This window comes from Polyodon spathula, chromosome 5, assembly GCF_017654505.1.
Source record: "Polyodon spathula isolate WHYD16114869_AA chromosome 5, ASM1765450v1, whole genome shotgun sequence".
Taxonomy (NCBI): Eukaryota; Metazoa; Chordata; class Actinopteri; order Acipenseriformes; family Polyodontidae; genus Polyodon; species Polyodon spathula.
The window spans coordinates 633,253-861,999 of record NC_054538.1 but is presented as its reverse complement, the minus strand read 5'-3'; the positions used below and the strand labels follow the sequence as shown (position 1 = coordinate 861,999).

The following is a 228,747-nucleotide window of genomic DNA, read 5'->3' as shown; positions in this document are numbered from 1 at the left end:
GGGGTATTTTGGTATATAAAGTGGACTGCAGCCATAGTTATATAGTTAGAAATGTTCTTTTAAAAAATATAATAATACTAAAATACAAAGAAGTGCTAACCCTAAACCCAACATTTTTATTGGCTTTATTAACATTATTACCAGTCCTCTCTTATTGTGATGATAATTTTGTGGGTCTTTACTTTTTCTCTGTTGCATTTTAAAAGTGATTTGGGGATATTCAGATGTGTAGTGTACAGTGCTACCTGTGTGGGCACGCGCTGCAGGATCCCGTGTGGGCACGCGCTGCAGGATCCCCTGTGGGCACGCGCTGCAGGATCCTGTGTGGGCACGCGCTGCAGGATCCTGTGTGGGCACGCGCTGCAGGATCCCGTGTGGGCACGCGCTGCAGGGTTCTGGCACTGCACTTGTGCTGTAGGCAGCTATTGGTTATTGCAGACGATTTACAATTGAAGTGAATTTATATTATAAAACATGAAGTCGTTAGGATTCTGAGAGCAGCTGTAACTTCTGTGAAGTTTTTGTTAGTGAAGTCTAAAGGCCTTGACTATACAGTCCTATGAATATCTGAATATTCAAACAAAAAAAAAAAAAAAAATATTATATATATATATATATATTTTAATTTAATAGTCTGCAATTGATTTTACCCCGTTTTTCTCCGAATTTGAAATGGCCAATTGTATTTAGGCTCTGCTCACTGCTACCACCCCCACACTGAATCAGGAGTGGCGAAGGTGAACACATGCTGTCCTGTGCCGGCCATGCAGCCAACATAGAACTACAGCATTGGAGCACAATGTAGCTCTGGGCAGCTTACAGGCAAGCCTGCAGGTGCTTATTGGCCACAGGAGTCGCTGGTGCCCGGTGAACCCAGGATTACCCTGACGACCTGAGCCCTCCCAACCAGGGTGACGCTTGGACAATGCGTGTCGCCCCCTGGGAACTCCCGGCCACGATCGGCAATGGCATAACTCGGATTCGATCCAGCGCTCTCCAGGCTATAGGGCACATCCTGCACTCCACGCAGAGTGCCTTTACTGGATGCGCCACTCGGGAGCCCCTATATTTTTCTATTTTAACGTGTTATATATAGTAAGGTCTTGCTGTAAAGTAAAGGCGCTCATACACAGGGGTCACGGCCACGCCTCCTGCCGCTGCTGCTATGCTGTCTCTGCCTGTATTCAGAGCAGTATAATGGCTTTTATTACTTTTTGAAAGAACGAATATCCAAATGAATATTTAAATTCCGAGTGAATATCTGAACATGAAAATCCTAAATGAAGAACAGTGACATCACAAAAATGAATGCTTTGAAAAGAAACATTGTATCTGCCTGTTGTGCTACGAAACGAACGAAAAATAACTCATTTATTTTATGGTACAGCCGGTATGCAGTTACAGACAGATAGATACTTTAGAATTACCTGGTAAAGTTGTTTTTTTCTTAAAATAAAGATTGAACAACACAGTAGTCAGCATTCAGCTGTTTTGCACCCAGAAGTCTTCTTTAAATACGGTCATGTTTTGTTCTCCTGCAAAGCCCTTCAAATAAGATGAATGGTCGACAAGCGTGGAAATCGAACTCTCGAGCAGCCACTCCAGTTCATCTCTCTGTTCTAGACACATAAAAACGGACTCCATGACATTTTCGCAGCCCCCTTCCAAGAGCCTTTGATGTTTGTCATCACTCCCAGGCAGCTCTGATGCTGTAATAATGATCTTTTTTTAATTGTTTTTTTCTGTTCCTGAAACTGGCCATCATCTTGCTTGCATATTGTGCCTTTTGTTCCTTGATTCTTCTTTAAGAGTCATGTGATATCATGCCCTTTAAACTCCACCCTGCTTGTGTTATGCTGTGCCACAGAGCAGCTAGAGCTGTGAATCTTTGCAAACTTCATAACAAAAGGGTGGGGTAAATAAAGTTTAAATGGCATTGTAGGTTTAAAGTGTTTTTATCATTTAGAATAATGTATTGCATCCTATAATTGGCAGTTGGGTTATCCCTGGATGACCTGTGGATTCATTAAATTGCCAAGTTAATTAGGTCTGCTTTAAAATGCACTAGTCAGTATTTGTTATGTACATATAATGGTAATTAGTCAAATGTTGGAGGTTTGTTGTTGAACTATGAGATGTTTATATAAAGAAGATAGTAAAGTGTGCTATATGAAAAAAAAGTTAATTCACAATACACTGTTACTATTGGAGCTGTATATCGTAAACTGTGTTTTTAAATCCTGTAGTTTTTTGAAGGAATTAGAGTGTGTGGGAGGGGATGTGTGTGATGGGGATGTGTAGGACGGGGATGTGTGGGGAGAGGTTGAGTGGGTGGGGTTGTGTGCGGAGGAGTTGTGTGGAACGGGGTTGTGTATGGAGAGGTGTGAGCAGAGGGGTTGTGTGGGTGGGGTTGTGCAGAGGGGTTGTGTGGAACGGGGTTGTGTGTGGAGAGTTGTGAGCGGAGGGGATGTGTGGGACAGGGATGTGTGCGGAGGGGTTGTGTGGGCGGGGTTGTGTGGGGAGTGTGTGTGTGGGCGGGGTTGTGTGCGGAGGAGTTGTGTGTAGAGAGATGTGAGCGGGGTTGTGTGCGGAGGAGTTGTGTGGAACGGGGTTGTGTATGGAGAGGTGTGAGCGGAGGGGTTGTGTGGGTGGGGTTGTGTGCGGAGGAGTTGTGTGGAACGGGGTTGTGTATGGAGGGGTTGTGTGGGCGGGGTTGTGCGGAGGGGATGTGTGCAGAGGGGTTGTGTGGAACGGGGTTGTGTGTGGAGAGTTGTGAGCGGAGGGGATGTGTGGGACAGGGATGTGTGCGGACGGGGTTGTGTATGGGGGTTGTGTGGGCGGGGTTGTGTGCGGAGGAGTTGTGTGGAACGGGGTTGTGTATGGAGGGGTTGTGTGGGCGGGGTTGTGCGGAGGGGTTGTGTGGGCGGAGTTGTGTGCGGAGGAGTTGTGTGTAGAGAGATGTGAGCGGGGTTGTGTGCGGAGGAGTTGTGTGGAACGGGGTTGTGTATGGAGGGGTTGTGTGGGCGGGGTTGTGCGGAGGGGATGTGTGCAGAGGGGTTGTGTGGAACGGGGTTGTGTGTGGAGAGTTGTGAGCGGAGGGGATGTGTGGGACAGGGATGTGTGCGGAGGGGTTGTGTGGGCGGAGTTGTGTGCGGAGGAGTTGTGTGGAACGGGGTTGTGTATGGAGGGGTTGTGTGGGCGGGGTTGTGTGCGGAGGAGTTGTGTGTAGAGAGATGTGAGCGGGGTTGTGTGCGGAGGAGTTGTGTGGAACGGGGTTGTGTATGGAGAGGTGTGAGCGGAGGGGTTGTGTGGGTGGGGTTGTGTGCGGAGGAGTTGTGTGGAACGGGGTTGTGTATGGAGGGGTTGTGTGGGCGGGGTTGTGCGGAGGGGATGTGTGCAGAGGGGTTGTGTGGAACGGGGTTGTGTGTGGAGAGTTGTGAGCGGAGGGGATGTGTGGGACAGGGATGTGTGCGGAGGGGTTGTGTGGGCGGGGTTGTGTGCGGAGGAGTTGTGTGGAACGGGGTTGTGTATGGAGGGGTTGTGTGGAACGGGGTTGTGTGCGGAGGGGATGTGTGCGGAGTTGGGGTTGTGTGGGCGGAGTTGTGTGCGGAGGAGTTGTGTGTAGAGAGATGTGAGCGGGGTTGTGTGCGGAGGAGTTGTGTGGAACGGGGTTGTGTATGGAGAGATGTGGGTGGGGTTGTGTGCGGAGGAGTTGTGTGGAACGGGGTTGTGTATGGAGGGGATGTGTGGGATGGAGTTGTGCGGAGGGGATGTGTGCAGAGGGGTTGTGTGGAACGGGGTTGTGTGTGGAGAGTTGTGAGCGGAGGGGATGTGTGGGACAGGGATGTGTGCGGAGGGGTTGTGTGGGCGGAGTTGTGTGCGGAGGAGTTGTGTGGAACGGGGTTGTGTATGGAGGGGTTGTGTGGGCGGGGTTGTGCGGAGGGGATGTGTGGGCGGGGTTGTGTGTAGAGAGATGTGAGCAGGGTTGTGTGCGGAGGAGTTGTGTGGAACGGGGTTGTGTATGGAGAGGTGTGAGCGGAGGGGTTGTGTGGGATGGAGTTGTGCGGAGGGGATGTGTGCGGAGGGGTTTTGTGGAACGGGGTTGTGTGTGGAGTGTTGTGGGCGGAGGGGATGTGTGGGACAGGGATGTGTGGGCGGGGTTGTGTGTAGAGAGATGCGAGCGGGGTTGTGTGCGGAGGAGTTGTGTGGAACGGGGTTGTGTGTGGAGAGTTGTGAGCGGAGGGGATGTGTGGGACAGGGATGTGTGCGGAGGGGTTGTGTGGGCGGGGTTGTGTGCAGAGGACTTGTGTGTAGAGAGATGTGAGCGGGGTTGTGTGCGGAGGAGTTGTGTGGAACGGGGTTGTGTGTAGAGAGATGTGTGAGCAGGGTTGTGTGCGGAGGATTTGTGTGCAACGGGGTTGTCTGGAATGGAGTTATGTGGGGAGGGGTTGTGTGCAACGGGGTTGTGTGTGGAGAGTTGTGAGCGGAGGGGATGTGTGGGACAGGGATGTGTGCGGAGGGGTTGTGTGCGGAGGAGTTGTGTCACACGGGGTTGTTGGAGGGTGTGATCGGAGGGGTTGTGAGGGATGGAGTTGTCCTAGGGGTGTGTGAGAGGGGTTGTGTGGAACGGGGTTGTGTGTGGAGAGTTGTGAGCGGAGGGGATGTGTGGGACAGGAAAGTGTGCGGACGGGTTGTGTGTGCGGGGTTGTGTGCGGAGGAGTTGTGTGGAACGGGGTTGTATGCGGAGGAGCTGTGTGGAATGGAGTTGTGTGCGACGGGGTTGTCTGGAATGGAGTTATGTGGGGAGGGGTTGTGTGCGACGGGGTTGTGTGTGGAGAGGTTGTGTGCAGCGTGGATTTGGGATGGGGTTGTATGGGGCGGGGTTATTATGCCCTTTGAATTTTTGTCCGTTATTCTGACCCATATTGATTCGGCATTGTTTTCTTTGTCCAGGTTTAACACCTGGGCTTCAAGACTGTTTCTTATGTATAGCTCTACCTCTCCTCCTCTTCTGTCCTGCCTGTTTTTCCTATACAGTGTATACCCACAAATATAATATTCATCCCCATCACTCTCAGATAACCAAGTTCCTGTAACACCTATCACAACATAGTTACTTGTTAGTGCAGTAGCTTCAAGTTCTAAAATTTTGTTTCTGATACTTCTAGCATTTAGATAAATACATTTAATGGTTATCTTACCTGAGTTGCTGTCCTTGTTTTGATGCGGTCTCCCTTCTGTTTTTTTGTGTTGTGTGGGGTGGGGTTGTGTGCCGCCTCTTCCGTACATCTCGCTGCTGACTTTTGGCTTGTCTTTCCAGTGACTTGCATTTAACACTGCATGGCTGTACAGTATGACTACTGTGCGTGGCTGCTTTCCTTTTCTTTTATCGTAGTGGAGTAGTCAGACTTTTTAAAAATCACACAACCACTTTTTATATCTCTGTTGCCAGAAGCGCTCGTTTCTTTATAGCAGTCACACTTTTAGGCAGTGATCCAGAGGTGAGCCCTCCTAGTCTTGAGTGAAGTGCCATGACCTTCACATATGCAGATTAGCCATGTGCTCTGTGAAGAGGTGAGGAGCCCTCCCAGTCCTGAGTGAAGTGCCATGACCTTCACATATGCAGATTAGCCATGTGCTCTGTGAAGAGGTGAGGAGCCCTCCCAGTCTCAACTATGTGCTCTGTGAAGAGGTGAGGAGCCCTCCCAGTCCTGAGTGAAGTGCCATGACCTTCACATATGCAGATTAGCCATGTGCTCTGTGAAGAGGTGAGGAGCCCTCCCAGTCTCAACTATGTGCTCTGTGAAGAGGTGAGGAGCCCTCCCAGTCCTGAGTGAAGTGCCATGACCTTCACATATGCAGATTAGCCATGTGCTCTGTGAATTGCAACTTGCTGCCTTAGGAACAAAATTCATCCCTGACCTAGGCAGAGCTAATGCAAGGATACTGGAGTAGAGTGAGAACTGTACAGGCTTGCACTGCGGCACAGGTAGATGTCCCAAAGGCAATGTGTTAACCAACAGCAGGCCTAATTCTTCAGTTTGCTAAGGGAAGTGCATTTCAACACACCGTTCTCTTGCATGGTCTTTCCAATGTATTCCTGCATGTTAAAGGGAAGTGCATTTCAACACGCCGTTCTCTTGCATGGTCTTTCCAATGTATTCCTGCATGTTAAAGGGAAGTGCATTTCAACACGCCGTTCTCTTGCATGGTCTTTCCAATGTATTCCTGCATGTTAAAGGGAAGTGCATTTCAACACGCCGTTCTCTTGCATGGTCTTTCCAATGTATTCCTGCATGTTAAAGGGAAGTGCATTTCAACACGCCGTTCTCTTGCATGGTCTTTCCAATGTATTCCTGCATGTTAAAGGGAAGTGCATTTCAACACGCCGTTCTTTTGCATGGTCTTTCCAATGTATTCCTGCATGTTAAAGGGAAGTGCATTTCAACACGCCGTTCTCTTGCATGGTCTTTCCAATGTATTCCTGCATGTTAAAGGGAAGTGCATTTCAACACGCCGTTCTCTTGCATGGTCTTTCCAATGTATTCCTGCATGTTAAAGGGAAGTGCATTTCAACACACCGTTCTCTTGCATGGTCTTTCCAATGTATTCCTGGATGTTAAAGGGAAGTGCATTTCAACACACCGTTCTCTTGCATGGCCTTTCCAATGTATTCCTGGATGTTAAAGGGAAGTGCATTTCAACACGCCGTTCTCTTGCATGGTCTTTCCAATGTATTCCTGCATGTTAAAGGGAAGTGCATTTCAACACACCGTTCTCTTGCATGGCCTTTCCAATTCCTGGATGTTAAAGGGAAGTGCATTTCAACACGCCGTTCTCTTGCATGGTCTTTCCAATGTATTCCTGCATGTTAAAGGGAAGTGCATTTCAACACGCCGTTCTCTTGCATGGTCTTTCCAATGTATTCCTGGATGTTAAAGGGAAGTGCATTTCAACACGCCGTTCTCTTGCATGGCCTTTCCAATTCCTGGATGTTAAAGGGAAGTGCATTTTAACTCTCATGCTATCAGGACGTGTGCAGCACGCACTACAACTAATTAGCAGTTTAGTTTGTCAGCAGTGAGGTCCACAGGGTCTAAATGAGTGGCATACCTCACAGTGTCTGCAAGCAGTACAAGATAATCTCAGAACTGCCCCCAGTGCTGTTCTAATAGAACAGCTACTCAGACATTCCCAAAGAGTACGAACAAGAGCACAGAGCTGCGCTTAAACCAGCTGCAGTGCAAGCTTTGAGAGTCATTGATCTGAAGATGACAGAAAATGGAATCCCAAATTAGGCCTCAAAAGTGGGCATGTGATTTCTGGTATTAAAGCTTGCTCTCACATGGAGGGGTGTGCTGTAGGTCAAAATCCACTTTTTTGTTTTTTTATTCTGCTGACAGCACTGAATTTATATTTATCCCAGAGTCATGTATGTTACCAACAGACTTCTTTTATCAAACTGTATACAAAAAAAAAAAAAAAAACCTTACCATTCCAACAACAATCTGTGGTTTTCAGCCATGATAGTTCCCCTTTCTAAGAAGCTGTGGTTCTGGCCTGGGAAGAGAATACCTGAGAGGCCCCAGTTGAGCTGTGAAGTGGTGCTGGTGGAGGCTTCAAAAAGGATTGATACCAATTATTGTACAGTGAGTGGACCCCTGAAAACATATTCATCAGATCTCATAAACGACATCTCTTGACTACTCTCCAGCTTCACAACAACCAGCTTTAGAAAAGTTGCCACCAGAACTGCAGAACACTCTCACTATAACGAACCTGCTGGGGTCCAAGCCTTTTTGTTCGTTATATCGAGGGGTTCATTATAGCAAAAGGACAATCAAAATGAATGATAAACTGTTGGAGTAAGTTAATGAGATTGTGAATACAAGTAGAATTACATGTACCTGTTCATCTCATGTATGCAGTGTTCTGCCTTTGCTTTGTCCAATTCGTTAAAGAATTAAAAAGCAAAAATCCCAAATTGAAGCAGGACTTTTCTTCAAAATCAATCTGAAGTGAATCGTTTCAAAGTGCACAAATCTTAATCCAGCATGCCAAACTGAGTTTTTATTCCAAATCAACCCGACATGACAATTTAATCGGATCTTTTTTTATTTCTTTAATCAATTTTACTTTGCTGTCTGGTTGCTGAACAAGCCAAAAACAGGGTGGTTTTTGACAACCTGTATTCACGAGAGAGCTGTGCCTGCATTACTCCTTTTCTCAAATGATCAATATATTTTCCAGCTTTGTTGCAACGAAATGATTTTTGTTTCAGAGGCAGTTACACAGTGTGCGTTTCTTACTAAGACAAAAGATAATTCACTGTGGAGGTGGTGTCCCGTGTGTACAGACCGGGGTGTTGACAGTGTGTTGACTTCACTGTGGAGATGGTGTCCCGTGCGTACAGACCGGGGTGTTGACAGTGTGTTGACTTCACTGTGGAGGTGGTGTCCCGTGCGTACAGACCGGGGTGTTGACAGTGTGTTGACTTCACTGTGGAGGTGGTGTCCCGTGCGTACAGACCGGGGTGTTGACAGTGTGTTGACTTCACTGTGGAGGTGGTGTCCCGTGCGTACAGACCGGGGTGTTGACAGTGTGTTGACTTCACTGTGGAGGTGGTGTCCCGTGCGTACAGACCGGGGTGTTGACAGTGTGTTGACTTCACTGTGGAGGTGGTGTCCCGTGCGTACAGACCGGGGTGTTGACAGTGTGTTGACTTCACTGTGGAGGTGGTGTCCCGTGCGTACAGACCGGGGTGTTGACAGTGTGTTGACTTCACTGTGGAGGTGGTGTCCCGTGCGTACAGACCGGGGTGTTGACAGTGTGTTGACTTCACTGTGGAGGTGGTGTCCCGTGCTTACAGACCGGGATGTTGACAGTGTGTGTGTTTTGTAATAAAAATCCTTAACGCTACAAGAATGAGCCTTCAGTTGATTCAGGGCTAAGCTCAATCTTATTACACTAATAAATGATCAAAGGCATTCTGCCAATTGTTGGCTAACAATTAACAGGTCGCTGTGGGCCATGACCTGCCCCTTTAAAACGAATTAATTTTTAAAAGGAATCTCACTGTGGAACTATTCTCTCTGTTCACTTCTCTCTGTGCTTCACAACAACAAACACTCCCCCTGTCGCTTGTCTTTAGCCCCAGTTAGTCCTTCCTCGTCCAACTCCACGGCCAATCAGCAGCAGCTCTTATAGTCTGTGCCTGTCGCCCGTAGGTTGTTCAACCGATGTGAAACACAGCCCCTCCTACTCCAAGCATTCCTGCTCTTCTTCACAGCCCTCACATACGTTACAATATTATCTCTTTTGTTTCGTTATAATGAAGGGCGTTATAGCAAGGGTGTACTGTAACAGAGACATTCTGTTTTCTCAGAGCATGGTGCAGTAGTGAACAGCATTGATCATGTGGGATTCTCTTTTCTCAGAGCGTGGTGCAGTGAACAGCATTGGTTTTGTGGGATTCTCTTTTCTCAGAGCATGGTGCAGTAGTGAACAGCATTGATCATGTGGGATTCTCTTTTCTCAGAGCGTGGTGCAGTAGTGAACAGCATTGATCATGTGGGATTCTCTTTTCTCAGAGCGTGGTGCAGTAGTGAACAGCATTAATCATGTGGGATTCTCTTTTCTCAGAGCGTGGTGCAGTAGTGAACAGCATTGATCATGTGGGATTCTCTTTTCTCAGAGCGTGGTGCAGTGGTGAACAGCATTGATCATGTGGGATTCTCTTTTCTGAGAGCGTGGTGCAGTGGTGAACAGCATTGATCATGTGGGATTCTTTTTTCTCAGAGCGTGGTGCAGTAGTGAACAGCATTGATCATGTGGGATTCTCTTTTCTCAGAGCGTGGTGCAGTAGTGAACAGCATTGATCATGTGGGATTCTCTTTTCTCAGAGCGTGGTGCAGTAGTGAACAGCATTGATCATGTGGGATTCTCTTTTCTCAGAGCGTGGTGCAGTGGTGAACAGCATTGATCATGTGGGATTCTCTTTTCTGAGAGCATGGTGCAGTGGTGAACAGCATTGATCATGTGGGATTCTCTTTTCTCAGAGCGTGGTGCAGTAGTGAACAGCATTGATCATGTGGGATTCTCTTTTCTCAGAGCGTGGTGCAGTAGTGAACAGCATTGATCATGTGGGATTCTCTTTTCTCAGAGCGTGGTGCAGTAGTGACAGCATTAATTATATGGGATTCTGCAGCCTCGCAGGGATCCTTCTGTTATTCTTCCTTCATCCTGTCTTGTTGAAACGGTTTTAGTTATTTCACACCTTGTTTTCTTTTCTTGGAGCTCCACAGAGCCCTCTGGCTTCTGGCACCTCTCCCTGCAGCCAGAAACCTGGTGCCAGGCTTCTGTACTTGTTTAACTGTGACCAGCGGGCAGGGGAGGTGTGGCCAGCGGGCAGCAGGCTCTGTTGTTGTTCTTGTTGTTTGAGAGTGCAAGGGCTTCTCACACTCCTTCACATTGTTAATAATTGCAAACAAATAAAATGTGTGATGCATTTCCCCTCTTGCTGCTCATCGGCTCCCTTGTTTTATGATTCAGTATTTCATTGATTGGGTTTATGTTGTGATAGCACGTTGCATGTGTTCTTTACTGTTTGGAGATCCTTTACTAATTCACTGCCCTCCAATGTTTGTATGTTTTTCAGTCAAATGATAAAATAACAGGGAAGCACTGACTGAATACACTTTATCCAACAGTGATGATTGATACATCTCAAGAGTTTTTCTTGATAAGCATCAAATCTTAAAATAATAATCTTGCAAAGTGAATTCCTTTTGGGATGAGATTGGGGACTGTAGTTTGTAGTACTGTATGATCACTGGTACTTTAGGACTGTGTTTTCTCATACAGGAGACATGCAGTATATTCCCATGTTCAATCATTCCACCCCAAGTACTGTATGGCTTGACTTTATTTTGTTAAAATGCTAGTATTGTAGGCAGACATGAAATTTACACATCTGCCCTCCTAGAAGGTCCGTTGCTGATGTTTTTAGCTGATCTGAAGTTGCAAAGGCAAGAGGGCCACATACTTCACTGCTGTGCACAATTATTTGCGGGTCTGAGGGGTGGTTACATGTTAACCAGTCTCATTGTGTTTCATTGGGAACAGGTTGCATATTGGCTGTGGATTATTCCTTTTTTTTTAATGTGAATTTGGAATCGGCAATTATATTTTCTCGTTTTCTCCCCAGTTTTTTTTTTTTATTTTTTATTTCAACCTGGCTCAGCACTGCCACCCCCGCGCTAGCTGGGAGAGACGTAGACGGACACACGCGTGCTCCGAAAAGTGTGCTGTCAGCCATCTGCGTCTTCTCACTCTGCAGGCCTGCCGTTCAGCCACCTCAGAGCTACAGCGTTGGCGGTTGACGCAGCTCTGCGCAGCTTACAGGCAAGCCCGCAGGCTCCCGGCCAGCCTACAGGCGTCGCTGGTGCGCGGTGAGCTGAGGTCACCCTGGCCGACCCAAGCCTTCCACCTGGGCGACGCTCTGCCAATTGTGCGCCGCCCCCTGGGAACTCTCTTTCACTGTGGAACAGCCGGGGTTCAAACCGGCGACCTCCAGGCTATAGGGCTCATCCTGCACTCCATGCAGAGTGACTTTACTGGCTACGCCACTCAGGAGCCCAGGCTGTGGATTATTCTACCAGGCCCTAATGCTTCAACTATTCTTAAAACAATCTAAAGAAATGAGTGCTTTATTAGTCAAAGTGTTAGTTTGTTTTGTTATAATTCAAAAGAAATCATTGTAGATTTGATAATTGGTTGAAACAGGAAGGGATGTACAATACACCATGGAAGGTATGCATCACTTCACACATTGACTTTATCGTGTAACAGCCACAAGTTATAAAATATTAAAGAAAAAAAAAACTTTTTAATTTTTAAGCCTTTTTAATTGTTAGTAGTTTTAATGCCGACGAAGCAAATCTCCACACATGTCCAATTCTGTAATTAAAATCTGTTTACCGAAAGCTTTCTTTTTTTTTTAGGTACTGTAGCTCTTAATTGCTTTGTGTGTGTTTAGGTACTCTAGCTCTTAATTGCTTTGTGTGTGTTTAGGTACTGTAGCTCTTGTTTATTTTTTTAGGTACTGTAGCTCTTAATTGCTTTGTGTTTTTAGGTACTGTAGCGCTTAATTGTTTATTTTTTATTAGGTAATGTAGCTCTTAATAGTTTATTTTTTTAGGTACTGTAGCTCTTAATAGTTTATTTTTTTAGGTACTGTAGCTCTTAATTGTTTTGTGTGTTTAGGTACTGTAGCTCTTAATAGTTTATTTTTTTAGGTACTGTAGCTCTTAATTGTTATTTAGTAATCCTTTTTGAAGGCTGGAAGGTCAGGGTAGATGTTTATTGATCTTCAGTATCAAGTTTAAAGACACTAACCCAAGACGAGCTGTTTACTGATGCCCTTCTTGATGGGCTGCTTGTTGATTTTGCACTCCAGCAGGTGTGTTGAGTGACGTGAAGTCTCTCTGTATTCTCCTGGGACGTATGATTAGGGTGATGTCAGTACTGGACTGACAGCAAGGTAAACGGGCCCTGTCACAGTACCTTCAACTTCTTGTTTAAACATTTTTATCAGTTAAATGTGTATTGTAACTGTTTACTTAGGAAATAACCCCAGCACCTCCTCTGCCAATCAACAGAATAAGCCAAATTCAAGGATATGGTGTTCCAATTTGTCTCTGTGCTTTTATTTTATATATATATATATATATATATATGTGTGTGTGTGTGTGTGTGTGTGTGTGTGTGTGTGTGTGTGTGTGTATATATATATATATATATATATATATATATATATATATAGATATATATATATATATATATATATATATATACACAAAATGTATAATGCATATTACTTAAATACAAGTTGTCCTTTATTAAATCGTTATAAGTAACAACTCTGTATGGCAGCGCTGCCGTGTATGAAGCAGGGTATCATATTAAGCCAAAGCACTGGGGGTACCTATAGTGGTTGTAGTGCTTCAGTAGAATGTGTACTGAATACCTAGCGTACAAGACATTGTAAGAGAAGAGTATAAAATATGTTTGAAACATACAAAATATACGCTAACACTAATAATTTTAATTTTGAAAATACTGAGCACCGTTCGTCCCTGCCAACTCCAGCTCGTGTTAACCACAGGCACGTTTCTTTGTTCGCCGTCTCGACAGCAAAGCGCTGTACAGCGTACACTCTACTGAAAGAAATGTCTCTCAACCCCTCTGCTGGATTGGGATTTTTTTTTTGTTTAATGCCTGATGACCAAAAAATTGAATGCAAACTGTGCTAGAGACTCTTGTATCATGGAGGCACATCCAATCTCTGAGGTCACTTTCCAATTGGAAGGTCATATTATTATTATTAGTAGTAGTAAAATGTGACAGTGACTGATAACCTGCTTGGAGTGGTGACTTACTTTACCCCAGTGATTTAACTACAAGGAGGCCAAATAGCAGCAAAAGATAAACGTTGTTTTGTGTATTCCTGAAATAAATAGTGCATGAAGCTGACACTGCATTTTACTTATTTATTTTCATTCCTTGCCATTGCTGTTTCTTCACAGTGAACAGTGACCGTCGACACGTTTTCATGAAGTAATAACACAACGTTTACTTGTGCCTTTTTGTAGCTGAACAAACAGAAACTGAAATTTAAACTTTAAACACTTCAAATAAAACAAACATGGAAATGGCGTTGTAAAATGAAGGTTGAAAAACCCACCATTTTGCATCTCATGTATTACATTCCACGTAACAAAGTCACAACAAAAAAGATATAATGTCAGGGCTAGAAGTTCACTTTTTAAGGCAGTCGTGAGGATTTGCTGCCTGCCTGGAGGGTTCTCCCCGGGAATCCTGTACAGCCGGGCTGCAGGACATTAGAGCCGGGAGCACTTTTAACGGAAAAATAAACTTGCCTTAGCTTTAAATAAATAATACGACAAAGAATTTGAACTATCACATAGTAGGCCTATATGTAAATCAGAAAGTATTTATTGAAACCAACTAAGTAATGGAACTAAATCAATTCCTTGTCGAAAGGTATTTTGTTTTATCCTTCAGTTCTACAAGAATGCAACCGTACCTGTCATCGAAGCATTTGATTTGCCATCAGTACTGTTAACCAGGTTATGTCTCATCGGTGCACATTAAGTTGTACGAAATGATCCTCTTATGACTTCAGTTGTTGACTGAGATTCTGGTAACTAACAAATCGCCACAGTATTGTAGAATCCTGCATTGTATGACCTTAGATTGTTAGAACCACAACCGAGCTGTTTTGAAAATGAAAGCAAATTCCACCACAGTAGTGCTGCATTTAAAAGATTTGTGCAACATGTTGTACTGACTGCTATGTTCATAAATCTGTCAGCTCACACCCTGCCTTTTCACAGCATTTTTAAATGCTGTACAGTTGTTCTATATATCAAGATATCAACCAAGGTTTAAAAATAAAAAATATACACTGAACAAAAAAATAAACGCAACATGTAAAGTGCTGGACCCATGTTTCATGAGCTGAAATAAAAGATCCCAGAAATTTTCCATACGCACAAAAAGCTTATTTCTCTCAAATTTTGTGCACAAATTTGTTTACATCCCTGTTAGTGAGCATTTCTCCTTTGCCAAGATAATCCATCCACGTGACAGGTGTGGCATATCAAGAAGCTGATTAAACAGCATGATCATTACACAGGTGCACCTTGTGCTGGGGACAATAAAAGGCCACTCTAAAATGTGCAGTTTTGTCACACAACACAATGCCACAGATGTCTCAAGTTTTGAGGGAGCGTGCAATTGGCATGCTGACTGCAAGAATGTCCACCAGAGCTGTTGCCAGAGAATTGAATGTTAATTTCTCTACCATAAGCCGCCTCCAACGTTGTTTTAGAGAATTTGGCAGTACGTCCAACCGGCCTCACAACCGCAGACCACGTGTAACCACGTCAGCCCAGGACCTCCACATCCGGCTTCTTCACCTGCGGGATCATCTGAGACCAGCCACTCGGACAGCTGATGAAACTGTGGGTTTGCACAACCGAAGAATTTCTGCACAAACTGTCAGAAACAGGGAAGCTCATCTGCATGCTCGTCGTCCTCATCAGGGTCGTAACTGACTTCCGTGGGCAAATGCTCAGCTTCGATGGCCACTGGCACGCTGGAGAAGTGTGTTCTTCACAGGTGAATCCCGGTTTCAACTGTACCGGGCAGATGGCAGACAGCGTGTATGGCGTCGTGTGGGCGAGCGGTTTGTGAACAGAGTGCCCCATGGTGGCGGTGGGGTTGTGGTATGGGCAGGCATACGCTACGGACAACGAACACAATTGCATTTTATCAATGGCAATTTGAATGCACAGAGATACCATGATGAGATCCTGAGGCCCATTGTCGTGCCATTCATCTGCTGCCATCACCTCATGTTTCAGCATGATAATGCACGGCCCCATGTCGCAAGGATCTGTACACAATTCCTGGAAGCTGAAAATGTCCCAGTTCTTTCATGGCCTGCATACTCACCAGACATACCACCCATTGAGCATGTTTGGGAATGCTCTGGATCGACGTGTACGACAGTGTGTTCCAGTTCCCGCCAATATCCAGCAACTTCGCACAGCCATTGAAGAGGAGTGGGACAACATTCCACAGGCCACAATCAACAGCCTGATCAACTCTATGCGAAGGAGATGTGTCGCGCTGTATGAGGCAAATGGTGGTCACACCAGATACTGACTGGTTTTCTGATCCATGCCCCTACCTTTTTTTTTTTTTTTTTAAAGGTATCTGTGACCAACAGATGCATATCGGTATTCCCAGTCATGTGAAATCCATAGATTAGGGCCTAATGAATTAATTTCAGTTGACTTATTTCCTGATTTGAACTGTAACTCAGTAAAATCTTTGAAATCGTTGCATGTTGCGTTTATTTTTGTTCAGTGTATATACACAAACACACACGCTGGGTTTGTTTAATTAAACGGTGACATTAGTTAGCTGTGTGTACACTTGAGCCCTTCCACACGCTGGAAATGAACCTGGGCCGAGTACACTGTACACCTGAGCCCTTCCACACACTGGAAATGAACCTGGGCCGAGTACACTGTACACCTGAGCCCTTCCACACACTGGAAATAAACCTGCGCCAAGTACACTGTACATCTGAGCCCTTCCACACACTGGAAATAAACCTGCGCCAAGTACACTGTACATCTGAGCCCTTCCACACACTGGAAATAAACCTGCGCCAAGTACACTGTACATCTGAGCCCTTCCACACACTGGAAATGAACCTGCGCCAAGTACACTGTACATCTGAGCCCTTCCACACACTGGAAATGAACCTGGGCCGAGTACACTGTACACCTGAGCCCTTCCACACACTGGAAATGAACCTGGGCCGAGTACACTGTACACCTGAGCCCTTCCACACACTGGAAATGAACCTGGGCCGAGTACACTGTACACCTGAGCCCTTCTACAATAAATAACGTTAATTGCAACGCTACCAAGGACTGTACTAAATATTAACATCATGTCCATGTGTGTTTGTTTTTCTGTCGTGCAGACCGATCCAATGGCGATGAAGCGAACGCAACTGTATGGGATGAGCAGCAACCCCTATTCACAGCAGCAGCAGGGCGGGTCCTATCCAGGCCAGCCATACGCATCCCCTCCTCCCCACAGATACCCAATGGGAATGCAGAGCAGGAACCAGGAAGGAATGGGCGGAATGCAATACCCACAACAACAGGTAGCTCACTTCCTTTCTTTCCCTAAATTACTCCTAGGTGTGTGTGTGTTTTGTTTGTGTTGGTCTGGTTAGCTGTAACATTAGTAAAATGACAACGCTGTCCAATCTCAGGTTTTATACATCGGGGTATCTATATGGTATAAACTGTATGTAGTCTTTCAAGCCAACTTTGGAATTCACACAAGAAGCCGTACAAAATATGAATTCTATACCAGTATAGTGTCTTTTTAATAATAAAACAGTCTAGATTTCAAAATACTAAACGGTGGTAGTTCAGTTCAAAGCAACAGACCAAGTGCGAGGAGGAGAGCGGGTCGGGCGAGGAGAAGGGCTCACACCAGGTTCGGCTGCCGGAGCGGGGCTGAAGTGAAGTGGAAGTGTCTCGTCTCCTGGAGAAAGCTGCAGCTCCACTCGCAGCAAAAAGTAAATAAATTAGGAAAGATAACCACGAAATAGCCCTAATATTTATTTAGTTATAAAGCGAATGCTGAATAAGATGTCTGTGTTATGAAGTGCCAGCGCAGCTTTTCATCAGTTCAGATACTGTATCAGAAGGGAGACACAGAAACAGAAGTTAGACTGAGGAGTTGTTTACAGTTTGAACAACACTGGTACTGTATTTACTGTAGAAATATTGCATGAATCACTAGTATTGGGGGGAAATGCTGTAGGAGCGTTATATCCGAGGCATGTTATAACTGAGAGCTTATAGCGAGGGAGCAGTGTGTGTGTGTGTGTGTGTGTGTGTGTGTGTGTGTGTGTGTGTGTGTGTGTGTGTGTGTGTGTGTGTGTGTGTGCGAGTAATCTACTTCAGAATGGTTAAAGAATAAAATCAAGTTTCTGGAACGGCCTGGTCAAAGTCCCGATCTACATCTGATGAGGTATGAGTTGAAGAAGGCTGTGCACAGAGAAGTCCTTGGAATTTGAATGAACTGGAACAATTTTGCGTTGATGAATGGTCAAAAATCACTAAAGAATCATGCCAAAAGCTCATTGACAAATATCCTAATTGTTTAGAAGATGTTATTATTGCCAAAAATGCTGAAATAAATAATCAATCTTTTAACTTTTTTTCCCCCTCATCCACATAAGCAAAACTTTTGCTACATAAGATTTCTCCTATAAATATTTTTTTGTTCGACAAATTTCTAGAAATGATCAATTCCCATTGGGGTATGTAAACTTTTGACTAAGTGTGCGTGGGTGTGTATATTGCTGTGGTCTTATGGGCCAGTTTTATTTGTATTACTGTCATTTGAAATAGTCACAAATGAGTAAAAATACAACGTCAAAGCACAAGTTGCAGCTGCAAGGTCCCTGAGTGTTAATGGGAATCAGATGATCTTGTCAGCTGTGCATTAATTACTCTAGCCACCAGAGTTAACACCAAGGAAGGGGTAGACTTTAAACAGTATATGCAGAACCCAAACGCTCTCATCCGTTTCATTTTTTTCTATATAGATTTGGGCTTTATTTAGATTTAGCACTGAAGTATTTAAGGGTGTAATTTAAGAGTGTTCTAGAACTTTGACTTGCAGGAAGCCAGGTGTTTACAGTAACCACACTATGATGTCACTTCCTGTGTTACAGTAATAGTGCCTCACCTGAACATTACCCTCTAATCCGCGCTGCATACAAGGGTGGTGGCTCCTGTTCCTGTAGCACAGAGAGTCACAAGGGGGTCTGTAGTGCTTTGGCAGGATAAACTGACTTTACATGAATGAATGAAAATAAAGTCTGAACAAAAAAACAAAACAAAAAACAGCAACAACAAATGTTATGCTATAGAAGTGTGCGGTTTGCAATGCCTTGTTTTTTACTCCTCTATCTTCAGGAAATGACAGCAGCTTTTGCCTTGAACCTGCGAAAGCGCAGCGAGTTCGGCTGCTTAGAATATGAGTCTAACTTGTCCTAAGCAGTGGCAGCAGAAGTCTCAAGTCTTTCATGTAACTGATTAAGCCAATCCACACAGTCAAATCAAACACATTGCTCTAATAAAAGAAACTGCAGAAATCACTTGGTATTTTTCTTTATGGATATACAAATTATAAATAGTGCCACTTAAATCACAAATCCTATTTAGACATTGTGCTAGAAAATTACATTGCCGAGTAATTCTGTAGTGTTGTGCCTCCTGAGTTGCAGCCTTTTTCTTATATTTGAGTGATTCTTCCACAACTTTCCCAAAATAAAACTGCTTTACTTAGTAATTCAGAATAGCATGCCTGTAGCATGTTGACACACAACCTTTAGTCTAATGCAGTGGTTCTCAATCTTTGTAGTTCTCGGACCACCTGAATTTTTGTTGATCTCAGCAGACCACATAATAAACTGTATAGCTGACTGAAAAATAAGCACAGAAAAAAATCACTATAATTCTAAGATTAACCGGAGACTTACCTTTCCTTGTTTCAATGCGATGGGTGGGCCTGCTTCTGTGAGCAAAGTTATTTTAAAATTGGAGTTTTAAAGAACGGTTCTAGTATACTTTCCATTGACATGAATTTACAGAGAGGGAGGAAAAAAACTGGACTGCTTTATTTTTATATTGATAATTACAGCAGAAGTTGATTTATGTGAATTAATAATATGTGAAGCTACAATACACCCAAGAGCTACGAATCTCTATCTATAATCTTTATTTATAAAACCGAATGTTTGGATGCTGCACGCCGATTAGCTGTAGAGGATTCTTTACCATGCAGTTAATAGTCCAATGCATGGCAGAACTTATTTTTCTGAAGCACAGTTCACATAACACATTATTATCAGTACAGAAGGTATTAAACTTGCAATGGGTGTGCACATTGTGGTGAGAGGTCTTTTACAGGTTCATTCCTTTCATCACATTTGATCTTTTCAGAGGCTAGAATTACAAGAACCAAACCAAAAAAAAAGCAAGAGGCACAAAGATTTAACTGAATGAAATCAAAGAAAATAAAAATGCTTGTGCAGCTGGTGTTTTTATTGATTTGATGAAACATAAGAAATGATAATCGACTTAAAAACAGTTTGCCTTGAAATTGTAACTGATCTGTTCGTGTCCAAGCATTAAAAATGCCAATCATGTACTTTTGTACTGGCTTCTCCAGGTCAGCGGCAGTAATGCGTGGACAGTGAATTTTGTCTTTTCCTCCTTTTCTGTGTCTTTTCATTATTAACAAAAATACATGATTGGCATTTTTAAATGGTTGGGCACTAACAAGGCTAACATTGCGGGTCATGTCAGTTTATGGAGTGATTAAATATATGGAAATTTTGAAAATCTCCAGTTTAGTGTTTATAACAAATATAGTCTTCTCCAAAGTGGAAGGATATATAATAAAAAGTTTGTTTTTTGAAAAAACTTTTTTTGTTTTTTTTTATTATATCTGTTTTATAAGTGGGCTAACAATCCAGGGCTTGTGCAACACAACGCACGCAGAAGAAGTGCTGTGGAAACGGGAGATTCATCCAGACCTCGTGCTTCAATTTGCACTTTGGCTGGAATAGATCTTTTTATTTGTTGTGTCCTGCTCGATATCAAGCAGGCTACTGTTGTCTTACAAAACATTTTAATGAAATTCAGTCTCCTTCAATGTGAGTCAGAAGTGTCCGTAGAACGTTTAAATGTGTGGTGCTACAGTAACGTGTGACTGGCGGTTCTTGTTTAAATGTGTGGTGCTACAGTAACGTGTGACTGGCGGTTCTTGTTTAAATGTGTGGTGCTACAGTAACGTGTGACTGGCGGTTCTTGTTTAAATGTGTGGTGCTACAGTAACGTGTGACTGGCGGTTCTTGTTTAAATGTGTGGTGCTACAGTAACGTGTGACTGGCGGTTCTTGTTTAAATGTGTGGTGCTACAGTAACGTGTGACTGGCGGTTCTTGTTTAAATGTGTGGTGCTACAGTAACGTGTGACTGGCGGTTCTTGTTTAAATGTGTGGTGCTACAGTAACGTGTGACTGGCGGTTCTTGTTTAAATGTGTGGTGCTACAGTAACGTGTGACTGGCGGTTCTTGTTTAAATGTGTGGTGCTACAGTAACGTGTGACTGGCGGTTCTTGTTTAAATGTGTGGTGCTACAGTAACGTGTGACTGGCGGTTCTTGTTTAAATGTGTGGTGCTACAGTAACGTGTGACTGGCGGTTCTTGTTTAAATGTGTGGTGCTACAGTAACGTGTGACTGGCGGTTCTTGTTTAAATGTGTGGTGCTACAGTAACGTGTGACTGGCGGTTCTTGTTTAAATGTGTGGTGCTACAGTAACGTGTGACTGGCGGTTCTTGTTTAAATGTGTGGTGCTACAGTAACGTGACTGGCGGTTCTTGTTTAAATGTGTGGTGCTACAGTAACGTGTGACTGGCGGTTCTTGTTTAAATGTGTGGTGCTACAGTAACGTGTGACTGGCGGTTCTTGTTTAAATGTGTGGTGCTACAGTAACGTGTGACTGGCGGTTCTTGTTTAAATGTGTGGTGCTACAGTAACGTGTGACTGGCGGTTCTTGTTTAAATGTGTGGTGCTACAGTAACGTGTGACTGGCGGTTCTTGTTTAAATGTGTGGTGCTACAGTAACGTGTGACTGGCGGTTCTTGTTTAAATGTGTGGTGCTACAGTAACGTGTGACTGGCGGTTCTTGTTTAAATGTGTGGTGCTACAGTAACGTGTGACTGGCGGTTCTTGTTTAAATGTGTGGTGCTACAGTAACGTGTGACTGGCGGTTCTTGTTTAAATGTGTGGTGCTACAGTAACGTGTGACTGGCGGTTCTTGTTTAAATGTGTGGTGCTACAGTAACGTGTGACTGGCGGTTCTTGTTTAAATGTGTGGTGCTACAGTAACGTGTGACTGGCGGTTCTTGTTTAAATGTGTGGTGCTACAGTAACGTGTGACTGGCGGTTCTTGTTTAAATGTGTGGTGCTACAGTAACGTGTGACTGGCGGTTCTTGTTTAAATGTGTGGTGCTACAGTAACGTGTGACTGGCGGTTCTTGTTTAAATGTGTGGTGCTACAGTAACGTGTGACTGGCGGTTCTTGTTTAAATGTGTGGTGCTACAGTAACGTGTGCCTGACCTCTTATTGCTCATCTACATGCTGTGAGAATATGTTCAGATGTCAGTGGAAGTACTTGTAACTAGTGTTTAAACTTTCTCCAGGAACACTTCATTCATTCAGTGTCAGCAGTTTTTAATCACATCCCAGTAAAGGTTTTTACTGTTTGCACAATGCAGTTGCAGGGTCTATTGGACCAGACCCCCCAGCTCTGCTCTCACTGTGAACCCCTGAAGGGCCACGCACTGAAGGTTCACCTGCTGATGCTGGCCTGCAGACGACTACACAGCTCAGATTGACTCGGAAGGGTAGCAGCAGGTGAAGTGTCTGCTACAGAGTGTGTTAACAGTTGTGCAACATTTTCTGTCATGCCACTAAACTTATCAGAGCTTCCAGTTACTTCAAGAACTGTGTTTACTTTTGTTTATTTAAATTTCGCTAAATTGTTTGCTTGTGCCATTGTGGTAGAAGTCTGTCCACTAGGACAGCGTGTACTTCGTGGCTCAGCGCACAGACTGCCACTACATGCATGGCAGACAAATGGGAAATAGTCTGTTCAGTGCACATCAGCACAGCAATGCTATGAGGCAGCTACTTGTGTAAAGGAAAGTCTTGATCATGCTGTAAGTAAGGGTTCTGTGGATCTGAATTTCTCACAGTTTCTAGATGACTTGCCATAGCATGCACATGATTTTTGCACAAGGGGATATCATTTGCAATTCTCTCTTCACCAATCCCTTTAGAAGGATTCAGCTGTGCTTGATTGGATTCATATCCAGAGATAGACTCGGACCTTCATGATTCTACAGTGTTAAACACTTGGGCTGAATCAAAATGAACAGTCATTACTGAACAGCATTCAGATTAAAAGAGGCTGTCAATGTTCATCTATAAAGTATATGGAGAACTGCTTAGCTAATTGTGATGCAACTTGGTTTGGTCGTTCTTTAGCATATTTCTACCTCACAGTGTGGAAATGAACAGGATAGAAGAATAGAAGAACAGATGCAGGTTGTGGAGGCACAGTGTCTAATTCACAGCACTGGATGCTTTGTGTATCCCTGTCATGTTCGTTTGTGGTATTCAATGTTCTAGCATCTCTCTGGTTGGCTGAATCCATATGCCTCTCAAATGGGAACCTGTGCTTTGGCAGCGAGCCGTGCAGTGCAGTGATAACATTAGAAACACTCCGTCTCTGCTCATTGGAGCAGCTGAATTACTCACAGTGTTCTCTTCATCTGCCTAAACACACTCTGCTCCTACTTTGTGGCACACGCAAGATTCTCCTGGTGTGGAGCCGAGATGGAATCCAGGGGACACCTTTTTGAAAGGACCGGCAGGGTTTTTTGACATGCTCACTTTGTTCGGTCACTGCATTGCAATACCACGTTAAAACACTACAGTGCTCGGGTTTAACAAAAACAAAAAAGCCTGATCACATTACACCCGCGTTAGCAACCCTACACTGGCTTCATGTACTGTTCAGGATTGATTTCAAGGTCCTGCTCATAACTCGTAAAGCCTTAAATGGTTTGGCTCTGTCTAATTTCAATGATCTTTTGATCCCATGTGTTCCGAGACGGCCACTCTGATCCCAGGATGCAGGGCTGCTTACCATTCCTAGTATTGTAAAAGAACACAGATGGCAGAGCCTTCAGCTGCAGGGCCCCTAAACGATAGAATGATCTGCCTAGCTCTGGAAGGGAAGAACCAGCTGCTGCAGCTTTTAAAACCAGACTAAAAACACATTTTTACAATGATCTTATTTATCCTAAAATGATTGTTTATCTTTCTCTCGGTTTTGTTTCTTTTATTGTCTTGTGTTTTGACTATATTATTGTGTTTACTGCTTGTATTGTATTCTCTGCTTTGTATTGCTTATTGTTGAGCTGAGGTCAGGTCACAGGGAACCTTTTGGGAATTTAGTGAACCAGTCGAGTTACAAGGCTAGACCTGCCCCTGTTAATCACTAATTGATTGATTGTGTTCAGTATTAAATTGAACCAAAATCCTACACGTTATATTCTACTTGTTGTCTGTGTGTTTTGTGCCATGGGGAGGTGACAGGTATTTTTAAGGACGACAAGTAGATTTTTCTAGCATTTTGTCCCGTGGACAAGAAGTATTTTTTAGAAATTGGCCACCCCTGCGGGCACATTTTAATATGCTGGGCTTCATATTTTAATAAATATTCAGCCTTGAAGCATCTGAAAACACCTGTGTTATTTGAATCCGAAGTGAGTGCTGTACTGTATGTGTATTGTGAAACACATCCTCATCATCATTGACATGCGTTGGTTTTGCTGCTCATTAGAATGTGTTGTGTAAGCCTGTTACAGCAGCACACGCACGCACACTCTTCCCCCTCTCTCTCTCCCCTCTCTCTCTCCTCTCCCCTCTCTCTTCTCTCTCTTCCTCTCCCCCCTCTCTCACTCCCCCCCCCCTCTTTCTCTCCCACTCGTCTCTCTCTCCCCCTCCCTCTTTCACACTCACCCTCCCCCCACTCTCTCTCTCCCACTGTCTCTCTCTCTCCCTCTCCTCTCTCGCTCTCTCTCTCTCACACACACAGCGGGGGGAATTCAGTGCTTGGTCTACAGCAGAAGAAAGCGCTCTGTGTTTGGATGCCGGTGGAAGTGTTTTTGGCGGACAATATGAGAATTTGGGGTATAGTATATTTGAATGGAATACTTAAAGGCCACGTAGTAGAAAGCAAACACAACTCTGTCAGAAGACACATGAACAGTGAAATGTGTTTAAGACTTGCCTTTTCATATTAATACACTGGATGTCTGTGGAATTGTTTTGCTATATTTATTTACACACACAGCGGGGGGAATTCAGTGCTTGGTCTACAGCAGAAGAAAGCGCTCTGTGTTTGGATGCCGGTGGAAGTGTTTTTGGCGGACAATATGAGAATTTGGGGTATAGTATATTTGAATGGAATACTTAAAGGCCACGTAGTAGAAAGCAAACACAACTCTGTCAGAAGACACATGAACAGTGAAATGTGTTTAAGACTTGCCTTTTCATATTAATACACTGGATGTCTGTGGAATTGTTTTGCTATATTTATTTAGGTGTTTATGAAGGAGCTTTGCACTCTCTTTTATTATTGTCAAAGCACGTTTTAAACACACCTTTCAAATTTCTATGGGGGTGCCGGATTTCATGTGATAAGTAATCAAGGGCCTCGCCTTGATCAGTACTTTTTACAAAGTCAGTGCAGGCGAATGAAATCCAGCTGACAGATTGAACTGCTGCTCATTCACAGAGCAGGCAGTCAGTAAATAGCTTGCAGATTGAACTGCTGCTCATTCACAGAGCAGGTAGGGTCAGTAAATAGCTTGCAGATTGAACTGCTGCTCATTCACAGAGCACAGGGTCAGTAAATAGCTTGCAGATTGAACTGCTGCTCATTCACAGAGCAGGTAGGGTCAGTAAATAGCTTGCAGATTGAACTGCTGCTCATTCACAGAGCAAAGAAGCTCAGTAAATAGCTTGCAGATTGAACTGCTGCTCATTCACAGAGCAGGTAGGGTCAGTAAATAGCTTGCAGATTGAACTGCTGCTCATTCACAGAGCAGGTAGGGTCAGTAAATAGCTTGCAGATTGAACTGCTGCTCATTCACAGAGCAAGTAGGATCAGTAAATAGCTTGCAGATTGAACTGCTGCTCATTCACAGAGCAGGTGGGGTCAGTAAATAGCTTACAGATTGAACTGCTGCTCATTCACAGAGCAGGCAAGGATCAGTAAATAGCTTGCAGATTGAACTGCTGCTCATTCACAGAGCAGGTAGGGTCAGTAAATAGCTTGCAGATTGAACTGCTGCTCATTCACAGAGCAGGTAGGGTCAGTAAATAGCTTGCAGATTGAACTGCTGCTCATTCACAGAGCAGGTAGGGTCAGTAAATAGCTTGCAGATTGAACTGCTGCTCATTCACAGAGCAGGTAGGGTCAGTAAATAGCTTGCAGATTGAACTGCTGCTCATTCACAGAGCAGGTAGGGTCAGTAAATAGCTTGCAGATGGTTGAAATGCTGCTCAAGCCCAGGTCCTGCCTGTGAAGAACGTAGTTTGAGTCTGTAGGCTGAACCAGCCCTTGACCCGTCTATGCATATTGTACCAGTTCAGAAGCAGGGCACAAATCAAAATAAGTTGGACCACAGCAAACTAAACTTTAATGGAACAAGAGAACCAATTAGTTACATGAGGGTTCATCTGTTACTGCTTGAGAAACAGAAAGCACTTTTCAGTTCAATCAATTTCTGCTTAGTTTGCAAATGAAAAATACAGTATTATATACAGTACAGAGTTTAAAATTGTACAGAGAGAGTCTTGCCCTGGGCTATTTCATTCAGTCCTGACTAATGTGATGTGTGTGGATAGATGCTGATTGTGTGTGTGTTTGTCTGCTTGTGTATGAGAGAGAGAGTGAGGGTGAGAGTGTACTGGTCTGTGCCTTACACAACGCATTCTAATGAGCCTTGCCCTGGACTATTTCATTCAGTCCTGACTGATGTCTGGTTGGCTCTTTCAGCAGATGCCTCCTCAGTATAGTCAGCAAGGCCTGCAATCGTACTACGACCCCCCGCAGCAGCCAGCGGCACGGGCACAGCCTGCACACACACAGCAGAAGCTCCCGCCCCAGCAGGTAAGCACCACCGCCCTGCCCTCCTGCACCCACGGGGTGATCTAAACAGGCTGAGGCACTTCAGCTCAGAGCTTGCTGTCACTCTTCCAAGTCGGCGTGAAGGGGTGTTAGTTGCTGCAAACAACTGGAACATGAATGTTAATATTGTTTTCAAACTGTGGTAAAATATTCTTTTGCTGCTCTTCCTCCCAAGGAGGACTTCAGAGTTGACTCTTATTCCATTAATGCCTTAATACTAGAATAATACTTTGAATTAGAGCTATTTACTGTAATAAAAATGGTTTTTGTAGATGACTGGTCCCACAGTTTCACAAACATTCACGTCTGCTGAAAAGACGTAATGTCAGCTTTGCGACGTGCTTGGCTACAGTAAGTCACCAGATGTCTTCCTTTTCCAGATACAAATCAGCCTCCACTGTGCCTCGGCTCATCTTTGCTGTAATTAATTACCACTGCCTGTACTGCTGTGCCTTGTCTCATCTTTGCTGTAATTAATTACCGCTGCCTGTACTGCTGTGCCTTGTCTCATCTTTGCTGTAATTAATTACCGCTGCCTGTACTGCTGTGCCTGTCTCATCTTTGCTGTAATTAATTACCACTGCCTGTACTGCGTCTCATCTTTGCTGTAATTAATTACCGCTGCCTGTACTGCTGTGCCTTGTCTCATCTTTGCTGTAATTAATTACCGCTGCCTGTACTGCTGTGCCTCGTCTCATCTTTGCTGTAATTAATTACCGCTGCCTGTACTGCTGTGCCTTGTCTCATCTTTGCTGTAATTAATTACCGCTGCCTGTACTGCTGTGCCTCGTCTCATCTTTGCTGTAATTAATTACCGCTGCCTGTACTGCTGTGCCTCGTCTCATCTTTGCTGTAATTAATTACCGCTGCCTGTACTGCTGTGCCTCGTCTCATCTTTGCTGTAATTAATTACCGCTGCCTGTACTGCTGTGCCTCGTCTCATCTTTGCTGTAATTAATTACCGCTGCCTGTACTGCTGTGCCTCGTCTCTTCTTTGCTGTAATTAATTACCGCTGCCTGTACTGCTGTGCCTTGTCTCATCTTTGCTGTAATTAATTACCACTGGCTGTACTGCTGTGCCTCGTCTCTTCTTTGCTGTAATTAATTACTGCTGGCTGTACTGCTGTGCCTCGTCTCTTTGCTGTAATTAATTCTGACGTGAAACTGGAGAAAGCGCTGTGTAACTACACAATGAAGACAGACTGATTTGGCATGTGAGATAAAAAGGGGGGGATTTTAAGTCATTTAGTTAAACCGTTTGATTTAACCATGAATAATACGCAATGATATTAAATGGCATTTAAGTTTATATTTATTTTGAAGTATGTATTACCATGTTGGTTGAGACCAACATAAATGGTAGGTGAAAAGTCATGTAAAGTGAATCTGAAAGCATGACAAAACCATCATTCAGTGCGGCCTGTAGAGAGGCTCAGGCCTGGGGTTTGAAATAAAATTAAAAGAATCCCCCCCACCCCTCGCTGTACTGCGGATTCGGATGTATCGCCGTCCTGGAGTTGGCTCCCCATTTTTACTGTCTAACTTCGCAAGCGTTACCTGCAATATACATAGACACTTGGAATTACTGTTAGTTTTATTCTGTACTGCACATCACAAACTAAAATATACAGAACAATTAAAAGCAACGCATTAATATCGTACTGTTGACACATTGCACAGTAAGACAAAACAAGTTAAATATCTACTTGCTGAAGCGTTTTTTTTTAAACAATATACTAGCAAAAGCCACAGGGCAGTGACGTCAGCTCCCTAGCAACAAGCTTATGTTGTTGGGAATGGATTCTTTCAATGCAGCGGGTTTGTTGTGCATTTGAGAAAGGAGAGTAAGACTCATGAAATTAATTGGAGACTGAAGTTGATGAGAAGCAATTACCCTCCACAGGACGAATTAAAACGGTGTGCTGCTTTTTATACGAAAACTGAGAAAAAGCATGTTGCTTAGAGGTTTCACACTGGACCCTGCGCCCCCGTGAAACGAGGGAGTGGTTGTACAGTATTTATTTGTTAGCCTGTTTGTTTGTCTATGGGTCTCTCGCTATGTCGCGGCTCTCAATATATACTGGATTTGTATTGGACCCCGACACCCATGATGTATCGAGTGAGTGGTGTATACAGAAAAAGAACACACACCATTGTTAACTATCTCAGTGAGTGTTCTGTTTCATCTCTGTCTTGTAGTATTTAAATTCCACAAGGTTAATTAAAACCTTGGCACGTTCTGCAGCTGTTGGAGATGTGAACCTCACCAAGCCTGCATGAAATCTCTGAGCCCGTAGCGCAGTGTTACTGGAAGAGCTTGTTGCCGGAGCACAGGCAGGGGCCATTTCAAGCGCAATGTCATTCATTTCTCAGCATTTGAATATTAGTTAAGAAGTCCATTAATTAAATGGATAATAAAAATATAGAGACTGGAGAGAGGCAGATATAAGCAGAGGCATTGCGCGATGAGAGAGAGCATTTCGTGTGAAAGGGTTCAGCTTGGTAATTTGTTGGAGCTGGTTTTAATTGTTATAACCTTTTTCAATAGCAGAGCTTATCCTAGTCCTTGAAACTAGCCTGCAGATTATGTACTTGCCTAAAATAAGTACCAGTGCTCAGCTTTGCTTTAATAGATTAAGGACAGGAAGCACTCCTCAGAACTTTCACTTGACAAGACACTAGATTTGGTTTAGTTCCTCAGCAGTATTTCTTTTTATATTGTGTGGAATTTCAACAATATTTAGCAGCTTGACTCATAACAGCAACTCCTTATCTACTGAAGTCACTCCAGGTGGTGGTTCTAGTCTTTCTATACAGAGGAGTTAACATGGGGGAATGTACAATGGGGGTTCAGCAGAGTGGGCACTGTAGACAAGGAGTCCTTCAACACAGGGGGCCTTTAAAACAGTCCATTGCAAACCCTTTCTCAACATGTGCATTCGGATATACCTTCTTCGTTAAGTGAGAGATGCTGTATGTTTATTGAGGAAGTCCTGTCAAGGTGTGAAGAGGAAGTTTGCCCTGCTGTGATCACTGTACGCTGTTCATTCCTTGTCAGCATAGTAATGCTGTACAATGTACATAAAATATTGTACATAATGGACGTTACTGTATCAGATCCATATTGTACATAATGGACGTCTCTTACTGTATTAGATCCATATTGTATGTGACGGACGTCTCTTACTGTATTAGATCCATATTGTATGTGATGTCTGTCCTCCATGTATCTGAAACCACTGACAGGTGTAGTGTACTGTGAGAGAAGGCATGTTTTGGTCAGTATTTATGGAATTGTTCTTGTATGCACCTAGAAGTGTTGAGGTGACTTGTTTGGTTTTCACCTACAGTAATGCTTTCAGAAGGACGTGCTGTGCTGTGCTTTTAATACCTCTGTGCCATGAATCCAGACTGCACTGACACATTAAACGGTATGTGTAAACTGGCACTGGGGATGCAGTGTTAATAATACATTGTTTGTACATTTGTGTAAGTTATCTTACATTTACCAGCCCACACACACACACACACACACAATGGAGGGATACAGTATACTTTATATTTATCATGGATTAGAACGGTAGCTCTTTCTGTTTCACCCTCATATTCTACGGAAAACTCTGAAGATTCTTGTGACCTTGATATGACCCATTTACACGGCATTCCTCTTGAGTAAATATATTTGTTTAAGTAAATGTGTAGGGTTAATATATTTGTTTAAGTAAATGTGTAGGGTTAATATTTGCTTAAGTAAATGTGTAGGGTTAATATATTTGTTTAAGTAAATGTGTAGGGTTAATATATTTGTTTAAGTAAATGTGTAGGGTTAATATATTTGCTTAAGTAAATGTGTAGGGTTAATATATTTGCTTAAGTAAATGTGTAGGGTTAATATATTTGCTTAAGTAAATGTGTATGGTTAATATTAGACTGTGATATTGTCATTACCTTTTGGCTGATTAGGGGGCACAGAAAACATCACCTCTCAGAACATGGCAAAAAAAAAAAAAAAAAAAAAGAAGCTTCACAGTTGTCTTTTTTGGAATGCTGTGTATAGTTATTAAAAATGTTAAACAGTTAATTGCTTATCAAGACAAGGAATTCATGACATTTCTTGTGAGATTCTGGGCCAGGAGCCAGTCCATTTAGTTACACTGATAAACACACTCCCAGGCACCAGTCTCATTTAAATGGAGCATGTTTGTCAAGCTCTTAGCAGTACCCGCATTTGGATAAATCAGTCTGAATTAAATTCTGTAAATCAGGGTGAACCCTGGTGGAAGTGTGGCGTGTACAGCGAGCACCCCTACACACATTAAAACGTGCAACAGCAGCTTCTGTACAGGGGCAATATTCAAGACATGCACAAAATTATTTAACAGAATGGTGAGGCAACTTGCCAGAACAGAAAACACCAAATTGCTCAGCAACTTCTGATTCAGGGTAATTTTTTCAGGAGCTCGAACAATTTCCAACTTGGAATTGGAATTGGAAATTAAATTTTAAAAAAAGCAATTGACATGAACCCTGGTTTTTGATAATTAGGGGGTCAGTTGTGATTCAGGCGTTTTTGCAGTTCTGTGCAAGCCCCCTGCTTATGAGCAGACGTGCGTCTCTGATAAGTCTGGTTAAAAAGTGCTTCTCGTGGTCGGGTTCAAGCCTCTAGATCAGTGGTTCCCAACCTTTTTGGGTGTGCGGACCCCCTCTGACCCTCCAAAACTTTCACGGACCACCATGTACTACTATCATAGTGACACTGTTCTACAAGGAAAGTGTATTAATTTTGCTTTTCACTATAGTGCGGCAATTGATAACGAAGTCATACTGGAAATTGATTAACTTCCCTAAGGAGGTGGCTGGTGTTGTTTCAGCGATGTTGCAGCATGAGTGTCCTGTTGGAGTGATGACAGTTTTATCCTTAAATCTGGTTCCACATCCAGCTTTATGGCATTGCGCTTTCACTACTGGTGAAAGCGAGTTAAATAATGCTGCTTCCACTTCTTTAATATTGCATGCTTAACTGCGTAAACGTGTTTCTCAATTAAATAAAAAGAATATGCAAAATGTTTTTTTTAATGTATTTAATGATTAATTCTTGGTGAGGCCATGCCTCACTTGCCTTAGCTGACGAGCTGCCTCTGTACTCCACTGCCACCTTCACTCGTTTTCCTCTTCAAGACCCTGTTTCTGTCCAGCGGTCCGCTAGCGGGGTGAACCACGTGGGGGTGTTTCTAACGTGCTGCGAGCTGCAGCGTGTGGTGGGATTTATTCACCAGGCTAAACCACTTGACTCTGAAACTCGCTCCACATTCAACCACGCTTACACAGTGTGTGCGAAGTGTAATACAGCGGCATGTGCTACGTACTGCTGAAGTTCATTTGCGTTGTGAAATGAGCGACTTGCCAGTGCGAGGAGGCTGTTTTTATGTTGATGGGTTAGGGTTGCGCGGCCCACAGGTTGGGAGCCACGGCTCTAGGTATTCCATACTCTGTATCAGCAGGTCTCAACCACATTTTATATCTTTAAACTGAAACTGTGACCCACCCAATAAAAACAAAGCTGTAAAGAAATTTAAAAAAAGGAAAATATTTCATTTAATGTAGATATTATAAATAAATAAATAAAACGAACAGTACATTTTACGAATACTATAAAGTAATTAAATGATGAAGAAGCAACCCTAATGTGCGATCTGTGCTGCTTGCCCACTGTAAAGTTTCTTTCCTGAGGTGTGAGATGCTAACTCTGAGATCACCCCTCTTATGAAGCTTGTTCCTGCATTGGTGCCGTGATGGAAAACCCTCATTTTCAAAAAAATACGTTGCTGTAAACGGCAGCAAATGCTTGATGGCTTTCAGCACAATATTGGGATATTCACATTTAACCGGGATCAAAATTGCGACAGAGGAACCTCCACAAATGTCCTCTTCAAAGATCTGTCACAGGAGAGTTCTATGAGCTTGTCTTCACAGTCACCAGCAGGTCAATGTTTGACGTAGGATCGCCAGGGAAAGACTCCTCAGATTGTCCTGCGACAGTAGAGAGATGGGTTACAACCCCTTTCTTACTTGACTGAAATACTGGGCTTCATGATCATCAAACTTTTCAGTCATGAGAGGAAATGTGTCAGTACTCCCATCAGCAGCTTGCTTCACCCATAATTCCAGCTTTAATTCTGTTGTTGTGCTCAAAAATGTTACCTCCATGGCCTTGCAGTGATGCATTTAGCTGGTTGAGGTGACTGAAGATATCAGCCAGGTAAGCAAGTTATGCAGCCACTCTGTGTCAACAAAATGCTCTGCTAAATCAGACTTCTTATCCAACAAAAATGAACACACCTTCTAAAGGGAGCTCATAAAGACGATGCAGCACTTTACCCCTTGACAGCCAACGAACTTCGGTGTGCCATAAAAGGTGGACGTGTTCGCTTCGTATATCCCTGCACAGCACTTCGAAACAGCGAGCATGGAGGGGGTGTGCTTTTATAAAGTGAACACATTCTGGAACCATCTGTAAAACAGCGTGCAGTTCTGGGCTTAGTTTTTTTTTTTATGCTAAGGCCTCTTTGGGAACAAAACAATTGTGCCAGCAAAACCCGCTGAGCAACCCCTGACTTTCTGCTCATAGCGGCAGGACTATCAGTAGCCACACAGTTCTTCCATTCCAATGTGTTTTCTACCATAAGGGTTAAAAACCTTGAAAATCTCCTCAGCTGTTTTTTGTGGGGAGTTCTGCACTAAACAGCAAATCTTCCTGTAAGTGAGTATTGCAGCAGTAACATGCACACAAGCAAACCACGCAGTCAGCTACATCTGTCGACTCGGCTGTTTGAATGGCAAACCACTCGCTCGCTTTCACAACATCCACAAGTTGCTCTTTAGTGTCTGTTATCCTCCTGTGTTCAGTATCATTCGATAGCGGGATACACTTAAATTTCCTGGCAGCAGATTCTCAGAACACTTTGGTACACATATCCAAAGCAGCTGGTAATACCAACTCTTCGGCTATCGTGTGGCTTTTTTACATTTAGCTATACGCTGTGAAACTAGAAAGGAAGTTCAAAGCACTCTGAGATACAGTAGAAGCGCAGCTAACTGTATTTTTTGTGTTTGTGTCGGCTTCAATTTCCTCTAAGTAAGCCAAAGGTTTCCCTTCATCACCAGGAGCAGCGTTTGCTGATTCCTCTTGAGTTTTGACAGTTTCGTGCTTTCATTGGCAAGCACTTCACAGCAATGACACACTGTGGTTTGGTTTCAGTTTCAGAACCCATATCAGTGAATCCCAACTAAAGATACGATTTGTCGTATTTACGTTTAGGCCCACCGTTTTTATTAGATTTGTTGTTGTGCGGTTTCTGCTGGCACAGTCACTGAATTTGATGGTGATGTAGCTTCTTGGTCAGGACCAGCACGTTTCAGAAAACAATCCTTTTTTTTAATTCACTTATCTAATTCATTTGAATTTATTTCTTAACTGTTCCTTACACCTTTTTCGTTTCCCTGCTTTATCCTTTCCAGATCCCAGTGTGTGTCAAGTCTTAACAGTTGCAAATGCACTCACTTTCTTGCACTCAACGTAATTTCCTTGTGCCTCGTTCTTAGTGTAAATTAAAATTAAATTTGATTGGCGGTACTCATTATTTTACAACACACTATTTTGGTTTACCCGAGTCAAATTACATAAGGTAAAAAAAAAGTAAAATAAGCATTAATGTTGATGTTTGCGACAGGGAAAAATGGTAGAACAGTAATATTCATTATTTTGGGAAACTGGGCTTTGTGACCCACTTAGAAACAGTGTGTGTGACCCACTGGTTGAGAAACGCTTCTGTATGTGAAGCTTTGCTAAACATCATGCATGAGTTCATTTCTGTCTGTTGTTCAGGCTAACGATTACAATCCCTGGTTGTTACTGTTATTGATAGCTGTCCTTTTTAAACAAGTGATTCTCGCCAGAACATGGAGCACAGCAATGGGCTAGTTTGCTTCCGTTCTTGGATCGCTGGTTATAGCATGTGTGTACCAGAGTAGCTATGGATGTTCAGTATTGCTGTATTTACACTGCATATTTATTTCCCTGTTATTAACTGCTCAAGTGTTAAACACGAAAAGGATTTCAAACTCTGCGGATGCCTTCAATCAGGCTTGTCTGAATATCAGTCAGTCAGGATTGTGTACAAGCTCTAGCTGACAGCAGAGCTGATAGATAAATTGATAGCGTTATCATCCATAACTACCAAACACTCAGGTGCTGCATTTACAAATGCTACAAGAAACATTGAACAAGACTACGAGTCGAAACGTCTCGGCATTTAATTATAGTTTCTTTTAGTTATTTCAAAATAAAGACTTTGATAGAAGCCTGATAATTGGCCATCAATTTTGAATGTACTTCTGTTTCCAAGACTTCCCAAATTATTCACAGGTTTCTTCAAAGTAATAGCTCTGCTCTGGAGAACAGCTGCAAATTTCCACCCTAGCCTCCCTGAAGGAATTAATTTAAGAATGGAACACTTCACAACTCCTTGCTGGCTCCTCACGTCATATCCGTGAAATCCTTTCTTCCTATACACCTCGACAGAGTAACGACAGGCGTTTATAACTTTTGTATCTTATATTAAAAAACCTTGAGAGTTGCCCCCCCTCCCCCATTCAAAATACATCAGGTTTACAAGCGTGAACGTGCAATTCTAAACACAGAAAGGTGCTCAGATCTGAGAGACGTGAGTTTAAGGAACAGAAGGAACAGAAGCCAGCCCTCCATAACTCCAGGAAAACCCAACCATGTGGACAGGAGTCTAGTACATCAGGAGAGAGCGTCCAGTAGTCTACCACAGCATCAGAGACCGTCCAGGAGTCTAGCACAGCAGGAGAGACCGTCCAGGAGTCTAGCACAGCAAGAGAGACCGTCCAAGAGTCTAGCACAGCAGGAGAGACCGTCCAGGAGTCTAGCACAGCAAGAGAGACCGTCCAGGAGTCTAGCACAGCAAGAGAGACTGTCCAGGAGTCTAGCACAGCAAGAGAGACCGTCCAGCAGGAGAGACCGTCCAGGAGTCTAGCACAGCAGGAGAGGCCGTCCAGGAGTCTAGCACAGCAGGAGAGACCGTCCAGGAGTCTAGCACAGCAGGAGAGACCGTCCAGGAGTCTAGCACAGCAGGAGAGACTGTCCAGGAGTCTAGCACAGCAGGAGAGACCGTCCAGGAGTCTAGGACAGCAGGAGAGATCATCCAGCTTGTCTTTAAGTACAAAACAAAAAGGCTTGGGCCGCACTGCATGGGAGCAGATACTATACCTGTTCCAGTCTCCAGCAGTTTTAACAGTATTAGTAAGTAATGATGTATAATTCTGTGTGGTCTCTTCATGCACAGCGTATGACACACAAGGACGTGGAAGTCTAGAACTGAAGGCCCTTTATATTAAAAGCATAACTCGGTGCTCAGCTGAGACCCATGTGACACGGGAAGAAAATAGCTGGGAGTTGCAAGAAAATGCAAATTGCAGTATGTTTGCGCTTCAACTGGCCCATTCCTATACACCTACCCCTTAGTGTTCATCCTGCATTCACTATTGACAGAATAAAGCGTTTGAGAAGATTGTCCCAGAGAGAGAGGGGAATTGTACACAAAAGGAGATGGTCTCATAAAGTGAAATGGGGCAGGAAAAAAATGCAGTAATAAAGAAACACAATGTGATACGATGATGTGGTGGTTAGAAAGGAGCCGGGGGAACCAGGGCAAGCACAGTGGATCTGTATTAGTGTTTGTACACTGTAATATATTGATATCCTGCTATGTGTGTGGGTTTTCAGAGCCACTCTGCTTTGGTAAGTCAGTGTAGTATAGTCACAGCTATTTTACCAGCACATCATCTTTAATTACGTGTATGTCTTTCCCATCTCAGTGCTATAGTACCCATCATGACTATGCAAATAGGGTGTAGAGTCCCAGAGGTATCTGACTATTCAATAATGATAACCTCATCCATTCGTAAAACATTTGGAAGTTTGTTTTCCAAAATGGAAACAGCAGTAGTTTGTATAGTCTTGGATACAGAAACAGTCTGTGCCAACTTGGGTCCTGCTAGCTGCCCTCTATCAAAGTGTTATCGCGCACACACACGCTCCCACAACCATGCACGCACACACGCACAAGCACACACGCCCTCACACATGCACAAGCACACCCACGCCCACGCACGTAAACCCTCACACACGCACACACACACACCAATAATTTAAGTTAACTGGGTGGTGATCTTGTCACCAAAGTAGCTGAAGAGAGCAAAGTGTACAGCCAGACCGAGCAACACTGAATGTTCGTTCGGCACAATGGAAAAAGAGTTGTGATGAAGCAGTGTGAGAGATTGGGCATATCACTTACTGCACTGCCATTGCCTCTGCCCCCTGCTATTCATGCCAGCTGCTTTTCAGCTGTCCTTGGCTTCCTGCACTGGCATGAAAGACGAGGAGGAGGCCAGCATAATAAGCTGACTGGCAGTCCATTGGACCGTCAATTTCCACTGCGGCCTACATTGGCAACTTGTGATGCAAGACTTTGTATACTCCCCTTGGCTTCAAGTCTTCATCAGCCTTGTCGACCGTGCAAAAATGAACTGAACCTGGTATTTAAAATAAGTCTACTTTTATTCAAATCAAATAAGTTGACTTTGTGTTCAAGTGCCTTCTGTTTCAGAGGATAGGCCTTGCATATTTCCTGGATTGGTTCACTAATGAACATATTAAATGAATCAGCGCTGTTTGACTGCACTGCCTACATGAGGTTAGATTTTGCTACACTAAGCATCAAGCAGAATGGATTTTTATTTTTTGCTCACTGTAGAAGATGAAAATCAATGAGAATGTTGTCTTGAAGTGTAATTGAAGATATGTATGGGCATAGCAGACACGGTGTACACAGGGAATTTCAGAGCTGGATTTGGTTAATGAAATAATGTAGTTTAATTAGAATATGACATTGGCGCAGAGCCTTTGAGATAAAGACTGGCAAGGCCTCCCTCCAGCCCTGAGCTGTATTGTGCTTCAGTCCTGGCCACGAACGGAGTTTCATGAACTATAATTATATTGCACTGGTGCTCGTCCCTCTTCTAAAATGCACCTGAATTTACTTTTATTTGAATTCAACTAGTTTTTAATCATAGCCATTCCCTTGGGACTATATTTTTGGCAGATTTCCAGCTGGTAAAGTGCTTCTGTTGGTTTTAATTGGTCTGTTGTTTTTTTACATTGGCTTGTGACATCTAATTGAAACCAGTGGCTGCACTGCATGTGGAAACTGATTGGCTGACATGGGGAAGCCACCTTGGTAACCCCATGGCATCAGTTCTATGTGATAATGTTAACAATCATTTTAGAAGGGTTATTGCACATTTTCAGCTGACTTTTAGGAAGAAAACAAGCTCTCCAAATGCCATGCCTACTCCACACATGCAAGACAGTAGGACATAGTCTATAAAGAAATCGGATACGTTTTAGTCTAGTTTAAATGGATGCGACAATCCAAGGAAATGTTTTCTGTGCCATTGAGTTTCTGGGTATTCTAGGCTGTCAAAGGGGAATAAGTTTCTGCTGTGTCATTTATAATAGGTTTCCTTCTGTAACATGACTGAAAAAGAAACAAAAAAAACCTGTACCAAACTGAAGGTGAACAATCCTAAATATCTTTTCTGTGGGTCCGTGTTCACAAAGCTTAAACTTGCGAAAGAATGTTCATTTCAGAGTCGGTATTTTATTTAATTAAATTTCAGTTGTATTCTAAATTAGTGGCTTTTCAGCATTCTCTAATAATATTTCAATGTTTTCCACAAAAGCACAGCCTTTGCAAAAATGAAGTAGATCATCTTTAGCAGCCTATCAACTATCCTGCAGTGTAAAGATAGAAGAACATGGTGCTGTTATCTGTTCAGCCACTGAAGTCTAAGCCAGCCGACACCTTAGTGAGGCAGTGCTGTATGTCAATTATTCTTGTGGTTCTTTGTACTTTGATTCCATGGGCCTCAACAGTCCACCCCCACCCCCCCTTTCTCCATCCGACTTCTCTGATTGTGAAATACTTGAACAGTCCTGTTTTCCCTCTTGGGTCACGACATTTGAGATGAGACTTGTTAGTGTCGAGTGATTGTCGCGTCCCCAAGCCCTCAATCTTCACTGAATAACACTCCTCCCCTCTAGCTTTGGCAGCATGTCATGCGTGCTTTCTCTTTTAAAACCGCTACTGTCATTTAAGAGCTGGATGTCTCAATGCCCCACTGAACTCTGCTTAATCCTGAGAACAGAGGAGACAGAAATGCTTACAGCCATCAAGGTGTGACTAAGCTTTCTGCATGGTGTTGCAACTCGTATCGCTGGTCAATCATTTTAAAAGTCCAAGGTAATTCCAAAACAAAATTTTACTCAGCTTTACAGTGCCAAGCAGCCCCCTAACATGAATTTTATGTTGTTGTTATTTGTCTTTTTTTGGTTGTTTTTTTCTGGTAAATCAGAAACGCACAATGTCATTTTGTTTTATGTGGAAACAAACTACACTGTGAATCTGTGTACAGAGTGAACTTTATGGCAACTCATGGATATGACCACATCTGTTAAAAATGTTTTAATGGCATTATTGGTGTTTCTGAAAAGATATTGCATAACTACAAGGATGACAAGGTTGACTACCATAATACTGCACTGCAATTAGAAGACCGGTGGGCAAAGGCTTCATTTTTATTACATCTATGTGATGTGGTGTGCATTGTCAGATTCCAATATATGTGGCTGGACTCTGAAGAATGCAGACCTGTATATTCTGAGAGAGAGAACTAGAACTAGAATGCTGTTGCTGTAAAGAACAAGATTGCTCCATTCCAGACTGCAGAACGGCAAACCGAGCCTAGCTGTTACCTCTGTACTGACAGCACAATGTCTATGAATACAGCCAGAGGTGTTCAAGAATATTACATTTCTTAGGCAACTTGGGTTGGACGAGAGAAGCTGCTTACAGACAGGCCACTTGCAGCTGATTGAATCTGCTGTTACAGTGAACACAGTTGTGTGAAAAGAGGAACGATGTGAGGTGTGTGAATAGAGGAACACTGTGAGGTGTGAATAGAGGAACACTGTGAGGTGTGTGAATAGAGGAACAATGTGAGGTGTGTGAATAGAGGAACAATGTGAGGTGTGAATAGAGGAACAATGTGAGGTGTGTGAATAGAGGAACAATGTGAGGTGTGAATAGAGGAACACTGTGAGGTGTGCGAATAGAGGAACAATGTGAGGTGTGAATAGAGGAACGATGCGAGGTGTGTGAATAGAGGAACAATGTGAGGTGTGAATAGAGGAACAATGTGAGGTGTGTGAATAGAGGAACAATGTGAGGTGTGTGAATAGAGGAACAATGTGAGGTGTGAATAGAGGAACAATGTGAGGTGTGCGAATAGAGGAACAATGTGAGGTGTGTGAATAGAGGAACAATGTGAGGTGTGTGAATAGAGGAACACTGTGAGGTATGTGAATAGAGGAACAATGTGAGGTGTGAATAGAGGAACAATGTGAGGTGTGCGAATAGAGGGAACAATGTGAGGTGTGTGAATAGAGGAACAATGTGAGGTGTGAATAGAGGAACAATGTGAGGTGTGTGAATAGAGGAACAATGTGAGGTGTGAATAGAGGAACAATGTGAGGTGTGTGAATAGAGGAACAATGTGAGGTGTGAATAGAGGAACAATGTGAGGTGTGTGAATAGAGGAACAATGTGAGGTGTGTGAATAGAGGAACAATGTGAGGTGTGTGAATAGAGGAACAATGTGAGGTGTGAATAGAGGAACAATGTGAGGTGTGTGAATAGAGGAACAATGTGAGGTGTGAATAGAGGAACAATGTGAGGTGTGCGAATAGAGGAACAATGTGAGGTATGCGAATAGAGGAACAATGTGAGGTGTGTGAATAGAGGAACAATGTGAGGTGTGTGAATAGAGGAACAATGTGAGGTGTGTGAATAGAGGAACACTGTGAGGTATGTGGAATAGAGGAACGATGCGAGGTGTGTGAATAGAGGAACAATGTGAGGTGTGCGAATAGAGGAACAATGTGAGGTGTGTGAATAGAGGAACATGTGAGGTGTGTAGAGGAACAATGTGAGGTGTGAATAGAGGAACAATGTGAGGTGTGTGAATAGAGGAACAATGTGAGGTGTGAATAGAGGAACAATGTGAGGTGTGTGAATAGAGGAACAATGTGAGGTGTGAATAGAGGAACAATGTGAGGTGTGTGAATAGAGGAACAATGTGAGGTGTGAATAGAGGAACAATGTGAGGTGTGTGAATAGAGGAACAATGTGAGGTGTGAATAGAGGAATGTGAGGTGTGTGAATAGAGGAACAATGTGAGGGTGTGAATAGAGGAACAATGTGAGGTGTGTGAATAGAGGAACAATGTGAGGTGTGAATAGAGGAACAATGTGAGGTGTGTGAATAGAGGAACAATGTGAGGTGTGTGAATAGAGGAACAATGTGAGGGTGTGAATAGAGGAACAATGTGAGGTGTGTGAATAGAGGAACAATGTGAGGTGTGAATAGAGGAACAATGTGAGGTGTGAATAGAGGAACAATGTGAGGTGTGCGAATAGAGGAACAATGTGAGGTGTGCGAATAGAGGAACAATGTGAGGTGTGAATAGAGGAACAATGTGAGGTGTGAATAGAGGAACAATGTGAGGTGTGAATAGAGGAACAATGTGAGGTGTGTGAATAGAGGAACAATGTGAGGTGTGTGAATAGAGGAACAATGTGAGGTGTGTGAATAGAGGAACACTGTGAGGTAGAGGAACGATGCGAGGTGTGTGAATAGAGGAACAATGTGAGGTGTGAATAGAGGAACAATGTGAGGTGTGTGAATAGAGGAACAATGTGAGGTGTGAATAGAGGAACAATGTGAGGTGTGTGAATAGAGGAACAATGTGAGGTGTGAATAGAGGAACAATGTGAGGTGTGTGAATAGAGGAACAATGTGAGGTGTGTGAATAGAGGAACAATGTGAGGTGTGTGAATAGAGGAACAATGTGAGGTGTGAATAGAGGAACAATGTGAGGTGTGTGAATAGAGGAACAGTGTGAGGTGTGAATAGAGGAACGATGTGAGGTGTGTGAATAGAGGAACAGTGTGAGGTGTGAATAGAGGAACAATGTGAGGTGTGTGAATAGAGGAACAATGTGAGGTGTGAATAGAGGAACGATGCGAGGTGTGTGAATAGAGGAACAATGTGAGGTGTGAATAGAGGAACAATGTGAGGTGTGTGAATAGAGGAACAATGTGAGGTGTGAATAGAGGAACAATGTGAGGTGTGTGAATAGAGGAACAATGTGAGGTGTGAATAGAGGAACAATGTGAGGTGTGTGAATAGAGGAACAATGTGAGGTGTGAATAGAGGAACAATGTGAGGTGTGTGAATAGAGGAACAATGTGAGGTGTGAATAGAGGAACAATGTGAGGTGTGTGAATAGAGGAACAATGTGAGGTGTGTGAATAGAGGAACAATGTGAGGTGTGTGAATAGAGGAACAATGTGAGGTGTGTGAATAGAGGAACAATGTGAGGTGTGTGAATAGAGGAACAATGTGAGGTGTGTGAATAGAGGAACAATGTGAGGTGTGTGAATAGAGGAACAATGTGAGGTGTGTGAATAGAGGAACAATGTGAGCTGTGTGAATAGAGGAACAATGTGAGGTGTGAATAGAGGAACAATGTGAGGTGTGCGAATAGAGGAACAATGTGAGGTGTGCGAATAGAGGAACAATGTGAGGTGTGTGAATAGAGGAACAATGTGAGGTGTGAATAGAGGAACAATGTGAGGTGTGTGAATAGAGGAACAATGTGAGGTGTGAATAGAGGAACAATGTGAGGTGTGTGAATAGAGGAACAATGTGAGGTGTGTGAATAGAGGAACAATGTGAGGTGTGTGAATAGAGGAACACTGTGAGGTGTGAATAGAGGAACACTGAGATTTCAGAGGTCGTGTGTGGGGTACTGATTCTGCAATGATGTATTGTTTTCCACTCTAACAATAAAAAGGGCAAGTGTACAGAATTGCTTAATTGAGCATTGATGGAAAGTCATCTGTCATCTTCCATTGTGTGTGTGTTTGTCGCTGCGTGTGTTTATGTCTGTCTGTCTGTGTGTGTGTGTGTGTGTGTGTGCGTGTTTTAATGTCAGTTTGTGGGTCTGACTCGTGAAAAGCGGGTTGCTTGGATGGTCTGTAATGAACTGTAAATATACAACAAACACAGCATAATGAAGCCACTTGTGTTGGGTTAAGCAGACACCTTGGGGAGGCAGGAAAGTGGGAGCAGCAGCACGGAGTCAGCAGTGTAGCAGCTGTCTGTGGCCAGGCTGGAGAGGAACCTGAGCTTTGGGACGTCAGTTGGTTTTCATTTGAACCTGGTTTCCATATAGACAGCCTTGTCAGGGGAAGCTTGAATACGATTCCTGTTCAAATTGAAGTGGAATAACTATTTTCCGGTGCTTTACTTTTTCTGATTAAAAAAATGGAACAACAAAATGAGAGTGAATGGCGTGATAGAGAACCAAACCGAGAGCATGGGGCATGTAAAGGTGCAACCTGCACTTCAGTGTTTTTACTGCTTGTAAAAAAAAAAAAAAAAAAAAAAAAAAAAAAAAAAAAAGTACTACACTGTAATGTGTATAATGCATTAGTCAGGTGTAAAATCTGTGAGTCTGTGTTAATGCTGCTGCTCTTCAGTGCATTGCATGCTTAAATAAGCCAGGCCGGTGCACCATGTGAATGCGCTTTATTTGTATGTTAATGAGACCCATTACTGCTACTTTCCATGGAAGAAAAAAAAGCTCAACCCTGCAGCTCTCTGCCTGTCAGGCAGAGTGAAAATACATGGGGCCTCATTTACGAAGCGTTTACTGTATGGAAAACGTGATTATCTGCGCAGTTCACACTGTGAAAATACATGGGGCCTCATTTACGAAGCGTTTACCGTATGGAAAACGTGATTATCTGCGCAGTTCACACTGTGAAAATACATGGGGCCTCATTTACGAAGCGTTTACTGTATGGAAAACGTGATTATCTGCGCAGTTCACACTGTGAAAATACATGGGGCCTCATTTACGAAGCGTTTACCATATGGAAAACGTGATTATCTGCGCAGTTCATACTGTGAAAATACATGGGGCCTCATTTACGAAGCGTTTACCGTATGGAAAACATGATTATCTGCGCAGTTCACACTGTGAAAATACATGGGGCCTCATTTACGAAGCGTTTACTGTATGGAAAACGTGATTATCTGCGCAGTTCACACTGTGAAAATACATGGGGCCTCATTTACGTAGCGTTTACCGCACGCAAAACGTGATTATCATACGCAGTTCTGCCCCCGTTCTATTTACGATACCCACTTCTGTGTGGGATTTAGGATTTAGCGGACGCAAAATGAAAAGGGGGCGGAATCTTTTTCCATATATATATATATATATGAATAACAAACTAACTAAACTAACAAATAAATTAATTAATAAATAAAACTTCCTAAGATAAACAAACACCTCCCCAAAACCTGAAGAAAGAATATGTAAATATATTTTTAACCTCAGATAGAACAAACAAAAAACAAGTCCGACCTACAATTGAGCTCGGATCTGGAGCTGTAGTCCTGAGAGCTACACCTCCTACATGTACACAGCGTGGAGATTGAGCTCGGATCTGGAGCTGTAGTCCTGAGAGCTACATGTACACAGAGTGGAGATTGAGCTCGGGTCTGGAGCTGTAGTCCTGAGAGCTACACCTCCTACATGTACACAGCGTGGAGATTGAGCTCGGATCTGGAGCTGTAGTCCTGAGAGCTACATGTACACAGAGTGGAGATTGAGCTCGGGTCTGGAGCTGTAGTCCTGAGAGCTACATGTACACAGCGTGGAGATTGAGCTCGGGTCTGGAGCTGTAGTCCTGAGAGCTACATGTACACAGCGTGGAGATTGAGCTCGGGTCTGGAGCTGTAGTCCTGAGAGCTACATGTACACAGCGTGGAGATTGCGCTCGGGTCTGGAGCTGTAGTCCTGAGAGCTACATGTACACAGCGTGGAGATTGAGCTCGGGTCTGGAGCTGTAGCCCTGACAGCTACATGTACACAGCGTGGAGATTGAGCTCGGGTCTGGAGCTGTAGCCCTGAGAGCTACATGTACACAGCGTGGAGATTGAGCTCGGGTCTGGAGCTGTAGTCCTGAGAGCTACATGTACACAGCGTGGAGATTGAGCTCGGGTCTGGAGCTGTAGTCCTGAGAGCTACATGTACACAGCGTGGAGATTGCACTCGGGTCTGGAGCTGTAGTCCTGAGAGCTACATGTACACAGCGTGGAGATTGAGCTCGGATCTGGAGCTGTAGTCCTGAGAGCTACATGTACACAGCGTGGAGAAGGGTTTGTGGAAAAGGGTTTATTGTGTGTCTTTCTGAAGTTGATTTGTGTGATTAAATTATTGTTTACAGACGGGTGCTCGACTGAGACTTGCTGCCTGCTAGGCTTGGTTGAGGAGAAGGGCAGCAAGTGATTGGCTGTGCTGGTCCTCAATCAGCAGGTGGGCGGGTCTTGACCGAGTGTCCATCAGTTTAAAAACATCCAGTGGAGCTGGCTGTGGAGGACTGCAATACCGTGCTACAGAAGGGAGCTGCATGTACTCAGGAGGAGAGCGTCCGCTCTGCAGGAATGACAGCCAAGGCTGTGTGAAGCAGCAGGAGTCATCGTATGAACACCGGCTCATCAGTAGGTTAGTTTAGGGGATAGTGATCCCATGTGATGTATAGCGAGGGTTACACAGTATAGCCGGTTCCTGGAGCGGAACTCCTCATTTATAAGGCTAGCGCTCGCTCTGTGTGCCACCTTTTATTTGTTGTTTTTGTACTGTGTTTTTTATTTTGTCTTTTGTACAGCTTGCTGTATATGTCCTCTGTGCGTTACCATTACTGGTAATGTCACAAGACCCCTTTGTTTACTTTATTTTGTGTTCATAAGCCTGCACGTCTGTGCTGACATTTCAGCTCCCAACTTCATTTCTCTCTGTCATGTATATCAGCGGTTACCCACACACGTGACACAGGCACCCTGTCACAGAGGTTCAAATCAATGGCAAGTCACTTAACCTCCTTGTGCTCAGTCTTTCGGGTGAGACGTTGTAAATGACTCTGCTGCTGATGCATAGTTCACACACCCTAGTCTCTGTAAGTCACCTTGGATAAAGGCATCTGCTAAATAAACAAATAATATTAATGTCCTGTTAGTTTTTCTAACTTGCAAGATTCTCATTGCCATTCATTAACCTTATTACGGCTTTGGTAAGGTGGGTCTAAACACTTCTGTTTTATTTTCATGTCATGGCTGCATGTCTTTAATGAGGCTGTGAGGCGAGAGTGTATTAAATGGAATGTCCAGACATTAATTTATGTGTACAGAAATAAAATAATTTATTTTTATTATCTATACACAACAAAATAATTAAATAACAAAAGAAAACAAAATGGTGTGAGGGAAGGAGTGCAGGGGTGAAATCCAAAACAGACCTTGAGAACTCGTCTTTAATCGTCTTCGTGGCGAACCATACATAAACAAAAAAAGACAAAAGAAATGTTAGTGTTTTCAAAAGAATCCAGCTGCACCAAACTAGTCTCTCCCTCCACCCGTTACTCCGCCTATTTTACTTTCGGACCAACCCCGAACACAGTAGTACGTTCCCTTTAGTATGTAATGTCCTGCCTCTGTAGTCAGTGGAACACCAATCCCCAACTGACAAGTGTCCTTATCCTTCACTTGGCTCCAGTGGCTGGAATTTACATACTCGTACTTCCGCCCCTCACCAAGGTGCCGCCCCTCAAAAAGATGACTTTTGCCATGGTCACGAGATCTTGGTAAGGGAGGTCCCGAGTTGGTTTGATGCCATCTACTGTCAGGAGGCTGAATCACAGACCGAAAACCCTTTGACTCATCACATATCCCACCCCTCAGAGTGGAGCCGAAGGAACACTCGGAAACCTCTAACTCTTCCCTTTTCCCTCCCTCCCAGGAAAAAAAATCAGCATTTTGATGTAACTTACCCGCACGATACCTTATTTGAAAGGCGAAGGGTTGGAGCGCCAGGTACCACCGCGTAATCCTAGCGTTTGAATCCTTCATCGTGTCTAACCACTTTAAAGAAGCGTGATCTGTGATGAGTACAAAGGGTCGTCCCAGAAGATAGTATTTTAAAGATTCCACTGCCCATTTCACTGCCAGGCATTCTTTCTCCACTACCGAATACCTCTGTTCTCTGGGCAGTAACTTCCGACTGATGTATAGTATCGGGTGTTCTATACCATCTCTCTCCTGGGACAGAACCGCCCCCAGACCAGTCTGCGATGCATCTGTCTGCAGGACGAACTCTCGGCTGAAATCCGGGCTTATTAATGCTGGGGCCTGACTCAAATTAGTTTTAATAGATTCAAAGGCTGTCTGACACTCTGCACTCCACTTAATTTTATTTGGAGCGTTCTTTTTAGTGAGATCAGTGAGAGGGGCGGCTATAGTGGAAAAGTGTGGAATAAAGCGGCGGTAATAACCAGCCAACCCTAACAGTGATCTCACCTGGGTTTTCGTGGTAGGTACCGGTGAATCCAACAAAGCCTGGACTTTTGAAACCAACGGTTTCACTCTACCCTTACCCATTATGAAACCTAAATATTTAGTTTCTTCTTTTCCAATAGCGCACTTTGCCATGTTCGCTGTGAGCCCCGCCCTCCTCAGAGACTGTAAGACGGCTTCTAATCTAGTCAAATGTTCTCTCCAGGAAGAACTATAAATGACTACATCATCGATATACGCAGCTGCATACTCTCGATGAGGTTGTAAAACCCTGTCCATTAGTCTCTGAAAAGTAGCAGGCGCTCCATGAAGTCCGAACGGCATAGTACAAAATTGAAAAAGACCCTCTGGGGTTGAAAATGCCGTTTTCTCACGAGAGGCTTTCGTTAATGGAATTTGCCAATATCCTTTCGTCAGATCCAGAGTTGAAATAAACCGAGCTTGCCCCAGCTTGTCTAAGAGTTCATCTACTCGAGGCATGGGATATGCATCAAACTTGGAGATAGCATTCACCCTCCTAAAATCGATACATAATCGTAGTGACCCATCTGGCTTGTCTATTGGTACTATTGGGCTACACCACTCACTTCGGGAAGGTTCAATTACCCCAAGTTTCAACATACACTCCACCTCCCTTCGAACAGAATCTCTCCGACTCTCTGGAATGCGATACGGTCTCTGTCTAACTCTTAGACCTGGCGGAGTGATAATAGCATGTTCGATCAAATGCGTTCTTCCAGGCACGTTAGAAAACACATCACTGAACATTTTAATTAGATTGCTTACCTCTTCACGCTGATCAGGAGTTAATTGTTCCCCCATCGGGACCTCAATTGCTGACTCTGGCTCAATTGAGGGTCCAAAATCCTCTCCCTCCTGTACAGGAGATATAAAATGGACTTCCCGTTCTTTCCACGGTTTCAGGAGATTAACATGATAAATTTGACTTTCTTTCCGACGCCCAGGCTGTCGGATCTCATAATTGACTTTACCAATTGCTCGAATAACCTGAAAGGGACCCTGCCATTTAGCAAACAACTTAGATTCCGATGAGGGCAACAATAACAACACTTTATCTCCAGGTCGAAAGTTCCGAATTCTTGCATTTTTATTGTAGCTTTGTTGCTGCTTCTGCTGTGCCGCTTTGAGATTGTCATGTGCCAATCGACCGACTAATTCTAAGCGATCGCGTAACTGCAACACATATTTTACTACATTTTTAGACTCCTTTGACTGTTCTTCCCAGCCTTCTCTTATGAGATCCAAGATACCCCGCGGCTGCTGACCGTACAAGAGCTCAAACGGGGGAAAACCCCGTTGAGGATTGTGGTACCTCGCGAACTGCAAAGAGCAAGTAGGGAAGCAGTTTAGCCCAATTGCGTTTTTCTTGATCTACAAAGCGGCGCAACATATTTTTCAAAGTCTGATTAAATCGTTCAACAAGCCCATCCGTTTGAGGATGAAAAACTGAGGTTCTAATTGAACGGATTTTCAATAATTTATATAGTTGCTGAATACAGTCTGACATAAAATTAGTGCCTTGATCAGTGAGAATTTCTTTCGGGATTCCCACCCTAGAGAATATTTTTACCAATTCATTCGCTACAGCTACTGCATTCATAGAGCGTAAGGGAACAGCTTCTGAATATCTCGTTGCATAGTCCACTACTACTAAAATATACCGATATCCTGACTCTGTTCCCTCCAGAGGGCCTACTAAATCTACACCAATCCTTTCAAACGGTACCCCAATAATTGGAAGTGGAACCAGAGGTGCGGGGCGAACTGACTTAGGGGCAGCTAATTGACATTCCGGACACTCGGATACATACTTCCGCACAAGACCATAAACCCCAGGCCAAAAAAACCGGGCCAGAATTCGTTCCTGAGTCTTTTCAGTTCCCAAATGACCAGAAAGTGGAATGTCATGCGTCAATCTCATGACTTCTGACTGAAAAGGCCTAGGAACCAATAACTGTTTTACGAGCTGTCCCGTCCCGGGAGCCCGGGTTATTCTATATAATAAGTGCCCAGATACAGAAAAATGCGGAAATACCACCGGTTGTCCTTTCTGCATATCCTTCCCCTCGATATATCTAACCTGTTTCCAAGCATACCGTAACGTGGGATCATTTTGTTGTTCATATCCCAAGTCAATATCTCGGTCCCAATGGTTAGGTACACAGAGAGGAGTGTCGCTGCACCAAACTAGTCTCTCCCTCCACCCGTTACTCCGCCTATTTTACTTTCGGACCAACCCCGAACACAGTAGTACGTTCCCTTTAGTATGTAATGTCCCGCCTCTGTAGTCAGTGGAACACCAATCCCCAACTGACAAGTGTCCTTATCCTTCACTTGACTCCAGTGGCTGGAATTTACATACTCGTACTTCCGCCCCTCACCAAGGTGCCGCCCCTCAAAAAGATGACTTTTGCCATGGTCACGAGATCTTGGTAAGGGAGGTCCCGAGTTGGTTTGATGCCATCTACTGTCGGGAGGCTGAATCACTGACCGAAATCTCTTTGACTCATCACAGAGGCATCTTCTTTTCCAGCTTGTTTCATGGACAGGGCCCCTTGTCTTGATGAAAAGATCTTTCGAAATGGGGTTTTGTATCCTGCTCTGCAGAGTAATTAACAAATCAGTACGCTGCAGTTGTAAATTCGTGTCTTCTTATTATTACATTCCGCACATCATGTATTTGCTTGTTGCTCATTTTATTGTGCGTTTTCAATGCCCATTAAAACACACAACAGTTCGGTTCTGTCCACAGAGCCATTCGCTTCAGGATCACATTGCCTTATCATCTATATTCATTGTTTTTAGGGGCACAGCAGCAGTGTTCAGGGAGAGGGTAAAATAGTAAAGTTGGTCCCGGTTCCGTTCAGAATCCTAGAAAATATTCCACTAATGCAAGGCCTGTTTGGGAAAGCGCTGACGCAGGCTGCATTTCTCTTAAGTACCCTCAGTATACATTTTTCATGAATTCTTTGGGTTGCTATTGCACTCACAAGTGGTCTTCTTCAGAGAGGAGCTGCTGTTGGCGATCATTGGCAAACATCTCTTTCCCACATACCTGTAGGGCCACTGGCTCCCTGGTGATCTTCAATTGCAACATAAATCTGACATCTCTGCTATGCATAAAGAATGGTGTGAAGGCTTGAAGCCAGTAAAATAAATAGGGTACAGGCTTGCCAGTGTGTAAACTGTAGAGCCTTATAGCAGTGCTTGAATGTTGTTTTCTCAGAGTGACATGGAACGTGATATTACCAGGTTTCAACTTTTGAATACCTCAAAGAGTACAGTGCTGTAAAATACAGTAAGTAGTGTTTTGTAGTAACAATGAAATCTTTAACAATCTACAGGTTGTTTGAGAAACAGTAACCCAATCGAAGACACGTAGTGATTGGTGGTTGCTTGCAAAGGCTGCTATCACCGTCACATTAAATTGTAACAGAGAGGCGTTTCCAAACAACTCATCTTTACACTAAAAATATTTGCAGTCTTTATCCATTTAAATGAAGAGAATACTGTACATTGTTTGGGAGATGGCTGTTTGGAATACAGTACATAAGTTGCAGTATCATGTAGAATAATTGAGTTCCTCCCATATTGCACCTTGGTTCCCCATTGTTCTTCCACTGTCATATCTCTCTGTCCATTTGTAACCCATAATAAACATTATTGATATGTATCTTTGATGAACCTGGCATGGAAAATCTGCTTCCCATCATCCAGGAAATAAATAACGACAGAATAACTAAAACAGAGGTCAGAGAATCACTGGCAAACTCAGACCACAACATGGTCTCATTTAAAGTGCTTTTTAAAACCCCAAAAGTAAAGACTAAAGCTAAGGTTTACAATTTTAGAAAAGCAAACTATGAAGATATGAAACAGAGACTAACAGAAGTAGATTGGAGTAAAATAAAGAAAACATCCACAGAAAAAGGATGGCTGTTCTTCAAAAATGTAGTACTAGAGGCACAAAACAACTACATCCCTAAAGTAGACAAATCTAAATGTAAAACTAAATTACCAAAATGGTTTAATAGATCAGTTAAAAAAAATATTCAGTGAAAAAAGGCACTTTACAGAGCGTTAAAAAGGGACCAAAAAGAAAGTACACAGAAAGAGTACACAGAACTGCAAACACAAGTCAAAAAGGAAGTTAGAAAGGCCAAGAGAGAAATAGAAATGAACATTGCTAAGGGGCTAAAACCAATTCCAAAATGTTTTTCCAATATTACAACAGCAAGCGAACATTCAAAGAGGAGATTAAATGTTTAAGAGATACAAATGGCAAAATCGTAGATGAAGAAAAAAAAAATAGCAAATATGTTAAATGATTACTTTTCACAAGTTTTTACAAAGGAAGATACTGACAACATGCCCCACATGTCATCCAGTTCCTATCTAGTTTAAAATAACTTTAGCATAATAGAGGCAGAAGTGTTAAAGGGACTAGGAGCTCTTAAAATAAACAAATCCCCTGGGCCGGATGAGATCCCCCCAGTAGTACTCAAAGAAATGAAAGAAGTAATTTACAAACCGGTAACCAAGATCATGCAGCAGTCTCTTGACACAGGGGTGGTACCGACAGACTGGAAAATTGCAAACGTAATACTGATCCACAAAAAGGGAAACAAAACTGAACCAGGTAACTACAGACCAGTAAGTCTGACTTCTGTTATATGCAAACTTATGGAAACTATAATAAGATCCAAAATGGAAACAGACAGTCAACATGGTTTTAGGAAAGGGAGATCGTGTCTAACTAACTTGATTGATTTTTTTGAGGATGCAACTTCGGTAATGGATAATTGTAAAGCATATGACATTGTTTATTTAGATTTCCAGAAAGCTTTTGACAAAGTCCTGCACAAAAGAGTAATTCTCAAAGTGAACACAGTAGGGATTCAAGGAACCACATGTACATGGATTAGGGAGTGGTTAACATGTAGAAAACAGAAAGTACTGATTAGAGGAGAAACCTCAGAATGGAGTGTGGTAACCAGTGGAGTACCACAGGGATCAGTATTAGGTACTGTGCTATTCCTAATCTACATTAATGATTTAGCTTCTGGTATAGTAAAAACTTGTTAAATTTGCAGACGACACAAAAATAGGAGGAGTGACAAACACTGTTGCAGCAGCAAAGGTCATTCAAAATGATCTAGACAAGATTCAGAGCTGGGCAGACACATGACAAATGACATTTAATAGAGAAAAGTGTAAGGTACTGCACGCAGGAAATAAGAATTTGCATTATAAATATCATATGGGAGATACTGAAATTGGAGAAGGTATTTATGAAAAAGACCAAGGAGTTTTTGTTGACTCAGAAATGTCTTCATCTAGACAATGTGGGGAAGCTATAAAAAAGGCAAACAAGATGCTCGGCTACATTGTGAAAAGTGTTGAATTTAAATCAAGGGAAGTAATGTTAAAACTGTACAATGCATTAGTAAGACCTCATCTTGAATATTGTGTGCAGTTCTGGTCACCTCGCTATAAAAACGATATTGCTGCTCTAGAAAGAGTGCAAAGAAGAGCGACCAGAATTATTCTGGGCTTAAAAGGCATGTCATGTGCAGACAGGCTACGTGGCGACCTGATTCAAGCATTCAAAATTCTAAAAGGTATTGACAATGTCGACCCAAGGGACTTTTTTGACCTGAAAAAAGAAACAAGGACCAGGGGTCACAAATGGAGATTAGACAAAGGGGCATTCAGGACAGAAAATAGGAGGCACTTTTTTACACAGAGAATCATGAGGGTCTGGAATCAACTCTCCAGTAGTGTTGTTGAAGCTGACACCCTGGGATCCTTCAAGAAACTGCTTGATAAGTTTCTGCGATCAATAAGCTGCTAACAACCAAACGAGCAAGCTGGGCCGAATGGCCTCCTCTCGTTTGTAAACTTTCTTATGTTCTTATGTTCTTATCACTGCCAGGGTACTCGATTCTGCTCCTGATGATGAACACTGCAGTTATCTGATTCCAGAAGATAGAACAATGCTTTCACATATTAACTTGTTACTAGGCACATTGCTTTATAATAATAATGTAATATCTTTATTTTTGTATAGTGCCTTTCATAGTGGAAAAGCATTGATTTAACATCTCATCCGCAGGATGGAGCACCAGGAGGATAAGTGAGTCAGTGGCAGTGGTGGGATTACTCTCTAGGTAAAGTTAGTGATGTACAAGAAAAAAAAACTCTTTTGGCAGCAGTTTTACAAAGATGTCTAGTTTGAGTGTTTATGGAATTTGAGGCTGGATTGAGCCCCTCCCTGTGAAAGACGGACAGATGCACACATTATTCCAGGAATGCTCAGCAGTATTAAACTGCATTTGAGTGCATTCATTCCTCGAGTCAGGGTACTACACTGAAGCTCTAACTGTTTATTTTCCCTGAACTTAAGGTGTCTTGTTAAATAAATAGATTCTGAAGGCTTTTTGGCCAGCAAGCCTGTTTAGAGAGGAATGGGAGAGAGGAATACTTTGTATTTGTAATGGGTCTTTGTTGGTCTAAGTGGAGAGCACTTAGAGAGACGTGTCGATTATAGAGCACTTAGGTGTGTTCTGTTCAAGATTGAGAATAATACTTTCTCAATTGGCAGTGCACTGTCAAGATGACATTGCATCGTGTTTCTACCTCTCGAATGAAAGGAGAAGTAGAAACTGAACCGAAGGGCAAAGAGAATTTGAAAAAAAGTAAGAGCTTCAAAATGAAACAAACATTTTTTTTCCCCACATGCACAGCAGCATGATGAGATTTTAAGAGCCAGTTAGCTAAAGCACATTGGAACGCTTTAAAATCACGGACACAGACACGTCCTGTCCTCGACCGTGCCTGGCATAAGCAAAGAGGTGTTTCTTCTGGTAGAAGTGACATGGTTTTCATTTTTTTTTAAATAATAAACTAACTTTGTTACTTCCTTGTGTGGTGTTTGTTTTATTTCTTTTTTGCCTGTTTTTTTTGTAGCTGCTTAGGGAACGTCCAGTGAAAGTTTTCTAGCCATATAATAAGCATTTATTCAGCTATTGCATGATTTTGCATTGAGGTCATTCTGTCCTTTAGGAAGCTGAAGAAATATTTAAGACTGAAGTCACCTTGTCGAGACAACATTTGTCTTCTAGAGTAATTTCCGTTTGTTAATTTATTCTAATTATAAAACATTTAGCAAATTGTTACTGTGCAAAAGATTAACATTGTTCTTTACTTAACTTCCTCCAATAAGTTGGTTCAACCAATAGTGTAGTATTGCCATATATATAATATATATATATATATATATATATATATATATATATATATATATATATATATAATATATATTCATTTTTTCAATATATATATATATATAATTTTTGAAAAGTTCATATATATATGTATATATTTAAAAATTTTCAAGTTCATATATATATATATATAAAATATATATATAAAAATTGAAAAGTTCATATATATACATTTTTGTCTCGTCTGAGTTCAATTTTTGTCTTTTTCCACATGTCTGCCTTTTTCCACATGTCTGCAGTATCATCTACATACGTGCTTTAGATGAAGTTTTTTGTATAATGGCTTCTTTCTTGCCACCCGTCTATACAGGCCACCTTTGTGTTGGGACCGGCTTATTGTTGATGTGTGAACACTGACTCCCATCTCAAACACAGAACTTTGTAGATCTCTCAAGGTCATTATTGGCTTCAGAATGACATCCCGAATTTCCTGCTTGCCCGGCTGCTTAGTTTGGGAGAGCGACTTGATCTGGGTAGTGCAGGGCTTCTCAAACTCGGTCCTGGGGACCCTCTGTGGCTGCTGGTTTTCATTCCAACCGAGCTCTCAATTACTTAACTAGACCCTTAATTGAACGGATAGTTTGCTTAATTAGACCTTTTTACTTTTTTTCAGCTCTTGAACAGTTTGCATATTTCAAGTTAGCTATAACAGTTGATAAGTAACTTGAACTGCAACTGTTAAGAGCTGAAAACAAGTAAAAATGTCTAAGCAAATGATCAGTTTAATTATTAGTTCAATTAAGGGTCTAGTTAAGTAATTGAGAGCTCGGTTGGAATGAAAACCAGCAGCCACAGGGGGTCCCTAGGACCGAGTTTGAGAAGCCTTGGGGTAGTGTCTGGGTGGTATGATGCATCTTCCACTTCTTAACGATGGACTTCACTGTGCCGAGTGGGATAATCAGCACCTTTGAAATTTTCTTGTACCCTTCTCGTGCTCTGTGCCTCTCTTTATCCCTGACATGTTTGAAAAGTTCCTTGGTCTTCATGGTTGCTTTGTTGGATCAGTATGTGAGTTGCAGCTTGAAAGTCTTTATATACCTGAGGGAAATTATCTACACGTTAAACCACTTTGAGTAAGCACAGGCTGAAACCATTTCACTAATTTTGTGACCTTTCAAACAAATCATTTGCACCTCAGCTGATTTAGGGCTGCAGTAGCAAAGGGGTTGAATACTTATGCAACTGAGATTAATCTGTTTTTCTCTGTAAATCTTACTTATTTATATTCTATATGCATTTTTTAACTTTATCAATGTGGAGTAGTTTGTGTAGATTCTACATGCAAAGTCTAATTTGAAAGCGTCATGGAATACTCTCAGGTGCCAACAAAATGTGAAAACTTTGCAGGGGAGTGAATACCTTTGAAAACCACTGTGTGTGTATGTATGTATGTGTATATATATATGGAAAAAAGGGAGTGCCTTTGGAAGATTAAGAATGGTTCTGAAAGGGAAACTACCCTTATGTCTCAAGAGGAAAGTCTTCAACCAATGTGTGCTGCCAGTGCTAACTTACGGATGCGTAACACGGACCCTGAATGCAAAAATGACTCAAATTATAAACGACTCAACGAAGTACGGAAAGGTGCATGCTGGGAATAACAGGAAAAGGAAGGAATGGATGAGCACAAACAAAAGTATTCAATGTTATTATAAGAGCGAAAAAACTGAAATGGCAGCGTGAGCCGGACATGCAGCAAGAAGAGCAGACCATCACTGAGCCAGGAAGATACTGGACGGATGAAATTAGGAAACACACGGGGAGCTGTGTGGATGAGGGACGCAGCAGGCTTTTCTGAAGAATCTTGGGGAGGCCTTCATCCAGCACTGGATTGAAAAAGGCTGAAGGTGATGGTGATATATGAAAAACTATTTTAGAAGTGTGTAAGAGTCTTAAATATCATCCTGCAAGGCAAAGATTGCGGGTTGCTAATGTCCACCTTATAGATACTTAAACTGTAACACATTCTTTTTGGTAAGAAAGTATTTGACTGGAATGCACCCTGGGTGGATACTGAGCTGCTATATTCATTGTAACTGTGAGTTGGTTAATTGATTACTATGTGTTGTTGTAATTATTAAACTGATGAAGCCCTCCAGGGATTAAGATAAGAAGTATTTTCAGTGGATGGGCAGACAGCTCAGAAATCAGGAATCTGAAGGGAGGATTACCACGTACAATGTATGCCACTCTGCTGCAGGCTGTTGTCTGTCCTGTTAACTGAGTTAAGGCAAAGGGTACCGATATTTATGAATTAACTCCATGGATTTTCATAGAGTTGGAATCATAAATATTGGTACCCTTTGCCTGAGCTCAGTTAATTCAGCAGATTTTTAATTAGCACTTGGTGAGAGGAATGAGTGTTCAGTACACTCACAAGAGGATCATTACCGTGTAAGCATAGTGTATCAAACAACATTGGGAAATGTCATTGTTGCAAATAGACAGTACTGTAAACTTTTGACGACAACTGTATTGTAACTCAATTTTGCATCCAATGACAAACAATATATTGGTATTCTGCTGTCATTAGCTTGCATCGACTCATTTAATTTTCTAGAGCTTCTAGCACCTAATACGATACCTTCACCCATCACAAATACACAGCACTGTATATTACTATGAACCCAGTGTAACTCCCATAACAATAGGAACCCTTTGCATGCAGCTTGGTGAATTGCTTTATGAAACCCCCCCCCCATGCTTTCCCTCTGGAATAGACTCCTGTACCACACCTCCTGTCATTCAAAGAGATGGGGCAGATCTGTTAGGAGTATTCTAGTGTGGATAATGGTCACTGCTATCTAGCCCTGACAAGGATTTGCATATTTCAGAACCTCATTTCCAGCCCATTTGGACACATGACAGACAGCATTGGCTTTCTGCAGTGCAAAACCAATGTAGCAATTCCGAGGCCTGGTGTTGAAGACTGACCAAGGAGCCATGTTACTAACTTGAGTTTATACCCCTTTAGTCATTGCTGACAAAAGAAAGAAAGAAAAACTAACCTTGGGTAGAATGCAAACAGCACATGTATTTAAAAAATATTTGTATAATCATCATCATCATCATCATCATCATCATCTTTTTAGTAAATCTGAAATAGTGAGAGTGTGAAAAGTCATTTGAATTCTTATATAAAATGAAAAGCAAGCACAGTTAATGGGGTCCTTGTTGTTTTCATTAGCAGTCCATTACTCATGTTTTTATTGCCAGTTAGTGGCTTATTTATTATAAGTAATTTCTGATGAAAGAAAGCATTCTCTCATGGAAGCTCTGATCATTCTGAATTGCACTAATAATACATTCAGGCTTTTTGCATTTGTAAGTGATTGTCAGAATTAATTTATTGTTTCATCTAAATTTATTAGAAAACAACTTCTGTTTAGATTGCTTTTTCTCTTTGAAAGGGGTCTTCGGATGCATTGAATTGCTATAGAGTTGTTTTAAATGAGTTGTAATCATCACTGTCCGTACTCAAGTCTTTTAAAGCTGGATAGTGATCACACAGTGCCACTAAGTGTAGTCCACTTTTATCAGACTCAAGTACGGTGATAGCAAAGAACCAAATTATTTCAGTGTTACAAAAATATTTTGGGATTAGAATCTTCTTAAACATGAAACTTTACAAAAAATTTGAAGTAATTTGGTAAACAACATCAATCGACTTCATGGAAAACTAGTGAGCAGAATGATTTCACTAATCAGTTGAATAGCTCGTCATTGATTGAATAAAGGACACAGACTGTACATTTGAGTGATCCCAGTGAGAAGCTTACCCAGAATCACGTCCACTCAGTTTGTTGCTGCTGGAGTTTATTCTTCCACGCACACAACAACCTTTTTGGTTTTATAGACCAAAAAAACCCAGCGCAAAGGAAGCCAGTATATCTTGTTGGTTGTAGCGTATAGCATGTGCTTTCTTGCAGAGTAAATGCTGTGGAAATGTAATTCACCTTGAAGTGTCCTCCTCTTTTCATGTTGCCTTCCTCCTTCCTTTGAAAGCAGTGCAGAGCAGTTCAAAGGGATGAGGTTCCTCTGAGCATGAGGAGGGAATAAGGAATGCTGGCTGGCTTATGCTGAAGTGGCATGCTGTTAGAACTTTAATGCACCGTTTCTTCATCAAAGGGACTGAAGCTCTGTACTATTCCTTCCCTTTCCCTGCACGCCCCAATTAAAACAGTGTGGGTTCAAAGATGAGGTTGGGGGGAAGCACTTTCATTTATGGGAGGCTTTGCAAACTTGAATACGACTTTGCTTTGTGTGAAATTCAAGGAAACGGTACATACCTAGATCAGGAGTGCGAGCACCCACCTTGTTTATAGGACGGACTGAGCACAGTTCTTGTAGGCTCACAATGATAAAGCAGTTGTAACGCTTGAATGCACTGTAGCTAAGGTTCTTCTTTGCTGGCAGCACAGCATTTAAGGGCCTTGGTCATCAAAACTTGCCAAACAAATAGTGTTTTAACACGTTCTGTAACATTGTGCGTTAAAGTCTGCATTGATTTGAAACCCTCTTAAAATGCGATCTAGAAAGCTTAAGCAAATACCTAACAAAGTTTCCAAAATACAGTAAAATATTGAAATACAACTACAGTACAGGAATTTGAATTGTGAAATTCTTCCTGCTACCTGCTTCAATGTGCGGCGCTTATCCCACAGAAATCCCATTGGAAGACCTGCTGTAGCATTACAAGATACCCGTAAGCACCTCCTCCTCCTCCTCCTCCTTCTTCAAGGAGTTGGAGAGCTGCAAAAAGTATATAGTTAAAACATAACATTTTTTTAATGAGTACATCTTTTCAGTAATTTTTATATAGTTAAAGAGAACATTTCAATAACAAGTAGATAGATGCCAGTTAAAAAAAAATTACAAAGCCGTCTGTCTTCAAATGAGGACAGTGGTACTTAATGGACTTCCCACTGCACTGTACTGAATTGATTCTCTTGAAAGGATGTGCAATAATGACATCCTTTCTAGTGATATGAAGGTCTTGTTGAACCTGTGTTCTATTCCTCTGCTGTTCCAGTGATATGAAGGTCTTGTTGAACCTGTGTTCCATTCCTCTGCTGTTCCAGTGATATGAAGGTCTTGTTGAACCTGTGTTCTATTCCTCTGCTGTTCCAGTGATATGAAGGTCTTGTTGAACCTGTGTTCTATTCCTCTGCTGTTCCAGTGATATGAAGGTCTTGTTGAACCTGTGTTCTATTCCTCTGCTGTTCCAGTGATATGAAGGTCTTGTTGAACCTGTGTTCTATTCCTCTGCTGTTCCAGTGATATGAAGGTCTTGTTGAACCTGTGTTCTATTCCTCTGCTGTTCCAGTGATATGAAGGTCTTGTTGAACCTGTGTTCTATTCCTCTGCTGTTCCAGTGATATGAAGGTCTTGTTGAACCTGTGTTCTATTCCTCTGCTGTTCCAGTGATATGAAGGTCTTGTTGAACCTGTGTTCTATTCCTCTGCTGTTCCAGTGATATGAAGGTCTTGTTGAACCTGTGTTCTATTCCTCTGCTGTTCCAGTGATATGAAGGTCTTGTTGAACCTGTGTTCTATTCCTCTGCTGTTCCAGTGATATGAAGGTCTTGTTGAACCTGTGTTCTATTCCTCTGCTGTTCCAGTGATATGAAGGTCTTGTTGAACCTGTGTTCTATTCCTCTGCTGTTCCAGTGATATGAAGGTCTTGTTGAACCTGTGTTCTATTCCTCTGCTGTTCCAGTGATATGAAGGTCTTGTTGAACCTGTGTTCTATTCCTCTGCTGTTCCAGTGATATGAAGGTCTTGTTGAACCTGTGTTCTATTCCTCTGCTGTTCCAGTGATATGAAGGTCTTGTTGAACCTGTGTTCTATTCCTCTGCTGTTCCAGTGATATGAAGGTCTTGTTGAACCTGTGTTCTATTCCTCTGCTGTTCCAGTGATATGAAGGTCTTGTTGAACCTGTGTTCTATTCCTCTGCTGTTCCAGTGATATGAAGGTCTTGTTGAACCTGTGTTCTATTCCTCTGCTGTTCCAGTGATATGAAGGTCTTGTTGAACCTGTGTTCTATTCCTCTGCTGTTCCAGTGATATGAAGGTCTTGTTGAACCTGTGTTCTATTCCTCTGCTGTTCCAGTGATATGAAGGTCTTGTTGAACCTGTGTTCTATTCCTCTGCTGTTCCAGTGATATGTGTTCTATTCCTCTGCTGTTCCAGTGATATAAAGGTCTTGTTGAACCTGTGTTCTATTCCTCTGCTGTTCCAGTTAATGGGCAGCTCCTCGACCATACTGACCATAGTCTGTCTTTGAAGTCACTTTTTAATTTTTTTTATTAGAATATCAGCCCCACGGTTTTCTCGTGAGTCTATTGATTGGGGTGCCCTTCCCCATCTGGTCAGCATTGCAGATTCAAATCGCTTCAGAAAGGCTTTTTCTCAACTACCAAAGCTACTGGTACCTTGTGTACAAGGACCTGGAAATGGTCCAGCCTGACACGATAAAGAATGTGCTTTAGTTAGGGACAGGAATGGGACTTTCTTAGGATCCCGGAACTTGGTGTGTGGTGTTAAATGTTTTGAAATGGGGTTCATTCCAGGGAAGCTAATTGCACAGATAGTGTATGATAATTATGCAAACGAAGTGGGCTGCAGTCCTGATTTGTCACATGCCTTCAGCAAGAGAAACCTGGTTCCTGGTGCCAGTGTTGTGCTTCAGCAACATTAAATACCCCCCACAGCCTGTGAGAGCACATCCACTGTTCTGAAGGGCACCCACAGAAACACGGACAGGCACACAAGCGCTGGCAGGCAGTCTTTTTAACAGTTCAGGGAGAATAGGTGATATAGATTACAAATGACAGTAATGTTATCTGTATATACCAACCCCGAGCCAATAACATTACTTCAGGATGATCACTGGGTTGTAAAGATGACGTCCGATACCTATAACTGTCAGTTCAGTCAGAATAGCTCTGATGGTGGGGACAGGGAGGCAGTCTGTTTTGTGACACAGGATGGGATTTATTGATGCTGTCCTTGCTGGCTTGTTTGTAGTAGACAGCAATGCTGAGATTTGTATGATTATGATGATGGAGACACCACTCGCTGTGCAGCAGTTCTAGCCTCTTCTGAGCCTGTCTAATGATAACCCAGTATAAGAGACCCAGGAAAACAAATCAGAATGAAGGATTGTCAGTTATCTCATGAGAAGCAAAGAAAAAGCATTTCAGCAATTTCTGTATAAAATTCTCTTAACTTGTGACCTTTTAAAAAACAAATACTATTTACCCTTAACAGAACCAAGTTTTTTATAACAAGGGTTGCCCCTATCAGATACAAGTATCAGGTGTACAGCATAGTGAAGTGGACCACCACTCTATGAACACCAAGTAATGCTTTATTATAGGTTATTATTGCTTGTAAATGGTTCTTATTTTTAGACTTTGCAGTATTGTAACAAACACAGAGTTCCGTCATCATCTCATCCAGATGGGCTTGAGAAGTGCAGACTACAGCAACATTGCACAATCCACAGGAGAGGCTTGTGAAATAGAAGCAGCAGTGTGCATGAGAGAGGATTGTGAAGTAGAAGCAGCAGTGTGCACAAGAGAGGCTTGTGAAGTAGAAACAGCAGTGTGCACGAGAGAGGCTTGTGAAATAGAAGCAGCAGTGTTCACGAGAGAGGCTTGTGAAGCAGCAGTGTGCATGAGAGAGGATTGTGAAGTAGAAACAGCAGTGTGCATGAGAGAGGCTTGTGAAATAGAAGCAGCAGTGTTCACGAGAGAGGCTTGTGAAGCAGCAGTGTGCACGAGAGAGGCTTGTGAAGTAGAAACAGCAGTGTGCAATGTCTTTCCATGCTCGCCCAGTAACAGTGCCCGAATCCTTAACCGTTACCCCTTTGAGTAGAGAGCGCCTAGCTGTTTACATGCACTCGGCTCTTGTCTGTTCAAAGGAAACCAATCCCCCGGGAGAGACTATGGAAAAGCCAGTTCCTTGATCAGGACCAAGTAAGGACCAATAAAAACAAGACTTTGTGAGCATTAAGAGTATAAGCCCCAAGCCATTTCAAGTGCCAGATTTTGTTGTCAGTAAGGGCCTGTGTTGTGCCTTGATTGAACTGAAATTCCTATCCCTGAGTCCCAGTACTCACAGGTGCTGGGATGTTTCATAAGGTTTGTTTGTTATCATTGCGGTCTATTAGGAACTTTATTTTAGGGCGCAGTTCCCCCATGCCTACAGCAAAGTGCAGCCAACAGAAATGGCATTTAAAAAAACAACAGCTAAGCGCGCCCACAAACACAAACTGATTTGGAGGTGAACTTTTTAACGGTACAGTTTATTATATTGAATATTAAACTGGACAGGTTGTTTTACAGTACATGACAGCTAGCATGCAAAATGTTAAACTGTATTGCCAAACACAACTTTTTCTTTTATCTGCAACTGAATCCATGCTGTCCTGCTAAGAGCTGAATTTACTGTTTTCATCAGTACCGTTCAGTTGGTCGCAGCCTGTGTAAGTGTCTATCGGTTAATAGAGGATATCGCATCTTACAGGATCGTCAATGACAGGTTCTGCTGTACTGATGCAGTGCAAGAGATTAATAAGGAAAAGAAGAGATATATTGGACACAATTAATCCATACTAGAGGAAAAGACTTGTACTAGATGTAAAGATGTTTTTCTCTTGTTTTTCCCTCCACATGCTTTGCACTAGAAGGGTTTAACACAATATAAAGGAAGCATGTTTAACTAAGAGGGTAAAAGCCCAGCCTCATTAGCAATTCTGACATTCTGTCACTGTCTGCATCCTGTGCTGTGCTGTGATGAGCCCCAGAATGAAGGCCATGGAAATGCATGCACTGTTCTGAATGGAAACTGGACTGATAGTGCAGGCTGTCCCTTAGTACACCCTCTGTGCATACTGTATTGTATCTCATGTGGGTGCACCGTAAGATATGTTAAACTAATAATGTATATAAAACAGCTTTGAAAAATAACAACTTCAGATTGGTCAAACAGCATAACATGACCGTGCTTAGCATATACACATGGCTTGCATACTGATGAGTCGCTTCACACTGTATGAATCACTACACACAACATTATACAAATTCCATGACAAAAATCCATGACAAACTGCCATTTTATTTAGTCGCTATAAAGCTACTGCCACAAAACGAGTGACATTCCACCCATTTTATTTAATATATTTGGGGATGAAACTCCAGAGAACGGCTGCAGTACCATCAGTAATCCACCTGAATAAAGCGCAACAGAAACTGTCAACAGTAGACACATACAATTAGATGAGGCACAGCTAAATGAAACAGAAGAAAACGAAGATGAAAAAGACAACATGGACTGTTGATGTACTTAAAGACTTGAAGAAAAAAAATATGGACATTCATTTTAAAGGAATAGGTCCAGAAAACCCAGGTAACATTCTGAGGGAATTTTATTCTTTATAAGAATCAACTGAGAACCAGCGTTCAAGTCTCCATTGTTTTAACACTGAGACCCCAGATGTCCTGTGCAGAGCTTTAAAACATATTTGTCCGAATGTCCTCCTGATGTAACAGCCTGTTACCTGCACCCACTCGGAGCGCCTCATCAAATCCTGAAGACTGGAGCCAATGAAATGATGCCTAAACTAAGCAACACAGCCAGTCTCTCGTAACACTGCTTGAGAAGTGCAGCGAGGCACCTCCTTCACAAGCAGGGCTAGCATCGAGGGAACTGGTGTCTGTAACTGGACATCGATCTGAAAGAATCTGCTGAGCTACTGGACTGCAACACTGCAAAACAGAAAACAGCGAAGTTTCATTTTAATCCTCAAATTCACCTCTAATCCAACTCCAGCCTCCATTGCAGCTGCGCCATTTCCTTCCTTAGTTTCAAGAAACTCCGCCCAGAAGAACATGTGACCAGCTTGTACGCTGCCATCTACTTAAGTAATAACTAGGTATTGAGTAATCACCACCCAGACGTGAGTATATTCCATGGGAACCGCACGGCCTGTTTTATACCTTACATATTCCAGTGGGTGAAGAATGATGGGGGGGGGGTCTTTTTCAAGCCTTTTTCAGGCCCGACAATACACTACGTCTGGGGTGCATATGGACCCCAAACCTAAAACAATTTGGGAAATTCAACCAAGCTGGACTAGAATTATCCATCATATAGTGTAATAGGATGGGTGCCTGACAACTACCTAAAAGGAAACAAAAACCAAGTCATTATATCCACGTAACACATACTAAAGCACTGTGGGGTCCGAATGGACCTCAGGTTACCTTATAAGGGTTAATATCCATTCTTTTTCAACTGGGCTTCCATTAACTTTGGCTTCCATTAACTTTGTAGGAATTGTTAACGTGTCGTCTGCAAGCAGTAAACTCAGTTGATCAATTTTTTTTTCGTACCTTTTTTGGAAAAATATCTCAATGTGAGTTACATTTGTAAACAAAAGGTAAGGTATAAAAAAGCACTGTGTGTGTGTGTGTGTGTGTCTCTCTCTCTCTCTATATATATATATATATAGAGAGAGAGAGATACACACACACACTGCTCTGCAAAAGTCTTCTGTGATGCAAAAGGAAACTAAAACATTGTGTTCGATGCAAATACACCTTTAAGAAAAAGAAAATGTTATTCAAATAGCCAAATTTCTACCTAATATACCTTGATATAAACGAGTATATCCACCCTTTACCTTCCAAACCACTGCAGCTCTTCTAGGGACACTTTCAAATCATTGTGTTATAAACCCTAATGGAATGGTATTCCACGCTTCTTCCAAAACCTTCCAAAGATCATCTAAGTTGCTGGGTTCTTTTTTTTTTTTTTACTTGTTCTTTGTCTAACTAGTCCCATACAGCTTCAATGATATTGACATCTGGGCTTTGAGGGGGCCATTCCATGTGTTGAAGGACTCCAATTTCTACTTTCTTATGCAAGTAAGTTTAATTATTATTGAGTGTTTTGGACCATTATCTTGCTATAAGATGAAGTTTGGACCAATAAGTCTTGCACCACTGGTGATAGCATGGTGGATTCAAATGTGTCTGTACCTTGTTGCAGTCAATATATCAGCAATGTTCAGCCCTTTTACAACACCACTGGAGGATATGGACCCCCAAACTGGACTGCTTCAAGCAAGCCTCTTTATACGTTTCAGTTGTTCTTCGTCTCACATATTGTCTTCAATTAGACTGCACCTTTGACTTGTCTGTTCAAAGCACCTTTGACCCTTGTTCCACAGTCCAATCTCTGTGTTCTTGTGCATATTTTAGTCTTTTAGTCTTGTTCCCCTTTCTTAGCAGAGGTATTCTTACTGCAACACATCCTTTAAGTCCTGATTTCAAAAGTGAGCTTTGTACTGTTGTACTGAGCCTGTTCTGTTGTCAATTCAACGCCTGTCTTCTTTCTATTAAGTATTGCTCATCCTTGTTAGACAGATTTTGGGTCTTCCAGTCCTAGGTTTGTCAATTACAGCTGGTGTTTATCTGTACTTGTTGATTATGCTTGGGATACCACAAAAAAGTTATGCAGAAACACAATTCTGTGGCGATCTTCTACTAACATTGTAGCCATTTTGTTTTAAGTGAACAGTTAATTTTGATAGATCTGTATTCTGCAGTACGAAAAGTGGGCTTTTAGCTTTCTGGATGTGTAGAGAGGAACACCTGACAACGGTCATCAGTTAGATTTGATTGGTAAATGTGATGGATTAGCTACTACAGCACTTCATATTAGCTGCTCATGTATAGTTTACTTTGTTTTATTTGAAGTGTTTAAAGTTAAATTTCAGTTTTGATTTGCATGTTCAGCTACAAAAAGACACAAGTAAACCTCGTGTTATTACTTTATGAAAATGTGTTTATGGCCACTGTTTACTATGAAGAAACGGCAAAGGCAAGGAATGAAAACAAAAGAAAACTATATGTACTGTTTAGTTCGGAATAAACAAACAGCGTTGAACTTGAACTGCTATTTGGCATCATTTGTTTTGTAGGTAATTCACCGCAGTATTCTTATTACTACACGCCGCATTCTTTACTCCTGGGGTATTTCGCTATTTTAACGCATATGGAAGTATATCAGCAGTCTATACAAGTTCAACAAATGTATCTGTGCTGTCCACCCGGACTTTCTGGAACTTTCTTACACAGCAAGCTGATGTTAAAACCGTTGTTTTTCCTTTTTCACGTTTTTGTTCTTTCTGAAACGTTGAATAAATGGTGTCACGTAAAACAAAGATAATAAAAAAGAACACTGAATTAAGAGTTCTCTAAACCTCTAATTCTGTATGTTTATTGTTTTCTTCCTATTTGATCAGAAAAACTTGCCAGTAAAGCCTAGGGTTGCTTGGCATGGCTTTCAGTTATAGTAGAAAGTTGCTCGAGGTGACGTCACAGACAGGATTTCACTGCTGAAGTCATAAGAACATAAGAAAGTTTACAAACGAGAGGAGGCCATTCGGCCCATCTTGCTTGTTTGGTTGTTAGTAGCTTATTGATCCCAAAATCTCATCAAGCAGCTTCTTGAAGGATCCCAGGGTGTCAACTTCAACAACATTACTGGGGAGTTGATTCCAGACCCTCACGATTCTCTGTGTAAAAAAGTGTCTCCTATTTTCTGTTCTGAATGCCCCTTTTTCTAAACTCCATTTGTGACCCCTGGTCCTTGTTTCTTTTTTCAGGCTGAAAAAGTCCCTTGGGTCGAGATTGTCAACACCTTTAAGAATTTTGAATGATTGAATTAGGTCGCCACGTAGTCTTCTTTGTTCAAGACTGAATAGATTCAATTCTTTTAGCCTGTCTGCATATGACATGCCTTTTAAGCCCGGAATAATTCTGGTCGCTCTTCTTTGCACTCTTTCTAGAGCAGCAGTATCTTTTTTATAGCAAGATGACCAGAACTGAACACAATATTCAAGATGAGGTCTTACTAGTGCATTACTTCCCTTGATTTAAATTCAACACTTTTCACAGTGTATCCGAGCATCTTGTTAGCCTTTTTTATAGCTTCCCCACATTGTCTAGATGAAGACATTTCTGAGTCAACAAAAACTCCTTGGTCTTTTTCATAGATTCCTTCTCCAATTTCAGTATCTCCCATGTGATATTTATAATGTACATTTTTATTTCCTGCGTGCAGTACCTTACACTTTTCTCTATTAAATATAATTTGCCATGTGTCTGCCCAGTTCTGAATCTTGTCTAGATCATTTTGAATGACCTTTGCTGCTGCAGCAGTGTTTGCCACGCCTCCTATTTTTGTGTCGTCTGCAAATTTAACAAGTTTGCTTACTATACCAGAATCTAAATCATTAATGTAGATTAGGAATAGCAGAGGTCCTAATACTGATCCCTGTGGTACACCACTGGTTACCACACTCCATTCTGAGGTTTTTCCTCTAATCAGTACTTTCTGTTTTCTACATGTTAACCACTCCCTAATCCATGTACATGTGTTTCCTTGAATCCCTACTGCGTTCAGTTTGAGAATTAATCTTTTGTGCGGGACTTTGTCAAAAGCTTTCTGGAAATCTAAATAAACCATGTCATATGCTTTGCAATTATCCATTATCGATGTTGCATCCTCAAAAAAATCAAGCAAGTTAGTTAGACACGATCTCCCTTTCCTAAAACCATGTTGACTGTCTCCCAGGACCCTGTTACCATATAGGTAATTTTCCATTTTGGATCTTATTATAGTTTCCATAAGTTTGCATATAATAGAAGTCAGACTTACTGGTCTGTAGTTACCTGGTTCAGTTTTGTTTCCCTTTTTGTGGATCGGTATTACGTTTGCAAATCCCCCATTAGTATGGCTTGTCCTTTGCTACACGCATTTCTAATGTCATTGTATAACAGATTATTTTGCTCACCGTCTGAATCTGGCGGTCTATAGCATGCTCCTATTATTATGCCCTTTGAATTTTTGTCCGTTATTCTGACCCATATTGATTCAGCTTTGTTTTCTTTGTCCAGGTTTAACACCTGGTCTTCAAGACTGTTTCTTATGTATAGCGCTAACCCTCCTCCTCTTCTGTCCTGCCTGTCTTTCCTATACAGTGTATACCCACAAATATTAAATTCGTCCCCATCACTCTCAGACAACCACGTTTCTGTAACACCTATCACATCATAGTTACTTGTTCGTGCAGTAGCTTCAAGTTCTAGAATTTTGTTTCTGATACTTCTAGCATTTAGGTAAATACATTTAATGGTTGTCTTACCTGAGCTGTTGTCCTTGTTTTGATGCGGTCTCCCTTCTGTTTTTTTGTTGATTTCTCCCCCCTTCCTTTCTAGTTTAAATGCTTCTGAACCTGCTCGAGGATCTTTTCTCCAAGTAGACTGGTTCCCTTGTTATTTAAATGCAGTCCGTCCCGGCTATACAGATAGTCCTCGTTGTAGAATGTGGTCCAATGATCAAGATAAGTGAAGCCTTCCCGTGTGAACCACGTCTTCAGCCATGCATTTTGATTAATTATTTCCAGCTGTCCACATGGTTCTTTGCAAGGTGCCGGTAGTATACCAGAAAATACCACAGTTTTGGTTTTCTCTTTTAATTTCCTTCCTAGCTCTCTGAATTTGTTTTGCAGGGATTTTGGTCTGTCTCTTCCAATGTTGTTTGTACCGATGTGGACGACTACTACCGGGTCGTCTCCTGTTCGTTCTAGGAGCCTGTCCACGTTTTCAGTGATGTGCTTGACCGAGGCTCCCGGAAGGCAGCACACTGTTGTAGTAAGGGGGTCCAAACTGCGAATTGAACTTGCTGTGTTTCTCAATATGGAGTCCCCAACAATCATGACCTCCCTTCTTTTTGCTGTCTGGCCACCACTGTCGATGGGGTCCTGGATGTTGTTCCTTTCATTCTCTTGTTGTTGGTTCTGCTCATCAAAATTCTGAAGTGACTCAAATCTGTTGGTTGTTTTGATTTCTGGTGGTTGTGTTTGAGGAAGTTTCTTTTTTTCCCTGCTTCTGCCTACCTGAACCCAGCTGTTCTGACCTTCTATCTCCCTGGTGGCTTTCAGTCTGTTAGGGGTGATGCAGACTTCCATGAATTGTGGGTGTGCCAGTTCCTCAAGATCCTGTTGCTGTCTCACTTCTTCCAGCTCCATTTCTAGCATACTTACTAGTAAGCATAAAGTATAACTTCCATGCAAAAAAAAAAAAACAACAATTCGATGGCTTTTTAGCTATTTACCCACCATTTAAAGTTGTGCAATGTTTTAGACATGCGCTTCCAATAGAGCGAGGAATGTGCATGGTGTGCGTGTGCTACGTTACATAAACAGTGACTAGAGAGAGAGGGATGACTTTCTTAGCTGCGTATAAACCTGGGCAATGTCTAATTACAAAAACAAAAATGATTCATTTCTTTTCATTGTCTGTTGTTTTATATTGGGGAGCAGCGGATCTTCTGAAGAAAATAACAATACTCCGCACAACATGAAGAGGAAAAGAGTCCCATTCTTTTTAAGGGTTTAAAGAGATGGCTTCAGTTTTGATGTTTAAACACATAGCTTGTAAAGAGAGCACATGGTATGCAGAATGAAATCCTCTTTTCTTTAGAATTTCAAACCCAACCTTCCTCCCTTGATGGGCTTCCTCTCCCCTTTCACTTTCCTCCCCCCCTCTCTTTCCTCTCCCCTTCTCTTTCTTGCCCTCTCTCTTTCCTCGCCTCTCGTTCTCCCCTCTCTCTTGCCCTCCCCTTCTCTCTCTCTTGCCCTCTCTTTGTTTCTTTCCTCCCCTCTCTCTTTCCTCCCCCTCTCTCTTGCCCTCTCTCTTTCATCCCCCTATCTCTTGCCCTCTCTCTCTTTCCTCCCCCTGTCCCCTCTTTCCTCTCCCCCTCTCCCCTCTTTCCTCTCCCCCTCTCTCTCCCCTCTTTCCTCCCCCCTCCTTCTCTTGCCCTGTCTTTCTCTCTCATTCCTCTCCCCTCTCTCTCCCCCTCTGTCCTCTCTTTGCTCTCCTTTCTCTGTCCTCTCTCTGTCACCCCTCCTCCTCATTCGATTGTGGCCTGCATGTGGGCTCCAGAGTTACTCGTTTATCAGCATCAGCAGCTCTGTTTGTGTTGGGGCTAGGGGTTTTGTTTTTCTTTCTAGAGAGAAGGGGAGTGAGAAACGGGCAAAGAGACTTGTTTTTTTTCTACTTTTTGTGCTTAGGTTAGGAAACAGTAATATTTAAATTACAAACGGATGAATCAGCTGGAGGGGAAAAAAGGAAAAAAAAATGCAGAGAGGGTTGAACAGAACAAAAAAAGACCAACTGAGAATTCTAAGCATGAGATGATTAGAAGGTCTTGTGGGGGATGTGAGCCCGGAACTAGTTTCAAGCTAAATCTTCACTGTAATAAATAAAGCATTACTGCAAAGGGGTGTGCTTTAGAGCGAGAGAGTGAGAGAGAGGGTTTTCAACACCACATGAAATGTTTGGTGATATAAAACACACAAGAAAAGATCGCAGCAGTCTTTTCATCTTTATTTTTCTGAGTGTTCTGAGCTCTGGAAGTTTTCATTACAGCTCCCCCCCACACTCTTTCTTGCTCTTCAGTCTCTCTTCCCTCCCCCGCACACGGGCTTTGGGGAAAAAAAGAATTAAAAAAAATCTTCCAGCCTGCCTAGAAAATGAGCCTGGCTTCCTCAGAAACCACAGCTGCTGCAAGCAGAACACGCCAGGCAGGCCTTGAACACACACAAGCGCCTTTGTGAACCCAGCACAGTGCTGAGAAGGGTTGCGTGCTGAGGGCACATATTCTCCTCAAAGAGGAAAGGGGCCAGTGCAATGGCAGGTCCAGTTTTAAAAATGTCCTTCTAGACCCCTCTTGTCTTGTTTAAAAAAAAAAAGACATAAATTTAAATCAATCAACATATTTAAAACAATCATAAAAGCACTTTTTGTAGATTTTTTTTTTTTTTGAAGACCAGCAAATATTTGCAGATTTTCCAAATGTATTTATTTTTTGACATTTCAGTGGCAATAAGTTTTAACATCATTGGCTGACACAGACAGCACTCCATTCTAATGTACTTTAAGGCTAGGAGTGTTGTTTATCATCCTCGCCACAGCCAGATCTCCACCCCTTTCAGCTGCTTGCATTCGTGCTGTTTCTCTTCTAGCCCCCCTTCATTGTCTTGTTTTAATTTGACTCCCAGGCTAGATGAGTCTCAACTCGTTCTGTGTAATTAAAATGAGTGCAAGTGGATGGAAAATAAGAGGAGGGGAAAAACCAGAGAGCTACGAGGGTTGGAGAGCTACTGCTGAAGCAGACAAAAACAGAGCGAGTTAAGCGAGTGCGGAGGAGGGGTGGCACTGCTGTCATTGGCTGGGCTGCGGGCTTCAGAGCAGCTGTGGGAGCAGTGCACAGAGAAGCAGTTATTGCCCAGGCATTTTGAGTTTCATTTGTTTAATAGCTGCTAGTCAGAGCCAAATGCCTGCTCATCAGCCTTGACTGGCGGAAGAACTGACCCTAGGCATTATTTCTGTTCCCTATTTAAGGCAGAGAAAAGGGCACATTTATTTGTGTTACTTGTACTTTAATCCCAACAAGGTTTTTATTTTTAAAGCTGTACCATAGAGGTCTGCATTTTCCCATACAGTTTCTCGCCTTAACAGTTTAAAGGCACAGTGCACGCAGTCTCTTCTTTTCATAGCTACTCTGCTTCACTCTAATATGCATTTCTTGTTCTCTGGATCAGTCCTTAGTTTTCATTCAGTGGCTGCTTGGAACCATGGAAATAGGGTCACCTGCGTTTTTATTTTGAGAGTCTTGGTGCACAAGATTATGAGATTACTTCCACACCTCCTCACAAAATGAACACAAAAAAAGAGCTGTTTAAAATGTGTTCACTTGGTTCTCTGAAGGTGAAGCGTTGGTAAAGAACAGTCTTTTTGGATCGACGGGGGTGAAGTAGTTTGGAGCTTCCCCACACCCAAGCCTTCTTTCTCTCAGCTGTACAATCAGTGGTTTCTATCCCTACTTGAAAGTGGGTCATCTGGCCATTTCCCCCATTGATGGTTTGTGTCCCAAATGAATGAAACAGAAATGCAATTCATTTCTGTCATTAACCATCCCCACCCCCCCCCCCCCCCCCCCCCTCCAAAGAAAAAGGTATTTTTAAATTTTTTCTCTGAAAAGTTTCTTTACAAGTTTGATAATACTTGACATTTCCTGGTAGCTGTGCCCAACCTTGCCTTTATCGATGTCCCACCTGGTGAAAGCTTTATGCTTGTTTCATTTCAATTTGTCCAAAAACAAGGAAATATCAAAAGTAGAAATAGGATTGTTTCCTTCTTGATTTTCGTGTTTTATTAATTCTTTACATTGTGTGTGTGTATGCCTGTGTGCCAGTATATATGTTTTTTTTTTACTTCGATTACACTGGTCTGATGAATCCTTTGCAATTGACTCGTGTAACATTCTTAATACGTGGCTCATCAGTTGTTTGGTGGTTTGTGTAAATTGTGTAGCTGTGCGTCGCTGCATGAGTAGAAGAATGTTCCTGTATCTTATTCTGTACCAACAGCTCTTTTTTTTTTTTTTTTTTTTTTTAATTTTATTTAGTCGTTGCCAAATATTTTTATTTTCTCCCAATTTGAAATGGCCAATTATTATTTAGGCTCAGCTCCCCGCTACCACCCCTGCGCTGACTCGGGAGCAGCCAAGACGAACACACGCTGTCCTCGAAAGCGTGGGCTGTCAGCCGACCACTTCTTTACACTCTGCGGATTCACCAAGCAGCCACCCAGGAACTACAGCACCGGAGGACAACGCAGCTCCCGGGCAGCTAACAGGCAAGCCCGCAGGCACCCGGCCAGACTACAGGAGTCGCTGGTGCACGGTGAGCCGAGGACACCCTGGCTATAGGGCGCGTCCTTTACTGGATGCGCCACTCGGGTGCCCCCCCTGACAGCTCTTTTTAACCCTTTCACGGGCATGTAGTCTCCCTGGCTTCTGTTCTGACCTTGCTAATTTGATCTTGTTGGTAAATGTTGCAAGGTGTCTGAAGTATTGTAGTTTGGTGGTGGTTTTAAAGATCTTCCCTGTGTATATTTAAGCACATTTATTACACTATAATTGGGACTGTATTTCTTTTCACAGTCTAAAAATAGTTATTTCCAGATATTTCACAATTAAACATAATATTTATTAAAGCAGAAAAACATAATGTTGTCACATTCAAAATTATAGAACAAATGTTCCTATATATTTAAATGCTTACTTGAAAAACAGTAAATGCTAAATTGTAGAATACTGGGGGTTTTTTTATGCCCACCTTTGAAAGACATTATTTTCACCATCAGTAAATGATCAAACAAATTAAAAACATAAACACGTGTATAAATAGCAACAGACACGTGGAATGCCCCCTTCTTGGATGGGACAGAGTGATCTTTAGCAGAAGTATTTCAGTTCTTTGATGTGGCTGGTGTCTTTATTAACACATTTTAAAGAAACGGTGGAGCTATGCAATGTGTGCTGAGTCATTTACTGGAAGCAAACAAAACTGGCTGCCAGGTTCCTAAATGCAGTGTAACAGGTGGTGTGCCAATAAAACAAATGCTAGCTGTATATGTGTTTAAGTGATACAAAATATATATTCTTTCAGAAGTGTGAATTTTCATGGGAAAAATGGGTAACTTTTTTATGGCAATAGTGATAACCATGAAAAACATACAGCCTTCACTATGATTATACTAACCTCACATCAGCCTTACCAAACGCTCTACTTGAAGCAGTAAACAGAGGTTCTGGATACTGTAAAAGACACAGTGATGTGACTGTGGACAATCATACAGCTCTCCAGGATTACGTTTTGTCTTCTCATTATGTCTCATGGTTAAGGCCCTGTGTAAATTGCGATTTCGGAAATTAGCTCAGTACCGCAATTTTTACAATATTACAAAAAAAACCAAACATATTAACAAAACTGTACAGCTCTGCTGTGTGCCTGCGTGTGCTATCTCCGTGCACACAGTGCTGTGCAGTGATTGTCATGTGACTATAGGCAACCTAGGTGGGAAATTCAAATACCACACACTGTAAACAAGAAAATGGATGTCTCTAAGAGGCTAAAAATGTGTCTGCAGCAGATCACTTAAAGCAGTATCCAGCAGGAGTTTACACAGCGATGGAGGTAAGCTCTTCTGAACATCCTGGAACGTTACTGTAGATCACTACTGAAACTCGTCTGTTGACAGGCATTTAGATTCAAGTATTCACCAAAAGGGAAAGGTGGAAATCAAGAGCAGTACTGTGACTGCTTGTGGCAAAGTGGCTGCTGACAATGAACAGGTGCAGAGGTGATGCAGTGCAGGAATAACCACAGGCAGACAATTTCTAATCCGGTTTGGAAAAGACAACTTTATTTTGTAACCAAATAATAAGCTCCGGTAATACACAGCAATATGTAAAACATGGAGAACAGAAACAGGGATTGCAGCCCTAATTAATAAACACCAGTTGTCTGCCCCACAATAATACTTGCCACGGTCACCCGTCCCGGTGCGTGCAGTAGTGCTCGGGGCAGATGATAACAATTTATTATATTTCGTGACAGTTTTAGTGCAATGGTGATCCGGTTTTGTGCTGGCCCAAGGCGACAGTTCCAGATTCGTGTTAACAGTCTGGTGGGTCAAAAACACATAATTTATAAAATAGTTTGTGCACATTCTGCAAAATACGATACTTTACCTGTGACACAGCTGTGAATTTTAAAGAAAATATACACGATTTGCACAGGGCCTTGCTCACAGTAAAGGTGCAGGCCTCTGCATTTTTATTGATCCGCGTCACTAAGTTTCAGAGGTTTTTTGTGCAGAGGTTTTGAAATCCATTCTGTATTTGGTTATACTTGTTACTGGAAGCAATCAGAATTGGACAGTGTTGTTTCTAAAATATGTAAACACACTTGGGAAGAAAACCGAGTTCCAGAAGCTGTTGTCTGTGATACGCCTTCAGAAATCTGTATTTATTCCACTGCATACCACAGTGCACAGGATACTGGTGTTCTAACCTCGTTTAGTTGTAAAATGTGGAATGAAAGATTTGAAATAACATTTTTACATGACACACAAGGTCAGGTGGCGTGGCCTTCCACTTACCGGTTGAATAAACTTTCTTGACAGCAAACAAAATGCATGAGAGCTTGATAAATCCCAAAGCTGTACACAGTGGTGGAGCATGTGGGGTTTGTAAACATGAGTGGCGGCAATAGTCTGCATGCAATTCCGGCAGAAACCAGGCGTGGACCTAGGATACCTGCCACTCAGATGGAAACCCAGCCAATAAAGGCAACTGTGGCACCTCCTTCCCAAGGGAGAGAGAGAGTGAAAATGTATAGGGTCTGAATTATGATTTTTGGCGATTATCTGTATCAAAGAGAATGGCGTTGTGGAGAGTTTTTATAGACGTGCGGTGTTGTCTTTTCTGTGATGCTGTCTTCACGTGTTTAACCTGTCTCCTAATGTTAGTGTTGAAAGCAGTATACTATTAATGCAGAGCAGCCCTGTTGAACTGTGTAACAGTCACAAAAGGAAAGATGACAGCTGTCGTTGAAAGAATCCCTTGCTTGACTGAAAAGGCTGTCTGTATTTGTTCTCTAGTTAAGTTTTCAATCGACTTGGCAAGCCGGTCTAGTTATGGATGTTTTCTAGTTCTGGTGTGTCTTCAGTGTTCTTGTAACAGAACCCAAGGATGCTGGCCAAAACAACACAAGGGATGTAACATGAATTTAATGAAAAATAGTCTGTTAAGTGTGAAACATTACCTGCATACAGCGCTCCAGAGAAGCTGCAGGATTCCATCTGCAGCATTGGAATTACAAAAATGAGAATTCTGGTTCTGTGGTCATTTATCAGTCATTCTGTTGGTGGTCAATAAAGCAAATAAGAAGAATTGTTGTTTTTGTTTTTATTGTAAGACCACGTTTTTGTACAGTAGTTCAAAGCAACATTACAGTTCAAATGGAAGACTGTACTTGGAGCATATCCCAAAAGTTAGCATTAAAGTATGTACAATAGGCCTATTTATTAAAGTACTCATGACTTCAAGTTAATGTTACATTTAAATCACCCAAAACACATTTTACTCACAGTGTCTAAATTGGAGAGTAAATTATTCAGTGACCCAAAATCTTATCTGGAGCGTTGTCTGCAGTGTGTGTGTGTGTGTGTGTGTATGTCTATATATATATATATATATATATATTATATATATATATATATATATATATATATATATATATATATATATAATATCTATATACTCTATATATCTATATATATATATATATATATATATATATATATATATATATATATATATATAATTATTTAGCAGTTGAGGGAGTTTGCTAAGTAGGCACTAACCCTTCAGGTCTTAGTCAGCTTTGAATTCTCATGCTTTTAAGAGCTCCACTCCTTAACTCTTTACACTCTATTCATTCTGTGCATTTTTGTCAGGCACTGTAATAGCCAGCCTTCTGGTTGTTGTTTGAAAGAGCAGGCTTGGGGCTTTCCAAAGACATGTCATCCGTCATGGAGACGGATCAGACGTTCCTAGACAAAACTGAAATTCACAAAGTCAGGGGTTCAGCCACAGGACAGGACTCAACTCAGACACTTCAGTTTCATGACTTTAACTCGATCGCTGCCTTCCAGGTTTGATCTCTTAAAAGCGCAGGCGTAGGTGCTTCTAATGATGTCACGCTTGCTCATATAACGAGTTTCTACAGAAAACTACAATGCCCAGAATGCAATGGTTCAGTCCTGGGAGAGGCGTCAAGTCTGTAGGTGTGTTTACGTGCATATAACTCGGGCACTGAGGCAGTACAATACCCAGTATACAGTTTTTCTGAAAGGGCAGGCTTGGGGCTGTCCAATGAAGTCTCACTTGCCAGGAGCAAATGTCTCAAATAACCAAACCACCAAAGACAACATTTACCCACTAGATGCTTTCAAAACAAGCCAAATTTAGGTAGAAAACAGCCAATCTGGCAGCACTGGGGGAGTAGCCTAAAAGTTGAGATGCATGCATTACCAATTAACTGTTACTTCAAGTTCAGCCAAAAATCGATATTTTAATTGGTGTCCCAGTACTCTAGGGGGTTAGGAGAACTATGACTGTAACCTTGCAAAGCTCTCTGGGTTAGGAGCGCTATGGCTGTAACCTTGCAAAGCTCTCTGGGTTAGGAGCGCTATGGCTGTAACCTTGCAAAGCTCTCTGGGTTAGGAGAGCTATGGCTGTAACCTAGCAAAGCTCTCTGGGTTAGGAGCGCTATGGCTGTAACCTAGCAAAGCTCTCTGGGTTAGGAGCGCTATGGCTGTAACCTAGCAAAGCTCTCTGGGTTAGGAGAGCTATGGCTGTAACCTAGCAAAGCTCTCTGGGTTAGGAGAACTGTGGCTGTAACCTTGCAAAGCTCTCTGGGTTAGGAGAACTGTGGCTGTAACCTTGCAAAGCTCTCTGGGTTAGGAGAACTGTGGCTGTAACCTTGCAAAGCTCTCTGGGTTAGGAGAACTATGGCTGTAACCTTGCAAAACTCTCTGGGTTAGGAGAACTATGGCTGTAACCTAGCAAAGCTCTCTGGGTTAGGAGCGCTATGGCTGTAACCTAGCAAAGCTCTCTGGGTTAGGAGAGCTATGGCTGTAACCTAGCAAAGCTCTCTGGGTTAGGAGAGCTATGGCTGTAACCTAGCAAAGCTCTCTGGGTTAGGAGAGCTATGGCTGTAACCTAGCAAAGCTCTCTGGGTTAGGAGAGCTATGGCTGTAACCTAGCAAAGCTCTCTGGGTTAGGAGAGCTATGGCTGTAACCTAGCAAAGCTCTCTGGTTTAGGAGCGCTATGGCTGTAACCTAGCAAAGCTCTCTGGGTTAGGAGAACTATGGCTGTAACCTAGCAAAGCTCTGTGGGCCTTATGCAGTCCCTCAAGCTGCAGTGTGATCTGTGCCACAGCTTTCGATTCGGCTGAGCTGGTCCAGTATACACACAGTAATGAAGCTGGGACAGGGGCTTGTAATGTCTATCCATCTTGTCTCTTTGTGTAATAATCTGATACATCATTACTGTTTCTCACTACAAGGGGAATCTAACTTCAGTGTGAATGTTTTTTTAAAGGCATTGTCCTTGAGCGGTTCTGGTGCGTGCGTGCATAATGAAACTTCAACTGTGCCATGAGAAGCATTAATAAATGAGCATGAAAAAGCAACCGGGCGGAGGGGAGGGGGGTTAGCATTAGCTTTCTAAAGTTGAACTGTCACTCCCTTTTCTGTCGAGTACTGCTTTAGATCACAGGCAAAACCCGGACATGCAGTCACGTCATACAACAGAGACCAGCTCTCTTAATCCAAGTAGCTGAGTGCAGGACAGACTGGAGACACAGGCCCCATAAAGACTCATTACAGCTTATTTGGATTTCATTAAGGCAGAACTCTAAAGCATTAGTACCCTATAAAGAATGACTCTGCCTCGACTGAGGGCTGCTTTAAGTGCAGTGCCAGTTGTTTGTCATGCAAGTTAATGTTATTTCAGCATGCCTGGTGCCAACACGGCATCATGAATGTCAAATGGGAATGGAAAGCTATGCTATCATTAGCGCAGTGATGCCAGGACACTGGAACACTTCTAGACTCTTAAGCCCCTTTCACACTGGCATGCTCTACCCAGGTCAGGACCCGGTGCCATGCGGGTCGGCTACGTGATTTCACACTGCTGTTAATAAAGCAGGATTGACCTGGGTGACAGACGCAGGCACACAATTCGCGGATCAATGCCCCGGAAGCAGCTTGCTACTGACGCTTCCATCTAACCTTCTCTGGATTGAACTGCTGGCCCAAATGTTAATTAGAGCAAATGTTTCTTCACCCCTGCTGCATTCTGGCTCATGCTGTGTCTCAATCAATAAAAATATGGCTAAACAGAATAAACAGAAATGTTTGCTGTTTGTTGTTACATCCTGAGGTGGGTCGCTGCGACCCGGGGTAACCCAGGTACGACCCAGGTACGTGGTTCACGCTACGCAGGATTGTGACCCGGGTAGCAGTGCCAGTGTGAAAGGGGCTTTAGTCATACGTTTCAAAATAAGCACATGAGAGTTTATGGAAAGGCATTCCTGTGCTGAAATGATAAATACTTCAGTGAGAAGGTGTTACAGATGTGAGAACAAGAAAGACTGCTTGTGAAGTGTATTTATGCTTTATACTCTGAGTTTGCATAATATTACTGCATTTTTTAAAATCTGTTTTCTGAACCCATTTTCTGAGTTCTTATTCATTAATACTATTTCTGCATTAATGAATATTTAGCATGTTTATTAAAATCACTCTCAGAAAGCCAAGACAAGAGGGACGTTATGTAGTGACCAGTAGGCGTGTGCACCAGTAAATCCTTCCCCAAAACAGTTACGAATCTGTGGCAAACACACTGTTTGAAGCTGGAAGAAACGAGTGATTGTGGCAATGTTGCCCCACCCCTGTGTATTTCTGTGCTGTATGTTACGTGCTGTGTGTTGATGTTGGGGCATAGACATTGGAACACGGGATATAAATGGGTCTGTGAAACAGCTAGTGTTCCACAGACCCATTTATATCCCACTACCAGTGACACCAACATTAACACATAACATGTAACATACAACACAGAAATGCAGAGGGGCGGGGCAACATTGCCCCAGTGTTGCAAACTGCAGTGGTCATGTTTATACATTTTTCAAATGAAAATTGAAATTGAAACCACACAGCCCTGTACTGTGCATGCCCTTTCATTTTTTTTGTTGTTTATGCACACTATAATAATTGATAAAAAGTGTGGCGCCAGATGGGACGCAAGGTCAAATGTTTCTTCCAGAGTTTTTAATTGTTTCCCTGTACAGTTACTAATATGAAAGTCATTTAAAAAAATTAAATAAACACATGTTCTGTTTCCAAACTTCAATGCATATTTCTGGATTTGTTTAGTCTGAATGTTATCTTCATCTCAGTCCCTTTGTGGTCATAAAGACTGTCTGGAAACATAAGTTAGGATGAGAACCGTTTTTCAGGGCGGATGACTCAACAGGAGAGAGCCAGTGCTGAGCAGTCTCCTCATAACAGCTCCATAGAGCATCCATTTCTCATATTACCTGCACATCTCCCATAGCAAGAAAAGACATTGCAATCACATCTACTATAGCAAGACACAGCAATACAATCAAATCTACCATAGCAAGACAAGGCATTACAATCAAATCTACCATAGCAATACAAGGCATTGCAATCACACCCACCATAGCAAGACAAGACGTTGCAATCACACCCACCATAGCAATACAAGGCGTTGCAATCACACCCCTCATAGCAAGACAAGACGTTGCAATCACACCCACCATAGCAATACAAGGCATTGCAATCACACCCCTCATAGCAAGACAAGACATTGCAATCACACCCACCATAGCAATACAAGGCATTGCAATCACACCCACCATAGCAAAAGAAGGCATTGCAATCACACCCCCATAGCAAGACAAGGCATTGCAATCACACCCACCATAGCAAAAGAAGGCATTGCAATCACACCCCCATAGCAAGAGAAGGCATTGCAATCACATCTACCATAGCAAGACAAGGCATTGCAGTCACACCACCATAGCAAGAGAAGACATTGCAATCACACCCCTCATAGCAAGACAAGGCATTGCAATCACATCTACCATAGCAAGACAAGGCATTGCAATCACACCCCCACAGCAAGACAAGGTATTGCAGTCAAACCTCCCATAGCAAGACAAGACATTGCAATCACACCCACCATAGCAAGACAAGGCAATGCAATCACACCCCCATAGCAAGAGAAGGCATTGCAATCACATCTACCATAGCAAGACAAGGCATTGCAGTCACACCCCCATAGCAAGACAAGGCATTGCAGTCACACCCCCATAGCAAGACAAGGCATTGCAGTCACATCTACCATAGCAAGAGAAGACATTGCAATCACACCCCTCATAGCAAGACAAGACATTGCAATCACATCTACCATAGCAAGACAAGACATTTCAATTACACCCCCATAGCAAGACAAGGCATTGTAATCACATCTACCATAGCAAGAAAAAGCATTGCAATCACACCCCTCATAGCAAGACAAGGCATTGCAATCACATCTACCATAGCAATACAAGACATTTCAATCACACCCCCATAGCAAGAGAAGACATTGCAATCACACCTCTCATAGCAAGACAAGGCATTGCAATCACACCTACCATAGCAAGACAAGACATTTCAATCACACCCCCATAGCAAGAGAAGACATTGCAATCACACCCCTCTTAGCAAGACAAGGCATTGCAATCACATCTACCATAGCAAGTCAAGGCATTGTAATCACATCCACCATAGCAAGACAAGGCATTGCAATCACACCCCTCATAGCAAGACAAGGCATTGCAATCACATCTACCATAGCAAGTCAAGGCATTGTAATCACATCTACCATAGCAAGACAAGGCATTGCAATCACACCCCTCATAGCAAGACAAGGCATTGAATCACATCTACCATAGCAAGACAAAGCATTGCAATCACACCCCTCATAGCAAGACAAGGCATTGCAATCACATCTACCATAGCAAGACAAGGCATTGCAATCACACCCCCGATAGCAAGACAAGACATTGCAATCACATCTATTATAGCAAGACAAGACATTGCAATCACATCTACTATAGCAAGACAAGACATTGCAATCACACCCACCATAGCAAGACAAGGCATTGCTATCACACCCCCGATAGCAAGACAAGCACTGCAATCACATCTACCATAGCAAGACAAGGCATTCCAATCTGTTGCATGTAATGATAACAAAGGCTGTCAGAATCCCTGCTGATGTTCTCAACTGCAGGAGAAACAAGGGCATTATTTAGAGAGATGCGTATTGGCATGTTATAGAAATATATGCTCTGCTTTCATGCAGTGAAGCTTTGTGTTTGTTAGATCTGACAGGGCAATGACAGATTGTGACAGCCAGATAAAGCTGGAAGAATAGGCCTGGTAAATAACACGCTGTGCGCTGCTTTCACCCATAGTGCTCATCTGAAATGAGCTCAAATTAAAACCAAAACTACCAACTGACTTTAAAAGTGGATCAGTAGCCTACAAGGTAAAAAAAAAAGAAACTACAGAATGTGTGCTCTTTGAAGTAAGTGTACAATAAAAGCCATGCTTGTCCTATAGTAGTTCAAATATCTGGCAACCAGATGGGAAAAATACATGAAATCCAAAACTAACTTGGGACAGTCGAGACCTCTTGACACTCTGTCCCAACAGTGTTGAATTCCTGCTTCTGTAACCTGGTGACCAGTGGCTTTACTGTCTGCGCTCACGTGCGGGTCACAGTGTCTGCTGCTAACGTGAGACAACTTCAGTACCTGTCCAGCACGCTCTCATGAAAGCTAGCTTGCAGCCCTGATTCAGTGGGGGTATTTGTAGTGAGTCCTATAGAAGTGACATCTGAAACCTCAAGAGCCAGCAAGCAGTCACTCTAATGTCACTTCTAACAGCAAAGCTCATCCTTCCAGTCCTGGTTTTTGTTCCAACTCTGTTCTAAATTGTTTAACTGAACCAATGAAACCTCTTCCCAGACCCTGAAGTAGTTCATTGTATCATTGTTCCTGTTAAACCTAGAGTGGAGTGGCCCTCTAGAACTGTGATTAGACACCCCTGTTTGACATCCTTACCCTCTGCCCTGGTTTCAAAGCTCACATTTAAACTGGACTGTTTATAGACTAGGCTGGAGATTGTTTGGAAGGCCAGAAAATAAAGAGTCAGAGTGAATGATTTTTGAATTACAAAGGAATTAATTTGCTTAGTTGAGCTGATGAAGGCTACTTCTGGGGTACCTGTTTTCTCAGGGTGCTGGCAGCTGTTGATTGTATTTATATTCTCGGCAGACAAGATGTAGAATATGAAAGTTGCTGAAACAAAATAAACATACAGATTATTTATTATAATGTGCTTTTACTTTTTAATATTGCTTTTGTATCTGTTTTACCTAACATGAACTTCTGTGTGGCTAATAGACTATTGAGAATATAAAACTCTGCAATAAAAGGCTTTTAGTAGCTTTAAAAAAAGCTAAAAAAATTCAGATTGTTAAATCCACAGAGCTCTTCAATACAGAAAGAAAAAAAATGGAGCAATTGGAGTATCTTTATTCATCCAGCTATACGTATAAAGAGGTATATAGTCCTAATGTATTCTTAATCCAAGCATGTATTTGGTCAGTAATGCTTAGATGTTGGATTGTGATGGAAATGTGAATTTGATGACTGTGTAACTCCGAATACTGTCTCTTGGGACTGTAGGTGAACTTTAACTTGTTAAATGGTGGATTTTACGATGGAGTAGTCTTTGAATAAATAAATAGTGCAGCTACTTTGTGTCAGCAGTAGCGAGAAAGAGAGAATATATAACGTGCTTGCGTGGGACATCGAGAGGGTTTGAAAGGCTGGGGTCACGAGGGAGCAGTGCGGGACTCTAGCACAGAGTGAGGTCCAGTCCAGATATACAGAGCACCCGTCCAGTGTGCCACAGACTCCCCACTCTCGCCAGTTTGCCACTGGCTTGCAGGTCTTGCCCTTGTCGTTCGGTGTGTCCTTGTCAAGCACTTATTATTCGTTCCATTTACCATTGCTGGCATGCTGGCAGGGTTGGAATGTCTCCGATCTAGGCGTGTAGCACAGTTCCTGTCTGAATCAGTGTTCTGCAGGAATGTGCCTGGCTGTAATACACACGCCAGCACGAGTGCATCTGTGTGAACACTGAGGAGATCACACCCGTCACCAAAACCATAACCCACTACTCCTCTTCCAAGCTGTTTTGTATATCCATACATTGGACCACTGCTGATAGACGAAAGCAACACCCTGTCATTCGCCTCAATGCATTTCTGAAGCTACTGCTTTGCATGGTGCTGCTCAGTGCATCCTAGTCCGTCTCTGCAGTAGTGGGAGTCAGGCAGCACAGCGCTGCTTTGCATGGTGCTGCTCAATGCATCCTAGTCCGTCTCTGCAGTAGTGGGAGTCAGGCAGCACAGCGCTGCTTTGCATGGTGCTGCTCAATGCATCCTAGTCCGTCTCTGCAGTAGTGGGAGTCAGGCAGCACAGCGCTGCTTTGAATGGTGCTGCTCAATGCATCCTAGTCCGTCTCTGCAGTAGTGGGAGTCAGGCAGCACAGCGCTGCTTTGCATGGTGCTGCTCAATGCATCCTAGTCCGTCTCTGCAGTAGTGGGAGTCAGGCAGCACAGCTCTGCTTTGAATGGTGCTGCTCAATGCATCCTAGTCCGTCTCTGCAGTAGTGGGAGTCAGGCAGCACAGCGCTGCTTTGCATGGTGCTGCTCAATGCATCCTAGTCCGTCTCTGCAGTAGTGGCAGTCAGGCAGCACAGCGCTGCTTTGCATGGTGCTGCTCAATGCATCCTAGTCCGTCTCTGCAGTAGTGGGAGTCAGGCAGCACAGCGCTGCTTTGCATGGTGCTGCTCAATGCATCCTAGTCCGTCTCTGCAGTAGTGGGAGTCATGCAGCACAGCGCTGCTTTGCATGGTGCTGCTCAATGCATCCTAGTCCGTCTCTGCAGTAGTGGGAGTCAGGCAGCACAGCTCTGCTTTGAATGGTGCTGCTCAATGCATCCTAGTCCGTCTCTGCAGTAGTGGGAGTCAGGCAGCACAGCGCTGCTTTGCATGGTGCTGCTCAATGCATCCTAGTCCGTCTCTGCAGTAGTGGGAGTCAGGCAGCACAGCGCTGCTTTGCATGGTGCTGCTCAATGCATCCTAGTCCGTCTCTGCAGTAGTGGGAGTCAGGCAGCACAGCGCTGCTTTGCATGGTGCTGCTCAATGCATCCTAGTCCGGCTCTGCAGTAGTGGGAGTCAGGCAGCACAGCGCTGCTTTGCATGGTGCTGCTCAATGCATCCTGGCGTTATGGTTCTGCTCTTCAGTTATTAACATCCAACCTGCGTAGAAGGTACTCTTTGCATATGCAGTGAAAGCTGAGGGTCATTGCTGTTGAACTCATTTTCATAATCTTGCATACTGTGAAGGCAAGTACAAGGTGCCTGAAGACGCCCTTCTCCTTCCTGTCTGCCTGTCATCCCTCCTGCTCAGTAAATAAGAAGAGCTTGCCCTTGCCCATCTATACATGCAGTCTCATTTCATTGGGGTCGTACTTGGCGCATTGATTTCCTTTGTAGAGTCACTGGTGCTCATTGAGGTTCAGTAGTAATTATCACAGAGGCTTGTTCTCATACCTGTGTTCTGTGCTTCTACTTCTGTACTCGCTCATCAAGGCAAATGTAATTCTCTCAGGAGATTGAACAGTGTAGCATGTATCCAGTTCTGATGAAGCCATTGTTCTGATGTCATATACTGGTAACAACAGCCCTCTGAAAGCCACTGTTCTGATGTCATAACCTGTAGCTTTACTCTGATGCTGACAACCTTCCTGCTGTGAGTGACATGATTGTATTAGAAACCTGGGAATTGTAGTCATCTCGCACTGAGGTTACTTCATCTTTTCCCAGTTACTTCACCTCCTATAGCCCCAATCTAAACTCTTTGTGATGTAAGAGGCATTATAGGCTTCACTCCTTGTGGTGTGACTTGCTTTTCTTCACTCACATAACAGGCTTAGAAAGTGCAGGTGTGTCTCTGAAAGGTTTTAGTGCTCTGAGCAGTTGAATTGAACTAGGAGTGGCACTGGTGAAGTCTGTTTAAACCAAGAGCAATGCATGCTTTCATTTACCATGCCTTGCTAAAAACAACTTATATATCTATATCATACCTATATCAATCAAAATGTAACATCCAAATGAACATTGGAGAGAACAGTGCTAATGTATTTTTTGTAATCATTTTGAAAGTACTGAAACACTCTAGTCCTTGATAAGAGATTTCTAACTCAAGATAGAATAACACAGACATCCCTTACTAGCTGTTAATATGCAGTGGCATGCTGCACATGCTGTCATGCTATGGGTTCTACAGTACATACTCCCCTTAGTTCTGTTTTTATACATAAATACTGTATATTTCAGTGGTATTCCTTGTTTTGATCTCAAACACCACTATCTAGTTATTTTTTATAGTTTAATCTATAGTTCAAGGTTATTGGGCAATACTGTAAATTCCAGTAAGCAGTGGCTAGTAAAAGGCCATTGTGTTTCTCCAGACAGATGTAACCTTTGATAACAGAATGGATTCCCACACTGGGAAGGTAAGATAGCTGGAACACAAGGCTTTGTTGGGGCTGGTTTTGTATAGCCCACTCTCTCTACAAGTCTGATTATGAAATGCTTGGTTTGCAGCCACTGAGTCTGCCATCTGCTGGACTCTCGGAGCACTAGCATGTGGCCTGGAAAGATTGGCTTGAAGTTGCTTGTGCTCTAATTAAATGTAAAGTGTATTGTATAAAAGCTGTTCTGTATGAAACAAATGTACTTGATTTTAGCTTCCCTTGTTTATACCCATCTACACCTATTTGCACATGCTTTTTTCACTATGTGGACAGCCCCCCTATTATTCCCTTCCATACTGTACACATCCACAATGTGGTGGCACAGCGGATCACTGCAAGAGCTGAGTTAAGAGCACCTGTCCAGTGTGCCACAGACTCCCCACTCTCGTCAGTTTGCCACTGGCTTGCAGGTCTTGCCCTTGTTGTTCAGTGTGTCTGTGAGGCGAGAGTGTATTAAATGGAATGTCCAGACAGTAATTTATGTGTACAGAAATAAAATAATTTATTTTTATTTTCTATACACAACAAAAGGATTAAATAACAAACGAAAAACAAAATGGTGTGAGGGAAGGAGTGCAGGGGTGGAATCCAAAACAAACTGTGATGACTCGTCTTTAATTTGTCTTCGTGGTGACCATACATAAACAAAAAAAAGACAAAAGAAATGTTAGTGTTTCAAAAATCCCGCTGCACAAAACCAGACTCTCCCTCCACCCGTTACTCCTCCTACTTTACTTTCGGACCAACCCCGAACACAGTAGTACGTTCCCTTTAGTATGTAATGTCCCGCCTCTGTAGTCAGTGGAACACCAATCCCCAACCGACACGTGTCCTTCTCCTTCACTTGACTCCAGTGGCTGGAATTTACATACTCGTACTTCCGCCCCTCACCAAGGTGCCACCCCTCAAAAGATGACTTTCGCCATGGTCACGAGATCTTGGTAAGGGAAGTCCCGAGTTGGTTTGATGCCATCTACTGTCAGGAGGCTGAATCACAGACCGAAAACCCTTTGACTCATCACAGTGTCCTTGTCAAGCACTTATTATTCATTCCATTTACCATTGCTGGCATGCTGGCAGGGTTGGAATGTCTCCGATCTAGGCGTGTAGCACAGTTCCTGTCTGAATCAGTGTTCTGCAGGAATGTGCCTGGCTGTAATACACACGCCAGCACGAGTGCATCTGTGTGAACACTGAGGAGATCACACCCGTCACCAAAACCATAACCCACTACTCCTCTTCCAAGCTGTTTTGTATATCCATACATTGGACCACTGCTGATAGACGAGAGCAACACCCTGTCATTCGCCTCAATGCATTTCTGAATCTGCTGCTTTGCTTTGCTTTGCCTGTGTTCTGCACCTACAAGTGCTGCCCATCATTTCCCAGGGCTGCTTTTCTTCTGGACAGTCGTGAGGTTTTAGCTGAATTTCGATCTTAAATCAAAACGAACACAATGTGCAGTGGCTGTGTTTCTCATCCATTTTTACCCATTGTTTATTTGTCTTTTTTTTGTGAGTGTGTCTCATTTGTATCTCTTAGTGCAGCGATTGAAGCTGGAGAGCTGGATGTATCTCTTGTGTTTTTGTAAGTGTTGTATTAAACAGAATCGCAGGAACAGCGGTAACATGCCAGCCTCTTTGTTGTAATGTCCTTGAGAAGAGGCCTGCTGCACCAGCACCACCTATCTACTCTGTTCTTTTTTCATTTCAGTGGATTTTCAATGGATAATTAGGCAGGCTAGTGGAAGTATAACCCCAGTGTCCCAGTCTCCCCACTAGTCACTTGCAAGCACTTGTTTATTGCCTCCGCACACCATCATACTTGTTTTTCGAAGCAGATTCTTCCTAGACTGTTGTTAAACATGTGCCCTTGGAGTATTTATTTGTAGCTTCCTCAGCTGCAGCCCTGATATTAATGTATTCAGATAGAGGCACTCATGCCTTTTAGTGCTTCACAGTGGGTCCTCATGGTGTACTCAAAAATAATGTAGAATTGGTTACATTGTTGTGAAGAGTTGGTTTTAATTACCCTTAGACTGCATTTGATGTGTTGTGAACGCTGCTGGAAGGAGTCAGGGGTTCTTTCCGCCCCAGTGCTGTGAGTTGACTATCGCTTTGTGTCAGTGGTTTGTGTTCTGCATAGTTAATGAAGGGCTCTGCATAATCTTCGGCTTTCGTTAACAGAATCTCCATCAAAGAGATTCTCCTCCGTAGAAGCACTGGGAAGCGCTGTCTTTAAAGCCCATTGAGGTGCAGGCTTGAGGGAGCCTAGGTGAATTCATATAATAAAGGAGAGAGAGAGGGAGTGGGAAAGTGGACAGCCATTGAGCAAAATAAAAAAGAGGCATGCTTTAAATGAGAACAAGAAAGTTACAATTCTACCATCACCATTTTTCAGATGGAAGGGAAATCAATGTAAAGCTTAAAGTGGTTGCACGTGTCTGTTAAGCAGAATTCAGAGCAAAGCTGGTGAATAAGGAGGTACATGGGAATAATGTTAAACTGAACCCTGTACCTAACCAGTGCAATACAATATCAGCACTTTGAGCTGACCTACACTGACATTAGAAGATGATCCTCGAGTCTACAGTGAGTAGTTCAGCGCCTCTTCAATACAGTACACTGTGGAACTCCTATCAAAGGTGTTTATACTGCTAATGCTGGTTGTGAGGGACACTCTAGCCTAGTTCAGTTTTCCAGAGCTCACTGCACACTGTTCAGTTTTCCAGAGCTTCATTGCACACTGTTCCGACTGGCTTCCAGAGTTTCATTGCACACTGTTCAGACTGGTTTCCAGAGCTTCATTGCCCACTGTTCAGACTGACTTCCAGAGCTTCATTGCACACTGTTCAGACTGACTTCCAGAGCTTCATTGCACACTGTTCAGACTGACTTCCAGAGCTTCATTGCACACTGTTCAGACTGACTTCCAGAGCTTCATTGCACACTGTTCAGACTGACTTCCAGAGCTTCATTGCACACTGTTCAGACTGGCTTCCAGAGCTCATTGCACACTGTTCAGACTGGCTTCCAGAGCTTCATTGCACACTGTTCAGACTGACTTCCAGAGCTTCATTGCACACTGTTCAGACTGGCTTCCAGAGCTTCATTGCACACTGTTCAGACTGACTTCCAGAGCTCATTGCACACTGTTCAGACTGGCTTCCAGAGCTCATTGCACACTGTTCAGACTGACTTCCAAAGCTCATTGCACACTGTTCAGACTGGCTTCCAGAGCTCATTGCACACTGTTCAGACTGACTTCCAGAGCTTCATTGCACACTGTTCAGACTGGCTTCCAGAGCTCATTGCACACTGTTCAGACTGGCTTCCAGAGCTCATTGCACACTGTTCAGACTGGCTTCCAGAGTTTCATTGCACACTGTTCAGACTGGTTTCCAGAGCTTCATTGCACACTGTTCAGACTGACTTCCAGAGCTTCATTGCACACTGTTCAGACTGACTTCCAGAGCTTCATTGCACACTGTTCAGACTGACTTCCAGAGCTTCATTGCACACTGTTCAGACTGGCTTCCAGAGCTCATTGCACACTGTTCAGACTGACTTCCAGAGCTTCATTACACACTGTTCAGACTGACTTCCAGAGCTCATTGCACACTGTTCAGACTGACTTCCAGAGCTTCATTGCACACTGTTCAGACTGACTTCCAGAGCTTCATTACACACTGTTCAGACTGATTCCAGAGCTTCATTACACACTGTTCAGACTGACTTCCAGAGCTTCATTACACACTGTTCAGACTGGCTTCCAGAGCTCATTGCACACTGTTCAGACTGACTTCCAAAGCTCATTGCACACTGTTCAGACTGGCTTCCAGAGCTTCATTGCACACTGTTCAGACTGACTTCCAGAGCTTCATTGCACACTGTTCAGACTGGCTTCCAGAGCTCATTTCACACTGTTCAGGCTGGCTTCCAGAGCTTCATTGCACACTGTTCAGACTGGCTTCCAGAGCTTCATTGCACACTGTTCAGACTGATTTCCAGAGTCTCATTGCACACTGTTCAGACTGATTTCCAGAGCTTCATTGCACACTGTTCAGACTTCCAGAGCTCATTGTCACTGTTCAGACAGTGAGATATTGGAGGGCTTAAAGGCAAAGTCACATTCCAGCATCCAACCATAAACTGTTTTTATGGTGGGGAGCACGACGGACAAAATTGAAATGGTGGAAATGACAAATGACTCCTTCCTAACACAATTTGTCAAGGCACTGACTAGAGGGGAGGCATGCCTTGATCTAGTCTTTTCAAATACCGAAGACAGAATAACTAAAACAGAGGTCAGAGAACCACTAGCAAACTCAGACCACAACATGGTCTCATTTGAAGTGCTTTTTAACAGTAATGACTAAAGCTAAGGTTTACAATTTTAGAAAAGCAAACTATGAAGGTATGAAACAGAGACTGACGGAAGTAGATTGGAGTAAAATAGAGAAAACACCCACAGAAAAAGGATAGCTGTTCTTCAAAAATGTAGTACTAAAGGCGCAAAACAATTACATTCCTAGATTTAGACAAATCTAAATGTAAAGCTAAATTGCCAAAACGGTTTATTAGATCAATTAAAAAAAAATTCAGTGAAAAAAGGCACTTTACAGAGCGTTAAAAAGGGACCAAAAAGAAAGTACATAGAAAGAGTACACAGAACTGCAAATGCAAGTCAAACAGGAAGTTAGAAAAGCCAAGAGAGAAATAGAAATGAACATTGCTAAGGGGGCTAAAACCAATTCCAAAATGTTTTTCCAATATTACAACAGCAAGCGAACATTCAAAGAGGAGATTAAATGTCTAAATCATAGATGAAGAAAAAAATAGCAAATATATTAAGTGATTACTTTTCACAAGTTTTTACAAAGGAGGATATAGACAACATGTTCCTATCCAGTTTTAAATAACTTTAGCATAAACAAGGCAGAAGTGTTAAAGGGACTAGGAGCTCTTAAAATAAACAAATCCCCTGGGCCGGATGAGATCCTCCCAATATTACTCAAAGAAATGAAAGGAGTTATTTACAAACCGCTAACCAAGATCATGCAACAGTCTCTTGACACAGGGCTTGTACCGACAGACTGGAAAATTGCAAACGTAATACCGATCCACAAAAAGGGAAACAAAACTGAACCAGGTAACTACAGACCAGTAAGCCTGACTTCTATTATATGCAAACTAATGGAAAATGACCTATATGGTAACAGTATCCTGGGAGACAGTCAACATGGTTTTAGGAAAGGGAGATTGTGTCTAACTAACTTGCTTGATTTTTTTGAGGATGCAACTTCAGTAATGGATCATTGCAATTTATAATGGATAATTGGTTTATTTAGATTTAGATAAAAGTGTAAGGTACTGCATGCAGGAAGTAAAAATGTACATTACAAATATCATATGGGAGATACTGAAATTAAAGAAGGACTCTATGAAAAAGACCTAGGAGTTTTTGTTGACTCTGAAATGTCTTCATCTAGACAATGTGGGGAAGCTTTAAAAAAGGCGAACAAGATGCTTGGATACATTGTGAAAAGTGTTGAATTTAAATTAAGGGAAGTAATGTTAAAACTGTACAATGCATTAGTAAGACCTCATCTTGAATATTGTGTTCAGTTCTGGTCTCCTCACTACAAAAAGGATATTGCTGCTCTAGAAGGAGTGCAAAGAAGAGCAACCAGAATTATTGCGGGTTTAAAAGGCATGTCATATGCAAACAGGCTAAAAGAATTGAATCTATTTAGTCTTGAACAAAGAAGACTACGTGGCAACCTAATTCAAGCATTCAAAATTCTAAAAGGTATTGACAGTGTCGACCCAAGGGACTTTTTCGACATGAAAAAAAAACAAGGACCAGGGGTCACAAATGGAGGTTAGACAAAGGGGCATTCAGAACAGAAAATAGGAGGCACTTTTTTACAAAGAGAATTGTGAAGGTTTGGAATCAACTCCCCAGTAATGTTGTTGAAGCTGACACCCTGGGATCCTTCAAGAAGCTGCTTGATGAGATTCTGGGATCAATAAGCTACTAACAACCAAACGAGCAAGAATGGCCGAATGGCCTCCTCTCGTTTGTAAACTTTCTTATGTATTTTATTTTAAAAAAAAAGTGAGCTGGACATACATACAGTACTCTGAAGAAAGGACCCTTTTTAACAGAGATTCTAACATGAGTCACAGACAGGATCACAGCCTGTCTGAACTGTCACTCCAGTTTCATTCTGCAGGATCACAGCCTGTCTGAACTGTCACTCTGGTTTCATTCTGCAGGATCACGGCCTGTCTGAACTGTCACTCCAGTTTCATTCTGCAGGATCACGGCCTGTCTGAACTGTCACTCTGGTTTCATTCTGCAGGATCACGGTCTGTCTGAACTGTCACTCTGGTTTCATTCCGCAGGATCACAGCCTGTCTGAACTGTCACTCTGGTTTCATTCTGCAGGATCACGGTCTGTCTGAACTGTCACTCCAGTTTCATTCTGCAGGATCACGGCCTGTCTGAGCTGTCACTCCAGTTTCATTCTGCATGGGCACGGCCTGTCGGAACTGTCACTCCAGTTTCATTGTGTGAGTTTGCAGGGTTGGTGATTAGAGTCTCTTTTGTCCCATTCTGCTGTGATTATCCCGGCGTGCTGTACTGAGGAGATATGCTAATGCCTGTCATTGGGATGATAAAAGATGAGCGGAGGACTCAATGCATTATTTAGCTGGCTGTGTGATAGATGAAGGATGCACACTTTGCTTTAATTGCTGAGAAGAGGGGTTAAGCTGAACCAGCAGCTGAATTAGAAATGAGGATTTAAAAAAAAAACAGAAAAATGTGTAGTTGGGAATAAAGAAAAAAAAGCATTAGAGCTGAGATGAGTAAATAAGAAAATAAATAAATATATTTTAAAAAAGAACCAAACAACTGCACCTGGTTAGAGATTTTAAGTGCTCTGTGGATTCTGTTTTAAAAGCCTGTTTAGCTTTGTGGGTTAATCAGAAATGTAAAACTGCTCATTCAGAGATGGCTGAAAGCAGTCGCAGTGGAATACTCAAGTAGTTTCATGTATTTATTTATTTCTCACCAGTACAGAAAAAAAGATTTCTAATAGGAAAGTGACACCGTGGTTAGCATTATGTAAAGACTTTCATTCAACTAGGCCTACTAAACAAATTCTTAAATGAACTACTCCTTACAATAACTCAGTATCATACGGTCCCAGCACTTGGGACTATTGTGTGACGCACGCACGCACGCACCACTAATTCACGCACGCACGCACGCACGCACTAATTCACGCACGCACCACTAATTCACGCACGCACCACTAATTCACGCACGCACGCACCACTAATTCATGCAGTCCAAGGGAAGCAGGTCAACATCCAACCCCAAAGCAAGGGCTCCTAAAGAGGCTCCAGCTGGGCTAATGCAAATACTGCGCTGCTTGCATTTCCAACTGCAATAGGTACCAAGAATGTGCAATATTAGTACGTATAGCAGAAGGTGGTGATTGTAAACATACTGTGCTTGTTTTAGAAATGATTCTTTTCCTGCTTGCTGCTGACAATGTGTAGGTTCTGTGTTTCCTCAGTTAAGAATGAAAAAGGGAATGTTACAGCTGTTTCAAGTGCAGTAAATGCCAGGGTGTTATCCACAGAGCGTCTATGTAAAGATGTTTGGCTGGTTTAAAATGTATGAGAGGGCATTGCTGTGACTGGCATGCTGTTAAAGGGCACTTCAAGAAGCTGGTAAGCTTGCATCCCTACTCTCAGCTTGCCTGTTTCAAATTATTTTTGGCACAGTACTGTGCAGTTACTGAAATCGTAAGACTTGAGAACACAGTGTCTCAGAACCTGCCGTCCTTCGGGATTCACAAAAGAAATGTCTTCTGTTTTATCAGCCAATTTTGCCAATTGAAAAGGTATTCATTGTTCAATATAACATTTTCTCATAGCCCCATTTAACTGAGCTAAAAAGACATAATTCGTCCGTCGCCATCGCATCGGCACATGCATTTTAAATACGTGTTATTATTTTGTTGATTTGATGTTCCCAAATCCCATGGGCATGCCTGCTCATAAACAGGGTTAAGAATAATCTGATAGCATTATATCTAGTGCTTCTTTTCTTGCAGGATGAAGCAGCTTGACAGAGTTCACGGCTCTCCTGCTGTAACCCTTTGGATTCACTGAGATCCCACAAGGTCTGATATGGGAGGCAAGAGCAGCTCCAGCACTGTACAGTAGATAGAAAGCAGCTCATTGATTTTGCTTCATCTGCTTCCAATTGAAGATAATGAGCACAACATTTAATTTGGATAACCACGTACTGAAGATCAGAATAATAATAATAGTAATAATAATAATAATAATAATAATAATAATAATAATAATAATAATAATGTAGCCCTTTAATGCATTACGAAATGTAAAAGCAAATACATCTCAATACCCAAAGCTCTTCTGCAGTGAACGTAATCTCTGAACCCATTCCCCCAGCAGGCATGCGGCCCACTGTTATTACCCTTAATTAGCGGTGCTTTTGGATTTTTTATGATGGTGAATAATTTATTGTACAGAAAGCTGCTATTATTTGGCCCTGTATTAGACATTACAGTACCAACCCTTCATTATAAAATGTCTTGTCGTTTTAAGGTATGTCTTTGTGTCAGTGTGTGTCCTGAAGATGTATCCTTGGGCTCTAGGTGTCCTTTTCTGGGGTGATGCTGCCCAGCTCTTGAAGAGGTGAGGAATGTAGAGGCCTGCTGTGGGGCCTGTCGCAGTAAACGCTCACCCTTACTGGACAGGATTGGAAACCTGTACTCTGTACTTTCATTATTACCAGTCTGCAGGACACAAAAGATAAAACTGGTCAGGGGGGCGGGCAGCGCCTGTGTCAGGGGAAAATGCTTTTACAGAAATAAATGTCTCCAGAAACATTTCCTCAAGGTAACTAGTCTTCACTAAAACTTAAATAAAAAAATACATATATTTGTTCTGTAGGGCTACTTTCCATTTGGGTCTTGATATAAAGCAGTTTAGCAACAGTTTTTTGTTTATTTTGCATTCAGTTGTTCAGATCTTTGGAACAGTTTGTTGATCTGTTTAAATCAAGAGTATCATTAACATTATACAGTATGTCAAATAAGCAGCATAAAAAAATCTATATATAAAGAAATGTAAAATTGATAAAATATAATTTAAAAGCTATGTAGTAATATTGATGCATATGAAGAAAAATAATCCAGGATACTTAACTGAATTTGACAAGCTGCATCGCCGGCTGCTTTTTGCGTTTCTCATCATATTGTCTTGTGCTGGGGGGAAGGGTAGGCTCGATCTAAGCAGCAGTCTGCCCACTGTGTAAAATTCATTGATTTCAAAGCAGTAGCGCAGTGTCCTTAGGGCATTGTGAAAGCTGTCAGGTGCAACAGGAGGTGTTGGAAGTGACCCTGAACTCACTATAAATACTGATGTGAGAGAAAAAGATTGAATCGAATTGAATCTGAGAACTGCAGAGAATGAAACAGAAAACTGTGATATTTTGTCACAAGCAGCACTGTGTGTCCAGCCCTAGTGCATGTTTGAAGAGTGCATTGCTAGTCCTGGTTTGAAGAGTGCATTGCTAGTCCTGGTTTGAAGAGCACATTGCTAGTCCTGGTTTGAAGAGTGCATTGCTAGTCCTGGTTTGAAGAGTGCATTTTCCAGAGTGACAATCACAGTATTGATTTTGGCAGAATGCAGTATCATACAAGATGTGGTTGTTTCAAACTCATTAGAAGGATGTGCTGTACAGAATGCAGTGTCCAATGTGAGGAGAGTGAAAGGGCATTAGAAGACTGTGCTCTACAGAATGCAGTGTCCAATGTGAGGCGAGTGAAAGGGCATTAGAAGGATGTGCTCTACAGAATGCAGTGTCCAATGTAAGGTGAGTGAAAGGGCATTAGAAGGATGTGCTCTACAGAATGCAGTGTCCAATGTGAGGTGAGTGAAAGGGCATTAGAAGGATGTGCTGTACAGAATGCAGTGTCCAATGTGAGGAGAGTGAAAGGGCATTAGAAGACTGTGCTCTACAGAATGCAGTGTCCAATGTGAGGCGAGTGAAAGGGCATTAGAAGGATGTGCTCTACAGAATGCAGTGTCCAATGTGAGGCGAGTGAAAGGGCATTAGAAGGATGTGCTCTACAGAATGCAGTGTCCAATGTAAGGTGAGTGAAAGGGCATTAGAAGGATGTGCTGTACAGAATGCAGTGTCCAATGTGAGGAGAGTGAAAGGGCATTAGAAGACTGTGCTCTACAGAATGCAGTGTCCAATGTGAGGCGAGTGAAAGGGCTAGGCAGTATGAATTCATACAGTAAATACTGCATGGAATTTGTAACAGGCGGCTGATTGTAAGGGGCTGGTCATTTTAAAAGTGACTATTAGCATGTCAATCTTTTTCTTATTATAACAATTAGGCTACATGCTTCAAAAGCGAATGAACATGCTGCTACAGGCTTCCATCTGGGATTAACTGACAGCAATTTGGAGATGCAATGTTGCACAGTGCAGTTTAAAGCAAACAAATTGGAAATAGGGCACTTGCAAGAGGAAAAATAATCCTCATTGTGTGATAGCTGTTGTAAATGCATCTGTATATGTAACACACGGCCACAGCAGACGGAATCCTGTGATGTGGGAAACAAGGCAGTCAGGAGCACTCCATTAGAAACGTCAGCATCATAAAAAAATCTTTGTTTTGGTCTGAGCCCCAGCACTGTAGTCATAGCGATAACTTATCCATGATTACCTGCAGGCATCCAAGATGTTAAAACAGAATGAGAAGAGATTCAATAATGTAGCTGTTTTAGATGACACACGTAGGCCAATGCTTTCTGTAGTTTTTTATTTTCATGTTAAACAGGCTATTGAGGTAAATCCTGTGCAATGTGGTAACAATGTACTGTACACACTGTAATTCTACACACAGCTGGATACTGTAGTCTGTCAGCACTGGAATATGCTGAACACCTGGATTAAGTTGTTGGAGACATGCATTTAATCCAGTGAGCTCTGTCTTGGGAAGTTTGGCTGAGCCCTCGTCATGCATTCATGTTATCTTTCACTTCATACTTGTTCCATGTGAGCTCATCTCTTTACAATCTAGATCGTCAAGTCTTGAGCTGACTGCACTCTCATTAACACATTATACTAGCTTACAAGCTTATTTGTGTGTGGCTGAACTGAGCCATCTTCACTCTTAAATATGAGGCAGTGATTACTTTCACAGAGCAGTCTCACTGAGAGTTGGTTTGCATTAGAAAACCTTGTCAGCTGTTTGTTTAGACCACATTTCCATTTGTAGGTGTTTACAAACAGCAAGGAAGTTCCACTTGTGCTGTATTTCATGTACTGAACTTCCTTTGCCCTGCAAAAAAAGCATTGTTTTGTTTCTTTCCTGAGTGTGCAAATCAGCAGAGCGAAGGTCAGTTTATGCGAGAAGCCAGCTGAGGCAGTTTGCTGTGTAATTGAAACGTGTCTTTGTTGGTTTTCTTTTGGCGTTGCAGAGTTCATTGAGCTGCTGTAGAGAGCTTCAGTGGTTTATGAATGAGACACCACGTCAGGTTTGTGTGTGGAAATCCCTGGCAGGCGTGCAATTCCGGAATTAGTGAACTGAAAGATTGTGACCTGCCTTGATGGGAAGCAAAAAATAAATGCATTCCAAACTCTGCTCTCTGGCACAAGAGAAAGTGTTCTAGTTCAGCAGGATGTTTCAGTGTTGCCTTGAGATAAGAACATAAGAACATAAGAACATAAGAAAGTTTACAAACGAGAGGAGGCCATTCGGCCCATCTTGCTCGTTTGGTTGTTAGTAGCTTATTGATCCCAAAATCTCATCAAGCAGCTTCTTGAAGGATCCCAGGGTGTCAGCTTCAACAACATTACTGGGGAGTTGATTCCAGACCCTCACAATTCTCTGTGTAAAAAAGTGTCTCCTATTTTCTGTTCTGAATGCCCCTTTTTCTAAACTCCATTTGTGACCCCTGGTCCTTGTTTCTTTTTTCAGGCTGAAAAAGTCCCTTGGGTCGACACTGTCAATACCTTTTAGAATTTTGAATGCTTGAATTAGGTCGCCACGTAGTCTTCTTTGTTCAAGACTGAACAGATTCAATTCTTTTAGCCTGTCTGCATATGACATGCCTTTTAAGCCCGGAATAATTCTGGTCGCTCTTCTTTGCACTCTTTCTAGAGCAGCAATATCTTTTTTATAGCGAGGTGACCAGAACTGCACACAATATTCAAGATGAGGTCTTACAAGTGCATTGTACAGTTTTAACATTACTTCCCTTGATTTAAATTCAACACTTTTCACAATGTATCCGAGCATCTTGTTAGCCTTTTTTATAGCTTCCCCACATTGTCTAGATGAAGACATTTCTGAGTCAACAAAAACTCCTAGGTCTTTTTCATAGATTCCTTCTCCAATTTCAATATCTCCCATATGATATTTATAATGTACATTTTTATTTCCTGCGTGCAGTACCTTACACTTTTCTCTATTAAATGTCATTTGCCATGTGTCTGCCCAGTTCTGAATCTTGTCTAGATCATTTTGAATGACCTTTGCTGCTGCAACAGTGTTTGCCACTCCTCCTACTTTTGTGTCGTCTGCAAATTTAACAAGTTTGCTTACTATACCAGAATCTAAATCATTAATGTAGATTAGGAATAGCAGAGGACCTAATACTGATCCCTGTGGTACACCGCTGGTTACCACACTCCATTCTGAGGTTTTTTCCTCTAATCAGTACTTTCTGTTTTCTACATGTTAACCACTCCCTAATCCATGTACATGCGTTTCCTTGAATCCCAACTGCGTTCAGTTTGAGAATTAATCTTTTGTGCGGGACTTTGTCAAAAGCTTTCTGGAAATCTAAATAAACCATGTCATATGCTTTGCAATTATCCATTATCGATGTTGCATCCTCAAAAAAATCAAGCAAGTTAGTTAGACACGATCTCCCTTTCCTAAAACCATGTTGACTGTCTCCCAGTACCCTGTTACCATATAGGTAATTTTCCATTTTGGATCTTATTATAGTTTCCATAAGTTTGCATATAATAGAAGTCAGGCTTACTGGTCTGTAGTTACCTGGTTCAGTTTTGTTTCCCTTTTTGTGGATCGGTATTACGTTTGCAATTTTCCAGTCTGTCGGTACCACCCCTGTGTCAAGAGACTGCTGCATGATCTTGGTTAGCGGTTTGTAAATTACTTCTTTCATTTCTTTGAGTACTACTGGGAGGATCTCATCCGGCCCAGGGGATTTGTTTATTTTAAGAGCTCCTAGTCCCTTTAACACTTCTGCCTCAGTTATGCTAAAGTTATTTAAAACTGGATAGGAACTGGATGACATGTGGGGCATGTTGTCAGTATCTTCCTTTGTAAAAACTTGTGAAAAGTAATCATTTAATATATTTGCTATTTTTTTTTCTTCCTCTACGATTTTGCCATTTGTATCTCTTAAACATTTAATCTCCTCTTTGAATGTTCTCTTGCTGTTGTAATATTGGAAAAACATTTTGGAATTGGTTTTAGCTCCCTTAGCAATGTTCATTTCTATTTCTCTCTTGGCCTTTCTAACTTCCTTTTTGACTTGCGTTTGCAGTTCTGTGTACTCTTTCTGCGTACTTTCTTTTTGGTCCTTTTTTAATGCTCTGTAAAGTGCCTTTTTTCGCTGAATATTTTTTTAATTGATCTATTAAACCATTTTGGCAATTTAGTTTTACATTTAGATTTGTCTACTTTAGGGATATAATTGTTTTGCGCCTCTAGTACTACATTTTTGAAGAACAACCATCCTTCTTCTGTGGGTGTTTTCTCTATTTTACTCCAATCTACTTCTGTTAGTCTCTGTTTCATGCCTTCATAGTTTGCTTTTCTAAAATTGTAAACCTTAGCTTTAGTCTTTACTTTTGGGGATTTAAAAAACACTTCAAATGAGACCATGTTGTGGTCTGAGTTTGCCAGTGGTTCTCTGACCTCTGTTTTAGTTATTCTATCTTCGTTATTTGAAAAGACTAAATCAAGGCATGCCTCCCCTCTAGTGGGTGCCTTCACAAATTGTGTTAGGAAGCAGTCATTTGTCATTTCCACCATTTCTATTTCATCCTTCGTGCTACCCACCGGGTTTTCCCATTTTATTTGGGGGAAGTTGAAATCCCCCATTAGTATGGCTTCTCCTTTGCTACACACATTTCTAATGTCATTGTATAACAGATTATTGTGCTCACCGTCTGAAAATGGCGGTCTATAGCATGCTCCTGTTATTATGCCTTTTGAATTTTTGTCTGTTATTCTGACCCATATTGATTCGGTTTTATTTTCTTTGCCCAGGTTTAACACCTGGGCTTCAAGACTGTTTCTTATGTATAGCGCTACCCCTCCTCCTCTTCTGTCCTGCCTGTCTTTCCTATACAGTGTATACCCACAAATATTATATTCGTCCCCATCACTCTCAGATAACCACGTTTCTGTAACACCTATCACATCATAGTTACCTGTTAGTGCAGTAGCTTCAAGTTCTAGAATTTTGTTTCTGATACTTCTAGCATTTAGATAAATACATTTAATGGTTGTCTTACCTGAGTTGTTGTTCTTGTTTTGATGCGGTCTCCCTTCTGTTTTTTTGTTGATTTCTCCCCCCTTCCTTTCTAGTTTAAATGCTTCCGAACCTGCTCGAGGATCTTTTCTCCGAGTAGACTAGTTCCCTTGTTATTTAAATGCAGTCCATCCCGTCTATACAGATGGTCCTCGTTGTAGAATATGGTCCAATGATCAAGATAGGTGAAGCCTTCCCGTGTGCACCACGTCTTCAGCCATTCGTTTTGATTAATTATTTCCAGCTGTCCATATGGTCCTTTGCAAGGTGCGGGTAGTATACCAGAAAATACCACAGTTTTGGTTTTCTCTTTTACATTCAGCTACTGAATCAGGAATCACCATCACTGACACCTACTTATTAGGTTATTACCTACTTATTACTTTGTGTTGTCTTTACCTTGAGGCCACTATTAACGTTCACTGCATCCTCCCGAGTTCCTGATGGACAACAATAGTCACAGCAGAATGGATAACATCTGGAGTTTCTTTCATGTGGAGCTGATCACTCAACAGAGCATCACTGTACTGTCTGCATCTGGAGTTTCTTTCATGTGGAGCTGAGCACTCAACAGAGCATCACTGTACTGTCTGCATCTGGAGTTTCTTTCATGTGGCGCTGAGCACTCAACAGAGCATCACTGTACTGTCTGCATCTGGAGTTTCTTTCATGTGGAGCTGAGCGCTCAACAGAGCATCACTGTACTGTCTGCATCTGGAGTTTCTTTCATGTGGAGCTGAGCGCTCAACAGAGCATCACTGTACTGTCTGCATCTGGAGTTTCTTTCATGTGGAGCTGATCACTCAACAGAGCATCACTGTACTGTCTGCATCTGGAGTTTCTTTCATGTGGAGCTGATCACTCAACAGAGCATCACTGTACTGTCTGCATCTGGAGTTTCTTTCATGTGGAGCTGAGCGCTCAACAGAGCATCACTGTACTGTCTGCATCTGGAGTTTCTTTCATGTGGAGCTGAGCGCTCAACAGAGCATCACTGTACTGTCTGCATCTGGAGTTTCTTTCATGTGGAGCTGAGCACTCAACAGAGCATCACTGTACTGTCTGCATCTGGAGTTTCTTTCATGTGGCGCTGAGCGCTCAACAGAGCATCACTGTACTGTCTGCATCTGGAGTTTCTTTCATGTGGCGCTGAGCGCTCAACAGAGCATCACTGTACTGTCTGCATCTGGAGTTTCTTTCATGTGGAGCTGATCACTCAACAGAGCATCACTGTACTGTCTGCATCTGGAGTTTCTTTCATGTGGCGCTGAGCACTCAACAGAGCATCACTGTACTGTCTGCATCTGGAGTTTCTTTCATGTGGAGCTGAGCACTCAACAGAGCATCACTGTACTGTCTGCATTGGAGTTTCTTTCATGTGGAGCTGAGCACTCAACAGAGCATCACTGTACTGTCTGCATCTGGAGTTTCTTTCATGTGGAGCTGATCACTCAACAGAGCATCACTGTACTGTCTGCATCTGGAGTTTCTTTCATGTGGAGCTGAGCACTCAACAGAGCATCACTGTACTGTCTGCATCTGGAGTTTCTTTCATGTGGAGCTGATCGCTCAACAGAGCATCACTGTACTGTCTGCATCTGGAGTTTCTTTCATGTGGAGCTGAGCACTCAACAGAGCATCACTGTACTGTCTGCATCTGGAGTTTCTTTCATGTGGAGCTGAGCGCTCAACAGAGCATCACTGTACTGTCTGCATCTGGAGTTTCTTTCATGTGGAGCTGAGCACTCAACAGAGCATCACTGTACTGTCTGCATCTGGAGTTTCTTTCATGTGGAGCTGAGCGCTCAACAGAGCATCACTGTACTGTCTGCATCTGGAGTTTCTTTCATGTGGAGCTGAGCACTCAACAGAGCATCACTGTACTGTCTGCATCTGGAGTTTCTTTCATGTGGAGCTGATCACTCAACAGAGCATCACTGTACTGTCTGCATCTGGAGTTTCTTTCATGTGGAGCTGAGCACTCAACAGAGCATCACTGTACTGTCTGCATCTGGAGTTTCTTTCATGTGGAGCTGAGCACTCAACAGAGCATCACTGTACTGTCTGCATCTGGAGTTTCTTTCATGTGGAGCTGATCACTCAACAGAGCATCACTGTACTGTCTGCATCTGGAGTTTCTTTCATGTGGAGCTGAGCACTCAACAGAGCATCACTGTACTGTCTGCATCTGGAGTTTCTTTCATGTGGAGCTGAGCACTCAACAGAGCATCACTGTACTGTCTGCATCTGGAGTTTCTTTCATGTGGAGCTGATCACTCAACAGAGCATCACTGTACTGTCTGCATCTGGAGTTTCTTTCATATGGCGCTGAGCACTCAACGGAGCATCACTGTACTGTCTGCAGCTTTATAACCCGATAGCAACCGAATCTACAAACTTATAATAACATCTGCTTTTAGTGCTATAAATCATGCTTCAGCAGAAATCACCCTAATCACCAGCAGGTCCAAATAAAAATTGCAAGCCCGTTTTCTGCTGTTTCAGATGTGGTGACTGTGCTCTACTCCCTCAGTGACTGGCAGGATAGCTGCCTCTTGATGTGATATGAAAGTGAACCTTATTATGACTGGCAAGCAGAATCAGACAGACACGTACTGTAGAGCTGAGGCTGTAACACTGCAACAATAACAGCAGAGAGATTCAGTGCCCAGGATTGCCTATTGCTTGAAATTGCAATTGAACCAAGATAAAGGGATTCATTCGCTGTCAGAGGCGGGCGCGCTGCTGTCAGCCGGAATAGCCCACGCCGCAGGATTTATGGATTCCTTATGCCATTAAACAAAACAAGTTTGTCCCTGTCACCAGAAAAGGTCCCTGACCTTGTGTTTGTGTTAATATAAATGAATGATTCCATATCATTAATTATGCCAGCTGGATGCATGGAAGATTTTACCTTGTCATGACAGCACAATTGTACTTTCTGTTGGCAGCCAGCTGAGCTGCTCCTGAATTGAGGCCAGCTTGGATACGAGGTTTGGCACAGAGTTCTGTATGCGCTAGTCCATGCCCTCCAGAAATATAATGCTTCTTAACCCCATTTGCTGCTGAAATAATCATCAGTGTTATTTGTTTCAAAATCTACTTTTACCCCATGAAGGAACATTTGTACTGCAGCCTTCCTCCTGTACTGTAGCTTCTTTCCCCAGATATTGAACAGCATAGCTTTACCCTTCCTTAATCTCCGTAGACGAAACAAAACCTAAACAAGGTACCTAAACATGTGGCGTCTGCTGCAGAAGTGTCAGGCAGACAATGTGAGGATCTCCAAGCCTCCTCTTTAAAACAATGTGCCAGTACCTTAATGCAGCACTGTTTATGACGGTGTAATACATCAATACAGCTTTTCAATTTGTTGGCTGCTGTTTCCGGAAGTATCTTCTTTTGCCATTCTTAACTGAACCCAAAGGCCACATCCAGCTGGCACAGGTGTAGAAAGATGGGCCAGCAAAGAGAATTCCACTGCTGAGTTTAAGATTTAAATCAGTTCTTAATTCCAAACCACACACATCAGGGGTCGCAAAATTTTGGTAATGGTACTTGCCCTTCGGGCTGTCCATTGTAGACATTTGGTTGTCCAAAAAAAATGTCAGGTTGCCCATAATTTAGCTGTGGACTGTGATTTGTACAAAGTACAATGTACTCAATATAGGTATAGTATCTCAGAGTTCACACACTTTTTCAAAATCAAAATTCCATACTTTTTTCAGATTTCCATTTGTTTTTTCCAGACGTGTGTTTTAGTTAGTGTCTACTAGTTTTTTGATAGTTATCCACACTGGCTGGCAGACGCAGAGCATTATAGCTTTTTGATCCAGAGCAGAAGTTGCTCCTGGTTTTCTAAAAGTATGTGTCAGAATCTGGAGGTGCATATCTAGCAAGAGACAATGCAGGCATGCAAAAGAGAAGTAAGATATAATCTAAGAAATGTCCAATATATGAGAACTACGTTGCATTATTTACAAAAAAGAATATACAAACTTGTATACTGCAAGTATACTTGTGCTAAAATAAGATAGTATAATGGTACCAATAATATATTAAAACCAGAGAATTCTGGCACAAGTATACTTGCAGTATGTTGCTTTTTTTGTAAGGGATGATACTGAATTCTGATCCAAACTTCTTTATACCCTTTGTTAAATGTTGAACACTATGGGAGGTGAAAAATAACAAAAATGAAATAACAAATGTGCACACATTATATATTAAAATGTGCAAGTGTTGTGTATTAAACACATAAGTCAAATACTAAATACAGTGCACCCTCGCTATAACAACCCTGTTTGGGTCCAAAGCCTTTTGTTCTTTATAGTAAAAGGACAATCCAAAACGAACCATATAAGCTGCTGGAGTAAGTTGAGGAAGACACCTTGGATAAAGGCATTCGCTAAACTATTAATACTATTAGTACTGTTTTATTCTTTTATTTTCTTTATTATTGCAGTATTTGTCCCTACTAGCACTAATAATAATACTAATAGCAATGAGATTGAGTAAAAGTAGAATCACAGGTGCAGTACTGTCTGAGGCATGCAGCAGCCAGTATGCTGGCTATATGCTATTCATTGAAGAATGCAGTACAAACCCCCCACATTTTTTTTTTTCAAAAAAACGCATCAAAAAAGTTTCAGTTTTGTTTCAATTGCAGATGTTAACTGAAATCTTGGTTCCTTATTTAAAAAAATAATAAGATGATAAAATAAATAAATAAATCAATGTTGCCTTGCCGTGCCGGTTGCATAGAGCTGACGAGCCAACATCAGCAGCAGTTTGATTTGATTTGATTTTTTTTTAAATCTGTATTTAATCGTACAATGAAAGCCATATAGCAAGGAGGTAAATAGTACATCTACACTGGGCTGACGTTTTAGACCCGAGGTTGTTGTGTTAGTTACAAGCAAGCACCATACATTTAAAATAAAATTACCGGTACATTTTATTAATCCCATCAAAGAAATGAAAAAAGCGATGTTAACATGCTACGTGCTAAACCTGAGTCAGTGATAACTGCTGTATTCGATTTTTTTTTTTTTTTTTTCTGGGTTGGGAAGTAACGTTAACAATTTAATAAAGGTAACAACAAGATAACAAAATGTGAATCTTGGTGAGCAGAGCAGAGTACTGTAGTTCGTTATTCCAGTCTGTAACTTTGTTTAAAAAAAACCGTAGCCTTCAATATAAAAGCACATATTTTGGCTGTCGTAGTGTCCGTTTTACCCTTCGCTTCACTGGAGCAGACAGTCATGTGATATATACCAGTGCGCTGACTGGATAAATAGGCACTCCTCACGGGATGTGGTCACAAGCAATGTGTGCGTCACCCCCGAAATCACTCCAGCATTACCACTGAAACACATTGATCCCTCTGAACGTGTTTTACCAGGATGGTCAGTGAGCGGAGTCTCGGTTGGGAAACGCTGTTTGATTAAAGCACAGAACGTTATCTTGTTATAGAGTGAGAAATTGGATTGCCTGTCGGTTGTTCTGGAAAGTCGGGCTAGCGATTTTGCGAGCCCTGCACATACACCTACCTTAATGTTAGGGTTAGGACCACAGAAGAATCGTATTTAGGACAATTCATTTCATTTTTCAAGCCTCAATGTTGATTAAAAAGTATTACCTTTAGAGTGTCTGCATCAATCTCCGTCGCCGAAACGCTCCGTGTCGGTGGCCGTTCGGAAAACAACACACAGGAGGTATGGTACAGTATTCGAGAACAAGCAGAGGCTCAAAGAGAATGTTTCTTGTGTTTGAAAGAATGTAGCACAGTTTTTCTCATGGCCCGTCTTTTTGCACCTATGCCAGCAAGTCTTTATACAACAGAAAATGCATACGATGGTATAATTGCACTGTGTTGACGTGCATTTTTGGGTTATGCAGAGGTAGTCTGCCTATCACGCGCACTTTCTCTTCAGTGATGACAGAAAGTTAATACTCTTTCTTGCTCTGTTTTCCAGGACATGTCTGGTTCCATCGATGACTTGACCACAGGAACCGAAGCCGCTCTGAGCTCTGCTGTCAGTACCTCGGGCTCTACAAGCAGTCAGGGGGAGCAGAGCAACCCAGCGCAGTCTCCCTTCTCTCCCCATGCCTCTCCTCACCTCTCCAGCATGCGCAGCGGCCCCTCTCCCTCCCCAGTGGGCTCTCCCGTCGGGAGCAACCAGTCCAGGTCTGGTCCCATCTCTCCTGCAAGTGTTCCAGGTATGCTCTCCCCTTGGGCTTACAGCTGAACACTCACACATTACTGTATGGGTGCAGGCATAGCCGCAAAGGAAAAAAAAAAAAATGAAATAGTTACTCAGATACAAGCAAGTAATTTTCATGTTTTTAATTGATTAGTAACAGTTGAATATTGCTTTGTATTTCTATTGGTCCTTCATGTGAATTGATCAGTAACAGCTTCATATTGGTTTGTGTTTCCATTGGTCCTTCATGTGAATTGATCAGTAACAGCTTCATATTGGTTTGTGTTTCCATTGGTCCTTCATGTGAATTGATCAGTAACAGCTTCATATTGGTTTGTGTTTCCATTGGTCCTTCATGTGAATTGATCAGTAACAGCTTCATATTGGTTTGTGTTTCCATTGGTCCTTCATGTGAATTGATCAGTAACAGCTTCATATTGGTTTGTGTTTCCATTGGTCCTTCATGTGAATTGATCAGTAACAGCTTCATATTGGTTTGTGTTTCCATTGGTCCTTCATGTGAATTGATCAGTAACAGCTTCATATTGGTTTGTGTTTCCATTGGTCCTTCATGTGAATTGATCAGTAACAGCTTCATATTGGTTTGTGTTTCCATTGGTCCTTCATGTGAATTGATCAGTAACAGCTTCATATTGGTTTGTGTTTGTTACAGTGAACTCATGGTAAACTGGGACCTACCTTAAAACAGTACCACTTTTTGTTCATCTTTTATTAACACGTTTTCAAAAGAGCCTTTCAACAGACTGCTGCTTGGTTTCACTCCCTTGCTGTGTACATGCTGGGGTCACATGTACACCGATGTGTTTTACCAAGTGCGCAGAAAATATTTCTCTTGAATTAAAAAAAAATAGAACCGCTGTGTCAGATTCACACGTACTTCTTTCATTGCTCTGAGCGCACTCTTGAACTCAGGGGAGACGTTCAAGGAGGACAGATGTTTTAAACTCCTGGAAGTGGTTTTGTTCATGCACTCGGTGTGCTATATGTCCAGACAACTTTTTAATCATCAAGAAAATCACACAGACTCATTTCATTAGAAGTAGTAGTAGCAGTAGTAGTGCTCCTTTTGTTTATTAAATGCTTAAAAATGGATTGGGTAGTTGCAGGCTGCAGCAAATCTCAAGCAATAGGCAGTCTGGGCGATTCCAGTGCCTTTAAAGGTTTAACAGCATTAATACTTCAACACAGTAATACAGGTATGGTTACTACATACCCAGCCCTTAGGCTAGATATGCAAACCACTAAAGCGGCCACTGCTAAATCCTACAACATCCAATATATCACTCTCCAAAGCTAAAATCTAAATCCAATACCTTCTAGCAATGCATTAGTATAAATGAGATATCAATTCAAAATTGTTCATACCTTCTACTATATGGAAGTGTAGTTGTAGAATACAACATAAAAACAAGAAATGTCTTCAAAAGCAGAGACTTCTAAATACGACCAAGCAGCAACCAGCTTTTTCAGAGATCTTCAGAGCATGGACCACAAAATTTGTGAGATCAAGCTGCGTGATACTTGACCAGGATTTTACTTTTGATTTTTGTAAAGTTTTTGCTTGGCTTCTTACGTCAGAAGACCCAATTAAATCTAATTATTTAGTTTGTTTTGACAGCTCTTATCTTTGTGTGAATAATATATTTCAGAAGGTACCAGATCTTCCACTTGGCCTTTCCCTAAAAATTAGGTGAAATGGAGTTCCCAGGTTCCTTGCTACCAAGTACAATACAGATATATGTGTATCTATGTAGAGAGATGTTTGTTTAGTACATAACACCAGCTTGTACAAGTATGTGTTTGTGTGTGTGTGTGTGTGTGTGTGTGTGTGTGTGTATATATATATATATATATATATATATATATATATATATATATATATATATATATGCCAGTGCAAAAGTATTCAGACCCCTGACCAATTCTCTCATATTACTGAATTACAAATGGTACATTGAAATTTCGTTCTGTTTGATATTTTATTTTTAAACACTGAAACTCAGAATCAATTATTGTAAGGTGACATTGGTTTTATGTTGGGAAATATTTTTTAAGAAAAATAAAAAACTGAAATATCTTGCTTGCATAAGTATTCAACCCCTGTACTGTGGAAGCTCCCAGTTTGCACCAATGAAAGAAATTGCCCAAACGAGGACACAATTACCTTACCATTGGCCTCCACCTGTGAACCATTAAAGTTGCTGTCACATTTTCTGGATAAAAACCCCACTGTTGAAGGATCATTGGTAAGGCTGTGAATCTGAAGGAAAATGAAGACCAAAGAGCATTCTACAGAAGTTAGAGATAAAGTAATACAAATGCATAGATTAGGTACAAAGGAAAGGGTACAAAATAATATCCAAGTGTTTGGCTATCCCAGTGAGCACAGTTGGATCAATAATCAGGAAGTGGAAGCTGCATCACACTACCCAGGCACTGCCAAGAAAAAGCCGTCCCTCAAAACTCAACGCTCAAACAAGAAGGAGACTTGTGAGAGAAGCCACAGAGAGGCCAACAATCACTTTGAAGGAGCTACAGAGTTCAGTGGCTGGGAGTGGAGTAATGGTGCACCAGTCAACCATATCAAGAGCTCTGCATAACACTGGCCTGTATGGGAGGGTGGCAAGAAAGAAGCTATTACTCAAAAAGTACCATCTGAAAGCACGTCTGGAGTTTGCCAGAAAGCATGAAAGTGACCCAGCTGTGATGTGGGAAAAGGTTTTGTGGTCAGATGAGACCAAGATAGAGCTTTTTGGCCAAAACTCAAAGTGCTACATGTGGCGCAAACCTAACACTGCCCATGCCTCAAGACACACCATTCCTACAGTGAAGTATGGTGGTGGCAGCATCATGCTGTGGGGACTGGGCATCTTGTTACAATTGAAGGAAGAATGGATGGAGCAAAATACAGGAAAATGCTGCAAGAGAATCTGCTTCAGTCCGCTAAAAAACTGAAGCTTGGGAGGAAATTCACCTTTCAGCAGGACAATGATCCCAAGCACAAGGCCAAAGCAACATTGGAGTGGCTCAAGAACAAAAAGGTGAATGTCCTACAGTGGCCCAGTCAAAGTCCTGATCTCAGTCCCATTGAGAATCTGTGGCACTATTTGAAAATTGCGGTCCACAAGCGTCGTCCAACCAACCTGAACAACCTGGAGCAAATCTGCCAAGAAGAATGGGCCAAAATCACACCGACACTGTGTGCAAAGCTGGTACATACTTACCCCAAAAGACTTAAAGCTGTTATTGCAGCGAAAGGTGGCTCTACCAAATATTAATGTGTGGGGGTTGAATACTTATGCAAGCAAGATATTTCAGTTTTTCTATTTTTCTTAAAAATATTTCCCAACATAAAACCAATGTCACCTTACAGTAATTGATTTTGAGTTTAAGTGTTTTAAAATAAAATATCGAACAGAACGAAATTTCAGTGTACCATTTGTAATTCAGTAATATGAGAGAATTGATCAGGGGTCTGAATATTTTTGCAAGGCTATATATATATGTGTGTGTGCATATATATATATATATATATATATATATATACACAGAGAGAGAGAGAGAGAGAGAGAGAGAGAGAATACCTATAGAGATGTTTTCCAATATACAACACCCACTCTGTTAATCATTCCAACACTGGTTGATACAAAGCAAACACAAATCACGTTTTTCAGAGCCAACAGCAAAACTCTGCTTTTGAGGTGCTGTTACGGCAAGGCAAGTGCTACCATGTAAAATGATGTTGCAAGAAACAAGGGATCGTACAAACCCTTACACAGCTACATTATTATTCCACAGGAACTCAAAGAACCCCCGGGCTAACCAGCAATGGCTAAGAACAGGTTGCACAAAATAAAACAGCACAAAGTAAAATTCCTGGTTGAAACCAGCGATGGTTACAACACAGGGCAAAATAAACATGTCAAACACAAAAACAGTTCTACACACAAACAATGCCCCAGCAATGTGCACACGCCCCTCCATGTGCTTAATAGCCGTCTCTTTATGTGCTCATGGAGGTGTAGTGCAGTGCTCCTTCAGACCAGGGTGGATCCGTGAGTAAGTGGTGAGTCCAAGGTCCTGGCTGGAATAGCTTCAGGCACAAGTGCATCAGTCTGGAAAAGGTAAACAGTACAAGGTCTCCACAGCAGTAAATCCTGACGCCGTTTCAGTCTTTATTTCCGAAGCGCAAGGGGCTGAGTGAATGAGCTGCATCCCTTATAAACTCCTGAGCCCGTCCTGCAATCAGTGTGCCCCTACGAACCAGCCAGCTGCCATATGCAGCACAGTTGATCACGGTTTGGAAACCCAGATGTCATGCAGCTCTGCTTCAGCACAAAATGGCCAACTTCCTGTTTGCAGGAAGATTGAGCGTGACAATACCTGTTTATTACTGCAGTAAAACTGTGACTTTTTCAGGGTTAAATGTAATATTGTCCAACAGTTGCTTTTTCTTTTGTAATACAAAAGCCTCCATATTTTTGGCTCGCAAACATCCTAATTAAAGTCGCTACCTTCCTGATAATAACTTATAGTGTAGACAACTTTTCTAATTTAAATGAAATGCTCGCTTCGGCTGCCAAGTTTTCATTCATTTCTATATTGTAATGAAGAGAATGGACATTACACCATATACTCCCTTATTCTAGTACCAAAATATATTTTGTTAGTTAATTTTAAAAAGATCGCTCATTATAGAAAGGCCTTGGATTCAAAACTGCTGGCGATCAGCGAGTCTCACTTCGACTGCCAGAAAGCCATTTCCATGCCCAGCACCGATCTGCTGCAAGCAGGTAAAGGCGAGGTCACCAAATTTACTTCTATTTCTTTAGTATGTCCATTGTATACTACAGTTATTAAATCCAGTTTTCACTTTATTGTCTTATATTCAAACTTAACAGTTGCTCTGTTATAATAAACATTACACTTATATTCTGTTTAAATTATTCTGAAATACCTGTGTTTAGCTTAGGCTACTTTCAGATCAAGCTTACTTCTTTTCTAAATAAGAAACTTGACTATGAATACACTCTCAAGCAAAGTACTTAGTTCCTTTCTTTACAGTTTTTACTTGTTACAATAAAATCTAAATAGATGCTATACTGTTATTTTTTAGTTTCAAATATAATCATGTCAAAAGGGTTGCTTTTTTATTTTGCTATACTAAAAGGCTGTGTTTAGTTCTTTAGAATCTGTGACTTCATCTTCACGTTAATTAAATGAGGTTACAGGCTTCCGCACGCAATAGTCTTCATTAATTTAATGACAGGGGAGACCAGTCTGACCAGTCTTCCAAGAGTTTATATACTCTCTAATAACAAAGGCACGCAGACAAGGTTTTTTCTAACATTATTATATTAGGTTTCTTATTTTTAAAATCTTACAGTTCTTATTTATTTCAATACTTTTTTCCTTACTGTAGTAGTACTACAAACTTATCTTAGATCAGTTGTTTTGGCATATTAACTGTGCTCCATAGAGTTTGCCATTCTGTTCTCGCTGGATCAGAATGTTTTAGATTCTGAGTCTAATTAAAAAAGGTACTTTTGTCTGATAAGGGAGGTTTGGAAGTTTCAGCAGGTCGGCCTGACCTTACACATTCACTAATAATATTATTCTACTGTTATACTAGAATAAACAGGAAAGTGGAGTCCTACAATATTCTCATAGACTAGTACGCAGTACATTATAATATTTTTTCTGTGCTACGATGTTATAGGTGTTACAGAAGCTTGGTTATCCGAGACGAATGTAATATTAGTGGGTATACACTGTATAGGAAAGACAGGCAGGATGGAAGAGGTGGAGGGGTGGCGCCATACATAAGAAACAGTCTTGAAGCCCAGGGGTTAAAGAAAAAAAAACAACACAGAAACAGTGTGGGTCAAAATAATGGACAAAAATTCAAATAATAATAATAGGAGCATGCTATAGACCGTCAAATTAGGCACCAAGCAAAATAATCTGTTTTACAATGACATTAGAAGTGCATGTAGCAAAGGAGAAGTCATACTGATGGGGGATTTCAAGTTCTCCCATATAAAATGGGAAAACCCGGTGGAGAGCACGACAGATGAAATTGAAGTGGTAGAAATGACAAATGACTGCTTCCTCAAACAATTTGTCAAGGCACCAACTAGAGAGGAGGCATGCCTTGATTTAGTCTTTTCAAATAACAAAGACAGAATAAAACAGAGGTCAGAGAACAATTGGCAAACTCAGATCATAACATGGTCTCATTTGAAGTGCTTTTTAAAATCCCAAAGTACGACTAAAGCTAAGGTTTACAATTTTAGAAAGGCAAACTATGAAGGAATGAAAGAGAGACTGACCGAAGTAGAGAAAGTAGAGAAAACATCTACAAAAAAAGAATGGCTATTTAAAAAAAAATGTGGTACTAGAGGCGCAAAAAAATACATCGGAAAAGTAGACAAATCAAAATCTAAAAACAAAATGGCCAAACTGGTTTAATAGATCAATTAAAAAATATTCAGAGAAAAAAAAACACTTTACAGAATGTGTAAAAGACACCAAGAACAAAGTACACAGAAAGAATACTTGAAACTGTAAATGCAAGTCAAAAAGGTTATTATAAAGGCCAAGAGAGAGATAGAAATGCAACATTGCTAAGGGGACTAAAACCAATTAAAAAAAGGTTTTCCAAAATTATAACAGCAAAAGAACATTCAAGGAGGAAGTAAAATGTCTAAGAGATACAGATGAAGAGAAAAAAATAGCAAATATATTAAATGATTACTTTCGACAAGTTTTTACAAAGGATACGGACAACATGCCCCACATGTCAACCTGTTCCTATCCAGTTTTAAATAACTTTAGCATAACCAAGGCAGAAGTGTTAAAGGGACTAGGAGCTCTTAAAATAAACAAATCATCTGGGCTGTATGAGATCTTCCCAGTAGTACTCAAAGAAATGAAAGAAGTTATTCACAAACCACTAACCAAGATCATGCAACAGTCTCTTGACACAGGGCTTGTACCGACAGACAAGAAAATTGTAAACATAATACCGATCCACAGAAAGGGAAACAAAACCGATCCAGGTAACTACAGACCAATAAGCCTGACTTCTATTATATGTAAACTTATGGAAACTATAAATGGAAAATGACCTATATGGTAACAGTATCCTGGGAGACGGTCAGCGTGGTTTTAGGAAAGGGAGATCGTGTCTAACTAACCTGCTTGATTTTTTTGAGGATGCAACATCGATAATGGATAATTGCAAAGCATATGACATGGTTTGTTTAGATTTCCAGAAAGCTTTTGACAAAGTCCCGTATAAAAGATTAATTCTCAAACTGAACGCAGTTGGAATTCAAGGAAACACATGTACATGGATTAGGGAGTGTTTAACATGTAGAAAACAGAAAGTACTGATTAGAGGAGAAACCTCAGAATGGAGTGTGGTAACCAGCGGTGTACCACAGGGATCAGTATTAGGTCCTCTGCTATTCCTAATCTACATTAATGATTTAGATTCTGGTATAGTAAGCAAACTTCTTAAATTTGCAGAAGACACAAAAATAGGAGGAGTGGCAAACACTGCTGCAGCAGCAAAGGTCATTTAAAATGATCTAGACAAGATTCAGAACTGGGCAGACACATGGCAAATGACATTTAATAGAGAAAAGTGTAAGGTACTGCACACAGGCAATATAACTGTGCATTATAAATACCATATGGGAGGTATTGAAATGGAAGAAGGAATCTATGAAAAAGATCTGGGAGTTTATGTTGACTCAGAAATGTCTTCATCTAGACAATGTGGGGAAGCTATAAAAAAGGCCAACAAAATGTGCAGTGCTCAGTTATCGAAATTAAAATTATTACTGTTAACGTGTTTTATGTTTTGTAATTATTCTACCTTAACACTTGTCTTACAACGTTTTGTACACTGGGTACTCAGTACATATTTAATGGATGCAATACAGATGCTAGAGGTACACCCCCCCCCCCCCCCCCCCCCCCCCCCCCCCCCCCCCCCCCAGTGCTTTGGCAATACCCTGCTCCAATGCCCAGCTGCAGCACCATGATGAAGATGTGCTACACATAATGTTTTGCTCGTGGGTTTTACAACAACGTTTTTTAAGTAATAGGCATTACACAAATCAAAAGATTGATTGTCTGTTAACAGAAAAAATGAAAAAAAAAAAAATCTGACAGTCTACGAATGCCTCCTGATCACAGCCCTACCTTTCTGTGGATTCACACTGACCCAGCAGTAGGGAGTTACATTCTTGGTTAGTCAGTTTTCAGTGACAGCTCTGACAGTGAATGTACAGTCCCTCACAAAGCTCTTGAAGAGGTGTATCATACATCTTTCAGTCAGTTTTCAGTGACAGGTCTGGCAGTGATTGTACAGTCCCTCAGAAAGCTCTTGAAGAGGTTTCTCATACTTCTTTCAGTCAGTTTTCAGCCACAGCTCTGACAGTGAATGTACAGTCCCTCACAAAGCTCTTGAAGAGGTGTATCATACATCTTATTTGTTTGCACTGAAAACAATAGAGCATTGGTCACCTTTACTGAAAACAAAAATGAATGAAAAAAGAATAATCATATGAGTTATAATCATATTTTTAGAGATATCAGAAAGTCGCTGCGATTATACTCTGTGCTTTGCTTCTAATCTCCACTCGTTCCCAGCTTACGCCATCACTGTTTGCAAGCAAAGTCAAAGAATTCACCTGGCAAATTCAGCGTAAAACTAGACACAAGTCTCAAATCAAAAATTGCCTACCGTCAAACAGGCAGATATATAAGACTGCTATGACAGAAGGACTGATTGATAGAAAAACAAAAAGAAAGACAATAATTTACAGTGCTGAGAAAAAGTTTGTGAACCCCTATGATAATTATGGAAATTCCATAGTTTTACCATGATAGCCTTCTTGAATCAAAACCAGGCTTTTCTTAAATATCCAATAGGGTTTATATTTACCAATTCCATGTCTTTTGAAACAAAATTATGTATGAATTAGAAAAAAACATTAAGTAATTAAGATTCAGGGTATGTGAAAAAGTAAGTGAACCTATAGTTTTATCAGCTCAATTAAGGGGATTGTTAGAATGAGGTGTTTAAATAATTAGGTAGATCTTCAGGGGTGAGTTTGGAAGGTCCCACCCTGTATAAAGACCAGAAACTTTGTGAGTTTAGTCTTCACCATACAAGTGTGTGGAAACACGTCATGCCATGATCAAAAGAAATCTCTGAGGACCTCAGAAAAACTCCACCAATGGACTGTCAGACAGATGAGGTTGACAGTCTACAAATGGAGAAACAAGAAGGGTGTTCATGGAAGGATAGCAAGGAGGAAACCACTGCTCTCTAAAAAGAACATTGCTGCCCGTCTAAAATTCGGCAAAGAGCACATAGATAAGCCCCAAGGCTTCTGGAACAATATTCTCTGGACAGACAAGTCAAAGGTAGAACTTTTTGGCCTCAATGAGAAACATTATGTTTGGTGAAAACCAAACACTTCTTTCGAACAGAAGAACCTCATCCCAACCATCAAGCATGGTGGTGGGAGTGTGATGGTTTGGGTCTGCTTTGCTGCCTCAAGACTTGGATGGCTTGCCATCATTGACACAACCATGAATTCTGCATTGTATCAGAAGATTCTAGAGGAGAATGTCAGGCCATCTGTCCGTGAGCTGAAGCTGAGCCGAAAGTGGGTCATGCAGCAAGAGAATGACCCTAAACATCCAAGCAGATCTACAAAAGAATGGCTGCAGAAGAAGAAAGTCTGCATTTTAGAATGGCCTTGTCAAAGTCCAGACCTAAACCCCATGGTAATGTTGTGGCAGGACCTGAAGCGAGCTGTCCATGCAAGGAAGCCCTCAAATGTCACCAAGTTGAAGAGGTTTTGTAAGGAGGAATGGACCAAAATTCCTCAAAACCGATGTGAGAGACTGACCAACAGTTACAGGAAACGCTTAGTTGAAGTCATTGCTGATCAAGGGGGTGCCACCAGTTACTGAATCTAAAGGTTCACATACTTTTTCACACATGGATATTGAATGTTGAATCATTTGTGGATAAATAAATGTTGAAAAAGTATCATGTTTTTGTGTCATTTGTTTAATCGGGTTATCTTTATCTATTATTAGGACTTAGATTAAGATCTAATAACATTTTCAATAACGCATTCAAAAACTTTTTCTCCACACTGTAATTCCACTTCATTTACCAAAATGAAAATAATTTATTACAGATGCAGGAAAAACACATTAACAATACACTGTGCAGCATCAAACAAGAAATCTGTCTGTGTGAATGTCATGTTTTCATTCCATTATGAGCCTACACAAAGGGAAATACATAAGTACAGTATGTTTTTGTGTAAAAGAGAAAAGATAAACATGAACTGAAGCACAATCTCATAATTACCTCATTGTATTACAGACTTAATAAATAAAGCATAACATTTCTGTTTTGCAAAACAAATACACCACCCACTTGATATATCACAGGTGTCGGGGTCCAGTATAAATCTGCTATATATCGAAGGCCGCGATACAGCGAGAGACCCATAGAAAAACAAATAGGCTAGTAACTGTACAACCACTCCCTCGTTTCATCGGGGGCATCAGGGTCCGGTATAAATCCTCTACACAACCTGCTTTTTCTCATTTTTCGTATGTAAAAAGCAGCACGCCATTTTAATTTGTACTGCGGAAGTGTCACAAAGACGGCCGGAGTGGGTGGCGTCAGACCAGAAACAGGAAAATAAACAGATAGGTGGAGTTTGGTTGAGCTGACCGAATGGCTTCGCTCAGCATTTAATGGGTGAACAGAACAGACAGAAAATAAACAGTTGTATTAAACAAAAAACACAGGACACGGCACTGGAAGCCAAAATAAACAGACAAACAAAACGGACCAAACAGACAAAACACGGTGAGCTTCTTTTAACGATTATTACTATTATTATTATTCTCTCTACCTCCGTCTCCAATCCCGTTCTCCACTCACGGAACACACAACCGCGAGTGGGTGAAACCATGCTGCTTTTACGCAGCTGTACCGAGACTCGATTGCTAATCAATCATTCAATCCCAGTGCTCGCATATTATTACATTTTACTTGCAAGTGAAGTGCTGTGCAATCCTCGTGCCTAAATACAAATATACATTTTAAACACTCATGTTACACAGACCCATTTATATCCCGTATACCAATGACTATACACCAACATTTAACACACCACACGCAACATATAACAGAAAATACACACAGGGGTGGGCACTTTTGTCACTGGAAGGTAATTGCTTCTCATCAACTTCAGTCTCCAATTAATTTCATGAGTTTAACTCTCCTTTCTCAAATGCAGAAACCCGCTGCATTGAAAGAATCCCATTCCCAACACAGGAGGCTTGTTGCTAGGGAGCTGACGTTACTGCCCTGTGACTTTTTCTAGTGCATTGCTGCCACACGTGAACACCTTGCTGGCTAAAATACAAACCGCTTCATCAAGTAGATATTTAATTTGCTTTGTGTTATCGTGCAATACGTGTGTATATGATAACAGTACGATATTAATGCTTTGTTTTTAATTGTTTTGTATATTGTTATATGTGATGTGCAATATGAAATAAAACAGTCTAAGTGTCTATGTGTATTACAGCTAAGGCATATGCAGTTAGACAATGAAAATGGGGAGCCAACTCCAGGACTGAGGGTTGGGTGTAATACTAAATTTACTATTTACAAAATATAGATGCAGTTCCAGCAGTGTATAAATCAAAATTTTGCCTGAATTGAAGTCAAAGTAGATGCTATAGCCAGAGGTGAAAGTAACTTTAATTTCTCACCAGTGTCGTGTTATTTTCAGGTACGCGTTAAAAAGTGGTACTTGGCACACTGCGCTCGCTCACTCATGCCTGAACAGCTTCCGCTAAGAAAGCAGGGAAGCACCCAGTCAAATGTGGGACGTTATGCTGTTTTTGTGTTTTACATCTATTTAAAATTGAATTTATCATATTTTCCACCATTATGAAAATAGTATGTGAATATTTATCATATGCATTACATTGGGTCTTATGCATATTTTTACTTGAGCAACTTTGCAGTGGACTTACATTCCAGGGTATCTAAAAACACACGTCTTAGCATTCAAATTACATTCCAGGGTATCTGAAAACACACGTTTTAGCATTCAAATTATATTCCAGGGTATCTGAAAACACACGTTTTAGCATTCAAATTATATTCCAGGGTATCTGAAAACACACGTTTTAGCATTCAAATTACATTCCAGGGTATCTGAAAACACACGTCTTAGCATTCAAATTACATTCCAGGGTATCTGAAAACACACGTTTTAGCATTCAAATTACATTCCAGGGTACCTAAAAACACACGTCTTTGCATTCAAATTACATTCCAGGGTATCTAAAAACATAAGAACATAAGAACATAAGAAAGTTTACAAACGAGAGGAGGCCATTCGGCCCATCTTGCTCGTTTGGTTGTTAGTAGCTTATTGATCCCAAAATCTCATCAAGCAGCTTCTTGAAGGATCCCAGGGTGTCAGCTTCAACAACATTACTGGGGAGTTGATTCCAGACCCTCACAATTCTCTGTGTAAAAAAGTGTCTCCTATTTTCTGTTCTGAATGCCCCTTTTTCTAAATTCCATTTGTGACCCCTGGTCCTTGTTTATTTTTTCAGGCTGAAAAAGTCCCTTGGGTCGACACTGTCAATACCTTTTAGAATTTTGAATGCTTGAATTAGGTCGCCACGTAGTCTTCTTTGTTCAAGACTGAACAGATTCAATTCTTTTAGCCTGTCTGCATATGACATGCCTTTTAAGCCCGGAATAATTCTGGTCGCTCTTCTTTGCACTCTTTCTAGAGCAGCAATATCTTTTTTATAGCGAGGTGACCAGAACTGAACACAATATTCAAGATGAGGTCTTACTAGTGCGTTGTACAGTTTTAACATTACTTCCCTTGATTTAAATTCAACACTTTTCACAATGTATCCGAGCATCTTGTTAGCCTTTTTTTATAGCTTCCCCACATTGCCTAGATGAAGACATTTCTGAGTCAACAAAAACTCCTAGGTCTTTTTCATAGATTCCTTCTCCAATTTCAATATCTCCCATATGATATTTATAATGTACATTTTTATTTCCTGCGTGCAGTACCTTACACTTTTCTCTATTAAATGTCATTTGCCATGTGTCTGCCCAGTTCTGAATCTTGTCTAGATCATTTTGAATGACCTTTGCTGCTGCAACAGTGTTTGCCACTCCTCCTACTTTTGTGTCGTCTGCAAATTTAACAAGTTTGCTTACTATACCAGAATCTAAATCATTAATGTAGATTAGGAATAGCAGAGGACCTAATACTGATCCCTGTGGTACACCGCTGGTTACCACACTCCATTCTGAGGTTTTTCCCAATGGGGTTGCCCTCTAAAGAAGGGGCAGTAAAAGTATCTATCTAAATAAACCATGTCATATGCTTTGCAATTATCCATTATGGATGTTGCATCCTCAAAAAAATCAAGCAAGTTAGTTAGGCACGATCTCCCTTTCCTAAAACCATGCTGACTGTCTCCCAGTACCCTGTTACCATATAGGTAATTTTCCATTTTGGATCTTATTATAGTTTCTATAAGTTTGCATATAATAGAAGTCAGGCTTACTGGTCTGTAGTTACCTGGTTCAGTTTTGTTTCCCTTTTTGTGGATCGGTATTACGTTTGCAATTTTCCAGTCTGTCGGTACCACCCCTGTGTCAAGAGACTGCTGCATGATCTTGGTTAGCGGTTTGTAAATTACTTCTTTCATTTCTTTGAGTACTACTGGGAGGATCTCATCCGGCCCAGGGGATTTGTTTATTTTAAGAGCTCCTAGTCCCTTTAACACTTCTGCCTCAGTTATGCTAAAGTTATTTAAAACTGGATAGGAACTGGATGACATGTGGGGCATGTTGTCAGTATCTTCCTTTGTAAAAACTTGTGAAAAGTAATCATTTAACATATTTGCTATTTTTTTTTTCTTCATCTACGATTTTGCCATTTGTATCTCTTAAACATTTAATCTCCTCTTTGAATGTTCTCTTGCTGTTATAATATTGGAAAAACATTTTGGAATTGGTTTTAGCTCCCTTAGCAATGTTCATTTCTATTTCTCTCTTGGCCTTTCTAACTTCCTTTTTGACTTGCATTTGCAGTTCTGTGTACTCTTTCTGTGTACTTTCTTTTTGGTCCTTTTTTAATGCTCTGTAAAGTGCCTTTTTTCGCTGAATATTTTTTTTTAATTGATCTATTAAACCATTTTGGCAATTTAGTTTTACATTTAGATTTGTCTACTTTAGGGATATAATTGTTTTGCGCCTCTAGTACTACGTTTTTGAAGAACAACCATCCTTCTTCTGTGGGTGTTTTCTCTATTTTACTCCAATCTACTTCTGTTAGTCTCTGTTTCATGCCTTCATAGTTTGCTTTTCTAAAATTGTAAACCTTAGCTTTAGTCTTTACTTTTGAGGATTTAAAAAACACTTCAAATGAGACCATGTTGTGGTCTGAGTTTGCCAGTGGTTCTCTGACCTCTGTTTTAGTTATTCTATCTTCGTTATTTGAAAAGACTAAATCAAGGCATGCCTCCCCTCTAGTGGGTGCCTTCACAAATTGTGTTAGGAAGCAGTCATTTGTCATTTCCACCATTTCTATTTCATCCTTCGCGCTACCCACCGGGTTTTCCCATTTTATTTGGGGGAAGTTGAAATCCCCCATTAGTATGGCTTCTCCTTTGCTACACACATTTCTAATGTCATTGTATAACAGATTATTTTGCTCACCGTCTGAATCTGGCGGTCTATAGCATGCTCCTATTATTATGCCTTTTGAATTTTTGTCTGTTATTCTGACCCATATTGATTCGGTTTTATTTTCTTTGTCCAGGTTTAACACCTGGGCTTCAAGACTGTTTCTTATGTATAGCGCTACCCCTCCTCCTCTTCTGTCCTGCCTGTCTTTCCTATACAGTGTATACCCACAAATATTATATTCGTCCCCATCACTCTCAGACAACCACGTTTCTGTAACACCTATCACATCATAGTTACCTGTTAGTGCAGTAGCTTCAAGTTCTAGAATTTTGTTTCTGATACTTCTAGCATTTAGATAAATACATTTAATGGTTGTCTTACCTGAGTTGTTGTTCTTGTTTTGATGCGGTCTCCCTTCTGTTTTTTTGTTGATTTCTCCCCCCTTCCTTTCTAGTTTAAATGCTTCTGAACCTGCTCGAGGATCTTTTCTCCAAGTAGACTAGTTCCCTTGTTATTTAAATGCAGTCCATCCCGTCTATACAGATAGTCCTCGTTGTAGAAAGTGGTCCAATGATCAAGATAGGTGAAGCCTTCCCGTGTGCACCACGTCTTCAGCCATTCGTTTTGATTAATTATTTCCAGCTGTCCATATGGTCCTTTGCAAGGTGCGGGTAGTATACCAGAAAATACCACAGTTTTGGTTTTTCTCTTTTAATTTCCTTCCTAGCTCTCTGAATTTGTTTTGCAGGGATTTTGGTCTGTCTCTTCCAATGTTGTTTGTACCGATGTGGACGACTACTACCGGGTCGTCTCCTGTTCGTTCTAGGAGCCTGTCCACGTTTTCAGTGATGTGCTTGACCGAGGCTCCCGGAAGGCAGCACACTGTTGTAGTAAGGGGGTCCAAACTGCGAACTGAACTTGCTGTGTTTCTCAATATGGAGTCCCCAACAATCATGACCTCCCTTCTTTTTACTGTCTTGTCACCACTGTCAATAGGGTCCTGGATGTTGTTCCTTTCATTCTCTTGTTGTTGGTTCTGCTCATCAAAATTCTGAAGTGACTCAAATCTGTTGGTTGTTTTGATTTCTGGTGGTTGTGTTTGACGAAGTTTCTTTTTTTCCCTGCTTCTGCCTACCTGAACCCAGCTGTTCTGACCTTCTATCTCCCTGGTGGCTTTCAGTCTGTTAGGGGTGATGCAGACTTCCATGAATTGTGGGTGTGCAGTTCCTCAAGATCCTGTTGCTGTCTCACTTCTTCCAGCTCCATTTCTAGCATGCTTACTAGTTTATGCAAATCCTGGATCGCGCGGCACTTTACGCACACTTGGTTTAGCTCCGCTGGGTTTTCTCGGATTTCCCACATCAAGCAGGTGTCACAGATTACTGGCTTGATGTTAAGTTAATGTGTCTTCTTCAATTACAGTTATACACTTGTGTATTTTCGACCTAATATTTTGATTGCACATTTACCAGTTTCAAAACGCTTGAGATAATGATATTTCTGTAGTTTTTTTTAAATAATGCAGAAAGATTGTGCTTCACTGAGTAGTATACAATTATGCGATGAGTTCAAAACTGCAAAGTTCAGGACTCTCCATAGAGGCACAATCGCCAGACTCCGCTGTCGCCCGCCCTGTACCAGTAGATTCACTGGAGCACGAGCAGGCTCTGCACGATTGTGATTATGCATATGCCTGGAATGATGTTTGCAGTACTTAGATGCATCAGTAATGTTGTTGAGGCTGACACCCTGGGATCCTTCAACAAGCTGCTTGAGGAGATTCTGGAATCAATAAGCTACTAACAACCAAACGAGCAAGATGGGCTGAGTGGCCTCCTCTCGTTTGTAGCCTTTCTTGTGTTCTTATCATTTGGTAACCTCCCAGAGACATTCTGTATCATTTTAACACAGTGACATTTGGCAATTTGCAATGCAGCTGGTTTACTAAATCTAGTTGCTTTCATAAATCCCTGTTAACCTAAATCAAACATCATTTCATTACAATTATCTGCCTAATTTACAGAACTGCATGTTAAATATAGCATGTTATAGAGTGCTCATTCTAAGGCTGAAATAAATGAGCGTTGCATATGGCATTTGTTACTGTTTTAATTATTTGGATACATTTCTTCCCAATTTGGAGCTGATATCTTTGAATGATGAGCCTTATTGGCTGACGCTGTATATGGAGACCTGTATGTTATCATCTCTCAATAGCACATGAAGACCAGTGCTCTATGAACCAATCAATTGCGGTGAATAAACTTCAGTTATTCATACAGCTTTTTTTCTATTGTTCTACACTGTAGATCCAGGTGGATTGTGGGTATCAAACAGTAACAATGAACTCTTTTGTGGCAGTCACTTTACAGAGAGTTAGGCCTCCACATGTTAGGACTCAGAAACAGTAAAATAACCCTCAACACAGCACACCAGTTAACCAGGTCCAGCCTCATTTCGGTGTGAATTATTCCCTTACGTACAGTAAAGCACTGCTCCTATTTGTTTTAGTTTGGTTTTCTGGAAGAGTCCAGGGCTCAACTCATCTAATGAATAATAACGAGCTGCAGTGCCAGCTCTACTCATCTAATGAACGATAACGAGCTGCAGTGCCAGCTCAACTCACCTGATGAACAGTAACGAGCTGCAGTGCCAGCTCAACTCATCTGATGAACAGTAACGAGCTGCAGTGCCAGCTCAACTCATCTGATGAACAATAACGAGCTGCAGTGCCAGCTGATGAACAGTAACGAGCTGCAGTGCCAGCTCTACTCACCTGATGAACAATAACGAGCTGCAGTGCCAGCTCTACTCATCTAATGAACAGTAACGAGCTGCAGTGCCAGCTCAACTCATCTAATGAACAGTAACGAGCTGCAGTGCCAGCTCAACTCATTTAATGAACAGTAACGAGCTGCAGTGCCAGCTCTACTCACCTGATGAACAATAACGAGCTGCAGTGCCAACTCTACTCATCTGATGAACAGTAACGAGCTGCAGTGCCAGCTCAACTCATCTGATGAACAGTAACGAGCTGCAGTGCCAGCTCAACTCATCTGATGAACAGTAACGAGCTGCAGTGCCAGCTCAACTCATCTGATGAACAGTAACGAGCTGCAGTGCCAGCTCAACTCATCTGATGAACAGTAACGAGCTGCAGTGCCAGCTCAACTCATCTGATGAACAGTAACGAGCTGCAGTGCCAGCTCTACTCATCTGATGAACAATAACAGTAACGAGCTGCAGTGCCAGCTCTACTCATCTGATGAACAATAACGAGCTGCAGTGCCAGCTCAACTCATCTAATGAACAATAACGAGCTGCAGTGCCAGCTCAACTCATCTGATGAACAGTAACGAGCTGCAGTGCCAGCTCAACTCATCTGATGAACAGTAACGAGCTGCAGTGCCAGCTCAACTCATCTGATGAACAGTAACGAGCTGCAGTGCCAGCTCTACTCATCTGATGAACAGTAACGAGCTGCAGTGCCAGCTCAACTCATCTGATGAACAGTAACGAGCTGCAGTGCCAGCTCTACTCATCTGATGAACAGTAACGAGCTGCAGTGCCAGCTCTACTCATCTGATGAACAATAACGAGCTGCAGTGCCAGCTCAACTCATCTGATGAACAGTAACGAGCTGCAGTGCCAGCTCAACTCATCTGATGAACAGTAACGAGCTGCAGTGCCAGCTCAACTCATCTGATGAACAATAACGAGCTGCAGTGCCAGCTCAACTCATCTGATGAACAGTAACGAGCTGCAGTGCCAGCTCAACTCATCTGATGAACAGTAACGAGCTGCAGTGCCAGCTCAACTCATCTGATGAACAGTAACGAGCTGCAGTGCCAGCTCAACTCATCTGATGAACAGTAACGAGCTGCAGTGCCAGCTCAACTCATCTGATGAACAGTAACGAGCTGCAGTGCCAGCTCAACTCATCTGATGAACAGTAACGAGCTGCAGTGCCAGCTCAACTCACCTGATGAACAATAACGAGCTGCAGTGCCAGCTCAACTCACCTGATGAACAGTAACGAGCTGCAGTGCCAGCTCTACTCACCTGATGAACAATAACGAGCTGCAGTGGCACCTCAAGTCTCTGATGATAACGAGCTGCAGTGAGAACAACACAAACTGAGCTGCAGTGCCAGCTCTAGTCATCATTATTCCAGTTTCTAACAATGCTTATACCATCATAGACGCATCTTAATCTCAAGTAATGATTGAAGAGAGCGCTTGAGGAACCTTCTGGAGGAGTAACTTCATTATGAAACGTTTTTGGTACATTGAGTGAGAGTTTAACTTGTCATTTATATTTTTATAAAAATAAAGTGTAATAATCCAATAGAGCAATGTGCTTTTTTCATACTTGACTTCTTTGCAGTTATTACAAGTAAATTACAGATCGTGCATATTTCAATTACACATTCATTATTTACGTTACATTTCAGCAATTCCATTGGTATTGAAACATATCTTTAATTTGGTTAAATAGTGGGTTTAGTAGCTACTGTATTTTTTGGTTGCCATACCAGAAAATCTACTATTCAAATTGAGCAATTTGTTCCCAAAGATGAAGGCTGTGCCGTGTGGTAGTTGAACGCGAAGTGTATGGTTATCTATTTATTTATTTATTGCTTTTTAAACTTTCTTTAAAATTGGTCTAATTGATCAAATGTTTGAACCGCTGTACAGCGTTTGACTACAGGGACTGTTTCTATGAATTCAGTATCGTCAATTTAAAGAGTAACTAGCAGGGTTCCAAAAAAAAAAAAAGCTGCAGTGCCAGCTCTACTCATCTGATGAACATAACGAGCTGCAGTGTCATTTTTTCTTTTCATTCTTAATACCCTGACAACTTTTTACACTTAGAACTTTAAAGTCTGTTTCAAAGCTCTTTTCAAAATGTCTGCTCTGGTGCACTGATAGTGTAAGGATTGTTGCTCACATCTGATGTCAGTAACAGCTGCAGTGCCAGCTCAACTCATCTGATGAACAGTAAAGCTGCAGTGCCAGCTCAACTCGTGATGAACAGTAACGAGCTGCAGTGCCAGCTCAACTCATCTGATGCTTTTAACGAGCTGCAGTGCCATTTCAACTGCACTGATTAACGAGCTGCAGATCTCAAACCCCAGTGCACTAGAGCAGGCATTTTGAAAATAGCTTTGAAACAGACTTTAAAGTTATAAGTGTAAAAGGTTGTCAGGGTGTTAACAATGAAAAGAGAAATGTCAGATACATTCAAGAGGTCCAAGCTGCATGCCTGCTGCTTCTACTCAAAATCCAAAATGAACAATAAATCCAAAATATGCACAAAATTTAAATCGAATGCATAGAAATATAAATAGCAGTTTTGCTGCACAGCTTGTCTGCCTCCCCTCCCACCACCCTTAAAACTTCCATTAACAACTACATTTCCCAGAATACAGTGTCTTGAGTTACTAAGATACTGTACACAAGACAAACCAGCCCATGCATTTATACTGGCATTTTATCATGTTCACTGAGTAACATAATTAATGTGCAGAGTCAGTGTGACACCTTGAAAGAAATGTGCTGAGCCGATGAAGAACACACGCGTGGCTGTACAGGAGTTCAAAGTAACATTGCAGTTAAAATGAATCCCTACCCCATTACCAGTAAAGACTGTACAGTATTGAGATTATGATGACTTCAAGGTAGTGTTGCATTTTACTCTATCAGTGTTAAAATGAGAGGGTGCTACTCCCAGGCCCTAAACCTTATCGTACATTATTTACACAGTGGCTGTAGCATCACATAACATTGCAGTTAAAATGAATCCCTACCCCATTACCAGTAAAGACTGTACAGTATTGAGATTATGATGACTTCAAGGTAGTGTTGCATTTTACTCTATCAGTGTTAAAATGAGAGGGTGCTACTCCCAGGCCCTAAACCTTATCGTACATTATTTACACAGTTATAGCATCACATGGGGACCTAGAACGCTATATTTTTCTGAACCCCATTGCTTACTCTTCAAGTGCCTGGAATTGACTGCTTTTATTAAATTGCTTTTTTTTGTTTCTCAGTTATTTCAGTTAATAGCTTGATTTTCTTAGTTGTGAATGTTGTATGCGTGCCAGTGGATTATGGCAAAGAAATCAGAATCTCTCCTGTTTGTGTTTATACAAAAGGGCTGTGTGTTTGTAAAGGGCGCTGAGTCTATAGATTGCTTCTATACAAACCTGGAAATCAGAATCTCTCCTGTGTGTTTGTAAAGGGCGCTGAGTCTATAGATTGCTTCTATACAAACCTGGAAATCAGAATCTCTCCTGTGTGTTTGTAAAGGACGCTGAGTCTATAGATTGCTTCTATACAAACCTGGAAATCAGAATCTCTCCTGTGTGTTTGTAAAGGGCGCTGAGTCTATAGATTGCTTCTATACAAACCTGGAAATCAGAATCTCTCCTGTATGTTTGTAAAGGGCGCTGAGTCTATAGATTGCTTCTATACAAACCTGGAAATCAGAATCTCTCCTGTGTGTTTGTAAAGGGCGCTGAGTCTATAGATTGCTTCTATACAAACCTGGAAATCAGAATCTCTCCTGTGTGTTTGTAAAGGGCGCTGAGTCTATAGATTGCTTCTATACAAACCTGGAAATCAGAATCTCTCCTGTGTGTTTGTAAAGGGCGCTGAGTCTATAGATTGCTTCTATACAAACCTGGAAATCAGAATCTCTCCTGTGTGTTTGTAAAGGGCGCTGAGTCTATAGATTGCTTACATGCAAACCTGGAAATCAGAATCTCTCCTGTGTGTTTGTAAAGGGCGCTGAGTCTATAGATTGCTTCTATACAAACCTGGCAATCAGAATCTCTCCTGTGTGTTTGTAAAGGGCGCTGAGTCTATAGATTGCTTCTATACAAACATGGAAATCAGAATCTCTCCTGTGTGTTTGTAAAGGGCGCTGAGTCTATAGATTGCTTCTATACAAACCTGGAAATCAGAATCTCTCCTGTGTGTTTGTAAAGGGCGCTGAGTCTATAGATTGCTTCTATACAAACCTGGAAATCAGAATCTCTCCTGTGTGTTTGTAAAGGGCGCTGAGTCTATAGATTGCTTCTATACAAACCTGGAAATCAGAATCTCTCCTGTGTGTTTGTAAAGGGCACTGAGTCTATAGATTGCTTCTATGCAAACCTGGAAATCAGAATCTCTCCTGTGTGTTTATAAAGGGCACTGAGTCTATAGATTGCTTACATGCAAACCTGGCAATCAGAATCTCTCCTGTGTGTTTGTAAAGGGCACTGAGTCTATAGATTGCTTCTATACAAACCTGGAAATCAGAATCTCTCCTGTGTGTTTGTAAAGGGCACTGAGTCTATAGATTGCTTCTATGCAAACCTGGAAATCAGAATCTCTCCTGTGTGTTTGTAAAGGGTGCTGAGTCTATAGATTGCTTACATGCAAACCTGGAAATCAGAATCTCTCCTGTGTGTTTGTAAAGGGTGCTGAGTCTATAGATTGCTTACATGCAAACCTGGAAATCAGAATCTCTCCTGTGTGTTTGTAAAGGGCGCTGAGTCTATAGATTGCTATACAAACCTGGAAATCAGAATCTCTCCTGTGTGGTAAAGGGTGCTGAGTCTATAGATTGCTTACATGCAAACCTGGAAATCAGAATCTCTCCTGTGTGTTTGTAAAGGGCGCTGAGTCTATAGATTGCTTACATGCAAACCTGGAAATCAGAATCTCTCCTGTGTGTTTGTAAAGGGCGCTGAGTCTATAGATTGCTTACATGCAAACCTGGAAATCAGAATCTCTCCTGTGTGTTTGTAAAGGGCGCTGAGTCTATAGATTGCTTACATGCAAACCTGGAAATCAGAATCTCTCCTGTGTGTTTGTAAAGGGCGCTGAGTCTATAGATTGCTTACATGCAAACCTGGAAATCAGAATCTCTCCTGTGTGTTTGTAAAGGGCGCTGAGTCTATAGATTGCTTCTATACAAACCTGGAAATCAGAATCTCTCCTGTGTGTTTGTAAAGGGCGCTGAGTCTATAGATTGCTTACATGCAAACCTGGAAATCAGAATCTCTCCTGTGTGTTTGTAAAGGGCGCTGAGTCTATAGATTGCTTCTATACAAACCTGGAAATCAGAATCTCTCCTGTGTGTTTGTAAAGGGCGCTGAGTCTATAGATTGCTTACATGCAAACCTGGAAATCAGAATCTCTCCTGTGTGTTTGTAAAGGGCGCTGAGTCTATAGATTGCTTCTATACAAACCTGGAAATCAGAATCTCTCCTGTGTGTTTGTAAAGGGCGCTGAGTCTATAGATTGCTTACATGCAAACCTGGAAATCAGAATCTCTCCTGTGTGTTTAAAGGGCGCTAAAGGGCAACCTGAAATCAGTCTATACAAAGAGGGCGCTGAGTCTATAGATTGCTTACATGCAAACCTGGAAATCAGAATCTCTCCTGTGTGTTTATAAAGGGCGCTGAGTCTATAGATTGCTTCTATACAAACCTGGCAATCAGAATCTCTCCTGTGTGTTTGTAAAGGGCGCTGAGTCTATAGATTGCTTCTATACAAACCTGGAAATCAGAATCTCTCCTGTGTGTTTGTAAAGGGCACTGAGTCTATAGATTGCTTCTATGCAAACCTGGAAATCAGAATCTCTCCTGTGTGTTTGTAAAGGGTGCTGAGTCTATAGATTGCTTACATGCAAACCTGGAAATCAGAATCTCTCCTGTGTGTTTGTAAAGGGTGCTGAGTCTATAGATTGCTTCTATACAAACCTGGAAATCAGAATCTCTCCTGTGTGTTTGTAAAGGGGCTGAGTCTATAGATTGCTATAGAATCTCTCCTGCTTGAGTCTATAGATGCTTACATGCAAACCTGGAAATCAGAATCTCTCCTGTGTGTTTTAAAGGGCGCTGAGTCTATAGATTGCTTCTATACAAACCTGGAAATCAGAATCTCTCCTGTGTGTTTGTAAAGGGCGCTGAGTCTATAGATTGCTTCTATACAAACCTGGAAATCAGAATCTCTCCTGTGTGTTTGTAAAGGGCACTGAGTCTATAGATTGCTTACATGCAAACCTGGAAATCAGAATCTCTCCTGTGTGTTTGTAAAGGGCACTGAGTCTATAGATTGCTTACATGCAAACCTGGCAATCAGAATCTCTCCTGTGTGTTTATAAAGGGCTGAGTCTATAGATTGCTTACATGCAAACCTGGAAATCAGAATCTCTCCTGTGTGTTTGCTGAGTCTATAGATTGCAATGCAAACCTGGAAATCAGAATCTCTCCTATGTGTTTGTAAAGGGCACTGAGTCTATAGATTGCTTACATGCAAACCTGGAAATCAGAATCTCTCCTGTGTGTTTGTAAAGGGCGCTGAGTCTATAGATTGCTTCTATACAAACCTGGAAATCAGAATCTCTCCTGTGTGTTTGTAAAGGGCGCTGAGTCTATAGATTGCTTCTGTACAAACCTGGAAATCAGAATCTCTCCTGTGTGTTTGTAAAGGGCGCTGAGTCTATAGATTGCTTACATACAAACCTGGAAATCAGAATCTCTCCTGTGTGTTTGTAAAGGGCGCTGAGTCTATAGATTGCTTACATGCAAACCTGGAAATCAGAATCTCTCCTGTGTGTTTGTAAAGGGCGCTGAGTCTATAGATTGCTTACATGCAAACCTGGAAATCAGAATCTCTCCTGTGTGTTTGTAAAGGGCGCTGAGTCTATAGATTGCTTACATGCAAACCTGGAAATCAGAATCTCTCCTGTGTGTTTGTAAAGGGCACTGAGTCTATAGATTGCTTACATGCAAACCTGGCAATCAGAATCTCTCCTGTGTGTTTGTAAAGGGCGCTGAGTCTATAGATTGCTTCTATACAAACCTGGCAATCAGAATCTCTCCTGTGTGTTTGTAAAGGGCACTGAGTCTATAGATTGCTTCTATACAAACCTGGAAATCAGAATCTCTCCTGTGTGTTTGTAAAGGGCGCTGAGTCTATAGATTGCTTCTATACAAACCTGGCAATCAGAATCTCTCCTGTGTGTTTGTAAAGGGCGCTGAGTCTATAGATTGCTTCTATACAAACCTGGCAATCAGAATCTCTCCTGTGTGTTTGTAAAGGGCGCTGAGTCTATAGATTGCTTCTATACAAACCTGGCAATCAGAATCTCTCCTGTGTGTTTGTAAAGGGCGCTGAGTCTATAGATTGCTTCTGTACAAACCTGGCAATCAGAATCTCTCCTGTGTGTTTGTAAAGGGCACTGAGTCTATAGATTGCTTCTATACAAACCTGGCAATCAGAATCTCTCCTGTGTGTTTGTAAAGGGCACTGAGTCTTTAGATTGCTTCTATACAAACCTGGAAATCAGAATCTCTCCTGTGTGTTTGTAAAGGGTGCTGAGTCTATAGATTGCTTCTATACAAACCTGGAAATCAGAATCTCTCCTGTGTGTTTGTAAAGGGCGCTGATTCTGCTCAGCATGCCACATCTCAAGTCAGTGACATTTTCCAGCCAGTTCTATTTGAAAATCCTGTTCCTGTTCTTTGAGGTAGAAATTCACTTGACTCTGAGTACGTTTCTAAGGCTTATGCTCTAATATCAATTAGCTGCTCTTGCAGTTCCAAAACATACCATTCAAAATAATTTTCTTAAAACTAATTTCCAGTAATTGTTCAGTTATGTGAATTCGAGGAAAAGAAGAAGTGGGATGCTAATGCAATTACTTATCCTTCACCCCCCTCACTGTGAGGTGTCAGTTTGATCGAGACACAGAAGCCGAATCTCCTGGCTGTTCAGCAGTGCAGTGTAGCTGTGGAGCCTGTGTTATTGTGCCAGAATGCGCTCAGACCAGGGCTTGTTGAACCAGGTGCTGGGCCAGGCAAAAACCAAGTCTTATCAGGAAAGTCCCCATAATGCACAAAAACAGACCAAAGTGGTTCTGTCAATCTGTTGCAACCGTGTTTTAACCTAGAAGAAATATCAATGGTGCAGTCCACACACTAACTGTGTTTTAACCTAGAAGAAATATTAATGGTGCAGTCCACACACTTTGTCATAGTGTCTGACATGACATTCCCCTTGGATTATGCCCCGAGAATGCTTTGTTTTTGTTTACAATCTGCCGTGTCTAGTTTTGTGTGTAATCAATGAAAACCTTTTAACTCCAGGCAGCCAGGTGGCCCCTCAAACTCCGGGTCATCAGTCTGAACCCGGATCACACCCTACAATCAACCAGACCACAGTGTCTCAGGAGAGAGGTAGGCTTTTTTGCTTATTTAAGGAAAAATCTAATGATGTGAAGAAAGCAAACCACATGAGAGTGAATCTTACAGGGATATATAGTTAATTCATAAAATAAACTAGTGTTCCTGTGAGAAACAAACAGGTCAACAAACCGGAACCATGTGAGAAGAGGACACGTTCTCTAATACCAGCCTCAGCCCTGGTAACGAGGAGGCGTGCTCCAATACCAGCCTCAGCCCTGGTAACGAGGAGGCGTGCTCCAATACCAGCCTCAGCCCCGGTAACGAGGACGCGTGCTCTAATACCAGCTTCAGCCCCGGTAACGAGGACGCGTGCTCCAATACCAGCCTCAGCCCTGATGACGAGGAGGCGTGCTCTAATACCAGCCTCAGCCCCGGTAACGAGGACGGGTGCTCTAATACCAGCCTCAGCCCTGGTAACGAGGAGGCGTGCTCTAATACCAGCCTCAGCCCTGGTAACGAGGAGGCGTGCTCTAATACTAGCCTCAGCCCCGATGACAAGGAGGCGTGCTCTAATACCAGCCTCAGCCCCGGTAACGAGGAGGCGTGCTCTAATACCAGCCTCAGCCCTGGTAACGAGGACGGGTGCTCTAATACCAGTCTCAGCCCTGGTAACGAGGAGGCGTGCTCTAATACCAGTCTCAGCCCTGGTAACGAGGACGCCTGCTCTAATACCAGCCGCAGCCCTGGTAACGAGGAGGCGTGCTCTAATACCAGCCGCAGCCCTGGTAACGAGGAGGCGTGCTCTAATACCAGCCTCGGCCCTGGTGACGAGGACGCGTGCTCTAATACCAGCCTCGGCCCTGGTGACGAGGACGCGTGCTCCAATACCAGCCTCGGCCCTGGTGACGAGGACGCGTGCTCCAATACCAGCCTCGGCCCTGGTGACGAGGACGCGTGCTCCAATACCAGCCTCGGCCCTGGTGACGAGGACGCGTGCTCCAATACCAGCCTCGGCCCTGGTGACGAGGACGCGTGCTCCAATACCAGCCTCGGCCCTGGTGACGAGGAGGCGTGCTCCAATACCAGCCTCGGCCCTGGTGACGAGGAGGCGTGCTCCAATACCAGCCTCGGCCCTGGTGACGAGGAGGCGTGCTCCAATACCAGCCTCGGCCCTGGTGACGAGGAGGCGTGCTCCAATACCAGCCTCGGCCCTGGTGACGAGGAGGCGTGCTCCAATACCAGCCTCGGCCCTGGTGACGAGGAGGCGTGCTCCAATACCAGGCTCGGCCCTGGTGACGAGGAGGCGTGCTCTAATACCAGCCTCGGCCCTGGTGACGAGGACGCGTGCTCTAATACCAGCCTCGGCCCTGGTGACGAGGACGCGTGCTCTAATACCAGCCTCGGCCCTGGTGACGAGGACGCGTGCTCTAATACCAGCCTCGGCCCTGGTGACGAGGACGCGTGCTCTAATACCAGCCTCGGCCCTGGTGACGAGGACGCGTGCTCTAATACCGTAAGCACTCTTGCTGAATGCATTTACTGTAATGCTGTGTTCAATAAAAAAAGCAAGACATTTCAATTTCTGTCATACATCAGCTCTCTCATAGGTATGAATACAACCCATTACCACGTGACAGAGGAACACTCGAGCTACAGTGATAGTTTAAAATATGCACTTAGCAGGGCCAATCACACAGCAGCAACTAAATGACCATCTGGATTTGGAAAACACTGCCATAGACTGTGGTACTACTGGTTTATAAAGCACAACTTTGTACTAATGAATGTTTAATTGAAGCATGTACATTTAAAGCCATATCGATCAATAATCGATCAATCAATTCATTGTTGCCCCGCTATTTTTTATGGTAAATAAAGCAGGCATTTCAAAGTAATGTTGATGGTTTGTAGATGTATTCCTGAAATCGATGGTGCCTGTTGGGTTATGGGAGCGCTGTCAGGGAAGTGAATGATGAATAGTCTCTGCTTCTCTGCTTTGTGTTCAGGTTTTCTGCCTGGCATGCAGCGGAACCCTCCGATGTCCCAGTATGCAACTCAGCAGTCTGGACCCTCCATGTCCCAACACCCTTCGCCTGGAGGCCAGGTGTATCCTGCGATGGGTCCAATGTCCCAACATGCAACTCAGCAGTCTGGACCCTCCATGTCCCAACACCCTTCGCTTGGAGGCCAGGTGCATCCTGCGATGGGTCCAATGTCCCAACATGCAACTCAGCAGTCTGGACCCTCCATGTCCCAACACCCTTCGCCTGGAGGCCAGCTGCATCCTGCGATGGGTCCAATGTCCCAACATGCAACTCAGCAGTCTGGACCCTCCATGTCCCAACACCCTTCGCCTGGAGGCCAGCTGCATCCTGCGATGGGTCCAATGTCCCAACATGCAACTCAGCAGTCTGGACCCTCCATGTCCCAACACCCTTCGCCTGGAGGCCAGGTGTATCCTGCGATGGGTCCAATGTCCCAATATGCAACTCAGCAGTCTGGACCCTCCATGTCCCAACACCCTTCGCCTGGGATGGGATGGCAACTCAGCAGTCTGCATCCCAACACCCTTCGCTGGGATGGGGGTGGCTCCAGCGGCACTTATGGGCCTCAGAGTGGACACTATGGACCTCAAGGTAGGGATGATCTGGAGTGAGCCAGGAGGAAGTCCTTTCGTTGAGAGCACTCAAGGTATAGAGACAGCTCTGCTGCTGTCAAAGCCTCCCTCTGCAGTCATACCCCAAGCACCCAATTCTCTGCTGAGTCAGCAGGTTTTGTGTGTATTGTGTTCATCTACAGCTAGCCTTTGAAGTCCAGAGCAGCAAATAATAGCTGATTCTTGTTATCTCTGTCTCCAGTGGATTTGTTACAGTTTAAAACAACTTTTGACCGGCAAGTTTTACATGCTTTTGCGTGGAATTAATTGTCTAGTGACAGAAGCAGGTTGCATTATAGATATTGTTCTAGTGATCTTTCCTTCCTAATGAATCACTGCAGAATATCATAGAACTATTTGCTGGGGTTTTTATGCTTTATATGCTTAGGGTTATTAAGTGCCATCAGTGGTTCCATTATTTTCAAGAGGAGCCTGTATTTGAGGTTTTATTTATAGGATTGAAACACTGGGTATATGTTTCAACTGATGCCCTCTTCTTTGGTTCAATCTCATTCGATAGGGTCATTGTTTTAACACTGTATCTTATAAAAGGTGATACGCTTTTGCTGCCAGCTAACTTCATTTAACCCCATGAATAAAAGCGCTGCATTATAATATGCATATCATTCTGCAGCTGAGTCTTCCAGCATCGTAGAGTGAAATACAGAGCTATCCTTCTTCACGTGTTGCTGCAACTGTTTAAATGACTGACCTGTATTTTTCTTTTTATTGTTAACATCCTGACAACGTTTTACACTTATAACTAAAGCATGTTTTAAAGCACTTTTCAAAATGGCACTGGGGTTTGAGATCTGTCCTCTAAATGACTGCAGGAAGAGCGATTAAAAAAAAAAAAAAAAAAAGTGCTCTGGCCTTTCTGTTCCATGACACATTATGGATTGTTATTGCTGTGTTACCTGTTTGACAATATGGGCAATAATCCTCCCACTATCAGTGCACTAGAGCAGTATATGTTATAAGAGTAGAGCAGGGCTTCAGAAGATTCATGCTAGCTGCTAGTCAGACTATCATGAATACAGTGATTTCAGAAGATTCACGCTAGCTGCTATTCAGACTGTATCATGATGACAGTGATTTCAGAAGATTCATGCTAGCTGCTAAGATATCAAGATTCTGCTAGCTGCAGTCAGACTGTATCATGATGACAGTGATTTCAGAAGATTCATGCTAGCTGCTAGTCAGACTGTATCATGATGACAGTGATTTCAGAAGCAGCTGCTATTCAGACTGTATCATGATGACAGTGATTTCAGAAGATTCATGCTAGCTGCTATCAGTATCATGATGACAGTGATTTCAGAAGATTCATGCTAGCTAGCTCCTAGATTCAGACTGCTATCATGATGACAGTGATTTCAGAAGATTCATGCTAGCTGCTATTCAGACTGTATCATGATGACAGTGATTTCAGAAGATTCATGCTAGCTGCTAGTCAGACTGTATCATGATGACAGTGATTTCAGAAGATTCATGCTAGCTGCTAGTCAGACTGTATCATGATGACAGTGATTTCAGAAGATTCATGCTAGCTGCTAGTCAGACTGTATCATGATGACAGTGATTTCAGAAGATTTCAGCTGCTCAGACTGTATCTGCTAGATTCATGCTAGCTGCTATTCAGACTGTATCATGATGACAGTGATTTCAGAAGATTCATGCTAGCTGCTAGTCAGACTGTATCATGATGACAGTGATTTCAGAAGATTCATGCTAGCTGCTCAGACTGTATCATGATGACAGTGATTTCAGAAGATTCATGCTAGCTGCTATTCAGACTGTATCATTCAGTGATTTCAGAAGATTCATGCTAGCTGCTATTCAGACTGTATCATGATGACAGTGATTTCAGAAGATTCATGCTAGCTGCTATTCAGACTGTATCATGATGACAGTGATTTCAGAAGATTCATGCTAGCTGCTAGTCAGACTGTATCATGATGACAGTGATTTCAGAAGATTCATGCTAGCTGCTATTCAGACTGTATCATGATGACAGTGATTTCAGAAGATTCATGCTAGCTGCTATTCAGACTGTATCATGATGACAGTGATTTCAGAAGATTCATGCTAGCTGCTATTCAGACTGTATCATGATGACAGTGATTTCAGAAGATTCATGCTAGCTGCTATTCAGACTGTATCATGATGACAGTGATTTCAGAAGATTCAGCTGCTCAGAGTATCTGCAGTGATTCATTCATGACTGTATCATGATGACAGTGATTTCAGAAGATTCATGCTAGCTGCTATTACTGTATCATGATGACAGTATTCAGCTACTCAGACTGTATCATGATGACAGTGATTTCAGAAGATTCATGCTAGCTGCTATTCAGATTTAAAGCACTTTTTCTATCATGATGACAGTGATTTCAGAAGATTCATGCTAGCTGCTATTCAGACTGTATCATGATGACAGTGATTTCAGAAGATTCATGCTAGCTGCTATTCAGACTGTATCATGATGACAGTGATTTCAGAAGATTCATGCTAGCTGCTATTCAGACTGTATCATGATGACAGTGATTTCAGAAGATTCATGCTAGCTGCTATTCAGACTGTATCATGATGACAGTGATTTCAGAAGATTTCAGCTGCTAGCTGTATCATGATAGTGATTTCAGACTGTCAGACTGTATCATGATGACAGTGATTTCAGAAGATTCATGCTAGCTGCTATTCAGACTGTATCATGATGACAGTGATTTCAGAAGATTCATGCTAGCTGCTATTCAGACTGTATCATGATGACAGTGATTTCAGAAGATTCTATGCTAGCTGCAGTGATTTCAGAAGATTCATGCTAGCTGCTAGTTCATTTCAGAAGATTCACTGTATCATGTATCATGATGACAGTGATTTCAGAAGATTCATGCTAGCTGCTATTCAGACTGTATCATGATGGCAGTGATTTCAGAAGATTCATGCTAGCTGCTATTCAGACTGTATCATGATCAGTGATTTCAGAAGATTCATGCTAGCTGCTATTCAGACTGTATCATGATGACAGTGATTTCAGAAGATTCGTGCTAGCTGCTATTCAGACTGTATCATGATGACAGTGATTTCAGAAGATTCGTGCTAGCTGCTATTCAGACTGTATCATGATGACAGTGATTTCAGAAGATTCATGCTAGCTGCTATTCAGACTGTATCATGATGACAGTGATTTCAGAAGATTCATGCTAGCTGCTATTCAGACTGTATCATGATGGCAGTGATTTCAGAAGATTCATGCTAGCTGCTATTCAGACTGTATCATGATGACAGTGATTTCAGAAGATTCATGCTAGCTGCTATTCAGACTGTATCATGATGACAGTGATTTCAGAAGATTCATGCTAGCTGCTAGTCAGACTGTATCATGATGACAGTGATTTCAGAAGATTCATGCTAGCTGCTATTCAGACTGTATCATGACAGTGATTTCAGAAGATTTCAGAGTCAGATATCATGCTAGCTGCTAGCTGCTATTCAGACTGTATCATGATGACAGTGATTTCAGAAGATTCATGCTAGCTGCTATTCAGACTGTATCATGATGACAGTGATTTCAGAAGATTCATGCTAGCTGCTAGTCAGACTGTATCATGATGACAGTGATTTCAGAAGATTCATGCTAGCTGCTAGTCAGACTGTATCATGATGACAGTGATTTCAGAAGATTCATGCTAGCTGCTATTCAGACTGTATCATGATGACAGTGATTTCAGAAGATTCATGCTAGCTGCTATTCAGACTGTATCATGATGACAGTGATTTCAGAAGATTCATGCTAGCTGCTATTCAGACTGTATCATGATGACAGTGATTTCAGAAGATTCATGCTAGCTGCTATTCAGACTGTATCATGATGACAGTGATTTCAGAAGATTCATGCTAGCTGCTATTCAGACTGTATCATGATGACAGTGATTTCAGAAGATTCATGCTAGCTGCTATTCAGACTGTATCATGATGACAGTGATTTCAGAAGATTCATGCTAGCTGCTAGTCAGACTGTATCATGATGACAGTGATTTCAGAAGATTCATGCTAGCTGCTAGTCAGACTGTATCATGATGACAGTGATTTCAGAAGATTCATGCTAGCTGCTAGTCAGACTGTATCATGATGACAGTGATTTCAGAAGATTCATGCTAGCTGCTATTCAGACTGTATCATGATGACAGTGATTTCAGAAGATTCATGCTAGCTGCTAGTCAGACTGTATCATGATGACAGTGATTTCAGAAGATTCATGCTAGCTGCTAGTCAGACTGTATCATGATGACAGTGATTTCAGAAGATTCATGCTAGCTGCTATTCAGACTGTATCATGATGACAGTGATTTCAGAAGATTCATGCTAGCTGCTATTCAGACTGTATCATGATGACAGTGATTTCAGAAGATTCATGCTAGCTGCTATTCAGACTGTATCATGATGACAGTGATTTCAGAAGATTCATGCTAGCTGCTATTCAGACTGCTATCATGATGACAGTGATTTCAGAAGATTCATGCTAGCTGCTATTCAGACTGTATCATGATGGCAGTGATTTCAGAAGATTCATGCTAGCTGCTATTCAGACTGTATCATGATGACAGTGATTTCAGAAGATTCATGCTAGCTGCTATTCAGACTGTATCATGATGGCAGTGATTTCAGAAGATTCATGCTAGCTAGCTCAGACTGTATCATGATGGCAGTATTCAGACTGCTATCATGATGCAGTGATTTCAGAAGATTCATGCTAGCTGCTATTCAGACTGTATCATGATGGCAGTGATTTCAGAAGATTCATGCTAGCTGCTAGTCAGACTGTATCATGATGGCAGTGATTTCAGAAGATTCGTGCTAGCTGCTATTCAGACTGTATCATGATGACAGTGATTTCAGAAGATTCATGCTAGCTGCTATTCAGACTGTATCATGATGACAGTGATTTCAGAAGATTCATGCTAGCTGCTATTCAGACTGTATCATGATGGCAGTGATTTCAGAAGATTCATGCTAGCTGCTATTCAGACTGTATCATGATGACAGTGATTTCAGAAGATTCATGCTAGCTGCTATTCAGACTGTATCATGATGGCAGTGATTTCAGAAGATTCGTGCTAGCTGCTATTCAGACTGTATCATGATGGCAGTGATTTCAGAAGATTCATGCTAGCTGCTATTCAGACTGTATCATGATGACAGTGATTTCAGAAGATTCATGCTAGCTGCTATTCAGACTGTATCATGATGACAGTGATTTCAGAAGATTCATGCTAGCTGCTACTGTATCAGACTGTATCATGCTAGCTGCTATTCAGTGATGACAGTGATTTCAGAAGATTCATGCTAGCTGCTATTCAGACTGTATCATGATGACAGTGATTTCAGAAGATTCATGCTAGCTGCTATTCAGACTGTATCATGATGACAGTGATTTCAGAAGATTCATGCTAGCTGCTAGTCAGACTGTATCATGATGACAGTGATTTCAGAAGATTCATGCTAGCTGCTAGTCAGACTGTATCACGCTAGCTGGTATTCAGACTATTCACAGGGTGCGTTCATAAAGATCATTCTGCACAGATTCTGTGCAGATCCTGACCAGTTTAGCCAATCATTTTCTAAGAATGATCTCTGTGAACGCACCCGTTGGCTAAATTGGTCAGATTGTGCACAGATTGATCTCCGTGATTGCACCCCTTCTCTTTATCGTGATGACAGTGATTTCAGAAGATTCACGCTAGCTGCTATTCAGGCACTTTATCATGATGACAGTAATGTGATGCGATGGGGAGGTTTTTTGATTAGACAAGCATCTGCATTTTTTATGTGCTTCAGAAGCTAATTGGCTCTGTCTGCTAATTCAAAACTGCTTAATGAAAATCTCAACCGCAACCCACCAAGTAACAGAATAACAGGTCACAATAGCTACAGTGTTAAAAAAAGTTAAAAGATACCTGAAATGTCACCCAAAACATAAATTAAGATTGAATGAGCTTTTTTATTATGTATTTCTTATGATTGATTGTTACTGTTTAAAGTTGTGGATGACATTGTGTTCTTGCAAGGCTTCCATCATGTACAGGGGTTACAGTTTTGTTCAATGGCTTTCAGCTCCCCCACTTTAAAAACTGTCCCAGTGCCACTGGATCCAATCAGCAATGTCATTTTCTCATTGAGGATTTGGAATAGCCACAAGAAGAGGAACAGAACATCTACTAATATGTGGGAAACTTGTTAGCTGTTGCTGTATAAAAAGAAGAATTTCAAATTGATAAAAAGGTTGTAATTCAATGCACTGTGCAATCTCTGCCAGAACATCTAACACTGTTTATGTGCACTTAAACTATTCCAACAGACCAATAGTGCAGCAATAAGTAAGCCCAGGAGCTGTGTATACTTTACAACAAGAAGTCACATCTATGAAGTGAATAGCACAGTGGGAGTATACAAAGTGTATAGAGGTTTAAACACAGCGGTGTGGGAGAGGGGGGTGGGAGTATACAAAGTGTATAGAGGTTTAAACACAGCGGTGTGGGAGAGGGGGGTGGGAGTATACAAAGTGTATAGAGGTTTAAACACAGCGGTGTGGGAGAGGGGGGTGGGAGTATACAAAGTGTATAGAGGTTTAAACACAGCGGTGTGGGAGAGGGGGGTGGGAGTATACAAAGTGTATAGAGGTTTAAACACAGCGGTGTGGGAGAGGGGGGTGGGAGTATACAAAGTGTATAGAGGTTTAAACACAGCGGTGTGGGAGAGGGGGGTGGGAGTATACAAAGTGTATAGAGGTTTAAACACAGCGGTGTGGGAGAGGGGGGTGGGAGTATACAAAGTGTATAGAGGTTTAAACACAGCGGTGTGGGAGAGGGGGGTGGGAGTATACAAAGTGTATAGAGGTTTAAACACAGCGGTGTGGGAGAGGGGGGTGGGAGTATACAAAGTGTATAGAGGTTTAAACACAGCGGTGTGGGAGAGGGGGGTGGGAGTATACAAAGTGTATAGAGGTTTAAACACAGCGGTGTGGGAGAGGGGGGTGGGAGTATACAAAGTGTATAGAGGTTTAAACACAGCGGTGTGGGAGATGGGGGTGGGAGTATACAAAGTGTATAGAGGTTTAAACACAGCGGTGTGGGAGAGGGGGGTGGGAGTATACAAAGTGTATAGAGGTTTAAACACAGCGGTGTGGGAGAGGGGGGTGGGAGTATACAAAGTGTATAGAGGTTTAAACACAGCGGTGTGGGAGAGGGGGGTGGGAGTATACAAAGTGTATAGAGGTTTAAACACAGCGGTGTGGGAGAGGGGGGTGGGAGTATACAAAGTGTATAGAGGTTTAAACACAGCTGTGTGGGAGATGGGGGTGGGAGTATACAAAGTGTATAGAGGTTTAAACACAGCGGTGTGGGAGAGGGGGGTGGGAGTATACAAAGTGTATAGAGGTTTAAACACAGCGGTGTGGGAGATGGGGGTGGGAGTATACAAAGTGTATAGAGGTTTAAACACAGCGGTGTGGGAGAGGGGGGTGGGAGTATACAAAGTGTATAGAGGTTTAAACACAGCGGTGGGAGATGGGGGTGGGAGTATACAAAGTGTGGGAGAGGGGGGTGGGAGTATACAAAGTGTATAGAGGTTTAAACACAGCGGTGTGGGAGATGGGGGTGGGAGTATACAAAGTGTGTAGAGGTTTAAACACAGCGGTGTGGGAGAGGGGGGTGGGAGTATACAAAGTGTATAGAGGTTTAAACACAGCGGTGTGGGAGAGGGGGGTGGGAGTATACAAAGTGTATAGAGGTTTAAACACAGCGGTGTGGGAGAGGGGGGTGGGAGTATACAAAGTGTATAGAGGTTTAAACACAGCGGTGTGGGAGAGGGGGGTGGGAGTATACAAAGTGTATAGAGGTTTAAACACAGCGGTGTGGGAGATGGGGGTGGGAGTATACAAAGTGTATAGAGGTTTAAACACAGCGGTGTGGGAGATGGGGGTGGGAGTATACAAAGTGTATAGAGGTTTAAACACAGCGGTGTGGGAGATGGGGGTGGGAGTATACAAAGTGTATAGAGGTTTAAACACAGCGGTGTGGGAGAGGGGGGTGGGAGTATACAAAGTGTATAGAGGTTTAAACACAGCGGTGTGGGAGATGGGGGTGGGAGTATACAAAGTGTATAGAGGTTTAAACACAGCGGTGTGGGAGAGGGGGGTGGGAGTATACAAAGTGTATAGAGGTTTAAACACAGCGGTGTGGGAGAGGGGGGTGGGAGTATACAAGTGTATAGAGGTTTAAACACAGCGGTGTGGGAGATGGGGGTGGGAGTATTGTATAGAGGTTTAAACACAGCGGTGTGGGAGAGGGGGTGGGAGTATACAAAGTGTATAGAGGTTTAAACACAGCGGTGTGGGAGAGGGGGGTGGGAGTATACAAAGTGTATAGAGGTTTAAACACAGCGGTGTGGGAGAGGGGGGTGGGAGTATACAAAGTGTATAGAGGTTTAAACACAGCGGTGTGGGAGATGGGGGTGGGAGTATACAAAGTGTATAGAGGTTTAAACACAGCGGTGTGGGAGAGGGGGGTGGGAGTATACAAAGTGTATAGAGGTTTAAACACAGCGGTGTGGGAGAGGGGGGTGGGAGTATACAAAGTGTATAGAGGTTTAAACACAGCGGTGTGGGAGAGGGGGGTGGGAGAAGTACAAAGTGTGGAAATGGGAGTATACAAAGTGTATAGAGGTTTAAACACAGCGGTGTGGGAGATGGGGGTGGGAGTATACAAAGTGTATAGAGGTTTAAACACAGCGGTGTGGGAGAGGGGGGTGGGAGTATACAAAGTGTATAGAGGTTTAAACACAGGTGTGGGGGTGGGAGTATACAAAGTGTAAGGTTTAAACACAGCGGTGTGGGAGAGGGGGGTGGGAGTATACAAAGTGTATAGAGGTTTAAACACAGCAGTGTGGGAGATGGGGGTGGGAGTATACAAAATGTATAGCGGTTTAAACACAGCAGGGGGTAATACTGTATGTTTAAACACCTGCGGTGTGATGTGGGAGTATACAAAGTGTATAGAAAACACCAGTGTGGGAGAGGGGGTATATAGGTTTAAACACAGCGGAGCTAAACCAAGTGTGGGAGTAAAGTGCCGCGCGAAACACCAAGTGTGGGGATTTGCATACAAAACTAGTACACATGCTAGAAAGTGGAGCTGGATGGGGGTGTGAGACAGCAACAGGGGGTTGAGGAACTGGCACAAACCCACAATTCATGGAAGGGGTCTGCATCACCCCTAAGGTTTAACTGAAAGGAGACCAGGGAGATACAAAGGTCAGAACAGCTGGGTTCAGGTAGGCAGAAGCAGGGAAAAAAAGAAACTTGGTTAAACACAGCGGTGTGGGAATAAACAAGCAGTCACAGCTGGGATAAACTAACACCACCAGAAATCAAAACAACCAACAGATTTGAGTCACTTCAGAATTTTGATGAGCAGAACCAACAACAAGAGAATGAAAGGAACAACATCCAGGACCCTATTGACAGTGGTGACCAGACAGCAAAAAGAAGGGAGGTCATGATTGTTGGGGACTCCATATTGAGAAACACAGCAAGTTCAATTCGCAGTTTGGACCCCCTTACTACAACAGTGTGCTGCCTTCCGGGAGCCTCGGTCAAGCACATCACTGAAAACGTGGACAGGCTCCTAGAACGAACAGGAGACGACCCGGTAGTAGTCGTCCACATCGGTACAAACAACATTGGAAGAGACAGACCAAAATCCCTGCAAAACAAATTCAGAGAGCTAGGAAGGAAATTAAAAGAGAAGACCAAAACTGTGGTATTTTCTGGTATACTACCCGCACCTTGCAAAGGACCATATGGACAGCTGGAAATAATTAATCAAAACGCATGGCTGAAGACGTGGTGCACACGGGAAGGCTTCACCTATCTTGATCATTGGACCACATTCTACAACGAGGACTATCTGTATAGACGGGATGGACTGCATTTAAATAACAAGGGAACTAGTCTACTTGGAGAAAAGATCCTTGAGCAGGTTCGGAAGCATTTAAACTAGAAAGGAAGGGGGGAGAAATCAACAAAAAAACAGAAGGGAGACCGCATCAAAACAAGAACAACAACTCAGGTAAGACAACCATTAAATGTATTTATCTAAATGCTAGAAGTATCAGAAACAAAATTCTAGAACTTGAAGCTACTGCACTAACAGGTAACTATGATGTGATAGGTGTTACAGAAACGTGGTTGTCTGAGAGTGATGGGGACGAATATAATATTTGTGGGTATACACTGTATAGGAAAGACAGGCAGGACAGAAGAGGAGGAGGGGTAGCGCTATACATAAGAAACAGTCTTGAAGCCCAGGTGTTAAACCTGGACAAAGAAAATAAAACCGAATCAATATGGGTCAGAATAACAGACAAAAATTCAAAGGGCATAATAATAGGAGCATGCTATAGATCGCCAGATTCAGACGGTGAGCACAATAATCTGTTATACAATGATATTAGAAATGCGTGTAGCAAAGGAGAAGCCATACTAATGGGGGATTTCAACTTCCCCCAAATAAAATGGGAAAACCCGGTGGGTAGCGCGAAGGATGAAATAGAAATGGTGGAAATGACAAATGACTGCTTCCTAACACAATTTGTGAAGGCACCCACTAGAGGGGAGGCATGCCTTGATTTAGTCTTTTCAAATAACGAAGATAGAATAACTAAAACAGAGGTCAGAGAACCACTGGCAAACTCAGACCACAACATGGTCTCATTTGAAGTGTTTTTTAAATCCCCAAAAGTAAAGACTAAAGCTAAGGTTTACAATTTTAGAAAAGCAAACTATGAAGGTATGAAACAGAGACTAACAGAAGTAGATTGGAGTAAAATAGAGAAAACACCCACAGAAGAAGGATGGTTGTTCTTCAAAAATGTAGTACTAGAGGCGCAAAACAATTATATCCCTAAAGTAGACAAATCTAAATGTAAAACTAAATTGCCAAAATGGTTTAATAGATCAATTAAAAAAAATATTCAGCGAAAAAAGGCACTTTACAGAGCATTAAAAAAGGACCAAAAAGAAAGTACGCAGAAAGAGTACACAGAACTGCAAACGCAAGTCAAAAAGGAAGTTAGAAAGGCCAAGAGAGAAATAGAAATAAACATTGCTAAGGGAGCTAAAACCAATTCCAAAATGTTTTTCCAATATTACAACAGCAAGAGAACATTCAAAGAGGAGATTAAATGTTTAAGAGATACAAATGGCAAAATCGTAGAGGAAGAAAAAAAAATAGCAAATATGTTAAATGATTACTTTTCACAAGTTTTTACAAAGGAAGATACTGACAACATGCCCCACATGTCATCCAGTTCCTATCCAGTTTTAAATAACTTTAGCATAACTGAGGCAGAAGTGTTAAAGGGACTAGGAGCTCTTAAAATAAACAAATCCCCTGGGCTGGATGAGATCCTCCCAGTAGTACTCAAAGAAATGAAAGAAGTAATTTACAAACCGCTAACCAAGATCATGCAGCAGTCTCTTGACACAGGGGTGGTACCGACAGACTGGAAAATTGCAAACGTAATACCGATCCACAAAAAGGGAAACAAAACTGAACCAGGTAACTACAGACCAGTAAGCCTGACTTCTATTATATGCAAACTTATGGAAACTATAATAAGATCCAAAATGGAAAATTACCTATATGGTAACAGGGTACTGGGAGACAGTCAACATGGTTTTAGGAAAGGGAGATCGTGTCTAACTAACTTGCTTGATTTTTTTGAGGATGCAACATCCATAATGGATAATTGCAAAGCATATGACATGGTTTATTTAGATTTCCAGAAAGCTTTTGACAAAGTCCCGCACAAAAGATTAATTCTCAAACTGAACGCAGTTGGGATTCAAGGAAACACATGTACATGGATTAGGGAGTGGTTAACATGTAGAAAACAGAAAGTACTGATTAGAGGAAAAACCTCAGAATGGAGTGTGGTAACCAGCGGTGTACCACAGGGATCAGTATTAGGTCCTCTGCTATTCCTAATCTACATTAATGATTTAGATTCTGGTATAGTAAGCAAACTTGTTAAATTTGCAGATGACACAAAAGTAGGAGGAGTGGCAAACACTGTTGCAGCAGCAAAGGTCATTCAAAATGATCTAGACAAGATTCAGAACTGGGCAGACACATGGCAAATGACATTTAATAGAGAAAAGTGTAAGGTACTGCACGCAGGAAATAAAAATGTACATTATAAATATCATATGGGAGATACTGAAATTGGAGAAGGAATCTATGAAAAAGACCTAGGAGTTTTTGTTGACTCAGAAATGTCTTCATCTAGGCAATGTGGGGAAGCTATAAAAAAGGCTAACAAGATGCTCGGATACATTGTGAAAAGTGTTGAATTTAAATCAAGGGAAGTAATGTTAAAACTGTACAATGCACTAGTAAGACCTCATCTTGAATATTGTGTTCAGTTCTGGTCACCTCGCTATAAAAAAGATATTGCTGCTCTAGAAAGAGTGCAAAGAAAAGCGACCAGAATTATTCCAGGCTTAAAAGGCATGTCATATGCAGACAGGCTAAAAGAATTGAATCTGTTCAGTCTTGAACAAAGAAGACTACGTGGCGACCTAATTCAAGCATTCAAAATTCTAAAAGGTATTGACAGTGTCGACCCAAGGGACTTTTTCAGCCTGAAAAAAGAAACAAGGACCAGGGGTCACAAATGGAGTTTAGACAAAGGGGCATTCAGAACAGAAAATAGGAGACACTTTTTTACACAGAGAATTGTGAGGGTCTGGAATCAACTCCCCAGTAATGTTGTTGAAGCTGACACCCTGGGATCCTTCAAGAAGCTGCTTGATGAGATTTTGGGATCAATAAGCTACTAACAACCAAACGAGCAAGATGGGCCGAATGGCCTCCTCTCGTTTGTAAACTTTCTTATGTTCTTATGTTCTTATACAAAGTGTATAGAGGTTTAAACACAGCGGTGTGGGAGATGGGGGTGGGAGTATACAAAGTGTATAGAGGTTTAAACACAGCGGTGTGGGAGATGGGGGTGGGAGTATACAAAGTGTATAGAGGTTTAAACACAGCGGTGTGGGAGAGGGGGGTGGGAGTATACAAAGTGTATAGAGGTTTAAACACAGCGGTGTGGGAGAGGGGGGTGGGAGTATACTAAGTGTATAGAGGTTTAAACACAGCGGTGTGGGAGAGGGGGGTGGGAGTATACAAAGTGTATAGAGGTTTAAACACAGCGGTGTGGGAGATGGGGGTGGGAGTATACAAAGTGTATAGAGGTTTAAACACAGCGGTGTGGGAGAGGGGGGTGGGAGTATACAAAGTGTATAGAGGTTTAAACACAGCTGTGTGGGAGAGGGGGGTGGGAGTATACAAAGTGTATAGAGGTTTAAACACAGCGGTGTGGGAGATGGGGGTGGGGGTATACAAAGTATGTGGAGGTTTAAACACAGCGGTGTGGGAGAGGGGGGTGGGAGTATACAAAGTGTATAGAGGTTTAAACACAGCGGTGTGGGAGAGGGGGGTGAGTCTGCATGCTTGGAAATAGTCTAATTTTAAAAGCCTTCTGATGACATTTTGTGTTCCTGTTTTCTTTCTCTTACAAACAATCAGCATTCCTTGCATTATCAAGAAAAATAAATAGATACAACTCCAGGCTTTGTAATTCTACAGTTTTGTGTTTGTTAGAGGCTGCAGCTGTACCTTAATGAAACATCAGCCCCTTTCCACTACTTTACCTCTTATCCCACTGAGGCATGCAGTGGAGTCCAGCCTTGAGGAAGTGATCCGCTGAGCTGACTAGCAGCTGCCTCTTATCCTCGAGGTGATCCGCTGAGCTGACTAGCAGCTGCCTCTTTCCTCAAAGAGGTGATCCGCTGGGCTGACCAGGCGTTCTAATCTCATTGGTTCCAACAATCTCTCCTCTCGCGTCTTGGGGATTGAGCACTTCTCTTCGGAATGCATGGCAATGCTTTGAATTTCCATATAATTGGGAAAAGTGTACTGTAGCCAAGCACAGGGGCTGCTGCTATACAAGTGCATCCAGATGATGAAGAGGCAGTCCTATAAATAACAGGGATTTTAGATTTTTTTTTTGTTTTTATATTTATGGACCTTGCATAAGAGAGCTCATTAGTGGAGGACTGGGTTGTGCTTGCTTCAGTGGCTTGTTTTAGACTCCTACAGTGAATATGCTTTTAAGCTCTATCGCAGCCCTTGTGGCACCAAGAAACATTCTACTGCTGCTTTTGTTCCTGTGCCTGTCCCTGTCCCTTGCTGTAGTGTATATAGCAGTGACAGGTTGTGCTTGTCCCTTGCTGTAGTGTGTATAGCAGTGACAGGTTGCTTGTGGGATATGCAGCAATGCAGGTTGAATGAACTTAGTTAGGCATTCACTACTGTCACACAACTTCTATTCTTGGGACATGTTTCAATTCATTTGATCTGCAATAAGACAGCTGTAGTTGGTGGTGTGTCTGGGGTATGACTCCCCCATGCAGGGAATGTATTTAAATGAGTTCTATAGTGTTTGTTGAATTACTTCCCTATTACACCAATTAGTATTGTATCTCATTTGCCAGGAGGTATAGTTTTAATCCAATCATAATAAATGGCTCTTTCACATACAGCCTGGGTTTTTACTGTCTATTTTTCATGGAAAGATGGATTCTGTGAGAAATAACATTTTCCCTGGCTGTGCCTCCTGGACTTTGAGTTACTTTTTCCCCAAATTCTCATGGCTGCATGATGTTCCTTTCTGTCTGAAGAGAGCCATATGCCTTATTTTTCTCCTTGCCCAGGTAACTATCCGAGGCCGCCAAATTATGGAGGGGCACCAAGTGCCAACTACAGTGGAGCAGGTCCTGGCATGAGCAACAGCTTGGGTATGAACGCCAGCAGCCCGATGCACGGGCAGGGTCCTGGGCAGCCCTGTGGCTCCATGCCCCTGGGCCGGGGGCCAGCGTCAGGAATGGCCAGCAGACCGTACCCTGGAAGCATGAGCAACATGGCCCCCAACTCTCCCAGCATGCCTCAGCAGACTGTCCAGGGGATGGGTCCCCCTCTGCCGTCCATCAACCGCAAGGCTCAGGAGGCCGCTGCTGCCGTCATGCAAGCAGCTGCCAGCTCCGCCCACAGCAGGTTAGTGTAACCATGGAGACCATTTTCAGGTTTTTATTTTTGTTTCAGTTGTTGGCCAAAAGTCAGTCTGAGGGCTGAGAGTGGATTGAGTTGTGTTGGTCTGGGAGCCTGCTATAAAACATTAGGGGTCATGCCATCCCACCACAGTATTGTGCTCGCTATACATGGCAGGCCCATCATCAAGCCCATCTCATGTGGTCAATGAATGATCAGTGCTTCCATCACTGGGTGATACAGCGCTGAATGAACAAGCTTTATAGTTGATCGTGCTGGAGGTTAGTAACCTGCAATTTGTTTACACAGGAGATGAGAGAAAGTTCTCATGGGCAGTAAAAGACCAAACCATTTTTTACTTCACAGGATTTCAGGGTGTGACAGTAGATATTTCAAGATAATACATGTTTAAACAATATTTATAAAAGCAGAAACAAAATAGCATTGGCACATTCAAAATTTATTGTTTTATCTAGCTTTATTATACAACAAATGTTCTTAAATATTTAAATGCTGACCTAAAAAACATTTAATGCTAAATTGTGGAATATTTAGACATTTAAACGCATTCTATTTTCACCATCATTGAATTATCTTCGTAGGTCAAAGGTCAGTGTTTAGGTAATTTTTGGATCGAGCCCATATGGTTTCCTGTATGTGTTCCTTAGTCACCATTGGCCCTAGCTATACTTTCTAAACAGTTATAAGCTTTGCATTTGACCTTGAAGAGAGGTGAAAGATCATGATCAAGGTCATTTTTTAATAAAGCATATACGGGTTCCTATCTGTGTTCCATAGTAACCATTACCATGTCTCCACTCTGTAAGGAGTTGTAAGCTAGTTTTACATTTGACCTTAAAGAGAGTTGAAAGGTCAAGATCAAGGTCATTTTTTCCCATAATTAATGCCAATAGGCCTCCACTATCCAAGATCCATGAGTCTACAACATTGTACCTTAGGTAAATACTGTAATATATCCAACTATATGCAAATCAATCATAGCTGAAATTTGATTGGCTTGCCGCGGCCATGTTTTTTTATGTAGAGACTTGCCTTGAACAGTCCTGATAGACAACCTTGCCAAGGCTATGTATGCAAAGTTTTGCTTCAATCGGCAGAATGGTTTCACAGAAGAAGACGTTTGAATATTTTTGATAAATCCGCTATGGCCGCTGAACCGTTTCCATGTTCCAGTCTTGCAGCTGGGTCTCTATTGCATTGACTTAACATTCTCATAATAGTTGATGGCCAGTGGTGGTAGATTCTGTTTCCCTCGGCATGATAAGAATCATTTGTAAATGCCCTTTTCAGGAAGTTCTTTAATTTCTTTATTTCATCACTGTGCCAGTACCAGCATTCAGCACTCTACTTCCACTCAATAAGCCACTGCATTGTGAATATACTGCACCTTAACCAAATGCCTTTACACAAGCCGTGTATAAACTCTAGAGAATCCTCACAGCCAGGCTGGCACTTAGTTCACGGTTCTGTGTTTGAAATATTGAACCCTTTACTCCTCAGGGTAGGTTCCCAGACCTATTTAATGCATGTTTTCTCAATGTCAGATCTTTTGGACACCAGGCAGCAAAGAGTTAAAAGTAAAGCTGTTCTGTTGTTTGTTTTTGCAGAGGTCTCTTGACTGGGAACTGTACAGTGTTCATTTTTATCTGAACACGTTCATGTTACTGGTGCTACACAGCTGGGTTTTACTGTATTGGTCATCACTGTATATCTGGGACTAATTGTTACATCAAACTTTATCAAACTTTGGTTCTGGATTTGAAATAATGGTTCAGCTTTTTAGGGGTTGCAATCCTCTGCCTGTCCTTCCCATTCCTCTTCCACTTACTGTACATGACTAAAGACTTGCATCCAGATTCCTAGTTGTTTGCTGAGAAGGCTTTTGTGTGTTTGTTTTAATAGACAGGCTGGTGATGTCTTGAGTTCTTTTATTAGAGACCAGCAGTGGAATGAAGCCACACAAAGCTGTTGTTTTATAGAGACCAGCAGTGGAATGAAGCCACACAAAGCTGTTCTTTTGTCCCAATTTAGGCTGGCATATGTTAAGTCACCTGTCTACCCCAGCCAGGCTGGGTCTGGGGGACGGGCCGTGTTCATGCAACAACACCCAAACTACAGTCAGGCTCCCATGGTGCACCAGCCAGACCAGTACAGGTAGGTAGCAGCACCATCTTGTGGCATTTGCTGGCATGGCTGTGTAACCCAGATGTACAACAGCCTGTGTGGCTTGCTCTGTACTAACCTGTGGAGATCATATGCATGCCACACTGTACCTGCATGGCTTCTGCTTTTCTTTCCGTTTATTGTGTGTTTGTTGTTTTGGTTTTGAGTGCCTGTTGTTATTTATTATGTTACACAATGTTTCACTTTGATATTGTCATATCATTGTGTATTGAAATTGCTATTGTCTGCTTGCGGGAGGTTCACTTTCATCACGTAATATGCAGTTCAGCGTGCTTTCTGTGTGTTCAGATACAGCATCAGTTATTTGCAGGATCACTGCAAGGGCAATATGCTTTTAAAGCTAAAATGGGTTTCTCTTCTTGGCACAATAAAGGCTTAAAAGATGTATACGCTGTCATCTGTGCTGAATGCGACTAACCTGTCGACACAGTAAGAGCTGCCTGTTTTAGTATAAAATTGAACACGATTACTGGGCACTGCAGCTGTAAACTCAATTCATATCTGCACCCTTACCATTAAGAAGAAGAACTAAGAGTTGGACCATTGCAATGTTAGGCAGGTCCTCTTCAGGGCATTATCATTACATATGTTTCAGACTCCAATTCAATCCTAGCCCCTCAATAAGCACTTTTATTGGTATCTCCAAAATACACACTGGCTGTCTTCTCAACTCTAAGTCCATGGTGTTGGTGAAAATGGGCTAGCTTATATTCAGAGCCAGTGTAGCAAGCGTGGTGCTGGGCAGGGACTGAAATCGATTGAAAACCTCCAAGTACGGGTTGCTGGTTGCTATTTCTTGACTGCCCACACATTGTAAGGAGCAAGGAGGTGAATAGTGTTTGAAATACGCTGAACACTGCACTATTCAGAACACGTGCTCTCTCGCTGCGAGGCTGTATTTCATTCAGCTGTGCTCCCCCAGGACCTGGGGGTTGTAATCACATGTGTGGATGGAAATTCAAGCATCCACAAACTTGGAACCTGGTGGTAAGGAAACCAGAGCTATGCACAGTAACACCCAAGCTACGTCTTACTTACTTTTTTACATTTTTTTTTATGCCACTACTCTGTTTTGGAAAGCTGAATTTAATTAAACGTACTTGACAATTAAAATATAAATTCACTGAGTTGCTGTTTCGCATGTATAACATGCCATCTGAGTACAGTGATAACCACTTCATAGAACCATTGGGGAATTGAATCATCTGCATATTGTAATCCAAAACTGCATTCTTGTGTAGGTTACTGAATGATATGAATATTTACAAAAAAAACCACTGAAAGCAGGTGGAAGCTGGGAAGATGTCGTCTCAATTTGATCTAGCCAGCCGGTACCAGACTTGGTGGATTCTGTACCCCATCATGGACATGGGTTAATGCTGCTCCAAATTCAGTGTCTTCCAGAACTATTACACACACAATAATTCTGAATTTAGAACAACTAAAACAAACTGAATTTCAGTGTCTCTCGTTGAGCTTTTGGTTACATTCGTGATTTCCAGCTGCAAGCATGCAGAACAGTTTACTGTGCAAAACCACTTTGGCATGGCAGCTTTATTTAGTTTAGTATTTATTTATATGTTGCTTTTCTTCAATAAAACACATTTGATCATTAAAAAAAGGAACTATGTTTTTACAAATCAATTTAGAAACACATATTACAATATATAAGAATTTCTCTTTGGCAATAATGTGAAAGAAAATGAGAAATGTGACAGTCCTGTAGATGAGAGCATGAGAGAGGGAGTGAGAGACAGTTAACAGTCACTAAAAAGATGTGCTCCTGAAGAATTTGTTTGTACTATTTCTTAGTGAAGTGGAAAGCTAAATTAATAACACAAAGATATGTAAACAAGGTGCAGTACCCTGCAGAGCAATGCACAGACCAGGAAACAGCACCAGCTCAGTGTCCCGAGAGACAAACCTGAATGCCTGTACTCCGACTACACGAACACAGGAGGCAAGACAATAAAAAACAACCTCATCCTCCACAATGAACAGCCCAAAACCTGGCACGTTGCTATATGTAGCAAGCACAGAAGCATTAAAAGAGGGATCTGGCAGGGAAGACAAATTGCACTGTGGAGAGAGAGTGGGGATTGTACACTGCGCTGTGAAGAGAGAGTGGGGATTGTACACTGCGCTGTGAAGAGAGAGTGGGGATTGTACACTGCGCTGTGAAGAGAGAGTGGGGATTGTACACTGCGCTGTGAAGAGAGAGTGGGGATTGTACACTGCGCTGTGAAGAGAGAGTGGGGATTGTACACTGCGCTGTGAAGAGAGAGTGGGGATTGTACACTGCGCTGTGAAGAGAGAGTGGGGATTGTACACTGCGCTGTGAAGAGAGAGTGGGGATTGTACACTGCGCTGTGAAGAGAGAGTGGGGATTGTACACTGCGCTGTGAAGAGAGAGTGGGGATTGTACACTGCGCTGTGAAGAGAGAGTGGGGATTGTACACTGCGCTGTGAAGAGAGAGTGGGGATTGTACACTGCGCTGTGAAGAGAGAGTGGGGATTGTACACTGCGCTGTGAAGAGAGAGTGGGGATTGTACACTGCGCTGTGAAGAGAGAGTGGGGATTGTACACTGCGCTGTGAAGAGAGAGTGGGGATTGTACACTGCGCTGTGAAGAGAGAGTGGGGATTGTACACTGCGCTGTGAAGAGAGAGTGGGGATTGTACACTGCGCTGTGAAGAGAGAGTGGGGATTGTACACTGCGCTGTGAAGAGAGAGTGGGGATTGTACACTGCGCTGTGAAGAGAGAGTGGGGATTGTACACTGCGCTGTGAAGAGAGAGTGGGGATTGTACACTGCGCTGTGAAGAGAGAGTGGGGATTGTACACTGCGCTGTGAAGAGAGAGTGGGGATTGTACACTGCGCTGTGAAGAGAGAGTGGGGATTGTACACTGCGCTGTGAAGAGAGAGTGGGGATTGTACACTGCGCTGTGAAGAGAGAGTGGGGATTGTACACTGCGCTGTGAAGAGAGAGTGGGGATTGTACACTGCGCTGTGAAGAGAGAGTGGGGATTGTACACTGCGCTGTGAAGAGAGAGTGGGGATTGTACACTGCGCTGTGAAGAGAGAGTGGGGATTGTACACTACGCTGTGAAGAGAGAGTGGGGATTGTACACTACGCTGTGAAGAGAGAGTGGGGATTGTACACTGCGCTGTGAAGAGAGAGTGGGGATTGTACACTGCGCTGTGAAGAGAGAGTGGGGATTGTACACTACGCTGTGAAGAGAGAGTGGGGATTGTACACTGCGCTGTGAAGAGAGAGTGGGGATTGTACACTACGCTGTGAAGAGAGAGTGGGGATTGTACACTGCGCTGTGAAGAGAGAGTGGGGATTGTACACTGCGCTGTGAAGAGAGAGTGGGGATTGTACACTGCGCTGTGAAGAGAGAGTGGGGATTGTACACTGCGCTGTGAAGAGAGAGTGGGGATTGTACACTGCGCTGTGAAGAGAGAGTGGGGATTGTACACTACGCTGTAAAGAGAGAGTGGGGATTGTACACTACGCTGTGAAGAGAGAGTGGGGATTGTACACTGCGCTGTGAAGAGAGAGTGGGGATTGTACACTGCGCTGTGAAGAGAGAGTGGGGATTGTACACTGCGCTGTGAAGAGAGAGTGGGGATTGTACACTGCTGTGAAGAGAGAGTGGGGATTGTACACTGCGCTGTGAAGAGAGAGTGGGGATTGTACACTGCGCTGTGAAGAGAGAGTGGGGATTGTACACTACGCTGTAAAGAGACAGTGGGGATTCTACACTGCTGTAAAGAGACAGTGGGGATTGTACACTGCTGTAAAGAGACAGTGGGGATTGTACACTGCTGTAAAGAGACAGTGGGGATTGTACACTGCGCTGTGAAGCGAGTGGGGATTGTACACTACGCTGTAAAGAGAGAGTGGGGATTGTACACTACGCTGTGAAGCGAGTGGGGATTGTACATTGCACTGTGAAGAGAGAGTGGGGATTGTACACTGCTGTAAAGAGAGAGTGGGGATTGTACACTGCTGTGAAGAGAGAGTGGGTAATGCCAGAGTAACGCAGTGTGTTGATGGACTTGAAGCCACTGGTGAGGAATATTCTACACAGTAAATGGATGGAATGCATTAAAACATGGCATAGGAAAATATATATATATACTACCCGACAAAGACACATTGTGTTGAAACGCGTTTTTTTTGTTTTGAAAATATTGTCTGTTCAATAAAATAGAATTTAAATCAGAGATTGACAGAGTGTGTGACTAAGCGTATCTCTAAGTTAACATGTCGTAAATCAACAAGAAATATACGGTTTGTTCAACTGATTGTGAGCAATATTTAACTGAGAGAGTGGGGATTGTTCTTTATATATATATTATATATATATATATATATATATATATATATATATATATATATATATAATATATGTTACTATATGCTTAGCAATAGCACGGTCTGTCAATCTGTGCAGTACACACAGTTGCAGTATGGTATATCAAAGGAAGATCACTTCAATACTTAATGGACTGAAAGCAAGTAGGCTTTCTGGTAATAAGTTCATAGGTCTGAACAGCACACGACCATATTCCGGATCTCCACCCATCTAGCAAGCCTGGTATACAGTGCACTCGCTTCATATCCAACCCAGGGGACTGTATACAGTGCACTCGCTTCATATCCAACCAAGGGGACTGTATACAGTGCACTCGCTTCATATCCAACCCAGGGGACTGTATACAGTGCACTCGCTTCATATCCAACCAAGGGGACTGTATACAGGGCACTCGCTTCATATCCAACCCAGGGGACTGTATACAGTGCACTCTCTTCATATTCAACCCAGGATACCTGTATACAGTGCACTCGCTTCATATCCAACCCAGGGGACTGTATACAGTGCACTCGCTTCATATCCAACCCAGGGGACTGTATACAGTGCACTCGCTTCATATCCAACCCAGGATACCTGTATACAGTGCACTCGCTTCATATCCAACCCAGGGGACTGTATACAGTGCACTCACTTCATATCCAACCCAGGGGACTGTATACAGTGCACTCGCTTCATATCCAACCCAGGATACCTGTATACAGTGCACTCGCTTCATATCCAACCCAGGATACCTGTATACAGTGCACTCGCTTCATATCCAACCCAGGGGACTGTATACAGTGCACTCGCTTCATATCCAACCCAGGGGACTGTATACAGTGCACTCGCTTCATATCCAACCCAGGGGACTGTATACAGTGCACTCGCTTCATATCCAACCCAGGGGACTGTATACAGTGCACTCGCTTCATATCCAACCCAGGGGACTGTATACAGTGCACTCGCTTCATATCCAACCCAGGGGACTGTATACAGTGCACTCGCTTCATATCCAACCCAGGGTACTGTATACAGTGCACTCTCTTCATATCCAACCCAGGGGACTATTAGCAAGCCACCACTATGCCTCGTGCAGTCAGTCCACATTAGCAGTATTTATTATCTTCCAACTGCATGTTTTCTCAGCTGATGAAGATGAATCGTCAGTATTACTGATCAAGCTACTTAATCACATCAAGGAAGACTGAATTGCACACTTTCCTGATCAAGAATATTTCTAAATATTTCCATGGATAAATAAGCAATTTAAGTGAAACGCTATCACTGTTTGGACTTAGAAAAACATAAGTTTGCATGAATCTAGACAGATGAAGCCAAGAAGACGTGCCTGATATACAGCTCTGGAAAAAATTAAGAGACCACTGCAAAATTATCAGTTTCTCTGGTTTTACTATTTATAGGTATGTGTTTGGGTAAAATGAACACTTTTGTTTTATTCTATAAACTACTGACAACATTTCTCCCAAATTCCAAATAAAAATATTGTCATCTAGAGCATTTATTTGCAGAAAATGACAACTTGTCAAAATAACAAAAAAGATGCAGTGTTGTCAGACCTCGAATAATGCAAAGAAAATAAGTTCAGATTCGTTTTCAAACAACACAATACTAATGTTTTAACTTGGGAAGAGTTCAGAAATCAATATTTGGTGGAATAACCCTGATTTTCAAGCACAGCTTTCATGCATCTTGGCATGCTCTCCACCAGTCTTTCACATTGATGTTGGGTGACTTTATGCCACTCCTGGCGCAAAAATTCAAGCAGCTCGGCTTTGTTTGATGGCTTGTGACCATCCATCTTCCTCTTGATCACATTCCAGAGGTTTTCAGTGGGGTTCAGGTCTGGAGATTGGGCTGGCCATGACAGGGTCTTGATCTGGTGGTCCTCCATCCACACCTTGATTAACCTGGCTGTGTGGCATGGAGCATTGTCCTGCTGGAAAAACCAATCCTCAGAGTTGGGGAACATTGTCAGAGCAGAAGGAAGCAAGTTTTCTTCCAGGACAACCTTGTACTTGGCTTGATTCATGCATCCTTCACAAAGACAAATCTGCCCGATTCCAGCCTTGCTGAAGCACCCCCAGATCATCACCGATCCTCCACCGCATTTCACAGTGGGTGCGAGACACTGTAGCTTGTAGGCCTCTCCAGGTCTCTGTGGTCCAATCCTTATGGTCTTTTGCAAACCTCAGCCTGGTTCTTCTTTGCTTCTCATTGATGAAGGGCTTTTTTTTTTAGCTTTGCACGACTTCAGCCCTGCCCCTAGGAGCCTGTTTCGAACCGTCCTCGCCGTGCGTTTCACCCCAGCTGCCATTTGCCATTCTTTTTGTAGGTCATTTGATGTCATCCTACGGTTGCTGAGTGACATTCAAATGAGTTGACTCTCATCCCGGTCAATGGAGAGTCGTTTTCGCCCTCTGCCGGTCTGTAGCTTTGTTGTCCCCAATGTGTGCTGCTTGACCTTGTTCTTATGAACCGCCGTCTTTGAAATTTTAAGGATGGAAGCAACCCGACGCTCACTGTATCCCTCTGCCAGTAAAGCCAGAATTGAACCCTTCTTTTCCTCACTCAAAACTTTCCTTTTCAACTCTTTGGGCATGGTCAGTAGTTATTTTTTGATTCCAATTACTTTTGAGGTACTACTAGCACTGTTTTGCCATCCAGCTGGTCCTATTGCAAGAGGATAGTGATGACCACAGGAGTGGTTTTTATACTTTTCCTCGTTAAATAAGATTTGGTTCAGGTGATCCCCTAATCAGTACCTCATTCAGTTGAATGAGGTGTGCCTGTGTTGGAATTCAACAGACACTGGAATGGAATGGCTGCCATACATGTAGAGATGCTGATTTAAGGAAAATTTGCAGTGGTCTCTTAATTTTTTCCAGAGCTGTATTTCAAATGATTACATTCGTACACAGTAAACTGATCCATTAAGGTAAGTGTGTGCATGTTACTGTCTGAATCCATCAGGCCCCTTTGTGCATACACTCTAGCCTACATACTTTTAAACAGATACAGTGTGCAGCAGCATACATTACAGTAAACCACTCTTTTTTTGTAATTCACAAGAACATTTTAACAAGGGCAGCAGCAATCCCTGTAGTGTGTCAAATCCTGTAACCTTGCTGCTGCTGGTGACAGTGTGTTGATGTTGCACCTCAGAGGACTGTCCTGTATTACAATTTACAAGTAGTAAATAAACGTGACTGGGAATCAAAGCCCACAAGCTATCTGCCCACAAGCTATCTGCCCAAAGGCACCGTTGCTCACACGCTAGGTTTGCGTTTGAGTCCCTGTGAATCTCCAGTCCCCAGAGAGCCTATTGTAATGTTCATTTTCCCAGGCTGTCAGAAACACATCATCCATCACAGGGGGGGGTTCCACCTGAGTGCAGTGCATGTGAAGCAAGGTGCTCCTCTACAGAAGCACTGAGGGTACGCATATCTCCTTGCATTTTCATCCTTCTTGTTGTCGCCCTTTCCGTTCTGTCTGTTGCCCGTGATAAAAAATAATTTAAAAATAAATTACACAAGCTAGCAAAACGTGCCACTGTACGCTACTTCATGTGGAGTGTTTCACCTGTTTTGATTCAACTGGCTTATCCAAAGGTCCACTTGGGAAGTGTGAGGTTAATATCAGTAGGGTCTTGTGGCAAGGTGTTTTGTAGTGCACAGGTGCAGTGGTGATGCAGTGTACTGGAATGAGAGACACAAGACAGTTCACAGTGAAAAAGAAGCTCTTTATTTACTGGCAAATAATAATACGTGGCTCTACACAACGATGTGTATTGCTCAGGAAAACCCTGGGGTTCAGTCCTGAAATAATAATACACTAAACAAGTCACACGCAAACACACATTGTTACAGCTCACACATTGTAATGATAGCACACATTGTAATGACAGCACACATTGTAATGACAGCACACATTGTAATGACAGCACACATTGTAATGACAGCACACATTGTAATGATAGCACACATTGTGACAGCACACATTGTAATGAAAGCACACATTGTAATGAAAGCACACATTGTAATGATAGCACACATTGTAATGACAGTACACATTGTAATGATAGCACACATTGTAATGACAGCACACAGTGTAATGACAGCACACATTGTAATGATAGCACACATTGTAATGATAGCACACATTGTAATGACAGCACACATTGTAATGACAGCACACATTGTAATGACAGCACACATTGTAATGATAGCACACATTGTAATGACAGCACACATTGTAATGACAGCACACATTGTAATGACAGCACACATTGTAATGACAGCACACATTGTAATGACAGCACACATTGTAATGACAGCACACATTGTAATGACAGCACACATTGTAATGACAGCACACATTGTAATGACAGCACACATTGTAATGACAGCACACATTGTAATGACAGCACACATTGTAATGATAGCACACATTGTAATGACAGCACACATTGTAATGATAGCACACATTGTAATGACAGCACACATTGTAATGACAGCACACATTGTAATGACAGCACACATTGTAATGACAGCACACATTGTAATGACAGCACACATTGTAATGATAGCACACATTGTAATGACAGCACACATTGTAATGACAGCACACATTGTAATGACAGCACACATTGTAATGACAGCACACATTGTAATGACAGCACACATTGTAATGACAGCACACATTGTAATGACAGCACACATTGTAATGACAGCACACATTGTAATGACAGCACACATTGTAATGACAGCACACATTGTAATGACAGCACACATTGTAATGACAGCACACATTGTAATGACAGCACACATTGTAATGACAGCACACATTGTAATGACAGCACACATTGTAATGATAGCACACATTGTAATGACAGCACACATTGTAATGACAGCACACATTGTAATGACAGCACACATTGTAATGACAGCACACATTGTAATGACAGCACACATTGTAATGACAGCACACATTGTAATGACAGCACACATTGTAATGACAGCACACATTGTAATGACAGCACACATTGTAATGACAGCACACATTGTAATGATAGCACACATTGTAATGACAGCACACATTGTAATGACAGCACACATTGTAATGACAGCACACATTGTAATGACAGCACACATTGTAATGACAGCACACATTGTAATGACAGCACACATTGTAATGACAGCACACATTGTAATGACAGCACACATTGTAATGACAGCACACATTGTAATGACAGCACACATTGTAATGATAGCACACATTGTAATGACAGCACACATTGTAATGACAGCACACATTGTAATGACAGCACACATTGTAATGACAGCACACATTGTAATGACAGCACACATTGTAATGACAGCACACATTGTAATGACAGCACACATTGTAATGACAGCACACATTGTAATGACAGCACACATTGTAATGACAGCACACATTGTAATGATAGCACACATTGTAATGACAGCACACATTGTAATGATAGCACACATTGTAATGACAGCACACATTGTAATGATAGCACACATTGTAATGACAGCACACAGTGTAATGACAGCACACATTGTAATGATAGCACACATTGTTACAGCTCACACATGGTTATTGCTGCCTTCTGGAGGCCAACAATTGACCATTTCTACTTCCTGCTGTGAGTGACCAGTTATTTATTTATAGAGTCGTTATTTAACACATTATCCTTTTGTGCTTTGTGTTTAACAGGCAAAGCAGCTACCCCAGTATGAATCAAAGTGGCATGATGGGCTCAAACTCCCCCTATAGCCAGCCCATGAACAACAACTCGGGGGTGATGAACCCACAAGGCCCTGCCTACAACCTGGGCAGCAGCTCTGCAGGTAAGGATGAGCACACCCAGGTTTCAGAAGCGGGGGTGGGTGGGGGGGCAGTTTCTGTGTCTGGGGAATGTTCATTTCATTCAGGTTGAACTCCCTCTTCAGAGGAAGCAGGGGGGCAAACCACTGCAGCACAGCTCTAGAGTGTGATCCAGCTCTTTTCTGTGTAAATTACACACAGCTCTAGAGTGTGATCCAGCTCTTTTCTGTGTAAATTACACACAGCTCTAGAGTGTGATCCAGCTCTTTCCTGTGTAAATTACACACAGCTCTAGAGTGTGATCCAGCTCTTTCCTGTGTAAATTACACACGGCTCTAGAGTGTGATCCAGCTCTTTCCTGTGTAAATTACACACAGCTCTAGAGTGTGATCCAGCTCTTTCCTGTGTAAATTACACACAGCTCTAGAGTGTGATCCAGCTCTTTCCTGTGTAAATTACACACGGCTCTAGAGTGTGATCCAGCTCTTTCCTGTGTAAATTACACACGGCTCTAGAGTGTGATCCAGCTCTTTCCTGTGTAAATTACACACGGCTCTAGAGTGTGATCCAGCTCTTTCCTGTGTAAATTACACACGGCTCTAGAGTGTGATCCAGCTCTTTCCTGTGTAAATTACACACAGCTCTAGAGTGTGATCCAGCTCTTTCCTGTGTAAATTACACACAGCTCTAGAGTGTGATCCAGCTCTTTCCTGTGTAAATTACACACAGCTCTAGAGTGTGATCCAGCTCTTTTCTGTGTAAATTACACACAGCTCTAGAGTGTGATCCAGCTCTTTCCTGTGTAAATTACACACAGCTCTAGAGTGTGATCCAGCTCTTTCCTGTGTAAATTACACACAGCTCTAGAGTGTGATCCAGCTCTTTCCTGTGTAAATTACACACGGCTCTAGAGTGTGATCCAGCTCTTTCCTGTGTAAATTACACACGGCTCTAGAGTGTGATCCAGCTCTTTCCTGTGTAAATTACACACGGCTCTAGAGTGTGATCCAGCTCTTTCCTGTGTAAATTACACACAGCTCTAGAGTGTGATCCAGCTCTTTCCTGTGTAAATTACACACGGCTCTAGAGTGTGATCCAGCTCTTTCCTGTGTAAATTACACACGGCTCTAGAGTGTGATCCAGCTCTTTCCTGTGTAAATTACACACAGCTCTAGAGTGTGATCCAGCTCTTTCCTGTGTAAATTACACACGGCTCTAGAGTGTGATCCAGCTCTTTCCTGTGTAAATTACACACAGCTCTAGAGGGTTTGGCTCAAAGAACGAGGTTCTGCAGATACAGTAATCCGTCGTGTATCCGACTGCAATGGGACCAGAGTAAGGGCGGGTATGTAAAAAGGCAGATAAATGAATCCTGTTTTAAATACCATTAAACACAGCCATAACAATTACTGTATTCACACAATTATTGTTTTTAGATTCAGCTTTTATTAATGGGCTCCCATTTTTAGAAAGATACAGGATATTAATGCTTGTGACAGAGTAGCTGTGTGGGTGCATGCATTCGCTGCTGAGTGACAGGCAGGACAGTGAGATGGAGGTTGAGGTTGATACACCCCGCAGGTGAACACACTGAACAGCTCACGTGACACTACCAACAATGGCAGCGCACGGAGCACATACAGCACGGTGTACGAAAACTTTGATAGGATCTACAATCTCTGAACTAGTCTTCTGTGTTCATAATAAACTAATGTTGATTGATCTTGGTGGATAAACGGCTAGGGTGGATAAGTGACGCATTTCTGTATCTGTATTTAATTCCCACGCAGTGTTGCAAGAGTTTGACTTTTGAGGAAGCTAAAAATACAACGCTTCATATATTTTAGACAGCTTTTATTTGTATTTTGTATTTCTTGAACCTTGAGTCACTATAATAATAACTAAGCAGTGACAGTGTTTAGACCCAACACTGTTCAGATCAGTTGAATGTATGCCCATGAAATCACATAAAAGATGATATTTAAATTGAACAGTTCAGTATAGCAGATTAAAACCAAAACAAAAAAATCCTCCTCCTGCGCTTCAGTCCCTGCCAAGCCAAAAGCAGTTAGATCACTGGTTGTGTCTAGAGCCTTCGTTCTGGGTTTAAACATTAACAATAATAATAATATGATGAGGACAGGTGGAAGTGAAACTTTCTGCAATATACAGTATACAGCACCCTCACTGGAGAAAAGCCATATAACATGCACTAGACAGATCGAAATGTAATGAAACCGTGGTAGTGATAATTAAAAGAAAAGTTTGTCTAGGGCTGACCAACCTGCCTGCATTTGTAAACCAGTGGAGGGTTATTTTAATCAGAAAATGCCACTCTTGTTATGATGCCTCTCTGTGTGAAGCATGCTGGATTATTTTTGGCTCATTTCTGCAAGAGCAGTTATCATTTTGTATACAGGAAGTAGTGTAAAACACGATGCTTTCTGTTTTGATGGAACAGTTTCCCTCCTGTGTACCTCATTACCCACGGCAACTTCCCACAGGCTATGAAAACTGCTTATGATAATCTTAAACTGAAAACTAATTACCAGCCCTGAAGCTACTCAGTGTGATTAAAACTGCTTCCTTACTCAGAGTGTACGTTTTCAATGTCAGTCATGTTATTACACACTCATGCCATGTGATCTGGTGTGTATTATCTACTATGTTTTACATTGCTTGTGTACATCAGTCATAGCTTACCTTAAACCAAACATTCCTAAATCTGATCAATTTATCATAATTTGTGTCCTTTGTATAATTAAGATTCCTTTTAAAGCACACTAACACTACATGAAGAAAGGCCTGGCCAGTTCTTCTACACACATGCCCCTGGCACCCTTATTTAAGGATTAAAAGACCAGCGATGGTTAGATCTGTCACTGTTTACAAAAAACACATTTCCTGATATCAGCAAAACACGGAACAAAAAAGAAAAAGCTGAAGCTTCTGAATAACAGAGCGTCTCAGCTAGTGCCTTGATCAGCTGGGTTACCTCCATCAACTGCATTCTTTGAGCTGTGATGATGAATAAGTTCTGAATAACAGAGCGTCTCAGCTAGTGCCTTGATCAGCTGGGTTACCTCCATCAACTGCATTCTTTGAGCTGTGATGATGAATAAGTTCTGAATAACAGAGCGTCTCAGCTAGTGCCTTGATCAGCTGGGTTACCTCCATCAACTGCATTCTTTGAGCTGTGATGATGAATAAGTTCTGAATAACAGAGCGTCTCAGCTAGTGCCTTGATCAGCTGGGTTACCTCCATCAACTGCATTCTTTGAGCTGTGATGATGAATAAGTTCTGAATAACAGAGCGTCTCAGCTAGTGCCTTGATCAGCTGGGTTACCTCCATCAACTGCATTCTTTGAGCTGTGATGATGAATAAGTTCTGAATAACAGAGCGTCTCAGCTAGTGCCTTGATCAGCTGGGTTACCTCCATCAACTGCATTCTTTGAGCTGTGATGATGAATAAGTTCTGAATAACAGAGCGTCTCAGCTAGTGCCTTGATCAGCTGGGTTACCTCCATCAACTGCATTCTTTGAGCTGTGATGATGAATAAGTTCTGAATAACAGAGCGTCTCAGCTAGTGCCTTGATCAGCTGGGTTACCTCCATCAACTGCATTCTTTGAGCTGTGATGATGAATAAGTTCTGAATAACAGAGTGTCTCATCAGCAAGGAAAAAAGTCTCGACACACTGGAGTGCCTTGATCAGCTGGTTACCTGCTGCTGACATGCATACGGCATTCTTTGAGCGTGATGAATGATAGTTCTGATAACAATCGTCTCAGCTAGTGCCATTGATCAGGCGTGGGTTACACTCCAATCAACATGCAATGTCAGTTTGACTGTGATTAGAGATGATAATTCTGAATACCAGAGGCGTCTCCCAGCTAGTGCCTTGATCAGCTGGGTTACCTCCATCAACTGCATTCTTTGAGCTGTGATGATGAATAAGTTCTGAATAACAGAGTGTCTCAGCTAGTGCCTTGATCAGCTGGGTTACCTCCATCAACTGCATTCTTTGAGCTGTGATGATGAATAAGTTCTGAATAACAGAGCGTCTCAGCTAGTGCCTTGATCAGCTGGGTTACCTCCATCAACTGCATTCTTTGAGCTGTGATGATGAATAAGTTCTGAATAACAGAGCGTCTCAGCTAGTGCCTTGATCAGCTGGGTTACCTCCATCAACTGCATTCTTTGAGCTGTGATGATGAATAAGTTCTGAATAACAGAGTGTCTCAGCTAGTGCCTTGATCAGCTGGGTTACCTCCATCAACTGCATTCTTTGAGCTGTGATGATGAATAAGTTCTGAATAACAGAGCGTCTCAGCTAGTGCCTTGATCAGCTGGGTTACCTCCATCAACTGCATTCTTTGAGCTGTGATGATGAATAAGTTCTGAATAACAGAGCGTCTCAGCTAGTGCCTTGATCAGCTGGGTTATCTCCATCAACTGCATTCTTTGAGCTGTGATGATGAATAAGTTCTGAATAACAGAGCGTCTCAGCTAGTGCCTTGATCAGCTGGGTTACCTCCATCAACTGCATTCTTTGAGCTGTGATGATGAATAAGTTCTGAATAACAGAGTGTCTCAGCTAGTGCCTTGATCAGCTGGATTACCTCCATCAACTGCATTCTTTGAGCTGTGATGATGAATAAGTTCTGAATAACAGAGCATCTCAGCTAGTGCCTTGATCAGCTGGGTTACCTCCATCAACTGCATTCTTTGAGCTGTGATGATGAATAAGTTCTGAATAACAGAGCGTCTCAGCTAGTGCCTTGATCAGCTGGATTACCTCCATCAACTGCATTCTTTGAGCTGTGATGATGAATAAGTTCTGAATAACAGAGCGTCTCAGCTAGTGCCTTGACCAGCGGGGTTACCTTCCATTCTTGGAGTGTTTTTGAAGTTATGAATGAAGTATTATTATAGACATGTGCTGTATCAGTTGCAGTGCATGTTTATTATATGTTGCTGTTTCATTTTGTACAGTAAGCTATGCCAACTGCATACCTGTTAGACCCTCTCCAATCCAGTTACAATCTAAAGAACCAACACCTGAGTTAATTCCTGAGGTTAAGTGTGCCTGGGGCTGACAGACCGTTTGCATGTCATTACCCTTCAGCTAGTGCCTTGACCAGCGGGGTTACCTTCCATTCTTGGAGTGTTTTTGAAGTTATGAATGAAGTATTATTATAGAATGTGCTGTATCAGTTGCAGTGCATGTTTATTATATGTTGCTGTTTCATTTTGTAATTAAGCTATGCCAACTGCATACCTGTTAGACCCTCTCCAATCCAGTTACAATCTAAAGAACCAACACCTGAGTCAATTCCTGAGGTTAAGTGTGCCTGGGGCTGACAGACCGTTTGCATGTCATTACCCTTCCCTAATTAAACTCCTACAGTGTTACACAGGATGGTAAGTTTGTGAATGCTTCTGCCCGACATTACACTGGAATTAATATGATAGGCAGGTAGTGCCAGAGCACAAAGACTCATATCTGTAGCGGAAAGCGTGTTGGGCTTCATTATAAAGAGAAGAGCAGGGAAGGGGAGGGGTTTAAATCGTTCATTCCGTGATGTCATATTTATAGTAGTACAGTTAAAAAGTACAAAAACACTTTGAAACAGAGATGATGTCATCACTGAAATAAAGTAACTGACTGTCAGCTGCGTCAGGTTGTAAAACAAGTTGTTTCTGTATTAGAACAGCATAAGTACAAGTCATTTCTGGCATTGAAGTTCAGTGAACTGAAAAAAGAAATATTGGCATGGTTGCTATTGTGAAAATAATGAGACCCCCCCCCCCCCCCCCCCCCCCACAGTAACATTACAAACGTGCCCCCAGCGCTGCTTTTATACATAGCTCTAAAACTGCCAGGCAACACAAGCAGACCTCACCGTGCTTCCTGTGCCGTGCTGCTTTCTCACCATCCCCTGCTGCACAAACCCAGGACCAGGCTCCAGATATTAGCCCATTAGCTCTGTGTGGCGTGCCAGTGAATTCACTGGAGTCCCTCACAATGCTGGAATTAAAACTGACCACTTTGTAAAACATGCTAATGCACAGATGTGGGCAATAAGCTTTGTATTGTGGGCAATCTGTGGAGCTGTGGGATTGCGTTACTGCATACACACTGCCCTCATTGTAGACTGGCAGAGCCGTGTAACTGAAATGAGTCGAGGTTGGGCTGTGGCCGGGAATGATTGTGTTCCTTTCAAAGGTCCTATCTAAAGCAATCATTCTGTGGCTTGGGTATACACAAAGTGATGTGGCCAGTGTTGTTTGTATATTGTACTGCAATGCTGCTTTACATCGGGATGCAAGTAATTTTACAAACAATCACATTACAGTAAATACATTTTAAAGTTTCAGTCGGTTCTGAAGGACAGTGCAACCTCATTGTCTTGAAACAGTGTTTTCATCATTTGCAATGACACTTATGATAGTGAATTAGATTAATTATCCAAAAACAAAGTCGTGTTTAATGGCTGTTGAACATAACATTTGTAATTAACACACTTGCAAATTACAGTCTATGACAGTCTACATATGCATTAATGAAACATGTTTAGAAATCCATTCACACATGAAAAAGGTGATATAATAATTTGGATTGTATACGAGTGGTTTGTGAACAGAGAAAATAAGCAGCCGTTAAAGCAGACTTTGTGAGGTGAGAGACGAAGCTGATTCCCTTCAAATTCAGTGCGGTGCAGATCTGAATACAAACCCTAAACCCTGACAATTCAGTACAGTTCAGATCTGAATACAACCCCTAAACCCTGACAATTCAGTACAGTGCAGATCTGAATACAAACCCTAAACCCTGACAATTCAGTACAGTGCAGATCTGACTACAAACACAAACCCTGACAATTCAGTACACTGCAGATCTGAATACAAACCCTAAACCCTGACAATTCAGTACAGTGCAGATCTGAGTACAAACACAAACCCTGACAATTCAGTACAGTGCAGATCTGAATACAAACCCTAAACCCTGACAATTCAGTACAGTGCAGATCTGAGTACAAACACAAACCATGACAATTCAGTGTGGTGCAGATCTGAGTACAAACACAAATCCTGACAATTCAGTGAATGGTGCAGATCTGAGTACAAACACAAACCCTGACAATTCAGTACAGTGCAGATCTGAATACAAACACAAACCCTGACAATTCAGTACAGTGCAGATCTGAGTACAAACACAAACCCTGACAATTCAGTACAGTGCAGATCTGAGTACAAACACAAACCCTGACAATTCAGTACAGTGCTGATCTGAGTACAAACACAAACCATGACAATTCAGTGTGGTGCAGATCTGAGTACAAACACAAACCCTGACAATTCAGTACAGTGCAGATCTGAGTACAAACACAAACCCTGACAATTCAGTGTGGTGCAGATCTGAGTACAAACACAAACCCTGACAATTCAGTACAGTGCAGATCTGAGTACAAACACAAACCCTGACAATTCAGTACAGTGCAGATCTGAGTACAAACACAAACCCTGACAATTCAGTACAGTGCAGATCTGAGTACAAACACAAACCCTGACAATTCAGTACAGTGCAGATCTGAGTACAAACACAAACCCTGACAATTCAGTACAGTGCAGATCTGAGTACAAACACAAACCCTGACAATTCAGTACAGTGCAGATCTGAGTACAAACACAAACCCTGACAATTCAGTGTGGTGCAGATCTGAGTACAAACACAAACCCTGACAATTCAGTACAGTGCTGATCTGAGTACAAACACAAACCCTGACAATTCAGTACAGTGCTGATCTGAGTACAAACAGAAACCCTGACAATTCAGTATAGTGCTGATCTGAGTACAAACACAAACCCTGACAATTCAGTGTGGTGCAGATCTGAGTACAAACACAAATCCTGACAATTCAGTGCAGTGCAGATCTGAGTACAAACACAAACCCTGACAATTCAGTACAGTGCAGATCTGAGTAAAAACATAAGAAAGTTTACAAACGAGAGGAGGCCATTCGGCCCATCTTGCTCATTTGGTTGTTAGTAGCTTATTGATCCCAGAATCTCATCAAGCAGCTTCTTGAAGGATCCTAGGGTGTCTGCTTCAACAACATTACTGGGGAGTTGGTTCCAGATACTCACAATTCTCTGTGTAAAAAAGTGCCTCCTATTTTCTGTTCTGAATGCACCTTTGTCTAAACTCCATTTGTGGCCCCTGGTCCTTGTTTCTTTTTTCAGGTCAAAAAAGTCCCTTGGATCGACATTGTCAATACCTTTTAGAATTTTGAATGCTTGAATTAGGTTGTCGTGTAGTCTTCTTTGTTCAAGACTGAATAAATTCAATTATTTTAGCCTGTCTGCATATGACATGCCTTTTAAACCTGGAATAATTCTGGCCACTCTTCTTTGCACTGTTTCTAGACCAGCAATATCCTTTTTGTAGTGAGATGACCATAACTGAACACAAAATGACGAGGTCTTACTAATGCATTGTACAGTTTTAACATTACTTCCCTTGATATAAATTCAACACTTTTCACAATATATCTGAGCATCTTGTTGGCCTTTTTTATAGCTTCCCCTCGTTGTCTAGATGAAGACATTTCTGAGTCAATAAAAGCTCCTAGGTCTTTTTCATAGATTCCTTCTTCAATTTCAGTATTTCCCATATGATATTTATAATGCACATTTATATTTCCTGCGTGCAGTACCTTACACTTTTCTCTATTAAACACAAACACAAACCCTGACAATTCAGTGTGGTGCAGATCTTAGTACAAACACAAACCCTGACAATTCAGTGTGGTGCAGATCTTAGTACAAACACAAACCCTGACAATTCAGTGCGGTGCAGATCTGAGTGCAAACACAAAACCTGACAATTCAGTACAGTGCAGATCAAGTGCAGTACAGACACAGACATATGTTCTACTTATAAAATACGTAAAAACTGCTCTAGTAAATGACTCATAATGTGTGTTATGCAATCAGATTCACTGCTGGGTATTCAAGCAGTTCTTGAAGTATGTTTATTACCTGGAATATACTGACTGAGGTGACACATTGGCAGTGTAACCTGGGTGGGACTGTGCCTCAGAAAGAGAACTTGTTGAATCCAAAGAAATACGTGAATCAACCCAGCTCCAGCCACAGCACCCAGCCCGCAGCCCAGCACCCAACTCTGTACGCAGCCCAGCCCACAGCCCAGCAGCCACCCCAGCCCGCAGCCCAGCACCCAGCCCAACACCCACCCCACCCCCAGCCCAGCCCACAGGCCAGCCCAGCCTACAGCCCAGCCCGCAGCCCAGCCCCCAGGCCAGCCCGCAGCCCAGTCCAGCACACAACCCAGCCCGCAGCCCAGCCCAGCCCACAACCCAGCACCCAGCCCAGCCCAGCCCACAACCCAGCACCCAGCCCAGCCCGCAGCCCAGCAACCAGCCCAACCCAGCACCCAGCCCAGCCCAGCACATAGCCCAGCCCCCAGCCCAGCCTGCAGCCCAGCCCATGACACAACCCAGCCCGCAGTCCAGCCCGCAGCCCAGCACCCAGCCGAGCCCAGCAACCAGCCCAACCCAGGACCCCACCCAGCCCAGCACCCAGCTCAGCTCGCAGCCCAGCTAGTTCACTAGGGCCTTTATGTAATTAAAACCAATGATTGTCTTAGACAGGGTTGCACAGTGGGTTACTGGGATTCAGAATTAGGCACTCTTGTGAAACAGTTATTGGGTCGAGCCCTTTTACCCTGTGCTGGCTCCTGATCCATCCCGTTTCTCTTTTCTTTACCCCTTGTGTTTGGTCAGGTCTCATGGGTCTGGCAGGGGACATGATGAATGCTGCTGACCCAAAGCTGCCGCTGAAACCAGAGAGTAAAGAGGACAGTATCCCTCCACTGGAGACCAAGGTATCCTCCCTTCAGCATGTGGACAGCATCCCTCCACTGGAGACCAAGACCAAGGTATCCTCCCTTCAGCATGTGGACAGCATCCCTCCACTGGAGACCAAGACCAAGGTTTCCTCTCTTCAGCACGTGGACAGCATCCCTCCACTGGAGACCAAGACCAAGGTATCTTCCCTTCAGCATGTGGACAGCATCCCTCCACTGGAGACCAAGACCAAGGTATCCTCTCTTCAGCATGTGGACAGCATCCCTCCACTGGAGACCAAGACCAAGGTATCCTCTCTTCAGCATGTGGACAGCATCCCTCCACTGGAAACCAAGACCAAGGTATCCTCCCTTCAGCATGTGGACAGCATCCCTCCACTGGAGACCAAGACCAAGGTATCCTCCCTTCAGCATGTGGACAGCATCCCTCCACTGGAGACCAAGACCAAGGTATCCTCCCTTCAGCATGTGGACAGCATCCCTCCACTGGAGACCAAGACCAAGGTATCCTCCCTTCAGCATGTGGACAGCATCCCTCCACTGGAGATCAAGACCAAGGTATCCTCCCTTCAGCATGTGGACAGCATCCCTCCACTGGAAACCAAGACCAAGTTATCCTCTCTTCAGCATGTGGACAGCATCCCTCCACTGGAGACCAAGACCAAGTTATCCTCTCTTCAGCATGTGGACAGCATCCCTCCACTGGAGACCAAGACCAAGGTATCCTCCCTTCAGCATGTGGATAGCATCCCTCCACTGGAGATCAAGACCAAGGTATCCTCCCTTCAGCATGTGGACAGCATCCCTCCACTGGAGATCAAGACCAAGGTATCCTCCCTTCAGCATGTGGACAGCATCCCTCTTCACAGTTTCTTAACGTTTTGGTTTGCTTTTTGTTTTTAGTTGTGTTTGCCTTGCATGCATTTCTTCCATTCTCGTCTGCATGTGGATCTGAACGTTACTAGTTCTTACACCATTTATTTGGCTTTATTTCTAACGTACCCCAGAGGGATATTGAATGGGAATTGGAGGCTTGTGCCCGCATGAAAAGTACAGCAGGCCTTTTTTGTGTTTTTTGTGTTTTCTTTGCTTTCAGTAATGGCTTCCAGCAGCAGCAGCCACAGAGGCCTTCGTAATGTTCTGCTTTCTTGCCTTGCTCAGCAGGGCACAGCTTTCTATGGAGAGCGGGCATGCCAACCGTTTAGCATTTCACTTGCGCTTCAGAATAAGCATGGTGGCTTATTGACTTCAGCTGAGCACATACACAGCTCTCCACTGACTCATTGATTCATTTGTACTTATTCTATCAGTGTTGTTGTATTGAGTTAATACAGTGAAACCTGCTTGAAAGACCATGACTGTCCAATGGGGATGTCCACAGGCACCCCTGCTCTTCAGCACAGTAGACGTGACGAGGAGCTTAGTTGTTAAGCATGGTCCACGAGTACCTGTAACATATTGGAGATTAATTACCTTAAAAACTGTTGTAGAAGTCCATTTTCTAGGCATTTTTGCAGGGCCCTGAAAAGAGGGAGCAACTAATACAGCGGTGCGATGTATGCGCCAGCGTGTCTAATATTAAACTACTGTACCAGCGCCACGATGGGATTGCTACAGCCATGGCTATGGCTCACACAAACTGAACTGTCAACAACCCCATTTATTTTTTCAAGATCTTTGGTGTTCAGGTCATGTTGCTAGATAGAAACACAAAACCAGTGTTCTAAATAAGTTTTAATTTCTTGCTCTCATTCCCCTCAGTCATTTTGAATGTTAAACGCAAGCTTTCTTGACTGACCTGCTCTCGAAAACGTCACAGCTGTACTGCTTCACTGTTAACACAATAGCTGTCAGTCTTTGTGAATTCCTTATTCCCACCCTCCAGAGTCATTGATTTGTCAACGTTCAGACTGAACCCGCCCCTGAGATCCGTAGCAGACTTATCAAGTCTGCCGTTCATTGTAACTGCAATGCTGTAATAGTGCAGGTGACTTTGAGACTGGATAAGGTAGGACAGTAAAATGCTACTCCACAGGTTTGAAATTGCACGTTGTTGAATTTGCCGAAATACATGTTGATCACAATGCTGAAAAAACAGCACGCGACTGGAGACGAAACACAGACAAACTTAACAGGGCAAAAGAAAAACTAGCTGATAGAGGAGGATAGTGGTACACTTGTAAAGTTTGTATATGGTTACTGATTAACATCAATGGAAACAGCTTTAACAGTTGGAAATTGAATGCAGTTGTACAGCACAGTATGCAACACTAAAATGTTTTGTTTACTGGTTATTAAATGGTGCACGATTTAGTTTATTGTTTTTGTTTTTTTGCTTGTTTTAATTGATGCAGGCAGTACTATTTAATACTATCTAAACTTGAATTAATCTAACAAATTTGTTAAAGTCACTGCACCTGGAACTATTGTATAAGTAAGGTTTTGTAAAAAAATATTCAGTAAAGCAAAGAAGATCTGTTCTTGAACTAAACTGGGCCCTTGATAAGCTAAAATAAAATAGGTTAATACAAATGTGATGTGGGATTTAGAAATTGATTATACACTCTGTTAATTATTAGTTTTTACATTTTATAAATTTTGAAAAACTGAATAGTTTCTACTAGTTTAACTAAAAACAACACTGTAGAATTATTAATGGAATAAAATCTTGCAGACGGGTTCTTTCGAAAGTAAACGTGTGTCTTTGTTTATTGTTGTTGAGCATGTAGGGAAAAAATCAATTAAAATGTATCTTAAACACACAAAAAAAGGAGTTTTCCTAAAATTGAAGTGTCAAAAAGGGGGGAGCAATAAATAAAACGATTTTTATGGTTCATATCAGAGCTTTGCAGTAAGCAGTGCTGTAGCTGCACGTTATTTAAAGTCTCAGGGAATGTCTACAAGGGTTGTTGTACAGTGCATGGCACTGCAGAAAGCCCTGGTTGAAGAGAAACACTGCACTATGAGGGCAACTTGGGGCCCAGGGTTGATTGTGAGTAGAGTAGGACATGATTTGGTGTCTATTGTATAAAGGGCTACGTTGGTATTTATGTACACCTGCCCAAAATCACATGTCTGACACAACCACTGTTTCTATTCAACTATGGGGCCGATGCAACCATTTTAAATTGGTCTGTTACGGTTTTAAGTTTGCAGCCTGTGTATGGGACAAATAAGATATAGTTGATCATTCCCACGACAACCAGTATAATTTATGTATATATCCCAACAACAAATATGTCTGACGGGTATAAGAACTTGTCGGGATATATCTATATACCTGGGCCTTATATATATATCACTTATTAGGTTAAATACATATGTATAATATCACACATACACAGGGTTCAGATTCAACTATGCCACACACCAACAGTCAAATGTAAGTGTGTGTGTGTCAGTGTGTATGTGTTAGATGTATACAATCTTTTTTATTAAATATGTGCCCTTGGTTTTGTTGTATTCTCTTATCACAGGATAGCCCCAGCTCTCAGGGTATTTCTCAGCCCCCTACCCCAGGCAGCCTGCCAGTCCCTTCCCCCCTGTCCCCCTGCACCGCTAGCATCTCCTCATTTCATGGAGATGAAAGTGATTGCATTAGCAGCCCGGGCTGGCCAAAGACTCCAGCAAGCCCTGTAAGTGGGTTCTTTTGTTTATTTTTACTGTATTGCATATTATTGCTTGCATATTCATTATTATTATGCATGCGCAGATGAATAAAACAACAGAAGCACTGTCAGTATTGTACACGCTGTGCAGTCAGGCTGTCAGTATTGTACACGCTGCGCAGTTCAGTCAGGCTGTCAGTATTGTACACGCTGTGCAGTTCAGTCAGGCTGTCAGTATTGTACACGCTGTGCAGTCAGGCTGTCAGTATTGTACACGCTGCGCAGTTCAGTCAGGCTGTCAGTATTGTACACGCTGCGCAGTTCAGTCAGGCTGTCAGTATTGTACACGCTGCGCAGTTCAGTCAGGCTGTCAGTATTGTACACGCTGCGCAGTTCAGTCAGGCTGTCAGTATTGTACACGCTGCGCAGTCAGGCTGTCAGTATTGTACACGCTGCGCAGTTCAGTCAGGCTGTCAGTATTGTACACGCTGCGCAGTTCAGTCAGGCTGTCAGTATTGTACACGCTGCGCAGTTCAGTCAGGCTGTCAGTATTGTACACGCTGTGCAGTCAGGCTGTCAGTATTGTACACGCTGCGCAGTTCAGTCAGGCTGTCAGTATTGTACACGCTGCGCAGTTCAGTCAGGCTGTCAGTATTGTACACGCTGCGCAGTCAGGCTGTCAGTATTGTACACGCTGCGCAGTTCAGTCAGGCTGTCAGTATTGTACACGCTGCGCAGTCAGGCTGTCAGTATTGTACACGCTGCGCAGTTCAGTCAGGCTGTCAGTATTGTACACGCTGCGCAGTTCAGTCAGGCTGTCAGTATTGTACACGCTGCGCAGTCAGGCTGTCAGTATTGTACACGCTGCGCAGTTCAGTCAAGGTGTCTGTATTGTACACGCTGCGCAGTTCAGTCAGGCTGTCAGTATTGTACACGCTGCGCAGTTCAGTCAGGCTGTCAGTATTGTACACGCTGTGCAGTCAGGCTGTCAGTATTGTACACGCTGCGCAGTTCAGTCAGGCTGTCAGTATTGTACACGCTGCGCAGTTCAGTCAGGCTGTCAGTATTGTACACGCTGCGCAGTTCAGTCAGGCTGTCAGTATTGTACACGCTGCGCAGTCAGGCTGTCAGTATTGTACACGCTGCGCAGTTCAGTCAGGCTGTCAGTATTGTACACGCTGCGCAGTTCAGTCAGGCTGTCAGTATTGTACACGCTGCGCAGTTCAGTCAGGCTGTCAGTATTGTACACGCTGCGCAGTCAGTCAGGCTGTCAGTATTGTACACGCTGCGCAGTTCAGTCAGGCTGTCAGTATTGTACACGCTGCGCAGTTCAGTCAGGCTGTCAGTATTGTACACGCTGCGCAGTTCAGTCAGGCTGTCAGTATTGTACACGCTGCGCAGTTCAGTCAGGCTGTCAGTATTGTACACGCTGCGCAGTTCAGTCAGGCTGTCAGTATTGTACACGCTGTGCAGTCAGTCAGGCTGTCAGTATTGTACACGCTGTGCAGTCAGGCTGTCAGTATTGTACACGCTGCGCAGTTCAGTCAGGCTGTCAGTATTGTACACGCTGTGCAGTTCTCTGGGTCCAGTTCTCATTCATTAGATCGTTTTGCTGCTGGCTAGCAAACAAGTTAATGGGTATGGACATTAAAACATGACATTGAAGGGTTTTCTTTTAATTATTATTTTCTAGAATACAAACCATCCACTACCGCTGCTCCTAAATCATTCTCCCCAATATAGATTTGAATATTCACTGGGAACTTTTATCTCGCTTTATTTAAAGTGTCAAATATTGTGAGAGGAATAAAACTATTATTATTATAAGTACAGAAGTAGAAAGGATTGCTCTGCCTTGCTTCAGCTAAGTACTTCAACCTGTACTAAAATAAAATTTCTAAACAGGGCTCAAAAACTACAGGGAAATAACTAATCACGATGTAAAATAAAATGGCCATACAAAGCAAATGGTGTTTTAGTTATTAAACCTCATTACCTCAGATACGTTAGGAAGTGAAGAGGTACAGTAGAGGATACATGTCGAAAGTGTTTACTCTCACACACATGCACAGCACTGAAATGAAAAGTGCTTCATTAACCTTGACTTCTAGTTTCATTTATTTCTGACGCCTCCAGTGTGTCTCGCTGTGTCTGGAAACGTCTGTTCCTGATGCAGTGTGAAGGGGTCCCTTTAAAGCCAATGTAATTAATGCCTAAGGCTATTAATCTGAACAACGCCCCCTGCTGTAGATTCAGAAGCATTACAGATTGACATCATAGTGGTGCTGCTTGGTTAAAGGAAGTAATATTGCTGTTGGAGGTTAAAAGTTTTAACCACAAATAACAGAAAGAAATATAACAGATGGGCACATCCTACGTCTGGAATTCAGTTTCCTTTCCTCTTCAGTCATTACAGACCAGCGTGGTACAGTACGTGTAACTCTACTCTGATTACACACCAGCGTGGTACAGTATGTGTAACTCTGCTCTGATTACACACCAGCATGGTACAGTATGTGTAGCTCTACTCTGATTACACACCAGCGTGGTACAGTATGTGTAACTCGCTCTGATTACACACCAGCGTGGTACAGTATGTGTAACTCTACTCTGATTACACACCAGCGTGGTACAGTATGTGTAACTCTACTCTGATTACACACCAGCGTGGTACAGTATGTGTAACTCTACTCTGATTACACACCAGCGTGGTACAGTATGTGTAACTCGCTCTGATTACACACCAGCATGGTACAGTATGTGTAACTCGCTCTGATTACAGACCAGCGTGGTACAGTATGTGTAACTCGCTCTGATTACAGACCAGCGTGGTACAGTATGTGTAACTCTACTCTGATTACAGACCAGCGTGGTACTCTATGTGGTAACTCTACTCTGATTACACACCAGCATGGTACAGTATGTATAACTCACTCTGATTACAGACCAGCGTGGTACAGTATGTGTAACTCGCTCTGATTACAGACCAGCGTGGTACAGTATGTGTAACTCACTCTGATTACAGACCAGCGTGGTACAGTATGTGTAACTCGCTCTGATTACAGACCAGCGTGGTACAGTATGTGTAACTCTACTCTGATTACAGACCAGCGTGGTACAGTATGTGTAACTCACTCTGATTACAGACCAGCGTGGTACAGTATGTGTAACTCTACTCTGATTACAGACCAGAGTGGTACAGTATGTGTAACTCGCTCTGATTACACACCAGCGTTGTACAGTATGTGTAACTCTACTCTGATTACAGACCAGCGTGGTACAGTATGTGTAACTCTACACTGATTACAGACCAGCGTGGTACAGTATGTGTAACTCTACTCTGATTACAGACCAGCGTGGTACAGTATGTGTAACTCTACTCTCATTACACACCAGCGTGGTACAGTATGTGTAACTCTGCTCTGATTACAGACCAGAGTGGTGATCTCTGATCCCTCTGAAACTGTACACTTATTGAAACACAGCTGCCAGAACAGCCATCTCTAAACCAGCTCCCTTCAGATAGGCAGCTTTAGGAGTATTTTCAAAAGCTACCCCACAATGTAAGCAGTGATGGCAGTGGAGAATAATACACAACACACATGGTATTAAACAGGTCAAGAGATACTGCATTAGTACTCTTTTAAGGTATTGTGCAGCTGCTCATCAGCCACAGCTTTAAACATTCAACCATAAAGTGTGAATACAGCTAAAGAACACAACCGAGAACAGCACAGTAAACCAATCTCTTTCATTTAGCAAAGCATGCTTTCCAGACTCGAATTAATGAGGTCACCTTAACAGCTTTACCTACTTTGACAATCTTCAGAACAGTGGATTTCACCTGCATAATACTGAAGCTGTGTATGAATTGGCTTTGAAAATAGAGGTTAAATTGCCTTGCTGATTAACAGTGTGAAGATTTCAGCATTGATTCTTTTTGAGGCTGTTTATATTTTCAACAGGAGTGTATCAAGGGTTATTATACAGAGGATTATACTGAGACGTGGCTGCCATTGAATCCAGCAAGCACCTGCAGTGCTTAGATCTTTCAGTGTATTGTTTGTTCTGTTTTGTAAAGTTACTTGGATTAGAGACCCTGAGAAGGTGTCTCTACTGTTGTCATTTCTAATGTGTGCAGACTGACTCTTTTCAGCTGAATGCAATTCCAGGCGCTAGACTTGGATTGCTCGTCTAGAGAAGTGCTTTAATAAGAGCCCTGTTTTATATTATTTTAAAAGAACTGCACTCGGGGTAAAGAATGTAAAGAGCTAGCAACATTCATTTCTACGCGCTGTAGTAAAGAGCTAACAGCCTTCATTTCTACACACCAGTAAAGAGCTAGCAGCATTCATTTCTACACGTATAGTAAAGAGCTAGAAGTCTTCATTTCTACACACTGTAGTAAAGAGCTAGCAGCATTCATTTCTACACACTGTAGTAAAGAGCTAACAGCCTTCATTTCTACACACCAGTAAAGAGCTAGCAACATTCATTTCTACACACTGTAGTAAAGAGCTAACAGCCTTCATTTCTACACACTGTAGTAAAGAGTCTTCATTTCTACACACTGTAGTAAAGAGCTAGCAGTCTTCATTTCTACACACTGTAGTAAAGAGCTAACTGTCTTCATTTCTACACACTATAGTAAAGAGCTAGCAGTCTTCATTTCTACACACTATAGTAAAGAGCTAGCAGCCTTTATTTCTACATGTTGTGTAGTACTGTCAGTATATAACTAGAGCAATGCATGCACAGCTTGTTGTAACTCTGCACCCACACTGTCTGCCTTAGAAGTCCATCTCTTCCACCACCACTAACGAGAAGATCAGCAAGCTGTATGAGATGGGTAGCGAGCCCGAGCGCGGGGTGTGGGTGGAGCGCTACCTGGGTTTCATGGAGGAGAGGGGCTCGGCTGTCCTTAACCTGCCAGCTGTGGGGAAGAAGCCCCTGGACCTCTGCCGACTCTACATGGCGGTTAAGGAAATCGGTGGCCTGGCTCAGGTGAGTGTTGGCTAATTTAGCGTGGTCATGTGACTGTCAGTAATAGGTACAGTGAACAACAGGCTCTGTCATATGACTCTGTCAGTAATAGGTACAGTGAACAGCAGGCTTTGTCGTGTGACTGTCAGTAATAGGTACAGTGAACAGCAGGCTTTGTCATGTGACTGTCAGTAATAGGTACAGTGAACAGCAGGCTCTGTCATGTGACTGTCAGTAATAGGTACAGTGAACAGCAGGCTTTGTCATGTGACTGTCAGTAATAGGTACAGTGAACAGCAGGCTCTGTCATGTGACTGTCAGTAATAGGTACAGTGAACAGCAGGCTCTGTCATGTGACTCTGTCAGTAATAGGTACAGTGAACAGCAGGCTTTGTCATGTCTGTCAGTAATAGGTACAGTGAACAGCAGGCTTTGTCATGTGTCAGTAATAGGTACAGTGAACAGCAGGCTCTGTCATGTGACTGTCAGTAATAGGTACAGTGAACAGCAGGCTCTGTCATGTGACTGTCAGTAATAGGTACAGTGAACAGCAGGCTCTGTCATGTGACTCTGTCAGTAATAGGTACAGTGAACAGCAGGCTTTGTCATGTGACTCAGTAATAGGTACAGTGAACAGCAGGCTCTGTCATGTGACTCTGTCAGTAATAGGTACAGTGAACAGCAGGCTTTGTCATGTGACTCTGTCAGTAATAGGTACAGTGAACAGCAGGCTTTGTCATGTGACTCTGTCAGTAATAGGTACAGTGAACAGCAGGCTTTGTCATGTGACTGTCAGTAATAGGTACAGTGAACAGCAGGCTTTGTCATGTGACTGTCAGTAATAGGTACAGTGAACAGCAGGCTTTGTCATGTGAGGCTTTGTCATGTGACTGTCAGTAATAGGTACAGTGAACAGCAGGCTCTGTCATGTGACTGTCAGTAATAGGTACAGTGAACAGCAGGCTCTGTCACGTGACTGTCAGTAATAGGTACAGTGAGGCTCTGTCACGTGACTGTCAGTAATAGGTACAGTGAACAGCAGGCTCTGTCACGTGACTCTGTCAGTAATAGGTACAGTGAACAGCAGGCTTTGTCATGTGACTCTGTCAGTAATAGGTACAGTGAACAGCAGGCTTTGTCATGTGACTCTGTCAGTAATAGGTACAGTGAACAGCAGGCTTTGTCATGTGACTCTGTCAGTAATAGGTACAGTGAACAGCAGGCTTTGTCATGTGACTCTGTCAGTAATAGGTACAGTGAACAGCAGGCTTTGTCATGTGACTGTCAGTAATAGGTACAGTGAACAGCAGGCTTTGTCATGTGACTCTGTCAGTAATAGGTACAGTGAACAGCAGGCTTTGTCATGTGACTCTGTCAGTAATAGGTACAGTGAACAGCAGGCTTTGTCATGTGACTCTGTCAGTAATAGGTACAGTGAACAGCAGGCTTTGTCATGTGACTCTGTCAGTAATAGGTGAACAGCAGACAGTGAACAGCAGGTTTTGTCATGTGACTCTGTCAGTAATAGGTACAGTGAGCAGCAGGCTTTGTTATGTGACTCTGTCAGTAATAGGTACAATGAACAGCAGGCGTTATCATGTGACTGTCAGTAATAGGTACAGTGAGCAGCAGGCTTTGTTATGTGACTCTGTCAGTAATAGGTACAGTGAACAGCAGGCTTTGTCATGTGACTGTCAGTAATAGGTATAGTGAACAGCAGGCTTTGTCATGTGACTCTGTCAGTTGCAATGGTAGCCTCTGTACTTATTGATCCCGGACCCCATGGTTGGGAAGAAACTCAAGGTCTTTGTTTCCATTGGCTGTAAAGAACAAACAAGTACCAAGAAGCCCCTTATCAGTGAGTGGAAGATCTCCAGAGAGCGGACTGCTGGTTACAATGTGCCCACAGCATATAGAGCATCCTTACTTTAGAACTGAAATAAACTAAACATGTTTCTTTTAACCCTTTCATGCTCATTTATTAGTAAAACCTTTGCAGAAAGTAGTGTAGCCATGAGTGTGTAGCGCTGCCATGAGGAAACAAAGTCCTGCATCAGTGATTCATTGCTTGGCTTGATTTCATACAAGGTTAATAAAAGTAAGAAATGGCGAGAGCTGTCCAGCATCCTCCACATGGGCACCTCGAGCAGCGCGGCCAGCTCCCTGAAGAAGCACTACATCCAGTACCTGTTTGCCTTTGAGTGTAAAGTGGAACGCGGAGAGGAGCCGCCACCTGGAAGCTTCTCTGTGGGACACAATAAGAAGCAAGCCAGGATCCAGCCACCATCTCCTGGTAGGCAGTGGTATTGCAGTGGTGTGATTGCAGTGCTCCCTGCTGGTGGCAGCCTGTGTGTGTGTATGTGTATGTGTGTGTTGTGTATTTGTTGAATGTAGAAATTAAAAGTGTTCCACCTCACCAGAAGGTTAAGTATCTGAACTACTTCTGATGTAAGCTCTTTGGAAAGGCTGCCACTATATTCATGGAGTTACTATTCAAAGAATTCATAGGATACTATTCAAACACAATTCACAACTATTTGGCAAGTTAAAAATGTGCCGGCTGTAAGTATGGTGGCAAAAGTAAAGCTCTCTTTGAGGTGTTATTGTTAACTTTTTAAATGTATATATATATAAATCATTACCCATTCTAACCCAATTAAAGGGCCGGACCCATTGATCCTCCAACACATCTTATTTTCATGTTGTATTGTGCACATTATACGGCAAAAATCTTCAATGAAACAAACATTTTTAACAACGCATTTTCATTTCATATGTATATTTAGAAGAAAACAAGTTCCTAACAGAAGGTATGAAGCTTTTTTCCACCTAGATAATAATAATAATAATAATAATAATAATAATAATAATAATAATAATAATAATAATAATAATAATTTCCATTACATGAGAGTAGGTGTTAAAATTTCATGCTGAAATTGGACTCGCCAAGGTAAGCACCAACTAAGACATAACTTCTTTTACTGTAAACTAATGTGATCCGTCTCCGTTTCCTTCCATCTGATGATGTAGATATCCTTCTGCCTGGTGTTGATGGCTGAAGTGTAATGCTGGCTCCAGGGATCAGCTTATTTTGCCTCCCCAGCGCATCAGCACACACAACGGCTGTGATGCTGGCTCCGGGGATCAACCACAGTTGACATCAGCATGACAGTCGTCACTTTCCTTTACATCAACGTTGCTTTCTTTCTACTGACCTTGAGGTCCCCAAACAAAATCTTTTTGTGTAAACTAGAGCCAGTTGCTGCTCCTCTCTGCTGCTTCACTATGTGTCGCAACTCTTGAATCCGATGTCTCTGAGAAACCGGGCAGTGGAGTGTGTCACAAATCCTTGACAACCCACCTCTACTGGGTAAACCTGGACGCTCCATCCTCGCTGTTCCGCTTCAGAAGCTAGTTGAGCGTACCGAAGTTTCTTCCTCTCATACGCCTCATCCACAGCATGCTCCCATAGCACTATTAACTTTAGCAGGTGAAAAAGACGTGCTGATCCAGACCACAAGATAATATGATGTCGAAGGTTAGTGGTGGCAATCTCAGGTGGGAAAATAAGCCATTGTCCAACATCTGCCAGCATTTTCCAGTCTCTAGCAGCTTCCAGTTGTCCTAGACAAGTTTTGGTTTTAATACCTTTTCTTGGAGGTTGCTCCCCTGGATGGAGGAATGTTGTTCTTCGTGTGTCATATATTGCTGGCATTGGTGGCAACCTGTTGGTCATGCTGCGCATGTCTTCCAATGCTAAGGCCAAACATCACAGCACCTGGTCATGACACAAGTGAAATGCCCTTGGCTAAGACCCACCTTACATCCTGTCAAAATGTGTCTTAATGAAGCTGGCTATGAACACAAAGGACACCTCTGATCATCTCCTACTCATAGATTAAGGTTCTGTGATGATGGCAGAACATCATATGTTGATCTGATAAGGAAACTGATCTTGTTCTGGTCCATTGTCCATAGGTCTCGCCAGCCAATCTTGCATTGTTCCACACTCTCCCATCTTGTCCATTCTTCCTTCCTTGTCTGGGAAACTGCCTTTACACACTTCACCCTCTCCTCCTGCTTTTGCACCTTATTGACTGCCAACTTCCTCCGTTGAGCAGTGGCTGCTTTGTGTCATATAGGAGGAGCTGAACTGAGACCAAGGCCTCCTCTTCCATGCTGTACTTGCCCCATGATGTCATTGATATGAAGGGCAGCCTTTGCAGCTTCATTTGCTGCCCACTTTCTTCCAGTTTTCAATACAGGTGCTACCTCCCTCACACATTCATCGTGTGACTCTACCAATGTAATTTCCAGTCAAACCTTGGCACACTTAAACTCCTTGGTTAGAGCTGAGCCTGGTAACTACAATATCCCTTTACCATACAGTCCCACTCTGCTGAGGCAGCTTGGAACTCCTAACCATTTCCTGTCGTATGCAGTGAAGGAAACCTCATACACAGTGAGTGGCCCCAGAAGTCTTGGCTGTAGACCAAACTGAAAGCACCAGAGTTTGCCTGGTAAAGCGCTGCTGTCTGTGCTCTTGAACCCTTGCACTGCTTGTTTTCTCTCAATAATAATAATAATAATAATAATAATAATAATAATAATAATAATAATAATAATAATAATAATTAATAATAATAAATCTGCCGTGGACAGCTTGAGTGATGTTGTAGCAACTTCAATTAAATTAAACTTTATCAGCAACAAATAAACAATCTGCAAGGTTAGTGGAGTAGTTGTATTCCTCATGGAACTCTGTGGTAGTGTCTTGGTATATGTGCCTCAGGCGGCCGAGGAGAACACAAGAGACTGAGGTACAGAGATTGATGTTGTTACGCAGTCACAGGCGCACAGGATGTAATTAATGAAAACGGCAGGCCTTGCAGCAGCCCCGATCACAGCGATTGCCAGGCTTTTATACTGACGCTCCGCTGAGACACGCCCACCCGCCTGCTGGAACAGCTGATTGCTTTCAGCTGCTGCTCCCCGTAGACAGGTAATCGTCCCCAGCGGAGCGCCACAGCAGTTAAACAATTAAGTCAATTTACTTACAACAATTAACCCAAAAATATACAATATAATTACAAATTTCCCATGACACTGAAAGTGCTATCCCCTTCTATTGAGAGAGTCTGACTGTAACACACAACTCATTCAGCTCCATTTCCACTGTTATTAACTGACAGGTGATGATCAATCAATCAATCAATCAATCTTTGTTTTATATAGCGCCTTTCATAGTGGACCATCACAAAGCGCTTTACAAGATGCAGTAACAAGAAAATCCATAATACTTTAAATACAGAGAAATGCAGAATACATGAAATAGTTAAAAAAAAATAAAGCATAATACGTTAAATACAGTGAAAAGTGCATAATACATGATAGTAGCATAATACATGAAATAGCAGCAACAACACAGCAGCTAATAGCAGGTATCAGGCTTAAAGAGCATGGAGAGCATGAGAGAACAGGTGGGTCCTGAGAGATGATGTCACTGAGAGCTGTGTGTAGCCAAGAGGGAGAATCCCCAGAGGAAGATTAATGGGGGAAAAGTCTGGGATATAAACAAACATGACCTCGAGCTGACCTCTCCTCACAGCCACTGCTGATGCAGTTTTGATGTATTTATTTTTTTAATCTGAATCGTGCTGTGTAAATGATCTTCCCGGCTAAGTGTACATTTCGAAGTATGTGAATGCACTTAACCTCCAGTAACCTTTCCATTGTTTCCTTTAGCTTTTACATGTGTAGATTCTGGAAGTAAAGAGAAGGATATCCTTGAGTGAGAATCTGGGGCATTGTATTGAGAAAGTGTGCATGCGTGTATGTTTGCACGTGTGTGTTTGTGCGTGTATGTTTGCACATGTGTGTTTGTGCATGTGTGTTTGTGTGTGTGTTTGTGTGTGTGTGTTTGCACGTGTGTGTTTGTGCGTGTGTGTTTGTGCGTGTGTGTTTGCACGTGTGTGTTTGCACGTGTGTGTTTGTGCGTGTGTGTTTGCACGTGTGTGTTTGCACGTGTGTGTTTGTGCGTGTGTTTGTGCCTGTGTGTTTGCGCGTGTGTGTTTGCACATGTGTGTTTGTGCGTGTATGTTTGCACGTGTGTGTTTGTGTGTGTGTGAGTGCGTGCGTGTTTGTGTTTGTGTGCGTGAGTGCGTGTTATCTCTGAGTGCCTCAGTCAGGGGCACTAACTATGTATTGAGTGATGATGGCATTATTTCCTTATTTAAATTTAGTTGAGTAAGCCAGTGTCTTAAATATATATCATATTTGTTTATATATATTTATCATATATTAATATGATATATTTTAGTATATAATGTATAATATAACTAAAATATATTATATTATGCAATATATTACTATTCTATTTTATTCTTTTTTTTGTTCCGGGAGTGCCTTGCAGCTTTAACTACTAAAATGAACTCTCTTCAAAGTTTAAGATGTCATACACTGTAATCACATTATGGCTTTTTGTCTTTTAAAAACCATTCCAACATTCTATAACTGCTCAGCTTGGCTTCCATGGCAACACATAAACCTGTGCTGCGGAAATGGAGCGAAGAATTAGGGCAACACAGTGAACCCCGAGCATCTGACCACAGAGTTCAGAAACTAACTGGGCATGTTCATCACACCAGCTAGCCATGTAATTAGAGTAGCTTTCGAGCAATGTTCTGACACTTTCAAACACAATAGAACTGCAGAGTTCGGAAACAGAAATGGACATGTTCGTCACACTGGCTAGCCATGTAACCAGACCAGCCTTCAAGCAATGTTCTGACACTTTCAAACACAATAGAAGCACATGACCAGTGCCCGTTTGTATGCACTCTTATAAACTAATATCAAGTAGGCCTCCTATCTGTTTACATCCTTGTGTAATTGCTACAGGCATTTGGATGTATTTGGTATTTGCCTGTCATTGGGGGAATGCGAAGTCTAGTGTGATCCTCTTCAGCTGTGTCTACATTACACTAACTGAGCACCTGCTTCTCCTGCTTCCCTCAGCCAATTCAGGCTCCTTGCAAGGCCCCCAGACCCCACAGTCAACTGGCAGCAGTTCCATGACTGAAGCTCCAGAAGACCTCCAGCCTCCAGCCCCAGTCTCCTCAGCACATGGGCAGATGCCACCCCTGCAGGGTAACAGGTAGGAGGCAGGAGGGCAACATGGGCTTCCTGAAGTCTTTCTGAATCTTTTCTAATGCACAGTAGAGAAAGGGTGAAGGGGTTATCAACACTACAAGCTGAATGCTTTCACGCTCCACCATAGCTGTACCAGATAACTGTTGATGTTGTCATTGTAATACTTCATGTTATGCTTCCATATATAGTGAGGTATGATTAAACTACTCTTCCCATTTGTCATTTCTGTGCTCTACCAAAATTCTAAGGTCAAAATAGAAAGGAAAAAAGTCACAAAATAGCTCCAGTGAAGACTTGAAAAGCCATCATTGGTAACACGTTTGTCTACTCGTGTTCTTTCATTTTCATTTTGTGTTGCCTTCTAGCGTAGAGAAAGCCCTTTCACATAATTCTAGGGTTGTGCCATTGTTCTGTGAATCATTATTACTTGCGTGCTTTTTTCTGCTATACTGAGCGGTACCCCATATTCCTTGTATACTTAAGAGGCTATTGTCAAAACCTAACGAGTATTCTCAGCACATTTACTAATTTTATCATTTTGCAAAATGTGCTTTCCTTTCCTCATTAAACTGAAATGAAGTTTCTGTTTTGCCCTGTTATGTTGTTCAAGTGAAACCCTCAGAATTTGGTGATCCTTTTTTGCCCCAGAGGTTTGCAACATACAGGAAGTGTCCAAGTTTTAAACAGCGGGCAGCAGGTAGCAGAGCTTAATATCTGTTTAATATCTTCTGGGATCGTGAGCAGTCGACCTACGAACTAATACAGTGCTGTTGAACTTGTAAAAGGAACTGTGACTGCTAATGTGTCTGTAACATATAGTGTGAGCCGCTCTGCTGGTTTTCCTAGAAGCAGTGCGGTCAGCGTGCAGGACCCCTTTTCAGAGATCAGTGACCCTGCATTCCAGAAGCACAGCACTCCATACCAGCCGGGGGTGAACACGCCGGAGGGGGTGATGAGGATGCACTTTGAATCCAGTAAGGGTCCTCTTGGTGGGATGAGAAAAGGTGACTTGTTGTTGTGTAATGTTTGTAGAGAGTGCTTCTAAAGTAACACGATGTGCACCACATTGTCCCAACTTCTTCTGCGACCCACTATGTGGCAATGTGTTGTAATGTAAAGTTTCACTAGAATCAGCACTGTATAACCTTGTTATAAAAGCAGTGCCAAAGCTGGTGGCCAGGAATCAGGAATTCCACAAGGCCCTTGCAGTGATGAGGCTCCAGTCAGCTGATTATAACCTCCTATCTGGAAAGGATTCTGTAATTGAAGGGAATAGAAATCGCACTGAACAGCGCAGGAGTTGAAGTCTGTGATGAAGCAGTACCCCCTCTATGGGCCCCAGGGGAAGTTACTTTTAAAGGCGCTGTTGTTTTTTCCTATTTTTATGGCTGCTGGTGCATGGAAACCAGTCTTCTTTTAATTTAGACACTTTTTTTCAGTTTCTGCCAATTCATAGCCTTGTAACTCCCAGGTTCTTTTGTTTAGGGTTGCTTAGAGTTTTTTTTTTTTTTGTTGCCAGTGCAAAGCGATTCACAGGAAGAAAGTTCTAAGAATGCACCGACATCCCTGCATGCCTGTCGCGCTGCCCATCACGCTGCTCGTCGCACTGCCCATCACGCTGCCTACTACTGCACAGCACGGTATTGCCTGGCTTTCTCATAGAGGCCTGTGCCTTGCATTCTGTGGAAACAAGGAATTACACTCCCCACACAGGCCTAGGGCTGCTATTTGTGATCCTTAACATGACACTGCCATCAAGTGGAAAAACAAATCATAGTGCTTTGTTTATTAATGTAGAGCACAAACTGCTAACAGTTTTATATCCAAGGATCCAGCAGGATCATAATGAAGAAAAGCAATTGATAAACTGAAAACTCACTATTTTAATAATTAGCTACAATATTTTATCTGTTTATTTTTAATTTGGAATTGCCAATTATTGTTCTTATTTTCTCCCCAATTTGCTAAGCCCAATTATTGTTTATTTCAACCTGGCTCACTGCTTCCAACCCTGCGCTGACTCAGAAACGTGTGCAGTCAGCTGTTCATTTCTTTTCACTCTGCAGACCTGCCATGCAGTCACCTCCGAGCTACATCAGAGGATCACGCAGCTCTGGGCAACTTACAGGCAGGCCCGCAGGCGCCCAGCCAGTCCACAGGGGTCTCTGGTGCGCAGTCAGCCAAGGACACCCTGGCCGACCTAAGCCCTCTCCCCTGGGCGGTGCTCGGCCAATTGTGCGCCGCCCCCTGGGAACTCCCATCCACTGGCAGCAGTAGACTATCCTGGACTCGCACCTGCGATCTCCAGGTTATAGGAGTGCCTTTACCAGATGTTCACTCGGGAGCCCCAATATTTTTCAGTTTATCAATTACTTTTCTATTTCAACACTATATATATATATATATATATATATATATATATATATATATATATATATATATATATATATGTATATATATATATATATTTATATATATATATATATATATATATATATATAATATAGATATACATACACATATATATATATATATATATATATATATTATATGGATACGTCCTGACTCCTGCTCGCACTTTACACTCTACTGAGGCTGGTCTGCAATAATCCCAGAAACAAGACTGAGCACCATGGGGCACCGTGGCTGTGGAATTCTCTGCCTAAGACTGTGGGGGCATCTCAGTCTGTCAATGTCTTTAAATCTCTTTTGAAAACTTACTTTTATACTTTGGCTTTTTGTAATAATTCATTTCTCTAATGTAATCAACCATTGTAATTTGCGCCTTGAGACTTCTTGTGAAAAGCGCTATAAATTAAATCTATTATTATTATTATTATTATTATTATTATTATTATTATTATTATTATTATTATTATTATTATTATTATTATCAGTGACGGCTGGTGACTTTTTTTATTGGTAAGGCACTTGGAACAGAGTGAGCACACGTACAAAAACGTGCGTGCATGAGTGCGCATTTTTGTGCATTTGTTATGCCAGCAAATATGTTTAGATGGAGAGAGCATTTTTCATTCAAAATTCACACTCATATTTCATTCAAAATATGAGGATATGAAACACATCTGTATCAGCAATTATCCTTACAAATGACAGAGCTTGGCCTAATTCTCAGTCACAAACAGACTTTAGTGTAGGCCTAGCCTGCGGCTGTAACGGTTCAAACAGATTGAAGAACTAACTGACCATGGGTGATCATCAGCACTATAACTCCTCTGCTTCTCGCTTCCAGAAATGAGACAGTATCATGAATCACGATTATGTAGCTAGATAGCTACTAGCTAGCTGTCAGCTGCCCTGATTAACTCTGTTTAACTAGCTAAGCCAGCAAGTCACCTAACAAAATGAACTGAAGACTGCACACATAATAGTGAATTAGTTCAAAATTATTAGCTACTCATTGAACAAAATACAAACAACAAAACACATGCACAAAACAGAACACTTACGACCGCTGCTCTGCTCGTTCCCAAGCTAGCCAGCTTCTTCGTAAGGCACCTCTCCATCAGTGCCTTACCAAGCCAAGAGTTGTCATGGAAACCATCCCATTGGAGCCCATTATAGTTGCTTGAGTGGGTAAGGCTGTCCCCTCCCGGTGCCTTACTAGGTACACTGCGCTTGCGTGAAATCTCAAGGGAGTTGCAACGCTCTCAGCCTAGCCACTGCTAGACCCGAGTCCAGGGCAGCGAATAGCGCTAGCGGAGCTGCGGAGGTCGGGCGTTTTGAAAGATGATATTAATTCAGAACAGTTACATTGTATTCGTTTAGGAAAAAAATAACTGGACAAATTAATGGTAAGACCGTGCCTAACCTGCCTATAGTGACGAGCCACCATTGATTATTATTATTATTAGAGAGCGAGAGAGACCCCCATGTTTTTCGCAAATAAGTAGTGGCACGAAATAAAACTGAAGGCATATATAAAACTAAATAAAACGAGAAAATAATTATAAAGCAAACAATGACATCTTTTAATTGGGAGGTTTATACAAAAGAATATTTTAAAGAAATACTTGCAGTTGTAGTTGTCAAGGCTCAGCTGTTACCATGGACACGGTCTGAAGGGAAATGAATTCTCTGACTAGCGCTTGCGCATAAGTAGAATTCGGAGCGAGTCGTTTGGGAATTAAAATTGTGATGGAAGAGAAGAGACGCTTGTTTCTAAAATGCCTAAACCGCGCATAACAATTAAACAACGTTGCAAAGAATTTCTCCTGACTTCTCTTCGCCAGCTGTTTAATCCACTGGAGATAGCCACTTGATCATCAGTGACAACAATATGGTGTATTGTGAACGTGTCACTGCTGAAGAAGTGGAAATACATTATTTTGCGACAGTGTGAAATATGCAGTTCAGAATCATTTTGACGGCTCTATAGATAATGTTGACATGCTGTTTGCCAGAATGTTTGATGGCGAGGGTTTTGGGATGACCGCTAAACTGCTCTAATCGAATGTTCATTCTCCTCAGTGCCTGGAAACAGTGAGCCCTTCATGAGTCCAGCACAGCTGTCCAGCAGCGGGATGCAGGACATGTACAGTCGGTCACCCTCAGCCGGGATGTCCAGTCTGGGGATGGGGCAGAGGCAGCAGTACCCCTATGGGCCAAGGTATGACAGGAGGTGAGGGGGACTGAACCATTGCCAGGCTTCCTAATACACCAGCATCATATTGTGTTATCAGCAGCCCCTTCAGAGAGAATTGCTTATCACATTGTAATGGAACGTGAACATTCACCCTCACATGCACTCCCCCCTCCACTCCTCTCCCCTCCCCTTGTTTAACTGCTGTGTAACTGTATGTTACCAAGTGTTATACACGGTGGCTGACTGTGTTTTCTTTCATGCTTCCCACAGACCAGATCACGGGATGAGCCCAGAAGGTAGTTTGGGGCCCCCTGGTGGTCAGAGTAACATGGTGCCTTCAAACAGTGACCCCAGCATGTACTCTCCACACGGACACCCTGGCCAGCAGAGGTAAGAGTGTAGTCTGTAATATCACAGAATAATCTGTAGTCTGTAATATCACAGAAGAATCTGCTAAATCTCTCTTTGCATGTATGTTGTTAAAGGTGCTGTTAGAAATGTGTGTTATTAACTTAGGAAGATGGTTACTGTATGAACCGTGTTGAGATTGTCAGTGGATTTATTGGGGTTTCCTGTAAAATGCTACCAATAAAATGAGCTGTAGGAGAGCTTGAAAGTGTGGTTCCTAATCTTTAGTGGGATCGTCACTGCTGTACTTTACTCACAGAGTGACTTAGGGGCTAAACTTATAGAAGGATGTGTTATACAGAGACACATTTGTGTTTGTTTTATAGTTTGAAGTGTATCTTAAACACAATCTCAAGATCATTTAGAAGTAATTCTCATGATGAGGGGATTCAGAGTTAAACCCAGCCCAGCACTACCAGTATTTAGCCCCTTTCACACTGGCACTGCTACCCGGGTCACAATCCTGCGTAGCGTGAACCACGTACCTGGGTCGTACCTGGGTTACCCCGGGTCGCAGCGACCCACCTCAGGATGTAATAACAAACAGCCATGCCTGCGTGAAGGGTTCACTTCCACAAGGAACATTTCTGTTTATTCTGTTTAGCCATATTTTTATTGATTGAGACACAGCATGAGCCAGAATGCAGCAGGGGTGAAGAAACATTTGCTCTAATTAACATCTGGGCTGATGGTTCAATCCAGAGAAGCTTGGATGGAAGTGTCAGTAGCAAGCTGCTTCCGGGGCATTGATACGCGCGTCGTTCCCTTGCGTCTGTCACCAAGGTCGGCCTGCTTTATTAACAACAGTGTGAAATCACGTAGCCGACCCGCATGGCACCGGGTCCTGACCCAGGTAGGTTTTGATCTGGGTAGAGCATGCCAGTGTGAAAGGGGCTTTTGTTGTTCAGAATTCTTCTCCTGTCCGTGACACAGAAGCGTCTCCACAGAGGCTTGCTTGACTTTGTATTATGTCTGTTGCAGACATGACCCCTACGGGCAGCAATACTCAGGACAGGGTCCCCCCTCATCACAGCCTCCATATGGGTCACATCAGCCTGCCATGTTCCCTCAGCAACAGGTAAGACAGACTGCCTGCTTCATTTTTATTGCATCAGAACACACATCACGTTAAACAAACACACACACACATTATATATATATAGCTCTGGAAAAAAATTAAGAGACCACTGCAAAATTATCAGTTTCTCTGGTTTTACTATTTATAGGTATGTGTTTGGGTAAAATGAACATTTTTGTTTTATTCTATAAACTACTGACAACATTTCTGCCAAATTCCAAATAAAAGTATTGTCATTTAGAGCATTTATTTGCAGAAAATGACAACTGGTTAAAATAACAAAAAAGATGCAGTGTTGTCAGACCTCGAATAATGCAAAGAAAATAAGTTCAGATTCATTTTTAAACAACACAATACTAATGTTTTAACTTAGGAAGAGTTCAGAAATCAATATTTGGTGGAATAACCCTGATTTTCAAGCACAGCTTTCATGCATCTTGGCATGCTATCCACCAGTCTTTCACATTGATGTTGGGTGACTTTATGCCACTCCTGGTGCAAAAATTCAACCAGCTCGGCTTTGTTTGATGGCTTGTGACCATCTATCTTCCTCTTGATCACATTCCAGAGGTTTTCAATAGGGTTCAGGTCTGGAGATTGGGCTGGCCTTGACAGGGTCTTGATCTGGTGGTCCTCCATCCACACCTTGATTGACCTGGCTGTGTGGCATGGAGCATTGTCCTGCTGGAAAAACCAATCCTCAGAGTTGGGGAACATTGTCAGAGCAGAAGGACAACCTTGTACTTGGCTTGATTCATGCCAAAGCTGCCCGATTCCAGCCTTGCTGAAGCACCCCCAGATCATCACCGATCCTCCACCACATTTCACAGTGGGTGCGAGACACTGTGGCTTGTAGGCCTCTCCAGGTCTCCGTTTAACCATTAGACGACCAGGTGTTGGGCAAAGCTGAAAATTGGACTCAACTGGGGGTGCTTCAGCAAGGCTGGAATCGGGCAGATTTGTCTTTGTGAAGGACGCATGAATCAAGCCAAGTACAAGGTTGTCCTGGAAGAAAACTTGCTTCCTTCTGCTCTGACAATGTTCCCCAACTCTGAGGATTGGTTTTTCCAGCAGGACAATGCTCCATGCCACACAGCCAGGTCAATCAAGGTGTGGATGGAGGACCACCAGATCAAGACCCTGTCATGGCCAGCCCAATCTCCAGACCTGAACCCCATTGAAAACCTCTGGAATGTGATCAAGAGGAAGATGGATGGTCACAAGCCATCAAACAAAGCCGAGCTGCTTGAATTTTTGCGCCAGGAGTGGCATAAAGTCACCCAACATCAATGTGAAAGACTGGTGGAGAGCATGCCAAGATGCATGAAAGCTGTGCTTGAAAATCAGGGTTATTCCACCAAATATTGATTTCTGAACTCTTCCTAAGTTAAAACATTAGTATTGTGTTGTTTAAAAATGAATCTGAACTTATTTTCTTTGCATTATTCGAGGTCTGACAACACTGCATCTTTTTTGTTATTTTGACCAGTTGTCATTTTCTGCAAATAAATGCTCTAAATGACAATATTTTTATTTGGAATTTGGGAGAAATGTTGTCAGTAGTTTATAGAATAAAACAAAAATGTTCATTTTACCCAAACACATACCTATAAATAGTAAAACCAGAGAAACTGATAATTTTGCAGTGGTCTCAATTTTTTCCAGATAGAGCTATATATATATATATATATATATATATATATATATATATATATATATATATATATATATATATTATATGACTGTGGGAGTGAAATGTGAGGTTTGTACAGTGTTGGGCTGGGTACTGAGAAGGAGAGACATTGTCTCCTCTTTGAATCAATCTGCAGCTGCTTTTCACTCAAATAATTCCTCCCAAATCCACATAGCAGGAAACTGATCAGATATTACTAACATGTATTTCACTATAAGAAACGTAAACGATTGAATTAGTTGCAATAGGGTAGTCTTTGTGTAAAGTTGCTTAGTCCTAATGAAAAAAGTGAAGATTAATATAATCTGGCAGCAGTAAATGTCTCAGAGCAATACAACACAAGTGCAGCGTTCTTTTATCTGAAATTACAATATCTTTAACATTAACCCTAACCTCATACTGACCACATCACATCTTCAACATTAACCCTAACCCCATACTGACCACATCACATCTTCAACATTAACCCTAACCCCATACTGACCACATCACATCTTCAACATTAACCCTAATCCCATATTGACCACATCACATCTTCAACATTAACCCTAACCCCATACTGACCACATCACATCTTCAACATTAACCCTAACCCCATACTGACCACATCACATCTTCAACATTAACCCTAACCCCATATTGACCACATCACATCTTCAACATTAACCCTAACCCCATACTGACCACATCACATCTTCAACATTAACCCTAACCCCATACTGACCACATCACATCTTCAACATTAACCCTAACCCCATACTGACCACATCACATCTTCAACATTAACCCTAACCCCATACTGACCACATCACATCTTCAACATTAACCCTAACCCCATACTGACCACATCACATCTTCAACATTAACCCTAACCCCATACTGACCACATCACATCTTCAACATTAACCCTAACCCCATACTGACCACATCACATCTTCAACATTAACCCTAACCCCATACTGACCACATCACATCTTCAACATTAACCCTAACCCCATACTGACCACATCACATCTTCAACATTAACCCTAACCCCATACTGACCACATCACATCTTCAACATTAACCCTAACCCCATACTGACCACATCACATCTTCAACATTAACCCTAACCCCATACTGACCACATCACATCTTCAACATTAACCCTAACCCCATACTGACCACATCACATCTTCAACATTAACCCTAACCCCATACTGACCACATCACATCTTCAACATTAACCCTAACCCCATACTGACCACATCACATCTTCAACATTAACCCTAACCCCATACTGACCACATCACATCTTCAACATTAACCCTAACCCCATACTGACCACATCACATCTTCAACATTAACCCTAACCCCATACTGACCACATCACATCTTCAACATTAACCCTAACCCCATACTGACCACATCACATCTTCAACATTAACCCTAACCCCATACTGACCACATCACATCTTCAACATTAACCCTAACCCCATACTGACCACATCACATCTTCAACATTAACCCTAACCCCATACTGACCACATCACATCTTCAACATTAACCCTAACCCCATACTGACCACATCACATCTTCAACATTAACCCTAACCCCATACTGACCACATCACATCTTCAACATTAACCCTAACCCCATATTGACCACATCACATCTTCAACATTAACCCTAACCCCATATTGACCACATCACATCTTCAACATTAACCCTAACCCCATACTGACCACATCACATCTTCAACATTAACCCTAACCCCATATTGACCACATCACATCTTCAACATTAACCCTAACCCCATATTGACCACATCACATCTTCAACATTAACCCTAACCCCATATTGACCACATCACATCTTCAACATTAACCCTAACCCCATATTGACCACATCACATCTTCAACATTAACCCTAACCCCATATTGACCACATCACATCTTCAACATTAACCCTAATCCCATATTGACCACATCACATCTTCAACATTAACCCTAACCCCATACTGACCACATCACATCTTCAACATTAACCCTAACCCCATATTGACCACATCACATCTTCAACATTAACCCTAACCCCATATTGACCACATCACATCTTCAACATTAACCCTAACCCCATATTGACCACATCACATCTTCAACATTAACCCTAACCCCATATTGACCACATCACATCTTCAACATTAACCCTAACCCCATATTGACCACATCACATCTTCAACATTAACCCTAACCCCATACTGACCACATCACATCTTCAACATTAACCCTAACCCCATATTGACCACATCACATCTTCAACATTAACCCTAATCCCATATTGACCACATCACATCTTCAACATTAACCCTAACCCCATATTGACCACATCACATCTTCAACATTAACCCTAATCCCATATTGACCACATCACATCTTCAACATTAACCCTAACCCCATACTGACCACATCACATCTTCAACATTAACCCTAACCCCATATTGACCACATCACATCTTCAACATTAACCCTAACCCCATATTGACCACATCACATCTTCAACATTAACCCTAACCCCATATTGACCACATCACATCTTCAACATTAACCCTAACCCCATATTGACCACATCACATCTTCAACATTAACCCTAACCCCATACTGACCACATCACATCTTCAACATAACCCTAACCCCATACTGACCACATCACATCTTCAACATTAACCCTAACCCCATACTGACCACATCACATCTTCAACATTAACCCTAACCCCATACTGACCACATCACATCTTCAACATTAACCCTAACCCCATACTGACCACATCACATCTTCAACATTAACCCTAACCCCATACTGACCACATCACATCTTCAACATTAACCCTAACCCCATACTGACCACATCACATCTTCAACATCAACCCTAACCCCATACTGACCACATCACATCTTCAACATTAACCCTAACCCCATATTGACCACATCACATCTTCAACATTAACCCTAACCCCATACTGACCACATCACATCTTCAACATCAACCCTAACCCCATACTGACCACATCACATCTTCAACATTAACCCTAACCCCATACTGACCACATCACATCTTCAACATCAACCCTAACCCCATACTGACCACATCACATCTTCAACATCAACCCTAACCCCATACTGACCACATCACATCTTCAACATCAACCCTAACCCCATACTGACCACATCACATCTTCAACATCAACCCTAACCCCATACTGACCACATCACATCTTCAACATTAAACCCCATACTGACCACATCACATCTTCAACTAACCCTAACCCCATACTGACCACATCACATCTTCAACATTAACCCTAACGTCATACTGACCACATCACATCTTCAACATTAACCCTAACCCCATACTGACCACATCACATCTTCAACATTAACCCTAACCCCATACTGACCACATCACATCTTCAACATTAACCCTAACCCCATACTGACCACATCACATCTTCAACATTAACCCTAACCCCATACTGACCACATCACATCTTCAACATTAACCCTAACCTCATACTGACCACATCACATCTTCAACATTAACCCTAACCCCATACTGACCACATCACATCTTCAACATTAACCCTAACCTCATATTGACCACATCTCATCATTAACATTTAATCTTGATAGCAAAAGAGATGTGGATTTCATAATGTTTAACATGACTACGAATTCCTTCCTAGGGCTACAAGCGTCCCATGGAGGGCATGTACAGCCCCCCAGCCAAGCGACATGAAGGGGAAATCTACAGCATGCAGTGTGGCGGCCAGCACCCCGACATGTACAGCCAGTATGGCAGCAGCTTCTCTGGGCCCGAGCGGCGGCCCATTCAGGGACAGTATCCCTACCCTTACAGCCGGGACAGGCTGCAGATAGCTGGGCAACCCCCCCCACAGCAGCACGGGATGCTGAGCAGCGCCCTCCAGCACACCTCCAACACTGGCGCGGGCCCCCAGCAAAACACGTGGCCCTCCAGGACTGCTCTACCATATCCCTACCCCAACAGACAAGGACCCGGGGCATCCTCCCAGGGACCCATCTACCCTGGTATGGGCAGGGAGGATGAGAGCGTGGTCCCTGACCAGAGGCTAAACCCAGAGAGCCAATGGCCAAGTCACGTCAACCAGCGGCAGTCCCCCTACCTGCCCCCTTCCTCCAGCTCCCTGGCCTCCATGACCTCACGGCCTCCCCAGCCCTCCTATCAGACTCCTCCCTCTTTGCCAAACCATATCTCCGGGGCGCCCAGCCCTGCCTCCTTCCAGCGCTCCCTGGAGTCCCGCGTGTCCCCCAGCAAGTCTCCCTTTCTACCAGCCATGAAGATGCAGAAGGTGGGCCAACCCGCCCCCGCGTCCCACGTCAGCGGCCCCGTGGTTCAGCCACCAATCAGCAGACGTGAGATTGGCTTTCCCCCTGGCTCTGCGGAGGCAACGCAGCCTGTCCTGAAGCCACGGCGCAGGATCACCTCCAAGGACACGGGTAAGGGTCCTTTCACTGGGGATCCTCGGGGTATGATTTGAAAAGGTTGTCACACAGAGTAAAGTGGTTAAATCCAGTACTGACGGCTTGGTGAAGAACAGCCAATGCGTACTCTGAGAGAGCTGTGTGTCAGCCTTCAAATATTTTGTCTGCGGGTGTCAGAGCTCTGGAGGAGGCCCCACTCCAATTCGAGAGATTCAGATATGCCGGCATTGGCTGTCTGACTCTTTCCATGTGAAGCTCAGATTTGAAGTTGCCACTAGAAAAACAGAATGTCCCAGACTTGCACAGTGTATTAATATGGATTAGAGAAAAGAGGCTTTCAAGCACACATACTTAACTACTTTGTGTGTGTGTGTGTGTTTTCCTGTTCCCTCTCCTTAGCAACACCAGAGGCATGGCGTGTGATGATGTCTCTAAAATCCGGTCTCCTGGCTGAAAGCACATGGGCTCTGGATACCATTAACATCCTTCTGTACGATGACAGCACGGTCGCCTCGTTCAACCTCCTGCAGGTAAGAGATCCTTCTGTACGATGACAGCACGATCGCCTCGTTTAACCTCCTGCAGGTAAGAGATCCTTCTGTACGATGACAGCACGGTCGCCTCGTTCAACCTCCTGCAGGTAAGAGATCCTTCTGTACGATGACAGCACGGTCGCCTCGTTTAACCTCCTGCAGGTAAGAGATCCTTCTGTACGATGACAGCACGGTCGCCTCGTTTAACCTCCTGCAGGTAAGAGATCCTTCTGTACGATGACAGCACGGTCGCCTCGATTCAACCTCCTGCAGGTAAGAGATCCTTCTGTACGATGACAGCACGGTCGCCTCGTTTAACCTCCTGCAGGTAAGAGATCCTTCTGTACGATGACAGCACGGTCGCCTCGTTTAACCTGCTGCAGGTAAGAGATCCTTCTGTACGATGACAGCACGGTCGCCTCGTTTAACCTCCTGCAGGTAAGAGATCCTTCTGTACGATGACAGCACGGTCGCCTCGTTCAACCTGCTGCAGGTAAGAGATCCTTCTGTACGATGACAGCACGGTCGCCTCGTTCAACCTGCTGCAGGTAAGAGATCCTTCTGTACGATGACAGCACGGTCGCCTCGTTTAACCTCCTGCAGGTAAGAGATCCTTCTGTACGATGACAGCACGGTCGCCTCGTTTAACCTCCTGCAGGTAAGAGATCCTTCTGTACGATGACAGCACGGTCGCCTCGTTTAACCTCCTGCAGGTAAGAGATCCTTCTGTACGATGACAGCACGGTCGCCTCGTTCAACCTCCTGCAGGTAAGAGAATTACATGAAACACACTGGGATTAGGCAGAGGGATAGGTTTTAATATGAGAGTTTGTGATTAACTAACAAATAAAGAAAGCTATAATACACCGGATTCCTTCCAATTAAAAACGCAGCTCAAGTACCCCACCCTCAATGTGAGAAAAAACTAAAACATTAAATAAAGATGCATTTACACAGATACAACCTCAATTACACATATAAGAAAACGATGTATGGAGGCAGTTTGTGGATGCTGCTGTGACTCACACAGCATTACAGTTATTACTTGTGTTATTACTTTTCCCATTGTTTTTCCTTTTTAGTTACCTGGATTCTTGGAACTCATGGTTGAGTATTTCAGAAAATGCCTGATTGAAATGTTCGGCATCCTAAAGGAATATGAAATTGGTGCTCCAGGCCAGAAGGCTCTTCTTGAACCAGTTTCCATTAAAAAGGAGAACATTCAGTCCAAAGCGAGTGATTGCGGGACTGAGGAGGTTAAAACAGACTGCAAGGAGGAGCAGGCTAAGGAACTGGATGAACCTGAGATTGACAAGGAGGAGGTGGAGGCAGAGGCAGAGGAACAGGAAGAGAAGAGGGGGGTCGACACTGAAGAGACCTTGGACAAGCCAGAAGAGAAACCAAAACAAGCCAGCAAGTTCGACAAGCTGCCCCTGGAGCTGGTGGATGCAGGGGATGACTTTGTGGTGGAACGCTCAGAGCAGCTGAAACACGTCCAGGAGTTCAGCAGCGGGCTCCTCCATTGGAAGATCGGGGGAGGAGACTCCACGGAACACATCCAGACCCACTTTGAGAGCAGGGTGGAGGTGGTGATGAGGGGGTGGCATGGGGACTCCTGTGCTAACCCAGACAAAGAGCACAAGAAAAACAAGCAAGTGGAAATGGAGGAAACAGTGTCAGAAGATCAAGTGGAGAACAGCATCATGGCAACCATCGATGATGTGCTGAGTGCCCGTCCTGGAGCTCTCACGGACGGCAATCTGTTTCCCACCTCCACACACCCTGACCAGCTGGCCTTACGCATCCGTCAAGCCAAGAGCCATAGAAAAATCAAGCTTCTGGAAGATGAGCACAAGACTCGAGACGAGCTGCCTCTGTCCACCATTGCCAGCTGGCAGGACTCTCTCACCAAGCGCTGCATCTGCGTGTCCAATATTGTGCGCAGCTTGTCCTTTGTGCCTGGAAATGATGCAGAGATGTCAAAACACTCGGGGCTGGTCCTGATCCTGGGGAAGATGGTCCTTCTGCACCATGAGCATCCTGAGAGGAAGCGAGCCCCCCAGACCTACGAGACGGGAGAGGCACAGGACAAGGGATTGGCGTGCAGCAAGGACGAGTGGTGGTGGGACTGCCTGGCAGTCCTGCGGGAGGACACCTTGGTCACCTTGGCTAACATTGCGGGGCACCTGGACCTCTCTCTTTACCCACAGAGCATTTGTCTGCCCATCCTGGATGGTCTACTGCACTGGATGGTCTGCCCATCAGCCGAGGCCCAGGACCCCTTCCCCCTGGCAGAGCCGAGCTCAGCCCTCACCCCCCAGAGACTTGCGCTGGAGACCCTGTGCAAGCTTAGCGTCCAGGACAGCAATGTGGACCTCATCCTGGCGACCGCGCCCTTCAGCCGGCTGGAGAAGCTGTATGCCACCTTGCTTCGTTTCGTGGGAGACCGCAAGAACCAGGTCTACCGGGAAATGTCAGTAGCCATTTTATCTAACCTTGCCCAAGGGGACACATTGGCATCACGGGCCATAGCTGTGCAGAAAGGAAGCATTGGGAACTTATTAAGCTTCCTGGAGGATGGAGTCACCCTGGCACAGTACCAACAGAGCCAGCACAACCACCTCCACATGGAGCCGCCCAGCATCAACATGATGTGCAGGGCAGCAAAGGCTCTTCTTGCCATGGCCAGGGTGGAGGAGAATCGCTCAGAGTTTGTTTTGTTTGAAGGACGGCTGCTTGACATTTCCATATCCTCTGTGCTAAACTCCACAGTGGCCTGCATCATTTGTGAAGTACTCTTTCAGATTGGACGCTTATGACAGCAGTGGGAGGCCAAGCATGTGTGAGTGGAGACATAAAAACAGGTCACATATAATTGGCTCTATATATATTGTATTTAAACTAATAATAATAATAATAATAATAATAATAAATAATAATAATAATAATAATTAAGAAGAAGAATCTTTGTACTTCTCACTATTACCATTTGCAAGCTTTAAAATAATTTGACAGTCTTTTAATATGTGCTGTTCATATGTACAAGTACTTTCTTCTTTGTGATGTTTTTGAGGGTTCCTCTTTATTTTTTATAAATGTTCATACCTGTTTTTTTTTATTTTTTAGTTTAACATACATAAATTGTGAGTTCACGTGTCAATTACAGAAAACAAATCATTGTTCTGATTGAGACAAGGAAATATATGCACCTTCCAAATCTCTGTGCAACAGGGAAATAGATTGTTGTTGGGCAATAGAGCAACTTGTGCACCAGGGGGCAGTGTTGCATTTGCCTAGCAGTTAAAAAAAAAAAAAAAAAAAAAAAAAAAAAAGACGTGGTTTCTTTAGTCATTTTGCTGTGTTTGTTTGTTTGTTTTGTATTGCCTATGAGCCATGATGTGTGTAGAAGTTGTACATTGAACATGCCCTCAATTATTTTGTTGTGTTAGTACAGCAGGGATGGATATGAGTCCCACTGCATAGCATAGCAGTTAAATCCATTCCTGGTTTTACTATGAGTTCAATAAGACACACCAGAGCTTGCTACCTCTATACACTGGGGCTAATCAAGCACATATTAAGACCTGGGATGGGTGAAACTCCTCTGCAATAGGAATCTTATTTCCATCCCGATACAGTGTGTTTTTTTTCTCTCTCCCATACACCCACCCTCCAAAGCTGTGATAACTACAAAGTGATGGTAGTTGTTATTGTTATAATATTAATTTATAGTTATTATTATTATTATAAATCTGTTGTTATTCAGGCCCTTTCTCCTACCGAGGGTCTTGTATGTAAGAAGTCAAGCTCAATTGATCGAGGTGTGGAAGTGATTATTTACAAGTGGTTATTAAGTAAAATGAAGATCGTGGATCTCAAAGATTTCTTCAGTGGATCAGCATATTTCTAGTTCAGATAATGTAGTTAAAGAAATACAAACTTGATGTAAATTCCTTCTTTTCCTCTGGCTTAATTAATATCATTTATTCAGTATAAAGTCTTTATACTATCTGTTCCACATGTTCAAAGTAAATGTACATTAAATCTTGTTACACACCTTGATGGGTGTTCTTGAATGCTTTGTCATGTTTATCACACCGCTGGGTACTGAGTATGTATATTTCAGACTGGAATATACTTTGATGTAACTACCATTCATTTCATTCTGTGATGTGAACAACAATAATAATAATAATAATAATGTCTGCTACTTGTGTGATTAACTATCCATTCTGGGAGCACACATACCTTTATAATCTCTAATGTGTACATAGCCTCGTACATAAGGTAGCTGTAATTGCACTACATTCTGGAGTTGCATAGTCTAACCATGGTTAATACTGTACATGGCTAATCCATGTTTCGGATGATGGCTTGCTGCTTTCTGTAGAGAGCGTTTTGCACTGTATTCGGATATTCTTCACAGAATATACTAATACAGGACAGCCTGTCCTTCCCCAGAGCACCCACTTCATATAATGCCACCTGCGTCCCGGTATATACTTTGCAGCAGTACAGTATGTGGAATTTCAAGAATGAATTGCACTTCCATTGAACTGCTGTTTCTTAAACCAGCTCAGCCAAGTTTCTAGATCACCCAGCCATCTACCCACATGCAAATGCATGTTACATAAGCTTGAGTCACTGCATTCTACAGATATCCGTAAAAGGAGAAACTCTCACAAAAAAAAGCCACAGTACAATTATTTGCTCTCACTATAAAGCCACATTTTTGCATCTGATCCCACTCTCTGCACCTATTACACCCCAGCACTCCCCACAGTGCAAGCTGCGGGAGATGCAGGGGCAGGAGAATCACTGGAAGCCAAAGGCAAGGCGCTTACTAGGCTGCCAACAGTGGGTTTGGATTTTGTTTGTAAGTACTGTATATATCTGGACTGTAGCTTGTAGTTAATTCATTGTAATGAAAACGCTTCACACACCACCCACATCATTATGTGAGCTCACCATCAACACTCCTACTGTACACCTTGTGCTAAGTTTTGATTAAAAGTGCACTTTTTGTTTTAATCTCTTATTAGCCCTTGCAATGTTATCACAGGTCCCCATGTTCCTCTGTTAAAGATCTTGTGGTTCTTGGCCGGTTTTTGACAGAGGCAGATATTCCAAAGACAGCTCTATAGATTCAAACTTGGTGGTGTTTCCTGGTACCAGATCATTTCATGGGTTGTACTGTAAAGCCCTTGACACGAGTCAATTTGCTAACAACTTTTATGGCCTGCGACCAAATCCCGTGAGGACTGCCCCGTGTAACAGCCCTGACAACGTATTGTCAACATTCTGACAACTGCCTGGCAACGCGATTGCTTAAGTGAACAGCAATCCTACTGCAGGCAACAGGTGCCATGCAATATCCAATCAGAGCACTTGTGTGTGTCATGTGATTCTGTCTGGTACAGTGAAAACAATAGTCAAAATGAACACGACAGCCGGAATTACTAGACTCTGGACAAATAAATACTTCTCATGCTTTCCATTAGTTCTGTTGCAATATGTCTAATTGTTCGATGGTCATTTTGTGAACCACACCTAAACATCCGTTTCTTACGTTTTTCCAATATATATATATATATTATATAATATATATAATATATATCTATATATATATAATATATATTATAATATATTACTAGAATAATAGATTGTCTTGAGTGAGTTACAGGAGGATGATTCCACATAGGGTTTCTCTGATACCGGAGGTCACGTCATTTTATTAATGTCACACTGTCACACTGTCACACTGTCACACAACCCCGAGATGGAATTGCTTTTCTTTAACTCGCTTAAGAGACCCATCTATTATTTTGTATACTACATGGGTACCCAGGTGACATTAAAGAAGTAGTTCAGCAGTAGGGGTTTTTTTTAAATGTAGTGTTTCAGTGCTGTACAGTCGTTATGCATTTACCGTTTATTAATTCTAATGAATAATTACATATTTTGAGCTAGCTCCCACACTGTACTTCCTGTACTTTTTTTTGGAAAAGAAAAAAAAAATTCTGAATCAAACTAAGCTCTTCAATTAAATACTTTGTGAAAGTTGTTAACAGTTCAGAAATTCAGTGTGTCTGTGGGTGTGTGTGTGTAATACTAACTGCCAGCATTCGCTGAGGGGCATACATTGAACAGTTTCCTCTTTTTAATTGAAATGATTGTTCCACTTGCTGTTTAATTGTTGTACGGTTGCTCTTAATTTAATGTACACGTCTCTTGTCTGCCCCACACCCTCTTTGTATGATCTTCATGTTTATTTCTCGCCCCCAGTGTGTTACGCTTGCCGTCTCTTTCCCTTTCCCCTGTTTGCGTCTTTATTCTCTGCTTAGTTCAGTGCCTATAAATGCTACTGTTAGCTAGCAGTCAGTGTGGTAGCGCAAATAAAAAAGCAACACATTGAAATCTCATTTGCTTGTCTCGAACTTCTTTGCTGAACCTGTCCGCACCAACGCTGCAGTATGCTTTTATTACAGAGTTATTTTATTTTTATTTTTTTATCCCCGTGACTTTATTCTCCCTCTGTCATTTTCTATGTGATTTTAAATACATTGACTGTGGCTGCTCCGTGATTTACGTCCAAATTTTCTGTGAAAAACTCCTAGCCTTACTTATGGCCCTTTTCTTGTTTAATGGCTGCCATTTCAAAATGTTAATTTACTGTTAATTCCAGAACCACGTGACATAGTTATTAAATATGATTGGATATTGCTTGGATTAAAGGCAATTTGTTGCCTGTTCATTGTATCGTGTAACAGGTCAAATCCCCCGCGGTGACATCACTGGCAACACGTTGCTACAATTTATGTTACCAGCGCATTGACTCGTGTTCAAGGGCTTTAAAACTCACTGCAGTGCCTGGTATCTGATCACTTCACTGCAGTTTAAACCCAGGGCAGTGCCTGGCACCTGATCACTTCACTGCAGTTCAAATTCACTTCACTGCAGTTCAAACTCACTGCTGTTCTTGGTACCTGATCACTTCACTGCAGTTCAAACTCACTGCTGTTCTTGGTACCTGATCACTTCACTGCAGTTCAAACTCACTGCTGTTCTTGGTACCTGATCACTTCACTGCAGTTCAAACTCACTGCTGTTCTTGGTACCTGATCACTTCACTGCAGTTCAAACTCACTGCTGTTCTTGGTACCTGATCACTTCACTGCAGTTCAAACTCACTGCTGTTCTTGGTACCTGATCACTTCACTGCAGTTCAAACTCACTGCTGTTCTTGGTACCTGATCACTTCACTGCAGTTCAAACTCACTGCTGTTCTTGGTACCTGATCACTTCACTGCAGTTCAAACTCACTGCTGTTCTTGGTACCTGATCACTTCACTGCAGTTCAAACTCACTGCTGTTCTTGGTACCTGATCACTTCACTGCAGTTCAAACTCACTGCTGTTCTTGGTACCTGATCACTTCACTGCAGTTCAAACTCACTGCTGTTCTTGGTACCTGATCACTTCACTGCAGTTCAAACTCACTGCTGTTCTTGGTACCTGATCACTTCACTGCAGTTCAAATTCACTTCACTGCAGTTCAAACTCACTGCTGTTCTTGGTACCTGATCACTTCACTGCAGTTCAAACTCACTCAAGTTAATCGCTCTGCAACCAGATCATGTGAACAGTAGCACTTTACCAACTGTATATCATTGAGTTTTAAATGTAATTTAACTTTGTAGCATTGTATTTTAAATGGATTTAAACTGTATAGCATTGTATTTTAAATGGAATTAAACCGTATAGCATTGCACTTTAAATGTATTTTTTGGCATGTCCTGATTGTGAAGAACCAAAAGATTCTCAGCATGTTATTTTTTTTTTGTAACTTTTGAACGCAACAGGAGTTTTAAATTTTTTATATTTATATAAACTCTGTAACTGGACAGAAAACAACACATGTAAATATATACAGAATACAGCATGACTCTCAAAACAACAACATCTGATACAAACAAATCTGTACATGATACAGTCCATACATATATGTCAAATCAGTCACATTTTCCTCATGTACAATTGTTGGCATTTCCAACTTACACTATAAAGTTCAAAACTGAAACAGTTTTTAACTAAACTCCATTTCATTCAGAAAACATTCATTTAATTCAGTGGGTTCAAGGTCTGCAGAGACAGAAAGCCAAGAGGCATAATTCAGAAATATTAGCATGTAACAGAGAGCAGTACTGTATTTGCACACATTTTTAAAATGACATGTTTGACAAGATGAAAGGAAAAAGAAGCACTCTGTGAAAACTGTTCACCACCCAGGGCTCTCAACTCTTCAGCTGTGCTGTTCCATTAACCCCATAAGAAACTCCACTGAAACCCACGGTGAGGGGCCGTTAAAATCCGTCACTTTGATTTGAAGAGATTCTCACAGCATCGGCGGGAGGTTCTTCGTTTCTCAGAATAGCTGGGAATAAAGACTGCATCCTTTCCCGGAACTCTTTCAGCTGGAAAGCAAACCACATCAACATTGTGAAAGTCTCCTATCCAACCAATCTCAGAGCAAAAGCAGACTTCCATATTGTTTTTAACACACAAATGCGTACCATCAGTACATTTTTAACAGGAAAGCATTTTTCAAGAAGGCAGCGAGGGTGCTCACGCTTGCAAGGCTATGACCCATACCTGCCTAACCTCCAGTTTCTACTGAGTCTCAAGGTAAGGCTGTGACCCATACCTGCCTAACCTCCAGTTTCTATTGAGTCTCAAGGTAAGGCTGTGACCCATACCTGCCTAACCTCCAGTTTCTACTGAGTCTCAAGGTAAGGCTGTGACCCTTACCTGCCTAACCTCCAGTTTCTACTGAGTCTCAAGGTAAGGCTGTGACCCATACCTGCCTAACCTCCAGTTTCTACTGAGTCTCAAGGTAAGGCTATGACCCATACCTGCCTAACCTCCAGTTTCTACTGAGTCTCAAGGTAAGGCTGTGACCCATACCTGCCTAACCTCCAGTTTCTACTGAGTCTCAAGGTAAGGCTGTGACCCATACCTGCCTAACCTCCAGTTTCTACTGAGTCTCAAGGTAAGGCTGTGACCCATACCTGCCTAACCTCCAGTTTCTACTGAGTCTCAAGGTAAGGCTGTGACCCATACCTGCCTAACCTCCAGTTTCTACTGAGTCTCAAGGTAAGGCTGTGACCCATACCTGCCTAACCTCCAGTTTCTATTCTCAAGGTAAGGCTGTGACCCATACCTGCCTAACCTCCAGTTTCTACTGAGTCTCAAGGTAAGGCTGTGACCCATACCTGCCTAACCTCCAGTTTCTATTCTCAAGGTAAGGCTGTGACCCATACCTGCCTAACCTCCAGTTTCTACTGAGTCTCAAGGTAAGGCTGTGACCCATACCTGCCTAACCTCCAGTTTCTACTGAGTCTCAAGGTAAGGCTGTGACCCATACCTGCCTAACCTCCAGTTTCTATTCTCAAGGTAAGGCTGTGACCCATACCTGCCTAACCTCCAGTTTCTATTCTCAAGGTAAGGCTGTGACCCATACCTGCCTAACCTCCAGTTTCTATTCTCAAGGTAAGGCTGTGACCCATACCTGCCTAACCTCCAGTTTCTATTCTCAAGGTAAGGCTGTGACCCATACCTGCCTAACCTCCAGTTTCTATTCTCAAGGTAAGGCTGTGACCCATACCTGCCTAACCTCCAGTTTCTATTCTCAAGGTAAGGCTGTGACCCATACCTGCCTAACCTCCAGTTTCTATTCTCAAGGTAAGGCTGTGACCCATACCTGCCTAACCTCCAGTTTCTATTCTCAAGGTAAGGCTGTGACCCATACCTGCCTAACCTCCAGTTTCTATTCTCAAGGTAAGGCTGTGACCCATACCTGCCTAACCTCCAGTTTCTATTCTCAAGGTAAGGCTGTGACCCATACCTGCCTAACCTCCAGTTTCTATTCTCAAGGTAAGGCTGTGACCCATACCTGCCTAACCTCCAGTTTCTATTCTCAAGGTAAGGCTGTGACCCATACCTGCCTAACCTCCAGTTTCTATTCTCAAGGTAAGGCTGTGACCCATACCTGCCTAACCTCCAGTTTCTACTGAGTCTCAAGGTAAGGCTGAGACCCATACCTGCCTAACCTCCAGTTTCTACTGAGTCTCAAGGTAAGGCTGTGACCCATACCTGCCTAACCTCCAGTTTCTACTGAGTCTCAAGGTAAGGCTGTGACCCATACCTGCCTAACCTCCAGTTTCTATTCTCAAGGTAAGGCTGTGACCCATACCTGCCTAACCTCCAGTTTCTACTTCTCAAGGTAAGGCTGTGACCCATACCTGCCTAACCTCCAGTTTCTCTATTCTCAAGGTAAGGCTGTGACCCATACCTGCCTAACCTCCAGTTTCTATTCTCAAGGTAAGGCTGTGACCCATACCTGCCTAACCTCCAGTTTCTATGAGTCTCAAGGTAAGGCTGTGACCCATACCTGCCTAACCTCCAGTTTCTATTCTCAAGGTAAGGCTGTGACCCATACCTGCCTAACCTCCAGTTTCTATTCTCAAGGTAAGGCTGTGACCCATACCTGCCTAACCTCCAGTTTCTATTCTCAAGGTAAGGCTGTGACCCATACCTGCCTAACCTCCAGTTTCTATTCTCAAGGTAAGGCTGTGACCCATACCTGCCTAACCTCCAGTTTCTATTCTCAAGGTAAGGCTGTGACCCATACCTGCCTAACCTCCAGTTTCTATTCTCAAGGTAAGGCTGTGACCCATACCTGCCTAACCTCCAGTTTCTACTGAGTCTCAAGGTAAGGCTGTGACCCATACCTGCCTAACCTCCAGTTTCTATGAGTCTCAAGGTAAGGCTGTGACCCATACCTGCCTAACCTCCAGTTTCTATTCTCAAGGTAAGGCTGTGACCCATACCTGCCTAACCTCCAGTTTCTATTCTCAAGGTAAGGCTGTGACCCATACCTGCCTAACCTCCAGTTTCTATTCTCAAGGTAAGGCTGTGACCCATACCTGCCTAACCTCCAGTTTCTATTCTCAAGGTAAGGCTGTGACCCATACCTGCCTAACCTCCAGTTTCTATTCTCAAGGTAAGGCTGTGACCCATACCTGCCTAACCTCCAGTTTCTATTCTCAAGGTAAGGCTGTGACCCATACCTGCCTAACCTCCAGTTTCTATTCTCAAGGTAAGGCTGTGACCCATACCTGCCTAACCTCCAGTTTCTATTCTCAAGGTAAGGCTGTGACCCATACCTGCCTAACCTCCAGTTTCTATTCTCAAGGTAAGGCTGTGACCCATACCTGCCTAACCTCCAGTTTCTATTCTCAAGGTAAGGCTGTGACCCATACCTGCCTAACCTCCAGTTTCTATTCTCAAGGTAAGGCTGTGACCCATACCTGCCTAACCTCCAGTTTCTATTCTCAAGGTAAGGCTGTGACCCATACCTGCCTAACCTCCAGTTTCTATTCTCAAGGTAAGGCTGTGACCCATACCTGCCTAACCTCCAGTTTCTATTCTCAAGGTAAGGCTGTGACCCATACCTGCCTAACCTCCAGTTTCTATTCTCAAGGTAAGGCTGTGACCCATACCTGCCTAACCTCCAGTTTCTACTGAGTCTCAAGGTAAGGCTGTGACCCATACCTGCCTAACCTCCAGTTTCTATTCTCAAGGTAAGGCTGTGACCCATACCTGCCTAACCTCCAGTTTCTATTCTCAAGGTAAGGCTGTGACCCATACCTGCCTAACCTCCAGTTTCTACTTCTCAAGGTAAGGCTGTGACCCATACCTGCCTAACCTCCAGTTTCTATTCTCAAGGTAAGGCTGTGACCCATACCTGCCTAACCTCCAGTTTCTATTCTCAAGGTAAGGCTGTGACCCATACCTGCCTAACCTCCAGTTTCTATTCTCAAGGTAAGGCTGTGACCCATACCTGCCTAACCTCCAGTTTCTACTGAGTCTCAAGGTAAGGCTGTGACCCATACCTGCCTAACCTCCAGTTTCTATTCTCAAGGTAAGGCTGTGACCCATACCTGCCTAACCTCCAGTTTCTATTCTCAAGGTAAGGCTGTGACCCATACCTGCCTAACCTCCAGTTTCTATTCTCAAGGTAAGGCTGTGACCCATACCTGCCTAACCTCCAGTTTCTATTCTCAAGGTAAGGCTGTGACCCATACCTGCCTAACCTCCAGTTTCTACTGAGTCTCAAGGTAAGGCTGTGACCCATACCTGCCTAACCTCCAGTTTCTCTATTCTCAAGGTAAGGCTGTGACCCATACCTGCCTAACCTCCAGTTTCTATTTCTACTATTCTCAAAGTAAGGCTGTGACCCATACCTGCCTAACCTCCAGTTTCTATTCTCAAGGTAAGGCTGTGACCCATACCTGCCTAACCTCCAGTTTCTATTCTCAAGGTAAGGCTGTGACCCATACCTGCCTAACCTCCAGTTTCTACTGAGTCTCAAGGTAAGGCTGTGACCCATACCTGCCTAACCTCCAGTTTCTATGAGTCTCAAGGTAAGGCTGTGACCCATACCTGCCTAACCTCCAGTTTCTATTCTCAAGGTAAGGCTGTGACCCATACCTGCCTAACCTCCAGTTTCTATTCTCAAGGTAAGGCTGTGACCCATACCTGCCTAACCTCCAGTTTCTACTGAGTCTCAAGGTAAGGCTGAGACCCTTACCTGCCTAACCTCCAGTTTCTACTGAGTCTCAAGGTAAGGCTGTGACCCATACCTGCCTAACCTCCAGTTTCTATTCTCAAGGTAAGGCTGTGACCCATACCTGCCTAACCTCCAGTTTCTATTCTCAAGGTAAGGCTGTGACCCATACCTGCCTAACCTCCAGTTTCTATTCTCAAGGTAAGGCTGTGACCCATACCTGCCTAACCTCCAGTTTCTATTCTCAAGGTAAGGCTGTGACCCATACCTGCCTAACCTCCAGTTTCTATTCTCAAGGTAAGGCTGTGACCCATACCTGCCTAACCTCCAGTTTCTATTCTCAAGGTAAGGCTGTGACCCATACCTGCCTAACCTCCAGTTTCTATTCTCAAGGTAAGGCTGTGACCCATACCTGCCTAACCTCCAGTTTCTATTCTCAAGGTAAGGCTGTGACCCATACCTGCCTAACCTCCAGTTTCTACTGAGTCTCAAGGTAAGGCTGTGACCCATACCTGCCTAACCTCCAGTTTCTACTGTCTCAAGGTAAGGCTGTGACCCATACCTGCCTAACCTCCAGTTTCTATTCTCAAGGTAAGGCTGTGACCCATACCTGCCTAACCTCCAGTTTCTATTCTCAAGGTAAGGCTGTGACCCATACCTGCCTAACCTCCAGTTTCTACTGAGTCTCAAGGTCTGTGGGATCTGTTAATGATTGACGGGTAACTGAGTTTATTATCACTGACCATAATTAAATACCAGTTCCAATTCAATAAAAAGTCCAACCCTCCAGGCGATATCATTGGCTGCTTCAAGGTTTTATTAAAAAAAAAAAACCTGGAATGATTCTAATTCATGACAATCTTTTTTTAATGGACACTTGAAACAACCAATGACAGCAGGGATCTCGATTTAGCTGTCCATTCAGAAAAGGGGGATGTAGTTAGGGGGAGTGCCGTTGTGGAAGCTCGCCGACACTTCGCTTTCCAAACTGAGCGCGGGTGAGAGGAGGTGTCGATGTTTGAGAGCCATTAGATTTAAACGTGAGCTTAAAAAATACTTCAGCATTTTACTTAAAATTAAATTAAAAATCCCTGTTATATCCTTCTATAAATACAGTTGTGCCATCAAGCTAATGTGTTAAACAGCACTAATAAAGTAAGGAAGTGTTTTGTTTTCTGCTTTTGAATCCCCAGGGCCGGAGTTTGGTGGAAGGCTGTTGAAATAAACAGAGAATGCATGATGATTTGTTACACACTATAATAACCAGCAATCTGGACTCCTGCTTAAACATTCAGAAACTATTGTGGTTGTCTCTGACACTGCCATTAAGCAGTGCTGTCTGTGAGCTTGGGTTTTCACATGTCAACATTTTAATCAGCCTCACGTCTTTCTGCCCTGGTACATATTCATGTGTAAGATGACACTGAAACCTTTGATCCTGAACACAGCATCCTTGAAGAGGGCAAACCGTTTTTACAATTGGTGCTAAACTGTCTGGAAAGTTTAGCACCAGAGCCTACTAAATTAAATACCGCCCTAATCAAGCTCCCATTACAACTTCTCACATGATACGACCAGACCCAATGAGAAGCTATCATCCTATATGGTTGCTAACTAATAATAATAATAATAATAATAATAATAATAATAATAATAATAAACACTTCCACTGATGTCACTATTCAATGTTGCTCCCGCTATATGAGGTACCCTGGAGCTAGAATCCAGCTCCAAATTTGCACCCATGATCGCTGACACCCCACTTGTTTGAACTGTGGGAGGAGGAGGTGGAGTTAGACAGCGACTTGGATAACCACCTCTGATTCTGGGGCGCATCAAACCATTTCTGCTGGTACTTGTGTGAGAACTGAATGATTATACTGGGGTTTCCAGCATGCAAACTATCTGCTGAAGCTGATCAATTAGAAAGCTGTTTGCCAGTTTCAAGATTAGGGTTACAATTTTTTTTAAAGGAATTAAATCCTGAAGACGGTGACATATTGCCATACCACATAACTGTATTTCAACAGCAAAAAGATGAAGAGACCAGGGTTCCCTTTCAAGGATGAAATGTAGCCATTACCGAATGGGTATTTACCTCCTAAAGACCTGAATCCTGAATATTTAGACTAAAGCTGCTCTTTGATCCTGTGGCACAGTCATAGGCCCGCCCCCGAGGGATCTAAAGGACAGCGCTCACAGATCTCTGCACCAGACTGACCTGATCGGACAGCCTTGTTCAGATAAGAGATATTAATGTGATACTCTGAAATGTGAAACTTTACAATGTGATATTTTGTAATGTGACACTTCGTACTGTGATATTTTGTAACAATTGTAAGTCACTCTAGATAAGGGCATCTGCTAAGAATTAAATAATAATTACATTGTTGCTTATCTGTATATATTTTGCATTTTATGTGTTTTTATACATCTTGTCTGTGATATTAAACGAATCACTGTAATAGTTTTTCTATTTAAGTGTATTTGTGTGCACTACAGCCTGTTGCTAGTTATGTCTCGCTGTGGCCTTGTGCCCCACGTGAAGCCAGCGGCTTGAGTCGCTCCTTCCCAGGGACCGAGCATCTTAAGTCGGCTAACTTTGTGCTCTCCCCCTAGGCTGCATAGCTCTGGCTGGAGCTTATTTTCTTTCTCATTTTTGCTAATTAGCACCCTACGAGATGTTTTATATTACTGACGTAATTGTTAAATTGTTCAAATGTTTTGTTGAGGTCTGGCTCAGCAGCACTGCGCAGGACCAAGATACTCGCTCTGGTTTGCCATTGCTTGTAATTTCAACCACAGTATCTCTGTGTTCTACCCTGTGAAACATGCAAGGCCTATGGAGGACAAGCACAGCAGGGGCGCTTCCTGCCTGGAGCCAGAGCACGTCGAGGAGGCGCTGGTTGATCGCAGCTTCCGTGAGTTTTGTACCCCTTTCTTCAAGAGAAGAGGTTATCACACACCTCTAAGGAGTGTTCCCTCGTCCCTTACTCCTGCTCAGGACTCTCTTAGAGAGGTTTCTATGTCCTCACCCCGTCCTCACGGTCTTTCTCATCCTCCTCGAGCTCTGCCTCTCTTTCCCCTCCCTCGCGGAAGAGGAAGAATAGTCGCCATTCCAGCTGATCAGCAGGCTCAGAACAGATGGAGAAGATCTGGGCAGCTGTTTCCCACCAGGGAGCGAATCTCACAGAGTTGCTGCAGGAATTATCTGTGCCACCTGCCCCCTTGGGGCCCCACCGGGGCTGTGAGCACAGACTGGCCACAGGAGGAGGAGTCCATTGCCATTGCCTACAGGAGCTAGTGTTCCCATCTGACAGGGAGTCGGACAGCACATCCCCAGCAGTAAAGCGCTCCCTGTCGGCAGAGCTCATACCAATAATCAGCCCCTGAACAGCTGTATTTGAGCCGTCTGGGACTTTCCAACAGGGTTATTAACACCCTACAGAGTGCCAGGGCAGTGTCCACATTCCTAGTATGGCTACAATCCCCCTCCCCATTAAAGGTCTATCTGGCAGCTATTTCAGCTTGTCAAGTCAAGATTGACTCCGTCTCCCTAGGATCTCACTTCCGGGCGGGGCAATTTCTGAAAGGGGCTCGATGGCTTCATCTGCCTGTGAAGGACATTGTTCTTCACTGGAGTCTAAACATGGTGCTTAATGCACTCATGAAGCCTCCATTTGAACCCCTGCACTCAGCTGAGCTGAAATTACTATCTTTTAAATCAGCTTTCTTGCTTGTTATCACCACTGCAAAGCGGGTAAGTGAGATGTAGGCATTCTCTATTGCGAAAACCTGCTTATTTTTTAGAGAGGCCAGGACAAAGGTCACGCTTCCTACCAATCCTGCCTTCCCGAACACTATCTCAGCTTTCCATGTCAACCAGTCTGTGGAATTAGAGGCTTTCCATCCGCCTCCTTTCCAGTCTGACAGGGAGCGACAACACCATACACTCTGCCCAGTTCAAGCCTGTTATGTTATGGGGTAAAGTTACATGGTCAAGCTCTGTCTAAGCAGTGGCTGTCCAAGTGGATAGCAGACACAGTCAGGACTGCCTATAAGCTGGCTAACCTGCCCTCCAGAAAAGCTCACGGCCCATTCTACCTGGGGCTTTATTCCAGGGTGCTTCTGTCAAGGACATATGCAACGCCGGGGTGTAGGCTACTCCCCATCCCTTCAGTAGGTTCTACAGACAATGACGTGGATCCTCAAAATCCTGGAGTGTTAAGGACGGCTTGCCAGTCGACCCTTACAACACAGGCATAGAGAAGAGTTGTTACTGGGGTACTGAATGGTGACACACAAGGCAGCCTCTCTGCTTACCCTTGTAGCATTCCGGTCATTCTGCAATCTTGCCCTTGTGACGGCTTTGGTACACTCACCCATACGGTAATGGTTACATTTCGTACTTGAAAGGGAACATTGCGTGATGATCATAAGCCTGGTTCCCTGAAATAGAAATGTAACCACTAACCTTCAAGGTTGCTGCATCCATTATTTGCAGCAGATGCCGAGAGCTTTGGTACAAATATCCAGGTCTTTAGGAGGTGAACATCCTAACGTTTTGTACTATATGCAGAACAGAGTACATAGTTAATATTGTATAACATGCTAGATAAAAATCTCCAGCAAAGACACCACCTAGATGATTATTATTTTTTGTACATACTGTAGCTTAGTAGTGCATCACTAAACACAGACAACCCATTGGAGCTCTTTCTACAGTATACTCTAATTTAAATACACCATTTCTGGAAAAGCACTCCAATCAGAGCTTCCGGACCACACTCTGCAATTAATGACTCATTCAGCTTTTAATGGAAACTGCGGCTGTCTTCAGCTCAGTAAATGACAAGAACAAGTCTTCATTGCAGTTTGTGTTTGGTAATTGGAGAGCTGGATGACAGCGCAGAATGGAATTCAGTAGGATTGAGCCACAACTGAGGTATTATTAAGTGAGAATTGTATATATTATTTAAATAATGACTCTGGCTATAGTAACACACTTGTTATACTTTCAGTTCTAATTGTGAGCTTGTTTAACCCTTTCATGAATGTCGATATCAAATGGGGACAGACCCCCCCCCCCCCCCCATTAAGCAATGGTATTTCTTTTAAGAACATTTCCAATTAAAAATATTTACTGTATGTGTCCAAAATGAATATTTTATATTTGTAGTGAATCCAATTAGAATTTTACCCCCAATCTTCTCCCAGTCTCTTTTCCCCTCACCGCAGTTATTCCCCATACAGCTCTGGAGACCGTGCATGTATGAAAGGGTTACAAAGGAACAAGAGAAAACACTGATTGTTCTCATTCAGCATGGATCTGCTACTGTCCCCTTGGTGTTCTGCCAGCTGAGAATTGAATGAAGACAGCAAGTAAGATCTCCTACATTGTGAACTCCTATAGCCTTCCAGACAGCAAAGGTGATCAGCCCAACTCCACACCAGGCACAGAGGGAGCCCCATCCCAGGGCTCTGAGAGCCAGCAAAGCCCAGCTCTCTGTAACTCCCTGCAACGCAAACACAAGGGAACACATCACTACAGGAAGAAGAACCACTCAAACCTCTCCAGATTTACATGAACTGGAAAGCAACGCAAACACATGGGAACACATCACTGCATTTGAGCAGGGGCAACTTTTGAAAGGGGTTTGATGGCTTTATCTTCCTATGAAGGACACTGTTCCTCTCTGGAGACTAAACATGGTGTTAATGCACTCATGAAGCTTCCATTTGAACCCCATTTTCTATCACAAAAGCCTGCTTATTAGGCCAGGACAAAGGACACACTTCATACCAATCCTGCTCTCTGACGCTGTACTGTCAATCATTCCTGCTCTCTGACGCTGTCCTGTCAATCATTACTGCTCTCTGACACTACCCTGTCAATCATTCCTGCTCTCTGACACTACCCTGTCAATCATTCCTGCTCTCTGACACTGCCCTGTCAATCAATCATGCTTTCTGATGATGCCCTGTCAATCATCCCTGCTCTCTGACACTACCCTGTCAATAATTCCTGCTCTCTGATGCTACCCTGTCAATCATTCCTGCTCTCTGATGCTACCCTGTCAATCATTCCTGCTCTCTGATGCTGTCCTGTCAATCATTCCTGCTCTCTGACTCTGTCCTGTCATCATTCGATATAATTAGGACCTTAGGAAGTTTTCAGGTTTTATTTTTGATCACACAATGTCCCTTTAAACTCATTTTCAGCCGATTCTGTTTCCTAAGTAAACGCAGAAAACGCTGTTAATTATAAAACAATGTCACTTGTTTTTACCTTCATATCTTGACTGAGCCCGATTCTGTTTTGCTTTATTATTATTTAAAATAGACGTGGCAAATTACACTAATTGCTCATCGCTAATCCTAACTGCATTTCATTCTTGCGGTCGCCTAGTTTATTTTCACTCGTTTAACAGTTGCCCTGACAGATTTTCTATTTACCATATAATACCCAGTTTAAAATATCCTTGATTTGTAGCACAGAAAAACAGAATCTTAAACTCAGTCTTTAATTGGTAGTTTTCTCTTTTTTGGATGCAGAGTCAGCTTAACAACAACTAATTAACATTTAAGGAGGCAGAAAGTTCACGAAATGTTCAAGGCCTAGTTATAATAGACTATAATATATACAGGAATAAAGGAATACATGGAAAAACACTCAATACCAGGATGCCTGAAGGGTTAAGTAGAAAGGAATAGTAGATCAATACATCATTAACTATGCAGGAAGTGACATCACAAGCACATAAATTATTTAAACTGAAATATGTGAGTGTAGTTGCTGTCAGAATGGCACATACGCTTTATACATACATTATATATATACATATACACACACACACACACATATATATATATAGATAGATAGATAGATAGATAGATAGATAGATAGGCTTTAGCTGGTTTTTAAACAAATATATACAAATAAAGGAAAAAATACAAAAAGATCTATGAACAGGAACTTACGAATAAAGGTTGAATAAGTGGGGTCTGAGAAGACAAAAAGCAGTAAAAGGCTGAACAGTCCTGAGGAGAACTGGTGTCGTTACTTTCAGGTAAACAACATCCGCTTTGAAAACACAAAGTACTTTTTTTTTTTTTACTTTGCAATGGACTTCTCATTTCGTCTTGTTCGTCACAAATTGTTTCTTTTTAGAGAAACTGATTGTCTGTTTCCAGTTTAAGTTTGCAAAAAATATATGTATAATTAACTTAACATTTTTGTTTTGTTTTTACTACAAACCTTATGGCTCTATAGCTTCGCATGAAGAAGGACGCTAGATCAGATGATTTAAACTAATCTCGGGATACAAATAAAATGTAACCTACTGCAAAGAAAATTACTGGAATGAAAAGGTATTTATTGTGAGAAAGTAACCGAGAGTAGTGTCCATTATTGCTTATAAAGGCTGAGAATAAATGTGTACTATGTCATTGCAATCACTCAGTGAACAATGTCTTGTAATCTGCCCAAACATTCATATTGTTAAACAAAACTTTCAGGAAGTATTGTAAGAGCTCTCTGGTCATAGAATAGCACATTTTTATCAATGTATCTTTAAGCAGAATACAAATAATTTACATTAAAAAAACTAGTGTTAAAAAAAAAGGAAAAGTTTGTATGGTTTCTGAAGTACTCGAAGTATGTTCTTCGACACCACTTCCAAGCTACTACCGTAAACAATTGATTTTTTGTGAATTCTTATGAGAGTCAAATACAGCCAAAAAATACCTGTCCTGTGTGAGCATCCCACTGAAAAATGCTTGGTCCTGAAATTTTAGTATGCATACCACTTTCTGACAGCTGTTTCTACCACAGGGGGGCGAGGGATGAGAAAGAGCGAGCACGGGAGGAAGGAGAGGGGAGAGGGGCGAGGGATGAGAAAGAGCGAGCACGGGAGGAAGGAGAGGGAAGGGGGAGAGGCATGAGAAAGAGCGAGCAGTGAGAGAGAAGGAGCGAGGACGAGAGGAAGGAGAGGGAGAGAAGGGAGAGGGTGAGCACGGGAGGAAGGAGAGGGGAGAGGGGCGAGGGATGAGAAAGAGCGAGCACGGGAGGAAGGAGAGGGGAGAGGGAGAGGGATGAGCCTCCCGTCCGAGGATCTCTTCCCGAGAGGGGCTGGGATGAGAAAGAGCGAGCACGTGAGGAATGATAGAGGAGAGGGCGAGGGATTGAAAAGAGCGAGCACCCTAGAGGAAGGAGAGGGGAGAGGGCGAGAAGATTTCTAGCGCCGCACTCAACGCGGAGTAATCCCTGCTCGAGGCCCTGAGATGGAGAGACTGAGCACTGAGCGTCTCGGGAGGGCGAGATATTCCTCTCCCCTCTCGGGATGCTCCCTGAGCTTGGATAGGGAGAGCCGAGCACGCCTGTGCCCTAGTAAGAGAGATGGGGAGAGGGGACGAGGAATACTGTGCCCTGAGCCCTCCCTAAGCACGGAGGAAGGGAGGGGAGAGGGAGAGGGATGAGAATGAGCGCCTCGGGAGACGGAGGGGAGAGGGAGATGGACGGGTATGATAAAGAGCAAGCACGGGAGGAAGGTTTCCTCTCTCTAGGGACTTTGAGAAAGAGCTTCGCACGTGCCAGGAAGGAGAGGGGAGAGGGCTAGGGTTGAGAAAGAGCGAGCACGGAGCCGGAGCCTCCCTCTCCTTAGGAGAAGCTCCGAGACACTCGTTCTCGAGCTAGCGCCCTCCTTCCTCTCCCCCTCTCGAGAGGGGAGAGTGAAGAGAAGGAGCGAGCACGGGAGGAAGGAGAGGGGAGAAGGGCGAGGGATGAGAAAGAGCGAGCACGGGAGGAAGGAGAGGGGAGAGGGGCGAGGAATGAGAAAGAGCGAGCACGGGAGGAAGGAGAGGGGAGAGGGGCGAGGGATGAGAAAGAGCGAGCACGGGAGGAAGGAGAGGGGAGATGGGCTGACGAGGGATGAAAGAGCGAGCACGGGAGAAGGAGAGGGGAGAGGGATGAGGGATGAAGAAAGGCACGATCACCGTGGAGGCGACTAGTGGAGTTGGAGAGTCTGCTAGGATAGAAGATACGAGCACGGGAGGAAGGAGAGGGGGAGATGGAGAGGGAATTGCGAATCCCTTCAAGCTCCTCCTGGGAGAGGAGGGCAAGAGAGGACTGGGGATGAGAAAAGAGCAAGCACGGAGTGAAAGGGGGGAGAGGAATAGGGTTCATCTAGGGATGAAAGAACCGCGCGAGCGAGCCCAACTGGAGAAGGAGAGGGGAGAAGGGCTAGGGATCTCTTACATCTAGCACCGGGAAAAGAGAACAGCACGGGAGGTAACGTGGAGAGGGGGAAGGGCGAGGGACCGAAACCGGACAAGCCCTCTCGTCCCGACTCGCTCGCCACTCCTACCACCTGGAGAGGGGGAGAGAGGTGAAGGAGGGATTGAGAACGTTCTAGCTCCTTTGAACTGAGAGCACTCTCCCCGTAAGGATGAGGAGGGGAGAGGGGCTAGGGATGAGAAAGAGCGAGCACGGGAGGAAGGAGAGGGAGAAAGCTGATGTGCACTAGCAGATCCGAGAAAGAGCCCGGGAGGAAGGAGAGGGAGAGGGGCCTGACTGATGAGAAGCTCCCGCCGCGAGCACCCGCGAAGGACTGGAGGAGGATAGGGAAATCGGACTCCGTGGATGAGAAAGAGCTCCCGGGGAAGAACGAGCACGGGAGGAAGGAGAGGGGAGAGGGGCTAGGGATGAGAAAGAGCGAGCACGGGAGGAAGGAGAGGGGAGAGGGGCGAGGGATGAGAATGAGCAAGCACGGAAGGAGAGGGGCGAGGGATGAGAAAGAGCAAGCACGGGAGAAAGGAGAGGGGCTAGGGATGAGAAAGAGCGAGCACGGGAGAAAGGACAGGGGAGAGGGGCGAGGAATGAGAATGAGCAAGCACGGAAGGAGAGGGGCGAGGAATGAGAATGAGCGAGCTCGGGAGGAAGGAGAGTGGAGAAGGGCGAGGGTTGATAAAGAGTGAGCACGGGAGGAAGGAGAGGGGAAAGGGCCGAGGGTTTGGAGATGGGAATTCGGGGCAGTGTGATGAATGGATAAGAACTTTACCACTACTGCAGCAGCAGCACATACAAGTTACCATATTTTCAAATGGTATAGTTTTCGATGGTGACTGCAAAATCACTAAATAATGCAATGTGTGTGTTTTTCGATGGGTTCATTACCGACATGTTTCACGATAAACTTGTAACAAACAGTCTACAGCTATTGTATTTGATCTATTTCTTCAACAACGGCTACTGTCGGTCAGATCTGATCTTACCTTTAACTAATAAAAATGTATTTTCTTCATTTTCGCCAGACAGCGAGGATCACTCACCGTTGACATTGCTGTTCGCTGTTTTTTCCTCTGGGCGCCGCCATATTTTACGAACATTTTGTGCCCACTGTAAACATAAGAACATAAGAAGAACATAAGAAAGTTTACAAACGAGAGCAGGCCATTCGGCCCATCTTGCTCGTTTGGTTGTTAGTAGCTTATTGATCCCAAAATCTCATCAAGCAGCTTCTTGAAGGATCCCAGGGTGTCAGCTTCAACAACATTACTGGGGAGTTGATTCCAGACCCTCACGATTCTCTGTGTAAAAAAGTGTCTCCTATTTTCTGTTCTGAATGCCCCTTTTTCTAAACTCCATTTGTGACCCCTGGTCCTTGTTTCTTTTTTCAGGCTGAAAAAGTCCCTTGGGTCGACACTGTCAATACCTTTTAGAATTTTGAATGCTTGAATTAGGTCGCCACGTAGTCTTCTTTGTTCAAGACTGAACAGATTCAATTCTTTTAGCCTGTCTGCATATGACATGCCTTTTAAGCCCGGAATAATTCTGGTCGCTCTTCTTTGCACTCTTTCTAGAGCAGCAATATCTTTTTTATAGCGAGGTGACCAGAAATGAACACAATATTCAAGATGAGGTCTTACAAGTGCATTGTACAGTTTTAACATTACTTCCCTTGATTTAAATTCAACACTTTTCACAATGTATCCGAGCATCTTGTTAGCCTTTTTTATAGCTTCCCCACATTGCCTAGATGAAGACATTTCTGAGTCAACAAAAACTCCTAGGTCTTTTTCATAGATTCCTTCTCCAATTTCAATATCTCCCATATGATATTTATAATGTACATTTTTATTTCCTGCGTGCAGTACCTTACACTTTTCTCTATTAAATGTCATTTGCCATGTGTCTGCCCAGTTCTGAATCTTGTCTAGATCATTTTGAATGACCTTTGCTGCTGCAACAGTGTTTGCCACTCCTCCTACTTTTGTGTCGTCTGCAAATTTAACAAGTTTGCTTACTATACCAGAATCTAAATCATTAATGTAGATTAGGAATAGCAGAGGACCTAATACTGATCCCTGTGGTACACCGCTGGTTACCACACTCCATTCTGAGGTTTTTCCTCTAATCAGTACTTTCTGTTTTCTACATGTTAACCACTCCCTAATCCATGTACATGTGTTTCCTTGAATCCCAACTGCGTTCAGTTTGAGAATTAATCTTTTGTGCGGGACTTTGTCAAAAGCTTTCTGGAAATCTAAATAAACCATGTCATATGCTTTGCAATTATCCATTATCGATGTTGCATCCTCAAAAAAATCAAGCAAGTTAGTTAGACACGATCTCCCTTTCCTAAAACCATGTTGACTGTCTCCCAGTACCCTGTTACCATAAAGGTAATTTTCCATTTTGGATCTTATTATAGTTTCCATAAGTTTGCATATAATAGAAGTCAGGCTTACTGGTCTGTAGTTACCTGGTTCAGTTTTGTTTCCCTTTTTGTGGATCGGTATTACGTTTGCAATTTTCCAGTCTGTCGGTACCACCCCTGTGTCAAGAGACTGCTGCATGATCTTGGTTAGCGGTTTGTAAATTACTTCTTTCATTTCTTTGAGTACTACTGGGAGGATCTCATCCGGCCCAGGGGATTTGTTTATTTTAAGAGCTCCTAGTCCCTTTAACACTTCTGCCTCAGTTATGCTAAAGTTATTTAAAACTGGATAGGAACTGGATGACATGTGGGGCATGTTGTCAGTATCTTCCTTTGTAAAAACTTGTGAAAAGTAATCATTTAACATATTTGCTATTTTTTTTTTCTTCATCTACGATTTTGCCATTTGTATCTCTTAAACATTTAATCTCCTCTTTGAATGTTCTCTTGCTGTTGTAATATTGGAAAAACATTTTGGAATTGGTTTTAGCTCCCTTAGCAATGTTCATTTCTATTTCTCTCTTGGCCTTTCTAACTTCCTTTTTGACTTGCGTTTGCAGTTCTGTGTACTCTTTCTGCGTACTTTCTTTTTGGTCCTTTTTTAATGCTCTGTAAAGTGCCTTTTTTCGCTGAATATTTTTTTTAATTGATCTATTAAACCATTTTGGCAATTTAGTTTTACATTTAGATTTGTCTACTTTAGGGATGTAATTGTTTTGCGCCTCTAGTACTACATTTTTGAAGAACAACCATCCTTCTTCTGTGGGTGTTTTCTCTATTTTACTCCAATCTACTTCTGTTAGTCTCTGTTTCATGTCTTCATAGTTTGCTTTTCTAAAATTGTAAACCTTAACTTTAGTCTTTACTTTTGGGGATTTAAAAAACACTTCAAATGAGACCATGTTATGGTCTGAGTTTGCCAGTGGTTCTCTGACCTCTGTTTTAGTTGTTCTATCTTCGTTATTTGAAAAGACTAAATCAAGGCATGCCTCCCCTCTAGTGGGTGCCTTCACAAATTGTGTTAGGAAGCAGTCATTTGTCATTTCCACCATTTCTATTTCATCCTTCGCGCTACCCACCGGGTTTTCCCATTTTATTTGGGGGAAGTTGAAATCCCCCATTAGTATGGCTTCTCCTTTGCTACACACATTTCTAATGTCATTGTATAACAGATTATTGTGCTCACCGTCTGAATCTGGCGGTCTATAGCATGCTCCTATTATTATGCCTTTTGAATTTTTGTCTGTTATTCTGACCCATATTGATTCGGTTTTATTTTCTTTGTCCAGGTTTAACACCTGGGCTTCAAGACTGTTTCTTATGTATAGCGCTACCCCTCCTCCTCTTCTGTCCTGCCTGTCTTTCCTATACAGTGTATACCCACAAATATTATATTCGTTCGACCCACTACACGTAAAAATTAAAATAATTTAGCATGGTCTTCCTTTAGCAAGAAAACAAGGCAAAAAAAAACCCGAATTTTAATTAACACCATTTTTATAATATATACGTCAATTCAAAGTAGCTCTTAAGTAGCAGGAAATATCCAGTTTATACATGAAAACATTGTTTTCTTCCAAAGCAAGTGTTTTCTATGCGGGCTATATACGGTGACGGGCAGAAGGGACGCCCGTGTAAATTGCATGTACAAGAGGATGCGTAATATAAGGAATGGATTAAATGCTTGGAATTCAACTTCAGATCAAATGATGGCGCGAAATTGTATTATACAATTATATTTTAACTGAAAGACTGCAGGTCTGGAAGGACAGAGCACTTGATAGATGGGTAGAATTACATTACCCTGTGCAACGTGGTGTTACACGCGCCTATAATAGTCCTTATTAAAAAACAAAATCACCGGGAGTTGTAGTTTCCAAAGTCCGGGCTTTTCGAAAAGACATTTTAAAGAAAGCTGCACTCCAGCCCTCACAGTATCCTGCGCGACTGGGTGTGGGCGCTGTACAGACAGGCGATCTGGAATTATTATTTTATATTTCGTACGTGAAGGTGGCGGCAGTGTTAACACGCTTCATCTTGAAACAGTACATTCATCAGAAAAGAGAACAGTGTAGTTATTTTATTCATACGAGGGGTATTGCAACTTTTTTTTTTTAACCAGTGCCGACAAACAGAGACGTGGCACGGAGCACTTGCGTGTGTTTTTTATATAGAAGATCACA

General features: G+C 42.6%; 1 protein-coding gene across 11 annotated transcripts; it reads left to right on the top strand.

The window, feature by feature from the left end:
• The first annotated feature begins 16,588 nt into the window (after positions 1-16,588).
• Positions 16,589-205,791, top strand: LOC121315379 (AT-rich interactive domain-containing protein 1B-like). 11 transcript variants are annotated; one of them, XM_041249423.1, is made up of 20 exons: positions 16,589-16,771; positions 26,334-26,447; positions 107,264-107,507; positions 133,459-133,548; positions 135,504-135,603; positions 136,051-136,133; positions 150,990-151,329; positions 163,653-163,786; positions 173,575-174,485; positions 177,134-177,292; positions 182,060-182,269; positions 184,337-184,541; positions 189,269-189,407; positions 190,250-190,407; positions 193,895-194,045; positions 194,280-194,399; positions 195,399-195,495; positions 200,910-201,702; positions 202,087-202,217; positions 203,303-205,791. In XM_041249423.1, the coding sequence occupies exons 1-20, from the start codon at positions 16,595-16,597 to the stop codon at positions 205,037-205,039; spliced, it is 6,093 nt and encodes a 2,030-aa protein (XP_041105357.1). In that variant the 5' UTR covers positions 16,589-16,594; the 3' UTR covers positions 205,040-205,791. The 11 variants fall into 11 exon arrangements, with proteins under 11 accessions (XP_041105357.1, XP_041105347.1, XP_041105350.1 ...); XM_041249413.1 differs by lacking the exons at positions 133,459-133,548; positions 135,504-135,603; positions 136,051-136,133 and adding an exon at positions 153,376-153,498 and having other exon boundaries at positions 26,337-26,447; XM_041249416.1 differs by lacking the exons at positions 133,459-133,548; positions 135,504-135,603; positions 136,051-136,133 and adding an exon at positions 153,376-153,498 and having other exon boundaries at positions 173,575-174,431.
• Positions 205,792-228,747: the final 22,956 nt, after the last annotated feature.

What these genes read in the sequence shown, in the direction of transcription:
- LOC121315379 (XM_041249423.1), top strand. Translation starts at nt 16,595, where the DNA reads ATGGCGATGAAGCGAACGCAACTGTATGGGATGAGCAGCAACCCCTAT. An exon ending in CTCTCCTGCAAGTGTTCCAG is followed by an intron (nt 107,508 to 133,458) that starts GTATGCTCTCCC and finishes TTTTAACTCCAG; the next exon opens with GCAGCCAGGTGGCCCCTCAA. An exon ending in CCACCCCTGCAGGGTAACAG is followed by an intron (nt 189,408 to 190,249) that starts GTAGGAGGCAGG and finishes TGGTTTTCCTAG; the next exon opens with AAGCAGTGCGGTCAGCGTGC.